Source organism: Haemorhous mexicanus, chromosome 1 (genome assembly GCF_027477595.1).
Source record: "Haemorhous mexicanus isolate bHaeMex1 chromosome 1, bHaeMex1.pri, whole genome shotgun sequence".
NCBI lineage: Eukaryota > Metazoa > Chordata > Aves > Passeriformes > Fringillidae > Haemorhous > Haemorhous mexicanus.
The window spans coordinates 41096420-41384777 of NC_082341.1; the positions used below are offsets into that span (position 1 = coordinate 41096420).

At 39.9% G+C, this 288358-nt stretch overlaps 2 protein-coding genes across 7 annotated transcripts; one reads left to right on the forward strand and one right to left on the reverse strand.

The window, feature by feature from the left end:
* The first annotated feature begins 204 nt into the window (after positions 1–204).
* On the forward strand, positions 205–60704 carry TGFBR2 (transforming growth factor beta receptor 2). Its single transcript, XM_059846800.1, has 7 exons — positions 205–364; positions 27465–27636; positions 29299–29489; positions 42015–42814; positions 46897–47038; positions 54718–54845; positions 58311–60704. The coding sequence occupies exons 1-7, from the start codon at positions 271–273 to the stop codon at positions 58488–58490; spliced, it is 1707 nt and encodes a 568-aa protein (XP_059702783.1). The 5' UTR covers positions 205–270; the 3' UTR covers positions 58491–60704.
* A 14579-nt stretch (positions 60705–75283) lies between these two features.
* Positions 75284–210120, reverse strand: GADL1 (glutamate decarboxylase like 1). 6 transcript variants are annotated; one of them, XM_059846759.1, is made up of 16 exons: positions 210001–210091; positions 200035–200234; positions 146285–146454; positions 145355–145481; positions 143582–143672; positions 142871–142977; positions 141240–141355; positions 134514–134593; positions 134346–134400; positions 130923–131039; positions 124824–124888; positions 124518–124599; positions 117425–117624; positions 113100–113151; positions 109966–110055; positions 75284–78008 (listed from the first exon to the last, which is right to left on the reverse strand). In XM_059846759.1, the coding sequence occupies exons 2-16, from the start codon at positions 200099–200101 to the stop codon at positions 77835–77837; spliced, it is 1593 nt and encodes a 530-aa protein (XP_059702742.1). In that variant the 5' UTR covers positions 200102–200234; positions 210001–210091; the 3' UTR covers positions 75284–77834. The 6 variants fall into 6 exon arrangements, with proteins under 6 accessions (XP_059702742.1, XP_059702730.1, XP_059702762.1 ...); XM_059846747.1 differs by lacking the exon at positions 210001–210091 and adding an exon at positions 204002–204090; XM_059846779.1 differs by lacking the exons at positions 200035–200234; positions 210001–210091 and adding exons at positions 162187–162307; positions 164648–164801.
* Between the last annotated feature and the right edge of the window lie 78238 nt (positions 210121–288358).

Sequence of the window (288358 nt, forward strand, 5' to 3'; positions counted from 1 at the left end):
AAAAGGGCGAGAGCAGGGGAGGGGGTGACTGTGGGAAGGGGGAGAAGGAACTACTGTAAGAGTAAGAAAGTCCTGCCCAGCTGTTTGCGAAGTTTAAGATTTCCTGTTTCCCCTGCAGCGCCGAAGTGAAGTTTCAGTGAGTCACCCGCGGTCCCGAGCAGCGGAGCGGCGCAGCCCCGCTCCCCGCCAGCCCCGCCACCGCCGCCGCGGCCTCCCCGCCGCCCCCGCGCCCCGCCCGCGGCTCGCCGGCCGCGCCGATCCGGCTCCGCGATGACTCCCCGGCTGCCGAGGAGCCTGCGGCGGCTGCTGCTGCGCCTTTCCCTCTGGGTGCTCATGGGCAGCTCGGTCCCAGCTCTGCTCCGGGGTAAGTGCGCGCCGGCCCGCGCTGCCTCTTGACAGCTGCCGGGGCCGGAGCGGGGCGGGAGGGGACGGGGGCAGGCGGCGAGGGACAGGCGTCCGCCGCGGGAGGCGGGGGACACGGTTGCTAAGAAAGTTTTGAGGCTGGAAACATTTCGGGAGGGGGTGAGCGTGTTTGTTGATGGCCCTGCGGGAGAGTTAGAGGGGAAGAAAGGTCTGGGAATCTCGGGGTTCCGCGGCCAAAGCTGAGGTCCGTCCGTGGAGGGAATAGGGGGCAGAAAGGAGCGGATTGGGCAGGAAATCAGCCGGGTCTGCTCGGGCCGGAGGAGCCCGGAGAGGGCATCTGGGGGCTGCTTGCGGTGGCCGGGGGAAGGGCTGCAGGCCCTGCCCGCAGCTGATGCGGCGGCTCCCGCAGCCGGTGCGGCCCCGTGCGCAGGGCCGGGCCGGGGCGAGGGCCGGGGACCCCGGCCTTGGCAGCGCGCTCCGGCCCCGGCACCGCCGCCCGGCCCGGCACCGGCGGTGCTGCACCGCCGCGGCCACACGGCCGGAGGAGCCGCGGGTGGCTCTCGGAGAGAGGGCCTGAGCGTGGCCACAGAGCCCGCTGCTGCGTGGGTCTGCAGTTGGTTACCAAAACTTAGGTTTCGTGAGAGTTTCTGCTAAGAGCGGAGTTTAGCCGTGGCTGTGAGCAGTTGGACTGAAGAGCACTCATTCCTCCAGCACTGACTGTGCATGTTGTTCGACTCACTTTTAAAGTGACACTTTATAATCCTTACCCTGCTTCTACCAAGACATCTTTATATAGGTTTTTGGGGTCTGCAGCATGCAGTATTCTTCATATCATAGTTTATAATATACTATGAGCCTAAAGTTCTGCTGCAAAAATAAGATTCCTGCCCTGAGCGGCTTTCCATCTCTGTCCTACCAGTAGTTACCCACATCTGTGAATTAACATCTATAATATCAAGGTTAGGCCCTAAATCATGTTGCAGAACAAGTGGTGAACCTAAAAAGAGAACAGGAGATAGCAGCAAAGTGCATCTGAAACACATGTGAAGAATTAAGTAGCTTTCTAAGACGTCTTGTAATGGCACATCAAGTTTTAGTCTTCAGGTAAGGTGTGCAGACACCTGGGCTTCTACAAACTTTGCCCTGGGCCCTCTGATTCTCCTGTCTGGTCCATTCACGGTCAGTAGTTGATCCCAAATTTTAGCTTAAACATAATAACATAAAGTGGATAACTCCTGAATAGCTACTGCCTTTAGCTATGTGCAGTTTTGACTAACTTTATGCTTCATTAACAGCCCTGTCAAAGTCAACAGGTTTTGCATACCTGCAAAGTTACTCATGAAAACATAGAGCAGGAAAAAAGAACAGTGTAAGAATAAGAGAATAGGGTGTCCCACAACTCAAAATTATATTAAATTTGAGGTGTGTAGCTTCTTTTTAATATTATATATATATATATTCTATAATTTTTCATTAACATAAACCATACTCAACTAGATATGGCCTTTAATTTGACCCCAGCCTCAAACTTTTGCAGATTCCCATCACAAAAAACTTTAAATGGAGAAGCTCATCTTTTGTTTGTCTTGTGTTATTTATTATTATAGTTTTTCTGGGGTTTTTTTCCCACTCAATCAGTTATAGACAGTCTCAAACGATGGGTCAATTTTTAAAAGCAGGCATGGCTCAAGAGTTTGTTTCTTTCTTGTCATAGGTCCAGTAAGGAAAAAGAACATAAATAGTTACAATTCCAGCATTTTTCATACTCATCTTCATCTATAGCCTACAATAACCAAAACTGAGTAGACCTCTTGTCAGATAATCTATCCCATATCTTCAAAAGCTGTTTTGATAATCACCATGGGATTCTATTGTGCCATAGAATTCAATTATGGCAGAAGAGTTGATCAGAAAGCAACAGTTCTGTGGAGCAGAAAGTGTGAGGTTTGGATGTTGGTAGTTATTTGGCACCAGAATGAAAATTGGAGCTGACAAATGCTTGGGAGAAAACAAAACAGAAAAAAAAGAGAAAAGGTGCTTATTTTGTAATAATTCGTCAGTATAGCGAGGCTGAAAAAAAAGGAGATATATCAGTCTCAGAAGAGCTTAATTTCCAGATATGCCTGGTAACTAACCAGATGGCTAGTTAAAAAAGCACCAGATAAATTTTCATTTTAACATCCTTCACAGAAAAATATTAGACAAGAATGACATTCTCATAAAGATTCTGGACCAATCAACAAATTCATGAACAGGTTCAATAGGAATTAACTCCTTTGAAAAAGATACTCTCATGTCCTGTACTACACAGAAGTTATTGACTGTTTTGCATAAAGGGGCAAGGTGTGATTTTTTTTTTTAATGATTTTGAATGATTTATTGAGCATTTTATCAATTAATGGCAGTACAAAACAGGATTGCCCAGGTAAGAAATTGGTGTTAGTTTTCAAGTGAATATGAATTTGTAGTTTGTCTTTGGGTTATCATAACCAGAAATTTGTTCCTTGGAATCATCCACATAATAATTGTTAATCTCTGAACATCAGGAACTTAATATCTCCATTCAGCCAAACTCTATTTGCATTATTGTCTATTTTTTGAAAGCCATATCAGAGTTAGTTAATTTTATAGTGTGAAAATCAAATTTAGAGCTTCAGATATTTTCAAAAGGGAAGTAGGAGAGCAAACATCTTGTAACGGGATGGAACATGTTTGTAACAGGATTGAGTCTAAAATGCATTCCTGCCCCCCATTAAAAGTGGCATTTTTCCAGGTATTTCAGGAGGGAAGTATCAGAGATGATATTGCATTTTCTTCTATTTATGGGGTATCCTTGAATTGTGAGACTTTTTATACCTAAGACTTGGAAAAACACTTTTGTTTACTTGCTATATTTTGTTCATTGGCATTAACAAGATTCTCCAATACTCAGGTGGTGAATTTCATATCGGAATGGTTTCTATTAAAAAAATTATGAGCCAGATCTTAAGCTGCTGCAAATGAACAGAGTTATAGCAGGTTTCCTGAAACAGTTTCAAAAGTAATTTCAAAAAAAGGGCAATGGAGTAATTCAGAGTTTTTCATATTCATAGTATTTTTTCACTTATATTTTATAAACACTTACTATTATATGACGTATATTTAGTCAAACAACATTGCTTTAAAATGAAATACTCCTTTCTGGGATGAATTGTTACAGTTTCAAAGATGCAGCATCCTATAATGGTGCCTAATATAAGTTGTCATTGTGACAAGGTTAACTCTGAACAGAGGAGGAAATATGGTGTCAGGCTCTTACCAGAAGGAAAATTTCTCATGGTTTGGTTTGTGAGGGTTTTTGCAAGTTTTTTTCAAAGACTTTTAGAAAGCATTTGCTCTTTTGAGGGGAGGAAAAAAAGAGCATAGTATCACTGTAGCACCAGTTGTTGGAGTTTCCGATGCTTACATTTCCTCTGCAAGATATTTTTAAAGTGATACTTTGTTGATTTGGTTTTTGGGGTTTTTTTTTCGGAACTCTTTTCTCAGTAATGTATGTATGTACTACATGCACTCTGCTAACATTCACTGCCACTTCTCCGACCTCAGAAGAGCTGTGCCTTACTTCCAGTACTGCCAAAATGAGCAAAACCAACAAGTTGTGCCCAATCTGTTACTCTTGGATCTTGCATTACAGGGTGCATTTATATCAGCTAGGTATGAAACATGCTCACTCGTGCAGTGACAGATTCTGAAGAAAGTGATCATGCAATCTCCACCCTGGCTGGCATGGCCACAGTCCAGCCCACATGAAAGGCAGGGCTTCCAGCCACCTCCGTGGTCCCAGGATCAGCAGTGGGGACATGGGCTGCTACAGCCCTGATTTGCCCATGGTTCCCACAGCCCTTCTGGCACCTGACAAGCAGAGGAATGAAAGGGTGCCCTGAAGCAGGTGGGAGACAGCAGCGTCATTTCCTTTGCCACAGAGGAGCCTCTTGACTCCGGGGAAATACCCAGGTAGGCACATCCCAGGAACATTAGGTATGGCCAGAGCATTGCAAACTCAGTAAAATTGACTGAGGTATCAACCAGGCTCTAAAGATGTTGTAGAATACAAGGGGTTCCCAGCACAAAGCAGTGGACAGCCAGTCCCGATATGAAAAAGAAAGTTGGCTGAATCCTAGTCTAAGAGAGTGAGCGCTGAGATTTAGGTTACTTAATTGATCTTTAGCCTTAAATTTTGCTGGTATTAGAGAGTTTTTTTTGCTTTGTGGGATTTTTTTCCTATAGGATAATGGGAAATTATTTTTAAAACCTTATAAAATGGTTTCAAGAATAAAATAAAAGGCGGAGAAAAAATACTTGCGCCTTTCTATGAACTCTTGTTCTGGAAGGTTAAAATAGACTAAAATAAATCAGAAAGAGTATGTCTTGGCTTTGACAGCCAAAGTCCTTTGGAAGTTTAATTTCACTGGCAGGTGTTGTCTTAAGAAACAGCAGAGAAGCTTCTTACTACAGGGGATAGATTGCTTTTACAGCAAGGAGTGGGCGTTCACACTGAGACAGGGCAAATGCCACTGTAAGCAATGGGTTGGCACTAAACATCTGCAGAATTGGGTTCTCAGTGATCCAGCTAAGACTTCAGCAGTTGTTTTTCATATTATGTCTGCACTCTGGCATAGCAACAGAGCAGCAGCACTGGCATTTGTTGAGTACAACATTTTATATCCTACTGCCTGAAAGAACACGGTTTTAGTTGTGTACAGATGTTGAGGGTAAGTTATGTAAAGATAGCAAATAGCTTCAAACGCCATCCACTGATGGAATCTCTCATCTGTTAGAACTAACAAATCTCACCAGGAATTGCTTAATTCCATTTTTTCCTGGTGACAGCATGCTCATCATTTGTATGTGTCCATTAACTTCTAGAGATTTAAGCAGAATTGAAATTGAAGCATGTTTTAAGGGCCCTGTCCAGCAGTTCATATAGGCGAGTGTAAGCTTCTTTGCATTGCTGCAAAGCTTTAGCAACTGTTCTAGATTTTAAGAAATGATAACATTAGCCATGTCAGGGGAAGTACTAGTTGCTGATTTGTCCATGTTCATGCATATTTTTTAATATGCCATTTCCTTGCTCTTTCTCTTGCTGTGAATGCCACTGTAGTTGTTACAGCTGGAACTACCTGTCCTTTTTTCATTTGGGTTTTAAAGCCTTTTCACCTCTGGGAAGATCGTCTCAGGAAGACGTAGTTTTCCCTTGCTCAAACAACTGGTATTTAGCAAGAACTTCCTGCTGGCATTCATCCCTGAGTTAATCTGGTTGGAATTAGAGCTGGTTGAGAGTTTTTGACACTGTTTTTCATGGGAAAATGCTGATTCGTCAAAACTGAGACAATTTGTGGAAATGTACCAGTTTCCATTAAACTTTCATCAGGAAACATTTCCTTTTTTTTTTTTTTTTTGGTTCTTCCCTAGTCCACAATGGAATTTCTGATATAGAAAGATAAAAAAAAAAAATCATTAATCAATAATTAGACTAAACACTGGTCAGTGGAAGAAAGGTGGGATTAGTGCATGGTCTGACCCACAAAATGCACGTTTGAAACTGGAGCTCCCCCTATCCACTCTCCCCAGGATATTGGAGGGCTGTCACTCTCACTGGGTATGCATATATACATATCCCCATATCTAACACCTCAAATGATTTTGGTTTCGCCTTATTGTGAATATGAGAATGTATGAAATATTGAAGCACTTTGTGGGGCAGGAAAAACATTCCCCTGACAGGGTTTTTAAGGTTGACCTGTAGCCATGTGTTCATTTACTCCTTGTTGGGTGGGAATGGCAGTGCTCTGAATGGCTTGAGTCTTCTAGTCTTTGTTTCATATCATAATAACAAGCTGTATTCAGAAATTTGTGTTATGCAAAGGAACCACAATTTTGATTATTAACAGTCCTGTTAGTCTGATTCCAGGATTCCAATTCTCTGCTCACCCAGAGCAGTGTTTTGGCAAAAATTGGACTGAAACTAATAGATTTCAGGAGCAGATAGAGGAGTCTGCTTCCTCACACTTAAAGCATGCTTCAGTTAAGAACCCAGCAGTTACATCCCTACCATGACACCTGGGATTAACACTGTGCCTTTCCAATGGCAATCTGAAACCAGAGGTATTAGAAAGCGTTCTTCTATTCCTCCTCTCTTCTCTTTGTACCCAAGCACTTCAGCACACACCCTCAAATGAGCTGTTTGCCTGTTCTCTTAAGTAGATACCTGAGATTTTAAGGTAAAAAAGAAAGATTTATCAAGCAGCCAAAGCTATACGTTTAGCCAGTGATTTACAAGTCACACCACATTCTTTATAATGTGTTTATAGTTACCAGTAACACAAGTTTTGAAGGATCAATTCTGCCCTCTCTGCAGCTGATCAGTTCTTCCAAAACTTTGCATTGATATTCCCATGGGCTTTGTTTGATGCAGCATTAAAACTCAGTTGAAAAAAACTGGTCTCTGCAGGGGACGTTAGAAAACGCAGATTTGTTCCCAAGGTCATGGTGGCTCTGTCAGGGCTTAGAGACTTTCTTCTGTGAATTTGAGCAGTACACCCAGAGAGCAGCAGGAAGGTCTCACAGTTCTATTCCTCAGAGCAACATTTTCCAAGTAAAGACCCGAGCGTGGTTCTTACGTGCCTGGGGCACTTTAACAGGTCCCTTTAAAAACTAGCATTGTGCAAGTGGAGCACGTGCAGCCAGGCTGTCAGCTGGCATAAATCAGCTTCCTCTGTTGAAGCAGAGGAACCTGCCCTGATTTATACCAGCTGGCAGAATCTGGCCACAGAATAAATAATAGGCAACTGTATGTTATGAGGCTGTAATTCCCTCGAGGGGGCTTTTGTGGTATCAGTCTTACAGGAGCCAGAGTGATCTGGTTCTCTTTCTTGGAGCTAGAGAGTAATTTGACTGCAGTTTTTTGAAGTCCTCGGAACATTAAGAATGGGAGATTTCAGAAAGAGGACACTTCCAAACTTCTTGTAAGGTATCATTAAGGATTTTTGCCCAGGAAGAGTCATGGTAGGGGCATTTGGGAGGATGCAGATGAATTGATGTGGGATAGGTAGTCCCAGAAAAAGATAAATATATAAGAAGGATGATTTCTTATCAAGACCAGGCCTTTCCTCTGAAAACACTTGTGTGCATTTCCAAAGATGTATGAAAACTGAAGCTCCCTCATAAGCTTCTAGTGCTGTGTAGTTAATAAGGAAGAAAAGTGGAGAATGTGAAATGAGGACTAAAGAACAAATGCCTTCTCAGAATGTGGATGTTGTTTTTAATTTTGTTTAGCATTTTACCCAGAAGGATCATAAGTGAGCTGGTACTCAATTTATTGACTTAGCAATAAAAGGCTAAAAAAAACCTCAGTTAGATTTATCAAGTGTTGACCTGTAATTCTCCTGGATCTAAATATTTTAGATGTGAAATGCAGGTGAGCCATCTGCCTCCAGTTTTAATCCTGCTATGGATTCTGCAGCCCAGAATGGGATTAAATTCATCATGCCTATACATCACCTGTTGGCATGGTTTGATGGTGCCTGGGGCTTTTGGATGATAATGTGGCAATTTTGTAGATTTCATCTCACTAACTAATATAAGCACAACTTTAATGTTGCTGTACAAGGGGCCGAACTTTGAAGCAGACCACAGATGATTAGTAATGGGTTATCTCTGCTGGTTATTTCCAAAGAAAGCAGAAGCAGCTATCCAGGATTCCTGTGTGTCTCGAGATACTGATCTGGTCTGATCCCTGCGCCTAATTAGCAGCTTAGATACTGTTGAAAACTTGTTACATAAAGTTGCAGTACATCAGTGGTTTGGATAGCACTGCTTTGGCAACAATTTAAGACAGGTCTTAGTTCTTAAAGGAAGATTAAATTTCTTACCATTTTGGCTGCCCTCCTGATTTTAGCATTACCAGGCTGTCCTGACCAACTTCCATATGCTTTGGGAGCTTTGTGGCTGGAGAAAATGTGAAGTCATAGTTACATCAGGACTCAGCGTACCTACAAGTACTGTAGCCAGCAGTGTACGCGAATAACTTCTGGCCCCTGAGTCCGTGCTTGGGGAAATAGGATAGATGTAACTACATTTTTTCCTTTCCCAGCTTTTTTCCTCCACCTGTCTAGTCTCTTGAAATATTCCTTCTTTATGCAGTTAGGATCCATTGTGCAAATTCAGGTTCGGCTTGGGATGCTCTGCTCTCAGCTCTGTAGCTATCTTAAGCTTTCTTTAATGCGACTGGGTAGTGATTTCAGAGTGTCCCATTCTTCTTGACAAACTTACAGAAAGGGTGCAGGAAGTAAGGAGTAAATCTTTGTGTGTTTCACTAATGGGAAACATTTCATGTAATTTTGAAAGATTTTGAACAATCTGCAGTCAGGAACCAATGGAGAAGAGCTGTCATTTGCAGGTGGTGGTTGATCTTTTATTCCGTTTGACCGGTTCTGCCCACCAGCATGCAGCAATTACCCTTCTCATTTGTCTCTGGCATACAAGGGGGTCTGTGATTCTGCAGTGACCATGCTGTGGCAGTGGGCCAGCTGCCCTGCTGTGTATCTTCTACCTCTCCACAGCTCCTATTACCAATTTTCACGGTTGCCTTGACTTCTTTTCCTACAGTGGTTAGAGCTTTTGCCCTGAAAGTGGGAGACCCATGGTCATGTCACTCCTCAGCCTGAGAGTATCTAAACTCCATCAATGAAAGGCTCTAGGATGAAGGATCTTTGCTGGCTGAGACAGGGGAAGGCTTTAGAGGCAGCACTTTGCAGAAAAAGGGTTGACATGTGTGTGGGTGGTCCCCCAAAGCATGTCACAGGAGAAGAAAGCCGGTTCCCTGATGGATTCATTCATTATTCCAGCCCCTGCAGGGTGACTGATATTCTCTCCAGGGAGTTCACAGCACAACAAAGAGACACTCTACATACAGAATCTTTTTTCCTTTCTAAACTGAAAACAACCATTTCTCATCCTCATGAAAAGATCAGAGGGGACCATGTAATAGTCATGACTTTGTAAGCTTCTTTATTTAAGCCTTCACAGAGTAACTAGGTCAGCAATACATGCTTCTGGGCTATTGAATTTCCCTTCTTCCCCTCAGTCTATTCTTCCATTTCCTCACCCAGCTTTACCACAAGGGAATGCCTTAAGTCAAAAATCTGGGAAGCTGATCCTTTTATTGCATTTGTAGTATTCTCATCTGGTAAGTAGTGCCAGGCCATGAGGCTTTCAGAGCTATCATAACCCAAGTTTGCATGTAAACAGGAATACCACACTGTCTGGTTGTAACTAAAGCCATATCTGCTCTCTCTTTGCTCTGGATAATAGATATGGGAAGACATTCAGCAGGAAGAGTAACTCTTCTGGAAAACAACATAGAACCAAAATGTGTTTCCTTTTTTTTTGTTTTTCTTTCTCCATCACCTTCTTGCTCACACACTCGCATTACTTCTCACATTTTATACTTTTGCTTTAAGGTTTCTGGCTAGCTGGGGTCTTTGCTGTTCTCCCTTTTCCCTGAGGCTGCATTGGTATGATGAATATTTATTAGTGCAGAAGCAGCCTAGGGATTCTTGTACATGTATGTCCCCTGATTTTAATGTTTGTGAAGGAAAATAAGAATGTGATTCCAGCTAAATCACCAATATTCAGGAAGTGGGGTTCAGAATGAAGAATCAGGCATATCCTGTTATTTAAAAAAAAAAATGCACTTGACCCTAAAAAGATTTCTAAGTACCTGTATTAGACATGAGTGTTCCTCCTATACAGACTGGAGGAGATTAGAGGCTCTTTATTTTACATGGGAGAAGGAGACAGAAAGACAAGGAGAGAAGGAGACAAGATTTGTTGGTGACTTACAGCTAAGAACAACTTTTGCATCTAAGCCTATGGTTAAAGCAGTGAACTAGGAAATGAGAAGCCTCAGCCTTTAGAGATTCAAACACAGGTTTCCAGCTTCCCATGATTTCATCCATTGTATTTTTGAGGCCACCATTAAACTTCAGTACAATCATTTATATTAGTATTTCCACAGTTTCAACTTGTGTTGCTTAATATGTGACTAAAAAGTAATGCCATGATGTGCTAATTACAGTTTCTATAGACAATTCTAGAAGTTGTGGGAAATGAACAGAGATTGTTTCAACACTTGTCTATTGTGATTGGGAAACTGAGGTTCAAAGAGAGTCATAACCCCTGTTCTTTCTCTACAGAAATTCTGGATTAAAGCCTTTAGAGCATCCAGAAATTCTCAACAGTCTCAAACACCCTGTCAAGTTCAAGAATACATTAGCACTTTTTTCCTCCCCTATTTTTTCCCAGTTAAGAGGCTGCGTGCCAGGAGCTTGGTGAGGCACATGGAAGCTTTGGTAACTTTCTTCTGTTTGACAGCCAAAGGCCTAACTTTTCCCTCAATTGTCCAGATATATATTATTCATGGTTCAGCCAATTTGCACATTCCCAAACCAGACATTTTTCTTCTGGTGGCTTATAGTATGATTATCAGGCTTGTACCTACTGGTGGTTTAAAGGCAGAAACTTACTGGCCTTCTCATGGGTGTAGTGGGTAGCAAATGCTAGAAGCAAACCACTAAGATTTGAAGTATCTTACTCTTGAAAGCTAATGACAAGGCACCTTTACCGCTATCATAACCACATACCTAGAAATAGAAAGCACTGACACCTGCTTTTCCAAGCTGTTGCTTAGTGTGAGTACTTAGACTACCCATACAATCATCACTTTTCCCTTTAAAAGGTGGATTTTGATTTAAGTTTCCACTGTGCTTTTGAAAATGAGATATAGTTTGTTTCTACCAGGGCATCAATTTCTACTCTACTGCCCTTAGCCTGCAGTGGGTAAGGAAGGAGGAGGTACTGTTAGTTTGGAACCATGCTGTCTTTTTCACATTTTCAGATGAGAGTTTAATGTTAATAATTTCCTGCTTTTTCTACATGATGGATTGTTGTGGTTTTGGGCATAGGAAGAGCTGAAGAATCAGGGATAGTACCCACAGCTGCTGTTCTCTGGCTGGATATGAGATATGGTTGGTCAGATTGGTCAGATATGCAGGCACTTTGCCATGCCTTGTTAAGTTACCATAAATAACATAAACACCACTAACTGGGATAATTTGCCTTAAGGCACAGTTAAGGTAGTGCAACCTGGCTGAATCTGCTCTGCCTGTAGGTAGCAGAGCTCACATGGAAGTTTGCTACAGTTAGTTGGTGGAAAATAGGGTTTTAAGTGTGCTAACTTGATATTTTAGACTCCAGGTAGGGGGGCGGGGGGGGGGGGTTATTATGAAAGGTGAAAAAGCATCCGTTCTGAAAAATGGAAGCTGTAGGTGAGTGAAACAACCCCAGACACAAGGTGTGCATTTTTAGCAAATAGGATACTTTCATTATTAGAGTACAGCCAAGGCATGTGATGGTCTTTCCAATGTGAGTCTCTAAATTGAGACAGGGTTTGGCTTGATAAACACACACCCAGGTAAGTTAGGGCTTTGCAAAACTAGCTGGGTGGAATGGCTACACTTTCAGAAGGCCAGACTGGGAATACCATCCATAGAGTCATAGAGCTCTTGCAACCTTTGAATCTTTGATGCAGCAGGTTTCTACCACCAGGCTGGTATCACTCACATCCCTCTCAGAGTTAAGACTGGCATCTCCAGAAGTAACAAAACAGTTAAACTGTTCTGCTAACTAATGTTGTACAGGGATATTTCAAATATGCATGAGTTATAAAATTTTACATCCAAGGAATTTAAACAATGTCTCTATTGCTATGGAACACTTTCCTCTGGTATAGTCAAAGCTATTACTGTGTTGGGAAAGCTTGGAATTGTTTTGCCTTATGAGAGCACTTTTAAAAACAAACTGTGTTCTACATGAGTGCAGTATTTGTGAGAAATGCCAAAGTGACTGGTTTAGAGAATGAGCTGCCCATGTCACTGGGCAGTTTTGCCAGAAACCATAACAAAGCATGTAACTGGCTCGTGGTGTTTAAAGGGATGCTGAGTGGCTCGGCTGCCGTGACCATGTTATGCACAGCTTCCTCAATGGCAGTTGTTGAAATAGTATTTTCATGATGTAATTATTAAACCACTTGGCATTTGATTAAAAAGATCAAGGCATTTCATAGAAGCCCTTAGACATCCTGCAGACTCCTACTGGTTTGTACAGTTGAATAAGTGCCCTCCAGATTAAGGATGATGATGACCAATATCCAGAAACATTTGATGACTTTAAAATATTAAACATCAATGAAATATTAAACATCAACAGCAACACTCAGAAATCACAGCATCTGGTGAAGATCTTATCCTATTAGATTTAACTCATATATGTGACAATAAACATCCTCTGTCCTGCAGCAGCAGGAACATTATGTAGATTATGTAGTAGCAGAGGAACAAAATACTGTGCCAGAAATGAACTGCACTGGTTAAAAATTTATCAAGTGCTATTTTATATTGCTTTTCACAGTTCTTAGTTGTTAGGAAAAAAATGGTTGAAGTAATTGGATGAAGTTTGAAGTATTCAGATGAAAATTGAGAGGTGGTGGTAGGTTCTGAGGTGCTGCTTGGCAGACTTACTCTTGTGATTCGGTCTTATCTCTTCCCAGCTTTCTCTTCAATAGAAGGAATTGTTTCTTAGAGACTTAAATTAGTCTTTTCTTTGCAATGTTTCTTTTAAACAAGCTTGCAAGTGCATATGCTGTCTTGGAGTCCTGGTGAAAGATTATGGTCTTAAGAATCACTGAAGAGATAGCTGGAGGACTGAAATAGTGAATTTAGAATAAACAACTATTACATAAAGCAACTGGGAGGGGAAAACCCTGGAAATCCAACTTGATGTGTACATTTCAAATTTACAATTATATTCTGCCTCATAATAAATGAAGTGTAAGAGCCTGCAGTCCCTCACAAATCTTCAGGCAGGCAGACTAAACATTTTAGATTGGCAAGTCCCTTCCTGCTGAGCAGCACCTAATGTGGGAATGTCCTCCCCTTACATTGTAATGCAAGCCCTGGTAGGGGCTGGGTGCTGTAAGCAGTGAGTAATGTGCTGTTGTATGGAATGAGAAGTGTTGTATTCCTACATGCAGGTCTTTTAGTGTCCACAGTAAATTTTTTTTTTAATGTGGGTGGACCATGCGCTCATATAGATTCAAGTGTCCTTAAAATACTCAGTTTTATGATATAGTGAATGAATTCTCTTTGCATGTGATTTAGAAATAATGGCAAAGATAAGGACCTTCCAGTGAAGCTCCAAGAGAGGTATTTAAGGGTGAAACACCTATTTATTTCAGAATGGGCAGGTTTCACTCATGGCTTTTATTTTCCTTTAAGCCCAGTAAAATTTCAAATAAAAAATTTCAGATAGAAATGAAGGAGCCCTTATTTTGTGCCCTTATTTCAGCAGGGTGGTATTACCAGCTAGTGATTCACAGTCTCAGAGGTAACTGGGGGGAGCAATTTGCAAATACATGAAAAGGAGCAGCTAATGCCTGGGGGATATGTTAGCAAAGTTACCTCTGGGAGACAAAGGAGATGCTGCTTTGTTGAGAGAGATAGTTCTTTACCAAGAAATCTGATAACTCACTAACAGTGTGCCACAGCAGTAGGGTCTTGGCATCAGAAGTCTGAAAAAGAATGTTTTCCTAAGGTTGAATATCATTAGAAGTGTGTAGTTTTATGCATATGCCCTTTTCTCAATATTCAGTATATAATTCCCATTAATAGTTGTGGCAGTTAGATGCATCTATCAAGATAGCATGTCCCCAGGGTATTGAATTCTATTATTCTGCTTTTTTGCATGTAACTTGACAGAGACAAATATAACCATCCAAGCTACTGAATTTGAGAAGGATGTGTATTTTTCTTCAAATCTATTCAAAGTGATTCTACTCCTAGGGGATTACATTTGTGTCTAACTTTTCTCTGATTTACTATTTTAGCTGAGCTGATGGATTATGAAAGAGAGTAATTTCTTTTTAATACTGTTTTCCTGAATCTGTCATTCAAAACTTGCTGTGTGGGGACAGAATGGTTCATAAACACCATTTTCCTGAAGGAAAATGGCTTCTCACAGTAAAAAGGAGCTCTGAACAGAGCTTCCGCATAAACATGTTTGCCCATCAGTAGCTGACAGAGGAGCCTCTGTGCCTGTGTTGAGGATGTGGATTTGTTAAATGAGTCTTCTTATTTGGAAACAGTTTTTCAAATAGACTAGCAATGATGGATTATATTCAGTTCTAGAGAAAGAAATTGCATAGAATTCTGGCTTATCATAATCGGTAGGTTATCTTGTAAACTAGTTCCATAATAGCATCCTCTAGTCATGGACTGTGCTGTAACTTTAAATCCAGATCTCTCAAATATTTCTCAAGTTCAGAGGTCTTAAAAAACCTAAATAAAATCAGGTCTTTCATGCTGCTTACATTAGGAAGTTGTCTTTTTATATTAAGCTTAAACCAAAATCCCCAAGTGACAATTTTAGAGTTGTTACTACAAATTTTGCATGCCTAACATCCTTGGTTTTGTTTTGGTTTTTTTTTTTTTTTGTTTGTTTGTTCATTAATGGCAGGGAGGGACAGATAGTGGCAGAGAATACACTTTAAAAAAATCCCGCTGATATCTTCCTTTTATCTGCAAAAACAAATATTTATAAATCCCTCTGATTTATGTAGCTGTGTAACGATTGCAAGTTTGAAAGAACAGTTGTCTGGTTAATCCATTTAAATGCCTATTTTGATTGGGCAGCTGTGAGCCTTTGTGTGCACGCAGCTTCTCCCCACACTTACTGGAGTGTTACAAAATACCACGGAAATTCTGGTTTGGTTCAGCAGCAACCAGTGCACACAGAGTTTTCTGTTGTGCAGATAGAGACTCTTGCCATGCAGACCTCATCCTTGTTTAAGGTGGCCTCAGGAGCTGTTGCTGAAGCCAGTTTGCTTTGTCAGCTCCAATCCTGGCTGTACAGGTTGCTGAGATCATGCCTGAAGAATGTGGGTTCTGGTTGGAGGCACAAAGCACCCCCTAACTCACAGCTGGCACAAAAGGCGCACTTGTGAAGGGCCAGAGGCTCACTACAGAGCTGTGCGTGGTTAAAGAGTGAGAAACTTCTGTTCTAATATCTCTGCCTAGGTGAGATTAGAACACTGAATGGCAAGCCTGCTATTTATGTGCTCCAGACCATGCCATTGGACATAAAGTCTTTTTATGTTTTACTCATGCTATTTCTGCCCCTTGAGCTTCATAATTCTGCAGTGTTTCCTACTTGTAAATGTGATGCTTAAACTGATATTTGATCAGATGCAGCCTATTCCAATTTCTGTGCGGTATTTTAGGATTGCTTTTGATTTACTTTTTTTTTCTTTTTAAATCCCTAATCCATTATTTGGGTTTGGCTTTTTTTGACTAAAGTTTTTTCTTTGGTCCACGGGCTCTTGATTTCAGTTTAGAGAAAGGAATTGTAGTTAAAAGTAGGATATTTGAAATCAGAGAAACAATTTGCAGTTCAGCAGAAGTTTCAGAACAGAAGGTAAAACTTTTGTCTGGGTTTACAGAGTGTTTTCCCAGACTTGTGGCAGTTTCAGGTAAATATTCATCACACTTCCCCTGAAACAAAGCAGAATTGGGGTGACTGGTTGAATTGTAGTTTTTGTGTTCGAATTACAGAACTGCAGCAAAATCAAATGTTTCATGTCAGACAGAGGATATGTCTTTCACATACTCTCTGTCCCTTTAATATCCTTCCTCTTGAAAAAATTGTATTCTAAATACAAGACTGCTCTGACTCTTCCAGCATCTTGTGAAGAGGAGGCATCTGATAGGTCTTTGTGCTGCTGAAGAAACAGTCACAGAGGGTAGTACCTGTCATCTCAAATGTCTCCTGTAAAATGTTAACTTGAGACACCGAAAGTGCCTTTTCTATACCTCAAAATCAAAATAACCTTGAATCCACTTTTATAGTGGATTTAAACTATGAGGCCTGAGGTGCTTCTGCAGATATGTCTGGGAAGAAACATCAGTCCTTGGAATGCTCCCCAAAGCATCATAAGCCATGCTGATGAGTCCTAAGCAAATCCCATCTGTCCTTGCAGTGATGATGCCTGGCAGAATAGACTAACTGCAGAACCCCTGTTTCCTCTCCTGGAAAGGCTGTGACATCTGTCTCAGGGTATATAACATTTGAAAGTAGACTGTGGGCTGGAGACAGCAGCAGAAGAAAGGTCCCCCATGTCCCTGGCATGCTGGGCAGCCTGACCTTTCCCCAGAAGTAGTTCCAGCCATAGATCCACAGAGACTTTTCAGCCCTTGCTGCTGCAGCTGAAAAATGCAGTTTTGCCTTACCCCAGCTGTGGGCTGCCACTCCTCATACCACATTCTTCATTGTGTTTGTGCTGTCAGATAGATGTCTAGACTGGAGAACTCTTCTGGGTCAGGCTGGCCTTTGGAGGGGGAGGGAGGTGTGCTAGGGTGCGGTCTGATTCCTCTGGGAGGCAGGAGAAAGTGCAGTGGGGTGTGAACAAATAACGAGCAGGGGAGCATGACTGATGTTTTTTTCAAAATTCTTTGTGCAGATATTCCTCTATAGCCTCACTAGAAAGACAGGAAAAAAAGGGGGAAAGGGAAGATCTGTTGTGCTCACAACGCTTTAGAAACAAATTTGTCATTTTTCTGAAAATGGTCTGAGTATTTCTCCATGAGGCAGACAATTGTTGTTCTCAAAATATGTTGTTTCTTTGTATCAGAAAGGAACATTAAAATGAAGATGTCAGACGTGTGTGTGAGCAGGCCTTTGCAGTGGCATCCCCAAAGGAGGGATCTGATAAGGGCTCTGTAAACCTGCATGTGGCAGGAGACTTTCCAAAGGGAAGGTGGGTATGGCTTTCTGACTTCTAAACCTGTCAGGAAAGTGTGTGTCAGTAGTTTTTAGGGCATACTAGTAAAGCTATTAAAAATGAGAATTAAAAGTGTAAAATGGCAAATACAGGAGTGATACTTTTTCTGATTCACCGTGCAACCTGGCTGTATCAAAGGAAACCTGTGGGAGTCAGACGTAACTTTGAATTTCCTGTTTTGTGTGATTTGTCACGGTCTTTATGTCTGTGCTTCATTTTCACTACTTTAAAAAGCAAGCAAAAGTCTTCCCCCAAAGTAACATGTTCTCATAACCTTTCCTGGAGGAAGGTCTCTGAGACCAGAGAGGGTTTGGAAGTGCCTGCCAGTCTTCTGGATGAACAAATAGTATTGATAAACATCTGCCTGCCTGTATTAACTCTTGGCAAGCCATGGCAGCTTCTAGTTATTATTTTCACAGTTTCCTCAATGTTTTAGTTGTCTTAGTGTGCTCTTTTGAATACAGTATAGGATATACATTCGGCAGGAGTTTAGCTGTAGCAAGGGTTAACTAGAGAGAGTTAACTGCAGTTTCAGCAGAAAGATTTGGCTTTTTGCCACCTCAGTTTCTGTATACTGCCAGTGTAGAGAACAGTCTTCAAATAATTTCCATTTTGCATTTGGAAGAGATTATTTTTGCTATCTATCCAGCCTTCCTTATTACTGCTGAAAATGCTGCAGGTAGATAATCAAGTAACACAAAAGCTTTTTTCACACACGGAATTCAGACCTCTTGAGCTTGTAGCTGATTTTAAAGTAATTGAATAAATCACAACAACTTTGTGTGGTAAGTCTCAATTTTGAGTCTGACTAGACTTGTTTCTAATACAACCTGTATTGAGGAAATTTAACAGGATCCAGCTTTAGCAGGATTTGATGAAAGCCTTAAAACCTCCACCCCGTTAATTAATTGCAATGGACTCGTGGGACGGTGTGTGTATGCCAGTTACTTGTTACTTAGCTACTTGTAGCTATTCAGAAAGTTAGGCAGGATGAGGCCTTGTACTAAACAAGAGTCGAGTCTTGTAGGAGTGTCATTTGTGTTTGGCCAGGCAAGTATGTTACTATTTTTGATTTCTATGTGTCTTTGGTGGTGCAGTGGTCTGCGGGAGTTGAGGGTAGGGCTCCCTCTGTGCAGCATGCTCCGCAGTCCCAGCGAAGAGCCGGCACAGCAGCAGTCACTCTAAGGGAAAAACAGGAACAGTACCAATGCCCACCAACTCTGTCCATCAGAAGAACCACAGCTGCAATTCCCCATGGGAAGGATGGCGGTGTTTGGCAATACAAACAGACAGCAGAAGCCCCTAACACTTTTGAAATTTGCCTCTTTACCTCTACCATGGATCCTAATGCATTCTGGTGCCCGGAAGTTTAGCAGAAGATGCAGTCCCTCAATCTGAGACATTCACTTCAAAACTTCTCTGCTTTCCTCCCACCTGTAGCCTGTCCAGTGAGGATGCACCTAAGAAGGCAGACAAGATTGCCTTTGCATTAAGCAGATATCTCAAGACAGGCATTTAGAACTGCTTGTAAGTAAGAAAGTGATGCCTCCCAATAAGCAGCACTGTTACCTTAAGAATATGATCAGTTTCTTTTATGATCTCAAGGGCCTTTCAGTTCACATATGACATTGAGCACATTCAGTAGCCTTGCAGATAAACTGAAGTGCCAGGGTGTGTCTCTGTGGAATACTTCATGGCTAATAGAAATAGCTTAGCCATAACATTTTTAGCAAATAAATTCCATTCCACCTGTACTGGGTGGGCTTCTGAATTTCCCTGTTGGAAACTGGGAGTTTAATAAATAGACCCTTGAAAACAGTGTAAATGGCTCTTAAAGATGGATGTTCCTCATTACTTTTGTCATAAGAGACATAAGGGGAAGAAATATAAATTTAGCTTTTGGAGGCAATATGTGCCTCCATCAGGAGAAATGATTCACTCTCCCCATTGCTATTACAAAGAATTAAGAGCTCTGTCATAGTTTGAAGCAGGCAGGCAGTGGTGTGACTACTGAGGGAACAGGAGTGGAGAGAAGCAGGTTACTATAAACAGACTTTCTTGACTGGCTGAAGGAAGAGATGCAATGGGTTCAGAAAATCCATTCAAGCTACGTAAAAGGTACAATTGCATGGGTTTTTGGAACCTTGCATGGGCAGGAACCTTGCATGGGCAAGGTTCTTCTGTAGCAGACAGTAGAGGCATATTTGTGTTTTTCTGAGCCAGAATTGTTCCTAATTATGTATGTTCTAAATGTTAGGGGGTCTTCCACAGAGACTCATCTGTCATGAAAAAATATCACAGAAATAACTGTATTATGCTTGAGTGACTGCTGTCTATTTTCAGAACATATAAGTTGGAAAAATAATATTTGTACAAAGCTGAAGTGTTTATACTCTTTCAGCTCTGTTTCAAGTGAAGTAATGACAGCTTTCACTGAGCAGAGGAGAATACAAAAGAAGGTTTAGATGCAAAATATGCTTCTTAGTGCACAGGTCAGAGTTAGTTATGCAAATGTCAGTTCTGAACCATGAATCATGCTTATTCCAACAAAGCAGGAAAGCTGTTTTTGCTAATCTTGAGAACCAGATGAGCATTGCTGTGTTCAATGTCCATTGTATAGTTGAAGTCCCAGGAGGGGTTAACCACCGAAGACAACTTCCAGTAAATTCCAAACTCAATGCATTATGCAGAAAAAAGAGATTGTAGAGCCTGTAGTCATAATTGAATAAATTGAACTTGCTGTTATATCACATATGGTTCCCCATTCCTGTGTGCTTTGTTAGGGAGGCTGTGGGTTCAAGTCAGGAGAAGATGAAATGTCCATTTAAGTGCCCTATGGGAAGCCATCATTTTGATTTTTTTCAGCCTCTTTGCTTGGAGACAGTATTCTTTTGTTCCACCAGCCATGGAGTGCTAAATAGTGGCCAGAAAATGCACTGCAAGTTAAAGATCTGCAGGTGAAAATCTATCTCATTATTTGAGGTATCACAATAATGTTTTCATAATGCTTTCACACTTCTATTTTAAGTGCTGAGCTGGAGTCTCCTCTCACCTGCACTGCTGTCAGTCAGAGTCATGACAGCAAGCTCTGTTCTTAGGCATGTTTGAGGCATTGCTGTGCCCTGTACCAGAGAAAAGAGCCTAGCCCATGATTAAAACTGCTAATGATCACTCATTTTGGAAATAGTGGATAAAAATAGTGGCATTTTAATGCTTTAAATACAAAAAATTATCTTCATCTTTAGGATCTCCAGTGTGCTGTTCCCTCTCTTATTTTCTCTGGTTGTGTCCCTTCCCCCAGCTCCTGTCAGATTTGATTCTGTGTCTGTGTCAATGCCTGAAGCAATCCCTACAGCAAAGTTTTGCCAGTTCCACTTGCTTCTACTGCAGAGGCGAGTTAAATGAAGTTTTCCAACTCCTGCTCCTTTTCCTTTTGTCTTCTCCCTCTGCATGTACCTTCCCCTATACCTTGCCTGCTGGTAGGTGAGAAATGGTGGTTTCCCAAATTCAGTGCAGTTCATAAGTGGTTTTCTGGCTTTCCTTTCTTCTGCCTTGGCATTCCTTCAGCTGGGGGTGGCCAAACTCTCGCCTAGGTCTAGCAGGTCAACATGGCTTACCTAGTCTGCTCTCTTCTTTCCTAGCAGACTTCTCAGTCATGGCTGAGGAGCCGGTCACACAAACCTCAAAAAAGCCTGTGGGCCCCACCCCAAATCGTTCTTTGGTGTGATAGGTGTGACTTGCATTTTTTTCATGCAATGGGCAAAAGCCTTTACATGACAGGGGGAAGCCATGAGATGCATCTCCTCCAAGTAGTTCACAAAGTACTGTGCTCAAACAGGAAGTTATTTTGGCTTTTTTCCATTGCTGAGCCCCTGAAATTTGTGAAAGTGCAATCAGTACGCTTAAAGGCACAACTTTAAGTACTGACTAAGGCAGCTGTTGTGCTCTGTGGTAGTCAGTGACCTGTGACTGTGTATGATAAAGATCGAGGCTGAGAGATTCTGCAGAACAATCCATAGGAATGTGGTTTCCTGGAGCCCTGCCTCAGGGGTAGTTAAACATTCATGGAACCTGTTTTCCTCTGATATACTTTAGTTGTACGTAAAAGATAGCATATGTTTGGCCTTACAGAGGCTGTCTCAGCACTCTTGATAATCATTGTTGTTAATCTTAATAGAAACAGTCACAAAAGCATAAAAGTCCTGTACCCATGGTAATCCGGCTGGGGTAGCTCATGGTTGGGATAAAGGACTGCACTCGAAGCAGTGTCCAAGATAGTGTGACATTGTGAGCTCCTACTCACATGGTGAAAATAAGAGTATGTACCAGTGACACTCCATTTCAGTTCAGATGACATTAAGCTTGGAAATGGCAGCAGCAACTGAAAAACTGAAAATACATATTTCATAGGGTTACCCCAAAGTAACCCTATGAAACCCTTCCTGTTATGATGGGAGTTACTAGGTGATCTGCAGTGTTGCCAGCTCCTGTGATTTTATGATGAGTAATAGAAATACAGCTATTTTTCTTGAAGATCCACCTCCTGGATCCCAGTGATTTATTTTCATTTTATTATGTCTTTTTTTCTAGTTAGATGGTAATTCCAACCCTCCTGCTCATGGCCAAAGTTTCAAAACATGTCTCAAAAAGCACTCACTTGAGAGTACAGACAGCAATGGCAAGTAAGGGAAAACCCAGCAGTTGTTTTTTTGGTTGCTTGGGGTTTGTTTTCTGGGGTTTTTTTTTTGGTTGTGTTTTTTCCCTTCCTTTATTTCCATGATCTGTCTGACAAGTCTTGTGATTTTGTAACTCGTGAGGGTTTTTTTTATCTTTAGGATTGATTATGTTTCCATCTTCACTTCCTTGTATTATCACACTGGACACAATCTGTATACTTAAGAGCAGCCATCAGGATATACACCCAGGTCTTGAAAGCAAAACTCAGGTCATGCATTTTCCTTGGCTCTCTCACTCCTGCAATTAATTCATCAATATGTGTAAGGCAAATTTAATGAAGCTGGCAGTGTCTCCATAACTGTGGAAGTTCCACTAGGGCTGTAGATTATGTGCTGGAGATAGTAGTCAAAACAGAGGTCATGCTGTGTTTAGTACAGTTCCTGGCAAAACTTGGTGTCTTTCTGTTGGATGAGAAGGCAATACAGTTTGGATGCTCTTCATAGCTGCTACTGTGCTTTCCAAACACAGATATATGATGTCATGGAGCTATGCTGTTTGGGAGAACGAGGACAACCTGCTTCAAGGCTCTCTGATATAGACATTGTCTTCCTGGCAGATTTCCATGATGTAGTGGAGTGAAATCTTCAAATCTCTCCCATCAGGTGGATTTACCTCACAGTAGCTAAGTAGTTGAGTTCCCATCCCAACATCTCTCTCAGCATTTTTTTTGGGAGGGGGATGGGATCTGCCTGCTGTTTTATAAGTATACACGTGCCAGAGACACTGGATGAGAGAATAGAAGTGCTGTGACAGGATTTTACAAGACAAGAGTAAGAGAAATTGGCTGCTGTTTCTGAAATGCATCCGAAGACATAAAAAGTTTTCCAGTGTAGATATTTCCAAAAAGACAGCATTTTAGTTTGGACTTTATTTAATGTTGTTAGCTTGTAAGAATTCTGTAATGATACTAAAAGTAGGAGAAAAGTAAAATGTAACATTAGGCCTCAATAGAAGTTACATATCTACAGAAAACAGATGCAAAGCAAACCACTTCAAGCAAAGTCAATAGACTTTGGGTGAGGTGTCCTGTTTATGATGTCATAAGAAATCATAAACAAAGATGTGAACCACAGAAGAGAAGTGATATTTTGCAAGCCTGGCTCCACCAGAATCCATGGAGTGGACATTTCTAATGTGACTGCTCTAGTGTCTCTTCCATAATGTCCAGCCCACATGTTGGCTTGCATGTTCCAAACATTTTAACCATGGTGGCTGATCTCTGCTGAACTCGTTGGCTGAAAGTTTCATAGCCAAGAAAGCACAGTCTTTTATTTGGAGCCCTCTCCATGGACAAAGAAGCAAGGAAAGCTAGAATTAGGCTTCCTGTAGAAGTCAAAATAAGAAAACTAACATTAGACAGTGGGTGGCAAATTCAAATTTTAGGAGACAAGCGCACACTTTAGAATAGCTTCATTTACCTTTGCAAGTCTGTGATTTCTCTGTTAACTTTTTCATTATATCCACTTTTTTTTTTCTTGCAAAATCAAAGGTTGCTTCTGTCCACAGTATTCAAGTGACTTTGGTTTTCTTAACAGGAGAAAATCTTGAGATGGCTCATGTGGTATGAGGTGTGCAGGAGGATAGTCAAATATTTTTAGAGGTGAACATTTAAGTGACTACAAGAAGAGGAGCAGTCTGCTGGTCCTGAACCACTCCTTGCTTATGAGTCCCTCAGGGTACAAGTGAATACACTTTCCTAGGGAAGAATCCTACCAATTCGTCATTCTCCAGGCAGGACTTTGGTGATTGAAGATAGGTGTGAGTTCATGTGACTTGGAAGAAGACCCATCTTTTCAGGATTTCTAAGTTCTCAGAGTCTAGTAGCAGTCTGTAATCAAAGAGTGACATCAAAGTTCCTATCTAACTCCAGATTTCCTCTCAGGCCATCTGCAGGGTGTGGTTTCAGCATCAGATAGAAAAAGTCAAACGTGGCTTTAGTTTGGAATGAGATGGATTATCACAGTGGACAAGGCCAAGGAATAATAACAAACAGTAGACCAACATCTGCTAGAGCATTATGACAGTCTTAGGGAAAGTAAACTGCAGTCCCAGTTTAAAGCAAATGTTGAAGAGTGAAATAAAATTTGTCCACCTGGGCAGTTTAGACAGTTTTTGAACTGCCAGAGGCATGAATAGTCACTGATCTGTCAGCCTCTGTTAGAAGAATTTTGGGGAGAGAATACAAGTGTAGTCAGTTCTGGAAGTCCCAAAACCCCATTAGCTTTTGATAGTAATTAAACCTGAACAGAAATTACTGGCCAACCTTTTGCTACTGTTGCTAGTGATTAAACTAATGCCTACCTTAGAAACTTAAGGTTTGTGACCTTACAATCTTACAGGGGATTGCTACTTTTCAGATCGCTTTTTTTTTTTTTTTTTTTTTTAAATCAAGTAGTTGGGGTCAGATATCCCTCCTTGGAAGAGGTCCAAACATATTTATTTTCATCCATTTGTTCCAGTGGGTGAGCCTTTGTAGAACCTGGCACAGCCAGAGATGGCATAGGAACCAAACCCTTTCTCTCAACAAATATAATCTGCTTGAAACAGTTTACCTAAGGACCCACCTTCATGTGGCTCTTAGCTCCAGTGCTGTGGGCACTGGAGGGGTCTGAGTCATGTTTATGGCACAGGCATCCATCGTGCCACAGCTGCCACGAGAGCTCAGAGCTGAAAGCAGCATAGATGCAGCTGATGCCTTTCCCCATGCTCAGTTGTGAGATGCTTGGCACCCCTGACACAGGTTTCCTGTGTACATTTGGGTGAGTCACTTCACCCTCCCTCAGTATTTGTCTCTATTTTTCTTCCAGGCTTATAGGACCATGGATTGGGGTTTTTTTTCTGGGTAGAGGGACAGTCTCTCATTATCAGATTGTTTCAATCATTACTGCAACCTAGATAAGTTGTGACAGCTATTAGTTTTCCTTCAGCATGTAAGTAAGAAGAGATGTACACCATCCAGAAGAGATTACTATTTGCTATAGTGAGGATTGTGTTGACTTGTATTTCATAGAATACTGCATTCAAGACCTTCTGAGCTCCTACCACACCTGCTTCAATGAGGCTTTGTTCCTCTACATAGCTACCGGGAGTTGTTGCAACACAACAGAACAAGAAATGTTTACCTGGGGCTTAAAATTCTGCCAGCCCATAATACACTGCCAGCGTTCTCCACCCATGTGAGAGCTCCCAGTGTTGCAAATGGGGTGGCACACTTCCCTTGGAAAAGTAGCAATGTTTATTTTGACAAAGTTTGATAGTAAACATGACAGTGCTATAACAAGCTTTGATGGCGACATACACTTGGTTATTTACTGCATAGAGGACAAGGTGGGACAACACTGTCAGAGACACCCTCATGTAGAGTCATGAGGTTCAGAAAGGACCCCCTTGCATTCTAAACCCCTTTCTCAGGTGGTTTCCAGGCGTGGCTGGATCCAGACCTAGCTCCAGGCTAGGAACTTAGGTCTGAAGGATTATACGTGCACAAGCAGTCCTTTATCTCACTTAGCTAAGATTTCAAAGTTTCAGTATGCTTATTCCCCTTTCACTTACTGAGTATTTAGTGCAATAAGTATTCTTTCAACCTCAAGAGGCATCCCTGTACAAGGGGAGATCCTGGCATGCAGCCCACAGCTGTGCAGGAGAGCTCAGCAGACCCTGGGCTGTTCCCTATTTATGGAGTAAGATGATTGACTTATAGTAGTATTTGCATGCCAGCTGTATTTTGGTTGGCGCATGCTCAACTAGACCTCAGCTGCTGAGTAAGTTTTATGGCTCTCAGCTATTGTGTTGTTATCTGCCTTCCCAGAGTCCAGCTTTAAACCAGGTGCAGCCCCACCACTGCTAGCTCTTGCTTGAGCCAAAAGCAGGGAGGAGCACACTGCCACACCCAGTGAGGTCATCCTAACCACCCCTCTGTGTAGCATCTTCTTCTATACCATGAAACCATTGGAAGTTTTGCCACTGGGTATAGTGGCTGCTAGATCAGAAACCTTAGGTCAGTACCAGAGCATGCTAGTGATGAGAAAGATGTGTGGTTTGGATGAAGAGAGAAGACCTTTCTCTCAGTCACTCACAATGGCTCAGAACTCAATTGAAAATGTTAGCAAGAGGCTCTTTTATTTCCTCCTGGAAAAATCATGTATATTTATTTCCTGTAGTAAAATAGTCTAATGGTAGTAAAAAGTGAAGTTCTAGAAGGAAAAAATTGATTTCTCAGCTAATTGAGTAGAGAGGGGGAAATTATAAATCCCTGGTTGCCTATTACGGGTAGACTAGCAACATTTGGCTACAGAAAGCAATATGAACAGTTTTAACACACAGGTGGCTGCAAGAGAAGGGCTGTGCTGCTTGTAAGCCCAGTATCTCCTCAAAGTGGTTTACCCTACTTTTCCAATTACATTGCAAAGTGAGTCAGACTGAAACCGTTGTTGATTGTCTGCTCCACTTCAGATAGTTGCATGTTCATTTTAGCTTTAGGAAGAATTTTGTGTCAGCGTTTTCTGTTCCTTGTAGTTACACCGTCTTTTCAAAATAGTTTTTGAGCTAAAAGTGTGTTTCCTGAAGTTCAAACACTGGCACAAAAATATCTCTTTCCTTACTGCTGCCACACTGAAGCAGATGGTAAGTACTGAGACTCAGAACCAGTAAGAATGTAATTATTCAATTTCTGGGTGCAGAAAAGTAGCTGTTGGGTCAAAGCAGGCATCTACAAGACAGGCTGTCATTGCAGGTTAGTTTGAGTTCAAGTCCTTTGCAGTTAGCCCAGTTAGACTGCTGCAGTAGATCACATGAGTTGCACAGATGCCCTATTGCATTTCTAGCTCGAGTTTCACCCACATCCTCTGGCAGATCATCTACCTTAAGCTCGAAGTCTGTTCCAGCTCTGTGGTTTTTATGTGTGAACAGTAATCAGATTAGGGATGACACCTAGGTTATGCCTCAGGTTAGTAAAGACAAAATTGCAAAATTCATGCTGATCCATGTTATAAAGATGTCACACAGCTAGTGTGCATTCTCAGTGTGGAAACCCACCGTTACTGTGGCACACAGACCATGATGCAGTGTTACACGTGGGGGACAGATAACACTGCCTGTGAGTAATGCAAATGGGTGAGTGCAGAGGAGCAATTTCAGTGCAAACTGGTTTTGGAAAATGCATAATTCTGCAACTTACAGAGCAACTTTTGCTCCCTCTGAAGTCAACAGAACTTCATTTCGCTTTTCATATTCACTTTGATTAACCTGGTCTTGACATTGTGGCACTTACCTTGTTGTACAGAAAATTGGCAGTTGTGAAAGATCAAAGATTTTCTTATTTAAGGTAAGAGGAAATGTTTGCTGCTGATGAAAACCTTATCTTCATAATAAGCAATAATGCAATCTGATCATCTACCATTATTGAGTTTCCTTCTTTTTTTTTTTTTTCCTTAAGCTGAATTTACATCACCTGTAGAAAGAAATAAGGAAAGTGGACTGAAAATGTCAAACCTATGCAAATTTTGTGATATTAAAGTAACAACCTGCTCAAACCAACATCGGTGCAAGAGTAACTGCAACATCACTTCTATCTGCGAGAGGAGTAGTGAAGTCTGTGTTGCTATATGGTAAGTTATTTCTTCATACAGGTGGGGACAGGAGCACACCCTCATTCATCACTGCTGAGTACTTTTCTTGATTGCTCTGATATTCAGAATGTGTCTGCTCCCTCACCAGGCTTTGCTCTCCTGCTTCCAGCTCATATCTCTGCACAGCACACCGAGAGTTGCTTGAGGTTAACAATTCTGATATGAAATGTTCTGGGGACTTTTTTTTCCTAAAACAGTTCTGTTCCAGCTTTCACTGTTATTGGAAAAGAGGCATGGTTTTGTGCAAGACATTAAGATGTATCCACCCACAGCATTCAAGAGTAGAAACAGATTTGGGGCTCAAGAGAGGATTGTAGTGACAGTTGCTGAACAAAGACAATTCTCTCTCAGGTTTCAAGGGAGCTAGATTATGTAGATTTATCACAAGAGGCTTATTGCCATGTATAAGTAGAAATACTTCCTCTTAATGGGAAATAACTTCTGAGGTGGTATAGACTGATGTGGGCATGATGCTTTTTATATAGCTGCTGCCTAGGTTCAAAGAAATCAAGAGTTTATGAAAATTACTTGTAATACTTTTTTAGGATTTATTTGCATTAAGCTTGTATTCCAGTCTAAAAACTGGGACTTCCCTTGCCCTTTCATAAATGGGAATCCAGTCCTACCAAAGAAAGCCAGAAACACTCTTAATGAGCTAATAACTGGACTAAAGGAGCACAACTGAGTGTTTGCAGCATTGCTCTTGATTTAGTAAAATAATTAGAATCGCTTACAGAGGGACATAACTAATTAATGTTCTGAAGGATTAGTTGTGTCCATTGACTTGAGATGTTCAGCATAATTGGAAGTAGGCATTTCAGTTCAGGATCAGTCCAGGGTGCTTTTCCATATTTCTCCTGTGATTCTTTAGTAAGTCATTGGTGTCTATTATTGCCATAAAAGGGAGCTGTTGTACAATTTAAGATACATGTTGGATTTTTCATGACCATTTATCCAAAAGACAAGTAAGTTGAGAAATGTGAAGTGCTTTTTACCTACAAGTCTTTTGTCAATGAATTTAAATCTGTGGACCAGAAAAAAACACAGGAATATGGTCCAGATTATCAGCTGTAAATATTTCTCTGACTGTGAGGCAGCTCTAACTTTCATCAGTTTTTATGATTGGTATTTTGCTGGGGTGTTTTTGGTTGGTTGAGGGGTTTTTTTTTGTACATAATTCCTTCAGTGCACAAACTGTGCTGATTGTAGGCTTCAAAAGCAAAATGAAAAGACCAACTCGCTAGAAATTCTCTGGTTTTGAGGAAATAATTCAGTTTTTATCGTAATTTCCCACAGATTTTTACTGTCTGCTCAGTCACCACAAAAACCAAAAGTATGTTCTGAAGTTCACAGCAGTTCATCAAGCATTAGCTTGAGTAATTCTAAGTGAGATTTTCAGAGGCACTCTTGTGAGCTTAGCAGGAATATGATACAGGAATAGCTGGTGCCATTGTACAAATGTGAGGAGCCCAGACAGTGCCAAATTTGCCCCATTCAGGAAAGACAGAGAAAAACATATGATGCTCTTTAAATGTCATTTACATTCTCAAAAGAGGCAAATTTTGGCCAGGCTTGGTGCTGTCTGCTCCCTTTAAAAAATATTCTTTTTTTTGATTTCAATTTTCTCCATTTCTTTTTTAGGAGACAGAATGATGAAAATGTGACATTAGAAACAATATGCCATGATCCCCAGGAAACACTGTATGGTCACTTTTTGGACGACTATAAATCAGAGCAGTGTTTAATGAGGGAAAAGAAGGACGATGGGGGATTGATGTTCATGTGTTCCTGCACAGGTGAAGAATGCAATGATATGCTCATTTTTACTTCAGGTAGGTTTAATAATTTACCTTGCATTCCTACATTCCTTGCAAGTAATATTAACTGTGTTAATATTAACTGTGTTGTACCGATGTCCTTTGGAATTGCATTTTGTGAGGGAGAACTTCTAATGGCAGGGGCTATTTTAGTCTTTCTTGAATCTTGCGGAATCTCAATCTTTCTTTTCTGTGTTCTGAGGGTACTTCTTCCTGCCAGGCTGTCCTCATTTTGAAGTAAGTCTGATATTCAGCTAAAGATATCGCACTTAAAAGCTGATGGAAGATGAAAGCAAGATGTTTACAGTTGTTCTGTTGGCACACCAAAATGCTACACATGCTAATTACATTATGAAATCTAAACTAAAGGCAAATGTGGTTTTTAAGGTCCTACCTCTTCTACAAGGCTGTATTGCCATAGTGTGTTATCTGCATATAGAGATGTTACTGGTAACCTGAAAGGATGTGAATTTTAGGTCAGCTTCTCTGGTGTAGCTGACCATCTGCACCTCTCCTGTGGTGGGTGTGAAGAAGCTGGGTACCTTCTCTGGGGAATATGTTCCCCCACACCTATATGGCACAAGGAAGTGTTTGTGAGTTCAGGTAAACCAGGGAAATGTGAGCGCAGTCCAAACCACAAGTGTATAACCCATCCCCCTTCTACTTCATGAGCTCTGATGGAGGCCACTGCAGACACAGTGAAGGCAGTGCTGGTGCACCTCCTGCTGCACACCGGGATGTGCATGGGTGCACACACCCCTTCTGCTTTATTTTGTCCTACCTGCTGTGATTATTTTACTGAGACAAAGTCAGGTTTCTCACAGGGAAGAGTGAGGTCTCCTATGGAGAAATTTGTGTACTCACACTTCTGAAGGGGTGTGGCAGACCACACCCATCCCCATCACCCATATGTTCCTCAGAAAAGGATATGATTAGGTCCTTGTTGCCTCAGATAACAAAGGCTTGGGGTGCTGTTTCCACTCCTGGGAAAATGGTGTGGGAAAATGGTGTGGGACTACACTGAGGTGAATGACTATGTGAGCAATTATAGCTCTCACCTCCTAGCCTCCAAGAAGGTGGAGGTCTAGTTTAATCAACAAGTTTAGGTCACAAAACCACACCAAATTAGCCAAGAGCAAGCTAGCATTTCTTTGCTTCCCTTGGCCCAAGCTATCCCTTTCTGGTGTCAGCCCTCATCCCTGTCTTCCTCATCCCCTCAGCAAGCTTGATTTGAAACCAGACAACCTGACTGCTCATCCATGGTTGTGTGACCAACCCTCACTTGGGCGATCTTTAAAGGATTTGGAGTATATACTGGTATTGGTATGAGCACAAGGGGTAGAGCCAGGTAGGCAGATTGCTTGGTTTTATTGAAGAGAATGTGTCCCCAGAGAAAAGATCTTACTCTGTGTCAGCTGTCTAGTGTTTTTGTAGTGTTTTTGTACTATATGAACCACACCCTTGTGGATTTTGGCTAAATTGTGTGCTAGCCACATTATAGCTGTTTTTCCTGGAGCTATGTAGCTGAATGAAATCCCTGATAAATGTGTGTCTTTGGTGTGTATGGTTATGAAAACCATTCTAAAATTCAGCACCAGGTGCCTTGATTCCTATGAACTCTGCAGCTCACTCACACTTCCAGATCAACCTACAAGGAGTAGTAGAAGTTTAAACCCCATCTTTTTACTCAAATTCCTTTCACTCTTCCAAGTGGAGCCTTTCCTTCTAGGTCATGTGCTGTGAGCACTTCAGATGACTCATGAAAACCATGTGCTGCATTCATATGTATTAAGTGAATAACTACAGATAAAAATTAAAGTAATGTAAAACTTCACTTCGTAACATTTCCAGTTCATTCACAAACACAGGCATTAACTCCAGTTGGGAGGGGGGAGAATTGAGGCTTTGTCATTCCTTTTTTATTGTTGTGGATTAGTGTTTCTTTTAAATGAAAACAGCCCCTTTGGGTTGCTTGCCTGGTTAGCCATGGCAGGAAGACAAACGATTTTTACAGTATCAGACATGCGGTTTCCTGTCTGTGTTTAACTTTGAGCAGAACATCACAGCCAGCTGGTCCATGGCTCCTCCAGACAACTAGATAATAGCCTGTAATAATTTTGCCTTTGGAATGACTGTCATCCAGATCTATTCTGTACATTGTTCTTGTGGGGTTTTTTTTTCTACATTTCTTGTACACCAGAGCAAGAATTTTTTTGCAGTGGTTTTGCACATTCTAGTTTTAGAGAGCAAGATGAGAGCTACTCTAAAAAGAGCCTGATCAAACAATGATTTTAATAAGTTATTAGCAGAAACAGAGACAAAAAGATTGCAATTTTTCACCTGTTGATCACAGCATTTCCTTTCAAGCTACTGTTATAAATGACTAGAGTTTTACCTCTTCTTCCTGTATGCACACTTCAGACAGACCAGGTTTAGTTTGCTCCTGATGTTTCTGAGGTAAGAATGAAAACCCTGGTTAAGGCAGCAAGTTCTAATTTCCACCAAGGTTAGTCACTGGATTCCAGTGATTCACAGCTGAGATGTTATTGCTTATGGAAGAATTGGTTTATAGCACTATTGGCTTGCATGAGTCTTGACTGTGAAGGGCAAACCTGACTCCATTTTTAGACACAAGCATCTAAAGGTTTTGGGTATTGGAGGTGTTGTGACTCACTAAAGTGTGACTTTAGAAATGTTTGAAGTAGATACATCAAAATCAAATGCCTGTTTATTGTATGGGTTTTCATTCAAATTGCCAGTCTGCAAGATAAGCAAGACACGGTCAAACATGTGCCTAAATATGCCTGTATTCTGCTGTGTCAGGGGGCTGATCCTGATTCAGATCCCTGGCATTCCAGGCCACAGGCAGCTGGTGGAAAATACTGAGTGCAAATCACTCCAAATAATGTTCTGTAGTTCTTGGAGAAATAACATGCAGGAGACAGGTAACCATTGTAAATCTGACTACTCTGTGTTTATTTTTTAATCGCTCTACTCTTTTGCCAAACAAAATTGTGGGTGACTGGCAAGCAGCTTTCACTCCTGCGGTGGAAAAATGCTTCTCACAGCAAATCTCACTGCCAGTGTTTTGTAATTATTATTTATTCAAAAGTCTAATGTTAGTGTTACCAGAAGGCAAAGCCAGGGAGCAAAACCACTGGAAAAGATTAACCAGAATTGGGGTAAAAGGCCTTGGGTGGCTAGAAGTTGGCTAGGTAGCAGACAGAAGCCTGATCCTTCTGTTGTGGAAAAAATGAGAGCAGGACTAGACTATGAGGGCTTTTTGCACCCTGATGTCGGGTTGTGTCTGGTGAATCTTGTGAATCTTGCTTTATCTTCTTCTACTTTGATCTGCTGGGATGAATCAGGTCTGTCTGTAGTTGTTTGCACAACTCCAGTCCTCCTGTGACATTTGGGCTGCTTTGTTCCTCAGCTTTCCCTTCACCACTCCTCCCAGCCATTAGCCAGTGTGAGCATGACAGCTGCCTGGCAAAGCTGGGCTTTATGAACAATCCCAAGTTCTTTGACTGAAGTTAAGCCTGGTTTATTCTAAGGGACCAAGCAGTACCAAGTGCCCTTTCCAGCCCCAGATCTAACCTGTTCTCCATGGACAGAAATGACAAGGTACTCATTGTAGACAAGAAGATGGGATTCCTGCGTGTTACTTGGGGCATGACCTGCTGTGCAATGGAACCCCTTCCTCTTGTGCAGCTCATTTAGGCACAGTCACTTATCAATATGCAAACCAGCAGTGGAGACTGCAAACAAGAAAACAAATCCTTTAAAAACTGTTGCCAATATAGAAGCAGTTGTTATCCTGGGCATCACATTCAAATCCAAGCAACGGTGCAGAGAGCTCAAAAGTTGGAACCAGGATTTCAACACAGTTCTGTTTTGTTTATAGTTGTTTCACCCTAAAAACTGACATGGTGGTAATTTTTTATCCTCACCTGTCTCTTGCTGTTCTATGCAGATCTCCCTGCACCTTGCAACCAAGGTGTCTGTGGGATTGTTTAGGTAGACTGTGTTTAGTGCTCACCTACTGCAAGATGAAGTAATTATTTTGGGCATTCCCACCACACCCAGATATGGGAGAAACCTTCAGCAGCAACTCTGAACCATCCAGACAGTTGCCTTGAAATACCAAAACCTCAGTGATAGATAGAGATGACTGACAGGTCAGCAAGTGTTTATGAGAATAATTAAGCTAATTGGGAAAGTGTGTGGAGGGAGGGAAGGTGTTTTGCTGCTTTTTAGCAGTATTTTTTTAACTTCACATTGATCATGGTTTTACAGAGTTGGCTAATTGAGAGTGTAAGAGACATGCCTATTTGATTAATCAATTGTGGCTGAGTCATTTGCCTGAACAGATTACAGCCTGTGGATTTGCAGTGCTCCAAGTGCTGTGATTGCTCACTGTGTACAGTTGTTACCTGGGAGAGCTGGTGCTGCTCTGCTGCCTGAATCACCACAAGCATGCCTGTGTGATGCCTTGTCCTGTGCCCGGACTGCAGGAAATATGGCTAATGTTTCAAAATGTCCTTAACTTTGTACCTCTCATTTGTCTCTAACATGTTGATCCTGTCTTTTCCTTTCTTTCTCTCCTCTTCCTCTCCTTACTAGAGTCAAAGTGTTAGTGATTTTACTTGACTACATAAGAGGATCTCAGACTTAAGATCTGTGTGCAAGCAGTCACCAGTCCATAAATACTTATGTGATGAGTTGTCCGGTGCTCAAGGAACATCAGAAGGGAGATGATTACAGCTGGACTGCTTCCAAGTGAATTTTAACAAAGGCTTTCATTAATCTCTCTTTCTGTTGTCCAACTAACATGTTCAGAAGGTAACTGTCTTCCAGCTGCCCCATAAAAGAGGTCAGTAACATTACATAACATTGCACAGAGCCTCTCACTGCTTGTATATTGGCTTTGTTCTCTATGTTTCCTCTTAGGTATTTGCAGGCACTAGAGTCCCACCCAGCGCCTGCAGCTGTGTGTAACCAAAGGAGAGGCTGTGTAATGCTGAACATCTGATTCACTTAATGGGATAGAAAGGAAATAGAATGAAAAGAGGCTAAAGGAGCCAAAAATTTGTTTTGCTCTGTATTATTTATATTGTTTGCTTCTTAGGAAAATAACCATGCTCAGTTACAGATTTGTGTAAAAACAAACTAGGCAGTGCTCTTCCAGTCTGGTTGGCATATTTGTTACAATTTGCATCACTTGAGAGCTTAATAAGTTCGGGAATGTGGCCAACCTTTTATCAGGTTGTCATGGAAGAGACTTTAATAATTACAGACAGAAACAAACTGTAACTAACACTGGCAACATAATATTTTGGGAAAGGTTGGAGGGGTGAAACTGAGGCTGAGAATAAAAATAGTGGTTAATGTGTGGCATCTGTTGAAACATATTGAAACTGGAGAGATTGATTTGTTCCAGAAATCCACCGGCAAACAGCAGCAGACACCCAAGCTCTATAACTGAGCCATGTATCACAGAAACTCAGTCGCATCATGTAAAGTTAAAAGATGTTGGCTTTCATATTGCTGAGTAGGAAAGCTCAGCTAAAAAAGCCAAAGTGTGTGAGAGATGCCATGTACACACAGTGAAGGGACCTATTAGAATGGGAGAGATAAGAAGAGAATGCATTAGTAGGGTGGAAGACTTTAAGTAAATGGATGCTGTGCCAGCAAACCAAGGAATTACACTTTCTAGCCAGCAGTGGGGGAATAAAAGCAGCAACAAACTATTTGTTCTGTCTTAGAGCTTAAGAGTTTCTTAGACCTCCTGGGTGCTGAATAGCATACTTGGCAATCAGCTGAAAAATGAATTCCTGCTTACAATAGATGAAATATCCATTAGGTCATTGCTGCCCAGCCTTTTTGCTGAAATAAGCCACCCAGAGGCAATCAAGTTGCCTGCCTCCCACCCCTGTGACTAAGATGCAGCCATTCCCATCAGGTGGCCGATGCATATGCATGACTCTTCCAACACGTAACACGTGTAACTGGGTCATGGAACTGGGGATTTTCCCTGGGCATTACAGAGAAGTCTTGAGTCCTGATCCCCTAGGTAGTCTTGTGCCAAGGCCAAAACTGCAGGTCTGCAGGGGAGAGCAGCAGTGGGTGTGCCACTGGTCTTCAAAATAGCTCATACTTAGTACCTTTCAGGAAAAGAGATAAGTAGTGGCACTGGGCAGTGGCATGCATTAAGTGCTCTGAGAGCTGGGTCTGGTTTGCCAGCCATTTGTTGACTGCAGAGCAACATTTAGGGAGTCAAATACCCAAAAAAGCAGATGAATGAGTTCCCATACATTTAAGTAAACCCTATGGGCACAAAGTGCTGGATCCTGTGCTTGGGTCACAGCATCCCCATGCAATGCTGCAGGCTGAAGGAAGAGTGGCAGGAAAGCTGCCTGGAGGAAAAGGACCTGGGGGTGCTGGTCAGCAGTGGCTGAACACAAGCCAACAGTGAGAGCAAGTGGCCAAGAGGGCCCATGGCATCCTGGCCTGTTTCAGAAAGAGTGGAGCCAGCACAACCAGTGCAGTGATTGTCCCCCTGAACTCAGCACTGCTGAGGGCATGTCAAATCCTGCGGGCCCCTCACTTCGAGAAGGACATTGTGGTGCCTGGAGCATGTCCAGAGAAGGGCAGCAAAGCTGGGGAAGGATCTGGAGCACAAGTCCTGTGAAGTGCCTGAGGGAGTTGGGATTGTCTAGCCAAGAGAACAGGATGTTAAGAGGGAACCTTTTTTGGCTTTCTACTACTATCTGAAAGGAGGTTGTAGGAAGGTGGGATTCAACCTCTTCCCCCAAGTAAGAAGCAAAGGAACGAGAGGAAATGGCCTCAAGTAGTACAAAGGATGTTTAGATTGCATAGCTGGGGAAATTTCTTCACTGAAAGCCTTAAGCACTGGAACAGGTTCCCCAAGGAAGTGGTTGAATGAGCATCCCTGGAGGTATTTAAAAGATCTGTAGATGTGGCACTTAGAGACATGGTTTAGTGGTAGACTTGGCAGTGCTGGGTTTACAGTGGGACCTGGTGATCTTAGAGGTCTTTTCCAACCTAAACAATTCCATGATTCTATAGCAGGCCAGGCAGACCTGCAACTACAGGAGGTAGTGCCTTTCCAGGAGAGAGATCCTCTTTTGGATACCCTGGTAATATCCCTTTCAGATTAAAAGATGAAGACATACAGTTCAAGCACAACTTACTGGCCTTTGACAGACTTGGTTTACCTAGTCCAAAAAAAGATCCTGTCAAATACAGGAACTTGTTGAACGAATTCAGCCTTCAGGAAACTCTGCAAGAAATGCCAGGATTTATTTTTTACTGGATGGTAAGATAGAGCCCACTCTGTTTTTAAAATCTAGTTATCTCTCTTTCCTGCCATGAGTTGGTTCAGCATAGAGCTGAGGGAGGGATGGAACTCATTTCCTGCGCAGCAAAACTATTAAATTGAAAAAGAAATCATCTCCAGCAAGTAAGAAAAACTAAAATGGTTCCAAGAAGCTATCATGATTTTTAAAAAGCAGGTTAATTTGAGATGTGGCATTTGAATTTGATTATTACCAAGTATTTTGTTCAGGATTAACCATTTTCCACCCTGAGTAAAAAAGCTCCCCACCCCCCAGCTTCAAACCCCCCAAAAGAATGCCTGTAAAACTAGCAGAAACTTTTAAAAGTTGGATCAACTTTCAGACCACTTTTTTCCTCAAGATAGGGAAAGTATTGGAGGGAAAAGTATAGGAGTGTCAGAAGCAGAGTTTCTGTTTTGAAAATCGATATTTCCCACCAAAAAATGTTTTGCTGAAAATTTCCAAGCCATTTTAATTCTAAAAAGGCCAAAATCAGGAATGTACTTGAAACACTGAGCTACAGAATTTCATTTCCACTTTAGGATTCTTCAATAGAGATAAACTAAATTACTCCAAACAGCTGTTCAGAGTAAATTTCATTTCACTGAAAGTGAAGCATTTTGTGAAGCTAGTTTTCACCCAGACAGTACTAAAGACATGGGCAGGCTTTTCCGTATTTTGTTGCCTAGCGCCTTGCTCAGAAATCACTGCACATGCAAGATTCAAACTCCCATTTTGTAAAAAGCTCTCCCTTGATTCAGAGCAGGTCTTGAAGTTGAAGCTGCTGTACCCCACCCATACCAGTCCACTCACTGCTGGGGATTCAGCATTCACATACGTCTCCTGCCAAACTGCAACATTTGAACAGAAATTCTCTTCAGGCAAAAGCATTCGAAAAGTGTTGGTTTTCATTCCAGTGTGGAATTCAAATCCCACTTTGAAACCTCAGAATTTCTACAAAATGGAGTTTTCCTCCAGTCAGCTCAAAGGGCTGCTTTGTGTCTTGGGATCTTGCAAAATAACTAGATCACAGTTCTGTGTCTGGGACCATGTTTTGTGACTTTGTGTTTCTGGGAATTTTTAAGACACTGCGCAAGCTTGCAATACATCAGTGTTGATATATTTAACTTGATTTCTGCTAATATCAAATATATTCTTTCTCTGCTCTGTGGCTTCGACTAGCAGTTGAATAGGCAGCAGCTTTAGAGCTCACAGGAGCAGCAGACAGCAAGGAAGTAGTTCTCTCAGTACTGGCTGGGCATTCTGCTGCCCTGCCATTCAACTGTGTGTCCTCATTTCACTGCCATTGTTTTACTTATTCCTTCCTAAGTTCAGTGACACTACAGTTGTATCAAAGGCATGAAAACCAACCTAAAGAATTTGCAAGCTCTAGGGCTTTGAAGCTCCCTGACTGAACAGGGGCTGTACAGTGTTTCCATTTTCCTTGGCACCTGAGCCCTATTCCCTCAAGGCTTAGGTAGTGTTAAGGGTTATGCAGATGGTTTGTGCCTAGTTTAAACCACATACAGGAAGCTTTCTTTTAGCTCAACTTCTCCATTGTTATGCTATATTAATAGGCTCTTTTGAAGCTTAAGAAAGGACTGATCCACCCAAATAATAGTTGTGGGTGGGGAAAGTTATTTAGGAGCACGTTTGCAAAACATGAAAGGCTGTTTCATTTAACCATTTCCTTGCCTGCCTGTACAGCCAGGTTTTGCTCAATTCTAGTGCTCAGTAAGAGGAAGCTGCACTCCCATTTTTTAAATTACAAGGTTTCAGTCATAGGTATTTATTTATAAGTGAACATATTTATTCTTAGATTCCTGTAGTCAAGCCATAAAATGTTGGCTAGCCACTACGCAAACATACAGCTATGCTCTGAATTTTGATTCTCTCCTGATTTTGTACACAGATTTTGCAGAGAAGTACCTCATCCTTAGTTCGTGCTGGAATGGCTGATTTGATTCTGCTCATACCATTAGGCAAAATCAAAGGCAGTTCCAGAAATTACTTGCTTGGGACACACCTCAGTGCCACCAGCTCTTTGCTCTTGCTATCCTCTTTAATTCTTCTGTCAGGCAGCTTGGTCCCCTCCTAAGCTTAGAGTTCAGCCTTGTCAGTCCTGGCTCTCAGTTTTCCCTGTGTGCTCATTCTTGCACTTTCCAAACATTGAGTGGGATTTGCCTAGTGTCTTAAATACTGAGAATCAGCAGGCCTTTGTCCCTGCTGCTTTAGGTGGGGTTGTGCAGCTGTATGCTTTTCACCCCCTGCTTCTCTGCTTCCTCCAAGTGACTATGCCAAAGAGGATGTGTCACTTTGCAGCAGGGCTGCAGGATGATACAGTGCTCAGGGGGAAGTGGCCAAACTGCTCAGCTTCTGCTTTGATTAACTTTTTTTTACATTCTTTTTCAAGTAACATTTGCAACATTGACAGTTTCTACCCAGAAATTCCCCTGCACCGCAAGCAGAGCTTTCTCTTGTGCAAAAAGAGGAAGAGCTGAAGGAGCTGAGAACTCTGCTGGAGATTTCTCAGCTGTAGGGCAAAATAATACAGCCTGCCCTAGGACATTGTAGGAATGATTGGAGACCCTCACAGAGTCCATAACAGTAAAGGAGCAGGGTGTGTTTCTCCTCGGTTAGAGCTGAACATGCACCCCGCTACCTCCAACTGCTTGGACTCAGGGGGAGCAATTTGAAAGACAACTAATACATCTTAAGGCTTTTGTCACTCATTTTGAAAGATATTTGTGTTTCAGATATCTGGTCTACATGCTGCAGCTCTGTGGCAAAGAAAAAGAACTCAAAAGGCCCTAAAGAAACATTTTCATCTTTGTGAAAGGGTACACCCTATAATATAGATGACATGTTACTTGTTTCCACAGTCAGAGTCCAGACTTAAGCATGCTTTTCTGTAGTCAAGAAAAAACACCAAAAAAACAAAACCAGCAAAACAGAACCCCAAATATTCAATAAAATTATTTTCTCTGATTGTTACAGGTCATAGTTGTGTCACGTAGTTGTAACCTGCTTGCAGTCAAAACTCCAAAACAGCCATCCCACAATGCAGTCAGTTCTCCTCCACCAGGGTGTTTCCCAAGTTCTTAATAAAGCAGATTTTCTAGAAGCAAAGAATGCACAAGGGAATAAGCAATGCAAATCTATTTACTGACAGTGACATTTGACTTTCTAAATATATTCCTCCTGTAAGAGCCATACAAACACAGCAAGCTTTTTCCCCTCTTCAATATGTTTAAAAGCAGAAGAGTTGTTTTTAATCTGTGATGAACTTTAAGGTATTGTTTTGATTTAAAATTTAATAATTTTAAAATTTACTAACATTTTGTTGTCAAGAGAAACTAAAGGAGAACAAGGATTTGTGATTTGCATAGGTCTGGAAGGAGGGATTACCTCAAGTTCTTTTGCATAAATAAAGGAAATATTTTTTTTAGGTGCTGCTAGTGCATGTCATTGATCTGTGCTAGGCTGGGAATGACAGTGCTAGAAAGGCACTTGTTCCTTGAAACCCTGTGAGAGGCTAGGGTTTAATTACTCACTTGCATCTGGTTGATGAACCTTTTAAACAGAGGAAGCACATCCTGTTTCAGGATGCAAGCCTTTTTCCAAATAAAAAGAATATACTTTTCAGATGTCCTATCACCTGCCTTTGAACAGCTGATGGCTCCTGCTAATTGCCAGCTGGGTTTACAATGGAATAGTGATTACAAGTGAAATTGGAGGGTCAGAGGTACTGCTTGTTCTAATTGCAGACTTTTTACCCTTATCCGTTTTAGCATTGCTCACCTTTGTTTTGAAAGGCACAGAGTAGGGGAAACAGAGACTTGTGGCTCATTAGTTAGTGACAGCTTCCCTTCAGAGCTTATTAAACTTTTCCTTTTCGTATTGACTTATTTGGCCTTGTGCACAGAGCCCGAGTCAATGACGTGTCTGTAAGCATCATGCTGCCACCACAAGCCACCTGCTTAACTGTAGCTGCAGCTTCATTTGTTTCAGTCCATTCAGGTTAGGCTCCCAGGACTTCTTCCTAACAATTCCCTCCCTCATGCGAAGATGATACAGTACATTTTCTCTGACTCAAAGGAAGAAAGAGACTAAGAGAGTAAATTTCCATTTGTTCGATCAAATCAGTTTCAGATATAAACTCCAGCCCTCCTTTAATCTCTTCTTGGAACAAAACTGTTCCCTTTTAAACTGGTTGTCTTCCCTAAGAAATACTGAACAAGAAGGTAGTTTTTAGAGGTGGCAGGGCAGCTCTTACCTGTAGGATAATAATCTGTACTCTTCCTAGAACACATCCCTTTTCTAGAATAGTCCTTCTTGTTCTTCTATTCCTTATATGTTCCACCTAAGAATATGTTGGTGTGTGCAGTGCACCAGGTATGGAGTTAGGAGTGAACATCTTCTTTACAGCAGAAAACCAGTGTACAGCCAGCAAGGAACTCACAGAGGAAGTTTTCCAATACATAAATCCATATAGAAGTACCTGGAGGGTGGGGGTGGTGGTGACCATTCTGAGCCTGTTTACATGCAGGTGTTTGAATTAGTTCTAGCAACATTCACTTACATCAAAGCATGAGAATGAGTTCTGGTTTTTGGGTCTGTATGCAAGCATACAGATTTGTGCCTAAATATTTTTGTATAGTGTGTGAACAGACTTCCTGAAGATGGCTTTGCAGGGATCCTACTGAAATATACTGGATCTGGAGTAACAACTGGGCAAGCGGGAGTTCACAGGCTTCATTATCTGTTTATTTATAGAAAAATTAATTTGTTCTAGTAATTAGTGGTTAAAGGAGCAGTTTTGTCAAGAATACATTGACAGAGTAACTACAGAAGATTTGGCTATTGTATTCAGGAAAGTGAAGATTTCATCCACTATGTATTAAAGGCCTGAGAGAAGAATAAAGCTACTAAATTACATTAGGTTCTTACTTGTTCAGTTCTGGCTTTTTATAAAGTAAGCAGACAGGGAAGTCCTGGTAAGCAGAGGCCAACATACAAATCAACATTTTGAAGCAAGAAAGCAGGGACAATTTTTATTATTTGCTGTTAGTGGAGAAGATAATGTATTGCATTCTGGATAAAGATTATAATTATTGACAGCCTTGTGTATATATCAAACTATGATATAACTTCATGCATGCCCTCCTTCTGTTCTTTACAGATGACCCCCATAAGCCAGAGGAGAAAGATGAAATTTCCAAAGTCACAATCATAAGTCTTGTCCCGTTACTGGTGATTTCTGTTGCTGTGATTGTTATCTTTTATGCCTACCGCACTCACAAGAAGAGGAAACTCAGCAAGGCATGGGAGAAGAATGTTAAGCCCAAGAAGCACAAGGACTGCAGTGATGGCTGTGCCATTATGTTAGACGATGACCGCTCAGACATCAGCTCCACATGTGCCAACAACATCAACCACAACACAGAGCTGCTGCCCATTGAGCTGGACGTTGTTGTTGGCAAAGGAAGGTTTGCTGAAGTGTATAAAGCCAAACTGAAGCAAAACACATCAGAACAGTATGAAACTGTGGCTGTCAAGATTTTCTCCTATGAAGAGTATGCTTCCTGGAAAACTGAGAAAGACATATTTTCAGATGTAAACCTCAAGCACGAGAACATACTCCAGTTCTTGACAGCAGAGGAGCGTAAGACAGACCTTGGCAAACAGTATTGGTTGATCACTGCCTTCCATGCTAAAGGAAACTTGCAGGAATATCTCACACGGCATATTATCAGCTGGGAGGACCTCTGGAAACTTGGCGGGTCCTTGGCCAGAGGGATTGCCCACCTGCACAGTGATCACACACCCTGTGGTCGTCCCAAAACACCTATAGTACACAGAGACCTAAAGAGTTCCAACATCCTGGTGAAAAATGATTTAACCTGCTGTCTCTGTGACTTTGGGTTATCCCTGAGGCTGGACCCTTCCCTGTCTGTGGATGACTTGGCTAACAGTGGGCAGGTAAGTTAGAAGGTTGAAAGGGGGGACCGGGCAATGTACCAGTTAGTCTGTCAGTTCCTGGGCTGAAAAGCTTCTATGGCAATTTTGACTTATAATAATTTAAAATTATTGTGAATGAGTTTATAAACAAAGAGGCTCTAAACATTAAAGCAACAACGACAGGAGTGCAATGTAGGTTCTGTTATGCAGGAGACCTGCATGTGTATGTGATGCAACCATCCTCTCACTTATATCAAGCACGTATGAGCTTGTTAGCAGCTGTTCATGGTGCTGCTGCAAAGCACACACACAAATACAATAAGGATCTGCTTCATGTTGTGAGGTTTTGACACAGTTTTCATGCCTGATGGCATTACACTTCTGTGTGACTTGACCCAGTTCTGGTCTACCCCAGCATATGTGAAGTCAGTCTTGCATCCTCAAAAGCTGGAAGCATGTAACTACTGATAGATACAATTTTAAAATTCAAAAAAGAGACCTCTTTAATGAATGGTACATTCTCCACATGCAAGCAAATACAAGGATGTCAAAAAAGAATAATTGTCCTCCTGTGATTTTTCAACTAAGGGGCATGGATAATACTCATCTACTTGACAGGGATGTTTATGGATGTGTTGAAGGTTACCTACATCTCTAAATATTGTCTCTTTTAATGAAAACTCCGATAGTATAAATTCAGATCATTTGTTAACTTAATTCCTAATAGTTTAATTATACATATATTTATATATTTATACATAGGTCACTCACATCTTGTCCATTTAACCTGACTTTTACCTCATATGGAACCAATACTTTAGCTTAGAACATTTTCAGGGACAGATCTTCAGTCGGTGGTGTTCTGTTGAGTTCACAGGAGTTTTACTGTTGTTTATCAAATGTAGACATGCCTTTGGAAGTCTCCTTACTGAAAAGCAACTGTCCTGATCTCAGTTTTAGAAGATCTATTAACCAAAGCCAGGAGTGAATGTTAATTAGTGGAGCCACATTTGACATGCTACAAACAGCATTCTGTTGCATATAATTTCTCTCCAGCATGCCAGATCTTTTTAGAGTTCAATGAAGTCATACCAGATTGTCAGTTATAAGACAGGTCCCATTTGAAGCAAGACAAGGACCCTGAAATTCATCACCCACAGACACTTTGCTTAAAGCAGACCCTTGTTGCAAGCTGATTTCTCTGGCATTGCTCGGTCACTTGGAAGTAGGAGGATACTGCCACTTCCACAGTCCACACCAACACTGATGAAAAAGTACAGGGCTGCCCAGATCAGGCTATGGCTTTGGAGTTGGTGTCCTTGGGCAGTGATGTTGAGGCTGACTGTTTTATTTTGTTTCGCTTCAGTGAATCTGTTTGGGGGTGATCCAGCTGATGTAATTCTTCTCTGTGACAAGGAGTATGGGTCAATTGATTTGACTCCAAACTCTACCTTGTTCTTTTTGGGCTCATAAAAGCAACCTATTTTAATTCCCCAACATGCCATCTTCAGTGCTGTAGCTTTTATTAAAGAAGTCTTGCACCAAGATTTGCTTTATGCGTAATTCCTAAAATTTACTCTTTGACTCAAACCCTTGCCACCAGAAGATTCCATTTTATAACTTGTATAATGGAGCTGACCCAATTTTTAATTCAAGAAAAACTCAAGCTTTCGATGAAATAAATAAGAGTGTAAGTATTTAACTGTTTTTCTGGTCATCCTTAGACACTAATATTGAAGGCAAGTTGTTGGGATTACAAAGCCTTCTTTCCAATCTACCCAACTACCTTCCATATAATGCAGATATAGCCAGTTATTGACCACAATACCAGGCTGGAAACCACCTTTTCCCCCTATAGAACATTTGCAGTCTTTTGAGTTTGGTCATCCATGATGGGTAATATTTGCAGACATTATATAAATCTGGACCTTCTTCCCACTAGGTTCAGAGAACTGGTAGGTGCCTTCAAGGCCAGCACCTCAGCACCATTGTAATAAATGGTTTCCCATATCAGATAAAGAGAAATGTATACTGCCTCTCTCACACCTCAGGGCATGAAACATCTCTCAACAGCTTGAAAGAAATTTAAGATCTCCAGTAAAAAAAGATTCAAACATCACAAAAATGAAGAGAGATGGTCCCTCACTATTAGTTTTGGAAAATCATGAACTGAAAGCAGACTGGTATTTGCAAAGAAAAAACATATCCAGATTCTAGAGGGGCAATCAGTTTGGAATTGCCAGAGTTTAAGTACCTCAAAATGCCTTTGAGACTCAGGAGTCACTTGTTTTCAAGATACATAAAAGTGTCTATGACCAAAAGACCTAATAATCTAGATGCAGATAAGAGGACATAAGCAGAATGGAATACATGATAAGTTCTAAGCAGGATGGATATAAGATTGGCTTGATAGCATTCTTCAAGTCAATTTTTGTCTGCACTTTCCTCTGTGCATTTTAGTTGTAGGCCTTCATCCTCCACTGTCCCGCAAAAGTGCAGAACCCTTTTCGTTGCTGCAAAGAGCGTGTTAAATGCCAGAACAGAACAGAAACTTGTGGCAATGTGAGGGACCTGTGTTTAGGCATCATTGACTCTTGTAATAATCTGCAAGGCTTGCAGATGTCTGCCCATGTGCAGAAGTAACCTTCTTAAGCTTTGGATGGGATGTGCTTGAGAAGAGATCTTGTGCTAGAGAGTTAATGGTGGGTAGCAACAACCTCTGCTCCAGTGTTTCCATATGTACATTTTATGTAGGGAAGGGAGTTGGTGCTCACCTCGTTGGTGCTGAGACATGACTGTCCCACGTATCTCTTCAGTGTAGAGCTGCTATTCACATGCTAGGCCGTAAATTCATCAGTGTCAGTGTAGCAGGGAACTTAACTTTGAGATTGCTCACACTGAGTTTTTTTTCTTGTCCTCTGTTTATAAAGGCTTTGATCCTACAACCATTCAGATATTTTTGACAAAGAGATTTTCTGCTGTTGCAAGGTCCTATGACAAAGCCATGTTCTTGAGCTTTCCTTCTTCTTATGATACTTTCCACTCTTTGTGGATCTTCCCATTTGCCCTGAGCCTGAGGTGATAAGACATGTTTACAGAAGCTTATAAAAAGGCTGTCACAGGGCTCTCTCAAGACTGCACATTTACTGTGTGGCTGTCTGCAGTTGCAGACCCAGTAACTGAAATGATCTTTCGTGGCCCTGCTTGCCTCTGGGCTCTGCAGTGATTGCTGTAGTGTAAACAGCTCGTTTAAATCATATGTCCTACTGCATCACCCACTTGTGTTTGTTCATCTCTGCCATTGACTAGTCCTCAACCTCAAGCTGTCTTTGCCTGATGAAAGACTTCTGTTTGCAGTTTTTCAAGGGGAATACTTTATTTATACCCTGTGAAATGTTTGCCATTTGAAAGCAACAGTTGAGTGATCCAAGAATTCTTCCTTAAATCCTATTTTGTGATGAAAACAGACTTTTAAATTTCACTTTCTGTAATGTAAAATCATAATCTAGATCTCAGCAAAGCTGCTAAAGTCATTGCTGAAAATTGCTCAGTATGAATAAAGTTTATGAGAATGTTTTTTCAAAGGGGCAGATTTTTGGTTTCAATTCAAATGTGTGGTTCTGCATTCAGTATTTGTGTGTTTGCTTTCTTCTCCCAGGCCTCCATTTACTCCCCTTTTAAGCCTGCCCTGAAAAGAAACAGCTAACACTGTAATATGCTGTGCAATACAATACAATGTGTTTCTTGCTCATCTGAAAGACACTTGGTCAGCAGCAATTGCTTCAGACCCAAGGGTCGGAGTGTATCTGTGAATGGCCAAAGAGTGAGAAAATTTATCAGTGTCGAAATTATTTGCTTAAGGAACTAAAAAGGGCCATTTTTTTTTTTTTCCTCACAAGGAGAGGTGCAAGTAAGTTGGTAGTCAGGACAATGCCAGATTCCCCTGGCAGCAGAAAATATGGCCTGTGCCAAGTATAGCCTGAATTTTTGGATACATGTCAAATGGCACTGTTTCTGTGAAAGCTGAAGTTAAATCACAGTGGAATCCAAAACATGAATTGCAATTTCAGCTTGTGAGCTCTCTCCAATCTCTTCTCCTGTAGGTTGGCACAGCAAGATATATGGCCCCTGAGGTTTTGGAGTCCAGGATGAACCTGGAGAACATGGAGTCCTTCAAACAAACAGATGTGTACTCCATGGCTTTGGTCCTCTGGGAAATGACATCTCGCTGTAACGCTGTTGGAGGTAAGTGCCATCTGTTTTCTTCTCTCTAAAAGTATGTTGAGACAGACATGCTCTCATGGTTGTCTGGGGAGAGGGCGATTCTTTTTCCCTATCATAAGGTTTTCTAGTGTATCTGGATGCTGTAAATTAACAGTCCTTCAGTAGAGAGAGATTCACATGTGCATGAGCAGGCTTGAACACCAAGCACTGAGCGCACGAGTAAATTGATCCTCAGCTGGTGTAAGGATAAGTTTGCTGTTAGGTAGGTCACTTCTAAAGATTATTAAATCTGGTTTCCCTATGACATCTTGGGCAGCCATGGATTGACTCAGTCTGGTTGATCTCATTCAAAATAATTGGAAACATAAGTCAATTTGAAATATTAACCTGAAGAAGTGATAACTGCTTCCCATTTACTTTCATGGAATGTTAATTCTCAAACCTAGTAAGGGCCAGTTAAGTGTCACATTTACGGATTGGTAATTTCCGTAAGAGGCATCATAGTGGGATGGAAAGTTTCCTGTTTTCCCAAAGTCACCAGCTGCTGCACATCATGCTTTGTGATTTTGCAAGAGATCATCCATATGAGAAATCAAGGGATGTTTGCAGTATAAAGTGTAGTAAAAAAATAAAAATTATTTGAACTGTCAGAACAGCTCCATGAAAAGCTGCTATGCTTGTTCATATTCAGAATTTCTTCTGAAACAAACCCTCAACTTCTGCTTTACCTAAAGTTGACCCAAAATTCCCAGGGTGCAACACTGGTGTGTGCTAGAAATCAGAAAAATTGCTGTTTGGAGATCTACAATATATATTACCATTGAAGTTTTTCTTCAGGAACTAAAATAAGACAAAGTTGCATGTCAAATTCTTCAGCCTTCTGCAATTGTCTAAGAGTTATTCTAAAAAACATTGCTGCACAGATCAGGGCTCACACAGGCAGTCTAAGGAGCGGGGCTGCAAAAGGTAACACTAATGTGGATATTATAGTAGATATGCAACAGTGATTTGATTTGTTATCCTTCTTCCAAAACCACAGAGGCTCCCTTTTCATTGGACTTGGCACGGTTCCCCCTTGAAGGGCTGCCATAGACACAGAGACAGGACAGTCTTGCAGGCTAGAGCACTGTGCTATGAGGAACACAGTGTACAGGAGGGAAACCAATGTCCCAGGGGAAGATGTGCATAGCTGCTCCTTGTTTCTCTACCAGCATCTGTGGGATACCATAAGGGAGGTCTCTGAAGCCACTCTGCGCAGTGACTGTGTGGCTGCATCACAATGTCCATGTGCAGGAGGGAGAAATTGCCTCCATCTCAGTCTCCTGCTCTGTCTGACCAGCACTTGGTCTTGCTGGGTGGGCCGTATTGTGGGCAACAGATTTGCCCCTGTTTGGACCCTGCCAGGAAAGCTACAAAGTGAGTATGTGTGCTGAATGTGCTAGCATAAAAGCATGAAAAGAACACCAAATTCTTTTCTAGTCAAACATTTAAGGGTAAAACATTTACTGCTTCAGGAACTGAACCTCAGTTTGACATATTACAAGGCAAACCTGTCCATATTTAATGGATCATGGCCGTGCCTGTTTCTAAGTGCATTGGCACAACCTCAGCCTTTCATTAGCACTTTTGTAAATGTGGCAGAGGAGATTTAAAACCTGAAAAAAAGGAATGTGCCCTGTCTCATGATCGGTCTGTTTCTTGCATTTAGGAGCTCACCTGATTAGTATAAATATGAGCTGTTCACTGTGGAGTCTTTCATCTTTGATGATGCCTGAGTCCCTTCCTGTTCGGATTTGCTGAGTAGGGCAAAATGAGGGATTGCAGCAAAAGCAAACCTTATTGCTGCTGTTCTCAGAAGGCAACTGCTAAAAGAGGATATAAAGGGAGTTTCATGAGGAAGGAAAATCACCAGCATGTTTAGCTAGAAGAGATTGACCCCTTATAACCTTGAGAAGAAGAGCTGAAGTCATTTCAGTACAGGGAAATATTTCTCTGGCCCGGCATCCCCTTTCAAGTGATGCTTAACCCCCACCCACATCCTGGTTTTCCCTATTCATTTCATCTCTCAGTCATTCTCATCTCCAGAAACATATTTCTTTAATTTTATTTCCCTATTTCAGTCATCTTTCCTGAGGTGAGGTCCCCAGCAAAACCCCAGGAGCACTATGGCAGATCTGTAGGGGTTGGAACTTGCTCTCAGCATCTCTGGCTAAGGCAGTAAAACACAACTCCCAGGATGTAGATCCCTTAACTTGTCACTGGTACTGAGCTGCAACAGCAGTGCACTATTACTCTCATTTCCTTCTCAGATTATCCCCTGGTTTGAGCAGTCTGGTTATCTTTGCAGCCAGCTGGTGAAATACCCTTACAGTGATTCATGACTACAGCTCCCACTCTGCTTTCCTTCTCCATCTGTCACTTGTGAGACTCCCTCCTCTCCTCGCAGCCTTCCTGAGGAGCTGCCTCTGCTCACGCAAACCCCTCTTTTACTCCTAGACTGTTTGGCAATGAGAAAAATGTCTTTGCATGTGAGGCAGAGTAGGCTGACCTGATTGCAGACAGCCTTTTCAAAGGAGCCTTAAAGATCTAGGCTCTGTCTTTGCAGGGCAGGCTTGGCTGTGGTGTCAGCTCAGGGCAGTTTTGAGGGCCAGAGTGGGGAGTCTTAGCCAAGACAACGGCAGTAGCAACTTTATTTAGGGAGGGAAGCATGCGAGGAAGGAGGGCTAATTGCCATTCAGCCACACAGAGGTACAGGGACTTATTTCTTTTTCAAAGGGAGCTCTCGGGATTCATTTGTCAGCGTGCAGGTGTTCGGTGAGTGTGGGAGGGATGCAGGCAGGTCCTTTCACTACAGACGCTTTGTCAAACACAGCCTCCACGCTATGCCAGGCCTCTTCAGTCAGCAGCCTTTTAAACAAAAATACCCGGCAGCACAACCCGTACTGTGAACTGCTGTAGTAAATAAGCAGGTGGGGATTGGCTTTTGTGAAAGGCCACGCTGTTCATTGTTACTTTGTTGTGCTAAATGTGGAGAAGCAGAAATGGGGCACAAGGGAAAGGGAGACAGAGGCAAAGATCGAGGTTGACTGATTTTTCACCAGAGTGTAATTTAAGAGGCATATTTAGAAACTCAGCAATACTACTTTGGGGAGAACTTCAACTGCTCCATGCTGCTGTTAACTTGGTATTTCATTCAGCACAACAGCTGCGCACCAGATGCTGCACATTGCAAGAAATATAATTTTCATCTCAACCACTTGCTTTCAGAGTGACACAGCTTTGGTGACTGAGACAAGTGTAATTTCTCTGACAGCCTCCTAGAAAGAAAAGAAAACCATCTGGTTTGAATTGCAACTGCTATGGGTGAGGGACTGTTGGGGGTGGCAGGGGAGAAGGAGGGGAAAGGGAACTTTTGGATACATGGGTTTGGTGAAGAGGGAGAAGAGAAAGCCCTCAGAAAATGGCGATGTTGCTCGAGCAGTGCTGTACTGCCTGGAGTGGTGGCTGGCTTCAGAGCTGCAGAGCTTTGTTTAAAATGTCAGCCTTGCTTTACCAGAGCTGTGTTTCATGTGACTGAAATCAGGAGTAACCTTATGCTTACTCGGAAAGAGTCAGCCAAGAGTCACAATTTGACAACTACACATTTGTGCATGCTGTACCTCATGAAATGCTCAGCTTCCATCACACTGACGTGGAGCGGTGACGTTCCTGGCAGCAGGGAGCAATCAGATGGCCCATGCAGCAGGGCTGTGCCTGCACAGTGGGCCCTGAGGTGGCTGGGGGCTGATTTAAATTTCTCCTTCTGTGAAGCAGAGCTCAATCAGGACATGTCTGCACGGCACTGGCTTGTAGCGGCAAACAACCCTGCTTGGTAGATCCACACAGGGCAGTGTCACACCAAGACAGGCACCCCTGTCCTGGAAATTCTCCAGTGTCATCACAGTGCTCCATGTAAGGTAGCAAGTGCTGTCCTTCAACAAGCCCATGTGGCAGTGGATAAGGTCACTGCACCACACCCCATGCTGAGCACTGATGTGCTCTGTGTTTGCCACTTTCCCACCTCAGGATTCACTGCACATTGACTGAGCAGCCCCTAAGCTTACACTGATGGCAGGGCTTGTGCACTCCCAAATCTTTAGAAGGGTGTCTTTGTCTTTGTTCATCAGATGTGAAGGAGGAGGTATGTGTGCACAATGAGTTCACTCATCCCAATGCATCCTTCCCTCGACAGGGAAACCTAGGGAAATTTATGAAGCATTCAACAGCATCTTAAACTTGGCCATGAAATGTATTTTGAGCCTCTGCTTTGGGCATTATTTTCCCTTTATGCAACTAGTGCAAGTTAGCAGGTTCACTACCCAAATTCCTCTAGCATGAAGAAAACACTATCTGAAGGACTCTTACCTGTGTTTGCATGACCTGCACAGTAGCTCCACCATCAATTGATGTATCCCTTCTTCCCTCTCATAAGCTCTAAAAAAAGGGGCATTTCAAAGGAATCTAGAAGTTCCCAAACACAAGCTCGCTGCTGTGGACTGTGCCTCACAGTTGACTTCTGCTGGACTTTCACCTCACTCCTGCTTTGATCCTGCAAATAAAACATCATCCAACATGAGAAGTTGTCCCACAGAAATCAGTAAGACAGAAACCATAAGGGAGTGTCAACAGGGTTTGTTGTATGCTCTTCTGACCCAAAGAGAATTTCACTGCAGAAAGCTTAGAGTAGAAAAAGACTACAAGTAGCCAAATTTTCCAAGCTTTCATCACACAGAACAAATAGATTTTCAGTAATGTCTCTGTTTGGGGCTAAAAATCCTATCCCAGCCATTCTGAAAACTATAGCTAGGCCATTGTCAAAAGAAACTAGAGGTACAGCAGTTAGTAGTGCAAGTCAGCTTTCAACCATAAAGATTAAATGCTGGAGGTTCAAGTTGAAGGAGGTCTGCCTTTTTGAATGCTAAATGTTCTATAGTTCATGGTTCCTGATGTATTTATGGTGCTTCATCCAGTTGTCATTTTTGGTGCCCAACTGGACTAAAACCAATGAAAAGAAACATATAAGGCATGATAAATAGAATCAGCATCTGTATACAGCCACACACAGGCATCTAGCCACAAACATCTTAACCTACCTCAAATTGACATCTGTTACATCTACTGCAGCACGTAAACATGATGCATGAATAACACCAGCTATTACTGCAAAATGTGTCTGACACTTGAGATTCCACAGCATTAGGATGACTTACTGCATGAGGATTTAGTGGGCTTTTTTTTTTTTACTTTCCAAGGGAGAGAGAAGCATGGTAATAAATAGCAAGGAGATGCCGCATGCTTTTCAAACCGAGGGAAGACATGACTATATTGGTAGGAAGTCATTACAGTGAATTGGCATCTGGCCTAAATTTCTCATTCTTTACCATAAACAAAAACAAAGCAACAATAAAAAATTCAAACCTGAAAAGCTTATTCAATATTTTTTTTATTTGGAAGAGAAATGCTCATAACTTACAAACAATTTCTCAAACAGAAAAAATGTATTATGAACCTATCAATTGCCAGGAAGAATTTTCCCTTCTGCGTGTACCATCTCATTATCTTGAGCAACCTTGAGATTAAATTAGCAAGAGGGAACAACAAGAGTACCAGCTTCCCTCTGTTGGACATTGAGACCCTTCTGACTCCTCACCCTGCAAGATCGCAGAGCCTTGGCTGGTGTCCATGACCACTGCCACAACTGAACCATGACTGATGGAGGTGGTGCAGGAAATGGCCATCTAGGTCGTGTGATTTAAATTCTCCCAGTGAACTTTAGTATTTTGTTAGCTTTGAACATATAGGTATGTGCAGTATAATCATTGTACATCCACTGCATGCTAACCCAGGTCTGACTAGCAACATGGCAGCTTCCCATTTCTAGGGCTAGAGTCTTATAAATTTAATTTGGCTGAGTCAAATCAGACTCAGATTATTGTGGGTGAAACTGGTTTGCATTCTTGCACAGGAAAGAGAGTGAAGCAGACTTTGGCCCTCGGGTCTTAGAAGATGGGACTTTTGTTTCTGGACTATAGCCGTTCTCCAAAGCATCTTGTGGAAAGTGGCCAGCAGCAAATGGCTAGGGAGAAGGAAGAAGAGCTCTGCAGGAGGCATCTGTGGGGTGATCTGCTGCACTGCATACAGTTGTTTGCAGCTGAATCTCTAAATGCAGAGCATTTGAAGCACAAGGTTTCCTATCCCTTCCAAAATATTTGTTATTGTAACTTGGCTATTCTTTTTCAGCATTAGCCTGATAAAGTCTTCATCTCATGGCCATCACATGCAAGTGAGATCTACAGCCTGACTTCAAGGCTTTGGAGAAAAATCCAAAGATAGTTGTCTTCAATACTACCTTGTTTTTATCCTGAGACATGACAGAAGGATCTGACCTGTATTATCTTGATCCTTCGTTATTTTCAGTAGCGTATCATATGACCCCATCCTTACCTTTCTCTCCCAAAGTAAACAAACCCAAGTGTTAGAAGTTCTTCCCATTTCTTCTGGGCCTTTAATCCTTATTCACATTTCTCAGCACTTTTTAGCCCTTTAGGGGAGTGAGCAACACTGGGCACTGCAGATGAACTTGGTTGTAGCATCATGCAGCAGTGATTTGTCTCTCTGCTCATTTGTCTCTGTTCACACATCATCTGGGCATTCACATGCATTCTCCAGACTGCTTTGTAGATTATACTTCAGTTTTTCTTGCCCTCAATTAATTCCTAGAAAGAAATAAGAGGCAGCAGAACAGGCCAACTTCATAAATCTTTATCTGATAGCAGCAAGTCATTAGGCCTGTGAGTAAAGTCTCCATCTGTTCCCAGAGAAACCACAGCATTTTGTACACTGTGTCAGCATCTACTATAATATTTCCGCTCTCAGAGATTTCTTGAGTTTTCTCCAAAGGTCCCATATGTCTGCCTCTTCCTTTCTCTCTCCAAAGAAAAGCAAAGAAAATATGCAAGATGCAAACAAAAACTAGAGTGGCAGCAGCCCCTTCAGAAAGCTGTGCCCCTGTATCACAGGCCAAAACTGATCCATTTTGGGAAGGAAATCTAAAATAAGAACAGACTACTACTTTCTACAAAAGAATGCAGCTTAGGAGTAAACAAGGGCAGTATGGCAGCTTCCAGCATTGCTCCTTAACTGTATCTTTGCCCTTTCCAAGCAACTGTTTTGTCGTAGCAATCCACACATTCACATCTACCATGACCTAGATAGATTTCAGTTTATGTTTCACCTGATAAGTGTGTGTGGACTCCAGGAGAGCTAAGGGTGACCAACTGTTTAAAAGCTTGGCTCATGCAAAACTCACCTTAAACCTCCTGTGCGTCGTTTTACCTCAGCAGAGATTGAAAGGCTCACAAACCATTATAGATTACTCTGCTTCTTGGACTGCTGCTAATATTATTATGTACTAAAGGGTTTAAATGAGAATTGTTTTGTTGGCTAGGAAACAAAAGGGGAGGGAGGGAGTGTGTGTGAGAAACACATTTGAAACATTTTTGAAAATGCCAACAGGCTTTGCTTTGTTTGGAGCTGGTCAAGCAGAACGGTGGCAGCAAGCAGCTAATCAGTAGCTCCTACTCCTCAGAGAACAACCAGCTTCCTTCACTCCTGGCACCAGCACAGCCCATCTAAATACCCTGTGTTTGCTTCTTTCCCAGAAGTGAAAGAGTACGAGCCCCCATTCGGCTCCAAAGTGCGAGAACACCCTTGTGTGGAAAGCATGAAGGACAACGTCCTGAGAGACAGAGGGCGACCCGAGATCCCCAGCTCCTGGCTTAACCATCAGGTAAGAGCACCACACGTGGGTGGTGCGAGCTGCACTGTACATTTAGCTGCTGCCTGAAGCCTGAGCCTTACCTGCCCAACAGGCTGCACCTCTCTCTGCGTGGAGAGGTCTATCGCACACGGAGAAACTGCATCACAGAGTGGCACTGGTGCTGATGTGGTTCAGGCACCACAGTTCTCTGCATCATGCCCACCCCAATGCCCTGGTATTCCCGCTACACACCAGTGTAATCTAAAAGCAATCAAAACAGAAACACTGGAAGCCTGAGATCCAAAAATCATCCAGAGAGGCACAGAATATTTAGGCCCTTAAAGCACACTGTGGGTAGGCTTTGAAAGGGCAAAGAAAACAACTTCACACGTGGGCCTCTGTTGGAGGCAGAATGGGAGCTTCAGACAAAATTTTTTAGAGAAGACCTCCTGTTGAGCCATGAGGTACAGAAAGGATCCCCTTGCTTTCTAAATTCCTTCTCAGAGAAGTGTCTAGGTATGGCTGGGTTCAGTCTTAGCCCCAGATTTTGTCAACAATTTACATTTTAAGGATTACATAGGTGCAATTGAACCATTATACAACTCTGTCCCACATGATTAAGGTTGCCAAACCAGATATAAAAATATAAATTATTTATTATGATAATGACTAGACAAAAAGGTCTTAGAGTTATGTACTACGCAGTGTAGGAGCTGTAACTACTCGTATAGTGTGCACTATGAAGCGATATTAAAGCAATCATATTAAAGCAACTGTACTAAAGGCAGCAAAACCAATTACTAACTTAAGATTGATGTCAGCCACCCATGCCAACAACCTTAGGCAAATCTCTTCCACTCAGCCTCGAGGAGGAACCTTGAGGGCATTGGAGTAGCTTGAGGCATTGGACTCCTCAAGGGAGTCATGTTAGAAGATGCTGTTGTTGAAAAGTGGGACTGGGCTTACATAATATAAAGCAATTGACTGTCAGTCAGATGTCTCCAGGCCAGCTCAGTCAGCTCAGCAGCTTTAGATAAGTTATTAGTAGTATCACTGGTTTGTTCCTTTGTTGGGCAGTTCACTAGGTCTACCACATCTTCACCTCACTATCAAGATGTTTAACTTTGAGTCAGGCTGGTTTCAGCATTATTCAACACCAAAAGCAGCATGATGCCCTTCTCCATTCACCACTGGTAGCTTTGCAAACAGGGCACTGTTCAATTTGTTTTACCCCATTTCCAGGGAGACCATCCTACTGCAGAGGATCTTCAGCAGAGAAAGCAAATCTGAGGACTTTACCATGGAAACCAGTCGTAGTTGTATCCCAGCTGTTGACAGGTTTAATGAAATAGGAAATTAGTCTTCAGCAAGCCAGTCTGGTTTTATTCAGGTTGTGCATTAGCAGTCCATTTCCCTTGCATATCACAAAGCACTTTGTCAGCTTCCTCCATTCATGAGCACCACGGTTGCACTTCCTAGGCAGTAGTAGATTTTTCAGTAGAGGAAACTGAATGGAAACAAGCCAAACACATGCATTTCTTCACCTTTGCTCTCAGTAGTTTTATCAGTAGAGATAAAATGTGAATCATATTAGAGAAGTGAGGCTTGGTCATTCCACTTCTAATGAAATACACTGAGTGGTCTTTAGTGACAAAAGGAAAGTATCACAAACTTTTATAAAAGCTCAGAAAACCAAGAATATCCTCTATTTCCTTCAGGAGCAATGTAACACTCCCTTTTTAATTTCATTTGGGAAGTTAAAATCAGTCTGACAGCTACTTAAAAAAGACCAAATGAGTGGCTAAAATCAATCATCTTTCCTACCAGGAACACCTGCTACCTGATGATTATGGCAGAATGCAGCCCATTCCTGGACTGCAGGAACTTGCTCCTTATGTACTCAGCAGTGAGGAGTAAGGCTATTGAGGAGGGGCTTTTAACGAGGGAAGAAAGTTGAATTTTGAGGGACACCTGGATATCTGATACTGCCTGGATATCTGATACTACCAGCACTAAAAGCCCTTGATAGCAAGGCTGAGTGTGCGGAGAGTTGCAGCTCGAGGTAGTGGGGTAGAGCTGTAGGATACACTGTGGATTTAATCACCTCTGGGTTTGTAAAGCAAGTAAAATGATCATGGATTTGGACCTAGGTGTCCTGCATTTGACTTCAGAGGTTTCTTCCCTCTATAAAACCCACATCTCAAACTGCCCCCAGCACAGAGCACCAACTGGGAGGGCCATGCACTTGTGCGTATGTGTCACCAGAATGGGCACAGCTGGCCCCAACAGGGTTCACCTAGGAGTCTAAGGAAGGAGATGCCTGATAACATGCTTAGAGGACATTTAATGAAAGTGGATTTAATTCCCTTTGCCTGAATCCCTTCAGTGTTTCACATTGTGCTAAGATGCAGTGATGCATCAGTTTCCACAGTGCTGTGACAGTTTGCAGCAGCTGAGGATCTGCTTTGAACTCCATAGAAGTTGTTCTTACTGTAATGGCTCTTCCATATTCATTTCCTTCCTCTGCAGTTGTGTTTTTGTAATGAACTCATTATTCATCATGATAAAAATTCTGGAATGGATTTACATATTACAATTACCCCACACCCCCCTTAATGAGATTTGTTGCACTATTGATTTCAAGTTAATGTTTAATATTTAATTTCATTTACTGCTTGTAATTTCAATGCCAGCAGAAAACTAATGTTATTTGTATACAGACAGTAACATTCTGCTATTAGCATTGACATCAGTCAGCATCACCAATTAGGTAAATTATACAACTAATGCAGTGTTGTGAAATGTTATTTTTTTTTAAATAAGTTTAAGATAAATCCCACTTAATGGGCTTTTAGTATCATAAAGCAAAACACAGTTTCCTGGCAAATATTTCATGTTTATAAAATTCATTACAGAGATGCAACTTGTTTTTTGCTCCTGAAAACATTTGCATTGGAATTGAAATGAAGGTTAAGCAGTTACAACTGTGAGTGATGTGCTTAAGTGTTCATGGCACTGTGACCCATATTCGCACATAGATTTAGGTAGTCTACGAGGAATTCATAAAGAGCTGATGTACAGCCCAATATTGCTGGCAATCAGAATTTTGTTTGAAAAACCCAAGCAGAATTCAGACATGCAGAGGCATGGGTTTTGCAGGAGGTCATATTATCCAAGAATTTTGATCATATTTATTAAACAAAAAGCCCTGTTTGATCCTATATCACTAGTCTGAAGCATCGTTGTTCTTGTTATATCAGACTACATGCCCAGAAATGACAGTTCCAGCTGAAGTGCTGAAAATATTGTAGTAGGGTTTCTTAAAAAAAATAAAAACAAAAAGAAAACAACACCCCCATGACAGAAGCAGCAGAAAGAACCCCCAGCACAGGCATCAAATAACCCCCAAAATTCTGAGGGCACTGAAGCAGCTCTCTGAGAGAGGCTTTGCTGGTGGCTGGCCCCTCACGGCCGCTGTCTCTGTGCTTCCTGCAGGGCATCCAGATGGTGTGTGAGACGCTCATCGAGTGCTGGGACCACGACCCCGAGGCCCGGCTGACGGCGCAGTGCGTGGCCGAGCGCTTCAGTGAGCTCAGGCACCACGACAGGCTCTCGGGAAGGAGCTGCTCGGAGGAGAAGATTCCCGAGGACGGCTCCGTGACCACCGCGAAGTAGCGCGTGCCCGAGAGCTCCGGGACGGAGGGAAGTCGCTCCTAGACGTGTTCACCTTGGCAAAGGGAGAAGTCTTGATCAGTGCCTTGACTTGCTTCCTGGAGGACTGAGGCTGTCACTACTCCCTTTAGGCTCCAGCTCTGGACAGGGAGATGTATTCTGGGAATTACAAGCTGGGGAATAGCAGTCGTACCCTAGCACTGGCGGCCAGCATCATGTCGTAGGAGGAGCTATACATGGTAGCACTTCCTCAGGAAAAGGATTTGAAAATAGCCAATAACATTATGCACTTTATTAATGCCTGTATATAACTATGAAATTGCTATTTTTATATATATATATACATATATATATATAAAAAATGTGTGTGTATGTATATATATATATATATGTATCTATATATCTATGAACAGCCATGTCCTGGGAAAAGAAAAGTTATTAAAAGAAAGTGCTTCCAGGAAATTACCAGTACATTAGAAATCCCACCCCTTAGGGAAGGAGCCTGGGGGGACTGGTATAGCACCACACCAGCAATTGTGCACTAAGCATTCTGCCAAAAAGTAGGAATAATATGCAATAAGAAGATGAATTTCAAAGCATGTGCTGTGACCACCGGGCTGTTATCCTGCTGTTCACAGTAGCAGGAGCAATCTCACAGCAGACAGGCCGAGTTGAATTTGCAGTTGTACTTGCATGGTCCTCTCTGCAGCACATTGTGGAAAATTCAGGAACGCCTTTTCCCTCTCATCTTGACCCCAAAGTCCTCAAAGTGTTCCAGAACAGGCATGTGAGGAGGTTTGGTCCTTCCCACATGTTGTTTTGTTATCAAGTTCATTAATGTTGTATGTTAATTGCTTGAATTCGTGCTGCTTGCAAACAGGTTGCAAAATATCAGCAGGATCCGTTTTCCCCTCCTCCCATCCCCACCCCCAAACCATACAGAACAGGACAGGGCCAGCAACAATCCAAGCAGATGTTTTATATTTGCTGTGCATTCTGAGTGTGGGCAGTCCTATTATTTTCCCCGTCTTTTACTTTGATTGTGTTGCTATAAGAACAAACTTTCTTTTTTCCCCCTGTACAGTGTGTCTAATTGCTAGGCAAACCCCAGTGTGATTGTTCCACACTTTCTAAAGTAAGAGGCAACAGCTGTTGCCTTTATTTTTGCAAAAAAACCTTGGAGGTGAGGGAAAGCTCCATAGCAATAGGTTAATGGCATATCGTGCCCTCAGCATTGCTTGCATTTAGAGCTGCCTCAGCAAGTCAGCAATTCACAGAATTAAAAAAAAAAAAAAAACCCAAAAACAAAAACAAAGAAAGACTTTTTCAACAGGATCTTTCAGACTTTGCTTGCATTCTTTCAGTTCCCCAAAATGCTTGAGACAGTTGACATCACATTGGGCCTATATGCATGACAGCAATGTGTTTAAGAAGTGCTAAAAATTTTATCTTTAGGTGGTTTACAGTGATTTATCCACTTTTCTCTTCCTCATGTCAGCAGGCCTTGCAATTTAGAAATTTACCAGCACAAACCAATCCTGGACACATGTATCTGGTGTGGTTTAATAAACACGTTTGACAGATAAACATCAATATTCCTCTCAAAAATGTTGCCATGCAAGTCAATAAGAATCATGCTTATTCAAATAGGAGTTAAGATTTATGATGGCAAATACTTTATTTGAAATGGTTAAATGGTTTTGTAACTGCTTTTTTTTTTTTTTTTTTTTTTTTCATTTTAACCAAACTGCTCAGAGATGTTAAAACAGAGTGGGGCAAAACCTCCACACCTACAGGGGAACTTAGAGGATACTATGGCATTTTTTTTAGGGATGGAATGTTGTAAATTCACAGGGCCACAGGCAGAGGTAGGAGATGTGGGTGGGGAGTGCACCCAGGCAGGTGGAAGGGTCTCGGCCCATTTCTCTTCCTCCATCCACACAGAAGGTCAAGGAATGGCAACCAGTAGTTCCTGACAGTACTGACATTTTTATGGGGTTTTTTAACACTACATGTAAAGGAAAATTTTTATTCTTTTAAGGAATACTTCACCTGTACATCATGTATGAAATAGGAATGTGAGCAATATATACTCTTGTATATCAAAAGTTTCAAACACTTAACTTGCTTTGTAAACTGTTTTGAGGGGGTTTTCGTCTTGTTTTGTTTTGTACAAATCAAATGTTTATTGGAGCAAATAAAATAACACCAACTCAAGTTCATCTGTGGAGCATCCAGGATAGGGAGAGGGCTCTTCCTAAAATGAACCATATCCTAAAATGATTCAAGTCCATTTCTTCCCACCAGGGGCCTGAATGTCACTCTCAGTTTGTGCAGTGTGCTTTGCTAATGACTCCTTCCCCTAGTCTCCACCCTGCCCTTCAGCAGAACAGCACTAGCAGATGGCCAAACTTGCTGGCCCCATGGCCCCTGCACTGTTACACCTCCACTAGTCTCAAAGGAAGGGGGGGAGAAAGGGCTTACAGCTGGTGCTTTCCTACTTCAGGCTTGCTCAGGTCTCAGTGTGGATGTGACTCTTACAGACATGGTTTAGTCATGGACTGGGCAGTTTTGGGTTAGCAGTCGGACTCCGTGATCTTAAAGGTCTTTCCTGCCTAATGGATTCTGTGGTTCTATGACAAGGCCAGAGTTAGACCTCAGTCATTTTGGTGCTGATATTCAGGTGAGCCAGAAGACAGCCCACTAAATCTGTGTCACTGAGAAGTGTGTGATTAATGTGCTTGTGCCTTACAGCTACTGCTCTCCACAAAGAGCTTTCACCTTTTTAAGGTGATACCCCTCCCGTGGAAGGCATGCAGAACACAGATTTTAAAAAAATGAGCAAGATACCTCCCTCTGCCCTCTTCAAACTGTCTTGAATGTTACTTGGGTTGAATCTAAGCCTTTGCACAGGATGCCATCCATCAGGGTCTGATACTGGCATCTGAGATGTTCCAGACTTCACCATTTTTTTCATGGATTGTATTTTCATGCCAAAACCTCCACTGGCCCTCACACTTGGCTGCACTGACTATCTCCTTATGAACCTTCAAGTGTGGATACCTCAAAGAGGAATCCACATTGTCTTCATTCATGAGTCAAGCAAAATCACAGAATAACTGAGGCTGGCAGGGGCACCTGAGTCTGTTCTGTGCTTGTTTGTCATCTGGTCCAGGGTCATGTTCCAAACAGGCACCTTAATTCAGGTTGCTCAAAGCCTGGTTGAATTTTGAGCATGTCAGGGGTTTCATAGCATGTCAGTGATTTCACAGTCTCTCTGGGCACTCAGTGCTCTGAACAGAGCAACACACACAGGCAGTGTCAGGTGCACAAAGGAGAGTGGCCACATCAAGTCTAAAACTGGCAAAACAAGGGCTTTGTGAAAGAGGCCTTGCCTAGGTACCCCTCAAGCAGCCAGCCCCAGGTGAACAGCTCCTCCTTCAAGCCAGCTGCCCTCTGCCAAGTACAAGAACAGCTCTCAGCTTCCCGACAGGATGCAAAGGCTCACTGCCCACACCTCTGTGGTTTCCAGCAGTGCCCTGCTGAGCCTTGGCAAGCCAAGCATCCCTGTGGCTGGCCCTAGCATGTGCCAGTGCTCTGGTGGCGGTGGCCAGCCCTCAGCAGTCCCCACCACTGGCCACATACGGGCAAAGACCTTCAGGCCCCAACATCCTGTTTATGCTGGCTCAGAGTCTGAGTCCTTTTGGCAAAACACAGCAAGCAAGTGTTGCAAATGCCTTTTAAAAATGTAGCAGGCAAAATTCCACAGATCTTTTAGTCTCGAAGTACACGATATCCTTGAAATAAAGTATACTTTATATACTTCTAATTTTTTTTTTTTCCAGTTAAGGTTTTGCCCACCTTTCTTATCCTAGATATTATATTGTACATCCTACTGTGAGCAGCTCTTAATTAGTGTGTCGGTCCGCATTTTATCACCAGGGTGCACAGCAAGGAGGCTCCAGCTGTGCAGTGCAGAAAGCAGTCCTTGGCTTTACTGCTGAACCTTGCAGTGGTCTCTACTGGATAAGGAAGTTTCCCAGTGCAGCCTGCCTGTGTCACCAGTTCACATAATTTCCAGCACAGTGGGGATTTCACCCCCTTCTAGGGTATTCCAAATTGCTACTGGAATAGACATGAATGATAAAAGAAGGAAAAAATAATGACCCAGCTTCTGAGGAGAAAAAAAAAGAAATAGAAATGCATTACGACATCGTTATTCTGAGTGCACCTGGAAACAAACTGGGCCACATGTAGAGCACCTGCAATATTGTCCTCTTGTCAAGCCAGCTGTACTGGGGCCCAAGGGCTTCCTTTGCTCCCAGAGGAACATTGATTAATTTATTTCCCCATCCTTATTTCTTTCTCTCTCTACTCCTTGCTTTTTGTTTTTTATTTTTTGGCATTGTGTTTTTAATAAAATTCTGCCCGTGGCAATTTTTCCCTCTGGCCACAAAGAAGATGGAGTGAGTTCAGTTCCAGACTGTCTGCCTGTTCCTGAATGCAGTTTGGCTGCCTTCATGCTGCTTATTACTTGGCAAACACTCCTGCAAGTCGGTGCACACCATGTGTGTGTTGAGAAGGCTCTTGCTGTGTGCAGGGATGGCAAAAATTCGTCTCAGCCTGGGTCAATATAAGTGATGCACCTCATGACAGGATTTTGGTCCTTGGTTGTTTTTTTTTTTTCTTTCAGACACCTGTGTCCTACTGGGTTACATTTCCCAGCACGACCCACAAGAATCAGTTGGCCTGAGTTCATGGTGCCCCAGCCTGGTGGTCTGGACCCCATTTCCTCTCCATGCCTCGACCTACTGGCTGCTCTCACCTATTTTGGACCTTTGGATGATGAATGGTGTTGCTCCTGGGCAGAAAGCTGGAGACAGTCAGTGGTTTGTTGAAATACAGCCAAATTGTGAGTCTCCTGAGAGGACCATGCCCAGGAAATAGATTTAAAATTCTTGACTAATGAATGCTTTGTGCACCATCTAATTACTTCATGAAGAGGCAAAGGCCAAAGGCAGCTCATAAATTATTTGTTGTGAATTATTTGCTCAGCTGTAATGGTGATAAAACAATCTCTTCAGATAGTTTCATTTCTGTAACTAAACTCTTAAAAAGATTAGACAGTCACCTGATCAAGTTTGGCATGATTAAACCCTCACAGCTAAGATGTCTCTCTCGCAAAGACGTTGCCATGTGAAACCAGGGAGAGCAAAGATCCCTGGCATTCCTTCCCAGGCTGACCCTGTTCTTTGTCACAGGGGGGAGCACTCACAGCTGAAAACGCTTGTTTTCTTTCTCTGCTGCAGCAAGGATTTTCTGTGGAAGAAAAAACAAAAAGCAATTCACCTTGCTCTTTGTTCTTTCATCCATGGCCTCAAGCCCAGGCTGCCAGCAGTACCTCCCAACCACTCCTCTTCCCCAGCACCTTCAGATGCCCAGCAAGGGCTGCACAGTGACCTCCCTCTCCCCCAGGTTTTGGATCATGGTGCTGGTCTTCCTCTCATGAAAACTCCCCTCTGTGTTTGTGTTTCAGAAATAAAACCTGCAGCAGATATTGCATGACCTCCCAAAGGGCACCTCCCCGTTGTTTCTGATCAGTCTGGGGCTGTGCCCTTCCTCCTGCAGCCCTCTATGCCCCCCAGCCTCATCTTTACCCCAGCAGAGACCATCCTGACCACCAGGGTCTGTCCTCCAGAAACAGCACCTGAGCAAGCAAGCCCCCTGCATACACCTGTTTAACACACTGCCCCTTGGCTCTCTCAGGGCAGAAATGATACAAAGGAAGCAAAGCCCAAGAGAGCCACACATCAGATGTGTATCTAACAGGCTTGCATGGACATGGTGATCAGGTTTCCAGCCAGGTTTGCTGTCTTTCTGCTCCCATGAGTGGCTGCACGAGGCTCCCTGGACCACAGTTGTCTTCTCTTTCTGAAGGAGCAGACAACCACATAATCTGCTCCTGGTACCGCTGGGGTGAAGCTTCCATCAGTTTGTAATACACATGAGCAACTTGCACTAGGCCCCCCCAACCTCACCCTCGACTCACAACCTCCTCCACACGAATCCCAGGTGTTGAGCCAGGATGAAAACAGTCCTACAACGCTTCCAGCCCTGCTGGAGCAGGGATTTCTGTATTTTACAGCTCAGCCACCTGCCAGTGTAACATAAGGCTCTCTGAAACGTCCCAGTTTTTACCGAGTGCTTCAGCCACCAGCTGGCAGTGTGTGGGGCATAGGCAAGTGCTTTATTTTGGATGAACCGAACCAGCTTGAGATGCAGGACCTGCTATCAGAGCTGTATGCTGAGCTACAGAAATGGAACTTCCCCACCTCAATAAAGCCTGTGTCACACAAAAAGCTCCAGAAATAGATTCCTTGCTGTTAAAAAAATGCCAGGGTCTTCATGATTCAACCTTTCAGGAGACCATTTAAGGTTATAAATTTTTTTTACAGAATCTATTGATTGCATCTAATTCCTGATTTTGCTTGAAGGTGAAAACTGTCTTTCTAGTTCTCAAACTGAAGGCAGTATAAACTTCTCCTCAGATAAACATCTGTCTGTGGCTGCAAATGTTCAGCTCTTAAGGCTGGGCTTTATCTGACTTCCTTACACATGCTCTGCACTCACTGATCAAGGCTGTCTATGCTATGACTACTCAGTAAGAAAGGATTTGAAAGATATCCATATTAAATTGGAATAGATTGTTTGGCAACATATAAGAAATGCTTCCCCAGAACCAGAAGTGCTGAGGGTTGTTGCTTCAGTGATTGAGATGGAAACACAAGGTCTGTTCTGGGGTCTCTCAGAGCATTCTCATGTGACTTTTTGAGAATCATTTAAAGTAAAGTACTATTTTTTGAAAGAGCAAGGCTTTTTGTATGCCTAGAATGACAAAAACCAGTGTTTCATCTTTGATCCAACAAAACTGAAATAAAGGCTGTCAGGGAAAGGATCCAATGAAAGAAAACACAAAGCCCATCTGCTCAAAACTGCTGCCACCAAGGAGAATTTGCAGCACATGGGTTAGCAGACAGCATATTCAGGAGCAGACTGTCAATAAGACAGGCACTAAGCAAGTTAAAAATAATAACTGCTGATACTTGAATCCAGACATTTCTGGAAAGATGAGGTTTCCTCCTTTCATCAAATAAAGTCAAACTACTGATTCTCTTCAACAAAAATACTTGCTTCCATAAGCCATCTGGTGCTTCTGGAGGCAGAAGAAAATAGGCTACACTTTTAATTAGCTAAAAAAATTAAGACAAGACATAAATCTCATACCAAGACTTTTAATTTTACAGTTAGTAAGTCCTGTACAATTCCATACAGACTCATTCATGTACTTTGGCCACCACCCCTTTTGCTCATCTAATCTCCATGTGAGCAGCAGGAGCAGTGTTTCTGTGACATGAGATCACTGACACTTCAGCCCCAACACTGAGGAAGAGTTTGCAAAAGCAACTTGCAGGGGATTGTGTAACAGGACAAAAGTTCTTCACCCAGAGTCTAGGGGCTGAGCACTGGAACAGGCTCCCCAAGAAAGTGGTCACAGCACCAAGCCTGACAGGACTCAAGTGTTTGGACAATGCTCTCAGGCACATGTTGTGACTCTTGGGGCTCTCCTGTGCAGAGCCAGGAGTTGGACTTGATGGTCCTGATGGGTCCCTTCCAACTCAGCTTATTCTGTTATTCTATGACTCCAGGTATTTCTTGTAATGCTTAGAATGCCATAGTGGAATGCTCCTATGTTTTGAGCATAAGGACATCTCCCATTAAGCAGCAGGTTGTTTAGCTTGTGTACATCTGGAAAGGACATGTAAGCCTTACTAAATAAGGAGGATGGGGGGAACCACCATAATTTCATTTTAATGTAAGAATGTTAACACTAATTTTCTTGAAATAATTTCTGGGACAGTTGCTTTAAGAACCTCACCTTATGAAAGCTGTAGGAAATGGAAGAAAGAATTTAAATTAACTTGTTTCAACATTTCTCAATTGTTTAGGTTAATCACAGTAAACCAAACAGGATCCAGCCATACTTAAACACAGCCTTTGCCCAAGTATAAACTGTTTACTCTAGCCATGACACACAACCAGACAAAATTAATTCCTGATCTGGGGAAGAGTCTAATTTGCTTTTATTAGGTCTAGATGAAAACATTTTGGCAGAATAAGGTTTGCTTTTCAATGTGAAAGAGTCTCAAAATGTCCTGAGAGCAAGCAGTCTCACCATCCCCACCACATCCACAGCTTGGCCCAAATGTGGCTCCTGTGGCCAGTTTGGAGCAGGGCTGTGCAGGGAGCCAGGGGCAGCCTAAGCATGAGCAGCAAATGGTCCCAGAGCTGAAGCCTGGAGAGGAGAAGCCTGCTCTACGTGCTTTCATGGGTGTACTTTGGGACCATCCCTTCGCTTCACCAGCACTGCTCAAGCCAGTAGATTTGACTTCATCAATTTGACTTCTCGTGTCCATGGATTGCAGGCAGGTTTTCAGCCCTGACAGCGTGCCTTGCCCACCAACACATGGAGAGTGCTCACGAAATAACTTAAAGACTGGTTTTTCTATCCTTTAGGAGCCTTCACATTAATACTAACAATATAAAGTATTCAGCTCAAAAATACAAGCAAGAAATACAATGGATTTTTACAAAAACCTTTTGCCTTTCAAGTTTCCAATGTGCATTTTGACAATGCTTGCTGAGGCCTGATTGCCATGTGTGATGGCTAGACTGGAACTCTGTATATTTGCACTACTTGTCCTGATGCTCAAAATCAATCCTATTAGCTTTTAGAAGAGATGGAAATTTTTTCATGGACAAATGCATGGAATAAACTTTGGCTACAGGGTCAGAGAGGTCAAATACTGATGTTCATGTTTTTCATCTCCTTTTCCTTATGCACGACCAACGCATTAGCAATAGGAATGTATGAATATTATGAGTGAATGTCTTCTCTTTACCATCATAGCAACACACTTCCTGCTTGAGCCACATATCTTGTCAATCATAAAATTATTAACCTGAGGACATGTGCTGGGTTTGGCTGAGGTAATTTTCCTCACAGTGGCCTGTATGGAGCTGTGTTTTGGAGTTGTGCTGATCACAGGGTTGATAATATGGAGATGTGTTTGTTGTTGCTGAGCAGGGCTTGCACAGAGCCAAGGCCTTTTCTGCTTCCCAGATTGCCATATTGGCTGGGAATTTGGGAGTGCAGTTTGGGAGGTTGAGAGGAGACACAGCTGGGACAGGTGACCCAGACTGACCAAAGGGATATTCCAGATTAGGACATCATGCTCAGTTTATAACATAGGGGGATAAGGAAGAAGCGGGAGACATTTGGAGTGATGGTGTTTGTCTTTTTAAGTCACTATTACATGTGATGGGGCCCTGCTTTCCTGGGGATGGCTGAACAGCTGCCTGCCCGTGGGAAGCAGTGAATTAATTCCTTGTTTTGCTTTGTGTGTGTGTTCAGCTTTCGCTTTCCCTATTAAACTGTCCTGGCTTGATGCTGGCTGGATGCCAGGCACCCACCAGAGCTGCTCTATCACTCCCCTTGTCAGCTGGACAGGGGAGAGAGAATACAGTGAAAGGTTCGAGTTGAGATAAGGACCAGGAGAAACCATTCATCAATTATCATCACAGGCAAAAGAGACTTGAATTGGGGAAATTAACTTAATTTATTACTAATAAAAATCAGAGCAGCATAATGAGAAGTAAACCAAATCTTAAGACACCTTCTACGCCTCTCTCCTTCACAGGATTTACCTAATCCCCCACAGTGGCTCAGGGAGACAGGGAGTAGGGGTTACAGTCAGTTCACCACAGGTTGTTCCTGCCATTGCTCAGGGAGAGAAGTCCTTCCCCTGCTCCAGCTTGAGTCCTTCCCATGGGCTGCAGTTCTTCACAAACTGCTCCAGCATGAGTCCCATCCATGGTGTGCAGAATTGCATTTTTAAATGACTGCTTTAATTGTCTTCCAGTAGTAATTAAAATGAAATCATTGGTATTGTGAGCTGCATGTTGTGCTTCCATTAAGACAGTAATTATGGGGAAAGAGCTCTTAATTGGGAAGGGAAATAGCTTTTTTTTTTTTAATGCCCTACCTCCTACATGATTGTCTCATCAGGTTCAACACTCTGAGTTCAGAGCAACAACTTTGTCCTCCAGTTCTTAAGAAACGTAGCAAACTAAATGCAGAGGGTATGCTTTATGAAGAAAAACATTAACAAAAAAAAAAAAAAAAAAAAAAAACAACACACAGAAAATGAAACCCACCAGGAAGAATTTAAAAAGAGAAAAGCATCTGGAAAGGTCAAACTGTGTTGCACTTGTTTGGCTATATTATTCTTTACCTACAATCAGACAACAAAAGATTAATTTTCAAAATAGCACAGGATAGCAAGAAGGTGAAGAATGCTTAGTGTATTTATTGTTTCAGCCTGACTGATCTAGGTGAAATGCATTCCCACAATCTCATACCTAGCCATGCTTCTCTTTGACTACTCTGACTTTCCTGCGTAAAATGAGAGCACATGTCTGGCTCCAAATCCAGATGCAAGTCCCAACTACATCGTGACTCTGTACCAAGGCAAGATTCCAGTGTTCCCTCATTTTCCCCTTTCCATGTTCTTGCTTTCCCATGGAGTCAGCAGCCAGGCACATGGCCTCAATAGGCTTTCCTGCACCTGCTAGCTTCAGCCCCATCCACATCCAACCTGAGGTTCAACCACTTCAGGAACAAATTCTCCAAGTTGCAACATGCCCCCAGATGTGCAGCTGCATGTCTTGCCCCCACGTTGTCCAAGGGGCAGAACTGGCACTTGTCATTTGAAAGGGTGCAAGAGGAGCTGGAGAACCCATTCAGCCCCTTGTATCTCAGATAATTACAAGGGGTAGGAAGAATCAAACTATTTATAGACAACTGGAAATCAATGAGAGAAGACTAGGAGACAACATGGATTTAGGCAGCATTTAAATATGGTTCCACAGCTATGGTTAAACAGCGACTCTTCCTATCCCATTGTTTTAAGAAATAGCCTAGGTGATGGACAAAAATATCAGCTTATTAAATCTGCAAACTGCATCATGCTGGGAGAGGCTGCAATTGTGCTGCAGGACAGACAGAATGACAATTCAAATTGTTCTTGGCAGATTAAATAAATATTTTGAGAAAACATTATTCTCTTTAGTGGAAACACTTACTAAAGACTAATTAAATGTACAGATCTAATGGGGAAAAGCTGCTTAGAGCAGTTGGCCAAAGAAGCTCTAATGCCCAGGGAGGATAACAAACCTGGTAAGAATCAATCATGTCTTGCTGTTACAAAAGAAGGTGAACATCATACTGTGATGGATGAACAGCAGTGGCTGCTGAGAGATGTACAGAGTGATCCGGCCACTCTTTTAAAACCTGGTAAGGTTCCATAGCACTGCTCTGTCTTGTTTTGGATAGAATAGTCAGATGATTTTAAAACATGGCCTCTGAGGAAACATGAGAGCAATTACTGCAATGCAGGACTAGACAAGAAGAAAATTAAGGGTTAATAAGATTAGAATCTTTGTAGATGTAGAAAACACAAAGGGGGAAAATACTTGTTGGCCGTAATCATGGCAGTTATCAAGGACATAAGAAAAAATCTGAAACATCCATTACAAAAACCTCAAGGGAAGGCTGCAGATTTTCCAGAATTTTTGGTCATGATTTATAGACTAGAAAAAGGTTGAACACTAGTTCCCTGATATCACTGATCCTGTTTCAGGATGGAGGTCATAGTTTCTCAATGAGATCTTGAGATCTTTTCCTGCCGCAGAAGTTCCAGGGCTGTGTTCAATCAATGCCTCCAAATGTCTGAGTTCAGAGTGGCCAAGAAGCTGGAAATTTTGTTCTGTGGGAAATTGCAAAATGTTCTGGAGCATGGGGGCAGGACATCCTCTTTTGCAACTCCCTATAGAACATTGATATTTCTCACAGAAAGGAAAATATAAAAAAACCCTGACACTTGGATAGCTTCAGAATAAAGGTCCTGCACTATTCTGGACTGGTGCAGACTCATCTGGAGTTTTGGGTGCAGTTTTGGGCACCACAATGTAAAGACATTAATCGATTAGAGAGTGTCCAAAGGAGAGCCATAAGGATGTTGAAGGGTTTGTAGGGGAAGCCTGGTGAAGAGTGGCTGAGGTCACTTGGTCTGTTCAGACTAGAGAAGAGGAGAGTGAGCAGAGATCTCATTGTGGTCTTCAGCATCCTCAAGAGAAAAGGGGAGGGGCAGCTACAGATCTCTTCACTCTCATGACCTGGGATGGAACACAAGGGAACAGCATGAAGCTGGCTCAGGAGAGGTTTAGGTCAGATGTCAGGAAAAGGTGTTTCACCCAGAGGGTGGCTGAGCACTGGAACAGGCTCCTCAGAGAAGTAGTCACAGCACCAAGCCTGGCAGAGTGCAAGAAGTGTTTGGACAATGCTCTGAGGTACATGGTGTGACACTTGGGGTGTCCTGTGAAGGTCCAGGAGCTGGACTTGAGGATCCTGATGACCCTTCCAACTCAGCTTATTCTATGATTCTGTGATAAAATCAAGCCTGGAGTCTGAGCATTCTGGAGCTATACAACTTAAAAATGGTTTATACACTCCTGAACTCCTTTTCTTACCTTGGTAAAAGCAAGGATAAGGATTTACTGCTTGGCTGGGGGGTTCAGAATCAGGGAACTGAATTTTTCACGTTGAATTCATGTTGCCATGAATTCTCCATTGTTCATCTTGGATGCCTCAAATACACCAGCGTCATAATGGGTTACACAGCATGGAAACACATTCTGGTCACTACCTAGGCAGGATAAAAAACAAATAATCACAGGTCTGCATATTTTTCCCCAAAGTCCATCAAAATTCAATGTTTTTAAAGGAGACTGCCAAAATCAAAGCAACATTTTCTGACAATTCATTTTTGCCAAAAAAAAAAAAAATCCCAAGATCTTTCAATTCCATCCCCTCCTCTGCCACATGTGAGAGGTCCAGGAGTGCTCTTTGGAAAAGACCTCCTGGGTGTGGTAAAAGTGGGTTGCCAGAGGATACACCAGTAGATGGAGCACACGACTCTGCAGAGCTATCCTTTGGCTCTGCAGCACCAGTTAATATTTCCACTGTTCACTGCTCGCAGCCTGAGGTACAACAGAGCTGGACCAGGCACTGAGCCTGCTGCCCAGCCCGAGTTACCTTGCTGCTGTTCTCCAGATGAGAGGCTAGGTCTGCTTTGATGACCACTGAATTTCTTGGCTGGATGACTTTATTTACATGTCATTTAGGCTTAATTCATGACTGCTTTAACACTGCTTTTTATGCCATCATTATACTTGTCTTCATAATTTTCTGCTTTGCATGTGTTTAGTTTGTCCTACCTTGTATAAAAAAGTTCTTGCTTGGGGACTTTTTGCAAGTCCCCAAAGATTTTACAGTTTTTTTTACTGTCTCCTCTGTCACACATACTTAGAAATCACCTAGTACTCCATGCACATCAAACTCTAAAATTTCCAAAAAAACTCCATCAGCAAATTTTGTGAACATATGTCTGATTTTTCTGGAAAGGTTAGTGATGACAGCATGAAGTTAGATTAGCTCAGAATCAATACCAAAGTATCATCCGGTCCCCATTACTCATCTTTCACTAGTCCTATTCACTTTACATTTTCAGTCCTGCTTCCCATCTTATGTAGATTGACCCAAATGATGAAACAGCAAATACTTGAAGAGTCTAGTCTGGAAAATCAAGTTTTTATTCCCATAAAACTCTCTGGCTAGTCTAGCAGCTCTCCCTCTGCCAAGCCCATATCAGAGTATCCCCCATTTTTCACTCACTGCTGTCTCCTGTTAGTGACATCTTCCACAATTTTTCTAAAGCTATGGCACAAGTTTTCACAAAAATAGAAGTTTTAAGTTCCTTGTGTATCATTCATCTGTAAAAGAGGGCAAGTAATGTTTCTCTCAGCCACTCTTTGTCTTAATCAGTTTCTCAAGGTCTGGTCTCCCATGTGGAGTCTTGATTTTGGTGTTACCACAGTTCCAGCAGAAGCTGTGGCTGCTCATCATCTGAGCATCTGGACAAATCCATTACTGAAAAAAGGATAACCTGAGCACTACATTTGCTTCAACTTTCAATCTTAGCCCTTATGCTACTCTGACATTTTTTTCTATAGCTCCAAATACTGGAAATACCCCTCTGAAAAATAACTTTACAGGCATGAGAGAGGGTACAAAAACAGAGAAAGAACAAAAATCCCTATCAATTAGCATGAAAAGAAAGGATGGATCAAGCTGCCAGTGTCAGTGTCTGACAGATTTAAGGAGTCACTTCCCAGAATGACAAGCTGGGTGAGAGTTTCTTGGAAGAACAGTGTTGTGCACAGTCCTACAGAAAAATGTTACTTTTCATGGGTCTGTGCTGTTTCATGGCAAGTGTTCTCATCACACTTTCCATTTTTAAATAGCTTTGTACAAGTCATAAGAAAGAAATTACTTCATCAAAACAGAACATCTGTGTTTGAAGGAATTATTAAGAGTCCATATCTTTCACTTTCTATTATTTGCCTTCATCCTTAATAAAATTAAAGATTTTACAAGTTTTCTTTAATGAATTTTAGAAATGTGATCTATTGTTCTTTAGTTGCACCTGAGCTACCAAGGCTGAAAGTGGCCCTCTCTCTTGGACTTTTTAAAGATTACCCTTTCAGTGTCACTGCTTTAAAACAAACTTTACCTTGATATATACAAAAATCATCAATGTACAGCAAAGTGTCCAGACTTCTGGAAGGGCTTCTTTAGGATATTGGATAGGCATGGCATGCTGGGGTGGATTGCTGCAGTGCCAAGGCATGCACAAGTTCTTTAATGACTCCATGACTGGAACAGCTTCCCTGCTCCACTCCTGCAGCACAGGCACACAGCAATTCACTTAGCAGAGGTTAATAATTCACACGGCCATTCTGTGGGCTTGCCTTGAAACCTTTGACATTCTCTTTTTTGTTTCTCTTGCAGAGCAAATTTCTTTGTTTGTTTTATTTCTCAAAGTATTTTTTTTGTTGATTATTATGCAGTTACAGAATTAGAGTAATAACATCTAATTGTACATCTGAAGAAAAAACATGTAATTGTGGGAGACTAGATTCAATTTAAAGAAAAAAAAACCCTCCACCAGGGTTTCTTGTGGTGTGCACAGTGCATTTGCCAGGCAGTGCAGGTTTGATTGCATCTAACCTGCAATTAGTGTGAGCAATTAAGACAAAATTAACCTTGTATTATTGTATTGCAATTGTATTATTTCAGGATTTAACAGTAGCAATATTTAGCAGCAACTGCACTAGATACAGTGCTCATAAGCTCAAATAATTACCAGCATTTACCAGTTACACCACAAAAAGGAGGACAGGAATGAGTGGGCCGTACTTGCAACATCTGATTTCCAACAATTGATTTTCCACATGTTACTCAGCCACTGAAAAACCATGAAAGTAGCCAATGGGGAAGGGAGGCTGGGCAGATTTGGCACAGTAGAAAATGTGGGACTCAAATGTCACTTTTAGCTCACTTTTGGCACGTCACAGAACTCCTCTGTGACTTAACAGAAGATATCAAACTCAACATTTAGTAATTCTGAATTATTATCCTCTGCCTTCAACATTTCATATCAGTTTTGTAAGCCCTATCACAACACATGGAGATTTAAAACTAAAAATCACTTGAGCATGAATCAGTGCTATGGGCTGTGTGTATGAGGAGGTCACAAGCACATAACAGGTTTTTACATACTCTTACTTGGCATTCTGGGAATGTAACTCTACCAGTTCTATTAGGCTTTTCTTAAAGAACGTTTCTTGTTCTTTAAGACAGGTCAAATGATATTTGAAAAGCATCTTAATGCATCACTGAAGGATACAAATGAAAGCATGCTTCAATTCAGTCTCACAAAAATAAAGATAAATCTGAATCTCTAGGCACAAACATAGAACAGATAAACTGAGGTGTTCAGAGCATCAAACTGGTGTTGAAATGAGAGATCCCAGTGACAAGATGCAGGGTCCAATCCAGCAAGTTTCCAGTTAAATCAGTGGGAGTTTGAAGAACTGAAATCATATGTAAACAGACTGAGATTATTAGTGCTTATTTATCACAGAAAATCATAATAGAAATCCTGAGAAATCCTGGGACAGGGACTGCTGGCTCTAGGCACAATGACTTACATGGGTGATTTTGCACACGGACCCATCACAAAATGCTCAAAGTTCTCACAAGATGCAGCCAGGCAACTAAGAATAAAATCTACCTCTGTATCCCTTCTAAGTATTTATTTCCTTTTCTATTGAAAAAATTATTAGAGGTAGACACAAGAAATTACAGACAACAAATGGATCAGCTTCTATACTAATTTATGCATGTACCTCACTACTTCCAGAACTTTGTTTAACATCCTGAGTGATGGAGCCTGCCAGTAACTAGGAGAGGGAGCTCACGGGTCAATCCCAACTAGCTAGAATAGCAAAAAAAAAGATAAAAATTAAACATCTTTTTGCACAGACAATTTAGCTTCTGCATTTGAAAGCAAGAGTAAGATAAATCGTGACATGTTTTCACCCAAAATGTTTATTAAAGATGATGTGGGCACAGCACACAGATAAACCACATCCTGAGGCAGGGTTAAACTAGGTTTTACACTTTAAAGCTGAAGTGCTATTTATCTGGAGTGCTTAGAGGTACCTTCTATGTTTGTATATGCAGTTTTAGATTGACAAATGACAGACAGCCTGTATTTATAAGGGTGTCATTTACTTCACTTTTTATTAAAATCACCAGCTACAAAATAGACATTTTTTACATACTACTCCAACATAAGTAATTATGAGAAAATTACATTAGTCCTGAAATGAAACCATCATATTGTGCACCTGGAACATGGTAAAGGGTCAGAAACAATGGAAAATATATGGAGATTGGATAAGGTACTCACATCACACTGGAAGGTCAACCTATAGCTTCAAAGAAATCAGTGCCCATGATGATCAGACTCATTTTCTGCAACTACAAAAGGTTCCAGTTTACTCTCATTTAAAAATACTATAGGCACTACTGCTACTGAAAGGAACTGTGTTACTTCTGCCTGACATGCGCCACAAGTGTCACAGTGTCTGGAGAACACAAAGAGAAACAAGACAGTAACACTTTTTTGATCATGGTGGTGCCACAAAACATCACGGACCAAATTCTTAGCTGATGAAAGGTGTTATAACTTCTCCATGAATCAAAAAATCAGGTACTCACCAAGAATCTGGACCACAGACAAAATATCCTGACACTGTATTCTGTCTTTCCCTTCAAGGTCAAAAAAAGAGAAGGAGAAGGGGTAATGGTCCTGTCTAACTCAAGATGAAAGAGCAAAGTTGTCCCCTTCATGCAGCATTCCTTGTGCACTCTGCACTCCACCCTGAGTGACTGGGAGGCAAAAAAAGCCTTATGGGCCCTGAACTTAGGCTTTCCAAGATCAGGATAACTGGTATAGCCAGAAGCACTCTCCATCAACAAATGATAGAGTGATTTGTAAGTATTGAAGAGCAAAATCCAGGGGGCACATTGTGATATTCATTTTATTATCAACACGGGTTTTGCTTAAAGTCTGGTGTATCACTATGATAGCACAAATATATCCATTCCAGGACACTGTTCAGGGCACCTGTCAAGGGCTGCAGGTGACCTTTGCATTTAACCACTGCTCTGACTGTGTGACCCCCCTAGTTATCATGACCTTGTTTAGCTTTGCTCACCATCATCCTGGAGACTGGAAGTAGGAATTTCATGCAATGTTGGATCCTAGTACAATGTAAGAAATGAAAACAGGGAAGCTTTGTGTTTAAAAATAGCTTTCAGGAGGACAGAAAACATTATAGCAGGAAGGGTCATTGTGGTCAGTGCTACCTCAAATAGAGAATAAGGAGCAAACAGCAAAACATTAACAAGTGAGCAGATGTTGATTACAAAGTGAAAGAAATGGCTATTTCCATTGGTTTGCTGCAACAACTTCATCACAAGAAATACACTTCTATCTTTATAAAATGGATCATTTTTATGGAATAAAAAACAGATGAAAAATATAGTCTAATTCTCACCACAAAGACAAAGCACAGAACTTAATTTTGTAATTTAAGATTGACCAAAAATGTTCAAACTCTTCATATCCTAAAATCACAGGAAGACCTTCTCTGATCACCACTACTGTAATAGCAGAGTAAAATTACAAACTATACACTGATAACATAAGATCGAGTCATCTCAAATCTGTAGGAAAATACAAACAAACAATGACAAATAAGCAATTTTGCTATACTATTAATATAAAGTAATCATGCATAAAAATATGTATCTTCCAGGTAAATATATATTTTTTTCTCTGTTAAAATTTAAAGTGCATCTAAAAGCGTCTAAATAAATCTTTACACTTTAAAAATAGATGAAGGTGAACAACAATTCAGAAATTATAGATAAATCCTGTTGACAAAGAAGTAAGAAGTTCTAAATGTTATTCCAGTATCTTCAGCTTTCCTAAAGTGGGGATATTTTGGATGGGCAACACTGGCAAACACTGACTGGACCAAATGACTTTCATAGAATCACAAAATCCTATGGGTTGCGAGGGACCTTAAAAGGTCATCTGGTTCAACCTGCTCCTAGCAGGGTCAATATTGGTTACTCAGGGCTTTGTGCAGGAGGTTCCTCCTGGTGTGATGTCTGCACTGAGCCTCATTGCACTGTCTGCCTGTGCTCACAGTGGAAAACCCGGGCAATGCACCTAGTTAGGTGGCCTTGAGGAACTCATTTCACTTAACTTCACAATTTCCAGTCTTATCATGTTAATTACCAAACTAAAATATTGACAGAGTAGATAAGAGAATTAACTAGCATATTAAGGCTCACTGACAAATCCACTCCTAAAAGCAACTTCAGAGGAATTTTGCCTGCATGCATAAGTGACCAGTTTGAGCTACACTGTGCACAGGCACCCAGTAAATAGCTGCCTTTCCTGGGGCACAGACACCATTCTCAGAAGCGCTCCCTTCTTGAGGAAACACTTCCCAGAATGGCAGCAATGGTGCTGGAAGCACCAGCCTGCCCCCCAGCCCCTGTCAGCAAATGCTTTCCTGTGAAGGGGTGGTCTACCTGCAGAGTTCTCAACACCAATCTGTAAAATGACAGTTTCCAAACTATTTGTCAAGCTTTTTACTACTTTCCACAAAATAGCACCAGAATGCTGCTCTCACTCTCTCCATAAATATCACACCTGAGCAGCACCTGATGCTGTGGAGCTACAGCTACAAGTCCTTAGCAAGAAGCTCGATTTCATCCAGCAGGAAGTCCATGTCCTCTCGGCTAACCTGTGGGCTGATAACCACCTGGCGGAAGAAGTTGACTTTGCCCCAGTGAGGCTGGTATCCAAGCATCATGCTGCCCTTCTTCATCATCCTCTCTTTAATTATAGGAGCAACCTGAAAGTAGAGACAAAAAAAAAAAAAAAAAAAGTCATACTCAGAAATACAGCCTTTTTGGGCAGGAAGTGTATTTTGTGACTTACAGAGTTTTTCTGAACTGTCTGAGTTTTGCAGTCCTTGCCTGACTTCCCCACTGCCTGCCCCAAGGAAAGCCAAGCTCAGACCTGCAGGTTTAAAGCAATGAGACCCTTGCGTTCTGTAGTTCCTGAAAAAATTGGAGCAAGATCTAAACCCTGGTGCTTGAGGCACTCATCAGTGACATGGGAAAGGCTGGGTAAAGGTCTCTAGTTTCCCTGCTTTAGATCAAAGGTTTGAACTCAGGAAGAACATCAGCTGCAGCTAGTTAAAGGCAGGGTTTGTCTCCTTGGGCTAACCAGGCTAAGCATGACTTGTTGCCCTTCATGACCCTGCTCCACCACATCTGCAAAGCAGCTGTCCCTAGAGGACATTCTGCATTGAACCCCTGTGAAACTCAAGTTGCCAAAGAACTCAGTGTGATGCAATATTAAAGACAAGGCCTGAGCCTGGCGTGTAAGATTTCATCTTGTAGATTTATGACGTCGGTAGCTTTTGGCTACACCAGTCTTTTGTTGCATGGGATGGAATCTTACTGCAGCAAAAAACCCACGAGTGAGACTGGCAGAGTCAGGTAGAGACTAGCAGAGCATTGATGTCCTCCCAGCAGGGCTCTTCACTTGGGCCAATCAATCTTGTGCATAGCTTAAAGCATGTGAGCAGTTCTGCATTGTCATGCTTGAAATAGGTCATAAGCTTAAACGCATTCCTGGACTATTTCTTGGAAGGCAGAACTAAGTATTTTGACAGGAGTATTTTTTAAAGATCATGCATTTTAATATATTAAAACTTCAGACCATGGTATTTCAGAAGAGTGAGTTCCTCTTCTTCTCTTGGTGATGGTTTGACTTTGAACTAAGAAAATAGGTTTGTGACCTAACCTTGCTTTCTGCATGAATTAATTTCAGCTCTAAAACTTTGTGCCTGATTTGCAAAAGAAAAATTATGATGCCAAACTTATCTAATAGCTTCATTTTTACATTACATATTTCGGTAGTCGTTTTTGCTTAGATAGAAACAGATAAAGTTTTCAACACTAACAGCCTAGCTTTACTAGTGGCCAAGTCCCCTGAGAATGGGTCACAGCAGCAGAGGAGCAGAGGAGCAGCTGCCATTTCCTCAGAACAACATCCCAACAGCACAGACGTGAACTGCAACTAGTTACTTCAAAATGTATTCATCTCGTTTGCTTGTGGGAGTAATGTGCAAATTAGTAATAAATTTAATTTAATTTATTTCTTAAAAAAATAAAATAAAATCCTCTCCACTTCAGACCAAATGTATTCCAAACTACACCTACACCAGCTGTGTCCTGACATTACCTTGACACTATGACATCGTGCCCCAGAGGTGGTGTGCTTGGCACCATGTACACACAGAAAAGAAAAAACTCCTCCACCTCTGTCCTTGACAGAGCCCCCAGGTGACTTCTGCTCATGGAATAAAGACACTACAAGTGCAAGGGGAGAAGTGAATTCTTGTTAATACACTTTCTCAGGCTCTTCTTTAAGATTCAAATCCCTATGGCAGCTTTTAGCCTTTATTGATGTTCCATCACAGTTATTTCATCTTTTGTATCACGCTATTGATTCTTTTCATCCCAACACCTGGTGCTCCATAATACATCATCCCAAAATGTGCAGTAGTGCAAACAGAGGCCATGAAAGCAAAAACATTTACAGCTTCAGTAATTTGAGGACTGTAAATATACTACTACTATTTCTGTAGGTCTTCTCTCATGGAAAGGTAGAAAAACCTCACTTTCACTATCTCATTTATTATCTCATTCATCCTTCATGCTAATGACTCTGTCCTCCTTATTTGAAATGTATTCATCCCATTTTGAAAGCAAAACAAACTCTTCCTACATAAATTAAGAAAAAAAAAATTATTTATAAGCTTTTGATGGGATTGGTTTTGGAAAGACTTTCCATCACATATTTTGCATGTTCTTTTTGCTAAAGCGGTGCAGTCAGTGTAACAAAACTGTCAAGGATCCTATCCACAACAGGAAAACAATAAGGAACAGAATCTATGTTCAAGTGTTTAAGCACACATATCAATTAATGGTTCTTTTGTGAGACCCGCATGCTGTGGCTTGGACTTGATTGGCACAGCGTATGACTGCTAACAGAAGGGAAAGGCAGCTACCACTTTGCAGCAGAAAAAATAGACCTGTAAGAAACTAATTGCCTAGTGAGGAGTTCAATGAGTTTAATTCTCACTGAAGTCAATGAGAAATGAAGATGCTCAAATATCAGGAAGAGCTGCACAGCCCCATTCAGGATAGGGTCCTTGGAAAGCAATTTAGTGAGAGTGAGATTGCTTCACTAGTCCAATTATTTTCCTACAGAACTTTGTTCAAATTGCAAATCTAATTCTTTACGTGGCCTATCTGTGGAGCAGTCTCAGAATTTTAAGTGTAATATATCCTAAACCTGAAGGTCTCTTCTCTGCTTTGCTCCCCTCACCTCTTCCTTCCCACTGCTAGCCTCCCCTGCCAATCTACCCTGGGGATTATTGTTTCAAACACTCACTACAGCACAATAAAAGCTATCAGACAGGTTCTTCTTCTACCTCAGGCTGTGGGGAGGAGGTGCCATGGATGCAAGGCCATTCTACACCAGAGTTTCCCACACTGCACTGTGCAGCCAGAGCCCAGGGAGCTTTTCCTAAGGATTGATAGGTGCACCACAGTCTGTCTGTGGAGAGCTACACAGCGGCTGTAACAGCTCATACTTCCCTTACTCCTGATAGCAGAGCTTTTTAAAGCAGAACAAAGATTGCAGAGTAGTTTAGCTCCTTCTCTACCTACTTGAGTGACAGGGTAATCTCTTTTCCCACTCTCAGCCAGCACTCAGCCACACTACCAACAATAAAAAGTTTTAGCCCTAAACTTTAAGCTGTTTCTATCAAGAGCCCAGACCACAGCTGATCCTCATACATATTTACATGGAAGATGCCAATGCTTCTCCCCAGCAAATATATACACAGAGCAGTATGATAAGTAGCTGGGATCATCTTAGACACTACAGCTGAAGTATCTAGTGCACCACAGGGACCAGAAGAGCAACAGCTGTCCTTCTCCATATCTCAAGTATCCTTGAGAAAAGTGATTCTGCACAGTCACACCACAGTGCAACATTTTTTTACCTTTAAACCACTGTGTACTATTAATCAATGACATTTAATGCAAATTTCTCCAACACTTTAAGAATTTCCATCAGGCTCAGGTTATAACAGCATAGCAAACTTCAGAAACCACCATTACAGTCTGACTCAACAAAAGGATTGAGCACATTCTCACCAGGAGAATCCCATACCCAGTGTCTCCAAGAGTTAGTTCTCAAATTTGGGCCATAAAAATCTATTCAGAGGAACAGATGGAAGTCCTATTTGAGATTTTTTTTTCTTCCAAATAGCAAAGCCTCCAAAACCATTCTCACCTTGGTCAAGGTATGCAAGCCTTGTTCTTAAGCCAAGAACAGCCTTCTAGAACATGGGTTTATTGTGCAAAGGGAAACAGGCAGAGCAGCTCTGTTAAACAGGTAATATTCTCAGTCCATTAGTCATGGTACAGTATTATGCTTTGGAATTCATTCACCATTTGCTGCCTTTTGGTAAATATTATGGACATTTGTAAGAAGAACTGTTTTGTAGATTTTATTCTAATAACAAAACAAAAATGAAAAATCACAATAAGATAACGAAGTGCTTAATTTGTTCAAAGCACATAATCTCACTGACTTCTAAAACACATACCCCACTATTACCAGTTTGTAGTTCAAGTTGTACACTTGGTCCAAAATAGCAGATAGATACCTTCTGATGTGAAAGAACAGAACAGAGTAATCTGGCTCCTTTGCTCACACAAGGTAAATGCACTGAGCCCCCAGCCCCAACTGCACTGGTGCTGCTGGATATGGGTAGCTAAATAAGTTGTCCTAAAGAGAAGCAGAATTCCCCAAAATATGCTATCTTGTGGTTTGTTTTTTTTTTAGGTTGGTTTTTTTTTTTGGGGGGGGGGGGGGGGTGAGGTGGTATTTTTGGGGTTTTCTGGGGGGGTTTTTTTGGGTTTTTTTTGTTGGTGTTCTTTTTTTTTTTTTGGCTGAAGCAAAGCAATCAGCACCTACTGGTTTTAATTAACCCCCTGCTTTTCTACACTAATGTTGTCCCTGGAAATTGCAATTAACAGATATGCTGAAAGTGCAAGAAAGCCCAGGCTGGACAACTGCAGACAGGCTTGCTGATAATGGAAGACCATGTCAACCTTGATTATAAATTTCTTTCTCTAGTACCCTCCTTTAATCTGTAAGTGACCTCATTTTAGACCTACTTGAGTATTTTCAAAGTGTCCCATCACAAATTATATTCCCTGCCCCTGACACATCTGTTACCTGGATGCCACCAGGTACTGCCCTCATTCTCACAGACCCCAGCTGGATTTCTCTAGTCATGCCTGATGCTAAATATCACAACAGTTTTTTCCAAACTGTAGGCTAGAGGCTATAAGCTTTAAAAACAACATCATGTTTTGGTTTTTTTTATTTAAACACTAAGGCAAAAGGAGTGAGTTGCAAAATTTCTAACAATGCTGGGTAAAAGTATTCTGCTAAGCAATGATTTTATGAAAATATATTGCTTCAGGAGAGGAAAAAAAATGTGAATTTGAAAAATAGCCTAAGATATAATCAGCCAGAAAAATGAAGAAACCAGAAAAGACTAAACTTTTTCTAAACTTTGGAAACAAACATATTTTGAGTATTTGTTTCAAAATACTGTTTTCCATTAAAACTTAAATTCAATTGAAAATTGACCCATTTTTATTAAAACCTTAGAAAAGGACTGAGAAAATTTAAACTATGTAAATTGCTCCATTTTAGCTGGCCTGAAAACAACTTTCTGATCAACTAAAACCAAGAATTTCTTCCAGTTTCTTAATTCAATGGCCAAGCAAAAAAGAAATTCATTATTTGTACAACCATAAGCATGTGGGATCAAAAGTGCTGACACTGCTTAAATAAAACATCTGTAGAATTGTTGTTCTTTGGAAAAGAGAAGAAATTATGAGAAAACTTATCTAGCTGCCCACTCTGTTGGCCAAACCTCTCTGGACTTCCCATGTGAACAGCTTTGAGTAGTGTGGATGAGCCTAAATGTGCTGACCCAGCAAGGACTACAAAGACAGAACACCTACAAAAAGTAGTGCTAATATTGGCAACTGCTATCAGAAACGTTTTTCCAAATCCTTTGAATAGTTCCCAGGTGGCTGAGCATCTCTGCAACACAAAGCTGAAGAGTTACTCCAGTTGCTGGCAGCAGTAACTCCCAGTCACGGGACTCCATTCTGCTTCCCCTGATATTAATTTCCAAAATGCCACAGACTTCAATGGAAACAGAATACAATTATCTAAATTTCCTGCTTAAGCCTCTGCTTCAGGTGGCAGTTTGCAAACAGCCTTCAGCTTTTTCTACAGAAAGCCACAGTCACAGTAAATCAATAACCTTTCTAGGGATCCATAAAAGCAGGCTAGACAGCTTTGGAAGAACAGGAGCATATTAGCTGCTCAAACTATTTCTCTTCCTCAAATACAGCCTTGATTAAATTTTCCAAGGTACAGAATACCACATGAGGAACTGGCTAAGACTTGTAGCTAAAAGAACAAAAAGCTGCCCTTTTGACAAAATGGAAAGATCACATTCTCACGATTTCACAGATATGGGAAACACATTTTGTGTCCTTGTCTAAATTGTTCCTTGCAATGGAAGACAAGTTTATACAGAACAGTCCCTCTCATCTGACCACAAAAATCTATTTTGTCCCCCCCAGAAGGGGCAAATTTTCATTTGGAAGTTCATGATTTTTACTTAAAAGGCAACTACTGGCTGTTCAAAGTCTGAAAAGTTATTCTCCCTGCTAGAAATAACCGGTTTGAATTCAAGCATTTTCATAACAAAACAACACTTGTACAGCAATTGCTACCAAAAAAACTCAAAAAAGAGTCAATAAAACCCCAATTTACGAATTATTTGGACACAATCTTAAATTTTTACATAATGATCTGTGGATTTCAGGGGTTTTTCACAATACAGTTTCTTATCTTGCTTAAACAATAGACTAGGGGTTTGAAGTACTGGATACAGATCCCACAAATAGGACTGGTCCCAAACCCTGCCAGAGGCTGTTTGGACAAATGACTACATCTCTTTTGGGTAACATGCTTCTTTTTTCCTATATAACCCTTCATTCCAGTGAAATCTTTATGTGGTCATACATTGGTGAGGGTTGGTCTCTTAAGAAACAAGCAATAGGACAAGAGGAAATGGCCTCAAGTTTTACCAGAGGAGGTTTAGATGGGATATACTGGAAAATTTCTTCACTGAAAGGATTTTCACGCACTGGAGGAGTCTGCCCAGGGAAGTGATTGAATCACTATCCCTAGGTGTATTTAAAAGCCATGTAGATGGTTTAGTGATGGACTTGGAAGTGCTGGGTTAATGGTTGAACTCAATGACCTAAAAGGCCTTTTCCAACCTAAATGATTCCATGATTCTGTGATTCTATCTTTTGCAAATGGCCAACCCACTACACCCTGATGCAAGTGGGCAGAGCATTCACAAGGTATGATATATGCATTTTATAATTTCTGTGTTAAGCAGGTCTCACAAAGACCTGCCACAACATGCCTGCTGCATTTCCCAGCGTGGCTGCAGAAGATAAGCTTAATATCAATTATACCAGTCAGTATCAAGTAACAACAGTAGCTGACATTTTAATATCCATCACTGGATTCAATACAAATGAACAAAACACTTTTCTTCGTGGCTGTAATCACAAAACTAGCTAAATACCATAAATATTTGGAAATAATAGTGCTTTCATCATATTTTAACACTGAGAAAGTATATCCCCCACTGTTGAATATCTTTTCTTGCCTTTTGCTGCAACATCAGTTGCTGGCTTTAAAACACGCTTTTCCCTCCTGGTGATAATTAAAAACAAACTCAGACCATTTTTCAGCTGTCACAGCAACCAGGACAATCGAAATACCAAATATTTGCACACCCAATCACAGCTTTGTTCCTGTAGCCAAGGCTCTCTGTAAAACCCAAACATGTTTTTCTTTTGTCTAGAATTTGTTCTGGGCCCACATCCCTAAACCACTAATAAATTATTGCCTTACACTATTGCGCCAGTGTTCCCTTGTGCCACACCACGCAACAAAAGCAGAAATAAGTGCATTTGTCAAAATAGCAGTAACCACTTCCACGTTCTTTGGGCAACTAACATTCCAAAGAACAGATGCTGTTGCATTTTTGTCCCAGAACCAACATTCTCTGTGCACCTTCAACTCACACTCAGGGCTGCACAGTATGTCCACACTACCATATATTGCACAACACTTTCCCATCCACTGCTTTTTGCCAGAGGACTTGTTATGAATCCCACAAACCTCCCAAAACTACCTGAATAACAGGAGATGGTGGGCTGGCTTCAGATTTTGATTGTCTTCAATGGCTTCTTTAGGCTGGTCATTTATAAAGAGATTTACGCATAAAGAGGCAAGAGAAAATCGCCTTCAAAGTATTGGCCTCTGAAAAGGAGGAGCCAGGACAAACAGACCCCAAAACACTATCAGCACTTGAACAAGTTTGTATGTGTTTTTACTTACAGCTAAATAGCAGATTGGTGAACAACATGGTTTTCCAGGTGTACAGTCCAATGTCTGGCTCTGTCTGAGCACATGTGGTTTTTTTCAAGACAGTTCACATGGAATTCTTATTACTTTTTCTGTCATTTCTGGGTTAGTTTACCAAGATCTTATTAAGAAGCCATGTAGAACGTGCAGACATTAAGAAAACATCAGCAGCAAGCACACAACACTATAACTCCAGCCTTCTGATCTGTTCAAAAGAGTTGAGCACTACTGGTTTTACAAAAGTAATTATTTTAAAAGCTTTTGCAGCTTACACGAGGCTCTTTGTGCACCATTTTATTAAGTTCTCATTTTAGTGACTGGGATTTCCAGTCTTTCAACCCTGCCAAAGCTTCTCTTCTCCATCCAGGATGAAAGGGTGGCATGTTGTCTTGAAAGCAAGAATACAAAGAAAACCTTATCCTTTTTGACTTGCATGCACAGGGCTTTGATTCCCTTCTACTCCATTGAGGGCATAAAGAAATCATAGTGCAATGTGAGTGTCTCGGGCTGGGAGAAACATTTACAACAGGAGATGGTTGCATTCTGTGGTGACACAAGTTCAGAAACTCAACATGCTTCTCGTGTAGAAAAAGGAATGTCACTTCAGAAACTTGGAATAATTCCCCACTGTTAAGATCTTATTTACTATTTGCACAAGTCAGCTTCTGGTATAAGATATCAGCACCTTCTTTATTTTCAGTACAGTAAGAATCACAGACCAGCAATGCATATTCTTTAACCAGATCTAAAGAAAAATGGGTATTTCAACAAAATTAGGTAACTTTCATACCTTCTTTTTTTCTCCCTAAAGTCATCATACTGACTTTCTCAGAGACTGCATACAATTCTTTGGGGAGCATGAGGGGATGGTGTCTACCATGACCCAAAATGGTAATACAAAAAGCAAGGTAGTTGTCTAAGTTAACAATTAGGTAGTCACCTAATTTAACAAAGTAAATGATCCCATTTGCCCCTCCACACAGTGAAATACAAGACCAATAACTGTCAGTCATCAAAATTGTTTTTCTACCTGAGACTCCTTTTTGTGAAGCCTGATATAGCTATGAAATAAAAGCCACCAAGCCCTGTCAAAGTCAACACAACATTTTTCCCATGTACATCTTGCCCCCAGAAAATGTTCACTCCAGCTCAGCCTTGCTCCTCTCCTCATTCCCAGTGAGCTGTTTTGTCTTTTTTTTTTTTTATCCCCAGCTGAAACCCAACATATGTTACAAACCTCTGTGATTAATGCATGGACAACCAGGAAATTGAAAGAACAAAGCAGGATCTCTAGGGTGTCAAAAATGTGCAATTCTATTGCAGTCTGAAAGGGTGAAAAATGAAAGGAAAATAATAATTTGCACCTATGAGTATTTGCAAACTAAAGAGTCAGAGTATAGGTAATGATGATTAATAACAGTCTGAGGTAAGTAGAACTAGACTGCAGTCAATCCCTGGATAATTTAAGGTCAGTTGAAGGGGGAACAGCAGACTGGGCACAAAATTTAGAATCAATTTTGCAAGGATTTGTTACCTCAAAGGAATACATGAAATAAAAGATCTGCTAACCTTGGGTCTAAACCCTTAGAGATATAGATATAGCTCAGTATTCAGAGGCACAGATGAAATTTTCTAGTTCTGTACACCAAATTGCTCTGAGGACCTTATTCTTTCGCCAGTCTGACCAGGTATTCCCTACTTACCACATCAAATGACACAATTTCCCTTAGTGCCACATCTACCTATAAATCACACATAGCCAGAAAGAAAATAAAAGCAGGGTAAAGTACTTGCATGTTTTTGTCAGGGTTCTACACCAGCATCAATAATCTTACAGAGAAGGAGAGAGACCAAGAACAATGTTTTGAGCTTTGAAAGAAATTATGATCTGCTACACAAAACTTACCCATTGAAGTCTGGTAGATTCCACTTCCTTTATTTAAAAAGTTCTGCAGAACTCAATAAATACAAATAATCACCCTACAAAAGTTTAGAAGTTTTCTGATTGGTCAGTGTGTCTGGAAAAGGTTCTCCATGTTAATCAACATTCACCTACAGAACTCTGCCATTGAAGCCACAGGGAGTTTTATAGCTAAATTTACCTGTGATGGAGTTAGACTAACCCATGTTTCCTTTTAAACATCACCCATTAAATTATCTATTAAATTTGAAAGGAAAGTCTGAATATATGATGAATGGATATCAGTCTCAAAGATTTTCAACTAGTTTAGAGGAATGCTTCTCATTATAATTCTTCTTATAATTTTCTTATTATTATTATTATTTTCTTAGACTTGTAGGTATTTCCAACCAAACTGACCCCTTTGGAGAGTAACAAGAAATCCCTCCCTTGTATGCATGAAAAAGAAACATATTCTGTCTCTTTCCTCTTGAAATTCTTACAGCTAGAAAGGAATCTGTACTTAAATATCTGAAGCACAAAATGAAATCCAAAGTCCTAGAAACAACTTTGTATCTCATAGCACATGAAGGAGCAGAATTTCCTCCCTCTCATCCCCAAAAATATTTTTGACATCACTCACATCAAACAGGTACAAAGACTGTTTAATCACACAGACGATGCAAGCTGTACACCTTTTCTGCGGCATTAATAGTAACTGATTTTGTCTGAACATTTCCAAAATTTCTTATGAAGCAATAGCAAGGAAGGACAGTTTTATGTGAAGAAAGGACAGTTTAGGGCCCAGACCTTTCTACTTTTATCTGCAAATTCAATGTTTACCTTCAGTTCCTGAAAGAAGTGTTTGATGCAGCAGGAGAGGAGTGCAGCTCCCCTCTCCTTCTAGTGAAGTTGGCGATAGGAAACAGAAGAGTGCTAATGTAATAAGTAGATACTAATTTAAGTGGACACAAGCTTAAGATTTATTGACCTGAGAGCAAGAGGTCAATATTTATTCAGAGAACAATAAATCTTTATACTTTGTTCTAACAGATGTTAATCCAATGTATTATTAAATCCATCCTATTAAAATTAATTAGACTGTGTGTCCTCTTGAGCCTTGTTGCCAATATTCATTAGTATTGCATGGGTCATTATTACTGTGCTTTGATAATTAAATCATATAATATTGTGTAAAATTAAATATATGTGGATAGAAATATTTATTTTTCTCTATCATGACTACATTGTTGCACATTTCATTAGGTTCTCCTTCATGCTGTTATAGACCTTTCTTACATTCTTCTGCCAGGACCAGCACAGCTAAGGAATCAAAAGCCATTTCGAACTATGCCATTTTTTAAACTTTTTCATTTGTCTTAAAAACGGATGCTCTTAAAGCCACAACAATCTACTTGCCATGCTCTAGGAAGGTAAGAAGGAGAGATACAAATCAGTAAGTAGCTACTGCTAGGGGAAAGAAAAAGAGAAAATGAAAAGGAGACATACTCCTAAGTATAAGTGAAAAATTCCTTCTATTTTGGAGTTTTACAGTGCTTTCCATCCTCACATTTCAATGTACTTCTTAGATAAGAAGAAATACTATTATCTCCACTTTAATCTCTGAAAGGAACTGAGTCACACAGAAAGGAAATAATGACTGAGATCTTAATCACAAATCTATGCCAAAGCTAGACGTCACTCAGGTACATTAGTGAGGAGGACAGGGTATTTTTAGTGCAAACTGGCCTTGCAAATATTCTTGCAGAATGCACATAAACTCATCCAATTTGGGTGAAAGAGGTTTCCTTCCTGGAGGAGCCTCAGCTGAACAGCAGCAGCAGCAGGATGCGACGCAGAGTGCCCCCCTTGCAGTGCAGATGACAGCTCTGCCAGTGGGTAGAGCTCCACAGTGCATACCCAGGGCTGTTGACTGCTGTGAGCTTCACTCCTGGTGAAGGCTTAGTGAGGGATCACAGAAAATCAAATCCTGGTCACTCCATCTTCTTTATACCACACACATCACTAACACAGACTGCTATTTCCCAAGTTCCACCTCTGTATATTGACTTAGATTGATCTTTGACAGTATTTTTCCTTCAGGACCCACACTGTTTACAGACTGTAGCTGGTTATTTTTGTAAGAGCCTCTCACATAAGAGGAGCAACAGCTTGAGAGGAAGTGTTAGGTACATTGAACTTTACTACATGTTACCCAGAGACACAGCCTTCAGCACTGAGGATAAAATGTGGAAGTAGGATTCTATTCCCATCATTTTGGCAGTGTAAATGTTAGACATCTAGCCTATGCTAGCCTTTAGTTAGTAGCTAAATGCCTTTAGTTAAGGGAGAAAAAGAGGCCCTGCTAGGGAGTGATTTATCTCATCCTAGAATAAGACAGGCCTTAAGACAGATGGGCTCAGTTTGGAAAAGCTTCTCTCCTCCTACATGGGCTCCAGTGGAAGACCGCTGCCCAAGTTTGAGTTGGCTAAAGCAAGGTGAGATGAAGTCCATGCAGACGTTTCAGCTTGAATCAAAGCTTTCTAAAACCCATGTTCCTCTGCTGTTTCTAATCTAAAGTGGTCTGCCCCAAAAGCTGCACTGGATGAAACACAGAGGGAGGATATCCAGACTCAAGAGGAACCAAGTGTGAAAAATGCATTATGCAATGCTTGGGTGAAGAACCAAAGGTGTGAACAGAGGGAGGTCAGGAGGTCTTTTCCAGTCTAAGATTTTGTGATTTTGTGCATTAAAATACAGGGAAAACAAGAATAACAGGGCAAATACAAACAGACAGATGGTCAGCACCCTTACCTACCTCAATCTCACACTTAATCACTGCAGACTATACTTTATTCTTATTAAATCAAATTTCTTTCTTCTGTGTGGGTGTGTGAACATTAATAAATTCCAAGATGGACAAGCCAGATAGCAGGACAGGAGGTCTGAATACCTGTAACTAAGGTGTCAGCAACTGGAGAGACTCAATTTCCAAAACCAGCTACTAGAGAGATAGGAATGTTTGTATATTCCAAGACTTTAGTCCTTACCAGCTGAAGAGAATATGATTGTCTGCAGTGCCCATGTCTGTATGACATGATTTTAGATGTGTTCGTGGGGATGTTCATGCCAGTAAAGACGCTGCTCTCTGTGCTGATCTCTGCAGCCAGCTGTGCATATATCACATATTTTTTTGTGTGCCTGTGTGTGCATGCACACACGTGTGCACATGGGCACCTCTTGGAATTTGTGTACTTACTGGACTTGAGGACAGGGAACCACAGTGGTCTCACACCTGTTGGGCTGAAAAAGGAGGAATGTTGCTGGGCCCCAAGGCCAGACACCTTCTGACATTATACTGAATTGCCTCCGCTCTGGAGCCTTTTCTGTGGCTGATAACCCAACCCAAATCATTCTATGATTCTGTGGTTTTCACTGAAATGGTAGTGATCTGTGCTTTGAATAATTTTCTGTATGTAAGAAATAACTTGCTTTTTATCCCAAGGGCCTCCCATTGGTCCCATGAATGCACACTGATCATTAGAAAACTCTGGGGTGGAGCTTTATTTGGCATGAAGTTGAAATGGAACTTCAGACTAGGATTAAATCCACATATGTTTTTACCTCCTTATTTTATCATATGTTAAGTTCTCTAAGATCAAAAACTTAAACTGCACAGAATGAGACAATGTGAGTTCTGCATTTCTGAGGCTGTTTGAGCAAGAGCCATCTTTAACCAAGAACAGTTGTGAGAATACGTGCAAACACCATCCTAAGGGTGTGCCTCAACTCTCTTGACGCTATTTCCCTTCTATGTTTGGAGCCAGTTTTTATAAATTTAGCACATACAAATTCCTTTGGTGCATTGCTGCCAAGCTGGCCATATGTACATGCTAAGATAATTTTTTTCCTGAAAGCACAGATTATTTGCATGCATATATTACATATATGTATACATGCAGCTGTGTATTGCAGGACCAATTTAGAATGAAAGTCAGGGTTGCAGTGGATGCCTCCAAAAAACACAAACACAAAAAACAAGCCAAAGGAAAAGCTCCATCTTGTACATGGCACAGCTCTCCAACAGGCTAGAGAGCAAATGACTCTCACATCTAGCATGGCTATAGGCTAGTGCCCTCCTACAAGCTTCAAACTGTGGTTATTTTACTCCACTCAGATGATTCTCATTATAGCTGGGATGAGTGCTGAGTGAAAAAGTCAGTGTATGAATCATATCATCAATTCAGATGTCTGGAATTTTGCTTTTCCATGCATTTCCTCATTGCTACACAGATCACCAGTGTAAAACACGTTGTAGCTGCATCAAATTTCCTTTTGCTCTTTTAACCCTACAATTGCCTGTGAGCAGAGATGTATTTGCTGCTATCCACCTTCCTAACCACTGATGATCTGTGCCTTCATTGCCTGCCTCACAGAAGTCACAAAGTGTTACAAATATTTACACTGGGGTTAAATCTAAGGCGGATCTCTTTATCCAGCTTCTGGGCTAAAAACTCTGCACTGAATGCCTGCGTTCTGCTCAGGAGAAAAAAAAAAAAAAAAAAAAAAAAAAAGAAAGAAAAAAGAAAAAAAAAAAAAAGACAACCCAGATGTTCAGTTTAAGCCTAATTTAAACCATGCCATTGCTCCCTGCACCATCAGATCTCATCCATCTTTCTATATATGGAGGTGGCTCCAGAGCAGTGCATTTTTGCCATAGCCATCACCCATGGCACCTCCTCCCACACTGGAGCAGAATTAGGGTTCTTTCCACCAGCTTTTAACCTTGCCAGAGGAAGGATGTATGCATGTGAGTGGCTCTGAGCTCTAGTCACAAGACAGGCTTCTGCTTCCTTACAGATTTACACAGAGAACAAAAAAGAACTTTTCCCTGCTATTAACATTCACTGTTCATGTGACATGCTCCCTCTTTTAGCTGTTTATTTGAACTATATTTTTTTGGTCCATAATAGCTATAGTACAGTCCAGTTTGTGTTGTACATCATCATCTTACAGTCCTGTGTTTTGTACGTTTTCCTCTTGCTATCTAAACACTGCACCATTGATATTTTCTACCTACAGTCACTCTGCACTGTACTGTACAAGATTTCCCCTTGTCCCAGATCTGTCTGGGTCCCCCTATCAGCCTCCATTCCTGAATATATACCTTGCCTTTTTCAGTAAAAGAATATTTTTGACTGATTCTCTTCAGTGGAATGCTTTTTTTTCAGCAACAGAACCCAAAACCCATCTTGCAATCTTCCCTTGAAGCCAGTAGTAATCTGATAGTACAGGACTAGAGCAGGTTTTATAATTTCAGGGTGGGCAGTACAGAAATGGTTTTTCCTTGGTTTGTTTTTAATCTTATAAAAAACTGTAATCATGTTTTCAGAGTAATGCCCCCCTGCTTTTTCATTACTACCTTGTCTTAGCCAATGGTAATCAATCTGCAAATTCAGAGATTTAAGTTTCAATCCATAGCAATTATTTCAAGAACTAGTATATTTGAATTCCTTTATTATGGAAACAACACTAACCTCAGCTTGAAGTTATGGAATATTTGATGAATGTTTTACGATCTGACAGAGAGAAGCACTTCCTACACTTTTATCCAACAATTGATTTAAAAAAATCACAGTTAGAACAGGATATATGAATTTAGCAGCACCTCTACCTTTATCTCTAAGATGATTCTACTAAATAAATTTATCATTATGGACAGCAAGAAAAGTTTAAAAGCTTGGCAGGAAAAACTGTCAGTTTTGTGCTTTCATTTTCCAATGTCAGCTGTGATTTTGGGAAGAGAGAACACAACTTGGGCTGCTTTTGATCACCATCTAGTGCATGAATTAAAGAACTACACAGGTTTAAGGACTGATTTACTGATCTAAAGTTAAGCAGCAGCAGGATTAACAATTCTTTTCATCATTTCTAGAAGACCTCAAATAGGCTTAGTGAACTTTAAAAAGCAGGAATTTCCAGATGCCCCTAGCTGCCTGATGAAAGTCAGTTGTTTCATGAAAATACTGTTTTCTAGTAGTCTTGACTATGATGGTCTAGGGATATAAAGAAAGCAAGACCTGCATGGTGAAATAGTGTCTTTTTCAGTCCAGGTTACTTAGTGAGAAGGAGCAATATGGTTTCAAGCAAGGAATGCCTTCACCAAGCCGCTTCCATGTGTTTAAATGCTTCATTCATTTCATTGTTTTCTGATTTTTTTGTCAAGTCAGAAACACTGTTTGCAAAATTTTTCACTTACAAAAATTAACTGTGTGCATTGCTACAACTAAAACCCACATTCTGATTGTGCTTCAACATTTATCCATGCAATGCGGAGGATTTCAAGCCTGGTAAACCAGGAGGATGACTGGACAGAAGAAGACTATCAGTACCACTAGGGATAAAAGCCCCTGGCAGCTTTAGGTGTTGACCATTGTAGATGACTCAGGACAACTTGGACTACACTTTTCAACAGTACTGGCCAACCAAGGCCAATGCTTGGATAACAGACTCGCTTTTCAGAAGTCATACTGTGGTTCCACCCACAGAAACTCAGTATCTTCACCCTCAGGAACTTGCTTAAAAGACCAAAACAAAACAGAAAGTATGTCTTTACTAAAACAGGCTTATACCATCAATATTAAATGTTAATACTGTGAATTTCCATCAAAGATTAGCAGGAGTTTCAGGAGACACTGGGAAGAGGGCTTTGCCTGTAGAGAGCAGAATAGCCTTCTTTCTAAGGGAAAAAAATGCTTTCTTTCCCCCACTTTCTTATGAGGCCAGGTGAAGGGGCAGTCAAAGATGTTTCAACACTATGACTTTACCAGAAGCCTATAGACACTGTTTTACAATATCTACCCATGCTAATAACCTCATACAGCAACAAGCCAGAAATAATGTCTAGAGGTAACCCTTTACATCTGAAAATAAGACCGTCAGCTGAGCTCTCAGGGAAAAAGCAAAAACAAAACAAACAAACAAGAAAACCCAACCAAAAAAACCCCAAACAAAAACAAAAAATAGCACTCAACTACTGTTACAAATGCATACTAACTCCTCAAATATTACTGTGTTCAGACTCCATATAAGGCACTCAAATGCTTAGGAAGAACTGTAAAATCTTTACAAGTTTCACATTTTATTAGACACTGATCTCTCAATGATAATTATTTAATACATCTTATTCAAGGTAACTTTTTAGTCTAAACCTTGCAAATCAAGATATAACTTTAAACAAAGGATTGAAAGGGAGAAAGAAAAAAAGAAAAAGAAAAAAAAGGAAAAGTTAGTGCTGCTGGGAAAGTGGGGGATAATTCATGCTTGCTAGTTTATTCTCTAACTACTCATGCCTTCAAAACAGAGCTTGCAGTATTACTGAGGAAATTAAGTTGATTTAAGAAGTGGGAGGAACTTCTTGCCCCCCTCAAATACGGTTTTTTTCCCAGACTGCACCGAAGAGACACTAATGAGCAGCCGGAGCCCTAATGAGCAGCCGGAGCGCATTGCCGTCGTTCTGGTGCCCCCCGATGGTCTCCGCGCTCCAGTGCTGCCTGCCCATGGAAATCCTCCTGGAAAAGCCGCGCTCCAGAGGGGACCCCCAGCTGCTCGTGTGGCTCTTCAGCCGACCGGACCCGAGCCCCGAGCCCTAGCACAGCTACGGACACAGCAGAATTCCCATTCTTGGGATCCAGAGCGGGACATCCAGGGCAGATCCTTCAGCCAGGTCCTAACCACCATCCCTAACCACTTCCAGCAGAGCACCTTGGCAGCTTGGGCAGTGCAGTCAACACAGCCACCTCATAGCTATTGTTGATTGTGAAAAACAGCCTGATTCACAAGCACAAATGCTACATAGAGTAGTCTGAGTTGACCTTTCAAGGTCATCTGGTCCAACAACCCTGCAGAGCAGGCAGGGAAACCTTCAACCACAGCAAGGCTGTTCAAAGCCCCGTCCAGCCTGACCCTGAATCTTTCCAGGGAAATCCACATTAGATTTTTGTAGAAATCTACATTGGATTTCTATTGAAATCTACCTTATATTAATCAAACTGAGGCATCATTCAAGCAGCCAAGACACATGGATACCCAGCACTGGCCTTGTCTCACCTTCCTTCCCCAGCAGTCACCCCATCCCGTTACCACACATCGACTCATCATATCCACAGACTCTAATTAATACAACAATCAGTTTTGCACACCCTGTCCCAACTCACCAGCAGACCCAGTATGATACATCTTCATTTCCAACCATATTGTGGCCCAAAGAAATTACTCACCGGTCTATAAATCAGCTCGTCCCCCTGTGAACTCATCACAACTTAACTATACCCAGTGAAGCCTAAGGAAAAAGATGGTCATAATCACAAAGACTGCTTTAAAAGACCTAATTTCCAAAAAACTTCAGGTGGAAAAGATAGATGAAGGCTTAAAGCTCTTTAAGAAGAGATTAGATGGCCAAAAGCTGCTATCCTTCAATCAAGAAAGAAGACAGCTTTATCTAAAAGCCCATCCCGATTTATTGGCAAAGGGAAGATAGCAAAGCAATATTTAACCAGCTGGAAGAAGGAAGCAGATCAGATAGCAATCAATACAAATGTGACATGAAGAAAATTTATCAGAAGGAAAAGAAAACCTTGATTGACAGGACCAAGGAAAGAAGAAGCAGTTCAGTATGTACATTAGGGATGGCGAAGCCCTGTGCATGCTTAAATCATTAAAAATGCATGCAAGGCAGCAATGTTCAATAAGCTTTCTTTTTCTGCTGGGAGGGATTCCTACCACAAATCTGATGAGCTTTCCAAGCCATTAGCAGCCAACAGGATGTTAAAGATCTACTGAAGAGAAATTTTTAGGGCTACAGGTCTGGATGGCAAAGATTAAAAACAGCTCACTGAAACTGTGGATAATTTTTGAGGACAGTGTGGCAATTTCAGGAAACAAGCACTAGTTAGAAGTGGTAAGGAGACACACCTATTGAAATAAGGTTGCTTAATCAAGGTGAACCTGAAGGTAAAAAAGAGAAGATCATGCTGGATTTAATTTATAATTAGGTAAAGGTAAGAATATATATAAATTCTAAAATTTATAGAAACAAATTCAAAATGTAGTCTTTTGTGTTGTTATATTTATATCTTTGCCAAGCACCATTTTTTTGGGTCAACCCACCTTCATTATTTTGCTGATATTCCAAGTTTTCTTGATGATTTATTTGCACTTAGAGCATTAATAGGAAAGCCTTACACAAGCCATTTAAATGAAAAATAGCAGGAACAATTCACACAGGAACAGCACAAAAAAATTAGGACCACACAATAGGAATGAAGTAGAACCAAGCAAGATTTGAATAACTAGCATATCTTCCCACACAGGAAAAACAAAATGTCAATCAAACATTACTGCTAGTGAGGCTCCGCAGAGATCAGGATTAACCTTGATGCTGATCCTCACTGTTGGTTTTCTGAAAGTCAATAAATGACAGCTGATACCATTTGCAAGTGAGAGAATCACAAAGGGAGAAAAACGAGGAAGACAAGCCATTGCACAGACCTGGACTGCTCAAACTCACTCAAAAGGTAAGTTATGCATGCAAAGAAAAAAGCAGAGACATCTCAAAATGGATAACTACCCCAAAAACAGTGACTCTGAAAAGATTGTAGCAGTCAACAATTAAACAAAATTCAAATGAGCTTCCAGGTCACATATCAGAAGCCAAAAATCCTCCCTGGTAAGAAACTGACTTCTCTGCAATTGTTTTCACTCTACACCCAAGCCAAAATCAGCTTTTAAAAGTTCTGTCAAGAGGCAGACTACAAAGTTTTGTAATTAGGTCAGTTATGTGAGTGCTTTAAAACTGTCAGACTGCTCTTAAACAATGATTCACAGATCATAAGACCGCTGGTTTATCTGGGATATCAGTTTGTTTTCCACAGACCAATGGGAAAAGTAACCCAAGCCATCCAAGATGTCTTGACAATTTGTTTTGTTCCCAAATTAGTAATTTATACGCACAAGAAAATTTTCATTTTAGCATTCATCACCAAAGAAATACAGTAGAAGAAAAAATGTAATGTGATCCACAATTTTATAAACTAGTGCACAGGCATTGGGGAGACAATTTTATCTCCACATACAGTTGTGGAAACAGAGGTGCTGGCAAGCAATACATAGTTCAGATATTTGTTGGGTTTTTTTACAATAACGAAAAATGGGAAGGATGATGATGACAGTCACAGAAATAACTCAATAACTAATGAAGACCTAAAGATATGAATCTATTTAGTTTATAAATAGAAGAATAAGAGGTGACTTGATGATAACTTATGAGCAAAAGGGGAAAACACATTAGAGAAGGCTACTTTAGTGTGGATAAAGCATTTTTCACCACCATTTTGTGCAGGATGGCTAATTAGCGATTGAAAGGAGGTACCAAAGAATGTGTTAGTTTTAGCATTCCTTGATGTTTTCCAGTCAAGAATAGATGCCTTTCTAGAAGATGTGCTTATACAAAAGTCACTGGTCTACCCAGAGAAGAGTCTCCAAAATACAGAGCTGGCCAAGTAGACAATGACAGTACCCTAAAACAACCTCTAAACCATTCTTTTATTGAATATTTGGGAACTATAAACTATGATTGCAATTCTTTTTGAGAGATGCTGCATTTGCCCAATTGCCCACATCCTTTGAAACTCCACTGACATGGGATTCCCCACCTATGCCTCATATAACAAATAGAGTGAAATAATTTCCTAGATAGGCTAAGCCAGTGGTGAAATTGTCACCCATGTTTCAGATTACAGTGGAAGTTTACCTTTACTGTGAGGCAAAATAAAGACTTATTCTGTCCAGCAGCTGCTCTTTTCTGGCTGATAAAGCAGAAAAAAATATCTTATTTTCCATCAAACACATAGTAACTTATGTTGTAGCAGTCCATTAATTAAGGGTGAAACTCAATGGTTTTATTTTCCTTCTGTCCAACTTACTAGAAAATGACCCAAAAAAATCACTATGCTATTTATCTTATGATCACTATTATTGCACTATGGTCAATTCACTGCTGTTACATGTCAAACCCAACAGAATGCTAGAAGACACTTGTTTCATTCAGAAACCACAGCAGGTACCAGCTGGCAGGGCTGGCACCCCCACCAATACCACCAGAAAGATTTGTAACCAGAAGGAACTTTAAGGAGCAGTGTAGAGATGGTTCACTTAAAAAATCACCACCAACAGGCCATGCTACTACTCACTGTTCATTCATACACCTGCAACTTCTGATATTCAAGTACCTTTATATCTAAAACACTCAGAGAAGGTCCTGTTACCACACCCTTGAAGAGCAAAAGGCAGCACTTAAGAAGGAACCAAGAAATGGTGCCTTCCATTCCACACGGCAGTTCAACTAGTGCAAAAGACAAAATAACAATTAAACAACTGCTAAGAATGGTTTTTGCTTGGCCACACTCTTTACTTTCACTCAGTGAGATTCCTCCTATGCACAGGAGCAAGGGGAGGGGTAGATACTGCTGTTGTCCTACACGTACCCTTCAGCATTCAAATACCAATTATTAGTGAGGTTAATGAGTACATATAACCATCACAAAGGAATATATATAGCCATCATGTATCAAGCCAGTGGCTCTGGTGGGCAGCTCCCTTACCAGTCCCTAGTGCACCCTAAAATGCTCACCTAAAAATCACTTCAGTCATCAGCCCCATTCAGTTCAAACACCCACTGTAAAACAGATCCTCTGAACTGCATACCAAAATTCTCCCAGGGCCAGGGAGCCACAGCTTGGGCAGCTGCAGGAAGGCAGCTCTGGGAGCAGCTTACAGGCACAAGGTGAAACAATGCAGTGAAAATCTGATGGTCCTCAAGGAGCACCATTAAACCCTGTGAGAGGGGACTGACCTGGGCTGCACAGCTGCCTTGCTGCCCCAGTCCTGAGAGTTCCAGATCAGGCAGCGTAGCCTGCATCAGCCCGGTTCTGGCACAGTCACACAATGCAGCCCCAGCACATCAGCCCTCTAACACTCAGTCAAGAAAGGTTCAAGGGTCTCAATCTTGCCAGGATTCCTTCAGTTTCATCCCAAGTTTTTTTCTTCCTCTACCAGGGTGCTGCAAAAGTCAACCTTCCTTCTCCCACATTTAAAAAGGAAAAGAATCTATCCCCTGTGCAAACCACAGAGCAGCAAGTCTACAAAACCCTTCTGTTACTGCTGTTTTTCCGAGACAGAACTATACATCCTCACCATACCCACACAGTACCACCTGTGCAGCTTCAGGCTTGCAAATTATTGCTTTCCCATCACCAGGAGACCAGTTAGGATCCTTCAGAGAGCCCCTGAGGCTTCTCATATGAAAGGAGTAAATTCAGAGCTGGCAGACAGATCAGCTTCACAGACCCAGAGAACATGTTCAGTGCTCCTGAGGGACCGTTCTGCAGACACCCAGGACAGAGATGAGATAGCCATGAGTCAAGTGTACTGGAGATACTCTGAAATGCTAATGTCTCTCAAGGACTGTTTTTCTCATTTGCAGAAAATTAGGAGTTGTAAGGGGCTGAAAAAGTAGTTTATTGTTCCCCTGAATGTCAGATAAAATAATTAAAGTCAGTGCATTAAAATATTATTAATTTTTTTTATAAAAAAATAGATGATAGGGCTTTTATCCAGGTAAAAAGAGCACAGGATTAAGCTTCTAGGGACCTCAGCACTCCAGTACTTAGACATTCCCAGAATGCTTCAATTATTGAGTTCCCCTGTGATATATACTGGGTTTCATTTTGATCCACAGGCTATTAAACATGATCTATGATACTTTCAGAAAAGCAGTAGTTTGGAGTTCAACCTGTAACTCGAACTTTTTTTTCTTCTATCACTGGTTATTAATGTGCATATGGCACCAAGAGAGCAGAATGGAGGAGTGCACAGATATTCAGGAGCACACTGCTGCCTTAGGAAAACAAAATGCATAAGGTCAGGCAGAACAAAATGTGCTGAGTGTCTTCAAATTCTGCTTTCTTGCTAAAAGCAGTTCTCTTCACAGAGAGGCACAAAAGGCCACTTAAAATATTAGCCAATATGTTCTAACTCCAAAATGAAGCAAAGGAAGTGTAATTAGTCCCATTTAAGCAGAGGAAAATACATGCTGATTGGGCAAACAAGTGCTATGTAGTCAGGAGTCTGAATGTACTTTCTCATTGTCAGGGTGATGAAACACCTGCCCAGGGAGGTTATGGAGTGTCTCATCCTTGGAGATATTAAAAAGTCACCTGGACATTGTCCTGGACATCTGACTCTAGGCGTCAGGAGCTCAAAGACCTGCAATGCTCCCTTCAAACATCAACTGTTCTGTGATTCCTTTCTCAAGTTTTTTTTTACAATGAAGTTACTTGAGTAACACTTTATGTTATTCCATCCTCTCCCTTTCAATAATAATTTTTCTTTATATGATCCAAGGGCATAAATATACACCCATATACATGTGTATGCATAGGAACACACATGCATTTACTAAAACATTGCATATGGACAGTTCTAAAGAGTTTCACAGTGTTGCATTACAAAATATGAATTTTTTTTTTTTCATTTCTGTAGCAGTAATGAACAAAAATGCAATACTGTTCTGTGGAGCAACATGACTCCAAGTAAGAAGCACTTATTTTTGTTATGCTATTGGGAAATGATGAAAGGTACAAACGAGGATGACATTGAAGTGCTCTTAATGCAAACAAACAAACAAAGAGACATGATAAACCCTTACATTGATTACAAATTCCCTACTGTTTTCTATACTCAGAAAATAGTTTCCTATTTGCTTTCAAAAATGTCAAATAGTTTTCAGATTAGCTTTTTCAATTGTGCCCAAACACAGAGAAAACAATTTTCTATTGCCAACTAGCTGCCTAATTTCTATGAATTGCACTTTTCTTCACATAGTCCCCCCAAACATTCACCTTTCTGGCAAAGAAATGAGGTTGTTTTACCCACTTGGTCTTTCCACAGTTTAAGAGACATGTAACAATGGGTGCAAAGCATCTGCTGCTCTGGGTAAGAGGTTCTATCCATTTGAAAGCCACACAAATTAAAAAGTACTGTCTTTGTTCACACAGAAATAGCAAGGAGCTCTTACACAGTGCTTAAGTGCCCTTTAGTAAATTGAGTCTCTGCAATAAAGCAGAGAATGCAGTTCCACTGAATCCCCACCACCTCTGTCAACCTATCAGTCACAAAATAAGACTTTTTAGAAGCTTCCTGTATACAAACAGAAAGATTCATTATATGTGAAGCTTTTAACAATGCAAAGATTTGAAAACAGGTTCTTTTCAGTATCTGAACTGAAAGCTAGAGTGACGCTCAGGTCTAAGGAGGCAGCCTGCAAAAATTGTAAGATATTGGACAAGTGGAACCCATGCTTTCCCTGTAAGAAAGGAGTACACCTACACAAAACATATACCACCACCACAGGTGATTTGCTTTGATCCTGAAAGGACAGTCATGTCAGCTGTTCCTTTTTTAACCTGAATTAAGTACCATGTTTAGCCTGTGGCCATACGGCTCCTAGTACTTGAGCCAGCTAAGGTATCATCACAGAGCATTTCATACTGTGATGGAAACACACCTTGCAGTCATCTCCTTGGAAGGTTTGGTCCTTTACTTTGAATCTGTGGGTCTCTTGTGATTTTATTTCCTAAAAAGATTTCTCTCCACTTTGTTTACTGCCCCCAGCTTCATTTCATGCCATTATGTGTATTACCCCATGGAGAAATTATTGGACCCTCCATTATCCTTAAAAGGATTTCGGGAAAGAAATGACTAGTGTGAAACCTACTTCATCTCTGGAGATCTGAGCAATCTTACTCTGCAGGTGGCTTGGGGAAGATGAAATCCTTGTTCAGTTTGAATGCAACATATGGAGCTGCAGCAGACCCCCTCCCACCAGCTTTGATTGTTTCAGTAGGCTGAGCACCAGGGATCAATAGACCCCAGTCCCCAGTGTGCCTTGAACACGCACTGCTCAATGTTAAGTCCCTGACAAAAGTTGCCCCGCACTCTCTTCTTGTAAACCATTCAGCATCAAAATCATTGGGGTTTCTTCTCTTTTTTTTTTTCCCTCCTCTGAACTGAGGTGTAGTTTTAGCAGCTGTGCAGCAATGCTTTTAAGATACAGTTGTTTTGCTGCCAGATGTATTATTTAGTGACATTGATTGTTGCCTATTTGCATCAACTGAGACAAGCACCACTGGCCTAACATATGTAAAGATTTCTGCATGAATGGGACTGTCTTTCACTGGAGCCCAACTGATACTACACATCCCTGAAAAGTCAGTCTGCAATAAGTGATGAAGTAGAAAGCTAGAACAGAAATATGTCTGAAATATGTCAGAAATATGACCGTCATGTCATGAATTACTACAGTATCACTTAAGGACTATTATAGAAAGCATGGGCTGGAAGCAGTTCACAGCCTTGTCTTATCTACTAGTCATAGAAATATACCTCTGTTCTAGCCCCATATACACACTTGACATGCCAGATATCCCATGAAAGAGCAAGTGTGAGATCAGGTCACTCTCACACACCATTATATGTGGCTGAAAGTTAGGCAGGTGCACAACCTCACAAATGTAAAATACAAACTGAAGTGGCCCTAACACCTGGGTGGAGTCCTAAGGTGAAATGGACACTGTCAAGTGCATTGACTCCTACTTCTCCTGATGAAGACTTCACCAGCCAATTCAGACCCTTAGACTAACACCACTACTTCAGTAATCATGCAAGAATAAATACAAAAGAGAAAAAAATCCATGAATTCCAGTTATAAGCAGATACACACTCAGGAACCAAAATATTTTACTCTGAATTAACAATTTTTTTAAAAAGCATGTTATTTTTGTATTCTTATAACCCAATTCTATGGAGAATACAGTTAAAACAAAGTAATGTTAAATACCCTGTGTTTAATTAACAGCTACAGTCACTTTTGTACTGATGAGTTATTTAAAACTGCAGAAGAAGACACATATTAAAAGGGAAAGTGTGCAAATCCCTCATTAATGAGGTACTGAAACACTGCTATAATTTTTCTCTGCTATTATATTATACTATGTTTCATCTCATTTATCAAAGCTTAGATCTTTCTTCTTAACAATAACAGTCATTTATATGCAGCCAAACTACAAAAATTTTATTCATCTGCTACAGTATATTATGCAATATTAGTTGCAAAATAAGAGATGTTGCTACTTTAAAAAATTAATGCTTAATTCATTATTAAACTTCTAAGCATCACCTTCTGCTGAGGAATGGTCACACTGAAACCTAAATCCTGATTATTATCTTGCAGCTCATTCTGTGGCTTCAGTGCTTTTTGTGCCTCCCTCCCCTAAGGTCCCTGCCTGCAGCCTTGCCTCCACGGGGCCCCCTGATCTCACTTCTGCATTTCTGCCCCTCTTGAACACAATACTGAGAGTGCAGCTAGGCCCATTCATTCGGGAGGAGATTTTGCAGCCCTTCTCTCCAGAAGCCTGTGAAATAGAAATCTGAAACAGCACACAGCATGCTGAGGATTTAGTGCTAGGTTCTTTTTACCTGTATTTAGAAAGAATGCAGCCAATCAAGGATCATGGCACCTCTTAGGTTCCCCTTCCGAATAATGAAGTCTTTCCCAAGGTCTTTCAGACCACAGGTTGTCTATGCCATGATCTGGGAGCTCCCTTTCTTGTTCTCCATGTTAAAGACAATGGGAAACCAGCCAGTTCCTCAAGTCCTCAAGCAGCTTCCCTGGTTAAGTGCCTTAAGTTTTACATGGTGAATCTGAAGCTTTTGTTGACCTTGATTTCCCTGAAAAATCAAATTTCTTCAAAGAGCCCCTTCAGGGGTCCCATCTGATATGCTGGAATGACAATCCACCAATCCCCTGTCTAAAAGAAAGATTGCCAAAGCAATCTCTTCCACCTCTGGATTTTTGTTTCTTAAAGTCCGCAACAGGTGGACTGAAAGGTGCTTTAAGAGAAAGCAAAGACCTTGAGGGATGGCACCCTAGTGAAGTCTAGATGGACAACATCCACAGCCTTTCCTTCCTCACTAAGCTGGTCACGTTGTCATGGAAGCCAATAATTTGGCCAATCTAACTCCTGTATATTTCTGTGCAAATCTTACCTTTTTTTCCTTGTCATTTGTTGTGGCCTTTCACCAAAACTGGTGTCAAACTGAGCTAGGTGCTAGAGGCAGTAGGCTACTTGCTACCATAAAAGTTGCTTGTATAAGGAAAGTTCACAGAACTGTGTCTCTGCCATTACTCTTCAAACACACACAAATGATTAAACTATCATTTAATTGTTTCCTTCTTCAAGAATAAGAAAAACACAGGGATGCCAGCAAATCAAATAACATTTTGCACATAAATCTATTACAAGTAGAAATACACTTGCAGTGACATATTTAGGACCCTTCTTATGCATAAACCTGATTTTACTGCATTTAATACTGTGTTTATAACTCATGTAGTTTTTCCCTTGTTCTTTCAAAATGCAGAGAACAAACTTTGCCAATATAACTAACTGGAGGTCTTGTTTTTCTTTCAAATCTTGTACCATAATCAATAGGTATTTTAAATACATAAATACTGCTGGATCTGGTCCTTGATTAGGTTGTTTTTTTTTTTTTATTTATACTACAAAGATCACAAGATTCAGGGGTTGCCAAGGCAACACCTCCTCAACCTCCTTACATTTATGCTTTGATATGAAATCTCTCATTATACAAATGTATCTCAACACCATTCAGGATGACAGGCTATTTTACAAATATGCCTTCAGATAACAGATATCTTCTTCTCCTAAATAGGAGAGACAGGCTGGAATAAGGTTACTTTTCTCTAAGGTGAAGAGAGGAGGGGCACAATGGCATTCCAAGCTATACAGGCTTTAGTAGGACATTACTACTTTAATATGACTTTGCATCCTGAGCCTTCTATTACAGCCAAAAAATTTTGTATTACTTGGCCAAAAATCCTCAAAGGGAAAGGAAGGAAACAAAACCAAAAAACACCTGCTGCATCACAGAAGTGAAGTCTGAGACTGAGATTCTAGAATTTTGAGTTACTGAATCTAACACCTGTCTATAAAAGCTTTACTGAACCATTGGAAAGCTAATACTCCAGCATATGGTTTTTTTAGAACTACAGAGCAGGCAAAGTTTAGTAAATCACAAAAGGCTTACTAGGAACCTACTGCTGCTTTTTGAACCTAGATTTCGAGGTCTACAGTGGTACTCAGCAATAAACCACTAGCCTTCTTTACTGAGCAGTATTCATTCCATAGTACTCTACCTACAATCATGCTCCAGGATCATTTGGCAAGGCCAGAGACCTGCAGGAGGAGGGGTCTGTTAAAACATTTACTTCTGTGTTGTCTTTTAGTCTGCAAGACCGAAGTCTGAGCTTCATTGGACTACAAACTGATCCAGAATGAGTAAAACATGGCTAGCTGGCTAGGTTACCAGCAGGATGGCAACAGGACAGTTCCAAATGTATCCCTCCAAACTCTTCCTTGTGCCCTAGCATCCTCTGTGCTACCAGGAGGCTTTCCAGAGATGCTATCACTAACAATCAGCTAATTCTACATCATCTGCATGCATTTCAGTATAAGCTGAGAAAGCTGACTTTTCTAAAGAGAAGATAGTTACAAGAATATGCACAGATATTTGTAGGTACAAAGAAAATACGAAAATTGAAATTATATCTGCTTATGTTCTTTTACTTCTTCACTCCCATTTCTGACTTGCAATTTCCAGTTCAGCTTTTCTCACCGTGACCCTGTGATACACCGACCATTCTCAGCAGTAAACAAAATAAATCCTACGGTGTGTCACCAAAGGAAAAGGAGCGAAATTCCCACTGGGGGGCGCATACAGCCCTGGCAAAGCCATCGCTCCTTCATCCCGACAATTATGTCAGCTCCAGGTCAGAGACAGCAGCCCCCAGTCTGCAATGACAAAATAACACCGCTGACAGATAATTCCAGTTGGATCGACCAGCAACTCCTCGATTACCACAGAGGGCCTGTTTGCAGGGATTCTACAAGAAGAAATCTCTCCTTGCTTGTGAAGAACAGCACTGGAAAACGCTTTACCCTGGGTCGTTTATGGGCTATACGGGGTGCATTGCCTGAGCATGCTGCTCAGGGTTCAGGGCATGGACTGCCTTGGACCATCTGACTGCACCCAACGCCTTGCTGCACTGTTTATAGAACTAGTTTCACTACACAGCCAACTGCTGCTGTAATCCCAAAAGATCAAAGCAGTGTCAGACTGCGGATGTGCATAGAATTCCCAATTTCACACAAAACAGAGGAAAGTACCATTCATGCTGTTCTTTACTTCCCCCACCATCGTGTTGTTTTCTCACTCCCTAAACTGTTCAGGTGATGAATCAAATGACCAGTTAGCGGCTGTTCCAAATCCTTCAGGCTTCTATCACCTTTCTGTTTTGAATGTAGGAGATTCTGAAGAGCCCAAATTTCACAGCTGAAGGCTCCAGAATTTAAAACAAACAGCCTACCCCCCCCAATAAAAAAACAAAAAAAAAAATTAAGCTTCTGAGAGGCACATTCTATGTAGGACAACAAGAAGGCTGACATCAGAATCAGGTATCATACCATAATCCAGTCAGTCCTCACATATTTCCATATAAAATGGGCCATGCAAACTGGAGAAGAGCCAGTACAGCAGAAAACCTCCAAAGTTATTTTGCACAGGACTATGCAAATTCTTCACAAAGCTCGGGACTTTAGATCTGAACAATTTGCTTATCAACTTTCACCAGCACTAAAACTCATATAACTAGCTTTAGAAGACCGCATGTTATTCTGAACAATATTGCTGAACAAGTACTTTACTAAAATCAATTTCTTGCCCTAGGGATTTTTAAGACATATGTTTCCTTAATTATTGTCAGTTATGCAGGTCAACAAAAAGGAAGATTGATTTCTGGATAAACAGAATAACTGCGATGTTAAAATGTGGTGTGAAAAGAGAAATTGTGAATGAAAGCATTTTAATGCTCATTTTAGCGATATTATGGGAATATTCAGGAACTGCTTGCAATCAAGAAACTGTCACAGCCCCATCTGTCAATCAACAGCACCATGTAACAATCTCTCCAGCCTTAATGCTCTTATCATTTATACCTTGCTGATCAGGATGGATTCCTTCTTGTCCAGCAAAATATTTGTATTGAGTAATGTAATATAATGACCATGATGGTTGCATCAGCAATGTTAAAACAAATTGATCTTAGCTGAAAAAGTCAAGTCAGTCTTATTTTTTCTGACCCGGTGCTGTCATCTTATTTGCTCACTGATACATGTTGTGCCCCAAACTGGCCCTCAGCATCCAAAAAACAGTGTAAACCCAGACCTACCCCTGTAGAGAATCAGGAAGGTGAAATAACATGTTTTCACTGTGAAACAGGCTCACTTCTGTAGTGTCAAACTACTTCCCAGCAGTGTCTAAAATAACGCAACTAACAATAATCATCTGTTGTTTCCTCCAGGAGAGAAATTTGTGCCATTTCCTAGGGAGCTTTTGTCTGTTTTGCACTAGATTTTTATTTTTTTCAGGCTTTTATGGGGAAGAGTGAAACAGTTTATGTCTTAGAATTTGGGATTTCTTAGCTTTCCATCAGAGGAGATATAAGAATCAAGAAAATGTCACCCTGCCCATGAAAAGAGGGGTTAAGATCTGTAGCAGTGGTCAGTTCTTGGAAGAAATTGCACACAATCTTCTTTCCCTCCAAGTTCTTTTCCAAAAACACTGGCTAAGAAATCTGTTTCTAGAATCAATCTATCTATATTGGTACATAAAATAAAGGCAGGTATCTATTCTCTGCCCTGATTAGAAGCTCCATAGAGTAACAGAGCAAAGAACCAGTAAGTTACCCTCCATAAGCCACTCAAATATACGTGCTCAAAGCCATTTGTTGTGCTTCATCCTTTCTCTCCTTTGTCCCATCTGTAGCCACATAAATCAAACAAGAGACACTTGCAGCATTTTTTCTTCTATGACTTCCAGTTGCTCATTCCCAAATCCTCACTGCTCCATGAATAGATGAGCTGTTATAAAGCTCTGTATACATACATACATACATGCACACACACACACACACACACACACACACACATATATATATATATATATATATATATACATACACACACACACATTTTCATATAAGCCTTCTACTCTAAGGAGAGGACAGGAAGCCCCAAACAAAAGGAACACAACTTTGTGAAAGGATGGTAAATGCCAATCCTGCCAAGCCCTTGCATCCATGCCATGGCCATGCATGGATCTGGACTACAAATACTTTCCAAAACAATACAGATGAGGTTAAGGAAGATCTCTCTCCTAAAGACACTCCAGCAAAAATTGAAAGCGATTCCTGTGAAAGCTGCTGAAATGAGAGCAGATGTTACAGGAAGCATGTATATAAAGTGTGTATGCCTGTTTACACAGTATGCAGATGACATACACATCTATCTTCTAGTTTAAACCTTTAGTAGCAAATTCTATGAAAAAATAAACACAGAACACCACAGCTCTTCCAGAGATGAGCGAACAATGAATTAAATTCAATTCCTCACAGAATAACTTATTCAGTAAAAACATAATACCACAATGTCTAGTGGTTTCTTAATTAAGTCTTAACTAATGATTCTCCACTAGTAAATTCAAAATTTTACTGCTGCTTTTTTTCTAAGATGCTCATGATTTTCTATCAGCATGGCAAAGAGTTGCCAAAACGCTAATCTGTGAAGCTTTTCCCACAGCATTTTCCCATTGTATTCCTGTTGCCATATATGTTTAACATCAGAAATATATTCTTAAGCACTTCCTTGCTTGCATTATCATAGATTATCACAGATAATGCAAGCCAAGTTCCAAGGACAGCACTAAGTATATGAAAGAGGTAATGAATAATCTGTCTAGACAAGAGGTGCGCCAACACTGTTCCACTTCTCTCAGCTCTGCCAGCTGCTAACAGCTTGGATAGCAAGTTGAATACTTGTTTATGCTTACATCTCTTATAGTAAGAAAAAAATTTAATTAGATTTGTCTAAACTAATAAAAAACTTAAATCTTACCAACATCTATATAAAGATTAAATCCCCAGTCTACTGACTGGTTCTAATGGTGAGCAAAGCCCAGGGCTATTTCCCATTCTTATCTGGCACACAGATTAATCAGTAAGCCTCAGGTAACACATGACACTCACCTGGTGCAGCTTTTGCCAAAATTCAGGTCCATCCTCCATTTTCCTTAAGCTCGGTGGAATGTACCAAAAGCAGACGTTTGCATACTCCGGCTAAACAAGAGAACAAGTGATTGTTTATAAGATGTAATAGGGATACATGTCACAGCTTTTCAAAGAGTTCTGCTTTATTTTTGTGAGGGTGAAGCCTTTGAGTTTATATCCTTTCCTTTAAATATTCCTTTTCCAAGTCACCTTTTGTTTCCTTTTATTTGAAACTAGAAATAATTTTTCATACCATCCATTCCTCCTCCTGCTGCCAGGGGCTCCTTTTTAATTTCTTCTTCCTATATCCACCTTTAACTCTGTTTAACTCAGTAAAAAACTTTGGCTAGAAAAAGTATAAGAGAGGTGCAGAAGGTAAGTTACAGAATTCATATTTGAAGCAACTTTAAGAATACATTTTCTTTTTAGTATTTAGGGGTTTTTAAATGGAAATTTCCAATTATGCCTTTTATACAAAACACAAAAACTCAATTTTTGTGACCATTTAACACTTTCACACCTCAAAATTTTTCTACTGAACAATGCAAATCTCCTCTCATATCACAGAGCACACAATACAGTGCTGGAGTTAATGCTGAATTTCTCAATTTCCACATCTTATAAGAATCTCAAGACCCATTGGTGTGCACCATATCCTGAATGTATCCTGTCTAATATCTAAGAAGGCCTTTTGAGCAAAGACTGAGACTTCACATGTCTGCTTCTCTCCAGGGAAATTCTGCCTTTAAACTCAGCAGAGTTTGCTGCAAGGCTCCCAGCAAAAGTGGCTGTTCACCATGCATTATAAAATAAGGCATTTTGTGCTTATGAGGTTTCTGTATCATATATGATTGAGAAAATGTTCCCAGCAGGCCAGTCCAATGTCTATACATTTCCTGCTAATTTGGAGCTTTTTTTTGTTTACCTGTATATAGAACAGTAATTTGAGGAATAGATACACTTTGTGGTGCCATCCCAAACAACCCATAAATCACTAAGTCAGTCTTGACCTCCACTATTTGCAGCACAGCATTCAGATGGCAACTAGATTACAAAATGGATTCTGATCATTTGGATTGTGAACTCACACACCCCCCTCGTCTCCCACATGCCATCCTCATCAGTACCAGAGGAAAGAAAAAAGCACTGTTAAAAGGGAGCTTGGTAGCTGAGCCACACCATCTCTTTGCCCCACTGCAGATGTGGCTGCTATTATAATCCCAGGCATTCTCCTGAACAAGGAGATCCCACCAGCTGAGACATGTTCTTCCATGAAAGGCCACTGAGAGCTGCTCATATCATTTTCTGCTTCATTCAAAGAATGCATTAAAGACAATGAATCAAGAAGAATATCATTGTCAGCAGGAACTGAGCTGCAAACCTGCCGTGTGCTGCTGCTGAATGGAATAAAGATCAGTTCCTAAAGTTCCATTTCTTCCCCCACAGAGCTTGCAGAGTACACATGTAAACACAGACTCTGAAAAGGCAGTGCCTTCCCCATAAGAACAAGGACTAGCTCAGGGTTACAGGGTTTACTCCAAAACTATTTAAAATCAGATGGCAGGAGAAGACAGATGGTACACATTACCATATTGCCATTGTCTCTACTGCCTCCTTGATTATTTCAGTTTCCTTTCACACATCAAATACATCACTACCCTCTGAAAGCACCATTCATCCTAGAAAACAACCCCCAGCCATTCTTCACACTATTTCTGGGTATCTTGTCACAGGTCTTACTCAAGCAGGTAAGCAATTTTACCACAGAAGACTCAAGATGACTCAAGCACAAGCGGCATTTTACCAAGATGACTCAAGCACAAGTGGCATTTCCAGGCCATTGAGGAATTCTCATTACAGGTTTTTCCTCACTGCATGTATCAGAGGATCATCTTCCTAAGATCCTTGAGTGAAGCCCATCTTCCCTTCAGAGAGCCCTCGCACAGCTGGGCCCTGCTGCCTCATAGAATCTTTTCTTTGAATTCTCATTGCTTATCCCCCTGCACTCCTGAAAACTTTCTTAACCCTTTCAACTTCCCAACTCACAGAAAAACTCTTAGGACTCAAAAAGCTCAACTTCTTTCTCATAGTCCATACTACAGCACTCCTTTCAAACCCACTTTAAATCCAGGTGTCCCATTCCTGCAGGAACTACACAACAGCCTCTGCTCTTAGCAAGAGTTTTCACATCTACAGCAGACCTGGGCTCTCTGCTAAGGTCTACAATAACAAGAAGTGGACACCTTTTAACAGACTTGCCACTTTACTGACCCCATCCTGTACTGCTCCCCTAAAATTCTTACACTGATCAGTAGTTTTCAAAGTTAAAGAGAAAAGTTTATATTGTATGAATAGTATAAAATATTTTTCACATTTTGTATTTTGTCTAGCCTAACCTGGAATGCTCATGGTCGCACTTAATCCATTTCCCATCCTCCTCCATGTACTCTCTTCCTCCTGACCCCACACAGCTGCCCGTCTTTCCTACAAGCACACTTCCAGCAATGCAAAAGGTTTTTTATAAAAATGACTGGTCTTTGCAACATCCTCCAATATCAGCCTCATTAACCAAAGAGCTCAGGACAGGTGGAAAAGCAGTACTCAAGCTCTATTCTCTACACCCACCCTCCCCCCAGCAAGCCCTCCAAACAGGAAATAAGCGGACAGGTTTAGTAAAATAAGTGAAACACACAACTTCTGGGTAGCTTTTAGGAAGATGGGAGTCAAAGTAGAACTAGGAGAAAAAATACGGACTTTAACAAAGAAATGCCCACTTTTAGGATCAAACTACTTTTCCATCCAGCACACAGTCTTATTTCTAGGTCTGGAAGCACTGCTTTTTTTACAGCCAGCCTCTTCGCTCTCACAGGAAAGTGAGAGCTCCATCTACACCCCCTGAGGCAATACAGGACCAGATGCTAAGAAATTAGGTAGAATGATGGTAGAGAACACAAGACATGTTATGTGTGTTCAATCATATCTGTGGACCTCCAATACATAAACTTTCTAGTCTAGATACTTCATATACAAGTTGGTAATTGACTAAGAAAGAACAAAATCAAACAATTGATGCTTCCTAACAATAACAATAGCTCAGTTCTCATTTTACTTACCTCTAAAAGAAGCTTGAATCCCTCTCTTTTTTTAATTTCCTCTACTAGATATCTGTAATTAAAAAATTAGGGATTTAAAGCATAGAACAATACACACATAGAACAATGCACACAGACAACAGCAAAAAATCAGGGTCTTGAACACATATTCCTTTTTCAGGCTTTTTTTTTCCCCCACACTTAGAAAACAACAGAGTTAAACCTCATTTCTACCTGCTGTGAAAATGCAATAGCTATCAGTTCCTGGAAACAAAAGAAGGCGCTACAGCCAGCCAAGGAGCACTAAGGAGAAGCCAAATTGTGTCCTCAGGCACAGATTTTCAGCAGAGCCACATGGCACAAATTGATCCTATGTGCATCGGGTTGTGAACTTTCCCACTGCAAATTAATATCTCCATTCCCTTGTTCTCAAGTGCCAATGCTGGGCTGCCATGTTATTTCATGGTCACACTGACACCTCTTGCATTCTACTATCACCAGGATCTCTTAGCTCAGCCCAGAATTTAAAAATTTGAACATACTTCAAGCTCAGCACTTTTCCCAGTAGTTCCCACATTCCACACAGTACAACAGCACAACTTTCCATTCAGTGGGCCACTGCTTATGTACAATCCCTGGACCTTCCCTAAAATGGGAATTTCTTTTCTTTCTCACCTGCCACATGTGAAAAACACAGACACCTTCAATGGAGAGGTGGGTTTAAATCAAAATTTTGGATAGAAACAGCTCCAATTTGCAGAATTTTTTTAAAACATGAACACAGCTCTTCCATAGCACATATCCCACAGGAATTCTGAAGCAAAGAGGACGTAGATGGGAATTCTCTTTTCTCTTCTCCCCCCCTCAAAGCCTCACAAAGAAAAATTTCAACAAATTCACTGCAAATTCACACTGCTTTTCCATTCCAACAAAATTAAAGTCTTCTACCTGAAGATATTACTGTCTAACATGAATAAACCTGACACAGTTAAACTACTGATTGTGCACAAATCTGTTCTTCTCTTGCATTCCCTATTTGGCATTTTCCTGTTTGAAGCTGCGTTACTGGTCGTCACACCAGTAATTCTTTTTGGTGAGAAATATTGGGAGAATAACCTCCCTTGGTCCTACCCAAACGCCTGAAACTTGCTCCCAGCAGGGACACCCCATTAGTTGTCTCTGCACTGCCTTCTCCTCAGCAGACATGCTGCAGAAACAGGCTGGCTGGGTGAGCAATAAGCAATACCCTAGATGGCACACACTTTTCCAAACAGCGCCTGGGGACTTGCCACGCTGTTTATCATTACCAAGTGCTGTGCCTGTGACTCATTGCCTCCCAGCACACATCCCAGCTCAGGCACTGCTGCAGTGGAGGGCCAGTGCCCATAGCACACAGCTCAGGAGTCGTGCAGTGCACTGGGGAGGGGTTTCCTCTCCCTGGAACAAGTCACGGTTCTGGTCGTTTCTGCCATCACCATTCAGATCCTCCTGTGTGCACTTGTTTGTTATCTGGCTGTTAATGTCCACACTGCTGCTTAGGTTGAGAGACATGATTATCTGTAAGGTAATTATCTTATGTCAAACAAGCTTGCTGCTTCTGTCCTGTTTATTACAAGATGCTTGTCTATGCCATAAAACCAATATTCAGCAATATCAGCAGGCTATTCATATGGCAGTGGCCTTCAATTAACTTTTTGCTTTTAATAAATTATGAAAGGGAAACCTATGCATAATCACTTTCCTTTTTCTTTTTTTTTAAGATCTTGGATTGTTAGAGCAATTTTGCAATGCTTAATATCTTTCCCTCTTACCTCAAGTGCCTTTATTTTATATCACCTAGGTATAAAACCTGACATAGGCTACCTGGTGTCAGTCAGGTTCACAACATTGTTAATCATGTTCTTAACTACACTGCCAATAACCTAAGAAGGCAGCTGTTAGAAAATCCATTGCCCATGATTTATCTTGCCAGGATCATTTGATGGCAGTGGAGCAATTTACTTTGTGCATCTCTCCACAGCTGACAGTGAAGTTTTATTATCATGTCACAATTGTAGTATGTTAGAGGGGCTTGAGTCTGAGTGAAGACCAAAGTACACAGAGAAATGTCATTTGCTGTGATTAAGCCTTGCAGAAAATGAGGGGTGGAGATCTGCCATGGGAGTAGACATATGTCTGTTAACAGTGAGTGTCAGAAGAGGAAACAGGCAGAAAAATTCCAAAGAAGATGAAGCATAAAATGAAGAGATGCTTATGTAGTAACTATAGCTGTATTGTAAAAGCAGTTTATGTCTCTTTTCTTTTTAGTGTTGCTTTATAAAGCAACATCCCTACATCAAAGGTAATTGGGGGGAAGAAAATACACAAAAAAATTCTGAAGCAATCAGCAGGATGCTCTACTCTACATATTTTAAAAGCAAGCCTTTCCAAAGAGACAGCATCACAATGTTCCTGGGATATTTAATACCCTGAAAGCATGATTCATCTCCAGAACAAGAAGATACTACTGGAATAGCCAATAAGCAAAGTTTGCTGCATCAGAAATACATGCCTGAAATTACCCTAAAACTTTTGCGGCTCCGCTCGGTTACAAGAAAAAAAAAAAAAAAAAAAAAGGAAAAACAAAACAAAAAAAAAAAACCACTTACCAATCTTGCACTTAAATTCTATAGTCAATGGACTAATTCCAGAATTAATCCAGGTCTTTGTTCAGGAACACTGAAATACTACCCTTGCAATTGAAGTAACATCTAATGTAACAAATGAGGAGAAAACTGCACGGCTGAGTAGTTGGTAAACCTGGTACAGTGCCCATGTCCATGGAAACTCAGGATGGCAATGCTACCACTGTGAAGAATCTATTTCATCAGATAATGTCTGAAAATTAAATTTCTTCCTAATGGAAAAACAAACCAAAAACCAGAAGAGACAAGCCAGTCACTCCTTAGAAGTGTTACCATCTGAATCCTAATGTAGAACAGAAATATCGATCCCAGAAAGGTCATTAATCACTACACAGTCAGTCAAATGACCTTGGCCAGTGACCTTGATAAGGCTGAATTCTCATACTGATAGGGGAAAGAATTACTTACTCTGAACAGACAAAGAACAGTACAATGCTTTGTAACAAAAACAAGGTGCAATTTAACCAGAACATATTAAAAAAGACATAACCAGCCAAAAAACTGATTGGCTTTAAGGAAACAAAGCAGAGAAAAAGTCACAACTTCTTTTGGTTCCACTGGTTTTGGTTCTTTCTTTTTATTCCTTTCAAATCCACTCTGGGTTTAGGTCAGGGGCATTTTTATATTTTTATTTTCTCTTTAAGCAATTTCATTAGAGTCAGAGTACTCCTTGAATTTTGATTGAAGTAAACATTCAATAATTTTCTACTTGTTATTTCATATATAAAGTAAAATGTCAATACCAATTATTTGACTTAAAGCAGTGTGAAGCTAGTTTGGTGTAGTTTTCATTGAGCTTTGTCTTCTATAAATTCTGAACAAATATTTTACTTAAAGTGAACTTTTTTTAATGGGTCATTATCTTATTTCAAAATTATTTCTTCTAAAAGAAGAGAAAACCACCGGTGTATGGGAGTTTCTTCCCAGAAATTAAGACATCACCATTACTTTATAAACACCTTCTACCAAGAATTTTGCTGAATTTACTTGTGAAACACAGATCGGCAAGACCAAAAACTTCATGAAATTGAAGAGGACACGTTTGGGGAAGATCACAAGAAAAGGCTGTTTCAGTCCCTAACAGAACATACTGTAAGCATTAAGAACTTCAGTAAACTTGAGAAAAACCGCTCAGTATGTCAGAACAATATTGCTTACATACATCCTAATATTAACACAGTGTCCTCATATGAGTTTTCCATGACCATTTTTTAGCATTTCCTCTTTCACAAGGAATGACATGAACAGGAAACTTTGGTTCTTGCCAGACACAGCTTGGATTCTGGCACATAGAACTTCTTTTACACCGACACCAGAACACACAGTTGAACAGAAAGTGTTGAAAGAAAGTGTTTTAGTAACTCTGTCCTGTGTGAGTAGTTCAGGTAACATAAATGTTCCACAACACAGACTGACAGCCTAATTTTGACTTCCATGTTTGCCAACATTTATGCTTATTGCTAGAAGCAATAACCACTATTAAATATCGTAGAAAATGTAATAACACTAATTATTATTGTTATTACTTCCACCTATTATACACAAACAAAAGGATAGAGGCAAAAGTAACAATGGGGTCTGTTCCAAGATATGGAGTGTCAGCAATGCCAACATTTCAGCCGTTCAAACAGACTAGACATACTCAAAACTGTAAGGGGGTACCTTGCCAAAGCCAGTGCCCTGTTCACTCTCTCCTCAAGGCCTGTAGTTCCCAATGCTTTCCACATCAGCCAGAATTTGAATGCATCTGGACGCCTGCTGCACTGAATGGACTTGTCCCCAGTGTCGTAGCTGACGTCGTAGAACTTGTCCTGCTGGAACAGGTAGGCAGCCTCGGCAGAATAGCACTTCTTCAGGAGGCCCTGTGAGGAAACACAATAGAGACTTCCATTGGTGATAAGCATTTTCAAACCTCCACACAAGCCAAATCCTTTCCTTTCTTGTCTGTATCAAATGCTTATCAAACAGATCTGGATATGCAGGATAACATCCAAAGCTTATGGTGTGGTTTAAAAACTCTGGATGAGCCTAAAGGCAGTGAATTCACACTGACAACCAACATTTATTTATGATTATTTTTTCTGCATAATGTCATGGAAGAGCGGCAGGTGGAAGCGGAAATTTGAGTAAGATCTCAAGAAATCATGGGAGTGGGTACCACAGAAACAGTTGCCCTAAAACATATATGGATGTAAAAGAGAGAGAAGAAGGAGACACCTATGTCCACTGTTCCAGTCTTTAGATCACAGAATCACAGAGTATTTTAAGTTGGAAGGGACCCACAAGGACCATTGAGTCCAATCCAAGTGAATGGCTCATACAGGGACTGTACCCACAGTCTTGACATTAAAAGCACTATGATCAAGAACAACCCCTGAGGAACTTCCTGCATCTTCACAAATGGAACTTCCTACATGTCCACAAATGGCTCAATCCATTCCTGCTTTGGTTAGTTGCAGGTAGGGAAGATTTTAGAAATAGAAAGAAATAAATGTTTAGCCCTTACCACCAAATAGTCACTGTGGATTTAGCATAGGCTGGCTGTTTGAGCGAAAAACCACAAGGAAATTAGTACAATCCAATTTTTTCTCTTTCACAGAAATTTCAGACAAATGTAACATTTGAAAATAAAGCTAAGAAAAATACTTTCATAAATGCTAATCATGATTTCTAAATAAAATTATTTTTATTCAGCAATCTCCAGCCTAGAGCTTCTGAGGGACAACCTGGGCAGAGATGAGCAGCACAAAACAGACAAAGACTAATGAGTGATGCGGCAGGTTCCAGCAGAGAACAAGGCTGGGAAACAGAAAGCACAGAGGCTGTTACAGATTTAAAGGTGCAGAGGAAGAGGAGACATAGGACTGGCTGTTGGTTGAAGAATGAAATACCAAAAAAGAATGAAATATCAAGAACAGAGATGAGGGTGGCCCTATGAGGGGCCCAGGAGACAAAAAACGTGGATCTGTCAGTGCTAAGAAGAGCACAACTCATTTTCCAACTCAATCTCACTCTTCTATTTGAGCAAACAAAAAAGCACTTCTCATTTTGCCCTTTTCTCTGCATCTGCTGCAATTCTGATTTTAAAATGGCACAGTGTCTGATATCACTCTTAATCAAAGTTTCATATTCTCACAACAGAAGTACAATTCTCGTTCTACATTCCAATATCCTACTTATGACTTTGGGACTGGCAATAAAATGGAGTAAAAAGGTCAAGACAAAAAAATTAATGAACTGGCATACACAGAATAACTCTGTCCTAGACTTTTCAATTCCCTCCAAAAAAGCAAAGCAAATAAAAACTCCACCTACACATCTATTAATAGAGCACTAAAGGAGAATACCACCAAGGTTTCTCCACGGCTGCTGTAGGGGCTTGACAATCCCATTGTAATATTTGATAAAAGTACAGCAAATTTGGTCTAAACACTTTAGTCACAGCAGCAGCATGTTTAGCCTGGTGAAAAGACTGTTTTTATGACAGCTTGGGGGAAAAAAGGGTTGGGTGTCTGCTCTCCCTTTGCAGAGTGCTAATGTGCAGCTGCAGCACAGGGTAGCCACAGCTGGAAAGCCAATGATGGATGCAGTGTTTTGCAGCATATAAGATTCTAACACCTACTTTCCAATTTTTTTAAATAAAGCAAGGCAAGAAGATGACATTAGAAACTAAAGAATATTCAAGCACTGAGGCATCCATACTTTTGTGGTTTTTTACAGCTTTTTTTTCTCTGGCTAGCAGCTGCACAACAAAAAACAGGAGTCATTCTGTCAAGACAGTTTGCTCTATTCATTTAGACCTTCATTCCTTTACTTCCAGGAGAATAACAAGTTTACTAGACATAGTGTTAAAAAAAAAAAAAAAAAAAAAACAAGCAAAAAAGCAGCAACATCCACAAATTTAAACTAATTAGTTTGTGTTTTACTGCCTTAAAGTGTTGAATGATCTATCTGCAGTGTGTGTACAGCAGGGTTGATCAATGTGGCACTATCTTCTGCCTTATCAGAATGCAATGCAGCTGCACAATAGAGGATGTCACAGAACAGTAGTTCCCATGCCTGTCGTCTGATAAATAGTAACCATTGTTAATCACAAGAAACCTAAATGCAGTTGGCAGTATTACAAAAGACTGAGAAGTTCACTTAAGATCACAGGGCATGTGCAGAGTTACATAGTTTTAAAAAAATCCTCTAGAGTGAAAATGCAATAAATATTTTGATGGCCCTGAGTCAGCTTGTGTTGTTGGTAAAGTAGTTCATTGTAAAATACAAAAAAAAAAGGCAGGTACTGTCTTCATCTCCTGGTGCATCTGAAGCTGACAATACATGTGGCTTTATGATCCTTTTCCACCTGCTTATCTTACTAAGAATGCAACATGCTCAAGAAATCCTGCTGAAGATACTGATACTATCAATCTCCAGAGACAAGTACAGTGACATCCTCCTGCACATCACTGGAGCAGAGAGGAAAACAAACAAAAATCATCCTTTGTGAGAAAGAGAGAAATATTCAAGAAGAAAGGTGGAGGAGAAAGAGAAGGGAAAAGAAAGGGAACAGAAGACAAAAAAGTAATCTCAATTTTCCTAGTCAAACAATGGAAAAGTAGAAGGAAAAAGAAAGGAAAGAAATATTCTTTAAATATGCTTTCTACCTCAGTGTTCTCAGTCCCAACAAGATCCCAACAGTTTTCCACACAGTAACTGAGCTGCTACATCTGCTCAGAAGAATTGCAAAAGTTTCATTAGAACTGCCCCATTGGACAATTTTGAGTTTCTTTCTTCAGCATCTTTTATCTTTATACCCTTTTTAATGCAAGTTCTCAGCCTTATCGTCAGTCTGTTAAAGTTTAGGAAATGGAAATACTATTTTCATAGAGGCCCCAGTCCACTACGAAGTTTCAAAGAGCTTTTGATTTGGATGAAGTCTATGAAGAGCTTTTGTGTGTTCTAATTAATAGAAAATTGATGAAAAAATATTGATACTGAAAGCAAGAGCTCCAGTTTCATAATTCAATATATTTTTCTCATTGAAGAGACTTACCTACAGCAAGTCTTCTGATCTCTTTCCATTTCCATTGCTAGTTAAAAGTGAATTTCAATTTCATTAATAAAATATCTTTTTCCCCAAGACAAGCCTCTCTCTGATTTGCCTTTTCTGAGGCAATAAGGACAATCTTTTGAATAGCATACTTGAAAATTGTCAAAGGCAGTGTAGTGTTAAAGGACACTATAGCAATGTGTTTCAAGAGGTGAGAAGGAGTTCTCAGGTGTATTAAACCCAAGCAAAAGCGATGAGAACAGAGCATTTCCTGCAGCTGCTCTGGAGGGGAATCAAGGAGGTAGATATCCCTATATTGCTAATGATGAGGAAGAGATTACATGTGGATGGCTGCCATCATCACCTTAATCAATTATATTCCACACTAAAATGAGATTTCATTAGCTACATTGAGACTTCATTCTTAACTAATAAGTAAAAATTCTGCTTATTACCGAGAACTGATTCTTAATTACCTAAACTAGTGCTTCACTCTCACGAGTTACAGAACTTTGGCACTGGTGATAAACAGTAGTTCTCTGTTAATATGTAGATAATAGTCACACAGGTATGGATGACAGCAAGGACAAACTGGAGTGGCTCTGTGGTTTTTAAGGGAGTATGTACAACCCAACACCAATTCCTGGCATTTTGAGAACATATAAGACCAAAACTGGCTGCACCATTGTTTTGAGATTATTGTCCATCTAGCTTTGCGTTGAAACAGTCACTGCAATTCATGATTCAGCAAAACCAGTGTTTTCTGACTAAGACTATCTTGGAGAAGTGATGAAAGTTACTCAGGGCATGGCAGTGAAAAAGGAATTGCTGAGCACTTCTTGAGTACTTTAAGCACTGAAGAGCTACAGCCATTGATCTGAGCTTTTACAAAGGATTAGCCAATCTTTCTTTCCCTTTGGTGAAATTGCTTCTCTCTTCTAATCAAGTCAAACACTTATATCTCTTTTCTATGTCTGCCTTTCTTGGAAATATTCCAATTTTGTTTCACTAACGCTGGAAGATACTCTTTTATCAGCATTTCACTGCAGTTAATCAGTTAATTTTTTTTTTTTTAGGTTTTTTTTTTTCTTTTCAATCTATACAGGAAAATATTTAATTACAATGTTTCATTCTAACAAGCCAGTTGCAGTGTCTTAAACATACAAACACTGCTAAACTCCATTGAAGAAATATGGCAAAAGAAAAGCCCAAACAAAAAAAAAAAAAAAAAAAAAAAAAGCCACTATTACCTATGTTAATGGGAAATTACAGTGTTACCAGAACAACTGAAATGTGATGACATCTTCTAAAGATTATTTTTCATACAGAAAGTATGAAAGAGGACAAGAAAAACTGAAGGGGAATAATTTGCTCACTTATAATCAACTAAACCTAATTCTGAAGTATTCAAAATTTCCAAATGGACCTCAAAGAAAATGGGAAGATGGGCTAACAAAACTTCCTTAATCAGTCTTTCAAAGGGAGATAGGGTAATCCATAAATGGACTTAACATTCATAATTAACATTTTGCTGATTTGATTTCTTGGAGAATTCAGAACTTTAGAATCTACCTGAGGTTCCTACAACATTCACTCACAGAGCAGTGTGTGCCAGACTCTTCCAGCTCACATCTCAGCATTCAGTTCTCACTGATGCATCCTAATCACAGTGTGAAGGAATTATGTTCACATATAAACATGTGCTTCATCTTAGCCATAAGTATTTATGTGCTTTAGAAGTGGAACAAGCTCCCAAGTGAGAAAGTGATACCTGTACTTTTCCCTTCTCTCACTGGTGCAAAAATAGCATTTTTAATGGGAAACTGGATTCAGCTGCCTCTTCTGGTATGGAGAGGATCAAAGTGAAGCAACACTTCTCTGTCAAAGTGTCTCAAATATGCATTTGATCTTTTTTTCTTAAGGATTTATATTCCAGCTAGTTAATAAGAAAGTACTCAAATCTGTATGTGTGTCTGTTTGCATATAAAGACTTCACTGGCACATACACAGAATAAGTAAGAGCCAATTTCCCAGGAATTAGACATAGAGTAAAACAACCTTTCTTCCCAATACAGACAAATCTTCTGCATTCCAGAACATGTCTCACTGTACAACAAGATCTGATGCTGCGATCCATAATACTTCTGTTTTCACCCCTCAAAGACCTAAGAATCAACTTTACAAGTATTACTAACACAATATTGCCTAGCTGTGGTTTAAAAGGGGAGAGGGATCACTCTACCAGACCTTACACTGGACAGAAGGAAACCACAAAAAGGCTGCCAGAGCCCTGAAGTTGGAACAGTGTTCATAAAGTGACTCGAAAGGCTAGAGCAGCTAGAAGAGTTCAATCCTCTACATTTCTTTCCTTTTTCTTCCTGAGAAATTTCCACTATTCAGTCCAAGCAGCCTAATCATTACCTGGGGCAGTATCTATGTACTGGGCCAAATTAGTTAAAAATACAGCATTGAAATCTTCCCAAGCCTGCAATTAAGACACTGCATTAATCTTAGTCAATAACTTTATTCTGTTTGTTTTTCAGCTCGGAATAAAGATAAAGTGATGGATGGTAACCCTGAAATCTAATCCTTTTCAATGCCACAGGCTCTGTGGCATAAGGAAATGAAGTGGCACACTCCTCCTTGCTGTCCTGCCAGGTCTCACCCCTGACCTAGAGCAATCAGCTCCAAGAGAGTGCTGATCAGCAACTATGCACTTTGGTCCTCATCAGTTCTTACCAACAGAAGTTCGTAACAAATTGCATGGATAGGTAACCCCAGCAGCTGAATAGAAAATATCAGTTGTTTTGACAGAGATTTATAAAAGCAATTTACAAACCACGGCCAAAAAATAGTGATGCAAACCTTAGAGGCTCAATATCATTGTGAGGTTCAGTCTGTTATAACCTATGGAGTATAAGGTAAAATTCAGCCATAATGGTGGGCAGTTGGCATAAATTTTAGCAGGACTGATTTTTAAAGGAAGGTTGAAATAATTAACTTCTTACTGTTTGTTTGTGGGGTTTTTTTTGAGATAAAAGAATGCCACAAAGGGCATGCAAGAAGGGATTTTTGCTACATTCCAGAGTCACCTTGAGATCACAGCTCTGCTTTTTTCTTATTAGATCTTTAAATGAATCATGGCTTTTGAGAAGTCTAAACCACCCTGCTGATGAGGAAGAACTGGTAGAGTGTGGACAGAAGGCTCAGCACCTTTACCTGGATGTGCTCTGACTCCCACCCCACTCCCAGTCTGGTGCTCCCCCCCCGTACAATGGGACGTGCAGATGAACTCTACCTGCCTCAAACAGACGCAGCACTGCTGCAGTCCCCATGGATGGCAGCTATTCTGAGGGCTTTGATGAGCTCAGTGTTTAAGTGTGCCAGGCCCAGGTGACAACATACTCCATTCTGAATGCAAATTATGTGCAGAAGTTAACTAGCAAGGGCACCAGCTGCAAAATTTGACCACTTGTGAGTACAGTCATTTGGATTGTTTTTATCCGTCTCTTTTATTCACCCTTTATTAATTAAGTGGTGAAATTCAAAATAATATAATTCAGCCTTTGTACTGCAATATAGTAAAACTGACTTTCAGCTGTTTCCTAATTATTTCTGCTTTCATATTACAGCAATGACAGCTTATTAGAATACCAAAAAAAAAAAAAAAAAAAAGAAAAAAGAAAAAGAAAATAAAAAAAGGTCGAGAGAGCTTACAGAATTGTCTTTCACCAGAAGAGCACAGCACTGGATTCCTGCCAGCAGCATTTTATGGGGATTCCAGGCAACAGAATCAGCTCTGCAAAAATCATAAATGGAGAAAGGGAGGTGAAAATTGCATCTATAATAATGGGTACTTAAGAATCAAAAAAGACCAAGCAGAAAAATCAGATTTCCCATACACCCACACCCACCACAGGTTCAGAAATCTCTCCAACTATTTTTTAAATGCAGCACTTATCGAAGCCAACAGGGCACATAACTTCCATCTCAATCCCTAGTAATTGGATTAAATTGATTTACCTGTGGATACCATGGAGAAGTCTGCGATGCTTCCTTGATATCAAAGCTGAGCCACCCCAAGAAGCCTGTTGGAACATTTATAGAGCCAAGAAAATATTATTTGTATAAAGTTGTTTTCATAGTACTTCAACTAATAATTTCTAAAGGTGCTTATCTCATTTAAAACTTTGTTTACTGCACAGTCAGTGGGCTAAATTTTGCCTTTAGTTCCATCTCCTGAAATAAAGCAGGTTGTGGTCTGTGCCTGAGCATGAGCCACAAACCAGAGTGGCCCTTCTGTGTAAGCAAAGGCAATGAACTGAAATGTCCTTGCAAAGCCAGACTCACTCCTGATACCAAAAAGTGCTGCTTCCTTTCCCCCAGCCTTAAACTATCAGTGACAGCAGAAAGCCCCACTTATGCACATCTTCCTCTGCTAACCAATTCCCTTCTGAGAATTTCACAGGGGAAATGGTGGGCAGAGATAATCTCTGCCAACTGCAGAGATATGAAAAGCAAAGTCTGTCAGTGGGCAATAGCAACATTTCTGCCACCAGCAACCCAAATGAGCTTAAAATTACTGAAGACTCCCTCAGCTCACCTAAGACCTAAGTGTGTGCTCTAAGAGTCACTTAGACCTCCTCTGTAGTGAGGAGTTCTCCACTGAAACTCCTTTTTAACTTGCATCTAATCTAGACACCCATCTTTGGGTGATACCTTTGGCAGATGTGTCTCTCCAGGGACTATAGAAAGAACCCAGACAACAAGTTTTTCATTACGTATGTTTCATTTCTGGACAATTTGAATTTGGGAATGTGATACTTTTACATGAATTCTGCAAGGATCAGGTACTGTGAAGCTTCTGCTCCCAAACAATAGCATTTATCCACAATGGAAAGGTGAGGAGATCATGCAAACACTAAACATGTAACACAGTGCATTTGAGAAGTAACTGCTAGATAAAGAAATATATAAAATGATTTTCAATATTCATGAAGGCAGAATGCACTTAAGCAAACTACCTGTGAAGGAAGCAAAGCTCTTCAGAGACACACAAAAGTCATCAGTCCACAAAATGTTTGGACTCAGTTTATTTAAAAATAAAATTGCAAAGAAAAAGAAAATTGCTGATGTAAATACTCCTGACTTAAGCATAGAAAAATATGCTTGTTTGCTTTTGGGTTTTTCTTCTTTCTTTGAAATAAAAATATGTGATAGCTGATACATGAGTTTATCATTGGTATTTGCTTCACAGGCCATACATCAGGAATGAGATCAGCTGTCTCTCGGAGACAGGATGGCAAAGGCTCCCAAGGGAGAAGAAAGTTATTAATTGTCTTAAAAAGTCATCCTCATTAATGCCACACATTAACAGATCACATCATATTTTCCATTGTCATGCTCACAACATCCTTCCTGCTGCACAAACTCCAGGTGGGAACTAAGATAGGAAATTATTTTGCCTGAAACTTCATGGTAATCCTGCAGCACCGTGACTTGCAACTTTTTTTCTCCAGGTAGTCCAAATTTGCCATGCTTTGGGATGACAATCAAACTAAACTTCCTATTCAGAGACAAATACTACTCCTCTCATTCTATGATGCCATAAAGTCGAAACAGTCACTAAGTTATTCCCTGATTTTCAGAAATTATAAACTACTCATTAAAATATAATAAATTTTTACAAAATTTGCATCCAAAATTTCCGTGTTTGAAAAAGTTGACGTTCTCACACTGTTTGTGAAAAACAGGACTAAAAAGGCAGTTGAGAGGTCATCTCAACAGTCTGCCACCCCCAAAGGCAAGGTCAGCCCTACTCCTCTCATTTCTCTCAACCACATCTTTTTTAGAGATTATTAAACAACAAATCAATTACACCTGTAGTTAGCACTGAGGTGAAAAAAAAAATGCAGAGAGAGACCAGAAATAGCTGCCTCCACAGCATTGTTGGCCCTACTTTCTGCCTTTTTTAAAAAAAATACCACTGTAGATCTAGATGAGAGAAATGATTTTACTCTACTTGAGCCACAGTAATACAAGATGAATTTGTGATCCACGATTCTTTACACAATTCAAAGAGGAAGTGCTTAAGGCTGGAAACAAACAAACAAAAACCAACAAAAAAAACCCAACAGCAACAATAACAACCAACAAATATACCCAAAAACCACAAAAACAACCCAAAAAACCCACAAAAAACCCCACAAAACACCATGAACGAGAAGGCCTTTAAGGGGACTGAGAATCACTGGCTTTGTCTGGTTTTAAAGGTGTCTAATGATGGAGGCTGCACGATTTAACCACTTAATTTGTGTGTAATGGGAATAACACCTTTTTAATTTACAGCGTCAGTCCTAAACAATGTTACTATTTGTCACACCTCCAGTATTCAGGGAACAGATTAGTCCTTTTCTTTTAGCAGCACCTTTTGAAGCTTCTGTAGACCATTATGTTCTGTTTATTTGTCTTTTCTAGTTTAAATAACATCACTGTTTTCCACCTTTCCTCATTGGTCATAATTTCTAAATATGATTCTGTTTATCTACATTGTTTCCCATTTTCTAATCTTTCTCCTGTAGGGCCTTCTTGAACTGCATCTTTTTATTTGGACAAAATTTAGATAAAGCAGATGGCGTGTGAAGCAGAAAGAAAATCATTTTATGTACCTCCTTTATTCAATTCTGAAAGGTATTTAACTCTATTTGAAAATATCACTGATTTGTGAACTAGGAAACTATCTGGGCTTTACAGTAAAGATCTGCTATCTAGTCAACCCTCCCCGGCCTGTCTTTGTGTACTTGCTTACTGCAGTTTAGAATTCTATCTCTATTGAACTGTAGCCTAGTTTTTCCACTTTTTATCTCCAAATTGTCAAAATCCCTTTGATTTCTAATCCTGTCCTCCCACTGCCTTTGTCAGAAGTCCTATGTCATTTTCAAATTTGCCAGCACGTTCTTTTTCATCTGAGTGGTTTAACAAAAATACCACATAATTTCTACCCTCAGACAGACCTTTGAGGAATCCTGCTCAAATATTTTTCCCCCTTCAAAGAACCACTGGTAACTGCTCTGTGGGAATGGTTTTCCAGCCAGGTTTTCACTCACTACCAGAACTGCAGCTTGGCAGGTTTCTCTGGCTTTTTGATGAGATATTGCAGACACACAGTGAAGTTGACTGCTTCTCCTCCATCCAAGGGACTACAGAAGGAGGGCAGGTAGATCAAACTAGAATGACACATTTTGTTTAAGACAAATGCAGCTGAGACCCACACAGGATAGGTCAAAACACGACTCTTATCAACCTGTGTCCCACACAATGTAATTGGTAACAAGGTATGAGAAAATTTCTGTTTCATATGCAACAAATCATTTACAGCTGAACGATGGGAATCACAGTGTGCACTGCCTGATTAAGCTAATTACCTAAGCATGGGCTAATAGGTCAAGCCTGATTTTCTCTACAGGCCTAATAATAGGAGAAAAAAAAATTCATCAAAGTCAGGACCACCAGGGAAAAAATACTCACACATAGCATTTAAAGCTACGTGAAGACAACACATGGCATACACAAATGCTGGAGGCATATTGATGATACAAAAAAAGTTATTAAGAAAGGCATCAGAGATGGAGGATAAAATACAATAAGCAACTGGAATGCTGTAATGTGAAAAAAATAAGCTTGGTATAGCCTTGGCTCTTAGGCTTGACTGAACAGCTTGACTGCTAGGGCTGTTTGGACCGACTGGTATTATCTTAAAACATTTTCCTTAACTCACTCTTCCTCTCTGGTTTGTCTTCATGTCAGAGCTTATCTACTATTTCTGGCTTTATTGAAATTTATCTTCCTGAAGCTTCGTGAATTTCTGTTGACATTCTCCCTTTTGCCCTTCCTAAGAATCACAAGCTTTATCATTTCATATTTAATGAAAAGAGTCTCCCTAAGGCAAACACATCAATTTTTGGGATCAGAAAATATTCTGAAATGAGATAAATCAGTGTAAATCTGGAAAAAACACCACTGACATTCATATAAAATATCCTTAGTAACAGCTTGTGAGAGCACTTAGAGTAGATAACCCTGATGCCTATTAATGATACATGAAAAGTCCTACATTAGACAGCACTTCACCTGGGTTTTACTCTTTGTTTTAATTGTACTGTACTTTTTTTTCTTTCATAGCTACAGAAAGCCTAAACAACAGTACACACTTTTTAGACTGCATAATGTGTAAATCATTCAACAAGAAGCCAGGCCTTTCAGCAGACTGTAGACTTTCAAAGATTTCAGAAATACTATATTCCATCCTCTAGTGGTAAGACATGCTTGCTAAAAATAAATAAATAAAATGTAAAAGGAAAAATGCAATTCTTCTCTGTGTTTCTTATAATCTTTCTAAATGGTAGAGACTCAGTCTCACTGTACCTGCTCAGATACAATTTCAGTAAGTCTCTTTCTAGGGGTGCTGTGAGGGAAAAAATGTTACACTAAGAATCACAGTCTGCTCATTTTACCATAGCACACTTGTATGTACATGTGTGCCTGACGTCACTTCTGTGGAAAGCTTTCAATCTTTCCCTATATTCTGTCCTCTTATAAATTCAGCCAGAGATTTTTAACAAAAAAATAGAGAAGCAGCCATCCACCCAACCCTTTATATAGTGTGAAAAATGGAGAAAATACTGACAGAACTTCTGAGAACCACTGAGAGGCTCTCAACACGAATCACATCTTAAGAGAACAATTGATGTTCCAGACTGCAAACCCAATTTATTACGGGATATTTGTCCTTCTACTGGGAAACAATTAAGATCTGACAACTACAGTCATTTTAAAAGAGAAAATAACTTAAAGATATTCCTGGACATTTTTACCTTAGTTTAACTTGAGGCAAAATCAGAAGAATAAAATTAGTTCTTTTCAAAACACTAACTCACTAAGGTTCAGAACAGGACCCAGGCTTATCCCACCATATTTTAGTTCAGCTGCAGAGAGACTGCTCACTCTTCTCCTAGAGCCACTGGAGATGGCTCCAGCCACATCTCTTTGACTCACCAAAGGTCCAGCACAGATTCCAACCACATCCCTCTCTCCACCAGATATACACAGACACACAAGAGAGTTGTGTAACAGGAGTGTTGCACTCCTGCTGAAAATCTGCTGAGTTCTCAGCAGCACACTGCCCTGAGGAGGCTTGGCTGACGTTTTAAATATTAGGCCTCAATTCTGCATTTTTGTCTCCAAGAATGTAAGAAAACTCTTTTGACTCACACATACAGTGACTTTATTTATTAATGTCTGTGAGACATTTATTTGAAACATGCATCACTGCCTACGTGATCTTTCTTTAGATACTCAACATTATACAAACATTTCAGATATTTAGAGCAGGTCTGGAAATCTCCACAAATATTGCTCCAGATTCTCTCATTGCTCCATCGTTTTTAATCTAGCCGTACTGGATTTTTGGCATTGCAATTATAAAGAGAATGCAATTTTAGAAAATATGAAGTGGCCTATCTTTAGAAAAATACATTTACAGCTAACTCTTTCAAGTCATAAAAAGGCACAGTGATTATTCAAAAAAGATTCATTACAGGATTTTAATATCCAAACCTAAATTTACTAAGAATTTTTTTTAAATAGAGAAAAATTTCTGAACCGTTTAGGAAAATGTAAGGACATATACAGGAAATTCAAATCTGTAAATATGAAACAGAATAATTTATGACTGGTTGAGTCAGAAAGCATACCTTTATTTTAACCTGTATGAACCTCACATCACAATTCTAATGTGTCTATTCCCCAACAGAATGTGGGGAGAATAAAAACTTATGTTTGTATATCACTGTTGAAGCATTTTTAGGAGGTAGCAAGAAGAAGAAATTGGTTATAAAATAATTTTGAAATATAACCTGATAATAACAAAACAGCTTTGGCTGCTTGTCAGAACGAAGTTATTTGCTGTTTTGCAGCATATGTAACAGAGTCAAATCAGAATGTATTTCTGGTCCCTATGTAAGGAAAAAAAAAATGTTATTAGAGCCCAACTTCCAAAAAAGAAATATCAACAGTCAAATAGCAATTATAAAAAAAGCAAAACCATGCAGTATCCAAACTCACATCAACATGAAGCCAGAGGCCATGCTTTTCACAGATATCAGCAATTTTATCCAGAGGATCAAATGCTCCCAGCACAGTTGTGCCTGCTGTAGCACACACAAGAAATGGTGCTGACCCCTGCAATAGGATTGAAAACAGAAAAAGTTATCATTTGCACTGCTCATCCCTTCCTTGTATACTTGCAGAGCTAAAGTATAAAAAGATCTAGGAATGTAGGACAAAGATGTGACAATCCACATTTTAGTTCCTCAGCAGAAACTAAATAGTGCTGGATCTCTTTCTTTTTTTTTTTTTTCATTTGGAAAAAAACGGTATTTTCCATTTCTACTTAACACCATCCCAGGGCAGACTTCTGCAGCTTCAGACTGTTTTGACAGATGCTAGTTTTGTCAAAATCAAAACATACCAGTTATATGACATCTCTCTTTATACACTGATTTTCAATTCTCAGTCTTTCACATCTCACTACCATATATGCTGTCATTCTGACTGATAAAATGAAGCAATTAGCTCAGCCAGCAGACTACCCATGCAAGGAAAGTGCTCATCCCTTTAGGGTTTCCACCTGCACTGTCTCTACAAGACCCCTGTTCTATGCCTGGTGAAGAGGAAAAATCGGGGAGGGAATGTGATTTGCCTTCAGCCACACTGGTGCACACCATGACAGGGACAGTCACTGCTGTCTGATCCCACACCTGACCTGTAGCTCAGTGCTATTTCCTTGCTCCCACTCCTGTCTGGGAAAGAAGACGGTAACTGAATGTTAGGAGAGAGATTGCTGGAAATCTCAGATGGTGTTATGGTCAGTCAGGTGGGATAAGGAAAGCTTTTGTCAGGTTGGGGTCTCAGGCAGCCACTGCCAGCCATCCATCTTTGCTTCCCTTCAGCTAGCAGTGTTCCAGCTCACAGACCCTTGCAGATCTGGGTCGGGTCTGCTTAGGAGCAGAAACTGCAGCAAAGAAAAGAATGGGTGGAGTCTGTAGCAACTCCATGACATTGAGGGTTTCTGCCCAAGCAGTGACTGTACAGTCTCACTGCTGGGAAGTGCCTGCTGAAAGAGCTGCTCTGCACAGTTCAGCATCTGGCCTGCAGAATGACAGAACACCTACTGCAGAGGCACTCAAGGAGTTATTGAATTGTGCAAGCTGGGATCACTGAACTTCATCTGCAGTGAATTAGATCTCTCAGATGATGTAAGTGTGTAACTCAATGGAGCTTTAGTGAAATCAGACATCAGCTGAAAAATCAAACTCCACACAAGTCTTCCATGTATCTTCACCCAGCTGAAATACAATATCTTCTTTTTTTTTTTTTCATGTTGCCACTTTAAGCATCTACAGAGACAGACAGGTTTATATCACATTTATACTCTGACAGTTTTATCCTTCTTTACAGTGTAGAGGACTGTTAGAATGGTACATAATTATGATTTATTTGTATTTTCAATTTTCTTTACAAATGGCTAAAGCAGTGAAAAGTAACATTGGAATGAACTTGAATTAATCCTACACATTCACAAAGACTTACCAGCCCTTAATTCATTTCTTGGTCATTTATTCTGAGTACAAGCTACCACAATACTTAATCAAACTTACAAATCAGCATGAGTCTTGAGTACAGAACCCGTGCAAGTGAGGCCAAGATGCATCCAATGCATCTATTTTCTATTAGTGTTCCCAGCAATTTTGCCCCACAGCTACATCAAAGTCAAAGATTCTCAAGCAGCCAGTTGGTAGCACAACTGAATACAGGGACAAGCCTCAGATATCTAAAAATTCCAGTAATTGCTACCATTATACTTTTCCCACAAAGAAGAGAATTACATTTTTATTACTCTCGACAACAATATAGTTAAACTAATATTCCTGCCTAAGTTCTCTAAAACGAGAAGACTCTTGCCGCTCATATTCAGTGATCATTTTGCACTTCAATCACTAGCAAATACATCCTCTGTTGTATAGAGTTATTAGAATATTTACTGTGATTTACTGAAGTGTCCTTCTGTAAAAGTTGTAACAGACACAGCTGGACAGACACACTGAAGCTCTGATAAAATTAAAACCTTCCAATACACCTGTAACTTTCTTTAAAATGCAAGTGAAATGGTGCTTTCCTGCAAGCAGAGCATTTTGGTTCTAAATTGCAGGCTACCATACTGAGGTAGACCTTTTTTAAAAAATCACAAATGCTAGATGATTTCTTTCAAATGACTATTACATGTATTGTTGTAAGAACAAACAAGAATACTGCTTTTGCAAAAGCAAGGAGATGATTCTCCTGCAAGCCTGCTTCCCATTGCTTTATTTTATTTCAGTCCCTTTTTCCCCCCCAACTTGCCCAAATGAGTAAAGTACAGGTTGTCTTTCTTAGAAAATGCAAAGTAGAGAAAGAGGCAAAAAAGAGAGTTTGCTAGGTCATTTGGGCTCCCATGTCTTAATAGATAGGCTATCCAGCATGAAACTCAAATAAGAGATGGTTGTTTGGCAGAAAATGTATCCAAATCAGAACTTACAGGAAGCTGTTGTGGCCATGCCAGTGCAGGACAGGACAGGACTGCCTTGGCTTTTCTATCAGCCACAAAGGCAGATTTCCAAGATAGAATTCCATGGAAGGTATCATCCATGCCATGAACATTGCACTAGCTGCTTTGTATTCACTCATCACGGACTAAGGGCTGAGCTTTGAATTCTACTGCTCTGATGCACAAACTGGAAGTGAGAAATAGGGTGAGCTAACCAAGGCAAAAGAAGATCCTTTTGGAAGTCACATTCAGTCCTTCAAGCTCTCTAAAATAAACTTTGTTGACTATAGGTAAGGACTGTCTTACAGATTGTGGGGATGCGTGTTAATGTTGTCCAAATACACATCAGTGCCTTTCCAAATTCTTGCCTTTGACTTTCTATTTAGCAAAGTCCCTAGGGGAAAAGAGGCACTTCTCTGCACTCTCGCTAGAATAATAGAAAGGACAGAATTTAGCATTTGAAGCTTGTAAGACAGTTTTAGAGACTAAGCCACATGTTACAGTTGTTGCTCACTGCAGAGGAAATAGAGCAATAGCTGCTGTAATTAACTGAAAAACCATTTTAGGAAAACATACTGCATCCATTTAAAAAAGGATCAAGGGCAAAAGAAATCCTATAAGAAATGTACTAAACACTTCAGAGCAGCATTGTACTCGGGACTTTCATTAGCAGTAAACACCCCGTGGAATTTTCCTCCCTTCTAAGAGTGTAGAACCCATAAGCCTTGGCTTGTTCCACAAGTTTGTGGCAAACAGATTGTACCTGCAAGAAAGACATTGTTACATTAACTGCCCTACTTTTAAGATTTTGGTCACTCTTAGTTTTCCTTCCTTTCACTCAGACACAAGCGCACAGTCTGCATACACTCCTCTCTCCTTCACACTCTCTCTCCCCCTCTCACCTCTTTCCTGGCCCGCTGGACTTGTTTCTCCAGTTCCTCAGGTATCATCTTACCTCTAAGGGACACAGATTTAAAACTTTTTCAGTTACATTCAAACAGGTTAGTTATGTACAGCACTACTGCATTTTAAAAAGGCTCAGAGATCAGTCATGGCTTTTGCTTTCTTACCTTTCATCTGTTTTGATGAAGTACACATTCTCTGTACCAATTCCCAGGAAGGAGGCTGCCTTCTTCATGGAATAATGGCACTGTAAGTGAGAGAGGCATGAAAAAAAGTACACACACAATTATACAAGAGAAACAAATTCCTTAACATAGGGAACAGTGGCAAGTACAACAGCACCTAACAGCCATGACAACAGCATATTCTAACACAAAAAGCAAAATGATAAGGTACATATTACAAAGCCCATCATGTACTTAACACACACAGAAAACTGGAGAAAATAAGACAAAAAAAGTTGTGCACCATGTTTAAAATGAAGGCTTAAGAAAAAAAATAGAAGCTCTCTTTCATACAATTTTTCTTAGAGCTCCTTCTGCATTAGAATGAAAAGTAGAAACTTTGAAGTGTCATCAGAGAAGAATTATTAATTGTTTCAAAATGTTTTAATAGAACTAAGTCAAAAGTATCAATGAGTGTAAGAGTTAGGAAATGCATGAGGAACAGGGTCTAAAGGCTGTCTAACTCAACAGCCTGGAAACAATTAATTAGGTCTGAAAGTCCAAAAACACCACTCCTTGGAAATTGGACCCTTAGTTAGGATATATATTTGAAGCTTCTACTACTTTGTGTTTGTAACAATTCTGTATGCGTTCTCTAATTCCCAGCTGATGGCCCCTGCCAGAGACAAGATACTCTGCTAAACTGACCCATGGCCTAATACAACAACCCATGTTCACAGGATCAAGGAGCTCAACTCCAAAGACCTACCAAAGCTTCTGATGTGGTAAAATGGGGATTTGCAAGGCTTTCAATGTCTTGTCTCTGCAAAAGGATCTGGAAATCATGGTGGTGTGTAGTTCATATGATTGTGAACCTTAGAAACTACTGTGAAAGCAAGCAGACTTTAGACAGGACTCAGCATATCTTCAAACTTTACTGTGGATTTTGCAGAAGGTTCCAGTGTGGACCAGCCTGTATTTTTCAGAAAATTAAGTTACTATTTTAGCAAAGAATTTTAGCTAGGTCTCATCACAGAGACATATCTGAATGAGTACACAGACACCTGCAGCCCACTTCTCACTTTGCACTGAACAAAGGGCATCAGTCTATGAAGCCTGTGGAGTGCAAAAGAGGATTTTAGAAAGGGGTGTTTATTTAATCAGAATGTGGTAAAATGACTAAGGTGAGAATGCTATTCAAGCCCACAGACCACTGAATAATTTTTACAAACTTTTTTCTTTTCAACAAATATTAATGGTTTATCTAACCATATTTCCAACATTCACTTTTATAAGGACCTGCTCTACTGTGGATACTGTTATTCCAGCACAAGAACACTTTGGCTTATTCCAGAACAAGATCACACTGATCTCTGCTTAATCTGTCTTCAAGATTAGCCTGGGAATTCAAGATACAGTAGCCTTCTTAACCCAAAGGTATTTAGACATCAAAACTACCCACTTATAGCAGTGGAGTCACTTTTGAAAGTACACCACATCCCATAGGACTAGACAGTTCTTCTCAGAACCAAGACCATCCAACCCTTGGATTATCACTGCCCTCCTCACAAAAATAAAATTTTCTTTTTTACACATCATTACTGAAGGGTTAAAATAAAGCATTCTCCAGCAAACACAGACATGTCTGGAATTGCTACTTTTCCTCCAGGAGGTGAAGCCAGCTGGTTAATTAATTCCGTTTTCTTCCTGAGAGTTCACACAAATGCAGTTACTGCAGAACATAATTAAGAAAAATGTACAACATTTTAATGTGTGGGCATGAATATATTAAGGGTATTAAAGCCTGTCACGCTCATTTTGATGAGATGGATGATCTCAGAGGGCTCTTTTTCTTTATGACAAAGAGGTTTCCCCTACCATCACCCACTTTTTAAACAAAGGCATAGAATGACATGGTGCTACTGAGTAGTTTTAAGAAAGCTTAATTTGTAACATGACACATCCTCAAGGCCTTCAGGGCTCAGTCATTTTGACTGTTACAAGAATAATAACATACATAGGTGGATAATTAGTCTTACATTACATCAATAAAGGTAATAATGATTGTAAGTGGCTGTGTGTTGTTCAGCAGAAGTTTGGAGATGTTTTTGACTGATGAGTGAATCACTTAAAATACAAGTTGCCTCCATCACTGATTTCTAGCTACTACTTTTTTCAAATGAAAGGTATGAATCACCAAGAATAATCAGATCCTTCCAAACTGAATAAGGCCTGCAAATTCAGTATACTAGTAAGCAGACAATCAGTAAAATATATATTTTATTATAAACAATGATATGAGAGACTGGAAGAAAGATAAAAGAGGCTTGAGTACCTGAGAGATTATACCAAAAAGCAGAGGAAAAGAGAAGAAGAACAGAGGGAATACAAAAACAAACAGGCTGCAAGAGAAATTATTTTTCCCCCAGAAGAACCTCTGTACTTCTTGGAAAATTCTGTCTTTCACTAGGACAGAAAAAGAACAAGACCCATAATACTACACAGACTTGGGATATGCTTTCTTTGATGAAAAAAGAGGTCTTTCAGTTATATTGATTGAAAACATGTAAGAATTTCTTCCCCCCTCTTCATTACTAGAAGTCATTATGCTAAAATGCATTGCATCATTTTAAGAAAAAACATATAAAAGAGCATTTAGCAGCTACAGTCAGAAGAGCACCAATGAATTCACTTTTCATAGTTCCCTTTCCAAAAAAGGAGAAAGAAATATCCAGATTAAAAGTATTATTTTAAATACTGTGAGTTCAGGTTACTCTTGCCATGTCTTTCACACTTTAGTTTGTTTGGACAAATTATTGAATCTGTGGCCATTTGTAGTAAGAAATTACCATCTTAGAGCACAAGATCAAATTGGAACATTGGTGCATTTAAGATGTGCTGCTGTACTGTTTTACCTATATCTAGACATAGTTTTCATTTCCAAATGATGTTTGCAAAGACAAGGTACTTTTTACCTGTGCTCATGAAAACAGAAGACAAATTTGTATTTTCTTGATTTTAAAAGTTTCCTAGAAACATGATTGCATAAAGCAATTACCTTATTATGAGATTGTTTTATTACCCATTTTTGTGGGTAATTTCAACAGGGGACAACATGATAAGTTAATGTTTTGTTCTCTCACTTTATTACTTTCATGATCAAGTTGCACTGGGGAGGAATTTAATTTCATTTCATCTAAAAAAACTGCTCACATCAGCATGTACATTTCAACTGTTTACACATCCTCTTCTACCCTTACTTACCTCAAACTTATCAGACTTCTACCTTTCAGATCAATGTAGCACATACTTGTGCCAGAATAAAGTTCGATGGGACTCAGATAGGAAAAGGGAATAAAAAGGTGGGCTGATATCTATAACTAGAACAGCATTTATCTCCTACAGAGCCACAAATCATGCTTTCAGAAAGTGGGATAAAACAATTACTCTTCTGCTGCTCCCGTCTCAAGGGGAATCACATTGCTATGGTCCAGCAAAAGCATTACAGAGTAGCAGCATAAACAGTGTTCACTGCTTACCACCACAGCTTTGAATATCTAAGCATTTGCTTACAGGAACAAGGAGCCTTTTATTCCTGAAGGCCAAGCAGAATATGTGAGGACCTTGGGTGGGCCATGCATTAAATATACATCTTTATATTATCCAAGAACATACAAAAAATACATAGCCCCAGATCACATAAGTCATTGAAAGTCTGTGCATTTCCCTGCTTTGCAGCAGGGCAACTCTTTCAACTTGACAAGTGCCAAACTGAAACTTAGAGACCTAGCAAATCAAGGCAAAAATCATTTTATTTCAGCCAAGCCCTAAAATGGCACAAGGGCCTTGAATAGTCATGTCTTTTGACTCCTTATGAATACTCAGTTCATTGTAGCCTCATGGCTTCTCCATGCCAATGCTCATGCCTGATTCATGATGAAGATAAACCCAGGTTGGTCATTTCTCCAAGTTTTGTTTTACTCTTTGTTTATTTGTTTTATTGGGGGGTAGGGGTGACAATTTGCTTCTCCAGGTACGTCTTCAGTTAAAACAAAACCAACCAAAAAAAATCCAACAAAAACGAAGGATGTTTAGATGAGGGGATTGAGGGTACCCTCAGGAAGCTCACAGATGACACCAAGCTGGGCGGGAAATTGATCTGCTGGAGGGTAGGAAGGATTTGCAGAGGAATCTGAACATGTTGGATTGATGGGCAAGGCCAAGGGTGTGACATTCAACAAGTCAAAGTGCCCAGTCCTGCACTTGGGTCGCAACAACCCCAGGCAGCACTACAGGCATGGGGAAGAATTGCTGGAAAGGGGCCCAGTGGACAAGGACCTGGGGGTGCTGGTTGACAGCCAGCTGAACACAAGCCAGTGTGTGCTCAAGTGGCCAAGAAGGCCAATGACATCCTGGCCTGGATCAGCAATAGTGTGGCCAGCAGGAGCAGGGCAGGGATTGTCCCCCTGTGCTCAGCACTGGTGAGGGCACACCTCAAATCCTGTGCTCAGTTCTGGACCCTTCACTACATGAAAGACACTGAGGGGCTGGAGCACGTCCAGAGAAGGGCAACAGATCTGGTGGAGGAACTGGACAGTGAGTCCTGTGAGCAGTGGCTGAGAGAGCTGGGGGTGTTTAGCCTGGGAAAAGGCTGAACAGAGGGAACCGACCTTTTTGCTCTCTGCAACTGCCTGAAAGCAGACTGTAGCCTGCAGGAGTCAAGCAACCACTGGCAGGATAAGAGGACACAGCCTCAAGCTGTGAAAGGGGAGGTTCAAGTTGGACAGTAAAAACTTCGTCCCAGGAAAGGTTAAGCACTGGAAGTGTACCCAGGGAGGTGCTGGAGTTACCATCCCTGGAGGTGTTCAAGAAACAATGGGACACAGCATTTAGTGCCATGGTCTTGTTGACAAGGTGGTGGTCAGTCAAATCATCAACCTGATGATCTCAGAGGTCTTGCCCAACCTAAATGATTCCTTGGTTCTGTGATTCAAAGGTGCAAAATGTCAAATAAGACTCAAAATAAAAACAATAATAAAAGAACTAGGATTGTATAACACCAGTGCTTCCATACTCGTCTCAGCTGTGGGCTACTGATTACATATATTCTCAACATGGCTTATCTGAACAAATGTTTCCAAAAATTCATCTAGCTTGGACTCAGTACAGGTGGATCTAAAATAATTATAAATTAATATGCCCATTTCCTCCCTCATAATACTGAATAAACACTAGTGATCTTAGAAAACAGTCCCACTATCTAGCTATTAAAAGCACCAGTTTTACAGGAAATGATTATTGAGTACTAAAGACTACGTAGTTGTTTGAAGCAAACAAAGTATTAGAGATCAAAAGCATGGCCTTACAAACAATTTTTTACAATTTATTTTTCCTGGTCAGCTTTATGTTTTATGGTTTTGGTCTTCCTGATGAAGCAAAGACATAAAATAAATTTATTCTGGTAGACAATTAAAATTTCTTTTGACATGAATTTAAATGTTTGCTTACTTCAGAGTAAGAAAACACGCTGTAGTTAAACCATGCAATGAAATAAAACGTAATTTCATGATGAAACTTTCATGGGCTTCACTTCAAAAGCATTTATGGAACTTGCTTCAAACTCATTTTTTCCTCCTTAACTATTCTGAAGATGTTACTTGAGGGATTAAGTATGAACTAGCACGTACTTTCATACACACACTTTTCAGAAAAAGAAAAGAAAGCAAACAAGAAAATATATATTTTATGGGGGAAAAAACAAACAAACCACCTTTATTTAAAAAGTGTGGGCTCAGTTCCAGAAGACATGTTATCTTGGAAAACTTACACAATGCTTTGGCTTCTTAAAAATAAGCCTGCTTCCTCAGGCTTCTTCAAAATAAGCCTTCCATCTATTTACACTGCAAACTGTTTGGAGCATAAACGTCTGAGCTAAAATTATCCTAGTAGGTCCACATTTTCTAATACAACAAGGTTCTGTGCAGGCTTCCACTGGGGCTTTTATATAGTAGAGTCAGAATTAATAACAACTCTACACTAATCAAATTATAAACTCTCAAAACTGAAGGGACAGGGAAGAGAAAAAAGCCTCCAAAATCTACCTTCAGAAAAAATGTATGAATGTAAGTCAATTTCCCACAGGCATTTTGGATTGATATTATTCAAAAACTTTAAAAACTGGCCGGGTATTTTCAATTATTTAATGAAAAAATGTCTAAAGGTCCAGATTTCTTTTTTTTTTTCTGAGAGGCATATGGTGGGTTTGACTCTGTACCACAACCAATCTGTATATTCAGACATAGGGCAAAATGAGCTGCAGAGAGCCATCTCACAGGCCCACAAGTACTGAGTTTAGTACAAATTAAACATGCAGAAAAAAACCTTTGACATCCAAAACCCAACTACAGTTCCTGCTAGACTTTATGCTGTGGGAAATCAAATGCTGCAGACCTCCACAACACAGCACATTCTGCTTCACGTTTGCCCCATGTACAACCTATTCTTGCATCAGCAGTTTTCAAAGCAGCAACATCTGTGTTTGTTTTCTGAAAGCAAGAAAGCTTCTGCAGGGAAATTTACCATCAGACTTCTCCACTTCACTCCAATATTCCACATCACACACTGATGTCAGAATTATTCTACCAGTGCCCCATCAGATATGCAAATGATATAGTTTTGCAGCCAGTGAAAAAATAAAGTTCAAAAAGCTTTTCTTTGTTTTTGCTTTACCTCTTCTGAAGCGAACAGAACTAGTCTTGGCAGACCTGAGAGCCCTTTCTCCTTTATCTCAGGGCAAAACTTGTACCTTGCTAAGTTCATAGCATACATATTAGAAATAGAGCCACCTGCAAAAAGAGACATACAAATATTGTATTAGCCACAGTATGAGTACCTTTCCTGCATCTGAGTGCTTGACCTAGTAAGGGGAAAATAAACCCCACAGGCATTCTAGTGGTGCATCCATCACAGTTTATTTCCTCCCCTGAAGGCTGCATCCATAAAATGAACCTTGGGCTCTGCAGCAGGCATGGAAGCAGAGCCTGTTTGGATGCTCTTTGGGGATATTTTCCTCTTTGAGGAAATAAGAGCTGTGCCCAAGCAGTCCTTCCTGACAGAGAAAACCCTGGCACAGCACCTTCCCCTCTACACTGCAGCAGAGCAAGCTCAGCTGCCTGCACCAAGCTCAGAGCCTTGGAGATCTCTTGGGCAACCAGGCCTCAAAGGACCAAGGGAGAAAAAAGGTCTTGGGGAAAAAAAAAAAAAAAAAAAAAACCAAAAAAAAAAAAAAAAAACCAAAAATGAACACAGTGAGTGGGAACTGAAAGATCTGCAAGGTAAGATCTGGACAAGTTTTATTCACTCAGGACAGGTTTTTTTCACCTAAAAGAACACACCCAAAGCACTAAGAAAAACCCTTACATAAAACTAGAACCAAAACAAGGGCAATTAATTTATCTTCTCTCAGTAGATCACTAAGTATTAAGCCAGAAATTCTTCTGTACAAGCAAGGCTTCTACCAGAAATACACATCAAATTTTATGTGGGAAAAAAAACCCATACCAGTAATATATTAAAAAATAGGGATTTTTAGCTTATTTATTTTTCTACTACTGATACGTAGGCTAAAATTATTGACCTTGTTTCAGTTTTGGAGGGCGAGTTTAAACCCATGTACTCATTTAATTTCTCTTCTCAACCTCAAAACAGATATAAAAGCTTCACAACTATCCCAATTATTTGTTACCTGAATAATCTGTGAAATATCACCATTATGCTTCATTATTTCAGTGTCGTGGGCTAAAACACTACCTTACAGAACATTTGAAAAATATGGTTTATCAAGCAGCTTGAGAAATATCTGTTTGGCCTGCCTTATCATAACATTTAATAAAATTATAAAAATTCAAAGGAGTTAAGAACATGTAAATTCTTGCTCCCACAGTTCATAGGCAGGATACACAGATCTATGCCCTCAGGCACCATGGACTGGCATCCAGCACATAAATCAGCTCCCTGTCTGTCAGCTCAGCTGACTCCTTCCAATGAGGCTGTTGGTATTGTTAGTAAGGTCAGGAAGGGCATTAGCTACAAACAATAAATTTCAAATAATTCCATATAATTATATTTAATGTAGAAGTGTTTTCATTCATTCACTAGTCAGAATCACCGAATTATTACTAGAAACACATAAGATAAGCCTAGAAATAAAAATAAAATAGTTTTGTCTATCACCACACTTTTGCATGCATTTTAAAATATGCATATTTTTAAATATGCAATTTGTATGACCCCAATGTTTATAGAATTAATGGCACTAGGCAGTTTATAATGATTCAGCTTAAGGTCTGAACTGTTCCTACCTGGATTAAATATACCATCCCCTTCTTCCCAGCCTATAAATTCAATCATTTTCTTGATGACTGCTTCCTCCACCAAGAGAAACACAGGGGAAACTTCATATGTGTATCTAAAGAGAAATAACAGCATGATAATTGTTATTAAAACTACATAACTCGTGGCACAGAGCATTGCTAAAACTAGATAAAGGCTTCTTGCACCCTTCTCTGATCTATCAGCAGCTGATCACCACCAGCGGTAGGACACCAAACTAAAAACATTATGGATCTGATACAGTAGAGCAGTTGCTTAGTTTCTGGCAGCATCTCATTGACAGTTCCACTCTCAAAGTAATACACCAGAGCTTTCTATTAATGTAGGTCACATGCTTAAATTTCAGCTTTACATTTGCAAGCCAACAGTAGACAGGTAACCATTTGCATTCAACTGTGTGCAGAATGCCTCAAAGGAATGAACAACTAAGTGAAGTCTGATTAATTTATTTTTATGGACTAAGTGAGATAAAACTCTAGGTTTATGAACATTGAAAAAAATTCTTTCATCATAAAGCCCAGCTTCAGCCAATCTAAATTAGAGGGTTTCCCTCTCCCAAAGTCTTGCACAATTCCTGCCTCTTACAGAAGAAAACAGAAATCAGAAGCAAGGAAGCAAAAAAACTGTTATTCCAAAAAGCATACGAATTCAACATCAAGAGGACAAAGAACCACACTTACACACTGGGGTTCAGTGCTTCTGTAATGAAACGAGCCACTAACGAGTAATAATCTATTCCAGCATACAGCTGATTGAAAAATCTCGGATGATCTGGAAATAAAGATGAAAAGCAAGTGACAGGATATACCAGAAAAGGGAATACATCACACTCCCTCTCAGTTGAATGCTGATCATTGCAAACCACAATTGACTCCATTCTCTCAGTATTCTCTGGATTTGCTGTCCTTTCCTAAAGGATTTGCTGTCTATTCCTTTGAAATAAAATTTAATGGGTACTTTCAAACTTCAAAACATGTCTTGAGAAATGCAAGTGGTGCACAGAATAATTGTGAGTTGTTCACAAGTTTTATAAAGCAAAAATAAAAGGGATTGACAATTGAGTATACATAGTGCCTTTAAACAGTGGTTTTGAGAGGCGACAGTCGATGCTCAGCCAAATTTTGCTGAGCCATAGAATACAGGATCCCAAGCAGCTGTGCCTTTTCTCCCACCAGAGTTTCAACACAGAGACAGAGAGGCAGTCTAACAGCTTGGAAAATTTTGCTCACACTTAAAATGAATGAGAAGTTAAGAGAATTTATTTACCCTCCTTTAAACACTGAGATATAACTAATTTTGAAAAAATTCTATACTATTGCTGACTGCAAAAACAACTCCGTTCAACAGTGGGGTCACTACCTAAATTTTAATGCACGGCACACAGCATTTTTACATGCAAAACCAGGTAAACAGTATGACTTCATTTATATTATAACTAGGGCTTCAATAAATGTCTATACTCAAAGACTATTTGCACAGCACATTTTTATATACACATCCTTTCTAAGGTGACATATTATAATCTAAAGGCAATATGCAAAAGTAAGATAAACAGAACATCTTCCACGAACTCAGTAATTATATCTGCATATTATTAGTACACTACACCTGCAGACCAGTATCACTACTCTTCAAAAGTGTAAGTGGTTTTAAAAAGTGTAAGTTCCCTCTCAAAATTATTTTACAGTTTTACTCTGCAGCAACAGTGATTGTAGCAGTTAATGCAGCCCAGAAGTGCACAACAAACTACATCAAATGTCTTTCTTGCTTAACAAAATACAGCCTAAGCCCTACAACATCTAAAATCCTGAGCTACTGATTCACAGTGCCATTTCCTGAACAGATGTTGTTCATCCCTTTTCACCAAGACTGAATTACCCTGCACACGCTGCAGAAGGGTTAGCTATAGAGAACTAATCCTGCAGAGCTGTGGTGTACTGTCTCTGAAACACTGCAGGCTCTCTTCTCATGGCATCTGGAACAGGAATTACTGCCCATCAGCAAATTAACAACCTGCAAGACTATTGCTCAAGTAGAACAATAATAAATGGAGGGTAATCATCACTTAGAACATATGAGGGCAATGATGGTGACTCCAAATCTCATCACTCAGACAGCAGGAAATCACACAAAAAGATCCTTCTCCTGCCTGTTTTGCTAGACTGTTATATATCATTTGTCTACATGACATTCCCAAGACTTCAAAATTACAGAATCTACTATTAATTCTAATGGCATTACATTAATTACTTTTCAATTAGTTTGCCGTTATTACATGTATTAGTCAAGCCTATGGTGAACAGAATTCAGTCAAACAACTGTTTGCACCCTTGTATAGGCAGGAGGGAAACAAACATTCACACTCCCAGCTCCCTGAAAGGTGACAGAGGTTTGTAAACATTATCCCATCTAAGTAGCATGCAGAGCATCAATGCTTAAGACCCCATTCCTACTGGTTTTGACGCTGTATTTTATAACATCACGGCACAGCTGCAGGATCTTCTGATGACATTCTCCAGTGTCCCTCATCTCCAGGTCAAGAATCTGCTTAAGCTTTTCAGGGGCTTGCCATTCACAGACCTAGGGATGGGGAGCAGGGCAGACACCATCAGTGAACAGCTTAGCCAGGAGCAAGAGGTTATACAGTACAAAGTAAACACCCCGTTCAGCTCTGCTTTCACACACCTTCCCGTGGCAGGGCAGCGTGCCACCAGAAAATATATCCAGTAAGCTGGCCTCATGGGATGTTGGTTTAATCATGTCTCAGGCAACACTCAAGCATAAACATTAGAGTGGGAAATGCTGAAAGGCGGAAAAGAGAGAAGCCTGCAGCTCAAATTCTGCCCTTAGCTAAGGATTTGTAATCACAGCATTTCAGATGCTGTTCTGCCAAGGGGTGGGAGCAAACAGTGCATGCCCAAAGGCAAGCACGGTTTATTTGCAGGACCTCTTCCCAGACAGCCTCTTAAGCAGGTTCTGCAGAACCCACAGCAATCTTATAATGTTCCCCCTTCACAGTGGTACCACACCCACTTTCCTCCTTCTCCAACACCAGGGCCTCTGAGGAGAAAACAAATAACTCAACCCCACCCCACACGTGAAAAACACTACAGCCATTTGTGAGCTCAAAGAAAATTATCTTTGTATTCTGAGATTATAAAAAATTAATAATTTTCTGGCAGATATGTATGCTAATAATGTTATTGGAAGGTTTTATAATACATTCTTTATTAATTTGTAAGGCAGTATTTTATTTTGGAGCCAAGCACAGACTAGAATCAATTTTGAGGCTACTTAGAGTGCAATAAAATAAAGCTTATAAAAAATTGATTTATTGTTCACTACCTTCACTACAAAGTCTCAACAACACTCCATGGCTTTACCTTTTCTGTTACATCGTCCGCTTTCTGGACAACTTCTTCCATTATAATCTTACAGGCCTCTTCCACAAACTTCTCTCCTGCTTTTGAGTCCATTATCGGACCATTTAGGATGACCCCATCCACCAGAACAGCATTCTTCTTCTGGAGCATCTCCTGCTTGCAAACACCAACTGTAAGAGAAATAACTCATCATTAAAGCAAGGATAAATAAATAATAAACTAAAAAAAAATATTCTTTCATTGCTGGAGATTTAGTTAACTTAAGAAAAACCTCACATGGACTTTTTACCCACACAAAAATCCTAGATTTTGGTGGAAGAATCTTTACAGACAAAAAAACCCACATTACTTCAAACATAGACTCTTATTCTGCAGGCAATAATAGCCTACTTGTATTGTATCCACTGCTTTCTCTAACATACAAAAGCATGCAAGGGACCTTCCAAACACAGAGGAAAATACAGTTCTGGCTTAGAACATGTTAAAGCTTACAAATAAAAATACAGAGAAAGATAATGGGCATTTTTCTTAACTGAAAATGTTTCCCTCCACAAGCCATCCCTCTGCTCCCACTTTTTCATGAAATAACTTTTAGCTTTGTTTCCTGTATCTTTATACTGCTCCTTCCCAACAGCCAGCCCTCTTGCTCAGAGCCTTCTGCATTCTTTGCAGAGCGCTTCACTGACCCACACTCCCTGAAAAAAACTTTTCAATGTCACATACCTGCATTTCTTTCTGCTCTTATCCCATTAAGTGCCCTCAGTCACTAATTACAATAATCTGCTGGGCAAATTATCTTGTTTATTCCTTTCTCCAGTGATGATCTCTTTCCCCTCACTCACCCTTACCCAGGAGACATATTCTCCTGATGTGTTCCGTGAACACATTTTTACTTCCACCTTTGCATTATCCCTGAGAGCTCATCCAAGATGCTCCTAAGACGTTGGCCAGCAGTGGCAACTACGTATCTCTTTCAAGTATTGATTTCATATGGCAAGATCAGGACTCTGGTTTTCACCAGCATGAGGATGAAGATGAAATTGAGACATTTGGAGATATGGAGGGAATAGATATTTGAAACAGTAGTGCGTTGAAAGGAGAAGCGGTAACTGCTGTAATCAAATTATCTGGGTTACAGGCAGTATCTGTTCACAGATCTGCTTTAGAATAGCTGAGGTCTATAGAGCCAGGCAGCACTGCCACCATGGGTTGTCTTCATTCACAGTGAGGATGGGGTGAGGCTGGGGTGTGGAGAAATGGGCATATGTTCTGTGCCCAAAACAGCTTTATCTTATTGCTTTACTTTTTGCTCCACTTGCAAAGCAGAGAAGACAGGGGGCTCTTGCACAGGTCTAAACAACTGAATTTCCAGAGGACTGCCAGGCACGGCAGTCTGACACATTCATCATGCTTATCATAATTACAGCTCCTCATGCACAGGAGGACTTAGAAGAACAACAATGATGCTTAGAAATGTGCATCACTTCAAGGTCCATTGATTGAAAGAAACCCTGCTAATCCCATGAGCTTTTATTTTCTGGTGACTCAGAGAGGCTATTCAGTTCACTTTGACTTATCAGGAGAAATATGACAAATAAGACAAAATTCTAACATGAGATGGGACCTCACACTTCTCATAATGCTGCCAACAAAAATAACACACACACATATCCTCCCCCCACCTTTTTGAAATTACTTCTATTTTTAATCCAAATGGGTAGCATACTAAATTTTTCTGAACAGAGTAGCCTTCAGCTCATTGTTATAGGAAAGGCATAGATGTTCCTACTGGACAGATGGAGAACAAGCAGGCAAACAGTATTAAATCTTCAGCAGGCAAAGAGGAAAAATCACAGACATCAAAAACATCAGTTCTCATCATGCTTTCCAGCACACCACAGCAGAGGCACTGTAAAGAAACTGCAGCTTTGAAAAAGTCTCAGATGTTTATCTCTGGAAACACAAGCTAGTAGGTCAACTTTATAAGATTTAAAATCCTGGGTATTACCAGGAAATGGAAGGCATCAGGGCTTTCGGCAGAGAGAACAGAGACTAGTTTTGTGTTAAGACTTAGTTATTTGATGCATAAATAGCTGCCATAAGTACTATTCAGAGTTTAACATAAATACAAAAAAGCATTTCAACCTTAACATCACCTGGAGAGTCTATGATCTCTATGTATGCCAAAGGTGTTTTGTTTCTATGAAAAATAGGGCAGGATCTAAAAAAACTCCGTGGGAGATTAATATCTATTGCAGAGCACAGATATTGATACTTCCTTTGGTTACAAGCAGAATAGATGGCAGAGCAAGAGAACTCACTAACTCTTTAACTCCTTTTGTTTGCTGGTTTGGGTTGTTTGGTGGATTGGTTTGGGGTTTTTTTGTTCTCCTTAAACTCTCTGCTAGAAGCAGAGTTGTGAAAAGATTTCTATTGGTAACTCCCTTGGCCCTATTCCTGTCCCCTTTGCACAGAGATAAGATAACTAATATTTCCATGACTTTCCAATGATCTTTTTTACAGGAATTCTGCCACAGCAGAACTTTACATTACTTTTTCTACCAGGTCTTTAGGGAACTGAGTCATAGGTCTAACAGCTTCCCATTTGAAGCAGGTCTGTGCACCTCTACACACAGTTTTACAGTCTCCCTAGGATTCTTTGTGGATCCTGAGGAAGACATGATCTGGAAAATGGATGATGGTCTACTCTTAATCCCCACATCTGTTCCAGAACTTGGGCACAGCCTATGAAAGAAAGGCAAAGCAAAGAGGTTAAAAGGAAGAGATGGAAGGCAGACTTCATTTCAACAGCATTTCACCTGTGTAAAGCTCCAGCAAAGAGTTTGTAATGCTGCCCATGTTTTAATTCATTCAATATTCCTTGCAATTATTTAACACTTCCTCAATAATTTTTTTGGTTATCACTTATAATTTCAATCTGAATTTGTTGCAAATTCTGCCCTGGAATATATCATAAGACCATGACCTGAAATTAGCAGAAACAATTACTTCACAATCAGGTGTTAAATCAAGGCCCAAGCACACACATTTTTCTGAGATAGTCTTCCGGTTTCATAAACCACTACTGGATACAAACACTCTTCTCATCCCTCACAATCTTTCTGCAATTGATGATACTTAATCTTCTACTTGTAGTTATCTGACCTCTGGAGTCTTTATGAGATGATCAAACTCTTCCCTATCAAAAAATTAATGTGTGTCCTCTTGGTTGCAGTAAAACTCTGAAGAGGAAAACTAAGTAGATTACAAGCATCCGAAATTCCATTTTTTTTTTTCTTTTTATCATATTTTTTTAAAAGAGGCCAATGATCAATTTATTATGCTTTAGATAGATAAACCTCCAGAAAGATTCCAGTTCACTTTCTATGCCACAATTAAATAGATGCCTTTAACACATTCTCAGAGCTCAGCATCCCAGCTAAGAAACACACACTAAGCTGATGATACATCTTGTGTCTATTATAAAAAAAAATCATTCATCAAATGCTCACATTATTTTCCAAAAATTTTGGGCCTTTTATATATCTGTGACAGATGCATCAGATTGCACTAAAGGAACTTCACTTTCTTTGAAGTGGGAAAGCCCACTTCATAGAAACAGCATCTTGTCACATACACCTCTTTTGTTTTCAAATATGATAGGGAAACCATCTAGAGATGTGACTGTAATAAATATGCTCTTTCCTATTTGAGAATGCAGAAACATACTCTGCAGCAGACTCAGAAAACAGATTTCCAGAAAATACATCAAATACAATTTCAGCCAAATGGCTCCGGGCTTGAAACAGAACTAAAAATTTAGCAAATGGAAGTGCTTTAACAGAGAGATTAAGAATTACTGACTGTTTAAGATATTTTTCTGCAAAAGAGAAGACTCAATTCCGCTCCAGTTGAAGGCAATTGGGCATTCAGCCACTGGCTTCAACAGCAGCAAAATCAAGCACATAATTCTCATATTTCATCCTGAAAGAAATATTCTATTACAGAAGCCTAAGTATTTCCAACCACCATTTCATTTTTATGATCAATATTATTTTCCCAGCCGCAAACATAAATTAATTGGAGTTGGAATAATGTACAGAAAAAAAAAAAACATTTTTTCAGATGTTTCTATATCTTTATGTAAGTACTAAATATATTTTAAAAGCTTCATCTGTTTCTATATTTGACTGCTAAATCCTTGCACTATAAAAAGAAACTGAAGCATTGTACTTGGCCCATTCTAACAATATTTGGGAGAGTAGCATGAAATTATCAAAAAGATTTACTGCTCACATAGTGAATGAGGAAACAGAAGGGAGTTCTTGTGAAAGAGTAGCTTGTGCTTGAATGCCACAGCCAAATCCTGTTCAGTTTATACTGTATTAGCCCCACTGACTATTTGAGGGAATGCAAAAATCTGGCTTTGACCAAGGGTCGATTTCTACTTTGCAACAAATTCAGCAGTAATTGCCAGCATTAATCAGGGAGAAAAAAATTCTCATTCTGTATGATCTAGTCATGGGTCTTCTTTCAGTGTGTCCAGCAAAACAAAATAAGTGTCTTCAGCATCAAGACTCCACCACGTTTAATGAATTTCTGTGGTGCCAGATCATGTATCAAAGCATTAAAACATACTTGTCTCACATTATGCAGCTATTTGAGCCCCTTGGTATAAACAATCTTTAAAGCCACTTCTGTTTCTTTAATCACTGCTTTCTGTACATATGAATAAAGTAAAGCCACTCCAGTCTTAGGACAAAGCTATATTGTTTCTTTGTAAACTGATTTCCCAGGCCTGTCACCAAGTAAAGGAGATGCAGTTTTCTTAAAACCCAGTATATAAAATTACTTGCTGTCCTGGAAAAGCTATCCATAGGAAAAAAAAAGGAGTAGGCATGTGTATGGTAGGGCTTATGCAATTCCCCCTATATTACATATTCTTGTTTTGCAGATTTATGGACCAGGCCTGTGGATAGAGAACGAGTTGGGTACTTCCCCTCAGAAGGTCGGCAACAGCCACCCCCACACAGGAATCCTCTGACTGTGGAAAGGCAAATGTGACCTTTATAGAGAAAGACCCAAGGAAAACAAAAGTGCTTGTGTCTGGGCTCCAAAACCCCTGAATAGACTCATTGAGCTCACTGCTAGCACTGAACAGTAACAGCACTACAAATGGATCCTATTCTCCTTCCCACACCTGAATTTCCCTTTCCTAAAGAAAGGGTTGGGAGAATGAAATGAGGAGAGGGGACACAGTGATGAATATCTGACAGGGAATGTGAGGACCACGCTAGGACAGAGGTCCTGCTTTCAGAGGTATTTCCTGAGTTCTGAGGAGGGACTCTTTCTAGTTGAACGCTCACAAAATGTCATGCTGTACGGTCCTAGGTAGGATCTGCTTTAAAAAAAAAAAAAAAACAAAAAAGAAAAGGGCAAGTAAAAGTTAAAATATAAGATTCAGACACTTCTATGCAGCCAGTTCTCGGGAACTGATGCTAATTTTTCATAACAACTCTGCAATGCCCTAACCAATAAGTGCGGGAATAATTCGTGCTGTAACATTTCCAATTAGGAAGAAAGGCTGTGGAGAATCGGAATTCACCTTGCTGCAAAACTGAAAAACGGCAAATGCCAACTATGAAATGGAAATCCCAACTCCCTGACCCCAGTGAGATTCTTTCTCACATGTTCTAACACTTAACACCTGCTAACAGTGCAGGAAGTATCTGAGAAACAGAATTCTTTTCATTTTAATTAAAAGTTGTGTATTGATGATGAACATCTAATGAACGCTCCTTTTTCAGTGAAAAAGTGACTGAATCTGCAACATTCAATCAAACCACTGTGTATGGTATAGAAGAGTTAACTTCAGGAGGCTGAGTTCAAACAGAAATTATGAATACAGGTGTGATCCACATAGAACATACAGAATCCCTGAGACTTTTATTGTCCAGTGGGAAAAAAATATTAAATGAAAACACAAAGAGTTTTTTTATACAAATGGAAGTTCTACAACTTGTTTTAAAAGGGTTGCTGACAGCCTGCAATTTCATGCAAGAACTATATTTTTAATCATAATATAAAATCAACTTTTAGCTCCAGTCTTTCAAAAATCAACTAAGAAGAAAGTAATTTACTAAAACTGAGTTTTATGGGATTCAGTGCAAGTTAAAATGTAGAAACAGATGAAAAGTCTAAATTTCATTTTAGGAAGTTTTACCTGCACATTCAAGTTACAGTCAAAACAAGTCTTTTCCTCTCACTTTTTCATATCATAAACACTTCCATATTTCTGCTTCCTACAAAGGATTTCCAATTGCTGTTCAATAACTCATACCCACAACACAACTCTGAGATATGCCCTTATATTTACTAACATGGGGAAGCTAGCGCATAGCGAATCAGGATGTAACTTTCCAGACCACTAGGTGCTCTGAACTAGTTCCTACATAGATTTTCATAATTTATTAGCCTATCAGTTCAATGTAAAAGTAGCTTAAAGTAGCTCAGTGCACTTTCAAAATGGAGCAAGTTGCCTTGCCCAGTCTGTTATAACGCTGCTGGTCGCATCAGCAGAGACTGGTCACACGGATGAGGGACCCAGCAGGGCTCTGGACACACCATTTCAGGTTGTGCCCGCCATGGGTTCACTACCTGATTTTGGGAAAACACTCCTGAGCTGCAAGAGGCCAGGCTGCTGCATGGCAGTGGCAGGAGCCATCAGAAGACCCTAGCAGTCCTTTTCTAGAGCATCAATCTGGATGGTGCTTGGTGGAAGCCTAGATCTGATCCTGCTGTGCACACTAGGGCTCAGCAATGGCAAGCTGAAAGAGACCCAGACAGAGCCACCACACTGCCTGTAGTCTGACTGCACCCAGAAAATGGATACCTTATTTTGTTTGGGGTTTGTTTGTTTGGACCGTGCCAAAACTTAAATCAGTCATTTGACCTCAGCATTAGCGCTGCAACCAAATACTAGGTACATACAGCATTTGTCACTTGCTCTTTCCCCTTCAGGCTGGTGCCAGAGCTTTTTAATATGATATATTGGCCCCAAAGAGGGCTCAGTAATCCCTGAACAATGGAGTAGGGCTACTTGCAAAAAATTAGTGTAAGCAGCTCAATTAGACCCTGAAAGCTGTCTTGCAGTGTAACCAGCAGAGGGATGCCAAGCCACTTTAAGACAAGCTTTCTTGTTGAAACCCTGACATTTGCCAATGGACAAGATCATATTTATAAGGCTTTTCAGCACACAGAAGATGAGATGTGATAAAGGGAAGAGATAGCTAAGCTTTAGAGACGCAAGCATTTCCAAATTATCTATATTTAACCAACTACTTTGTAGAGTCATCGCTACTTTGCTGACAAAAGACTGTGGTCACTAAGAACCACCTTTCTCGTGACATTCATAAGACTGAAAAGCTTCTGGTCCAGTGGCTTTTACTTTGAAAGACAGTTCTATTTGCTGACACTTGACAAGTTTTTCATTAAAAAAATAAAGATCACATATACTCAAGAAATGGTAACAGAGATGGACATTCATACATCTGAATCAGCTCAAAGACACCTTTTTTTACCCTTAGATGAGGCCTGACAATAATTATTAACAGAAATAACCACTACTGATGCACTACAAGGCAACAACAATTTGCCTTTTCAATTTATTATTCCCTCATTGCATATGTATAAAGCCCAGAAATGCCAAAATAAGATTACTTGTGTGCACAGATGGGAGAACAAAAGGGGGAAGTGGCCCAAAATTAGCCATGTCCTGATGAATATCCTGGACTTATCAATGCTTTCAATAACTGCCTGCCACAACTTCTGCAGTTTTTGACACAAGACAAAGTAAAAAAGGCCATAAGAAATCTAACTTCTGATTTCTGCAAACTTTGAAGAGGTAAACATCTGGGATGAGCATAAAAAACTATCTCAAATTGGACCACAGAGTAGGAGGAAGTCAGAAATACAGACATGTACTTCAGTGTGTCCATTTTTTCTGTCTTGAATACGTAATAAATGCTTATGCAAATAGAAATGATCTTTAAAGAAGCAGGCAGCTTAAAATAGTCAAGAGCAGGGAAATTAAGGCAAATGAAATCTAAACTGTTTAATAGGCAATAATAGCTGAATCAGTATGCAACAAGATCTCATAACGCATTAAAAAGTGACAATTCCTGGTTGTATAAGTGACAGTTTAAAAGATGCCTTAATCAAGAAAGAAAAGTTATTTATTGAACTTCTCAAATGTCAAATTAAGCTTCTTCACTAAATGTTCATTAACTGGCAAGAAAATTCTTATTAATTTTAAAGCAGCATGAATGCACTCACTCAGAACGGCTTTATTTGATGCAAGCTTCATTTCTTGCAAAATGATGTCTCCCTTCCTTTGATGAAGTGATATTAGGAAAGATCCAAGTACCTCTTTTATCAGGTCAGGTTTTAAGACACAGGAGAGATCCTATCCCCCTGCTCTGACCAAAATACTAACCTGAGTTTCACATTACCAGCGCCTTAAAGTCTCCCTAACTCCCAGGGTGTTTCACCACGCTTCACATTACAGCTGCTTGAGATGGCAACATGGCAACACCTTACACAAAATGTTTGCCAGCTCACCTCCCCAGTCTGCTGGTGGCATAAAACCACGGAACTCCCCATTCATACCAAATACACACTGAGCCACCAGCAATTCAGAAGTTTAAAAGCAGAATATTGCACAAAAGCTGGCTGCTCCCTTCCTCTTCTGATTGCCAGCTCTGTTGATGAGCTAGCAACCTGCTTGAAACTCTGCTTAACACACTCAGACTTATGCCCCAGGGAAAACAGCTCACCTTTTTTTTTTTTCTCCAAACACAGAATTTGCCAAGCTTTCTCCATGCCAAATCAACCTTGGAAAACTACTCTGATGCCAAATGACTGAACTATATATGCAGTGAAGACCCCTTTCTGCAGCTAGAAGTAGGAATTGACAACTTGTCCCCCTGTCATTAATGGGATTTTGCTGTCTTTTGTGTGAATGAAAGTATAACAAAAAAAAAAAAAAATCCTCTTACTTATCCTTTCATAATCATTAAGGTTTCCCTTGTGGACAGTGGTGATATCTGAGAGAAATTAGGCTCAGCTAGCAATCAGCAAGATGAAATTCAAATGGTCACTTTCAGATACATTGAGGGGTTTAAAAAAGGGGGAAAAAAAAAACCAAACAAGGAAAAGAACCCAGAGTGTCACCCCTCAGAGTGCTCCCATTGTGCTCACCCCAGCAGCTTCTGCAAGTGTTAACTCTGCATATTCAAGTCTCCACTCCACTTTTCCAGCTGCTCCAGCTGTGCAAAGCAAACGCACTGCTAGTGCTGCAACAGGCAGGTGCCTTCAGCCTCTCTCCCAGATGCTTTCCAATAGGACTTTCAAAGATAAGAGCCCATAATATAGGTACTGAAAGGAGAACTGCACTGATCAGCCCAGAAGGTCTGGTTTTAACAATGGACTCACATTTGCTTATGAAAAAAAATAAATATTTCAGCAGGCAGCAAGGTTGTACAACCTCAAGGACCACAGAGCCAAATTTCTACAATAACTTGAACTTCTAAAGAAGGCTACAAAGTAGCCTAAGCTCATTCCCCATCCCACTTAGGAGAAGCTCATTCACCAGATACAACCTGGCAGAAAACACAGCAAATCACCAAAGGCAAAGGAAAGAGAGGTCTGTGAGAGTAAAGGATTCCTCATGAGAGGGAAAGTGCAAAGAAATAACAGATGCTACTCATGAATAAGGTAGAGAGACTGGAAAACCTGCAGCAACAAGGCTGCTGAACACTACTACCCAGCTAAACCACCAGGATCCCAGTCTTTGTGACTGCTGGCAGCATATCTTGGGGGTTGTTTTGGCAGAGGATATAAATATAAGCTGCATCTGAAGCAAATTACTTTGGGAGCTGCTGTCACTCATACAGTACTGCCCCTGCTACTCACATAGTACAGCTGTCCTTACAGTACAGCCTGAAACTACTATGGACACCAGAACATATTTACTACACACCAGAACTGTCATGTAACTTTACAATGCTCCTTCAATTTACATCAAATAAAGAGAAAAGGGATCCGCTGTTTTTAAAGTATTAAGTTTATGCAGTTTTCTTTCAAAAATATTATTTTGTTCAGAGACATTTTTAAACTAATATAGTGCTAATAATTTTGATGACCACAAATGCAAGAGACTTCTTCACCTGGGAATAAAAGCTTTTTCAGTGTTTCATCCATGTTTAGGGTAAAATACAAAAGAAACTTAATAGGTCTCAATTTTGATAGTTTTCATAAGAGAGTCACAACTTGAGATAAGTTAAGAAATTCTTATCGAGAATATTGATCTTGTGGGAAAGGGAGAGAGCCATCTGCAAACACTTTTCCTATTTTCTGACTTAGCAATCAGCTTCCATTCACAACAGAAAGAACTTCCTCCTTTCTTAACCTTGCAAATTTAATCTCTGCATTTTCTAAGCTCCTCTGGCAGTGTCATTATTGTATTAGCCATAGTTCATCCACAGTCCCAGCCTTTATAAACATGTGGTCAACGTTCACTTTTCATTAATGATGCAAGGCCTTCCTCTTCATGCGGGCAAAGAACTTGATAACACCTTTATAAAACAGGATTAACTTCTCCCTTGCTGAGACCTTTTGTTCCAAAGCAAATCCCTATATTGCTATATATCCCTATGTTATTCTGGCTCCTGATGAAAAAAAAAATTAAAAATTTAAATTAAGGGCACCGCTCTTTAAAGATCACTTATTTCAACAAAAAACACTGCTCTGCAATGTTTTTATGACAACTGTTGCAAAGTCTGTACCTTCTTAAGCCATCCTGGCGCCGCTGCTACTACGCTGCAACAAAAGGAGGTTGCAGGTGGATGCCCAGCAGGCAGCCCTGCCCCTGCCCTGCGAACCGACCCTGCCCTTTCCTCCTGCCCCGAGGCCCCTCTCCTCGCCAAGCCCGGGTTACCCGTGATGGGGAGGCTGCAGGAGCCCCCGCAGGACGAGGAAAGTGTTAAACGCCCTGATCGGGGCACAGAGCGCTCCGCTTCCCTCCTCCCATCCCGTCCCGAGCCCCTCCGCCCTCAGCCCGGCCGAAGCGGGGCCACAGGAGGGACAAGGGCTGTGTCCCCAGCCTTTACCCTCCATCCCGGCGTCGCGCTGGCCCCGGAGAGGAGCGGGGGCTGCCCCGCTGTGCCCTGGCGGCTGCGGCTGCCTCCGCTGTGGCCGGGCTGCCGGGGCCGCTATAAATACCCTCGGAGCGCCGCGCCGGGCCGGGCCGGGCCGCCCCTCCCGCGGGGCAGGGCGAGCGGCGCGGCCGCCAGCCGCGGGCACGGGCTGCCCTACGGCGGGATGCCCCGGGCTGCCTTCCTTGCCAAAGCGAGGGGCTGTGGCAGCCGCTGCTTGTGACAACGGGCTTGTGTCGCCGCCTCTAAAGCCTGAGCCGGTGCCTCAAAGCCCCGCCGGGGCTGCGCGGCTCCCCTGCAGGCAGGCAGCCCTGAGGAGGGCCCGTCCTGCCCACTGCCGGCGGCCCGGCCGGGCACCGCCGCCCGCCCAGGGGAATTGTCACACAGTCACAGAAGATTCTGAGTTGGAAGGGATCCACAAGGATCATCAAGTCCAACTCTTACTGCTCGCTGCACAGGACATTCCTAAGAGTCACACCATGTGCCCAGGAGAACTGTCCAAATGCTTCTTGAACTCTGTCAGGTTTGTGCTGTGACCGCTTCCCTGGGGAGCCTGTTCAATGCCCAAACTCCCTCTGGGTGAAGAACCTTTCTCTAATATCCAACCTAACCTAACACAACCTCTTCTGACACAACTTCAGGCCATTCCCTCGGGTCCTGTCGCTGGTCACTACAGAGGAGAGATCAGTGCCTTCCCCTCTGCTTCCCCCACTTCTGTAGGCTGTAGTGAGGTCCCCTCTCATTCTACTTCTCCAGACTCAACAGATCAAGTTTTAAGGGCTCTGGACAAGTTGTGTTCAATGAGCTGTTCCAGTTCATTCCAGGACACGTGCCCAGGACAGCACAACATGGGTCTTCTTAATCCTCATCCCTTGATTTCCTCCTAATTACTGCCTCTTGAAATAAATTTCTTCCTAATAACTACCTTTTAAAAGAAAAAGGTAAACAAGCTTTGGTTTTGAGCACTGTTGTTGCAGGAAGGTCTGAAAGTGTCCAAAAATTAACAATCAACATCCCCAAAATGTTATGCCTCCCCTTAAAATTGGATCATGATTAATATTTGACAGAAATGTTTGGAAGTAGTGAAATATTCACATGTGAATTGAATATCTATTCACAGTAATATCCTAATTTTTCCTATTTGCTGGGAAACAAGTGTAGCCCTTTTGTAGCTTAACAGTAGATTTTACCAAACCATTATTAACTTGTACAATTGGAGAAGATAATTTTGTAGCCCAATAGATTTCCTACGCTGCAAGAGGTAAGTATTTGAACCTCATTTTGATAGATAAAAGGGATTGGTATTGCTAAATTAAGAGTTTGTAGTTGCCTGGGAACAAGTAATTGTGGTCTGATTGTATTCATCATGGGCAAAAAGAAAGACAGCCCCAATCAAAACTATGCATTTCTGCTGTTTCAAAGAGCTAATTTCCCCAAACTGAAAATAACAGTAGGGACAACTGACAAGGAAAAACATATTTAGTGTGAATGTCAAAAGAGGGGCTCTCATAAAGCATCTAATAAATGGCCAAAAGACTGACTTTGCAATGACAGAGAGCAGTAACTTTACCATAAAACCTCAAAGGTGGCAATCAGAAAGTAAAGAGAAATTATATAAATTACAGTTGCTATAAATTGCAAGTTACAATATAAGAAATTAATAATTTAATAGGGAAGAAAAAATATCCAATGTTGTGACAACTTAAATTGGAAATTTAAAGTGTGTTAGGAACAAAAGAAAACCTAATGATGATACTGGCCCATGTAGTAAATGTAGTTCTTAAGTGGTTTTGTGCTGATGTGTAAAATGTAAACATGTTCTATAAGTACTTCTGTGCTACAAAAGAAACAAGTAGATGTATCTCAAGGGGATTATGAAGAACTGCTCCAACCCACTAGTAATTAATAAAGATAAGAATAATGATTTGTGAAATTCCAAAGGGGTGTTAATCTTATACCAGTAGTCAAAAAATGAGCAAGTGCAATGAGAAGAAAATGCAGGCCAACACTGGCACCCTAAATAATAAAGGGAGAATAATTTAATTTTAAAATATTTCAAAGTAATTAATGGAAATAATTCCAGTCTTTTTTTATAAAGACCAGGTCTAATCAAACTTCTCTAAATTCATTCTTCAATGAATTTTCTTGTTTGGTTACGTGCATACTGATGGTTCAGATTTTAAGTCTGAAAGAAAACATGGTACCCCATGATACCATTAAAGCAATATTTAATTGACTAGGCTTGCCTAAATGACTGATGACAAAAAAGCAACAAAAAGCAACAAAAAGCAACAAAAAGTAAAGGAAACTTCTTTGAATGGATATTTTTCTGTGAAAATTACCCCAAAAGGAAAAAAAATGGCAAAGGTACCAAGCAACTGAGTGAAGTAGTCTGAACTGAGTGGCAAACTGGATCTTGTCAAACAAAATATATCTTCTGTAGCTAAATCCCTGTAACAAGCCTGAAGGATTGTAGGTGTTGTGCTCTGAGCAGGTGATGGCACTCCCTGGAAGCAATTTAGGGGCTGTAGTCACCAGCTCATCCTAAACATTCACTGTGATGTTGCTAAAAGGAAGGGCTGACCTGCATCAAGGGATTTAGGAAACAGGGAACACAGCTTTCTCTCTGGATACATCACTGATTATACCAATCTTGCATACTGTGTTCCTACCCATGTTTTGGAAAAAAAAAAGTTGAAAAATAGTAGAGGGGGCAGATTAAGAGCTGAAAATGTGATTTGAGAGTTGAAAAAAATGCTGCTAAGTGAGACGTAAAGAGCACAATCTGTTTATCGTATCAAAAAGATTGACTTGATTACAGCATATAAGTACCTCCATGCAGAAAAAAAATACTGGATTCTGAAGGGCTCTTTAATCTAGTGGAGAATGGCACAACAAGAAGCTGTGGTAGAAACTGAAGTCAAGCAAATTCAAATGCAGCACAAAATTTTTCTTTTTAAGGTGACAGCACATCACTGGAGCAGCTAATAAAGGTACCAAGAAATTTTTAATGCTTTTATGTCCCTCATCCAGGACAAGATGCCTTTCTGGAAGACAGGTTTTAGCCAAATGCAGGCTACTGCTACTGCTCTCACTGCTTATACATGTGTGAAATTTAATGACATGGGATACAGAGGACATCAGACCATATGACTAAATGGTCCTCTGTGTCTTATTTAATTTTTTCTTCTTATGCTAAGTAATTATAAGAAGAGCTGGCTTCTGGTGAGCATCTGCTCAAGATGATACTCTTTGTCAACTGACTGCAATCAGTCTGAAAAAAATGACTACCCCGAGTGTGTAGATTCTAAATGATTGCAGTACATAAGACATTCTTGGCAAGCAGCATATGAAATACCAAAAGACAGTCAACATTAGTCACCTACTTTCATTTGTCAGTGCACTAAGCTGACAAGATTTCAATTCATTTGTGTCCAAAGGAGCTCAGAAGAGCTTAATGAGAAGCTGAAGGAAAGGGCAGCAGTATGAATCTATTAAACAGACTGGCCACCAGACTTAGGTAACGTGGTAATTAAACACAAACTTTGAAATGCTGGCAGGCAAACCAGACTACTAATTCAATATGCAATATTGCACTGGTAAATATACATTTTCAGTTTTAAATATTTATGGATTTTTTGCCCAGTTTGTGCATAAATGAGTCAAGTTACCTCACCTGAAGCTATGATCCCCCATAATGAGCTGTGGTATGCAGTGAAGACTAAAAGGTTTGACATGACGAGTAATGCCTTCCTCTCTGAAAGCAGCCAGGACCACAAAAACAAATTGTGTTGCACAAAAACTATTGAGAACTGCATTAAAATATTAATGAACTAATGTTCTTCTTAAATTGTTGTATTTGCCAGGATGTGAACATGCATCTTCTCTCTGCTGCTTACCAAGCTGATATGGCAAAGTTACAACATACACTTGCTGATGTTACAAAGCTGAAAGCTCTCAGTGGCCTTTCTGATCTCATTACCTGTCCCCCTGCCTGAAGTTTATTCTCTGAGCACAGAACCTTTTCAACAAGTTAGGAACCTCCTCTAAACTATGCAGAACCCAAATGCTCCAAACAAATGGTTAACCAGAAGATTAGAACAGCAATTCATTCTTTACTGAAGGAAGAGAGAATTGTGTTGAGGAGGGAAAGTTCATTTTGGAGATCAGACGTAAATTTTTTTTTCAAATCCACTACTCCAAAATTCAGAACAAGGGTGCTTTCCAAACAAAAAACTTAATTTTATCCAAAAGAGGCTGAAAGATTTTGTAATATCTAATATTGGTATGCAAATTTTAATACCATGTGATTGGTCCTGACTTTTAGAAATTACTTAGAAAAATGCCAGGGCCCTTAGAAGCTTTTAAAATTACCATATACTCCACAAATCTAACCTGAAAGGTGCATAAATTAGGGTCTAAGCTCTTCCTCCGTCTTTTCCCAAGAAGATGTGGGCTTCATTTCAGAATGAAAAAGAATTCACAACTACAAATGGAGGGAAAAAAAAAAGCTGCAGGATCCCTGAGCTTGTGAAAATCAGACCCAGATCCAAGGTCATTAATAATTGAAGTGTCATGGTTACCTCCGTTGGTGTCAACATCACCTATGGAACTCAAACAGCAGTAGCCTGGTGCAGGTAACTGAGACAGGGAAGAAAAAGCATTAAGGAGCTGAAGGGCATTCATTACCTTTTTGATGCCTAGAGGAATAATGTTGCTGTGCTAGTGGAGGCCAACCAAAGGTGAAGACTGATCATTCTATACAGTAAAGCGAAGAAGTAGTAGGCTCTCAAGTTGCAGCATCTGATGCCTTCAAAGGAACAATATGGCATTAGATGGCTGGCAAAACCCATAGTTCAGAACATCAAAGCAACAAAACATCAGCTGCCAAGGTTTGGACCCTCAAGGCATCAGCAAAGACAACAAAGCCAGCAGAAATTTGAGAGTACTGCCTTTAAGCTGCAGTACAGGACTCTTTCTGGAGATGATATTTTGCTAATTGGAGATTAACAAATGTCATTCCCTTGACATAAAAATAGGCCACATATTCTTTTGGACAGCACATCTGCAGCTGCCCAGAGGTCACATACATAATAAAGACTGGATGGAGGAAACATGGGAAGCAGTTCACAAACAGCAAAACCTCCTGGATCATTACAAGGCGGGGCAAGGACATGACAAATTCCAGGAATCAGTGTTGTCCCTGCTGGTGGTGCCAGGGGCAGGATGAGCAGGAAACAGCAGCCTAAAAAAGTCGGAAGCACTGGAAGGATTTATCAGCCTTCCACTGCAGGCCTGGGCTGGACATCCAGCTCAGGCATGTGGCAACTTCATGCTGCTAGTTTTATCCCAATTTACTGCTCAAATGGAAACTTTTGGGAAGACCTCTTGGGAAGTCTTCATGGTTTCACAGACCCAGCTTGGATAACCATGTTGTGCAGTTAAATCTGTATAATTGCATCTGTATTTTCACAAAAAAAAAAGTAGGGTAATCCAAATAGGTCTGTTTATAACCTTTCAAGGCTGGCTGTTGTTCATTCAAGTCAATAATGAGAATTACAGATGTGTTATTATTCCCATGTTTAATTAAAGCAGCCATGCAACATATATTATTAAACAGTAGACTGCCTACAGTGCCTGATCTCAAAATTGAAATACTATTTTTGAATAACTGGTATGTCTTGTACATTGTCCTTTAATCAATCTTGGCAAACCAGGTCATATCATATCCCTTCTCTAATGTTGATTTTGGTGGGAGGTAAAAGAATTTAAAATATCTTAGGAGAGGAACCTCTCAAGATTTGGGAATCAGCGTAAAGTTTCACATCTTCATGGTGAAATAATGCTTAACAAATCTCATTACTCAGGTTTATGGAGTTGCTTGCCCCTTCTGTAATTCAGAAGGATTAAATCGCTCCTGCAAATTAAAAATAGGATGAGCAACCGATTAGAGCAAGGCTTCTGTTTGCCATTTGAACAAAGAGGGAACAGGCCAATAATGAAATCACAGTTGAAAACTGCAAAAAAAGTGAGGATATAGAAATAAGACCCTAATTTTATCTGAAGAGCTCACTGATTACAAAGAAAATGTCTAGACAAACTTCATTCCCATGGTTTACGATATTACCAAAATCTTTTCATAGATATATAACCCATTTTTGCCTATTTCACTGTGTTTCACTAGACAGCAAAGCATAGGGGAAAACAGCTTAAAGAAGCAATGTAGTTTCACCCTCATTATGTGTCTGTATTTATTTTAATAAAGAAAAATATACACGTAGCTTTTGTCTTTCTATTTTTAATGCAAGAATCTTAACCTATTTTAAGCCAAGGGGATCACAGAGAGGGGTAGAAAAAATTACAGAAACAGTAGCTATCACTCTACTGTGGTCACTGCAGCTAGTGTGGGCATGTATGAGCTATCTCTAAATTAGCAGGGTTAGGTATTTCTAAAAAAGTACCAAAGGTAACACAATGCTCAGGACAAGCTGCAGACTCTTGCCCAAAGCTAGGTATTTGGCTTGTGGCCCACTTGGAGCCCCACACTGCTGCAGCTGGAGTGCTGCCTTGCACAGCAGGGTGGCAAAGGATCCCATGGGCTGGCTGAACAGATCTAAGATCAGCCCTTAGGTTTTCTTGGAAGTTAGGAGACAAAAGCCATATATGGCTTTACAAATATTACAAAAGTTGAAATTAGTAAATGGACAGGGTTTCTCTCCTCAGTCAGCTACATCCTAATTAGATTCTCCCACCATGTCTCTTTTCCTAAATTTTCCACAGATACTGTTGAATCAAGTCTCACTAGATATTACTGAGACAATAAACTCTGCAGGGCACAAAAGTATGAGATGATGAAGCAGAGAATGGGCAGTTCTCCATGTTGACATTTTGAAGTGTCAAGAATCTTAAAAAACCCCTATATACCAAGTTTTTTCACATAAAGTAACTTACATGTTTATTCCACATCTAAAAAAATTTAATCCTTTGTGGTTTTCCAAAAAAATGAAACTGGGAAATTTTGAGAAGGCTAAGTACATGCCACCCTGAAATACCTTAGCAGCAAAGGCTATAATTTTCACATTAGCAAGCAATAAAATAAAAGGCATGAGAATTGTTTCTAGAATCAGGTTTTATGTCCTTTGTAACTTACAGCCCCCAGAAGGTAACACGAGTCCAAGAAATGCATTTAAACACTCCATCCAGTGCAGCTGATGGTGTGGAACCTTTTGGAAGCAGATAGAGACACCAGACTCTAAGTGAAAGAAACATCCATTGTCTTCCAGAGCATGTAACCATGCTAAGGAGGGTTAATGCTTCGGCTTCCCATCTCTGTAATCTCCAGGAAAGAATGGAGTCTGTATCAATTCAAGACAGATTTTACATGAATTCTCTCCTGTTGCAAAACAAGAGTCACAGACCACACAACATTTTAAAAGGATGCAAAGCAGCAGGCGATTTCAGAACCACACTGAGCAATGTTATTTAGCAAAAAACTAGCCTGTGGGTTCTGCAAATGAAATTACTCCCAATTCTCACTTCCATGGAAAATGTAGAATTCTGTGCACAAACAATGTAAACACCAAGCAGCATGAAACTGCATCTGAGGACAAAAACCGAGCTTCTTTGAGCCATCTTCAAACCTGATTTGACCTATGACAATTTCACTGCAATGAGTACAATTTCTTCTCTTCATGTGAACACCTGTTATGGATAAAGAAGTCTGAGGTAAAATGAAATTGCTGCATGCAGGGATTATAACAGTTGATGTCATGGCTGGGATACAAAGACTAGGAAGAGACAAGAAGCAAGCAGCTGTCACCATCCCACATCCAGAACAAAGGGGTTTTTTAATGGTGGAATGTTTTAGATCATGTAAATACTGCATGTAGATTAGAGAGACGGTTTCAGTTAAGTGGCTTACTGCTTTTCAGTCTTCCAGGAGAAATGGAGCAGCAATAGGGAAAGGCATAACTTCAGCACAGTATTAGCTATGTGAAACCAGAAGGCACTTTTGGCCTTTGTCTGCTCCCTCGTGCTAGCACAGGCAGAAGTATTTCAATGGCTCCTTTTTGTCTAAGTATACAGTTTGTTCAAAAGCACAGCTACACCAAACACCATGATTGTGACAACTAAAAGTGGTTCTGATATCTAAGTCCCCCACGCAGAAAGAGAAGTGACCACTTATTTCCAGTGGGCACATGTTCAACTGCTATTCGAGTCTGTCCTGTTGCATCTGGTTTTCACACAGCTCTCACAACACTGAGCCATATCCCTGGTGCAAATAGGTAGCATATGCAACAAGCTGACCTTGAAAAATCAAGCTTAAGACCAGGAAAGAGATGACTGGAAGCTGGACACTGTACAGTGCATATCAGTAATATTTGCAAATCTTTTTTTTTTTGGCTGTTATTTCTACAGCAGCTTTTTATTAGCAAAGGAAAAGTTTAGTTGGTGACAAAGCATCTTTTCTGAGATCAAGGAGATAAACAAGAAATAAAAGCACCTCTCAGGCCAAGAATTATGTTAAGCAGCTCACTCCTCTTAGCATTCTAAGCTCTTATATAACTTTAAAAGTCCCCTTTGTTAGATTAAAGAAAACAGGCTTTCGTGCAGCCAACGTAGGGGACAGGAGAGTCAAAGCAACACCAATGTGTTGCTGAAAGTTAACTCCCATACTCCTGAGCAGTCAAGGACCTGAACTCCCATTTCCTGCATCCCTGCATGGGGAGCACATTTCACACTTGGAGCATGGCAAAAAGAAATGGAAGTCCCAGCCCCTTACTAGGAGAAAAGCCAAATTCTTGTTGCCAAAACACTATAATCCCTCTTTCTGCTTCTCAAGGACTCAGAAGACCACTTCTTCCAAAGAAAACAGCATGGAAAGTGCCAGATGATTCTGCTGATGGAGCTGAGACAAACCTGAGACAGGTTTACCTGAGGAAAGCGCTAATACAAGATGTGACACTTAATAAGTATAGCACAACTTTACTCCTGGACTGAATCTTTCTGACATGGATACCTTTGGAGACCTTTTGTAATACGACCATTATATAAATAAAAAAGAAACTGGAGTTTCTAGGTAAAAATGGCAGTGTAAACATGAGAAAATAGAAAAATATTGAATAAAAGGTTGTTTTCACTGTTTTCAGCTACATTTTCAATTTGGCAAAGACACAGCTGAAGGGCTGAACTGGAGCCTGTGTGCTGTCATTTCTTTCACCATCAAATGCTTTTGGAGCACTATTAGATATTAGGATTGTGTGAACTGGTCTCCTGAAAACAGAAATTCATACAGTGGTTTTGAGAAATTTTAGGGAGAAAAATAGAAAAAACTTAGCTGAACACCAACAACTGCAACTTGAGGGAAATGTTTTAAAATCCTGGATCTTTCTGTTATGTAGACTCATTCATGGGATGTGCTGGTATTGGGCTGCTCAGACAGGAAAGTGGAATCATTATTCCCAATGCTATTTTTTTAAAATTTAATCATTTAGAACTGATTTTTTTCCTGAGGCATAATCCATTCAAACTTCATTTGCACTCTTTGCCAAGACATCTTTTCTCTTGGGACCTCTCTGGATTGCACAGGTAAAGAAATGCCAACAGTGAGTGCTCACTCAACCAGTTGTACTAAAAATAGTAGAGATGACAACACTGCAGTCTTCTGTACTTGACAAAATGGAAGGATACAAAGACTTACTCTACAAGCACATCAGAAGGAATGGAGAAAAATTAGTCACAAAATACAAGGCTTGTCAGCAGTAAAATGGAAAGAAAATAAAATTAACTTCCACCTTGTTTTAGAAAAAGACCCCGGTAATATTTTACAAATAAACTGAACTATAGGGAATATCTGACAAATATATAAATCAGGATATATGAACACACTATTAAGAATTAAATAAAGAGAAAATGCATCATTTTAACATATTCTTTCAGTATCTACTTACCTAAAGCAGTACAGAGGAATATATAACACATTTAGAGAGAAAGACACCATTAAATTCTATACTTCACAACCAACTATAGCACATTAAACCCATTGCATTCCCTTCTGCATCATAACCAGCCTCAAACATTTAATGCCAAGAGCAACTTAATACAAAAATATGTGATTTTACATCCTCTGTGTTGCATCCTGCACATAAGCAACCCATTTTAAAAGGTTTGTCTAGATACGCTTCTGGTATCAGTGTAGCAGTTCAGACACAAAAAACCAGCACAACCCCGAAACAGATTCTCTTACACTGGTATTTAAAAGTGTTAAATCACTAGATTAGGCCAGCCCATTTTAAATTAATGTTTTTTTAAAATAGAGCTACATATATTGACACAGATAATTCTTCTTAATCATGTAGATATTTGATTTCACTTCAAAGGTCAATCCCTATAGTTTAAAACTTCTCAATAAATAGTATAGCTCCTTAATATAAATTGACTTACTGTAGCAAAGTTAGATATCTCAGATTACTCCCACTTTTACAAGATTACTCTTTTAAGGCCATTTGCTTTTTATTACAGTGTTTGGCCATCATAAGACAACACTGCTACTATATTTGACCCTTCTCTGTAAATGCATGAATATACTCTTTAATCCTAGCCTCTTGCAACTCAGTTCATTTACAGGGGCAGAGTGACAATAAGAGCTTTTTTTCCATTCTGGATGCCTTGGTTTCTTTACAGATGTCAAACAAATTCCTGAGTATTCTTAGTACTAGAATGGATGTAGTAACTGTGCCATTAGAGTTTTCAAGAAAAATCTCTGTTGACAGCAAACAGGACTTTTTGCTTGACAATCCCAGCCCTGAGTATCTTGCACACTTTATTGTTCTCATGTTTTCAGAGGTTAATTTTAAGCACTGGTTTAATGAAAGAAGTATCCCAAAGAGTACTCTCTTTTCCTTTCCAAAGCATATATAAGTTTGTTAGAAGAAATACCTAAATGTCTGACCCAGTCCATAATCATTAGGAAAAACCCATGTTTATAATTTTATTACTCTAAGGCTTTTTTTGAGTATTTTAATTCTCACAATAATAAAAATTAGACACTAATTTGTTTCATAATTAGGCAAGCTATCAAAAATTGAGAGAATTAATTAGTATTTCTCCCTTACCAGGGCAAGAAAAAGTTCTATTCAATAAAAAGGTTGCAGCAAAATGATAAATAACAGAACTCCATTCAGAGAGTTTCCAGGTTCTAGTCAGCACTGAAAGGAATAGGGAACTTTTGGTATATTGAGGCATTATAAACCAAATCTTTCCCACCTCTTGGGAACTATGCATGAGACTTTTCATGTTTGCAACTCAGAGTTGAGTTTGTCTGTTTGGGAACTACCTGGTGATTTGTGTGCTGCAGTGCCATTTTCTGTCTAAGGACAGCCTAACTACTAATGCCTCTTTCACAGTCTCCTCTGAGTCCTGCTCCAGAGTGCAATATACAACCTCTTGGCGTGAGGAATGTGCTGAAGCTTTCACTAGATTTCTGGTTTACAATGTCAACACTTCTGCTTTCTTCTCTTTTGTTTAAAGGCTAGAAGCATATGGCCCTTAGTGGACCTGAAACACCAAAGGGTAATTTTAACAGACATTGTCTATGATAGAGACTCTAAAAGTTAACCTAGTTTGACAGCAGCCCTACCTGAAGGAGTTTAATTTATAAAAAATGTATAGGAAAGGACAGATTTTCCATCTGATCCATGCTACAACAACAGAGAAAAATAAGACAGACGCATAGAGTGACAACACAGGGAAACAAGCCTACAAGACTCCTGTGCTAGTCTCTAATGAGCTCCTTCTCCCTCACCCTGCAGAAAGATCTAACAGAAAAACAAGCAAGCATTAAAAAAAAAAAAAAAGTTAGCTTGTTTTCAGAATATTGTTTTTACAAGGTTTGACACAGCTTCTCTAAGAGTGGGTTATCGGCCAACATAAGATGCATCTGAAAGTTCTGTGGCCAGTTTCTTGTGTGTCTCACTATCACTGAATCCAGGATCATCAATACTAACACAGAATCTCATTAGCTGTCTCAGAAGATAGAGGCCACTGAAAACCAGAATGGACATGGAGGATGAACAATTGTCCAAATCAAGATGCATTTTGCTCAGGCACCAAGGGTTAAGCTAGTTCCCAGGAATGAAGCCAAAAAATCCTTCCAAATTAGATTGGAAAGAAAGGCTTGGAAGGTTTTGGTCTCTATCAATAACATGATGGATTGTTTACTTTGTAGGACCTTCTAGACTTCTTTAAAGGACAAATTCTCCTGGTACTTTAGAGTCTGAACACACTGCTATTGCCCCAGTCTCTTCTGCTTTTTTGCTGTCATGTGGTGTGCTTTTGTGTTTCTGCATTTTATATTACGGCCTTTTGTTATAACAAGTTTGGGGGATGTTCTGTGGCTCCCAGGATGTACACAGAGTAGCATTTCTGTTGCTTACTTGTATTAAACATTTATCACAGGGCTACCTGCTACTGCAAAGGACTATATTTGATGGCTGAGGTGATTCCTTCAAGATTCTTCTTCCTTCAAGGTGGTCTTTACAGATTATGCATTAGGCAACTTACTGTGCAGCTCAAAGGGAGCATACTCCAAACCCACCCTGCCCAGCCAGCAAAAAGAAAGTTAGGCAGTCTCCAGAGCCATCAACACAGCATAAACTCAATATTGCTGTTAAAATAAACAGCAAAAGCAGAGATTTCTCAGTCTGACTGCAGCTGCTGCTGCTTCCACCATCTCCTTTCTTACCCCAGAGAATTAAACATCACACTGCAGACATTTCCACAAAATGTCCTCCTGCCCAGCTGCCTGGTATGTTAACACCAGGCTCAAAACAACAAATGGTCTCCATCTACCTTTTTCATTGGGTGATTGTAACCCTTTGGCTGAAGTTTTTAATCCCTTCCCTCCTGAAATTTTCTATCTTATTTTAGACATTTTTTCACCTCAAGTTGTCATTGTCACATGCACAACTCCAGAGCCAGTGCTGAGGGCAAACAGCATAATCAATGTGCTACCTAGATCCTGCCCTCAACATGTCCAGGAATTACAAGGAGAAATGCTGTCTCCATATGAGTCAAGAAAATAAATTACTACTAACCCTAACAGAGTCAGATTTTTCAGCCTTGGTTACTGAAGCTTCAGGTAAAGCACTTTATACTGAAAGCTTCCCCTGTGGCTGCCACCAGAGGATCTGAATCAATTAGCAAGGTATTTGTAGGAAAATACAAAGGCAAAAGTGGATCCACATTCATACAACACCCTCCTTCATCCATTCTCCTTCTCCAAACCATCAATATACCTGACCCACTTTCTAACTCTCTGTTGTTGCAGATGTTGCTGATGCAAAGCCTGCTTCAGCTTATTGGGAAGACACATTCATCAGAGAAATAATGCAGTGCAGCAGTGTCTTCTTTTGTCAGGAGCAGCTGGAATTATTGCTTATTTGGTGTCACCCCAAGGCATTCATAATTAGGAGCAGAAGATGTGTGTGCCAAGATAAGCTGTAAAAGACACATTTTATGCCAAAAGCAGGTTGGGAATGTCCTTATAAGTAAGGCAAATGGTTTCATTTATACCTTAATGAAGGCAGTTTTCTTGGATTTCATTTTTGCCATTTGCATAGAAGAATTTGATCTGCTGCAATAAAGATTCAAGTAGCATGCATCTATGACGGCGAAGTACCAAAGTCCATTATTTCAGTCTGCAACAAATTCATAATTCTATGATTAAGAAAAAAAAATCTCCACAACTGCTCGCATTTCTGAGTATTTAGATATGAATCTGAGGATTTAATTTGATAATGAAAGAGCATTATTTTGCATGATTTTCAGCTAATTTAAAATTCATTTCAGCATGAGTTGTATTAGTTTCAACCCTGCTCAAAAAGTTTAAAACGAACTCCCATGATGTACCAACACACCTGATAGCTGGCAATACCAAAGGACACTTGTTTCCACTAAGATGATAGACTGTGCCTGGAAATGGCAGAGGCATGGGTACACCTTTCTTTTTGCCAGGTTTCCCACTGCAGTAGCAACTCTTGGCAGAGTAGCAATCAGCAAGGGAACTATAGGATCTTAAACCTCTGCAGATGTTTTCTTAGCAGCCCACTTAACTGCAAACACACAGTCCTATCAGCCTCACCAATGGGTGATAAACTCTTATTCCCTGTCACTTGTCCTTGCTTGGCCATGGTCTGAGTAGAGGTATCTGTGACAAAAGGCTGCATCCAGCTCAGGCTCACCACCAGGACTGTTCTGTGTGGTTTCCCAGTAGACAACTTCCTGTCCTCTTCTCTCCTGGGAGTAGGCTGAGTAAACCAATTCATCAGTCTCTGAACAAGCCTGTCAGGAGCCTCCCTATTGTCAGAAGGGATCATTGCTACTTATTACTAAACAAGTCCTGCCAAACCTCTGTGCAGGACTATCCCTATGCATCCCAGTCACCCTACGGTGACAACACCAGCCATTCTTGTGAGCAACCCAGCTGGGAATAATTATGTTACAAAAGTCTTCAGTGTGACACATTGCAGACTACTGACTACCAACCCTTTTAGTCCAAGCCTCACTCCAGTGAATCCTTTGTCCACCAGTCATAGCCAGGAGCTCTTTGGCTTGGTGGTTTGGTGAAGGGCTCTGCAGAACACTGGGTGAGCATCTCTGCATCATCTGCATGTGTGAGAGCAGAACAGTGATACCCCAGAGGTCCGAGTGTTGAGTTTCATTTCTTAATACACAAACATCCCCCATGACCTCAAGTGCCTCTGTACAGTGCTCAGATAAATCCCTCTGCCAAGATCAAGTTGCAGGGGCCAGAGACAATCACATACTACACAATGCCATAAAAAGCTCTTTTCTCATATCTCTTCCTGGAGAAATAAAACTTAACCTCCAAATGATAAAATATTTTTTTTAAAAATTTTAAATCAAACAAACAAAAAACCTATTTATTTCAAATATATTATCAATTTTATTCTCTATCAGAAAGCTCTTTAACTGGAGTTTTCCAGGAAAAAAATATGACCTGGGATTGCCAGGTGACTTTCTATTTTAACCCAACTGAATGGATGGGTTTATTCTTCTAAAAGCAGAAAAATAAATTAACAGTCACAACACAGAGGAGGAAAACACTGATACATTTTGACAATTATGACTTGCAGATCAGAGACCTATGAAAACAGTACTGTCCTGTCAAGTTTTAAAAAAAATTATCTGGATGAAAATCACCTACAGAATTCTAATTAGACTTATGCTTCTCTGCCCATCCCTGACATGCCACATGTTGAACTTCTGCTTCTTTCCTCTGCAACTGAAAGTCAAAGAGTGAAAGGTCTGACATTTGTTGCTGGGTTGTTCTGACCATTAAACAAATAAATGAGGTGATGGGGGATGTTTTTGTTGGGTCACCTTATAACTGAGATGAAACCCATGCATTTTTAGGGATGGAAGGGAAAGCATGCACTGAAGCACGGGATTAGGACCACATGATCAGGATTGTACAGGACGCAGAACCTCGAGACAAAAGCCTGAAAGGACTTGGCTCAGAGCAGCAATGTGCAAATGCAGAGTTTCCATGGGAATAAACTATTTTGGCCCAAAAAGAAGCTACTTGGAATTCAAAGTGGGGCAACACTTCCAAGGCAGAAGGACCATAGTTTTTTCTCCCTTGAAGGAACAAATGTTTTCCAATCTTACTCCACTTACACTTGCATAGTCACAGAATATGTAGCCATTTCAAAGACAATGGATATTGAGAGTGGACTAAGTATTCACACTTTCACAAAGTTTCCTTACTGTTGCTGGAAATTGTTAGGCTTTGATAGCAAAGGATCTTTTTGTTGTTGGTCAGCCCTGTTGCTAATTGGCCTCATTATGGCACTACCATCGCAGTGATCATCATTACAATGTGCTGCATTGTAACATGAAACACTCAAGTTCAATCATAATAACTAAACACTGTAATATATAGACAGAAGAAATTCTTTACTGTTGAAGCTGGCATGGATCTGGACATATTTCCCAGAGAAGCTGTGGATGCCCCATCCCTGGAAATGTTCAAGGCCAGGTTGGGTGGGACATTGAGCAAACTGGTCTAGTGGACAGTGTCCCTGCTGATGGCAAGGGCTTGGAACAAGATGATCCTTGAGGTCCTTTCCAACAACAGTGTAGCAGTTTTTATCCACGTGAAAATGAGCTAAGCTACACTACCTGGCCCCAGCTTTGTCTAGCTTTAGAGACACTGCCCCAACACAATATTCACAGTACTGTGCAGCAGAGGCCCATCTTAAGGCCAAATTTCTGAACTAATTGCCACCTGGAAAGCCCTCTGCATTTGTTGGTGTTGAATCCAATGACAGTCAAAGAGGGAAGCTGACCTCAGATGCATCTTAGGCTTTGCAGTACTCTTACAGGTGTGCTTATCTACCAGACTAAGGGCTCTGATCTCACTCTGAGCTCACTAAGTCTCCTCAGTGAGACTGAAGCAATTTTAATCATTGACATGTGGCCAAGAGGAGCTATTTTAAAAAAAGTTCTCTGAAATAGAATAGGTATATATTTAGGTGTGATAAAACTAGAACATTTTTCCAACAATAGAAATCATTTGACACTGCTCACAGAATCTGTAAAACTTTCACTGGAAGAGCTCAGATCATCAAAGTTTAGTCACCTTTTTTTTTTTTTTTTTTTTTTTTTTTTTTTTTTTTTTTTTTTAGGAGGAAGAGAAATAAAAATAGCTGTTGTATTTTGGAATCATTAATGATCTCATGATGTAAATTTTTTTCCACAATGATGTTTACTCCAACAAGGACAATTTCAGCTTCAGCAGTCTATGCCCAAGTGCAATGGGCAAATATGGATGCGAAAGTGATTTTAAAAACAATAATAAGGCAGTATTTCACTATCTTGTTTTGATTCATCTTCAGGAGATGTTCTCCATATGGATATTTTCCTAATGTTACAAATGAATCAAGGACCTGCAAGACATTTTGAATTGTTTCAACATCATCAAATAGATAAAATGCTGTTGAAGTTGGCAAAGTGTGAAGTTGCATGAGATATTAAATTGAGGCCAAGAGAAAGAGGAAGATGCTGAGTACTTGGGAAAGGAAATGGAAAAAAGAACATCAAGACCAAAATTTCACAGGAATCACCAAAATTTCTCATTCTCTGCAATATCAGTAACCTGTGCAGATTACAACTAGGTCAGAGTCCCTGCAAAACTAGAGGACAAAAGATGAGAAAAATCACTGAGCTCTCACAGATTGCTGAGCTAAAGGCAAGTCTCGGGAAAGAAGAACATACCCCTACAAAGGCTAAAGGCCAAAATAATAAAGCAGAAGGACAGCTTCAGGTCTCTCTGCCAAGAATCTAAAAGAGCAAATTCCAAGTCCCAGAAATGTTAGACAGCAATCCCTAAACAGAGATACCAGTTCAGAGCATATAAGGACATTGGGTATGTGCACACAGATGGAGAGGCCAAGATCATGAAGTTCAGAATCAAATTTCCAGAATTCAGTGTTTAGGGTATCAGTGCTCAGGTATAATAGGAAAGAGACATGGTCATGAATCAAAGAGCCTGGATTTAATTTCCGGCAGCTAACAGGAGGAACTCATGGCCTCAGTGCTGAAGTCTCTGGACCTGAAAAAAAAAATATTTTTGAACTCTCATACATCAGAGAAGTTTGCAGGATGGAAATATAAACTATATTCTCTACAACAGAGATAATCAGCAGGGATCTGTACAAAGAAGATTAAGGAAAGATCCTGGCAAAAGGCTCCTGAATACTGGATCTCATGGGAGGGTGTAGCTGTGCTCCATGCAGTGCTGTGGCTTTGCCTCTCTACCAGCCCATGCATCAGGTGCCACAGCAGGCACACTGCAGGTCACACATTGGTCATGCACATCGTCCATCATCAGCCTCCACAAAGCAGGGGAAAGGACAGGGTGTTTCTAGTGGATGGCTAAGGCAAAGGACAGTCAGGTGAGAAAAATGAGGTGCAGTGCCATGGCAGGAGCAGGCAGGAGCCTTTGAGCCATTGCAAGATGTGACAGGTCTGTGATTTCCTTAAAGTAAAATATAGAGAACACGTTATCCTTTTAGGAGGAAAAAAGCTTGGGGTCCTTAATCACAGTGACAATCACCCTAATAACATCCTAAAAATAATCCTAAAACCAACCTACAATAACTGAAAGGTCAAGGAAGGATTACTGCTAGGTTTAGCTAAGGAAATTCGCTTGTGGTTTTAATTAATCATATCCAGCTGGCTTAAAAACTGTTCTTTGGGCTCTTTTCAGCATGTCTCCCAACATATTCACTGAACCTAAACTGCAGGAAAGGAATTGATTGTCACTGAATAGTTAAAGGTGCAAACACCATCATAATGAGTCTGCCTGAGCTGCCTAAACTTGACTGCATCCCTTATGTATGTGCAGCTATGGACATTGTGGGGGCTGGTTCTCAGTTTCTCAGACCACTTGCCAAGCAGGACATAGTCCAAATGAAGCATACAAAGAGAGGAAACCAGGACAAGAGGCTTCTCCTTGATGGAAAATATCTGATCAGATTTCTCCAGTATCAAAAGCATACAAACAGATCTTTCCGTATTCATCTTGTCAATAATTTACAATTAAATTTACATATTCTTAAAATCTCCTACACAGAGATGGACTGGAAAACTTCCATGAAGCATTACGCAATCAAGAGGACAAGCGGATGTCAGATTCAAGAGACCAGGGATCAAAAGCAGGAAGCTGCAGCCAGTACAGACAGGAGGGTCTAATAAGAGACTCACACTAACCTTGACTGAAGCTTCAGCTCGCAGTAGAGAGCAGCACAAAGCCACCACTTGCTTTCTGATGTTCAGCTAAGAAGAGGCAGCTGACAGGATTGAAATGGGCTCTGTCACAGTTAAGGGACCAACTTTATTCTCCCACTGGTGCTATAAATATTCCCTTGATTTAACTGTTTTCCAGCAGTTAGTGCACACGTCAAGAGAGCTTATTTTTTTAGCAGTATTTCAAAATTGCAGTCTCAGTGACTTGCTTTTAGGGGGTCACATAAGTGCCAATCCAGACTGGAAAATCATGTTTCTAAATGGCCTCCTTTGAAGGCCCACACTCAAAAGCAGCACATCTTGACAAGCAGAAGAGAATTATGGCATTTACCAATGTGCAAAAACTCACAGTTGCTAGAAATGTGTATACCAACATTTTTGCTTTCTAGTGTATGGATGGAAAGTGAAAAATACCAGGCAGTGCTCAGTTAGCCTTCTGCACTGTGAAATGCACTGTGGCCTGTTCTGTTTTCTTGTGCATAGCAGAGTAACAGCTCCCCAGGCAAAGCACGGGGGATGTTCGGTGCTGCCTCTGACATTCTCACCCATCTTGTACATTTGTACATTGTACTGACCCTGCTACAACTACTCAAGAGTATGGTAAAGGTCCTGTAGATTTCTATAGTGACAAATTCAAAAATAAATCTGATGTAAGAACCGTGTGAAGAGAAAGAAGTCAAATGTGAAACTTTCTGGCCTGCAACAAAATGGGTTCCAATATCCAAAGCACCATGCATGAGCTGGAGCTGTCTGAGGAAGTGCTGCTGGATATTTGAACAATTTCACTATAACATCAAAACTTGCATTCCATTAAAAAAAAACCCACCTGTCTCAATGCAATGCAACATGTTTTCAAGCACTGCACTGTTACAATCTGGAATCCTACTAATTAAGCCTTGCAGGTGAAAAAAAAAAAATTATCCCCTGCAGAAATCATTCAGATCTTCTAAACTTTCTTCTGCCTAGTTTTCTTTGTGTAACTTGTAGAGCTGGCACCAAACATATATTACTGTGGTTTTCTTGGCACAAGGCTGCAATGGCAGAAGGCCACGTTGTTCAAGTGAAATAGATACTAAGTACCAGATGCACAGAAGGGCTGGGGCATATACATTTCACTTCTCTCTGTATTTACCTCTCTACCCTGAAGCCTGGACGCATAAAACTGCTGCCCGTCTCCTTCCCCTCTTGGCATATAAACCCTGAATTCCCTCTGGGGACTTAAACGTAAATGTGAGTGCTCCCTGAGACTCTGGAAAACTTCTGGCCATGCACACAGACACTTAACATCCCTTGGCAGCCGAGTGCCGAGCCCTGCTGAGTTCCACCAGTTGTTGCTCCATCTCAGGGGTGATCCAGCTGGTGGACTATCAGCCTGTCCAAAGGAGGAGTCTTGTTGTTGCCTTTGGAGGCACAACTAGCAGAGAAACCCTGCTCCCCTTTCTGTACTACAATCTAGTGGTAAATTCAGCAAGTGAAAACATGTATTTACAGCCATCCTCTGCCTGATGGGATTCAACTGGCCCCTCAAAAAACTTCTCTTACCACAAGTGCTTGCCTGTTTTACGGGTCAGAAATCCTTACAATCTCTCTGGCTGAGTTAGCTTCAATTTGCATGAAAAATTAAAAGCTCATTTAGTGAAGGAAAGTAACTTAACTCTGTCTCCTAGTGGTCAGGATTCTCTCCATGGAGTTTGCAGCCCCAGGTCAACAGGAGAGATTACAAATTTTGCAGTAAAAGCTACAATAAACGGTCAACATTGGTGAAGGGATGATGTCCCAGAACTCCACATGGGAGAATCATTGAATTAAAAATATCCCTAACAGCTTTCATTATTAAAAAAAAAAAAAATAATTAGGGAGTGTCAAAAAAGTACCATCCCTTATCCTCAGATAAGGGCAGTTTCAGTGAGAAAGATGGGTTACATTCCACACATCAGAGCAGAACAAAGTGCCCCAGTGTCTTTGTGCGCTGGTTATTGCCTCTGAGCTGATTTGCTGCTGTCTCATTCTTCAAACATAAAGGATCAACACAAATCTGGGCTTAAGAAAAAATACATCCTGCAAGCTGAAGGGTGGCCGAAACACAGCAAATCTCACACTCTGACAATGTACGAATTTGTATTCTAGCACTTGTACCCAGGGACACTGGGAGCCTCTGAGCTTGGTTAGTTTGCCATCCAGCAACCATTTTACAGGTGCAAAGGACACCTGGAGAGTCTCTGTGCTGTTCTGTTTAGACAATCATCTTCTCCTTGTTTTCTTCCACACGGAGAAATCTCTGAGTCATCAGCATCATTACTGCCTCCTTTTTGCTTACCTAGCCTCATTAAGAGGATTAGACAGATCAGCAAGGGGGAGCAATTTAACCAGCACATACTTTACAAACAAAGCAAGACCAATTTCTTCCACTTCCTCTGATATTTTTTTGCCACATGAAGAAACACTGGCCTGATTTTCCCTATGCAGGACTTCTGTTCTTGAAAAGGCAGTGCTTTTTATTTGATGTCTCAAATACAAAATGCCCACATATCTTAATTCTTCCCATCAGTTGAACATCTCTATCTATATTAAGTTGAAGACGCTTATCATTCTATTGTCCAAGCAATTACCCCATACACAATAGAGAACATTAAATGCTCCTTAAATCCCATTACAGCCAGAGGAAGATGAGTCACTGGATGGCAACTAAAATAACCATGGCATTTAAGTTGTTTTCAGTGACTGCTGCACAAAGGCAATGGAAAAAGTCAGCATGAGTGACATCAGAAGTCTACTGGTAAAATCTGTCTCTTTTCAAAATAAGATAACAGTGGTTGAGATTAATGTCTAAAAGATCACAAAGTGTATATATATATATATATATATATATATATATATATATATGCTCACACTGAAGTACACTGCAAATATCTGAAATGCAGGGAAAGCCACTTTGCAAAGCTGTCACAGAATCCAGAGCAGTGTTAGGGGGTCACAAGTCAAGTCTTCCACAGCTGAAGCTTAGATTTGGTCAGGAAGCATTAAAGGTGAGGTCTATTCTGCCTCAACAACAGAACTGATGTAACAGTTATGGGCAACAACAGCCCTTCCCTTCAGTAGGGAATTCAGTCTAATTCCCTTTCTTACTCTGCTAGGGCAGCATTTGGTGTTGACCAGGAAAGGGGAGTATCACCTACTGCCCTTAAAAGCACTGTTCCATTTCAGAGGAAAATTATTTTCTTGCCAGTTTGCTGTGTGAGCAGGTACCCTGCCTGTCTTGCCAATCTACCCATAAGCAGCTTGTAAGCCTGATGTGATACCAATGTTTATAGTTGAGGATAGGAGCAGAGAATTCTTTATCTGTGGTTTCTGACTAAGCTGATACCTGCTACTCTCAAGTGACTGTCCTTATTCCTCTCATCTCAACAGGATTTCTGCCAGTGAGGTGTCAAGGCATAAGGATGCAGTTCTTGGGGTTTCTGCTGTTCTCAGCTGCATTTTAATATTCTACAGCTATTGTTAGAGAAAAACTAATGAATAGGACTTGGCATAAAGTAACAGAGCAAGCTTTAGATCTTCTGTTTATTGCATTTCATTTAGTGAACTTCCTTGCATGGGATTAAAGATTTGGCTTTCTACAGCAGCAGCAAATATTTTGATTTCTAATAAAAAAAATCATGTTGATTATTCAGGCCAATGGATCCACAGCAACCGTGACATTACTTGTGACAAGTGATGGGAACAGTGGATATTTTTTGCTAGAGATAGTAAATTGGAAGACAGCTGAAAAATGGAACCACCACTGGAAGAGATTAATGAGGAACTAAATGATTTACAAGTACCATGTCCTCATTTGACTGGGAATTAGATAAATTAACCCCCCCCAAAAAAAAATCAATGCCTTAAAGAAGCTGAAGGGCAACTCCACAAATATATTACAAATGGACTTGGAGACAAAGAGTGGGAAAAGAGAAGAGGGAAAAAGTAAGCAAAGGAAAAAATGACAGCCTACATGTAAAATGTGCTTAGCAACCCAATGGAAATGGTAACAATTCAAGCAGAAGCCCTCAGTGTTGTTTCCTGAGGGTGACAGACAGGGAAGGAGAAGCTGGTATAAGATAATTGATACATCTGTTAATAAGAGGAAACCTTGTATGTGGGGAAATCTTAAAAGAGAACTGAGTCATGCTTCCAAAATGATAGAAGAAGTTTAAAATTAAACATAATAAATTGGATGGATATAGTGTTGTAAATGCCAGAGGTAGAGGAAAATTTAGCCTATATTAAGGAACAGACTTTCGAGGATCTTTCAGGATACATTCCTCTGGCAACAAAAAAATGCAAAAGCCATGTAACTTGTCCTACTTCAGCAGACTTCCATAGCCACAAGATGAAAAATATTGATTCTGCACCAAAAATAAATTCTATATGAAAAGTAATACTTCTTGGGAACCCAAAAAACATTACCACATAGCAGGATTGTTACAAGGAAACAGCAATGCTGTTTTTCAATAATTATCACCACCAGTTCCATTACTTGGCCACTGAATTCAATCTTATTTTTGACAAATCAGAAAAGGGGCTGCAGCTCAACAGAGAATGACCAGTTATTTATACAATAATGGTCATCCTTCCAGCCTGTTGTTTCAGTAACACAATTTTCACTGACTCTTGAGCTGAGGGCTGTTCATACTTAGCCAGCTTGAGCATTTTAACAGGCCTACTTATTGGTTTGTTTCCAGCATTCAGGTCCCTGGAAATTGGGAAAGGATTCACAGAAAATTTTTACAGGCCAGGTTACCCCTGCAATTCATTAAGGTGATCCAGCTATATCTTGGTAATAAAAACATCTATAAGATTTTACATCAGTTTTAACTTTGGTGGGAGTTTGCAACTGCAACAGCCGTGTTTGCATAACACAGTCTATACTGTTTAACCTGCTTAAAGCTTCCTGCTCTAATGCTTAACAGTGCACATAATAATTAATATGTACATTACCAAAAGCATATTCTTCTGAAGCTTTTCCCAATTATGAATAAAACTGAAAGAAAATCCAATTTTTCTGGTTCAGACTCCAAACCTAGAAATGGGAAAAGTATTTTACCACCAACCAGTTTGTTTTCAATTTGAATATTATCTTTAGCATAGACCAAACATTTCCTTGACCAGAGAGGGACAGTGAAAATTGCTCTGGATGCAATTTGTAAAGGCTCTTTTGTAAAGGAAGCTATCTGACCTGTCTCATCTCCTGCAATAAATGTTTCTGTATTATGCACACTAAAAATATTATGTCAGGAAGAGTTAATACACACCATCCTAGAGGTGGATAACAAGTGCTGTTTCAAGATGGGAGAACCCCAGTTGTATTTTGGGTTGAGCCTAGATTTAACACTTCCTCATACAAAGTCCAAGCAAGAACCACTGGATTTTGCGCTATTAATGGAGAATGGGATGATACCTTCCCTTTCTTTATTGTTGTAAGCTCCCTTCTGAATGAAATCTCTGATTAATGGTTGGGGTTCATGATCTTGGAGGTTTTTTCTAGTCTTAATTATTTCTCTGATTCTATGATTCTAATCCTGAAAATACTCATGTTTGGGAAATATTAGAACTATTCTTGTCAACATTTCCATCTCTACTTTTTAGGCTTTTTGTTGTTGTTGTTGTTGCAGCCAACAGAATTTACTGAATTAATCTCAAATTTAAATATTGTTCTGACCAACCAAATGTGACCTATTTATTACTGAAAGAAGGAAAGTAGGAAGCAGGCAGGATGCAATTTTGCTCTGGGTAAAGATATTTTATAGGTTGTGTATGTGTAAAAAAAGGTTAAGGACGGGGACCATAAGATGAGCTGTCCTTTTAGTGTGACATATAGCAAATTTTAACAGGATCCTTAGAACTACAGGAGAATGAAATTCATCTCTGCGTAGAAAATTGCACTTAAGCCATCAAAACAAGGCTATAAGTGAGAGATAATGATCTTATATACCTTTTCCTGGCTCATGAATGGAGCTGAATTTCCTCCCAAGAGTTTAGGATGAGTATGAATACTCTTCTGAAAAACTGCAGAAATGCCACAGGTAAGCACAAAAAATTTTTTTTCATGAAGGCTTTTAGGAAAACAGAGAGGTGTTGTGAATTCCTGCACTCTTGCAGAAGTGCCCTTAGTGTACATGATACTTCCTCCTAAGTGTGCTCATGCTGTGCCACTTCACTGCTTGCTAGGCACAGCCATAAAAGCCATGTGGATTTTTTAGTATTTTCTCTTGAGGATTTTCCTTTCTATTCCATTTCACTGCTTAGGTGGTACAGAATGGAAACACACTCACCAAAACTATCATGTGTTACTGGTGCTACTTCAAAAAAAGGCAGTTAAAGAGAGAATCCTCATTTGGTTATAAAGTTATGTTAATTTTGCTGGACATACAAACATAATGCTTTCAGTGGGGCATTCTTAAAAGATTCATAGCTCCTCTAAAAGCAAGATCCAGTTTTTGATCCAATCAGCATGCAAGCACATTTTTTTTCAAGGATTCAAATATTAAAATAAGATTGCCATGGAGCAGCCCAAAAGAATATTTTCCCAAGATAACATCAAGTGCCCATTAAAATCCAGTTTTGCAAGGCAATGAGTAATCTGATGAGAGCCTAAGTTGTCTCCATGCTTTGCATAAAGGTTCTCAGACTGCAGCAGCAGGATCAAATTGAAGGAAAAACAATACAAAGATGACAAGAAGAGAAGAAGAAATACATTACCTTTCTGTTCTGCCTTAAAGATATTTGCTATCAATGTTGATAATGTTGCAGTGAAATTAAATCTATTCTACGATGTTGTATTCTCAAAACAAACATGTTTCTCAAAACAAACACATATTTATTTATCCTCTTCATATAAACAGTCATGCCTATCTGGAAGAATCAGAGTTGTAAAAGGAGTAACTTCCAAAGCACAGGGAACTCATGCTCTTCCCACATCTCCCTGAAAGTACACAATAATCTGAACTCTTGGTCTCAGTGGGCAGGCAGTGAAGGAGCACTAAAGCCACGGCTGCTGTGGTAAGGAAGTTCCTGATCTCTGAGTGCAGGGGCAGCAGTGCCTCCTCACCTGCCTTTGAAGAAGGAGCCCCACCTGCCAGGGCACACCAGGCAGAGAGCAAACGCCTCGGACACAAACCACCCCAGGTGGGCACCTACTGCATGTCAGGCATCCCTGGGAATGCTGGGGAGATGAAACAGCAGCAAGAGAGCATGAGTGCATGTGAAAAGGAGGCAGGAGGAGGAAGAGGAGAAAGGACAAGATATGTACCAGGTCAGAGGTGTAAAAGGAGACATGTTTGTAGCTTCACTTGCAATACATTTGTGACTCTTCCCACCAAAACCAGAGGGACCAAAATGTTTCCTGGTGTAACAAATTGGAAGCTGTGAGAGAAACCTCAACATGAAATCGCTCTGATAGACTAGTGAGCTGTACAAGGAAAATCATGTTCTGAATCAGTGAAAAACTCCAGTTGCCCTGCCATCAATATGCTAAATGAGCCATCTTTACTCTCCACTGGCCCAGGGACAAATGACAGACATGCTGGCAGATTCAGAGGAGTGCCAGCCACACATCACACGCACCTGTGACTCCTTATCCTGTGGGGGACTCGAGACTAATCTCTGCACTACTGGGTGACACTGCTGAAACTTCATAAACCATTCCACCCCATGACAACAATTTTTTAAAACAAAAACAGAGATCAAGAGAAGGAGACCCCAAGGACAAATTATTTGAAGTATTTCAGCACCCCACTGTATTCATACTCTAATGAAGATCACACAAAATATTTGATGGAGCAACCAGAAGTGCCAAAGTGTAAAACATTCACTTCAGTATTGAATTTTAAATCTTTAATTATAAAAATGTCTGACCAACTCTAACTGGCACCTTTACATTTATGGTAATGAGAACAAAAGCAATGGAACTTGAGAGAATGAACTACTCTTTCATTTCTTTGGATAAAGGCAAAGGCATAAATCTTGTAATTAAGAGAGAGTTTGAACTGCCAATGTTTGAGCCAGACAAACTAGATCTGTCTTGCACGTAAGCAGGGGCTTATAACCTTGGCATGATAGTTAGGACACACACTCATTAATGTCTGTCTAGAGCTATAATATGAGTATTCCTTTACACATCTGTGCCTTTCATTCTCCATTCACAGGCTTTAAATTAGTTTGTTTTTTTTTTTTTGGCTTGCCACCTGCCTTCTCATCTATTCAGGAAATCAGCTCACTTTGTGGACTCAATGCCAACTTCACGCCGAGGGCTGGCACATGGTCTGTGGACTATTTGAAGCTGGAAGGGAGCTCAGATCATACAGAGTCCTTGTATTATTTCTCCAAACACACACAACATCAATGCCTTGTAAATACACCTGAGAGAACACTAAGAAATGTTCTTAGGTGGAGCTCAGGAATGTAGTAGCAGGTGTGTCCCAAGGTCCTTCCTGCTGGAATCCTCTCTCTTTACAGGGGCCAGAACTGGATGTTTAGGGAAGAAAAGAACAGAGATAACATGTAGAGAAACCATCCAAAAGTGGATGGAAACCACTTTATACAGCTTCCCGAACTACTGATGACGTGTTTTTATTTTTTAGTCCATGCATTTGTCCTGTCACTGTTGAAACCTGCACAGACTTGTCAGGTACAGAATGACACTTTGCCCAGGCAGACCTGATTTTTACCTAACTTTTTTTGTATAGGCCTTGAATGTGTGGTCTAGGCCATTTTCTACAGTTTCTCTATCAGCTGGGAGAAGCAGAGCTTTCAGAGGGAAATTCTACTCATCATCAGATTAGTTATTGCAGATGCTGGGGATGAGTTACTGCATGAAGATGTTTTTTCCTCCATTAAGTTAGAAGGGAGCCTGATGAAAGCCTCACTTCTGACAGCTATAGCTAGGTGACACAGATGCATTGCCAAAAGCATGCTTCTGGAAGGCAAAGACACCTTTGCTCTAAAGGGGTGATCCAAGGAACACAGAAAATAGAGTTAAAAGGAATCTTGAGAGGGTCCCTTTAACTGTACAGAAATTCTCTCAACATCTCAACTGAGTGATGCCATTGCTCTTTAGGATGGAGGTAGTTACTGGAATGACCTACTCACAGTATGTGTTTTTCTTAATAAAGTCCAGGGCTCTGACACAATGAAAACTGAAATTAGTACAATATTTGACAACATACTTGACCTTTCCAAGAGAATGCACTACATAGCAATAACAAAAACAACAACAAAATGTTTCAGAAAAGCTGAATCTGATTATGCAGTGAACTGCTAAAGAGGAATCTGACCAGAATCTTTAGAGGGGGGGAGATAATTAGGCAAATGTTCAAGAGACGGAGCCTCATAAGAATGTCAAATGTCACAATTATCCATTTACTTGATAAAACAAGTGCTCTGTTGATTAAATTTTATTGCTCTCACTGCTTCCTGCTTTAAAGATTAAAACATCAGAATCAATTCTAAGACACCATTTTTTTTGGGGAAAGGAAAGAGGATGCCTGTGTCAGCAGAGGTCCTCAGACAAATTCTGAGCCACTCCTGAGAGCCTGTAAAACCTGCTGCCTATCATAATCACAAAACCCTGAGTTCTGTGGCCTGTGCTGGTGGGAGGGATGGGAGGGACTGCAGTTTTGGTTTCATCTGACCTTCTTTTGGGAAATCTAATCCAGCCACCAACACCAACCATTCAGTGTAGCAGTCCTCACCAGCCAGAAAAGCTGGCCACTGCAGGAAGCCAGGTGAAGAACATGGCACTTACACTCTGCTTTTCTGGCTCACCAGCAATCACCTGGCTTTAGGCAAACATGAAAAAGTCACAACCATTTGTGTTCCAGTGTGATTCACCACGGTATTTCCATCCCAGTGTAATTTTATGCATCAGCACAAACATGGAGTGACACAGGAGTTATTTCAGCCCTGGCTATTTCAAGTTTCCCAGAGATGAGCTGTTACAGTAGGTCTGTTTACATGAGAAGAGGGACATTGTGATTTACAGCTCATGACAGAATTTGGAAAGACCAGCTGCTTTCACTCTGTATTACACTATCACTGGCTCTAGCATGGACCTGACCCATCAGTTTTGGAAATCCCTCTGTTTCTAGACGAGGCTATTTTCACATCTTGTTAATCATGTGTAGCAACAACAGCTACTGCCTCTGCCACCAAATCCAGATGCATCAACTCCAGGCTTCTCTCCTGCTTATTCAGCATTGTCACTGAGCTATGCCCTGCATGGTGTGCAGTGGTGCTCTCATACTATGTTGTCTCTGAGCTTCTTGGCTCAAGCTTTCAGTGGACTAGAAGCAAATTTAAGTTTATGAAGGGTCTTCATGCTCCATCTCTACAGTGGAAAAGAAGAATGGGAACAGTGCAGCAATAGCAGCTGAGCAGCAGCAGCTGCAATCATAATACCTGTGGGATTCCTAGAGAGATAAAGCAAATATAAGGAAGGAGAAGGAGAAAGTAGGAGCTCCTTCAATGGAATTCTCTTTTGATACACACAGATACACAGGAGCTGGAGGATGCTCAGCCTGACATGTCGTTATTACAAAGTATCTGCCAAAGGACTGTGAATACCAAACCTGCTGTGCTAGGTTTTGTCCTTAGCAGCACAATTATAAACTCCCCAAGACTTAGGCCAGTTTTCAGAAATAGAAACCCAAAGTTAGAGCTACATTTAGATGCTGGCATCAGATTGTGAGTGGCAGCTCTTGCAGGCTCAGAACTTTTCACAGTTAACCCACCCATGTCTCAACATGAACTTAGCTGCTCAGGTCTGTGCTTCTATTCCTAAAATCCTTGTGTGGTGAATCCACTTTCACCACACCCCAAATCCCAGCCCTGCCTGCTCCTTAGCTTCTGATTCAGTAACCTGCCAACTAGCCTTGTGTTCATAATCCCATCAGAGCCTGCTATCACCTCTCACTGTGATTTCAACTGCTGACCAGATTAACATTCAGAGGACACAAACAATAAACATTTTGCTTCATTACTTCTAACAAATAAATAAAATGGATTCTAGAAGTCCTCCCAACCTCTTCCTCATTCTTTATTGGTTCAGATAAACTGAGCCACAGTGTCCCAACCATGGCATATTTCTCTTACATTCCGCTTACTTCACCGTGAAATGACTCAATTCAGCCAAGAAGATTTGAAATACACACTAAAGGCAGTGTAAAACAGCACCCTTACTAAGTGTGAAAAAAGAAATATAGTTCATAAACAGAGGAGAAAGCATATTTAAAACAACTTCTAATGAACTCCAGAGGCAGCAGAGCTTGAACCAGACAACATATCCCTGACATCAGCATCGGCTTTCAAAAAAATCACATTGTCCACAGGTCATATATTTCACTGCATCTCTGAAGAAATGCTAAATCAATAAAATAGCTAAAGGTTGCCAATGAATCAGGCAGTGTTCTATAAAAAGCCAAGCATTATTGCTGCGGGGCAACTTAAGAGCTGAAGAAATATTTGCAAGGAAAAGGCCATCCCTCCCACTGGAGCCCATTCATATTCAGTCGTTTGACACATTCCAGCGGACACCAGTGAGCAGTACCAGGAGCTGGAGTCATGTTGGCCTGCTTGCTCAGCTGCAGCAGCTTTTCTTGATGATGTGGGGTTTCGTACACACTGTCAGTTTGAGTGTCCCCCCTTCCTGAGCCTGGATTCTAGCACCCTCTATGAAAACTCAAGCCTGCTTTGGCAACACATTCACCAATTAATGTGTGTGTTAGCTCGTTACCCTTATATCCAGATTGCACATTCCACAGCCAGCCTTCAAAGGGCCACAAAAACACCCACACCTGGTAATTGTGAAGTCAGAGCTGGGAACTTTTTAACAATTCACAGTACATCATTGGTTTAGTTGTTTCTGTATATACTACAGGATACAAGCCATCTTCTTGCTGAAGGGAATATACAGACGAGAATGAAATATTAGGTGGAAGCAACTTTGGTATTCTACTGCAAACCCAGAAACTAAGCTTATTGGTGTTATAGACTACTTTTGGGTTTTGTTTCCTTTATGTGCTGACATCCATCTTACGGAGTGGAGTCCTTAGAAAATCAGACTATCATACTCATCTGACTCAGTTTTCATAGAAGTAAAAATAAAGATGTGTCCATTTCCTGAACTCACGCAGAACACTTTGATCTTTTTAGGCTATCAATTTTAAAAGAGGGAAAAGCAGTCTGAAAGCCAAATCAGTGTTGATGGGGAGGCTAAGAACTACTGGAACTAAGATTATTCTAATTTCATGCAAAAGCTGGGACTTTAACTTTTACCTCTCAGTGTAAGTATTCTAAAAAGTGCTCTCTTTTCAGTCATGGGAACATACAATTTCTGCAGTAGTTTCAGAAAATAATAATCCATTCCAGAAGTATATAGTACATATATCATGTCTTGGCAACACAGTTCTCTATTCTGCTTTCCTGTTGCTAAAAATAAAGGTTTTTCACAACCATACTTTCAATATGTATTTAATATTTACATACAGCCTGTTTTTGACAAAGCAGGGCTTTTGGATAAGCTTCAGTGAGCACTGTGTTTAGCTCCATTACCTACAGTATCACAGCCCTCCCACTGTTACCACCAACACTGACATAAAAAAGGGGTCTTACTCTCCTTACAGTCACTCTCCTGAAAGCTTCACAGTTGGAAAAGGCCAATCTCACCTACATTTCATTACTCACCTCAAAGAATTTGAAAGTGCAGGGCAATGTCAGAAAATCATTTAGGCTTTATGCATGTTTTACTCATAAATGTTGTTCAAGTTTGGCCCTACATGTATACCTCTCTTCCTCTACATGCTTCCATGCTAGATTCACTTCTCATAGGCACTTAGCAATGGCAAAGACAACATTTTCAAGCAGATGACTTTGTGGGTGACCAAATGCTCACCAGCTAAACACACATCAAAATTGTTTTCCTTATTTTTTAGGAAGGCAGCCCAGAAAGACTTATGGATTCCAAAATGTTTACCACCATGTGTATTTCAATATTATGCTTGCTGGCAGATGGTGATTAAAAACTTCTTTTCAGCTACCAGTTCTGTGGAACACTTACTTGGAATACATCCGTTTGTTCTTTCTCCTCTGGTAGATCCGCCGGATCCCCACAATGTATGGGTTACAAATATTTTCCATTTCTTCATACCTTTCTGATGTCAGACTCTGAGATACTGGGCAATGAGAAGCAATGTCAGACAGTATATGCCTAATTAGTCTCCTTGTAAATTCAGCAGGCATTTCCATTTATCATTGCTGTGATTTTTATCCCCTTGAAATTATCTGTTTGATTCCAATTGCTTTTTATCATTTTCCTGAGCAGAGCATTTATCTTGTAATAATTTTAAATGTATTTCTGCAAAACAGTTGTCCTTTTAGCCCTAATATTAAAAAAAATAATAAATTCTCTGCTGCACAGTATTTTTTGTCATTATGCTGCATCCCTTTTGTACAACACTGATTTCTTTTTCATATTCAAACCTGACACAAGTGGCATAAGTGGGTGGGATGATGAGCAAAATTCAGTCCATGTATCTTCAAGCACAGAAAGATTAAACCAAAAATTAATTAGGCCTAAGTAAGTAAAGCTGTACTGCAGGAATGACAAAGCAGAGCATCTCAAATGTTGAATTTGTTTCTTACAAGTGAACATTTACAGATGCAGAGGGTACAGATACAGATCTTTTCTTTTCTACAAATTCTTATTCACAGAATGTCATTAACAACACCAACTCACTAAGTTTAACAAAGATAGGTGTTCTTGTAAAATTCTCATCAAATGTAACATTTATATCCTTCACCCATACGAGTCTTTAGTATTAACACAATAACTATTCCCACAAAATAACTGCAGATTAGTTTGCATCGTTGGGCATTTATCAGGCTCTAAAATGAGCACAGAACGTACCTAGAGTGAGACATTTACCCCTCCAAATTTCTGTGGAGTGAATCTTGTGGCTTTTATTGTGGTAGAAGGAGAAATCTATGGAGAGCAGCTTAAATATTGTATTTTAGATGAGCAGTATATATGTACAAGCTCCTAACATCAGGGTGAATCTCGCCACTGATTTCCAAAGCTGGTAGGCAAACCCTAAAAAGTGCACTGAACATATTCCCATTTCTTTCTCATGAGTGCAAATAATGCTGGGCACAGCATGACTCCCCCTGCTCGGGTGTTAAATGGAGGCTGGAAAAAGCAGATGGCTTTTTGTTACTGGGATGCTGAGGGTACCACAGGGAAAAGACAGTTAAGGATCTAACTAAATCAACATTTCTGCAGTAAAAAAAAATGAGCCAGTGGTAGAATGTGTGCAACTTTTATAGCATTATTTGTGTTTCTGTAGGCTTGGGATATAGTATTGTAGTGGTATCACCTCTCTGGCTGAAGTGTGTCAAATCTTAAGTGTACGGGTTCTGAAAGAAACAGACTGTTTAAAAAGATATATGAATGGTGAAATCTTTAAACAGTTGATGACTATGCCTACAAGACCTTTTCAGATGATTTATTATGGCATGTATCTCCATCTTTTTCTCCCCATACAATTCAAAATGTTAAAACTGTCTCTGATTATGATATGTGTCTGAGCTAAGAATACAGACTCTGATCAGCTACAGCTGCTTTATCATACTTCTCAGTAGGTGTAAACTGAGATATTTCTACTGCATTTCTCAGGCTGAGCTTTGCTCTTTTCACCTCCACAAGAACACTAGCTTTTGGAAACCTGCTCTGGTATCAGGATCAAGGAAAAGAGTTCACAATTGCCAACCACCAAGGACTGTCCAACTTTGGACCCTACTCCAGGAATGAGCTGCCCAAGCTCACACACTGCTCCACTGGACAGGCCACTGAAGGCTTGGCTACCACTGGACTCTCCCATTAGCTCCTTCTGATGTGAGCATAAAGAATTAAGTGCTCCAGCACATTCAGTCAAGCAAGGTCAGAAAGAAGAAAATTAATGTCAGGTTACATTAGATCTGGTGTCAGCAAGGTTCATTTTCAATAGAGGTTGTGTCAGTAGGGCTCAGGTTATTGAACTCTTCCAGCCACTCTTCTTGTCTGATTAATTTTGCTTATTATTTGATAGCTTTCAGGTGTGGTGGAGCTTGCTGAAATCCTCTGGCCACTGTGGAGTAGAATAATGCACTGTAATTTTGCCATTTCATTTTAAATCTCAGCTGAAAAACAACTGTTCCCCAAGTCTATAATTTGCTGTGGCTGACTACTCCTTCTGCTGTTATTTATCCAGGTAGCTATATTATTTAACTCTGTGAAGCACATTGGAATACAGTTTACCTGGGGAACACTAGTAAGTAAAGAACGAGTAAGTGGGACTCTTAAATCAGATTTCACTGATGGCTTTGAAGAGCTTCTAAAAATTCTCACCTGGTGCTTCCCAATACAGTCATTCTTTATACATCTATTCCATAATATGACATGAAAGGAATTTTTGGCTTCAGTCCTACTTTCTGACTCCAGCAGCTGCAAAAAATCCTTCAGATCAAAGAACCAATGGCAGTTTGTCATCTTTGCAATGATGCATTTTTAAAAGGTATAGCTGGTGCAAGAAGTTACATGTACCTTTTCTGCATCAGTGCATTTTTCCAATTAAGTAGGATTCCCTGTTTCTGCAGGCTTGACTGGTCAGATAATGGACTGCAGTGAGATTTGTCCTGAGCTGAATGCTGCAACGGGGACAAAATTAATGCTGGGAGAAAAATGACATGAGAAGCAAAATTAAGTGGAATGATTGGAATGATTGCAGTGCAACTATATAATTCACTTCTAAATTGTTAGAAAAATTACAAAAGTGTTAATCTTTTAGCAATTAATGTGCCAAATTAATCCTCGCTTTTTATAGTCCATTAGAATCTAATAGGAAAGTGGAAAAAATCTTGTGAAGAACCTTTCTTTAAGCAAGCTGCAGAACTTGGTTGAAAATTATATCCTTACTACACTACACCACGGGATTTTTTATTCTTAGGGTATAAAAAAAAAGGGTACACTTTATAATGACAGTCTGTTTTTGCAAGGCTTTCATGTTTAGGGATTTCTAGCCAACCTATTCCTGCCTTGTGGAGACAGGATCTTTATTTGGACCCTGCCTGCTGGGTAACATACAACTAATTTTGTCACTGTCTGCAATGTTTTCCTTTCTATCCTTCAGATACCTGGTCAATTCAAATTGAAAATGAGCCCAGGACTGTCACTTACTGCATGCATTCACAGTAACAAGGCAAGTGGTGTGCTCATTGCAACTTGTTCTTTAGTTAATTTTCAGCAGGGATAAAAAAAAATAGAGAAATGTGAAAAACTGTCTTTGTTTGACTTTTACTTCAGCAGTGTGGGTTCATGATGAGTAAATCGACAGAGGAGTAGGTCTTGGGCAAAGAGATGCAGAGTAACCAGTGGCCATAGAATCCCACAAGTGTGCTGCAGAAAGGCAGGCTGCCCAAAAACCCTGGTCAGCTTTCAAGTTGGATTTCAAAGTGCTGTTCATGCCCATGTGACAGCAGATCATCTGATCAACCACGAGGATCAGTAGCTTCTCAGATATGTAGCTAGACACAGATTTAAAGACCTTATAAGGAGCAAAGGGTCTTACTTAAATATTCTCTGTGGGAAGGGAAAATGCAAGTGAATGAGTCACTGCTTCAATTAACATCAAGTGCACTCCAATGGCCAGCTTCATTCTCTCTGATTCATCATGTAGAGCTACATGTACCCCTGCAGAATGTATAACTAGGAGTTTACTAGTGCAGTCACCCAGCTTGCAGAATTCCTCTGCTGGTTCAGGGCATGGAAGTATTCTAAGCCCATGACTGCCATGACACACCAAGATTCAGGGTTTATGCTTACACAGGACAGCACTGCATCCCCAAAAAGTCCTGTCCAGAAAGATGTGGTCATGATGAATAACTGATAAAGGTAGTCTGAAAAAATAAGCCTCTTTGCAAGAGTCATAGAGCAGTGAAATGCTATAAATAGAAAGAGAACATAATCTACATAGAGAAAGGTTCTCATTTTAAAAACAGTATGGAATTAATCAATACATCTCTGATCCTGTTATCCCCTTATAGTAAGGTTTTGGCACTGAGAGGCAAGGACCATACTCTGACACTGTTATTACACTATTTCCTCTTAGCAATAAACCAATTATTTTAGATTAATGATTAATGAATTCAAAATATTAAAAACAATAAGATTTCCATTTACTAATTGCTGCATCAAGACCAATGATTGTGTGCAATCAAATTGAAAATATCTTTCAAAAGCAAACATTGAATTCTGATTCTCTACATTAGAATTTTCAAGAACCCAGCACTATTCTACATAAATGATTTCCAGAGATTAATTATCCTCCTTGTTAGAAAGGCATACCTTATTTCTCTGAATCCCAATATCCACAATCATGAATAAGTACTACAAAATTCTCTTGTTTTGGATCATTCCAGGACCAAAAATAATGCTAGAAAAACAACTGATATCTGGTACTGGACAAAAGGGATCCCACACAGCTTATAATTTGTATTTATACCTAATGTCTGAACTGGAGATGGGAAATCAGTTGCTACAATCTTTTTCTTTCAGGAAGGAAGATATTTTTCTGCTCTAAGGAGCAAAACATAGTGACTGAAAACCTCAGGTTTGATTTTATTTTTAACCAACAATTACTCACAAAATGGGACAAAGCTGAACACAGCACTTGAGCAACCAAGGAAGGGCTAACAAGGTCCACCACGAGGAGAAGGCCTGATTCAAGGGATGGGGACAGATGGGAATGGATTTTGGGTATGCCACTTTTGAGGAATGCTCTTATGAGCCAAAACACAACACTAAGAAACAATGTACATGTGTAAATTACATCACATTGCAACAGTTTGCAGAGCTATTAAACAAAATTATCTGCCAATTTTAATTCCCAGCACAGACTGTGGCTAAGATAGGCAAGCTTCCACCAGTTGATGGCATAGCCCATCTTCTAGAAACAAACAGAAATCAAAATGTTTTCAGGTGCTGCATTAAAACTTAAAATTACCATCCTACCTTTCACCTGACTTAAAATTCTTGAGCATTATTTGTGTTTCTGGTTTTAAAATCTGAAATAAACAAAAGAACTTTCCTTAGAAGTAAAAGCCATCCATGGAGAAAGATCACATCTGAGAAAGAGAATGCTCAGTGGTGAGCCAAAAACTTCCCTGTTCATCCTTGATGCTATAGTAATAGGGAATAGTGAATGTGTTGGAAAACTGTGAGGTTTACTTCCCCTTTGCTGAACATCTTCTCACTCACTGGACAGCTAAAGGGATACCGTCATTCCTTCATTAACACTGCTGACAATCACCTTCTGCTTTGGATGAAAAAGGCACAGGGTTGTGCTAAGAGGAAAAAAGCCGTTTGGAACAGGTTTCCAAACCAAGACATTCACAAAAATCACTGATTTTATCCCAGGCAGACATAATATTAATAAACTCCAACACTCACATTTATTCATCCAGTTTTCTCATGGACTTCTCAAGGATTCACGTGATAGGAAATCAGCAAGTAGTCCCAATGAAATTTACTTTTAAACCAAGTATTTCTCCTCCTCAGCTCCTTCCCACTTACCAGCATTTTTAAACTGCTCAGATACTCAGCATTCAGAGCAATCTGTTTTAAAAACAAGATTAATTCCTTTATGTCACATTAGAAAAAGACAGGTTGTCAAGCACAATCCAAGTAGCCTTCATTTTCCAGAAACAATAAAGCCAGCCTACCTAGGTTTGCACTGTTTTGCTTGTGTGAGATTCAGAGGGGCTGTCTTCCACCTTTGGCATGGAAATTCCAATGCATCCTAAATTTTATTAACACATGAGACAGCAAGACATTGTTTGGGGCTAAATTCTGCTAAGATCTCTGCTGCTAGGCAACCTGCCTTAAGCACAGTGTGAATAAGGTCAGTCAAGTTTCTAGGTCAGCAGGATGTATTTTCTGTGAGCAAAATTTGGTGGCAGACTTGATCTCACTCTTGAATCCAAGTTATCCCTTACTCTGCATCCCTCCCTGTCTTGTATTTGGTCAGCTCTTTATCAGCTTTGAAACACTGCAAGAACCAAGCACCTCCTCACTCAGGCTGGTGCTCTGACTAACACAGGTATCTTGGGGAGGCCAGTGTTTGCCATGCACTTTAGCCTGGAAACCTGCTGAACCTTCTGCCCTGCTGAACACACTCTCTGCAGACCCTGGGCAGATGCTGGGACAGGGACTGAGTAAAATATGCTAAGTGCAAATTGAATGGCTGCAACTGATACGAGATTACACCTCTCACACCAGGTCACATCCGAGGACAGGCTGGAGCCACTCCAAGCCAACAAAAAGCCACCAAAAAGCCCCTCTGCTTTTTCTGCAGCTCCCCAGAACCTCCAAGTCTGCAGGAATCCATAACTCAGTGCAAGGAATACGTGCAGTGTCCCTGCCACAGCAGAGACACACTGGCAACCGAGAAATTAAGGCTAAAGCTAACTTCAGGCCCTCCACTGAGGCATCCCATCCCTAGGCTTCCTCTGCAGCTGCCCTTCAGGGTGCAGCCCAGGTGGTGTCTGCAGGTAAGTTAGATGTTTTAGCCCACGTGCTTCAGCTGAGTATCTCTGATGAAATGGAGTGAACAAGGAGCACAGATCCTTTTCCTGATAACTGACCAGCTGCAGGGGTTGCACCACAGCTCACTACAGCCTAATTCAGTGGTGACATGATGTCCCCTGACTCCAGCTAGCAACAGCTGTAGGTCTGAATTACTGGAATAGCTAAGAACCATATGAGAAAAAAAACCCAAACAACAGTTTCTGGTTTATATGTCATATTTTCCAAAACACATTTGTCCTGAAAATATGGGTGGTTAAGAAAAGTGGATTACCTGCCAAAATCATCCAAATTCTTCTTTATTTTGACACTGGATCTAGACAAATATTAAGTTATGAATACACAGCATATGAACATATATATGGTTGAATACTAATCCTTGCTACTGTGTGATGAAATTCATCAAGAAGAGTTTTGATCTAGCTTTAAAACAGTGCTAGCAGTGAACTGTGTCTATGCATTTTAAATAGCCTGAATGCATAATAGAGTGATTTTTTTTTCCCATTATTTCTTACAGGAAAGACAGGTGAAGGGAAACATACATGTAATACACATAGTGTGGGGGGTTTTGCCTCATGTATTGTTATGCTATGAATAATATGCCTGAAGTTTTATTCAGAGTTTTTGCCACTTCAAACAGAATTGTCATATTCATGTTTAAAATAAGTTTGGCCATTATATCTTCAAATAAAAGCCAAACATTAGCTATCCTCACTATAAAGCTGCACCTGGTAGACTTGCATATGAGAAGTACTTCCTGAAAGACAATGGATCAAATGGAGATGGCAATGAAAGTGTTTTGCAAAACAAGAACAAAAAGTAACGGGCATAAAATCCCTGTTTTGATGGCCAAAACAGTCACTGTTACAGTGGGGGTACCTGAAATCTTCATGAAGTCAAACAAAACACTTTGAGCCAGTGACTATGTGCTGTCTAAATTACATCATTCCAGGGCAGAGGGTTTTTTTACTACCAGATGGTTGTTGCTCCAGTTGTGGTAGCCTAGATATGTGCTGACATCTAGTGGGCCTTTACAGAATAAATACAGCCCAAACACTTATTAATTAGTGAGAATAATAATCTCAGATTCAAAAATTTATTTTCTCATTTTTCTTCCTTTCCCCCCACAGCGCATAGAATTGTGTTCTAGATAACTGAATTTTAGTGATTATTATGTTTTTCAATATTTGTTCAAGCTGATGTTTTCTAAAGCACTGTTCCCATTGACACCATGCTGCGTCCTTTGGGAAAATCCACCTGGAGGCATTTCTTGACTGACAATCACCATGTGTTTAAGCAGAGACTGTAAAATTGAAAAAGAAATAGATGGGAGTGCAGTTCTGCATGTCTGGAGCCACAGCAGGATCTGTATTACACCTGATTTGATCAGAGGCTCCTTAAGCTATTCCTACTAAATTCGGATCAAAATTTGTCTTTAAGCAGTTGTTTACCTATTATTGTAAGCAAATGGCTACAAATAGCCTTTAAATGATCATTTTGTTTACTACCATCTTGAAAACACCTTACTATATTGTAGACATCAATGAATATTTATGAGATAACAGTCAAAACTCTGCTTAGAAACCCACTTTCCATAGTATTTACTCTATCTTCATTTAGCACATATTTCTGTTCATTTGCAAAACCATGCATGCAATGCACTCCTCACACAGGATAACTAAACTAAGGAGAAACTACTAGAACCTTAGCTACTGATTTCAAAGTAAACTGAAGGAGGAAACACAACCAGAAAATAACTGCCTTTAGGAAGAACTGATTTGGGATACCAAAAACTCCTGCTTAGGTTTCAGTTGGAGTCCCCACCAATGAGAAAGGCATTTATTACTTGAGAAATAAGACAGCTGGTGGTTTTACAGTGATGTATATGGTGAGAGAACCCCAGTCATACTCAAACCCTAAAAAGGTCTATAACACCTCCAAGGGGTCCCTGAGGCTGTCTTTTAACCAGCTTTGATTTCCAGGACATAGTCTTTTAGGCTAAAGGAATAGGCTGCCACAGAAGACCCCAGGTCACAGAAAGGGAGAGGAATGATGTGCTGAACTAGCACTGAAGAGATTTATTCTGAAGGAAGAAAATGGAAAACACCCTCATAGCTGGCATATATGTGCTGTCGCTGTTTCGCACAATCACTGGGGCCCCTGACATGTATCCACCAGTATCCCTAATAACCCAGCATGGCCAGCTCCTCATGAACAGGTCATTACTCACCACTTGCATGACATTCATTTTGGGGGTATTACAATTCAAGTGGCTGCTCAGCTGGTACCCTATAAAGAGTCTTGCCACATAATGCTATTTTTCATTTTTCGCCTCAGTGTAAGACCTGCTCGTGATTTATCAGCTGTAGCAAAGCACAAAGCCATAATTTTCTTTTATTGAACTCGCTCTGGGTAGCCATCACTTTGCAGAAATGCAGATGGTCATCTTATTCTTATTCTTAGCAACGGGATGAATGCCACAACTCTGCTGACAAAGACAGCAAAGCAGCCATTTACAATAGTAAGAGAAGCATTCAATTTAATATCAGTGTTAGCTGCACATTGTTAGGCCTTTTGGACACAGTTGTTATAGGATCCTGCTCTGCTAATACTGCAGGACTTTACAGCATTTAGGCAAATTTGCATAGCATGTGTGCTGGCATCCAGGTGCGACTTCTGTGCTTATGGCAAATGAAATTGAGCTATACCCCACTACATATATAGCTGGCCTCCAATTGAACTCTATTCATAATCAGGCTTTATGATATGTATTTGAGATAGTACAGTTTCGTAATTTGCCCACCTCTTCCCTTACTTCAATTTTCAGGGGCATCCCCACAGTGCAGATGAAATTCTGGTTCTGGATCAGAACCGATGAGCTTGAGTGAATTAAACGTATTTAACTATTTCATTGTCAATGGAACTAAGGAGATGACTTGCAGCTTCCCTTCTGTTTCAGAAAATATGGATTTAGGGAATTTCTGGTGCCAGCACAATACACAAAACACAGTTTCTCTGTTCTAGGGTGAGAAGAGTGGCAGTGAATTATTCACGGCAACTAGTGGAGTGCCCAGAGACTTGCCCTGTGATAACCAGCGAGTTTGTGGAGAACAAAAATATGGTGTTGAATATTAACAGAAAGGGGCAGGTGTTTTCTAATAAGCACCCTGCTGGATGCTGCCAAAGGGCCCCCATACAGACCTTAACAGCTGAATCTGGAATGTGCTTCATTTCATCACAGAACTGGCTATTGCCACAGCAACGACTCTTGACTAATAATTCAAAGAAACAAAACAGAGATGCAAGTCAAATCCAGAAATTAGAGTATTTAATTGTTTAGAATAAGGGGAGATTTACCTAACATTTTCAGTGAATGGATTCAGAGCAAAAATTCATCCAACATCTGCTAATGCCACATTTTAGTATTGCCTCTTCAATCAGAGTAAATTATATAGCTTAAGTGTTCATATTACCAATTAATCTCTTCTGAATCAGATCTGCATATTAGTTGCTTAAAATAGGCTTAATATAGCCATAATTGTACAAAACATGAATACCATTTTTCATAATAATTAGGTAGTCACTTTGCCCTTTTTCTCAATTTGTCTAAATGTTCATATTTACATTAGAAGTTAGCAGTTAACTTTATCTATACAACCCTTCTCAATGACTCCATTGGTCTCTTAATAGAACCTTCAGCTTAAGGCACCAAACCTGTGCAAAGTACAAGTACTCAACATTCACTGTACCAATTTCCTAAGAGGTCCATTCGAGAGGAATGGAACTCTGCTCCAACAAGCACATGGCAAGGAAGCAAATAAGATATTTCCCACTTTGGAAAAGGCTCAGTGGGAGGAACCAGGCACACTGACCATTGGATCCTTTCCTCCTAAGCTGAGAGCAGTTCAGGAGCTTGCTGTGAGAGGGCCATGGAGCCTTGCAGAGCAACTGCCTTGTGCCAAAACTACCCAAGCATTACAGTGCTCTTCCATAGCACATTCTGAGTGTCTCATTTGCTACGAAGACCCCAAAAGTGACTAGGAGATAATTACTCTGACCTCTGCTTGTTGGACGTTGATAGAGAGAGAGCTGATAGCAGCACCACGAACCATCCTCATGTTTCATTTCTTGATGTGCTGTAAACCTTTGACTTGCTGCCAAAATTTAAGGTTGCTTTATGAGATAATCCCAGCTAAGATGTTCAGTTTCTATGCATCTTCCTGCCCTTCTGCTGGAGACAGGGGCATGATGTAGTTAGCTAAGAAAAGAAACACAAAAGCTTAAGGACTATGAATAATGATCTTGAATAAGTTCTTGCATTTGCAAAACAGAGATAATACTATTTACCCTCATATTAAATTTATAAAATACTTCTCCCCTGCTGGAGTCTCTAAATCCCTTATTAGACCACCAAGAATTCTCATATACGTTTCCTGCTGGTTTTAATCGCCTACTCTCAATTTCAAGGATATTTTCCTAAAAAAAGAAAAAACAAAACCAAACAAACAAAAATTCTGCATTTCAGAAACAAACACAGCAGCACTCATGAAGAGCGTGAGACTTGGCTTGCAATAATAACTTAAAAGATACTCTAAACACTTTATTAATCCATGGTGTTGACAGCTTGGAATGCCAAATTATCTGTGTTGCACTGAGCCATGAAACTATCCCATGAGACACTAAAGTCCACCTTGAGACAGCATTGAAGCCAAAGCTTTGATCCTCAAGGCTGACTTGAGCAAATCATTATTTTTAAACTCTTTAATCCCTCCTGCATCCGTAGCACATAATTTTAGTAATGCATTTGACTTAAAGTTCTTATTACTTCAGAATTCAATCAAACTTCTGCTGCAAATAAAGTCAGAGCTCCCAGGGGCTCCAGAGAGAAGAATTACTCCTGCTCTACTGACAATTCTCCATTAAGCTGATGAGATGACAAAAACTGTATGTCATCAGGAACCGTCATTTTACATTCTTTAGGTCTTTTTACTCTTTTACTGTATTTCAGTGCAGCATTTTCTGCAGAGGAGGAGCACAAGAATTAGAAATACAGAGGTCTTTCATTTCAGTTCTTGCTCCCACACAAGATCATGAGATGACTGTTTGAAAATAACCACAGATATCACACGTAGTAGCAGACAGCACCTTCCATCAGCTCAGATACACCAAGCTAAAGTTTGGGACCTTATCCACACTGCTAAATAAAGTTCAAGCTGTGTGGCACTGCCTCATCACTCTGCATAATGTTTGGCCAAGAGTTCCCCTTTTGGTCCCCATAGCCTGATTTCATAAACACTATTTAAATGTGCATTATTCTCAGTTCAGAGCATTTTAAATAATGCTATGGCAGTGTCACAACTCATCAAAACAACACTTTATCAGTACAAAATGCAGGCTATAGGTTGCATTATCTGTGGTTTAACAGAAGCCTTGAAGGTGCAAAACATCTTAGTATATCATTAGGGAGAGGGGAAAACAAAACTGGTCCTGACAACACAGAACAGTGCCAGACTGCAAAATAAGCATTAGCAGCCCCAAGGGTTCATTCCCTGTCCCTAGTCTCTCCTGCAGTAAAGACACAGCCCTGGATCCCTACACACTCCAGCTGCCCTGGCCCATTCTGTAGGCTCTGCCCTGCCCAGGGCTGCCTCAGGCTGCCCCTCCCTCTAGGCATATCGCTTGTGCAGCCAAATGCAAGCTCAGTTTCTGCCTGTAATGCAATGATAATAACGTTTACTCAGTTTCTCTCCATAAAGTTCACCTTATCAATGCCAATATACCGTTCATTGTATTGAAAAAATATATCTTCTTTGTGAATACATATCTTCAATAAAGAGAGTAAACAGAGAGATGTTTTATATCACTGCAATTGCAAGCTGTACCTGTGATTTAGGCAGTCATTTGCTGAGTGCTGTAAAACACACCCACTTCTGAAACTGCCCTATCTATTAACTGTCAGCTCAAAATCAAAGGCCAAAACGAGCTCCTGCTGGCAAAAATAATTAGTGCCCGAATATTGCTGCAGGATTCTGTTCTCTCTGCAGTTCCTGGAAGGATAGGTTGGAGAGGGAACACGGGGTGCTCACAAGCAGGATAACCCCTCAAACAGAAGCTGCCTCTGGAAAGTATCACCAGCAAAGCTGAGAAGAGCTGTCTGTGCATGAGCAGAAATCCTGCACACTTACTGCTTGGCTGATCTGTGTGTCTGTTAATTTTCACGGTGGTGGTGCTGTAACTCAGACATCATTCCAGTTGAAGGAAGCTTGTTTTGTACGATATGCAGTGTCCTGAAATAAAGCCTGTCACTGCTGTCTCAAGCTTACATTGCTACCAGGAGTCAGTGGATCTCAGTGAACTTGACAATGTCTTTGGAAAACAAATTTCTTGCTTCTCAGAAAAACATCACGTGCCGAGTGTGAAAGGGGTGGATAATACAATCCCTTGCTTTGCCTGCTCTGCTCTTTTCAACTCGCTAAGTCTTCAAAAATCTCCTTGCTGGAAAAAATGAGCTGAAATGTGGATGATCTCGTACTGTTTACCAGAAGTATATATTGCACATATGTGTCAGTGAACCTGTTTTCTAGATAGCATTTTTAAAAATCACAATCAGCTAAATGTTTCAGATTTTTGCTTTTGCTTTCAGGGGATGAAAAATACAGATTTAGGCAGAGAAAAATAATAATTTTTAAATAGTCAAACTTTACTAGCTTAAAGCATCATTATTATTCAGGGAACACTGTTTTTATTTAGTACTGCACACATGGCAAGGGCAACAAATCCACTTAGATCAAGCAAGGGAAAGGGTGCTTTCACCTGCCATCCTGAAAAAAAGATGAATGCTTGTCTTCAGGGTTATGTCAGGCAGACATCATCCCCTTAAAACAAACCTGTTTATATCAGCTGCAGAAAATTACAGTTCTTCTATCGCCACCACCACAAAGTGCTGAAAAAATGACCCTCAATAGAGGGTCAACCAAGCATGCACCAATTTCTCAGTGAGCAGGTCAGAGTGCTTGCTTTTAGGTGTTTTAGGTGCTGTACATCTCCCTGTTTACTTGAGAAGGACCTCATTTTTACTATAAGAGACACTTCAGTATAATTTAATGTTTTTCATGGTCTGCCTCTCAGTTGGTTCTTCTGTCACTAACTTCTCCTGTGGAAAATGCAGAAATCAGTGCTAACAAAAATTCTGACATCATTTCAATACATTTCAGACCTCCCTGCTTAGAAATGTGTATCTTAGCAGCATCTTTCAGTCTAGCTTTGCAACAGCAGATTAAAAATACGACCTCTGAATCCCATTTGGTTGGCTAACAGACTGAGGGGCTAAGAGGGAGACAAAAATCAGAGCTCTCCAGAAGTTTGACATGCTGAATTTCCATATTGGTGGTATTGAAAGGATAGAAATAGGGAGGTAAAGAAAATGTAGTGAGACTCTCCTTTCACAGCTAAAATGAGCCATAAAATAATTGTTAATGAAGAAATTCACTTCCTATGAATACAGAATTAGCAACTGTAATTCTTATGTGAGAATCAATTAAGATCAGAATAATGGTAGTAATATATAAGTTTATGTGACAAAAGAATTATCTTCAGCAGTTCATTAATATTAAAAAGTGTCATTAATATTACTTTAGAAAACGTTCCTGATATGTTTGTAGGTATACATTTTTCTATTTGCTGTGTACTTATAAGTCTTTAGCACTATAGAATTTGAGCACCTTACAACTTCCAAAGGAAGTCCCTTGTTTTTTAGGATGTCAGTCAAAATGCTCTACATTTTGTCTATAGCTTTGCATATTCACTGCAAACACAGTCCTGGTCTTCCTAGCGTAATAATGTCACTCAAAAGCTTTGCTATTTCACAAAAAGAAATCCACAACCAACAACTGTTGAAGCTAACTGAGAGAAATTATTGTGGCTCTAGATTCTATTTCCACTTATAAACTCTGCCACTAACACAGCAAGGAGCAAGCTAAGCATGACCCAGAAATGATCGTGCTATTTGTACAGGGAGGTGCTCACCAGTTAACACACAGCAGAAGCTTCATGCTCTGCATTCTGTGCAGCAAGGGGATGCTGCAACCTGCCATCCAAAACAGTCCTTGGAACTGCAGGCAGCTGTGAGATTCGGGGAAAGCAGTGAGGTTGTGTAAGGCAGTTTATTAGCAAAGGCAAGAAAGAGTCTGTGCAAATATCTTAACAGTCAGACAAACTATGGGCTCACCCCTATGAGAGGCCCAATTGCAGCCACAAGCTGAATGGAGAGAACTGAAGGCTGGTGAGACATTTCTTCTGCTGTTGGAAAAATGTCAATGACTATCCAAGAGGCCTGTAGGAGCAGGGCTGAATATCAACCAGAACAGGAAGACTAAGCTGGAAAGAAGTGGCAGAATTTCATAGTGAAGAAGTGTGAACATGGGCAGCAGGGAAAGAGATTTATAAAATTTCTCTTCTTTATCATCTCCATCATCCCTACTTCCCTCACAGTTTTGCTAATTTGAAATACCCTCTCCCTCCAGTCACTGTCCTTCACCATTCTCTTAAAAATGCTTCAATCTTTTAAAGTCCACAGAATCTAACCTGAGCTAAGATGTTAAATATATGCATCTTGAAGATGAAAGAACAAGTGAAAAGCCGGAGACGGAATAAATTAAATAATGGTAAAAATTCTGGCCATGAAAGCAAAAGGTGGGTGAGATTATCCCACTCTTAAAAATTCATGCACCTTTCCAACATCCTCTTTAATTCAGATTGCCTTTTGTGTCTTCTCTGTCCATATAATAAACTAAAAGATCACTCTAAAAATGTTGTCATCACTCCCATGAACCCTCTCACATCTGCAGTAGCTTCTGCATTCTTTGTAGGATGCTGCTTAGAAAACAGATGTGCTACATCAGGTTACTTGGGAAATCTGAAAGATAGGGTGGATAGGGACATTCTTCACATTAATACTTGGTCAGCTGAAGCTAAGAAATGTACATGCAGAAATGCAAAAAAAAAAATTTGAAAGACTGACTTTTGAATTTAAATCATTACAGGAAGGGATGTGGGACTGTAGATTTTCTCCACTGACTTGGATACACAGATAAATAAATCACACTGCTCTTTCAGAACCACCCCATTAAAAAAATCAGACTTAGACTAACATGTGCATCAAAGTGCCTTATTCAGAGTCAATAAGTTATTTAGTAATAGCTCATTCTGAGGTGTGTGAACTCTTCAACAGGCAATATACAGAAAAAGGGCAATATCCTTTTAAGCAGTCCATGAGCTCTTTAACAACCTCCACTCTTGTTCTGTGTCCAGAAGGCTCATGAGAGCAGCTGCACACAAAAGGAGTTAGCCTTCACCTGTTCTGTGTGATTAATAAATGCATTTAGTGGTTATTAATATAATTATCCATATAGGCAAAAACTGTTCTGTTTGTGCAAGTCCTTGTCAGGATTATATATAAAAAGACAGCTAGATCATGCTAATATAGCAGAATATAGATAGCATGACTATTAATATATGCTAAATTAATTCAATTTAATTATATTATAAAAGTACATTATTGATATAATTGTATGACAAGCACATATTATATTGCAACTATGTCTATAAATCGAATATCACCCAGTTCCAGACATCAGTGTTTGCTTTGAGCTGCTCATGTTTGCTTGGAAAGGATGTTCCTGAGCCTGCTTTAAACTACAATCTCAGATTTTTGCCTCTTGCTCTTTGGACTCCTCACAGACCCTTGAATCTCGAGCAGACCACAGGATTCCATAATCTGAGAAGATTTACCACTTATAGTTAAAAGGCACCTTAAGATAAACTGGACTTTCTGCTTAATTATAGTGCAGTATGGATCAATAATTCTGCACACCATGCAAGTACAGACAAGAATTAGTGGAATACGTTGTCATCTTTTAACTACAAAAAAAAAAAAAAAAATGGAGGATGGTCAAGTCTCTAGTTCTTTTTTAGATGGATGGAAACAAAGTGAGGCATCCTTTGACACACAGGAGAAACACCTCCTGCAGGACTGTGTAGGTATTCAGCAGCTTGCACTAGAAATGCATTGATATAACACGAGTAAATGGCAGAATTGTGGTCAGACTGCATTTAGGTGAGTAGATAGAGAAAAAAAGGAAAGTTGGGGTTTTAATGGTGTTTGTGGCATCTTGGAATCCGATTCTGTGAACTGTGTGTTTGAACTTGAACTTCCAAAGCTTTCTTAGTGCACTTCTCATCTCAAAGCAAGGGATGACCTGTAACAAATAACATTCAGAAGACATTTATACACCCACTTGCAGCATGCACAGATAAAACCGATATAAATATAATACCATTTTTAAGATTCTAATACACACACATCTCAAAATTGAGTTCTGTAGAAAAGAGACATATGGGTAAGAGCATAATTTCTTTCAAATGACATAAATTCTTATATTGGAATGAAAACATGGCATGCTGTCTGTGCTAGATACTAAATTAATTCTATTTTTTATATACACAAATATTTCATAACTTTGCTAATTTAAAAGGTTTCTACCTTTCCAAGTTTCCCAGTTATTAAAGTAAATCAATTCCTAATGAAAGGTTATACATTGCCAAGACTGCTCACACAGGACCTAGGACTGTGTTCTTTATTTTATTAAGCATCAACCATTTTCATGTGGGCCTGGGTGGCCTGAAAACAATTCCTGGGGCTAGATGTGAGTTAGAAAACCTCTCCACAAGCTGGGATATCTCTGTGGTGCATCCTGAAGCATTCATGGAGGCCACACATACTTTGTCCTCTCTTCTCCTATGGAGGTAGCTGGTGCAGTATAGGCTCTAGCCCTGAGCTGGTACAGATGTTTGACCAGCAGAGTTAAAACACGCTGCCCCAACAGCTAGTGCACACCTCTTCCGAGGAAGAACTGGCTAGCCTCGTGGGAATATCTCACAACCTCCACAAATCCAACACTTCACAAATCCAGCAGCACTATACTGTGGGTTTTGGACTGGAAGCATCAAAATACAGGAGGAATTTTAAGCATGTGAACTAATGAGAACTATGCATAGCTCTCTTCTAGGTGAAATATCAGAAAGATACTTACAGTGTATCAAAAATTCCCAAACCCTCTCTTGAACATGCCAAAACTTTGGCATAGAGACACTAACAGAAGAGAGTTATTCAAACTCCATCTATATTCAACTTTGTTTACAGTTTTCACAAAACTCATAGTCCTATTAGTATATAATTTTTGTTAGTAATTTAACTGACACCATATCAGTCACTACCAGACACCAAAAAAAATTACAGTCTCTATTCCTAGACACTGGCAGGAGCCATCCTTTCACTGGCTTTAATATGAATGTCTCAGGTTGTTCTGTACAACAGCAAATACTTCATCAGACCTCAAACTGTTCACCAAAGATGCATTTGGAATCACAGAAAAAACTGCAGCTGCTTCAGAAACAGAAGATACATTGCCATGGTAGGAATCACAATACAGACAATGCTGAAAGAAAGAAAAAAAAAAAAGCTGGTAGGGTTAAATTAAAAGTTCAGTCCAAACACTGCTTAGCAGTGTGAATACAATTGCCTGTCAGAAAAGGAGCATAATTTCCAACACTGTCAGTCATTTACCACAGAAAACTACAAAGTTGTGTTTTGAACTGGTCAGAGCCCAGGAGACTTCACATGAAATGAAAAGCGGAATGAAGAAATGCCAAGGAGGCAGTGAACTGTTTAAAGATCTTTCTGTTCAAGGAAAGGAAAAAAAAAAGGCAGATTGAGAAATATTTAAAGGTAAAAATAAGAAAAAATCCGAAAATAAATATAATTTTAAATAATTTCTTATGTGCAAACACTCCAAATGGCCTTGTGCAGATAGTAATCTCACAAGTGCTGTCAAATAATGCTCAGCAGTCAAACTACTTTCCCAAGTTTTATTGCAATTCCTTAAATTTTATGGAGGCAGTTAAAAGGGATGTGAAGCAAAGGCAGCATTCTCTTAGCCTTTTATGATAGACCTCACAAATTGCTTTATTCTAAGGAAATAGTTATACCTATTTCCTACTGTATACAATCATGGTGCTTAGGAAATAGTTACTTGAGTAAAATCAATTGTAAACCAGTTTTCTCTTTATTTTATATCTGAAATGAACTCCAAAGATACTGCCAGCATTAAATCCTCGACATTTCTTGGCCATGTAGAAAATTAGTAATGGGTAGGATTACCATGCTGTTTTACTTCTAGAATTACTGCAAAAGATTTAGTAAGACTGGGAAACAAAAATAAATTCTAAGGGGAAAATAAAAGCTATTTAATCCAGAAATATAATCAGAGATAGAGCTTGGGGTTTAGAAGAATGATTCAAGATTTAGTCTTTCCTTATATTTAGCTAGTCATTAGAAAGAAAAATGCTTCTGGAATATCTTTCCCTAAAATCAAAGCACAGGTGAACAGCAAATCCAAACAAAAGGAGGATGTGTTTGCTATTCAGATCTGCATTTCTGTGAGGAAGAGGCACTCACTATTCCAGGATGTGTGTGTCAGATGAATGTTAATCTGCCTTGTTAAGATACCTGGCCAGGTTTTCTTACATGTGACCCAAATAATACAGCTCTAATTCGCAGATGCAGCACCATGCATGGGCATTCAGTCAAGGATTTCTAGAAGGTCAAACAAAAAGATGCCAACTTCTGCAGAACCTTAGCAAGAAGGGGATGCCTAACTCATCCAGGTGCCTTGGCAGACCCAGACTGGGGCAGAGGCAACCCTGAATGCTGATGTTTCAGTTCTACATGGCAACAAAATATTTGATAGGGCACGTCTGAAAAAAAAGTTAGCCTTTTAAACTCTTGCCTTTATTTCTTTTGCAACCATTCAACAGCTATCTAATTTGTTATTAAAAAAATGCATCTGTCCTCATGAATGATTTTTTTTTTTTTTTTTTTTAGAAAATTGAGGTTTTTATCTAGATAGTTTTCCATCTCAGGAACAGAGTAAATTTCTCATTTCTAGCAATGATATTGACTCCAGGGTACAGGAATGGAAAGAACAGCTGCACCATGCTGGATCTCTGCCACATCATCAACTCTGCCACTGGCCAGTACCACTCTGCCTAGACCTGAGTGTAAGAAAATAAACATTTACCCTCAATACTGCCCCAGCTTCCTGCAGTTTATTGAGGCAGATGTGAGAATTTTCTTTAGGCAGCCTTGCTTAAATTTTCTTTCATGAATCTGTCAACTGCTCTATAAAACCTTAACATTTTCCAGCATCTTGTGTTGATAGCTTTCTTGGCTGAATTACCCATTATATTCAAAAATGCTTCTTTTTGCTCTGAAGCTAACACCTTCTAATTTCATTTTAGGTCTCTATGTTTCGCACTGGAAAGGATAATGAACTCTACTCACCTTCTTTATGTCAAGCTTCAGGGACTGCAAGCTTGTTGTCCCTTAGCCAGCTTTTCTCCAGACTAAACAGTGTTAGCATACTTAACTTCATATTATGGAAATTTTTCAATACCCATGATTATCTTTGTTATTCATCTCACTAATTTTTTAAGCTATTTTACATTTTATTTGAGACAGGGGAACCAGAATTGTTTAAAGCATTCAAGACCCAAGCCTAATGCGGATTTATACAGTGGTATAATAGCATTTCCTTAAAATTGTGAAGACAGCTTGCTTTCATCATATCAAAATATAGAGATAAAGCATCAGAACTCAGAATTCAGTATCTGTAAATAGATTTAGACAATATTCTTAAATATTCTTGCTGTCCTTAGGGCAATCTTATTTTCATATATATCCAAGAGAACCTAGAAATCACTCCAATCCAATAACTAACAGAGAATGACCCGCATTATTTCCTGTTTTTTCACAAAGCAAGGATCCCGGTCCTTCTGCTAACATCCATATTGTAGTTGCTGCTAATTTTTTCAAATTATTAAGTGATGAGATAAAACAATGGTCAGCACATTAGAAGAACCATAAAATCAGGCAGAAGACAGTAATAACTCAACTTGTTCTTTACCACCCAGCTGGTGCTGAAGTCCAGAGTGGGACTGGCATGGAACAACTGCTTCTCCTGTCCAGAAAAGTCAGCCAAGCTGATCAAAGACTATAAGGTCCATGAGTAAATTTCCCTTGCAAAGCCCTGCACCCAACAGGTAGCAAAAAAAAAAAAAAAAAAAAAAAAAAAAAAAAAAAAAAAAACTGTTTCAGTTCCCATTTTAGTTCTTTCAGGTATTTGCATAACAGAAACAAGTGTTATAGGACTGTTCTAGCCTGGGCCCTGTAGCAGCTCCTGGCAAATGGCAGAGCAGGTAATGCTCCATGCTGAGGTGCTCTGGCTGTGGCATTCCTCATGACAACCTGATGGAAGTTGTTATATCAGCTCTATCAAGCCTGGAAGCAGCAGACTACATCTTCCACTCTGAATGTTGTAAAAGTGTTATTAGGTTGAATGGAGTATTTCATTTCATAAGCAAAAGATGTTTGTGGTAATACACTGAATCATAGTGCAGCTTCTCTTCCCTGCATCCCTCCCTCACAGCAAACTGCTGAGTTGAGTGTTGACAGGCCTCTTCAGACTGAAACTTTAACATCATCCTTCAGTTATCAAGACCTCTGCAAACCACAGAAGGAATAATCAAAAGCCTTAAGGCTTTGTGCTGGAGGGAGAAGACAAAAGAGCTGCACTAAAATACACATACAGATGGTGCTCACATATTTATAGCACATCCAAACTGAGGTTGTCAACTGGTCTGCAAGATATAACACCACACTGTGATGTTCCAGGTTGCAAGGTCAGCCAACAAATACCCTGGGAACTCAGGGTATCCCTGAGTACCCTGGGTACTCCTCCGCACTGGAGAAAATCAAAGAGAAAATTAACCAGCATTTCTCAGCTTTTGTGAGCTGTTCAAAATTGTTTTATGGAGGGACATACATCATTCCTTCTTGTAAAAAATATCTACGATACCAATTTCCTACCAACACTATACAAACTGAGACAAGAAGCAAATACCTGGAACTAGATATATATTGCTTGGCTGAGCAGACTAAATGCAATAAAACTGAACTGAATCCCAAGAGCACTTTAGTTATTGTGTATATACCACCTTTAACCACTTCTCAGTCCTTCTTCCAATAATTTAATCTATGTTTAAAGATTTGTGGGCCTTTAAAGAAATAAAAAAAGTTAAAATTAAACCTAGCACTATGAGAATGTTTTCTAAAGAAAGAATAGTCAGGATATCTATCAGGATGTTCTTACTCAGATGTCTAACAAATCAGAAATTATTTTTGGATGAAGCCCTGCACTGGAACTGAGAATGCTTACATTTAATCAGCAGCACTGCCATCAGCTTCTTGCATGACCTAGGGCCACTCTGTAAATTACTCTTTTATTCAATTCTTGTCAGCAAAGACAATAATAGCTAATTTTTCCTACTTGCGTTTATTTAGCAAGCCATTTGAGGCAGAGACCCTTTCCGGCCTCTTATATATAAAACACTTATTGCAGAAGAGCTCTGATCATTTGTGCTGCTGTAATAGGAGTAATTGTACATATTATTTCCTCCAGGTATTCCCCTGTTCTTGGAAAGCAAACTCCTGGATCTACAGGATCACGATGTAGTCACCAGGAGAGGCAGGGTAAAACTGTGTACAGAGGAAGAAGCCCTGAGGCAATGTGAGTACTGAGCAACATTCCCAGTGTATATGACTGAAGCACATCTTGGCAAGATATTCCAGTTCATTTAAGCACCGCATTAGCCTTGATTAACAGTCAACTTCTGCTATCAAATACCACCTATTTAATTAAGTTATCCTGTAAATTACCCATAATAAGAAATGTTGTGGCTTAGATACAAGATGTAGCAGCTGTAGAGAAAGATTCTCTTAGACTGGTGATTGCAGTACGAAGCCTTGATGTGTGAAGATAGCACAGTTCCATGGTAGCTTTTATAATTTTTTTATCCATTAAAACCAGAAAGCAGGTCCTAACATTTACTCACTGTTTAAATTACTGTTCTTGCCCTATAGCATTTCCTTTTTCCAAAGTATAGTCAAGAAATGTCTTCAGGGGTATATTTTTAGATCATAAACAAAATTTAAGAAAATGTTATTCTGAAGGGTAAGTACTACAAAATATACTCTTGACAGTCAACACAAAGGAGCAGAGAAAATTGTTCAAGAAACTGACCTATCACTGTTTTCTCTATCTAGAAAAGGAGATAAATGTGACCAAATGTCTTAGACAAAAGACTGGGAAGCAAAGGAAAATGGATTCTTAAAATATATCAGCACAATTCTGACTCTACTGCCTTTAACTTTTATTCCCCCTCTCGATAAGGACGATTCCCTCAAATCTCTGAAAATCATGTGGTCAAGTAGCTTAAGATCCTGTCATCTATATTTAGAGTACTCAAAAAATTTCCTGTATAGACTTTCTGTTGTCATCAGCACAAACATGTGCTCTGGAATGTTGCTGCAATGTCAGTGAAAATTAAAACAGAAAAAAGAAAGGTAAAGTAAATAAAATATATAATTTAAAACTATGTTAAATATGGTATGATTTAATCTTATCAAAAGTGTGCAAGACTTCCATAAGCATTTTTACCTTGACTCATAAAAGAAAGTATTTTGGTTAACACAAAAGATTGAAATTAAAATACACCTGGACAGGATGTCAGAGATTTCATGCTTTTCAAGTACAGGATATACTATTGACAATTGACCTTTTTTATTTATATTTTCATGATCTCTAGTTGTGCTGATTCATTTCAGAATCCTAGGAAACTGCACTTGCAGAAAATCAGAAAATCTTTTTCCTTAGGAATTATCACTAGCTGATACTGAAAGCTGTATCCCAAGAGTTTTGTTCCATTGCTTCTGTGGATTTTCAACCTCTGTTTGTGATTGACTCTTTTGTCAGAATTTTTGTAACCTACAAATTGGATCTAAAAAGTGTGATATCGCACCATATTTTCTGAAACCATTCCTAAAATAACCCTTCACTAGGATATTCTATGTGATGAGGGTTTATGATACTATTTTAGATTGTAAGTTGTGAAATGAACTTCAGCATTCAAGCATTGCTTCTATATCCTATAAAGGGCAATGTTTGGAATATGAACAAAATTATGGTCTGTCACTACAAAATGACATTGTGTTATCAAGTAATATCTGGTAAGATGAAACAGTTGGATGGAGATCTAAACACTTTTGATATTCATCCAAAGTGAAGAAAATCATATCTGTTCTGACTGGTTGAAAATTGTTTTGAGCAATTTATCAGACTATCAGTGTCAAAGTTAGTGTTGTGAAGTACAGATTGAGACAGTAATTTCAGTCTCAAAGACAAACTTTAATTCCAGCAATAAGAAAATATAATATTAACACACATTGTTGTAATTTAGACAGCTGTCAAATCAGTTGTGCCATGAAATGAGCTTTGAGAGTCGTTAACATGCGAAGATATTTTGTTAATTACATCAATGGTAAATGATGCACTGAGTACGCCTACCAATGAGAGCATCCTTAATGGAAAGCTGTAACGTGTAAGCTAATGCTGTTTGTTTCATCTGAATGGCCCTCTCACTGGAAGTAGCTGACATATAAAATCACAATTTGCCATCAGAAAAGTTGCTTCAGCTGTTACTTATCCAGCTCATCACAGGCCATTTTATAGAGCTCTGGTATTTTATAAATTTGTGTTTATTTAAGAAAGTAGAGCAATAATCTATGGGCAAATCAGATTTTGCTACAAGTGGTGACTTGGTATCCAACAAAACAAAAGAATTGCCTGACCCCAAAGGATGTATGATAGCAACCCTAAAAGACACCAATTTTTACCCACTTTTCTCTAGATCTGTCATAGCTATATACAAACTGAAATGGGTTTAAATCAGAAGATTTAGTGTTACATGCTTGGTAGAAAAAATGAACCATAGCTCATGCAATGATAGCAATCATAGAATATTTCACATCTTCGACATAGCTATGCTTTCTACAAGCTCCTTTGGCATTTACCAAGCTTTTCCTTGGTGCTGTGGAATTAAATTCTCTGCTTTGCTCTCCAGTTGTGCTCACCACCCCTTGTGAGCTCCTTAGACAGTCCCATTCTACAACTAGATCAAATTTTATAATCTTCAGCCAGCTGCTTTGCCTGCCTGTATCATGGTTTTCACTATACCATCTTTTAAAATTTCTTTCCATTTAATGCACTTCTGTACATTCAGAAAAATCCTGTAGTTCACAATATTTTTTCCTGGATGTCCTTCTCTGTGAACCCACAATCTCTGGGCCATTTGTCCTAATGGTTCTCCACACTTACTCATGCCCAGAATGTTAAATCCCTTCTATCACGCCAAAGGGCACCATTTGTTCTTCCTAATCCCATTGAAATATCTCTTCTACTGCCACCATCTATCCATCTCATCTGCTGTTTTCTCTCTGCACCACTTAAAATAACAATCACACACAAAGGACAAGAAAACTAAAATAATGCCTCAAAATTAACAGGATGTGTCCATTCACCTGCATGAATTATTACTTTTTTTATTTCTCCCCACAAAGCTGCTTTTTATAATCTCTTTCTGTTCTGCCACGCAAAAAGGCAAAGTTCAACCAGAATTCCTCTGTCACCACTAGTAGCTCACTTTTCACATACTAATTCACACTGCAAACCCATTGGAGCAAGGATTGTTCTATTTAAACACCTTTAAAGGCCTGTGGGGCTTAATTCCTTTCTGCCATGCCCTGATTCTCTACCCTAACATCACACAGCCCTTCTCTTTTACCTGTGAGAAGCCACAGCACTGCTTCTGCCATTGTCTCCCTCTTCCTTCTCAGAAGCGATGAAAACATGATGTTTGTTTATTCCATGAGCAAAGGTGAAAGAGGATGTCTGTCTACAATCAGGGTGAGGAGAAAAGACTAAAACTGAAAGATCAAAAGGGTAGGCATCTCATTTAAAAGTGAGGGCTCATTTCAAAGCAATAGAGGTCTCAGTTATAACCCTGTAAGAGTTTTTAATTGACAGGGACCTAAGGAGCTGGGGAAGAAATCCCCCCCTTCAGAGAAACTGAAGTGTCCAAAGGTGCTTGCTTATTTGTGTTATCCACCCAGTAGGATGGAGGCCAAGCACCACAACATAAAAGAGCTGCAGTATTAGAATTACATAAAACAAACTATTATAATGCTCCACTAAGTTATTTATGATCCAAAGATTAAAAATAATGTACAGAGTTACACACACACTCCTGCAAAAAGCTGGCCAGATTTGTGAGGTTAGATTGGTCTGCTGGAATCAGCTCTATAATTCAAGGCTCTCTGGGATGAAATTCTGGCCAACTTAAATACGCAAATTTATATCAGAGTTGGAGATTGGGTTCAATTTGTATCACTAATGAACAATGAGATGAAGTGAAATAGATTAGAAATCATCTTACACTGAATGAGGTGTTCTCATTCTTGTGTTTTTCCCTTCACATTTACACAGGAAACACCTCACAAATTAACAGCTACAGATATAATGATAAAAACATACACAGGAAAAACAAATAGAATGGGGTCAGTGTACAGAGAAATGTACTGCACTCAGTGTCTCCTATTTTAAATTTCACATCTTATATCCACCAGCGCATTTTTTATCTCATAAATGGAGTGAGAACTAGGTCTATGTCTGAATAAATTTCTTAGAAATTATTTTGAAGCATAAATTACAACATACTTTTTCTACAGACTAGCTCACTATGTCTTTTAATTTTGATTAAAATAAAAGAGTGCCAAAGAAAGTTTATTCAGCCTGGAAGAAAACTGAATTCTATCAAGCCTGATACGCATATGAGACCTATAACCTTTACCTGTTCTAATCTCAATTTCTGATCTATAAAATATTGTACTCACGAATTCCTATTGATTGCTAACAATGTTTTTTTCCAAAGGAGTTTATTTTCAGCATGCCTTTAATGGCAATATTCATGCACACTGCAAGGACATTGAGCACTCTGAAATCCCCAATTGCTTTTTTCTTTCTAGGCCAGTCCTGTAGTGATGTTCTCCAGAAAAGCTGAAGAGGGGTTTAAAAGAGAGAACATTTTTCTCTGTTGTTCAGGCTTTGATTTTTGTCTGCTCAGTAGAATCACTAATATGCCTTGTTTCACGTATGTTTTGAGGAGCTGAACGTCAGAGTTCAGATTTCCAAGCACAAAAGATTAACACAGACCACTCCTATTGAACTCCTTCTGTAGGCACCAGGCACAGAAGCACAGCAGGACGATTTGTTCTCAACAGTTCTCAGAGCCTGTTTATAGACATACATCTACAGATGGGTTTCAAAATATCTAGTGCTTTTAGATGTTTTACTAGCCATGGGGGACCATCCTTTTCCTTTTTCCCCAGAATGAAGAAAAGCCCCAACACAACATTTTATATATGTGTAAGAACTTACTGCAAGAGGTAGGAGGATCTTGCATGAGAATTTAACTGAATTAGTCTTCAGTCTTGCACCTCATGTCTCCAATTGTCCTGTGTGCTGTGCATGACTACCCAAAGGGATGCCAAGGGACAACTGATGAACCATCACCAGATCTAGAGGCTTTAGTAATGCATGTATTCTTCTCTTCTGTTTGTAGAGTGTGCAAAAGTGACTTCACTTCCCAAACTGGAGAAGATTTATAGAGTATTGCCTCAAAATAAAACAGGGAATTAATTTGTTTCCTCTCCTGCCCACTGATATTCAACATTGGACTAAACCCAAAACTTTGAAATAGACAGCTACTTGTAGCAAAAGCAAATGCTCAGATCACTAGGTGTAGATTACAGACTAGCAATCCAAGATCAAAAGGAAGAAACCAATAAAATAACTTATTACTCTGTACTGCTATTCAATTTAAGTGTGCAATCCAATACAGCTAATTTATCAAAGCGTACAGAGCTGTGACAGATGGGGCAAAATGCCATCAGCTACAGACTTTGTTGACAGACTCATAGCTAGGAATTCTTAGAAAAATAACATCTGAGAAGCAGGAGAAAAATCAAGCAGTGGCAATTGGATTTCTTGTTCATAGGAGAGATGCTGAAGAGAAGTGTCATGGGAGAAACAGGAGATTACAAACCATGTACTCTGCATAACAAAGTCCTTTTTTCCCCTGGAGTAAAGATGCCAGTCAAAGCTCATTCGCCAATGACATATGGTAAGCCGACTGTGTGACTCCATTTCTTCTGTCAATAGAGGAAATATAGGCAAGAAAAAGAAAGTTACTGATAAATATACCACAGGATAGCTCCTCTGAGCAAAATCACCAGAAGGAAATGTAGATGTATTACCAAAACATGATGTGAGAGGAATCACTCTCAGTTTGTAAAACTTCCCTTCCACCTCCCACACCTGCAAAGTTCTGGGGCAGGAAGAAATTTGTGGATTCAGTGGAACAGAAGAACTCTAGTGGCATTGTCAGCTCTTCCCTGACCTCTCCAGTACTTTTCTTTATTGTGAAGGCAACCCTCTGCAATCCTGTTATCTTCTTCAGTACAGCCAACCTCCTGCCAAGAAAGTTCCAGGGACAAGGACAGGACCTCTGCCTGAATGCAATAAAGAACGACAGGAAAAGTTTTATCCTGTAGACTGAGAATTCATCCAGGGGAAAAAAATCCACTGCACTCCCTGATAATGAGGAGTTATCTCTCTCCCAGTGCCCCAGACTGAACCAACTTGTTTCCTCAAAAAAATTCTCAGTAGAGTTCATTTCAGGAGCTGCTTTGTGTAAGTAATGCTGACAAGTCCATATACATTTGGCTCCCTTTATCCACTCATGTCATATTAAGGGCTTGCAACACAAATTCTTTGTGCCATCATACAAATTGAGAATTGCAACGGGCTATAAGGCTTATTATGCAGTTCTTACATTGCTTCATGGTATCTGAATCAGGGGGAAAATATCAGGCTGTTTCCTGAAATCTAGGAGAGACCAAGTGCCCAGCAGGATGAGCTAACCCTGAGGGGAGCATACTCAGGATACTCTGTACAATATGCTACACCTTCTAAAATGCTGAAGAAACACAGAGCAGGGCTTCCCACAGTTTGGGGAGAGATTTGGCATGAATACATGATTCCCTGAAAGGCTGGGGCAGACTGTGCTGTCTTGACCACTGCCCATTCCTGCCAAAGCCTCTCACAGTGCTCACATAACCCACAGCCTACCAGTACTCCAGGCAGCACCTGGTTGTAAAACATAAACAGGATTTAGGAAGCAGAAAAACTACCTGGATGCTCCCCATTGTTGCTACACATCTCTGCAAGGTCAGGCAAGCACAGTACAACCTACAGGCATTAACTTTGTGCCAGCTGTTCTCTTACTCCAGGAAAATAATGTTGCTTTAATCTCATTTGCAAGAGTCTGATAAAAGAGAACCATTTATCATCCACTTTAAATGAATAAATCTCATTTAAAAATCATTGTGATGCAGCTTATATGTGATCTATATTGCTAACTTATCACTGCAAAAGCTGACAGGTCTAAAATAAGATCTTCCAGATGCATATGGGGAAGTAAGATTGAATGCCACACTGCCCCTTTGCCTCTATGGTGGACTGAAGTCAGAAACAACAGCTTTGAAAAGCAGAGAGCAGGATCCTTGAATATTTCAGTCCTTTGAAAGGTGTTTCATGGCTCTCCTGAAACAAAAGGAAAAGATGCTGTGGAAAGCAAAAGTCAGTAGTGTGTATGAGTGTGTGTGTGTGTTGGTGGCAATGGTAAATATTCTTTCTGAGAAGCTACAAGTGTTACATGCTACAGCCTTGTTTCATTTGTGTACACAGCTCCCACACTCTTCAGGAGCTACAGGATGAAAATTGTTGGTCAGTTTTCAGAGGGTCACAGGAGTTTAAGGATTGCCTAAATCATTGCATATTGGACATGCAATGATGCCAGTCAAAGCTCCTTTATCAAGCCAACCTGGTGACTTCACATTTCTTATGTAAATAGAGGCAACATGGGTAAGAAACAGAAAGCTACAGACACATATACCACAGGATATGCAGCCTTGAAATGTTGCTGTAGAGTGGCATGGGAAACAAATTATGTATCAGGACCTCAAGACTAATAAACCCATGGACTGCTAAATGTAAGGGTTCAGAAGAGATAAAAACATTAATTTCCTACTAACCAGACACTTTATTCAGAGATCACATCTTGTTTTCAGACTTGGTAGAAATAATACAATAAAATATGACCTGTAAAACCCAGGGACCTTTCCTGAAAATATAATGGGAAGGATTAAAATAGCTTAAGTTCCTAGTGACTTGTGTTCTCTGTGCCCTGAGCCTCCCTCCTTTTATCTTGGGTGCACACACAAGCACAGAGTGGTTGAAGCTGGCATGGGTGTGTAAGTACACTACAGCAAGTGTGTGTACAGGCACCCTCTGTGTAAAGGAAATGAGACAAACAAGGATGCCAGGATGTCAAAGTGTCCAGAAAAGCATTATGTATCCCTGTTTCGACCACTACACTTGTAGAGGCTGCTAATAATCCTATGTAGAGAAACATCTAATAAATATTACAACAAAAAAGAAAAAAAAAGAAAAGAAAAAGGAGAGGAAAAAAACCCCAACCAAACAAAAATAAAATAAAAAAAAAAAAAACAACTAAACAAACCCCAAACCATTGAGGGTCTATCTGAAAAATCCAAGGATAACAGCCTATGCAGTGTTTTGAACCCAGTGCAAAGACAAGCACTGCCTCATCAAAGGCCTCTGTGTCTTTATGTAGTTCTCCCTAGTGAGGAAACTAATGGAGGATGCTTAATACTGTACTTATCTGTCTGTAAGATGGGAATTCTGTGCAGTCAAAAGTTACCAGAGAAACCAAAGGACGTTTGTAATGTAAGAGAGAGCTCTGAGAAGGAGATAAGAGAGGAACATTCTTTTCTAGCAGGAATGCTGGTCTAGCTCCAGGAAGGACTGAGGTTAAAGAGGAGCTAAACTGGGAAGATTCAGCAGCTTGAGAGACCAGTCACACACTACAAAAAGCAATTCTGGACCATCCCAGTGGGACAGATCCAAGAGTCCAAAACATTTCAGAGTAGTAAGAAAATTGAGGTATAGAAACATATCCAGGATTTATTGTTTTCTGGCTCTTTTTTAACCCCCAAGCAATCAAGGGTACCGTCACTTCCAAAAGGCACATACATAGCACTTACCTCAGTTTCCCAGAGGAGTTATGGTCCAACTACATCTGCAGTTGAAATTGTGAGAATGGGTGCTAGATGGACACAAATGGTTGGAGATACTATGGCCAATTTTAGACCTAAGCTAAGAAGTCATCAGAGCCACAAGGGAAGAAACAGCACTACAGTCCATTTGTGGAGACAAAAGCTTTCAGCAGGTGAGCTCAATAAAATAGCAGCAGTCTCCCAAGTGTCAGTACTGCAAAGAGCTGATTAGATCCCTGACAATCTTAGATACATCTTCTCAAAAGAAAGATGCTCTGGATTACTCAACTGCACAGTTAACCAAGACTCAGAAACACCCTTAATTAACTTTCAAGGACATTGCATGTGCTTGAACCACTTAACTATGCCTCCTGTTCAGCTTTTGACATGAATATTTTCTGTACGTGTTATGAGAATATTAGGAACAAAATAAAATTATGCAAATGTGTCTCTGCGTCTTTCTATCAGTACCTGTGTTACCAATTTCTATTATACAGTGGAAACAATACAGTTTCATTGTTTTGGTATTACTTCTCATGCAGTCTCTGCAAGTCATTTTGCTCTTCACCAAATATCTGCACCACCCCATACAACAGTGTATTCTAAAAATCTAGAGTACCAAAACATCCAGCCACTCTAATTTTGCACACAAATACAGCATGCAGTACAGATAAAATCCCAGCTCCATTTTCTTAGGTGTTTCACCACGCTCTGTGCTGGTGACAATGAAGTTTCTAACTGAGTTCACACCAAATAAAATGCTTGTCAGTAAAGTGGGGCTTTTCTGAGTGGATGCAGCACAATGGGTACAAATTCTCAGCACAGTAGCCACTCAGGTTTAATTGCCTCTATAGACACTCTGCACAAAGCAGGAGGTAACCTTCTCCACCTCACATAAACCAGCTCGTATGAGCTGTGCTGTTAGTGCACACTGGAGTGGTCTCACAGAGACAGCATGACATGCCTAGAGCACTTTACACTCAATCTTCACACCAACTTCTCATATAGGTAATCTCTAAGAGACACCTGGTAAGGACTAGGAATAAGAGAAATAACATGACAGCAGATTATCCACAATCTAGACAAGAACAGGTCCATAAAGAACTTGAGAGATCTACTGTTCAACTTCTCTAATCTGCTTAGGGCAAGATAAATAGCTGTTAGCAGATCTCTAGACAAAAGCTGACCAGAAATATGTTTTAAAATATAGGATAGGGACTTGTTTATAAGTCAAACATAATTTTAAAAAATCTATAGAACAAGGAAGAAGACAAAAAAGAACACTATGTCTTCCTTTGTCTTCCTTTCCTTTAACAGAGAACAAATGTTATTAACTTCCTTGTTATGTTCACTGTTTGAATCTAAGTTCAAAAACAGCTCTTCTGAGATAAGGTCAAGGTCATGCTCCACCTTATTGTTATGGAAACAGCACACAGGGTCAGGACTCATGTCTTGTTGAGATTTTGCTTTCTCATTGCAAGGTCCCTATTACCACAGCTTCTGATAGCTTAATGCTTCATAAAGAAACTACTGGAATGATTGCACACTGAAATCAATAATATTTTTCTCACCACTGATAGAGATGTTGAATTAGATTTCATAGAACTAATTGATTGGAGGGAATGTGGAGCAGTAAAGATTAGAGAGAAAGCAAAAATTTTATAAAGTGCCACAATCTTGGCATGTACAAGAAAGATCATTAACTATTCTTCACCGTTCTCACTAATCAAAACCCTAGGTCAGAAATGCAACAAAAGGTAGAACAAAAAGTGCCCAAGCACCCCAGCCCTCTGCACCGCTGTTGAAGACACAGCACAAACTACTTTTGCTGTTATTTTGTTTTCACTGTTAATTAGTGACTGTTTACTGTTATCATCCAAAATGAATGGAAACTTTTACTAGATACAAGTTTAAAGTTTAAGAACCTGATAGACTTAGAGGCATAAATGAAAACTAAAACCACTTCCAGGAAATCTTTCTTAGGTGATCTTTTAATGATGCATTAAATTTCTGCATACTGCTGAAAACTGGCAATTAGTCAATTTTTGATATGAACAGATAAAAATGGGGTTGTCATGATGCCAAGCAGCACTGACACTGAGAACACAAATACCAGCATGACAATCTTTATAGTTCTGTTATTCTTATTATTATTCCACTCAGTCTTTTTGGTCTATTGCACCTAGGCATGCAGGTCAGCTTTACATGATCACGTGTAAAATGAGAAAGAATTCTTATAAATCAAAACCACAATAATTTACAAGTGTTGGGCTGAAAGGCAGACATGTTTTTCTTCTTCTGAGCAAGACCACTTAAATGAGCTCCAGATTTTTCTACACTCTAAATATAAACTGCTCTGCTCCCAATTCTTAGTTTTAATAAACTTATACCATAGGACAAAACCAGCAACCATGGGAAAGACAAGACACAAACTGAAGTGATGAACTAGAGCTCCTAAAGCAGAAATTAGCTGCTGTTTTTGCAGGCATGCTCATGCAGCCCTAAGCAAGGCTGTGAGTGAATACATGAGTTCTTTTTGTTTAGATACACCAGCAAGGCTAAACAGCTCCTGGCCAGTTTATACCCCGAGGTTGCTATATTGCTTCCAGTAGCCCGGTAACTCATGATCCCACAGACACATCCTTATGATATCCTCAGTGAGCTCATTAGAAAATTGCCTCATTCTGTGTGTTAAATAATATTCAGGCTGCCGAGCCTCAGGCCTGCACTACACCACTTGTCTTGTTTTGGAAGTCAGACACTGAAATGTGCACTAGCCCTTATGGTAAATGGGCAAGGTTTCCTTTGATAAATAAGAACGTTTTTCTTCTGCTGGGACTACCTAATTCAGGTGCCAGATGGTTCTCATCACCACACAGCAAGGAAAAATCTAAACATAGGGGAAGAAAAGGAAGCACTCAGGCAGGATATAGCAGCGATCCAAAAGGATTGCCAGCCACTGTACTAAACAATGTCCAATTGGCACAGAGAGGAAAAATTTAAATAAAATCCAGATTCCACTTAGCCTCACGGCAACACCTTCAGAAAAGATCTCATCTTAAAAAGAAAATGTTGAAAGCACAACCAGTTCAAACCTGACACAAAAAACCTGTGAAGAAGTTATATGTAAGAATAAGCAATAGGGCTGGAATAATTTGCATTCTGAGCCTGCACTTTGTTCCCTGTTCTTAAGGCTTTAAGTGAGGACATCCCTTGAAAAGAAATGGCACTCCCAAAAGGCAGGTGTCTTGCCATGTGACTGTAAGACTGAAAAGAAATATTATAAAATGCAAGTGATCTGAAATTTGGTACTGGGGCAAGTAAAAGGTCTTTTTTGAGGGGAGAGAGAACCTGTTTATTTTCTTCTGACTCACATGCTTTACAGAATGATCCGTGACTGAGGAACCTAATGTAATTAGGGAAGTGAATAACCTAGTAGCAAATGCATCTTAAATGGAGTTGAATGCTGAATAATGGAAAGAACAGGATGAGCTCCTTGCGTGCTCTGATGGCTTGTGCCCATAATCATTTAGAAAAAGGATTAGACATCTTTCTGAATAGCACAAAGTCCAATGGCAGTATGAAAATCACAAATAACCTCTTAGCCTTCATTTAGAAACAGATAACAAGCAATCTGGAAAACATCAAAGTGCCATTATATGAAATCAACAGCACAATCACATTTGCTTTCTGGTCATCCAATATCTTCAAAACCAAAGCACAAGTAGTACAGAACAGGGAAGGGCAATAAAAACAACTACACACGCAGAAATACCTCCATTTTGGAACAGACTGAAAACAAAGAAAAAGAAATACAGTTTTTGTTTGAAAAGCAAAAGAACTCAAAACCTGGATATATAACATACCTATGAAATAAGTAATGTATAGATAATGGCATATAACTGTAATCCTAGCTAATAAGGAAACATCCCAAAACAAAAGAGAGTTTTAAAACTGATAAAACACGTGAAATTCAATTCCATGAGATACTATTGAAATATAAAAAAAAATCAAAAAGAAGCTACCTGAAAAAAATACATTTCAGTAACACCAATCTGTTTGCTTTCAGATATCAGTGTGCATTGAGATACAACTGCAAATCTTCCAATGAAAGATTAGATTTTAATCTTTCTCTAAAAGATGCAGTATTGGATACTGCTGGTCTTAGGAAATATAGCTCTAAATGGATCTTGAGGCTGGTCAAGATCCCAGTGTTACTTGGGAAACTTAATAGTGTAATGTGTCCACTAATAAATCAGAATAATTTGGAAATAATAATTTGGAAATTACCCATTTGTTTCAGAGGAAAAAAAAAAAATGCGCTAAACGCAAAAGATAACATCCCAGTGAATTCTTTGTCAAAAAGGGAAATTAACCAAAACAAACAAATAAAACTCCCACAAAGAAAATATGGGGATCATGATTCATATCCAGGAAGTCTTGTTGCTTTGAGTTGCTTAGCACAAATAACTTTTGCCAATATGTTTGAGACCTACAAATGCTGAAAACTTCTGAAAAATATGATTTATAAAACCTCCTCAAAATGCAGCTCTTTAGCTAATTGCTAAAAAGGTTAATAGTTTCTCATGTCTCCCCCACCAAGGTTAGCAGCTGATATCACCTGTAATTGAGCTACTACTTCCTGTAGTGAAGCACACTCTCAAGGTATTCAACTTTTTATGAAAGATCAGAACTAGGTTTAATGATTCCAGTTTTTCTACCCCCTTCGGCTTAATGTAGGAAGCTTCACACAGTATAATTGAAATAAATGAGATATTAAACCCTAAAAGTCAAGGTACATATAATTAAAAAGTAATCACTGCTCACTTCAGCTACCTGCTAGGACATCATCTTATAAGTCTCAAAAGACACATCATTTTAAGTGACTCATTTCTGTCTGCCCTTTATTTACAAATTACCAGCACTATTGAAGTTTGTCTACTTTGATTATTCCACAGGCACCACCTAATAGAGTGGTTTGAGCTTCCCAAGCTCATTTGACAGAGGTTCACAGATCAGACTCAAACCAAGGACTCAGAGATAAGATGCTGTAAAGCCATCTACTGGAAAATCAATATCTCAGATGTAATGAGTTGTAAGACAAGTAAATTAGAGTACAGATTACTCTATCAATTGAAACACATAACTTTTCTCTGTAATTAAGTATTTCATATGTGATGCACTGCATTTGGCATTGGTTGCTTTGTCTAATTACCGTACATTTTATTTTAAATGAACAAGAAACTTCCTAAAATACCTTGGCTTCCAACTCCAAAGGTACATGAGCCAAAAGAGGCTCTGGAGTAATGAGAAACATTTCCTGCCCTAGCAGGAGCTGGCACTGGAAATAAAGTGTTCTGTATAATTAATGTGCCTGTCCTTTCTCACTTCAGCCCTGCTACTGATATGAAAACAGTTACTTTTAGAATAGCTCTAATCATCACTTACCCAAATCACAGAAACTGCGTGAATATGGAAGGCAACATGAAAAATTATAGCTCAAATCCGTAACTCAAGAAAATATTTCTATTTAAAAGTAGAGCTAAGAGGAATACACAATTCCTTCATGTTATTCTTAAAACACTCATTGATAAAGACCTTGCTAATCCTATTCCAGTTTGCAGTTGACTAAGGCACCTAAAATCTGTTCCACCTGTACTGGCATGGGAATATGCTGTGAGCTCAGGACATGCACAGGCAATTACAACAACTTGGGAAGCGGAAGATCTTGGAGTGGGATGGGATTCTGGACAAGCAGAGACCACTCTGAACACTTGAGATACCTATACCATAGCTAGAGCTTCCATGCTGTTGAAGATGAAGAAAGAATTTGGAATTTGTCCATGTCACAACAGAAGTGTGAAGGACCAGCAATAATCTGAGACTGAGAGTTCTTATGTTGTGCAAACCTCTGGTCTCAGAATGGAGACACCAGAGATTATTTGGTATTTGCATGCCAGGAGGTGCTCTGAAAACTTGTGGATATGAGTAGTGCCTGAAATCTTAGATTTGAGTCTCAAAGTTTTCAACTATCTCTAATCAGATTTAAACACAGAAGACTGATAGATAAGATGCTGGCATTTGAACAGATTTGCAACCTGTATCTGTTTTTCAAGAAGGGGCTAGGAGACTGCAGATGCATGGGTGTGGAGGGTTTTATACCAGGAGGACCAACTGGAAATACCCTATCACCATGTATGCACTGATACATACTTTTTACAAAAGACATTTCATATTATTCTGTGACTTTAAGGTACTGTATATAGAAAGGTTTTGCTCACTCTAAGAATAAAAAAGAACTGAATATCTGCAGTTCTAAAGAACATCTTTGTGGACAGAGATGAAAAGTTCACTTTTTTGTGTTGTTCATTTATTCTTTATCTCCTTCCTTCTGACTGCTGCATCTGATCCACTACCCAGAGAAATCAAAGTGAGATTTTTCTGATCAGTGCTCCGCTGTTGGTGACAGATGTAATCAAAGTCTGGGAGTTTATTGCATTACAAAGTGTTGGGATTTAGTAACAGATCAGATCAAACCAGTTAGGGGAAAGTGCCACAGATCAACACTTAAAGTGCATTGCCTTCTTCTTGAGTAAAACCTGGCCACTTGTCAAGGAAGAAAACTTTTCATATTTTGATACCCATTTTGTCCTTTCAAACAAAGTCACATAAAAAAACCACAGGTGCATGAGAAAACACTTTGTGAACTTCTCTGTTAAGAGGGAATTATTATGATTTTATTTAACATGCACTGTAGAGAAGATTTTTTTTTTTGTGAAGGAACCAAAAAATATTCTAGACCAAAGCCCTCCTGTACCACCAGCAATAAAGATAATCTGTGCACTTTTGAGCTACATTTACCTTCCTTCTAAGTTCATTCTAGGTTCCTTGAGTGATGTATAGAGGTCATGGCGTTAAGAAAGACAGGGTCATTTCCCATCTTCAAAAATCTTTACTCAAACATTTTCTAGATGACTAATTGGGAGCTGGTGTGTCTCCTTCAGGCCTAGCTACACCATGCAATGAGGTAACACACACGAGTTTCTAGGAAGAAAATGAAAAACACGACACAGAGCTGTGTGTGATAACTAGCTCGGGTCAAGAAGATGTGTCTGATGAGCTCAGGCACCACACTGGAACAATGTGTCCATCTTGCTTCTGAGACTGACTGGCTGAAACATAGCATGACATGTTCTCTCAAACATTTCACAAGGCATGTGTCTTTATTATTTTTTCAAACCCCCTTACAATCAAAAATAATCTGTTTCTAGCAACAGAGGCATAAGTCAATAAAGCAAGGACAGCTTTAGGATGATTTTGAGAATCATGGTTTAACGGATCTAAAAAAGCAGCAGCATAATTTTGCATTATAATTCAGCTGACAGGAATCACGACTTCTTCATATGACAAGTCTCACCAAAATCAGAAAGATCATAAGGATTTTAAGCACTGATATCCCACACAAGAGCACGCGGAGCAACTGCTGAGACTACACACTGTCACACTAGAAATCAATAGACGTGCTTCCACAGCCCCCTTTCTACTCTGGTGCTACCAGTCATTGAATTTGAGCTACATATTGCAGTCTTGTAGTAGGATATTCAAACAGCAATAAATTCACAGAGAAAAAAAATAACTTACCTGCTCATGCTTTTAAATAGTGGTGATGATTTTCTGCAATCCTGACCTTTAGTCAGTAAGCTGCATTGCACACCAGTTTTCAAAAATAAGCATTTTATAGCTACATACACACTATGCTAAAGAGCTGATAGTGTCATTTTCAACTTCATACTGAATATATATGTCTTCTTTTTAAAGTGAGAAAGCTAGTTTTTTTATTACTGACCTGAGGAAACAAACAAATACAAAATAAAATGAAAACAGCACTGTATTTTTCTTTTAATCACAGCATTGCTAAGCAAAGTCAGATTTGCCACTGACTGGCCAGATCAAATGCAGAAGTTCCCAGAAGTTTGTCTCCATTGGGGTTAGACCAACAAAAAGTGGAACAAGCCACACTCCTTAGAGTGAAACTGCAGGAGACAAAGTTTCTGCCACACTCTTGCAAAAGCCAGGGAGCTGGGCACACAGAGTGATCTCTCCACCTGAGCAGACACCAGCTCAAAGTCAAGATACATAATAGAGAAGAACTTCAAAACTTTCCCAGTCATTCAGCACTCAGCAGGACTTAAGGTACAACTCACCTGCTAACCTTGAATAGCAGAAAATCAGATTACATAAGGAGGATCATAACACCTCTGAGTACTCTGATCCTAGAACAATAAGAATTCAGGTGATTCAACCTGCCCACCCCTTATGCTACTTCCATCCAGCCTGCTGCTAAAATTAGATGCCTTTGTCACTCTGCATGCAAGCTTCCACAGTACAAACACTGTTGAAAAAGGGAAGATGCATAGCCTGGAATGCATAGCCTTTTAATTTTGCACATCAAACTTCATAAAAATCTATTCACTTTATTCCTAGCAGCCATGTAGATATTTTCCTGAGTATTAATCATAGGATCTAATCTTAGTGTCAGGTTCAACCAAGCCCTGAAACACTGAAGAAGGCATAGGTAAAACCATTTATGTTTTAATGCAAAAGAACTAGGGAGAGTATTCAGGAAGAGTAATCCTAATTCACTTTTTAATAAGATTAGTTAAACTGCATTAAGTTGGCAAGTGGATGCTTTTACTCAGAATGAAAGTGGCCTTAACTTGGTTTAGCTTAATTGTCTTTGGAAGAAGTTCAGGAATTAATCTGTTTTAACTAATCCACTTATTAAATCCATTAATTACTTCCAATTCTTGAGTTTTCCTGTGCAGACAAAACCACTTTCACCTTAATTGTCAGAGTCTGAGCTTGAAGACCTAGAAGGAACAGCTTAAGGAGCACATTCCAGATACAGATTAGTATCTCCATGGCTAAACATCATTAAAGAATTCTGTGATCTTAATACAATTCTATTGCAGAACAAAGGAGATTAATCACCTTCAGTGGTCTACAGAACAGGTCATGTGTACACTAAACACAAGAGACTCATTTCAGGCAGGCAACAGATATTCTGTTTCTCATGGTCCATTTTAGCTGACAATGGTTGGAGTTTTTATGGGTGAGATTGTTCTATCAGCTGAACTGGTACATTGAAAATATTGAAAACGGATCTCAAAGGAAGAAAATATAGAACATTTCTCTCTGACTTTATATTCACCTCCTTTATATTGGCCTCCTATCAGGTTTCTAAGAGTTTCTCCTAGAGCAGTTGATGTGCAAGCAGGATAGATACTCTGAGGCAGAAACTTCCAGGTGGCCCTGGGGCAGCAATTCATCACCTGGTGCAGGTATGAGCCTTGCTCAGTATTTTCAAAGCTTTTCCATCTATCACCTGAAGGAAGGTCAAATAGATTGATTATTTTGCCATTCTTCAGAGGATGGAAATTACAATTAGATTAGGGGAAATCTGAACAAGTGACACAAATGCAAATGGAAATTCACTCAAGGAAAAGCATGCTGAATTCAAGCCTGCTGCAGTTACTCATTTGGGTTTTGTGACACTTGTCAGCCAGGTATCACAAGCTTGCTGCAGGGAACATGCAGGCAACAGCCTTACTCTAGCCAACCCAGCCCAAATATTACCTGCAGCTTTCACCCAAAAATGCTTCACAAGGAGAACTCACATCTGCACATTTCTCATTTTCCCAGCCCTCTCAGGGAAGGGCTTCTACTCTCACTGCCTTACATCTTCACTGACCCCAGAAGGCAGGACTGGGTGCAGCTGGGGCCAAGCCACTTTGCTTTCCAGAGGACCTGTTTAACTTGGATATGGAACAGAATTGTGGGGCAGGATATACTGAATCCATGCTAGTGTTCCTTCTGGTGACCAGAAAGAGGGACTGGGAGGTGCAGATTCCAGCACAAAACTCAGAAAAACACAAGGATATGGGAAAGACACCAAACCAGATCTACTCTTAGCAGGATAAGTGTCTCAAACCCATTCATGGCATGATGGTCTCAGCCTGCCTACCATGTCACAGAGCCAATGAGCTGATGCCCAAAACACAACTAATGACACACTTCACTACTCAGAGGAGTGTGGGACCTATTCAACCAGAGACTGAACAGTGTCTGTCCTCTCTGAACATTGCCAGATATTTGCTAGCCAGTTAAAAACATCACCATTCAGTCTGTGTGGTTGTGACAGACTGAATGGGAGAAATCCTCTAATCCCACTATGAGCCCCTAGATCATCATGAGGCCAGGGAGATGCCTTGCTCCTGGTTTGCTGAATATGCACAGCACCTTCTTTCACTGCAGAGTCTGCCTAGGTGCTCTCTGAAGATGCAGAACTGATGCAACTGATCACCTTTTGGCTATATACAGTTGCCACAGAACTAAAGCCATCATGACATAGTCACAACCAATGAAAGTAAACTCACTTATTCATCTAGGAAGTTAATTCTAGACGGTTGTACCAGGCTTGGAAAATAACTAGTTTGGTGTGGTTAGCCTTCTCCAAGATTGTTAAACTTCTACAACAGCAAAACGCTGAATTTAGCACTGAGAAGACTTTCTATTTTAAAGAATATTTGTGACAGCAAAAACTACTATCTTACACACACAAGCAAGGGCTGTTGCTGGGGTTTCTTTATTGACTTTGAAAAAGCCACATTTTCTGCTAGCCTGACATTAAAGCAACAAAATAAGAGCCTCGCCTACCCTGTAAAAAAAATATATTGACTGTAAAAGCCAAACCCTGTGATTAATAGAGAAATAAAATCTTATGTCTTAATCATATTATTACCTGACTGTCAGTTACAGCAGTGGGCTGCAGTAAAGTTAATTTTCCTCACACTAGATGGTGTGGGGCTGGGGTTTGGATTTATCCTGAAAACCATGTTGATAACAGAGGGATGGTTTTGCTACTGCTCAGGTGTGCTCACACAGGCCTTTTCTGCTTCTCACACCACCCCCACGGTGAGTGGGCTGGGGGTGCACTAGGAACAGGGAGGGGACACAGCTGGGACAGCTGGTGGTACAGCCAACAGACCAAAGGGATATTCCATGCTGTATGCCACGATGTTCAGCATACAAAAAAATAGCGGGGAAGAAGGAGCAAAGGGAAAAGATTCGAAGCATTGTTGTTTGTCTTCCCAGGTAACTATTAGATGTGATGGAGCCCTGTTTTCCTGGGGATAGCTGAACACCTGCCTGCCCACAGGAAGCAGTGAATTAATTCCTTGCTTTTCTTTGCTTGTATGTGCAGTTTTTCTTTACCTATCAAACTGTCTTCATCTCAACCCATGAGTTTTCACACTCTTATTCTTCCAATTCTTTCCCCCATTGCACTGGTTGGGGGAGGAATTAGTAAGTGGCTGTGTGGTAGCAGGAACCACCTGAATCAGTGGAGGATAAGCCATACAAGAAGTGCAAGTGCAGCAGTGACAGGACCCAGGCTGGCTTAGATGCCCAATAACTCCATGAAACACTTCACTTCTCCTGTCCTGAATGACCACCATGAGCAGCAGACAACAGGAAAGCAATGCTCACAGTCTACAGCAGGCTACAGCAAGATATTGCTGCAATTACGTGCAAGTGAGAGGTAACAGCTTATCTCCATTACCCTCTAATGCCTTGACAATCTCCAGCCCATCTCCTTTAGCTTTGGGATGGAAAAAGAAGAAGAAGAAATCTGCAATTAACAAGATTTTGGAAGTCTGGTGTTGTCTGTGTTTTTTATGTTCTCCACAAGAGAGAAGAAGAAGGGTGAAGGTATTTTCCATGAGAAAGAATAAAGATGAGGGAAGAACCTCTCAAAAGTGCTGTTACAGATAGATAATTCACCATGCACATTCTCACCCACAATTTTTCTATGTTTTCAAATACATTGTATGTAGATATACAAAAGATATTTCCTGACAACATAATGCAATACAAATTTTCATACTAAGACCACATTAAGCAAGAGAGTGATATACAGGAATTTGCAACGTTCAGTAACTCAGATGCCATGACTTTTCCCAAAGTTTAACAGAATATAAACTCAAGACACAAAGCAAAGATGTCTTATTTGTTGCTTTTTTCTGTGCCAGGCCTGAAGGCCCACAGGACCTGTGGTTGTGGAGGCACTGGGCTCAGCAACACAAAGAAATATCTTCACTCAAACTGTTCTTGCATTCTCATGGGAAGGGTAAAACAGAAGTTACTCACAACTGCCACAAAATCTACTCCTGCAGATCTGTGAAGCCAAAATGCAGCTGCCAAGATATATGAACACGAATTGAATCTCAGTACAAGTCCTGGATGACATTGAAGCTCCTTTGTGTGAAAAAGTCTTTCCTAGTTACCTCCTGCCTTCTTAGCAGTAGCCTCTATATTCATACTTTGATCAGCCTTAGCACTTTTCCCTATAACCTAAGGACAACAGATCAGCTCCCCAAAGTGCCTAATCCCCTCAGCCACCAGCCTCCTTCCTGCCTGTGCCTAAACTCACTGGAGCTTCTGAGCCTTTTCTTCCGTTGCCTTTCTAGATCTCAGATTTGCAAAGCTATCCACATAGCTTCTAACCAGATATTTTCCAGGCTTCCTCCCTTCCATTACAAATCATACCACTCATATACCTTCTCATGGCCCAGCAATCCTTTTTCAGCATCTCTTGCAACTGTATTTCCTTTATCCTCAGCTTTTCCATGTTCCATTAAAGATGCTTTCTGCTTCCTGACTCTCCTTTTCTCTTCTGCACTTTTTGTTACTTACAATTTCTTCCTTTTCTTTTCACAAATGGTTCAATATGCCCTTTTCTCCTCTCTCTGAGACTCTGTATGCTTCTGTTCTCCACTCATCCTATACTCTGATCTTTCTTTCTTACATTTGATTTTGAAGCTTCATTCCACAAAAACTAAAAAAAAAGGCAGAAAAGAGAGCAAGAACTAGTAAAGCCCTGCTCAGAGCTCCATACATCCTCCAGCAAAGTTTAGCCCTAGTGGCCTTTAAGGAGGGCCAACAGACCCCACTCAGGTGACACACCTGGAAGAGGAAAGGACTGCCCTCAGCTGTCTTGGCTCTCACATCACTGTCAGACAGACACTGCTGTGCTCCACCAAGCCAGGCATTACTCTCAGTGTAGATTATAAACACCACATAAGCAAAAAAACCTTAACACAGGACAAAATGACTTACTTAATATTAGTAAAGCATCCTGGAAAATAAATTCCCAGAAGACTAATGCTTTTCCAGGTGTGTGGCCCGCAGCATGAGCCCTTCAGGTATCCAGCTGAGGCAGTCAATAACCGCTTTGAAAGACGCTCCTGCCCATGGTGAATTATCGCTTAATTAGATGGAGCCAGGATGTTCCATCACATGAGCAATGCTTTATGAATAAAATCAAGTATATCCTGCTTTCTAAGCATTCATCTCACTGCAGCACAAAACCTGGGAAGTGACAGTTTGCTACCAGGAGGAAATCTACCCAAAAGAGATATCTCTTGTGTTTCAAAAAAGAGTGCGGCTATAAACAGCTCAAACAACTCAATAGTCTGCAGTGCTGTCAGTCATAAATGCTTATGCGGTGCAGGAGCTGAGAAAAGCTCCAGTCAATATCAGGGCCCTACTGTGACGAGCTGTATCAATGTGGGAAAACAGCCTGGCCAGAGTTTCCCCACAAAAGCAGCTCCATGGGCCCTCTCCTCCTGTGCTCACTCTAATGCCCCAGTAAGGAGGCCTTTATACTAATCCACTTCCAAACTAGCTCGAAGCAATTTCAGAAAGATCCTCTGTTTGGATTAAGAATGGCCACATGAGGAGCTGGTGCAAAAACAGCTGGCATGCTTCAAAGTCACATTCTAGATTGTTTTGAAACGGCTTTCACGTACAACCATACACTTTAAAATAAAATTTCTGCCTTGAAGGATTTATTATCCAAAAATCCAATCTTGCAAACACTTATATACCTTCTCAGCTTGTGATACATAATTAAATCCTTCTTGTGTGTTTTAGGAAGCTTGCATAAAGTTTCATGATCTGAAATGCTATGAACAGTTTTTAATTTCTGAGTTAATTGGAGGTGATCTCCCTCATGTCAAACTCCTAACAACAGGTCAATAAATTCACTAGGAGGTCTTTTCAAGCAACATTTAAATTTCCAGTTCATAAGAGAAGGCTCTAAAATCAGCATATACTTGAGTGAATATTGCACTTCTCAAGATGATACTTCCCACATTTCAAATGCTTTGCTAGATCAAATACTATAAAGACACATGTTAACGCTTTAATTATTTGGTTAGTCCAATAATTACTGAGAGCTTTCTATAAAAGATTGGCACAACATTAATTCCCTGGTTAATTTAACTCTTAAAAAGGTAGTGCAAAGGGTGAATGGGAGGATGAAGGAAGATTGTAACTAATACTGCTGCTGAAAGGTTTAGTAACTTGTGCAACACAGGCAAAGTCCTACAAATCACACAGAGAGAAAGATTTTGTGATAAGGGGAGGAAAGAAGAAGGGGAAGGGGAAGAAGGGGAAGGGGAAGAAGGGGAAGGGGAAGAAGGGGAAGGGGGGGAAGGGGAAGAAGGGGAAGAAGGGGAAGAAGGGGAAGAAGGGGAAGAAGGGGAAGGGTCCCCTGGTTGCGGGCCAGGATAGGATTGGCTTTCTGGGCAGCAAGCCCACATTCCTGGCTCATGTTCAGCCTCTCATCCACCAGCACATCCACGTCCTTCTCCCTAGGGATATAGAATAGAGACACTGATAGTGAAAAATTATTCCAGCTTCATTCAGTACGGGGTTGAGAGCATCAAGTGGCACAAATGGGTGGCACCATCCACACAAGGAAGTAACCCAACTGAGAGCACAGATGGTGCACTAATTCCAACGAGCAGCTCTATTGGTAGTTCTCTGCCAAAGGTGCTGACTAGACAAAGCTGCTGTTCTCCAAAAGGAAGCCCTGAGCAAATGCAGTCAGAGGCTCTCTAGTAATGAGTGGGACATGGACTGTATGACACTGAAGGTACAAACACTAACGGCAAATGTGGATGACGTGTACTGGACTATTTATCTTTCTGTGGGAACCGTCACCACTGACATGCCAAGTGAAATCTCCTTTGAAAACTGGTAATATACTGGAGACCATGGATTTAGAAAACACATGGGTAATTCATCTCTTCTCTAACACTAAATATGTGACATTAATAGCTCCCACAGGATACTAAAATATAAATTCTTCAGCCCACCCTGGAGAGGAGAAGCTAGCCAGTCAGCTGGCCCCCATGTCTGTCTCCAGATCCAGCCACCAAGCCCCCACATTTTTATTCCAAACCTCAATTCTCAATTATATAGACCACGGGGGATTGATGACACTCAAGCCTTTGAAAAAGATGAGAGTAGATTAAGTTCCTACAGAGAAGAGGATGAGAGTCCTATTTGCTAGTCAGTGCAAACTTTGAAGCTGAGGCAGTAAAAGTGGGGAGTGACAGTGGAGGGAGACTGTCCAGAACACAGACACATTTAGGCTCTGGTAGAGAAAGGATAAGTGTGGCTACCGACTTACTTAGGCTAACTGGATTGTGTCTGTTTATAACATTTCCTTCCATACTGGAAGAAAACTGTATGGCCTTAAATTCTGCTTGGCCCTGTTTGGCTGGATAAGTTTGTCTGAAGCTCCCTACAAGGTGGATGGGGAAAACCCTCTGAACTGAGCAGATAGTAAAAATTTTAGTGTGACAATGACAATTGTGGACCTGAAGGCATTTTTAGGAGACCCAGTGCTGAAGGTACCTCTTGCTACACTGATAATGACCCTGATTTGCAGTTGCTACCATTACTGCCAAGCCTTGGAAAACGTGTTCCCTGTGGCAAACACAAATCTGCATTTCTCTTGCAAAGAACAGATGGATGAGCAGTATCCTGGGACTCTAGGCAAAGCCTGAGGCATCACATCTGGGAAATTTCCAGTTATTTTTCTTTTCCCTGCTTCCATAATTTAGGGACAGCTTAAAAGAAGCCAGGAAAACACTGACATAACCTAAGTAACCTTTCTAAAAATCATATGGTTACACTGCTTTACTAGTAACACTATAAACCAAACTTTTTTTGTTAATAAAAGCAACTGTTGATACTTCTTGTTTCCCTTCAGTGGTGAGAAATGCCTTTGTTTCTGAGCATACTAATTCATACTGAACCCACCAGAGTACTGCAGATAAATCAGCTGGGATTGCAAGAATAAAGAGGGGCAAGAGCTGCTGCTCTAGAGGCCACTGGATTTAGCATGGTAGTCTCAGTCCTGGTTTACATTGTGTGATCTTTCAACATTCATATACACAGTGGGAGACACCCTGGACAAGATGGTAATGAAAATAATTGAGGTTTTTATCTCACAAACTACAGCTGCCCATCTTGGATAGAGAACCACCACTCTCCAAGTGAGCCTTACCTCAGAACAAGCTTTTGTTATTTATCATGTGTTGCTCCTCCCTCATCAGCTACCATCTAGGTTTCTTTGGGTTACAACAGTTCTGCCAGGCATGTGCTTTTCCTGGGAACTTTGTGCCAGCAGCCCCACAGAAACAGTCTGCATGAAAAATTCATTTGCATCAAATCTCTGCAGCATCTATTTTATCAAAGCAAGTGCTTCTATGCTCAACCAGCATAAGCCACAGATGGGAGGTTTTTAGGCAATCAGCTGCAAGATTAGGAAGAAAACCAAATACATATCCTGCTTATGCATTTCTGAATGTAAAACAATAAAAATAAAAATCCAGTAACATAGGAACAGTAAGAAGCAGGTCACCAGTGTCCATCAACTATTCTATCTACTTCAGTAACAGAACATGGATATTTATCTGGGATGAAAACACATTGCTATATAGTCTGCTTTGATTAATTCATCACATAAATCCTCTTTTACAGGAATTTTCAAGAGGTATTGAAATCATTATTAGAAATGTCAAGGCTAGAACTGTCAGGTACTACAGTGTGGGGGAGCCTAAATTGAACAAGGCAGAGTATAAGGAGTTAAAAACCCACTGAATCAAAAGGGTTTTACTAATTTAACTTTCTTATAGGAAATCAGAACTATAATATGCTCCTAATCCCCCTCTTGCTGACCAGAAAAGCATCTTCCCTTTAGAACATTATTTTCATTTCATTTCTGGCAATGATTTCCCCGAGCACCTTTGCCAGTTGGATGTCTCAGGTCAGACAGATTTTCAAGAATGACTGGACTGCTGATAAACTTAAAGCTTCTTATAGTGTTAATATTGCCTCAATAATTTTATATCCCTCACCGATCCAGAAATAAACATGATTTTTTCACAGAGGTGATAGCATACAAAGAAAATCCAAATCAATTTGCAGTCCTGTGGATGATGAAAGGATATCCCACACTCTGAAGAAGAAGCAACACTGTTTTGGAGTTCCTAAGAAACCTACAAAGACTGTAGAAACACCAGGAAGAACCATTAGAGCCTTGCAAGAAAAAGGAATTTTATGTGTTGTTACCACTAATAGACCAAAATAAAAATGAATTAAATTAGAAATAAAGTTTTGATAAGATGCTCTCAATTTTTATTTCAAATTTCTTTCAGTTCCTAAATGTAACTTTTGTGAAGCTAAGCTATATTTTAGCAGCTACAGAGCATCTTCATTAAACAATTTCCTGTCTTAAAAAATATTTACTTCATGTGCAAAATAAACATATCATAAAGCTGGAAAGGTCTCCATTTTTTGTTTATATATGAAAATATAACTCTTTTATGTGGTTGTTTTATTACAATACCCCATGGAAGCCGTACACTGGTTGCTGAATGCTCCCATTCCCCCCCCCCCCACATTGTTCTCCCTAGCTGCATTTTCTCTTCCATCATTAAAGATCTTCTCTCACAAGGGATGAGACTGTCTCAGTCCCATTATGAGGAAAGGAAAATATGAGCCAACAGGGAAATGGTTTTGAATCCAAAATAAACTGATTTGAATTAAGTGTTCCATATTCAAGTGTTTTGACAAAACCTTTTTTTTTTTCCAAGACAACATAAACAAACTAAAGCCTCCATAGAACTATACTCTAAAATTTTGTCAATAACATATCTGGCAATGTATCAACAGTTTAAAGTATCTATAAACAAGGTGAAGTCTTGTCTGCCAATATCTAAAGGTGGGTTGCGAAGAGGATGGAGCCAGGCTCTTCTTAGTGGTGTCAAGCAATAAGAAAAGAGGCAACAGCCAGGAAATGATGCACAGAAAGTTCCACCTAGCACAAGGAAGAACTTATTGGCTGTGTGACTGAGCACTGGAACAGGTTGCCCAGAGAGGATGTGGAGTCTCCCCCACTGGAGATATTCCAGACCCATCTGGACACAATCCTGTGCCATGTGCTCTGGGATGGCCCTGCTCGAGCAGGGAGCTTGGCCAGATGACCCCACTTTGATCCTTTCCAACCTGACCCGTTCTGTGATTCTGTGAATGGCAAACAATTAAACACCACAGTGTTTGCCCATATAAATGTCATAGGTAAGCTAGAAATCCCCAAATTCAGCCATAATAGACCCAGATATTCTGGTAATATCAATGATACTACTGAAATTCTGGTTGTTATAACCTAAGTCATAGTAGGTCATATTTAATTCATTCAGGCAGAATTTGTTCTTCCCATAGGAACATCTGTGAGAGGGACTGATGGAAAGAGACAAGTATCCCATTCCTTATTCTGTTTTCTTCTACTAAACCAAATATATTTACCTAAGGTAGGTAAATATCAGCATAGTAAAACCAGAGAGCCACTGCAGCCAGGGGATGCTAAACTCTTTGCCTTCCCCACAAAGAGAGCAAACAAGATCTGTGAGAAACAGCAGATGAATGACTCAGATTCTCCAGCATAAAGCAAACATGCCCCCTAAGTGTGTCCCACAAGTCTTTTGGGCACTAAAAGCTTTCTTCACCCCAGCATTCCAATTGAGAAAAGGTGCAATACTACAAAGAGGGTGAGAAGAGTGGTAAATTTTGAAGGAATAATGTCATAATAACCCCACTAAAATTCCTTTCCTCTATTAGTGCTACAACCACATGTTCTTAAAAAGATGCATTTGTTATTCTCTTGTGGTTTTTTAACATATATACTGCTTGTTTCTCTCTTCCCACACAGTTTGGCAGGTAGTTTCTTTTCCTTACTGTGTTTCTCTTTCATCTGTTGGTTTTCAGGAACAAGAACTGTGTTTGTGTTTTGAATTTATAGCACAGTAAGAACATATTGAATTTAAAGCCATAATCTAACGTAAAGACATTAAATCACCACAAAAAATAAAAGGCTGATATAAATTGTCCTAGACTGCATAGCTGTAAATGCAAGAAATATGAGTCAAGATTAAGTTGTAGTGGCATTTTGGCTCAAAATATAGACTAAAGAGAGATGGAACACCTGCTCTGATCTTCACAAACTGAATTTCAGCTCCTCTGAAAATGTTGAGCTCTCATCTGCATTAGCAAAGGACACCACAGTTAATGTAAATCGTACATTTATTCACATAGCAGAGTAGAAAATGTGCAATATGCCTGCACACAATTAGTGCAAGCAACTGTGCTACCAACAAGAAAACACAAAAGACACCCTAATTACAAGAAACTACTACTAAGTAACTTCCACATCAATGTTATACTTCTCATGCTTAGCATGCAGTCAATGACATTTCTTTAACATTTATTTTCAGAAATTACCAATAATCCAGTAAGGGGGAAATACTAATTGTTCAGATACAAAACAGTAGTGAGATGACAGTCATATCTCTCACACTGAGACGGTGGGAAAAGCAGAGATTGTTTGACTCTGTATTTCTGAAAGTAGTTCTGAGAGCCCTTGCACTCCAGCAGACCTGAACTGACATCTTTTCACCATCACAGATCACTCACTATTCCCTGGCTACAGCAAATCCTTGTCCAACATCTTTACAGGTACATGCATGCAGTTATGAACAGGTAGACAAGCCAATGTGAAACATATTAAAATTCCTGCAAAGCAATTTATCCTTTTGCTTCAGTTATTCATCCAAAAGTAACAAATACATAGAGACTTCAAACACATCATGCAGGTTAGAATTGGCAGGGAGGCTCAATAAGTGAGTGAAACAGCAAAAAAAAAATCTTTTTCAGAACAAAAACTTATCTTAAGGTAACTTCAGAAGTATCTTTCATATCATCTTGAGATGAGACATATTTCTTTACTCTCAATTTATTTCTCTGTGGTGGGTCCATTCTGAAGCACAAGCAAAATAGCAGCCCCACCGAGAGAAAAGGAAAAAGAAAGGAAAAGTAAGTGTCTCATTCAAGGAACAGAGACACTTTAACAATGACCAGAGCATCTCTGAATGAATGTTGAAGGCACATTTTTGATCCAAGTTATTTAATCTTATTTAAGAAAGATTGATACCGCTATCAAAGTTATCGCATATAATAACTGTCATTTTCATGGAAATAAAGAGTGTTCATCAAGTGATTTGACTCTGCCAGTCCTTCTTTACTCACAGTGGAAATGAGTAAGAACATGGTTTAACAATGAAGAGAAGCCTCTCCCCACCACCACCAGACTATTCTTCTTGAGCACCCCGACAGGTCTACACACACTTTTGTCTTTACACTCCAGCAATAACACAGCTGTTCCCCGAATGTGTTCAACAACTGTTCCCTAATGCCATCAGTTCCATAGTGTAAATGGATCCTAAAATAGCTGGAACATTATGTCCTTTACCATTCTATCTTCCCGCCTGGCTGCCAGATTGTTCTATTTCCCTTTTTTGATGGATTAAGTAGAATCACAGCAATTTGTTGATTTGAAAACTAAGCAACTCTTTTAAACTGTCTCTGTGCTCATCCACTGCTATCATTGACTCTACCTGAATTCATTTTGGAGCCTGCACTACAAAAGCTTTATTCACAAGGGATTTGCATATGCAGGCAGTGTTGATGAATCCAATAAAATAGACTGATTTCACATCCAGAGGCAACTCTGCAGATTCACTTTTGGTTCAGCTGCTGGCACTGACCTTCTTCACTTTTCTTTTTGCCTGTCTTTTTAGAGGCATGGATTGATTCTGCAAACATTTTATTTGTAAGTGATGTCCTTTCACAAGTTCCCCTCGGTGGACTGCGCAGGAACGCCAGCAATTGCTCAAGCTTTGCATCTTCCAAGCTTTGTCAGCAGCAATGGGGCTCTACTCAAGCTCCAGTGTGGTTTTTCTTGAAACCGGCAAAGAAAATAGGCCCTACTCCATTGTCAGAAACCAGGAAAAAATCATTTAACAAGAGACTTGGCACTTGAAAAGCATTCTTCTCTGTGACTTACAAGCTCCCTTCTGCTCCACTGAGAGGTGTGTGGGACAACAGGCCAGCTGTTAAGCTTTGTCTATGACAGTTTTTCAGACACGGGGCATAACTACAGTCGTGTTTGCACTCTCTCACACAGAAAGTTGAAGAAAATACAGGTTTTTTACCCCAGAACCTCAAAATGAAACAAATATTGCACTGGGTACGGATGGGAACATCAGCAAGGTCAGATCACTCTGCCTCTTCCCCTCATTCACCAATAGATGGTGGCAAAGGCCCCCTCCGAAGCTGCCACTGGACTTGCACAGTTGTTTTTTCAGTTCTCATAACATAGAAAATGGGAAAGGCAGATGTAGACATCTCCTTTGCAACAATCACCTATAAAGAAGCTAATAATTTTGTCTAACATACCTGTAATAATTACTCTGCTAATGCCAGCTTCCTTTATCTTCAGATATGAACGTGTTTGTTTCTTCTTTTGTAAAGTAACAGTAGGGTTTTGCTTTAATTTCATGCCACAGAGCATTGAGAGGAACATCAAAACTAGCTCTTCTAAAACAGGTTAAGAAATGGTGCTTGCTCCTTGGAACTCAGCACATATCTGCCTGAAAGGGAGGAAGGACTAGAGAAGAAAGAAAATTATTTCAAACTCTCGTTGCAGAATGCAGCATTTTGAAGAGCAGGCTGCTCTTTTCCGAACTGCCAACAGTCAAGGCAACCTCACATCACTTCAAGAGACTCCACAGAGCTGCCTGACACTTTTGGCCACCCGTGTCAGGCTCCACAGAGTTCTGATGGCTCAGGGGAGCCAAGTATCAGAGCCTTGCAAAGCAGTACTTGGTGGTAAGAGTAGCAAACACTATTTTATTTTGATTGCAAGGATTTTGAAGTACCATGCTTGTGCTTCGGGGAGTTGTGCAAGAAACCTACCTCCACCTGACCCAGGAAGAGAGCAGGACAGGCAGAGCACTAAGGGTGGCTGCAGAGCCACTAGCACACGTGACACAGAAGGCAGGAGCTCTGGATGTCTGTAAAGTACCTGTCATGATACCACCTGAAGTAAACCAGATGTGCTGGCCCAGTTCTATACCACACAGTAATATCCTGCCTATCCTAACGTGGCACTCTTTGCACTTCATGATGATATTCACCATCTCATCTCATGAACCTGTGTGAGGTTGCCAGCAAATGACTGTCACATTCCACGTCAGCTCTTGAGATATGGCCAAGGTTTTTTAATCTTTAATGTGAGAACAAAGACCTTTGATTTCCTTGGGTTCAAATCAGTTTTAAAAAAAGAAAAGTGATTTTAATCTGTTTGCTGTCAGGTTCACCTCTGAACACCCTGTGCTAGTTTCTTTTATCACATACCTTTGTAGAGCACTTCACAAAGATTTTTCTGTATTTATATAATTCACACAGATTCTTTTTAGTTCTTTGGTTATTTGCAGTAACTCATCTCCAAGCTGGAGATCTCTGATCAGCTTATTTGTTTAAGTACCAGTCTGTAAGTATAAACAAATCCTTTCTCATCAAGTTTTCCATCTTGAAAATAACAGCAAAAAAGATATTCACATATCATTTTTCTCCTTGCAAGCACATTGAAACTTTCCCCAATATTTTGCCTAGTTAATAATATTTTTATTTTTGTGTGGAGGCTCTAAACCATTTTTTCTAAATTATAAACCTTTCCCTCCTGAGTTTGAAATATAGGTGTACAGAGAATCCAAAAAGACATTCCTAGTGACCCATGAGGCTCTACTTTTTACCAACAGACAGAAAAAGCAGACAAGCCAGATAGCTTTTGTGTTTGTCCTAGGGTGACTGTTATCCCAATTTGTGTGTGTGTAATTTATGCTGGATATTATGTTCTGTGCCTTTAAGACTGGCAGAGTGAGAGTTTTGGTTTGGGCCTCTTATCAGCCACTCGGCGGGACATCCAGATAGCACCAGTGCATGTTACTGCTTTTTTGCTTTTTGCCCTGCTTTTTGCTTTCGCTCTTGCTTCTGCTTTGCTTCTGCTTTGCTTGCTCTTGCGTTTTTTTTTCCCTCTTCTCATTAGTTAATTTAGCTAAACAGTCCAAATTCCTTCCTGGACTGTTTCCCCTCTCCTGTTTGGACCTGCCGAACCTGCTCCAGACTGGGACCTGGGAAACACCGAGAGAGAGAGTTTGCATCTTGTGGCTGCAGCAGCTGCCCCAGCACCAGAGGGACTGATAACAGTGCGACCACCCCAGGAGAGACTTTCTGAATTTGTCATCTTTTTCAGAGCAGTGAAAGAGCGGTGTCATCCGGTACTGTTTGTTTTGTGTGCTGGGGGGTGCTGTGCTTATCAAATAAACAGGTTCTTTCCACTTCTCTCCAAGGAATTCTTCCCGAACCAGCTGGGGGGAGGGGCCGTGTGGGTTTGTTTTCTGGAGAAGCCCTTTTTGGGGATTCTCTCCCAAATTTGCCCTAAACCAGGACAGTGTTGGATTAGAAAAGCTTCAGACATCCCTTACAACCTAAATTATTCTACAAATCTATGACTCTGTAATTCATTCACTTATTGGTTTACACCTCTGGATTATTTATGAGAGAAGGATTATATTCCTAAGAAAGAGTAAATTCAAAACAGAGAAGGTGGATAAGTAGTTCAATTTCTGTTCTTATTAGTCTTGAGCTGATATAAACATAAAAACTTATAAAATACTCAGGTTCCCAAAAGGCAGTACAGTGCAGGCATTAAGATTTTGGTGGGAGATCATCACAGATAACACACAAATCTCCTATCACTGAAATCCAAAACAGATCCTTTTTTACCTCAGTAAACTATTCCCGTCTTACTGAGTCTTCAATGTGAATTTTTCATTGTCTACACAAGGTAAGGTGGCATCTCTACTGACTCAAAAAGTGGATGCTTAGCTGTAGGATACATTGCAGTAGCTTCATTCATGCCCTCCAGAACCAGCTTATGCTCTTTGATATCATCATGCCTTTATCTGAGACAAGAGGATGCCAAGAATTTGAACCAGGATTTTTCTATTGCTGTTACTATTGTTGCTAGTGCTAGTAGCAGTAGTAGCACAGCAGGTTGGAGGGAATCCAGTTATGTTCCCAGCCACCATCTTATTTATTCTTCATTGGCTTCTTTACAGGTTTTTGGACAGATTTCTGATGATAAATTGTATTGCTGAGGGTTTCAATACATATCAAAGGGGGCAGCAGTAGCAAAGAAAACTAACAATGGACCAATCACTAAGGGAAAAATCAAGTAAGGGTTCAAACAGTTGAGGAAAAAATAAACAGGTTAGGGACAGAGCACTGGACTGAACAGTGGTCACACTTTTTGCCACTGTACTTAAAAGTGATTCCTTGGGAAGTGTCGATTAGGGCAGTTTTGGGGACAAATAACTTGCCTGAGGGCAAGAAGTGAAAACACACCTTCAGAAGTCCCATGGCTTCCAAAGCCACCAACTGTGCTCCAGTAAAATGATATGTAACAAAGACACACATTACACATGGTGTTCCCACCCAGCAGTGTTTTCTGGGTCCAGACTGCTGCTTCAACCTAAAAAACCTCAACATCTGCCAGCTGGTTGGGGAGTAGTGGTGGGAACACCATGGCTTCAGTTCGTGTAGGTAGGGAAAAGAGGAATGCTTGTTTATTTTTTGAAGTCAGGGCACACAAAGGAGGGAACAGCATTCAGCCTGGAGAGAAATACTGGTAACTTCAGTACAGTGAGTATAATTATTTGTAAAAGCTCAGCATTCAGACCAATGCCTATTTAAGTCAATGGGCGTTTTCCATTGACTTGGGATGATAGATAAAATGGGCCATTAGTGCACTTTTTAAAAGCCCTGCTGAACAAATACATCACTAGGTGTTTCAGGACTTTTTTATAATGCCTTGCCTTCTCTCTCAAATAATGCATTTATTTCTAGCCTTGTCCTTTTCTGCAGCTTGTATTGTCACACTTCCACCTGCACCACAGGAGGAGAAGAATTCTCAGCCTCTTTTCCTCCTAGTCATAACAGAGAATCTGCTCCATTAGTGGCCTCATACCACTGCAGCTCTGAATGGTAAGAAACTTTATCAGAGTACACAAAGGTAGTTTAGAGAACATCCTCATACTGTATAATTTACGAGCTTTAAAATATTCCACTTTCTCTTCTTTAAAATTCTGATTAAACTGTCTTGTTACAGAATTTCAGTTACTCTCACTTTGAAGCACAGCAGGGTGAAACAAGTGGGCAATAACTCCAGATTCATCAAATGAAAAGTACTTGGAACTTTTCTACTCATGATGGACACTGCCCAGAGGAGGAAGAAGAGAAAAAGAAACAACTTCAAGAGAGTCATCTGCATTGTGCCAAATTGCCATTCCATTCAGCCTTCTAAAAAAGGTCTTGTTATCTGATAGTCTTATGATTTAATAGCCACAATTAGGTAAAAGTAGATACCATGGAGAAAACACAGAGCACACAGCAGTAATAAAATTTAGCAGCAATAAAATACAGCTGTGGGTTGTCATTTGCTGCCCACATACTGCAAATTTGTTGGTAACTCCATATGTATTGAGCACCCCGGGTTCAATTCACAGAGAAAGAGAGCCAAAAAAAAGCCACTGTCTGTAGCTGTCTGGACCAGGAATGCCTCCCACCTGCAATGGCACTGACTTGTTTGCGTTCCAATTTTAAAATTTTCTGTTTACTTGAGATGCAAAACCATTGTCTATAGGAGGGAGCAGAGCATGAACAGACAGGTCAATGAGAAATGCAGTTTACCCACCTGTCACTGCTGGGCTAGACTAACAAATACAGATTGCTGAAACCTGTTGATTTACTTGACACTGCACCACTGGAATAGAAATGCTCCAAACTAAGCAGTCCTTCTGCAGCATCATTCCCCATAACAGCTGGAATTCCTGCAAAGGAAACATTATTATTTCTTATTAGTACACAGAAGAGGTAGGTCAGCATTTCCAGAAGCACCTTGGTTAGTTAAAAGCCTGCCTGCTGGTGAATACCATTTTTACTTGAAACACAATATGCAGCACTTAAAAGGAAAACCTTTGAACTGAAGAATAATTTGATTTTCAGAAACATTGACTGAAATGTTACTGAAAACAAAATGTTGGAAATGAGAAATTTTCAGATAACACTGCCTTTCAGCTCCCCTGTGCTTCATGAGGCAGCAGTGAGTCACAGCACAAAGACCTTAGTGACAAGCAGCACTTGTTGACACAGCAGTACCACAATTCAAAAATATGTGGCACCACATAATTAGAAAATTAATAGCTGCTGGTACTGCCATGGTGTCTCTATTCAGTGTTAACTGTGTTTCTGCCCCTGTTTTCTACCCATGAGAGCCTGGGGTGGTAGTGGCAGATCAGCAAAGAGCTGGAGGAACTGGGGTGGCTCTGCCTCCCAGTTATCTGGATGCTCTCCTTTCCTCACCCAGGATGAACACCAGTGCTCTGCCACCCTTCTGAGCCTGGGAGGACCTAAAGTCTGGGGAAGAGAGGAGGGAGGGATTTAACACTTTTGAACCCTGTTCTGCAGGCTTCTGGCAGCCTGTGGCTTTCTCTTTTGACAAGTCCCATCTCACCAGTTTTTCTCCCCAAGCCTAATTCCTAGACTGAAATCAACTGCATTGCAACAATTTGTGGTAGCATATTCCTTCTATTATCAGTATTATTATAGATTCCCTAGGTAGGTACTACCCTTCCCTAAGCCACCTATTTCCTACACCAGTAGCAAAAGAATAAAAATGGAGAATGCAGGACTCCAGGAAGGGTGACAGCAGGTGGGACACAGCAACGCAAAACACCATTTTTGTTATTAGTGAAAGAGAATACTAATTCATCTTGAATTAAATCATGAGCCTTTCTCTTTGCCTGAATCACAGCTTTTTGCTGATACCCTCTCTACTCACCGTGTCAGAGTTTCTGATTTTCCATCTGGGAATTTAACAAACAACATAATTTGCTTCATAAATCTTTGTTAAGATTTTTTGAATGCTGGCTATATCCCCACACACAGGCACATAAATGCACTCCCATTTCCACAGCAGAGCACTGCATCTCACAGCAGGAGAATGAAGGGGGAGAAAACCAGCTGTAGCACAGTCCTCAGAAAATGAATGTTACCAAAGCTGATATATATTCTGCTTTCCCATGAATTTTGTGGTTTCTCAGAATGAAGCCAGCTCTACCTACCTTGTCAAGGAGCAAAAATAGTATTTTTACAGGAAATTAAATATTTGAACTGTTCTGAGACCTCCCACTTTCAAAAATCCTTTGCTTGGAGTAGAAAGGTGAGCGTGGGAGGGCTTGTAACAGCAACAGGAGGAAATAAAGATATTACCCATTCTTATTTAAAAACTGTTGCAAGGTATTCCAGAACAGCATGTGTTTTGCTCCCTCTCTCAATCCCCCTCCCCAGCTCCCATGACATCATTACTGAAATCAATCACAAAACACTGCCTTATCACAAAAGTTAAAACTCTGACCTTCACACTCTCCCCCACCAAGGACAAGCAGCTCTCAAGGCAAAACTGTCAGTGTACCCTTACAAGAGTACATAAACAAACTAAGGATTACAAGCTCCTAATGAGGTCTTTGAGGCTTTGCAGACCAGGCTTCTCAAATTGCTGTTCTCTGAACAAAGGAATCTTGCTAATCATTGGATTTGCGCTTTCCAATTTTGAGAAGTTCGTGGTTTTGTTCAAATTATATTATCTGCTTTTAGATTTCTTTCTTAAAGAGCTTAACAGAACTATCTGTCCCTTCTCTTGGCCCTGCTCCAGGAAAGTGTTTGGTCACATAGTAAGTCAGCTCTTATTCATAAATTCATAGGCATGAGTCTGAAAATATTGCATGCAAATCCCAAAGGAATTTCAGTATACATTGCCTGAAAAGCAAATTTCCTCAACCAAAGCTTTGCGAATGGATTCAGCAAGTAAAAAAATAATTTTCTAGAATATGGAGAATTCTGCCTGCTGGACAAGCATCTACGAAGGTGTTATTTTGACGGTTTTGTTCTTTCCCTGTGTTAAGTTTCCTTTCCTAAGTTTAGATATGCTGAGGTAGCAGGTCCCTATAACGCTGTCTAGAGAGTTGCAGAAATCTCTTACTCTTGCTGTGCTTTGACCTCATCTGATTTCATTTACATATTCTGCAGATTTTCAGCTTGGCCTGTCAAATTTGCTTGATATATGCCTAACGCTCTCCCTGGGTTCTCCTCCAAGGGTTTTATCACCTCTGTTTACTTCAGTGCTCCTACTTCTCAATAACAGTTTCATTCTTACACAGAAAAAGAGTTCTTTCCTTGCCCCTCCTCTTCAGCCCAGCTGTCCTCCATAGATGTGGCTGCTCCCGATTGCACAGCAATTTGCTTTTGAGTAGTGGGGCTTTTTTACATCAACAAACACCACAAAGTGTGAATCAAACCCAAAGGGTGTTTGACTGAGAATTTAGAAAGTAAACTGCTGAAATATGTAGTTTGTAATTAAAGTACTGAGAAAGCCTTTACTGAAGAATCACTAGAGCAACACTATAATTACGCTGTCCTTCACATCCTGCCATTAGCATTTCTAGAAGTGGCATAATAATAATGTGGTCTTTTTTCTCTTTAGGAATTGTCAGTTTTCTTTACAGGATCCAAGTAAGATTATAAAGACTATGAAGTTCTTAAATGGAAAATGCAAATGGTGATTTTTGTGGAGAGGACATGACAGTGACATTAGTAAGCTCATGAATATCATGCCCATGTATGTTTCAAGTCTGTAGAGTAGAATTCCTTTTTCCTTTTCCATTTTTCCCCTATTTATTCAAAGTTCAAGAAAATAAAAAGAAAAATTAAAAAAAAAAACTAAAAATCTTTTTGGACCTCTCCTGTTAACTGTTCAAACCTTATATTTTTGTGGGAACACAGACTGCCTGTACTTCCAGGAGCACAGAGAAAGAGCCCATTTCAATCAATTAGTATCATTGAATTATCAAACACGGAAAAGTCCATCTCAGATCATCTAAACCAAGCATGAGAAAGGGAGATCCTGATCTCCTGATCCAGATACCAAAAACACTCTATGGCAGGTAACAACCTGACGAAAATAATAGAAACATTTTGGGGGATGTCCACATCCTTTAGGCTGCAGCTGCCAGCAGACCCCATTTCTTCTCTCTCATAGCACAGAAAATGCTGCAGCAGCAGCTGCAGCTGGTGAGTGCCGGGGAGCCTAATTGGACACGTATCCTCTGACCACTCCATCCCTCAGGAGATGTCATTTGATTGGCATTCCTACACCCTCAGAAGAGGTAAAAGGCAGTATATGGCCCTGTGTTACTGCTTTGGGGACTGCAGTGACCCTGCTGATTCTGAAGGAGAGCTGATACACATTCAAAGCACAAGCTCTCAGGAGTTGTGGCTCACACGAGGCCTTGGCAGCCAGTTCTGTTCTGTTGATTCCCAGTCATTTCCAAATGTTGATACAAGAGAAACGTGTTTATGAAAAGTGCATTTTTTGTCAAGCAAGCAGCACAAGTATAATGGAGTTGAAATGAGACACTTGAATGTTTTAAATCTTTTCTGGCATGTGGAAGAGAAATAACTGCTAAAACAGATCTAAATGCATTCTCTAGTAGATTTTAATAACTGGCTGCTTGAGAATAAATTATATTCAAAAATAAACTATGTCATCTTGACTAAATTGCGTGAAATTATATGGTTAGGATATTTCAAGACCATCAGATGTTACACTGAGGGCAAATATATCTCATTATAACAGTTCTGGGGGAAGGCAAGTGTTTTATGTCTGACACAGACAGGTAGCATTTACCTGTTATATATGTACATATAGTATACTGACTTACTAAGGATAGGCAAGATTGAGTAAAGCAAAATTACTGGCAAAATGTGAATTAGATGTGAACCAAATCTCCATTTACCAAGTTAGTGTAGCACCAAGCTCATACCATAAACTTTATGAAAGTCAGTGTATACTTGTTTGAGTCTAGTACTACCTAAGTCTAGCTATATTTCTTTCATAAATCAGTTCTCACCAGCTGAGAGCAGCAATAGAAATAAGTCACAGCTGAAAAAACATGCCAGGAAAAATGCTGCTGATAAAACCTTGTAGTTTTTCCTCTGTTTAGAAGCCTGGTCCAGAAGTTGTGTAATGAAAGTGGCCAGGGGCTCTCACTCCCTTGCAGCCAAAGCTCCTTCTTCCACAACAGAGGTCACAGTGGTAAAAGATGGTCTTCTGTGTAAGATTCTTTCAGGCTGTATACAGTGGAAGAGATCATTTGTCTTTATACCATAATTAAATCAATCTGCAGCTCAAAAATCTCTATTTTCTGTATATAACCCGAACTTCTCCTTTATCACATATGTGACAAAGGCTTTAAACTCAAGGTAGTTGGCTTTCAAGACCAGGAAAACTCAGATCAAACCAGGAGAACTCAGTTGTCCATCCAGTCATTCTGGCTAAAGGCTAGTCTACATCAGCTGGGAGGGGAAAGAGTCAATATGTGGCTTGTTCTGGTGTTTACAGTTCTAAATCCCTGCAGCTTCATTTGGGAGAACTAGCCAGTTTCTGCCAACTGGAGAAACCCTTCCAAAAGGGCATCATGATGAGTTGAAGCAGGGGAAGGAAGAGTTCACATGGTTGTATCTGTATATGTCAGATGTCATTTTTTAGATTTCATCAGTCTTCCCACTGCTGTGCTGACCTTTGGTGTGTCACAAGTCAAGTTTGTCAGATTACCTACTTGCCCTGTAGAGCACCAGAGTCAAGCTGACCAGCTGTTCACTCACTCTTTTTAAAAGCTGGTATGCAAGTCCATGCACTCCACTGGTGGTCACACAGTCCCAAAAGCTGATTATCCTACTCATACCAGCAATCATGGTCTGTGTAACTGCCTAGAATGACACAGGGACCCCAGATTTCTCAGGCACCTAAGAGAATAAATAATTTGCCTTTAAAAGCTGCCACTGCAACACACAAAATGCTGTGAAGTACATGTAAATAAAGGTAGGACAGGGTATTTGCCTAGGACACATCTTAGGTAATGTCAAGAAGTGCTACTTTTAAAACAGCACAGGAGAGAAGGAGGTCTTCTGATAGTTGTGCAGGTCCTCATCTTACCCCAGTTGGGCATTATGGAAAATACTGACACTGATGCTGAAAACCAGCATCAGAATTCTGACAAGTTAGAGACAAAAGTTAGAATAATTTTGCCATGAAGGAGCCAAAATATAACACAGAGAGAGGGAGAGATCCCAGACTCAACAGGATTGTGGAGGAGACCTGTCAATAGATGCTGCATTAAAGTGCTTGAATGGTTGATCTAAACAAAGACAGACCCCTCTGTGCCTGACAGAGGCTGAGTTTCAGGCAGGTGTTAGTGAAAACCCTTTCTGAACCTATTTGGCTCTATCCTCATATTCTCACATGTATGCTGGAAAATTCGCATCAGCAGCAATTATTTTCCTTCTATTTTCAGATCCCACAGCCCTCGGCAGCATTAGCACTTACCTCTCAGCTGTCTCCTCTCATTTGGCTGGCATCCAGGGCACACTCCTTCTGCACTCCAAGTGCCCCGTGTAAGGCTTCCTATGACAAAGCAAGAGAGGATAAGTTGGAAAGCCCAGGATCAGTCATGGATTAATGAGCCTTTGGCAGACCTTTGCACCTTCTGTTTCGAGTGCGAGACAAAATCCTTTGATCTTCCCTTATCTGCATATTTGCGTAGAAGCATGTAAACTGAAAAAGAAAACAAATAAATAAAATCCCTCAGGGTCCATCAAAATAAGAGACCAAATTGGACAAGATTTGTCTCCTGGAAGAAGAATCTGACAATAAGTATGTCAGAGACAAGTAAGATATGTGGCTTAATGCACTAATAGAAGGCTGTCATGTGCAACAGGGATGAGCACGGTCTAACAGCTTGGGAAAATGGAATCATTCTTAGTTGCAAAACTTTCAACATATACTAAAATCTGTATGTGCATTATATATTTATAGATATACAAAAATATGTTTGTTTCCTCCTTCTTCTTCGCTAAAGGTATGATTTTTCAAAATTGCCTAAGTGACTTTCCCACTTGAATTTAATTGAATTGCATAATTACTGAAGCTGACAGCATGAGGCCAAATGCTGCTTTTGAAATCATTGACTGCTCTGGGAATTTTGTGTGTTCAGAAGATCACAGACTTTTGCAGAGGCTGAATCTGCAATGTCTGCATAAATGTAGCAGCCTGGGCTGGCCTTCTGGAGCCAGCCATCATTATTACACCCTCCCAGGGACTGTTGACAAAGCCTTCAACGTATACAGCATTTGAAAAAAGAAAACCCTATCCTTTACAGAAATGGTCTATTCTCCAGATATCTGCTCTGTGCTTTCCCCCATCACTTCTCTGTGGTCAGGAGAGAGTGTCACAAACAGGGCAGGTTATCCACTGAAAAATAGCAGAATTTCTGATTCCTCTGCCTTTCCTGTGGCAGTACCATTTTGAAATCACAACCAACACATTGGAGAAACACTGGCATGGTCTGTGACTGTGATGGTACTAACAAAGACCACTGAACATTCCCTTCTGACCATGCAGCCATGCGGCTTTGACAGGTATCAGTCCAGAAGGCCTTTTTGCAGTGAAAAAAGTGGATGCCTTGTAGACTTCCACCAAGATTCATTTTTCCTGAGGTGGGAAAACTGGTTGGAAAAACATCAGCTTTTATTAGGAAAGGACAGTAATGTGGTCATGATAACAGAATCCATCAGAAAGGAAGAAACAAGCAGATTGTGCCTTACTTATGGAGGGTCCCCTGCAACTACTTGTTTATGCATTCCCTAACCTGCTTTGGCCACAACACCCACCTGAACATAAACAGTTTACATTGCAAATGTAGGTGCACAGGATTCATTTCAATAGAAGAGGGTTAGGCATTGCTGGCAGCCCTGAATGAGTGATAGTATCTCACGCCACAAAGGGTGGTGATAAGCAGTTGTGGCATGAGCTTCTAATGGCATCTGCTTCCTACTGCATGCAGATCACAGCACCTCCCTCTAGGTTTAAGAGTTAGCCTGTTGAAAACTGGTAAAACAGTAGTAATTATTTATTTTTATTTAATGTAATAGAGCACAAAACGGATGCCAGCACTCCCATGAGCCAGCAAGTAAAAGAATGAAGTGCAGACCCTTGAGTTACACTACATTCTTACATGCCACAAAGATGGGGAGAAGGGATTCAAGCTGCTGAAGCATCTGGTAATAGCATTTGTGGAGTATGAATGGGGAACCAAATCCCAGCCTGCTTTACTCGTGTGAGTAGTTTTGTGCAGATCTGTTCTTAAAATAATAATCAATTCCCGCTCAGTGCTTCCCCCCATAAATTAGTTCCTGTGATGTATAACAGCCACTAAAAGAAGAATTGAACAGGGGAAATTAACTTGCTTTTCAGTAGCAGAAATTTATCAAGGCCACACTTTTTACTGGGACAAAAACAATTCATTTAAGCCTTGTCAAGATTTCTAATTAAAAATCCTCTGCTCCCAACTGCAACTCACAAATACTGTGCTTAATTTGGAAGTTAATAATATTTCCATGCATTTCTGCTACACTCTGCTATTGCAGCTATGACTGTAGTCTGATAACAAGAACATTGTACCCAAGCCAGCAGCAAATGACTTTCCTCATTTCTATGTAAAAATGAAGCTTACTTTGTAAAAGGGGGATGGGGAGGTTTGAAGCTGTATTTATTGTCTGGGTTTCAGCTCTATTGTATGAGATAACAAAGATTTGTCTCATTGTATGTAGGTTAATGCATCAGATAGTGCAGATACTAAAAGATACAACTATTTATTGGGACTTACACCAGGCCACCTGCAGCCTGGCAGGTCTGCTACCCTGAAGTGTTTGTGTGAACAGCTTGGGCCATGGATCACAGCAATAGAAGATCAACGAGCCCAAAAACAGAGCTCAACTCTGCTTTTCATTAGCTGTGAGTTGGAAGAGGTTTCTTCCTTCAAAGGCTTAGGTACTGTAGGCCTTCATCATGTTCAAGGACCAATTTTCTGTTCTAGTAGAATAGCAGTAAGATTACTCTGTTCTGTGATGAATGACTACAATTTCATAGGTGAATTCAGGCCTATGAACCCTTTGAGTGGGTTTTTCATGAAAACTACAATATGAATGTGAAAGAAATAAAACTTTCAATCTTCACCAACATGTAACAGCTCATCTTAACTTCCTCTAATTCTAGAGGACTATAACACTAAAGAACTCTGTGACAAGTCAAAACGCAACACCTCTCTTTCATGTCTCAGAAGTGTTTAACTTTGAAGCAATTAATATTCTGTGTTCATTATACACCAGTAACATCATGTGTCTACACCATCTCCTCTTTGCCTGCCAGTTTTATCCTTGCTTATAATCTGTGAGACAAGAACACATATAAGAACAGTTGCTGACCATACAATGAGAGCCACAAGCATTTATTTTCCTGTACATTAGCTCGTTATGCCTGCAGCCAGTATATTGCCAGAGGTCTTAGGAGATATTGCTTTAAAATAGACACTTCTAAGGAGAGATATGAGAGAAAAACAGGAGGCATTTTCTGACATCTACAGGAAAGGGTTTTCTAATTATCAGAGTCAAAAACAACAGGAGCCATGAGTTAAAAAAATATCAGACTAGATGTAGGGTAGGATGGGATTCCTCATGACCACAGGGCCATCATTAAGTTTGACCCAAACCATACCTTCCAATATAAAAACTAAAAGCCAGACTTCATTTTCCCAATGTTAAAAAAAGAAGCATGAAAAAAGCCTCTTAAAAGAAGGACCAGACTTTCTGTTCTTAGTTTTATATAAGTTGCCTATAAATATATCCAACAGTCAAGAAGCAACTAAAGAAATGGCAGCATAAACATTAAGGAGGAAAAGCTTCAGCACAATGATTTTGTCCCCTTTTTTAAGCCAAATTTAAATATTATTATCTGTCCTTGAAGTTTCAGAGGAATTTTGTTGTTCACCTTTCAGTTTAACCACCTCAGGAATCATTAAGAACTAAAACCAAGTTAGAACTAGGTATTATTGAGACTTTTCTTCTGTACTCTGTGAAGACTGGCATACACACCAATTTTTGAACTCAGAGTTCCAATGTACACGTGACAGACAGGGGAGCTAGGTCCTTCCCAGCTAATACTGCTAATTGTCTCTTTAAACATCATTAAGATACAAGATAAGAAAAATCCTCCTGTTGTTATCACCTGGACTAAAGCCACCTGTGGTTTCCAATGGTTTAAGATCAGGCTGAAAATCCTGAGACAGCACCATCTCTTGACTTTGATGAGCCATGATTCTTCAGCACTTATGCTGTCACTGTGAAAGTCACATCAACCATGAATTCCAGGCAGTTCTAGATGTCAGCCTGCCTTTGGTGGCACAAGAGAAACTCCAATGGACTATGAGGCTTTTGCTGTTATCAGTTTGCTCTTAATGTACAGGGAAAGAGAGGAAAAGAATCAGTCTCAGCTCTGCCACTCTACCTGATATTCTCTGGCTTTTTTTCCTTCTTTCTTTTTTTTCAAATTTAAATTCTGTACACTTCATATGATGGTTATTTTTACTTATTAAAATTCTAAGATGCATTTTCTTTTTCCACTCTGTAAAAGAAAAATATTAGGTGTCTTGGGCTATTGAGCTGATATTACTTGTGTAAATAGGTTCATTTTGGAAGACCACAGCTTGACATTCCATGTGCTGCTATGTAGTTTTTAGGGATGTAACTTTGTTAGGTAAAGCACGGCTAGACAGTTGTAATGAAAAAAGAATTATAACTGACAGAAATAGCAGAACTAATTTAGCCAAGAGCATTCACCTAGCAACTTACTATAACACTGAAAGAGCAAAAGCTCACAACTGTCCTTCAGCCACAAACTTCAAGCAATCTGGAAAATGCTCTCCACCTCATAACACTCATTCATCTCAGTCTAAAGAGGCTGCAGCACAACTGTTCCTCTGGGACAGCCTGACCTTGAGCTCTGAGATCCTGCAGCCCACACCAGCACACAATTCCCTATTCCTCCTCTTGAAAACTCCTGCTCAAGTAGCAGCTAAACTGGAAGTAAAAACAGTGCCATTTCTGTAACTCTGTGTTATTCTCTATGCATTAAGAATCACTCTTTCACGTAGACAATAAATATCCAAATTTCTTCATACACTTCTAATTATTGCATAGTATTTGATGGATACCTGAGTTCCAACCATCCTGACCTAAACCGTAATCATAGGAAATGCACTTTGAAACTCAATAGTCTAACTGAATTCATATTAATTCTGATGAGCATGGAAATATGCAAGATTGCTGCAGAAGGTTCAGAAACTCTATAAAGGGTTTCATTATGTATCTCAGCTATTGTAAAACATTAAATTAATAATTGCAAACCTTCTTCCTACATATGAGATCCCATTAAAAAGAGCTCCAAAATTTGTCACTTCCTCTCCTGCTGCTGTTTGTTGGGGAGCTGATGTCAGAAATTCAGTTTCTCTGGAGCTACAGGTTTATCTTCTTGCCACAAATGAAAGACTTACTGGTACTGAAACAGCTTTTAAAAAAAGAGTTTTGTCCAAAACTATAAAAAAGCTTGCATACATAAAACCAGCAAAAATATCTAGTTTCCATAAATTTTGTGATAATGATTATAATAGTAATATTACATTTTCTGCTTTTGGACTTAGATTTGTATCTAACCACTACTCAGAAAGGCACCTAATCCAAAGAACACATTAACTTCATTTCTATATGAAACAGGTGGTTGCCTCCACCTTTCCTCTGAAACATCTGGTGCTGGCCACACTCAGAGACAAGTTTGCAGAGCAGATTGATTCCTAATTTGGTATGGTAAATCCTCTGAGACAAATTCCACCATAGCATGCAGATGTATCGTGACTCTGAAGTCAACAATTTGTTATCATTTATGTCATTATAGATTTGTCCCAGGTTGGCTGGATATGGGTTTTGAGGTTTTATTGCAGTCCTTCTCCTTTTTAAGTAGGACTTTATTGGGTTTTAATAAAAGAAATAGACACAATTGTGTTTTCTTTAGCATATTAGCTCCTGAATATACGAATGGGTTTTACACAGGGAGACTGAATTCAAACAGGGGGAAAAATACCCTGTCTCTGAGATGGCCACATTAGTCATGTCAAGCAGTACTGTGGCCAGGAATCTCACAGATCTGTAAGTGCCTGTTCTCTAGATCTCACAGCACAGTTATTTCCCCTTCACCAAGTGCTGCCCTGACCTACAAACAAAACTGAGAAGTGTTGTCTCCAGCTGTATTGCTCAACGTAAGAACACTTCATCACTAAGAATGCTTTTGGCCACCTGCAGCCTTCCCCAACACTCATAAATGCATCTTTTCCTTCCTTCATACATGCCCAGAGAAGGGAATTTAAAGCAGAAGCTGTGATTTTTTTACCTGGGAACAATCTGAGCACTCGTGACCTGTGTAGACAGGAAGCACACAGATGGTCCAGTAAGTCCTGGGAACAAAGAAAGAAAGGAGAGGAATTAATAGCCTTGTCCTCATCCTCCTCTGTCTTTTGGGAAGGCACCTGTAGATTCTGATTACTTTCTCAAATAGAACTGATATATTTTTATTCATTGTCTGCTAGGAAAGATATTGTTCATGTTAGAATTAGCAAATACTTTTTTCTTTTATGAGAACTATAATCCTGTTTCTCAAATTCCATTAAATTATCTGCTTTCTGGAATTTGGGAAATAACTAATGGTCACACAACCATTTCCTCTGCAGGCCTTTGTTTACACGTACAGCTGGCAATGATAACACCACAAAACGGTTGTCATATGAAGGCAAACTTAAAAACCAAAGAGTTTGTAGAGTTAAGCTGGTGACAGACCACTCAAAACTGAAACCAAGCCTCTGTGAATTCAATTGCAAGCTGTAGATACAATCAATCTATATTTTACTTTTGTTTCTGGATTAAAAATGGATTCCTCCATGCATCCTGCATACAGCAAATACCAAGTATTCATTACAATCAATAGAGTGTATTATATTGTGACCTCTCAGCTGTAGCAAGATCTTTCACCCAGCAGAAATCATTCTATGTGAAGGGCCCTTGAGCACAAATTAAATGAAAGTAGACTGCAATCGAGGGAAATTATAGACATAACTGCTGTAGAAACGAAGTCAACTCTTTCTCTGCATGATCACAGCAAACAGTGCAGATGCTCTCTACTATCAGCATTGATGTAGGTGCCAAAACTCCTTTCTGCTGAAGGATACTAATAAAAATTCCTTTTTCCTAAATGGATGTGTCATCAGTACTACATAAAGACAAAAACAAGCCTTGAAAATACAATAGGAGCCCAGGAGCCAATTTTATCTACTATTGACATTTTATTACAAATTAGTGTCTAATGACAGACACTTCAGTTATGAATAAGAATTCACACATTGCCTGCCTAAGTGATATATGTGGAGTTGCACTAGGTGCACTTAAAAGTCTCCTGCTCCAAGAAGTTTGACAGAATCACACTTTTAAAAACCCAAAACATGCGCTTGCTTAGAAAACTGAATTTCTGTTTCCTTCCAACTGCTTTTTCAACATAGATTTTACAGCATTTCTTTTTTTTCTACAAAGCCAATAAAACCAAGTCACTCTGCAAGGCAGTAAAACATCAGAATCCAAGCTAGCTTGACAATAGCCAAGTTAAGAAGAGATGATGGAATTTACCAACAGCTACCAATTAAAAATACAAAATATTATTACTTATGACCGTGTTTATCAGAGAGGACTCCCTAGCTGGTAAAATGTACTACAGTTAGGAAAACTCATAAGGGCAGAGATACTGTTCTTTTGAGCAGAGACACCAACTTCAGGGCTCTAAGCCTTTAAATAGAAGACTCAGTTTAGCAGAGATTTTGAGCTGTCTAGGAGAATAAACAGGTCTTTCATGAAGGTAGAAATCTCTCAGTTTTCCCAAATAAATGGATGCAAAATGCACGGTTCTCCTCTAGGACTCAAAGGCATTAACTTTAGATCACTGAAGGAGCACAGGCCACTTTATTTCAAAGACACTAGTGAATAAGTAAAAAAAAAAAAAAAAAGGCAACTTTAGAAAATGGTTAAAATCTATTTAAGGCTATTTCCATTTTAAAAAATGTACTTCACAAACATATCAACTAAAAGAATTCTCCTTTAATGCTAACTCTCAGTATGTTTTAAAAATTAATTTACAGTGCTGACTTCTTAAAGAGAAAAATGCAAGTAAAAAGAAAACATGTTGTCTTAATTGAAGCCCTTCAGGAAACATAACCATTTCCATCAATAAAAACCAGCATGCTCTGGGGACCAGGACAGATGGATGACAGGCAAATGGTGAGAAGTCTGAATTGATCATCTCTAACATCACTTTAGGATTCCCTTCTCTTTCCATTCTGAAATTATTAAAAACTGAGAAATGCAGAAAAATATCAGAGGAATGGAAACATCATTTTGCCCATGGAAAAATAAATGCCAGAAAGTACCATCTTTTTTATTTATGACCCCATCTCTTTACTGATTCAGGAAATATTTGCATACATATATATAATTTTTCCTATTAAAGATTTTGAAAAAATGCAAAGGAAATTCAATTTACTATTTATCTTATCATGGCTGAGTCCCTTTCACAGGGAATCATCAATCTGCAGTAACTGGACCCAACAGTTGCATCCCACACATTTCCAAGCCAGCTGAATCTGGCAAGATTCCAAATACTGCCTTTACTCTGGGTCTCTCCAGAAAAATTTCTGGATATAGAACTCCTGTATAAAGCCCTCTGAAAGGGATATTTTAATCCTAGAGCCCAGGACCAGTAACAAGGCCCAACTCAAGTCCACTGATTGGCACATTTTTCCAGAATTACACCTAGGTGTAGCTGTTTTGGTTCATGTTAAAAATAAATAAATAAATAAATAATTCAATGGAATTTCCTACAAACACTTCAATTTTAGCTAGTGCCAGAACATAGCAACATTTGCAAAAAATACCCCACAAATACTTGTAAAACATCATCCTCTGGAGCATTGATCCCTTCCTTTGCAGAAGGATGTTGGACTAACCCTCTTTTCTTTTAAAGATATGTCTCCTTTACTGCATTGGAGAACTATCATTTTTCTTCATCATCTACTTGAAATTGTCCCATGTTGGTCCTGTCTCCCCTTCTTTATCAGCAGCTGAGCAGGGATCACATAAAAATCAGTGATTCTGCTAGTAGCAGCCCTTCTATCCTCCCACAGTAGAAAGATCTGCTGAGACCTTGATTGGCCTCTTACTGCTTCCTAGATGCATTCACCACTACCATAAAACAGACACTTTTCCTCTACATTGAAGGTCACAGTCATAAATGATGCTCGTAAAACAAAGAGAAGTTCTTGTCCTGACAGGGGCATGTTCCCCACACTATTGCTCTGTCTTTCTGCACCAGAGAATCAACAGACCCTGCTGAAGGAGAGCTCCTGGAGCAGGTAATAAATAGGTTCCTTCAGCAGAGCACAGGCCCTGTGTCATCCTAACAGCACCAGGCTGCTTCCAGTCTCAGTGTCAGCCACCTGTGGCACCCCTGTGTGGTACTGCCCAGGTGCTTTCTGGCCACCAAACTGCTGCTCCTCCCTGCACTGGCTAATTGGAATTTAGAGGAGCAGGATGTGTGTTGCATGCAATTACAGGAGCATCTCTACCTTTGGGCCTGCAGTCAAAAAAAAAAAAAAAAATCATTTTGTGCTAATGTTTCCTTACAAAGGGCATTGTCATACACCATAATTCATCAGCACAGTAATATAAACATGAAATTAAGGCATAAGGAGGCTCTCTAATGTAATGATCCGTGAAACAGATAACTTCACAAGATATTATTGAGGGCTTTCAGGCTAGAGAACACCGATACTCCTGCTTGAAACAAGAAGTCAATACTTATCCCTGGGCTCTTCATTTGTCAATTTCCTTCACAAATCTCTGTGCAGCCACAATGTGGGTCCCAGCTAATTTTAAAACACCTTGTAAACTGAACCTTGTCTGAAGCTGAGCTCTGCAGATCGGGTGCTGAGGTCAACTCACCAAACATCCAAGCCCCCAGCTATATAATCAATCATGAAGTCAGGATTTCAGGCTGTGTGTATTTTAAAGAGTGTTTTAAATAAAACTGTACTGAAACACTCTTAGCCACCTGACCTGCTGGTCCTAGTAATAAACAGATCCACTCAGCCAAACCCTGCTGTCACAAAGAGATTAATTTAAATTAAAATAACCCTTTCTTCCTCTTCTCATCAGTTACCACCTAATAGATCAGCTTATAAGACATAAACCAAAGAGCAAGTCAGAAGCAATTAAGGAAGATTTTGTGCATGTTCAGAGGTGGCCACATACGACACCTGAGAATAAAATTCTGAAAAATTGATCACACCACAACTCACAAAACCTGTAATCTGAACATCACAATTTCTTTTCCCTCCCCACTAACAAATCAGTTTCTTAAGATCAGAGAATTATATCTTTGTCTATGAATTACATAGAAAATATTTGCACCCTCTATGCATTTTTTCCTGAGCTACACCTTGTTATTAGCTCCTTTCAGATTGCTCAATACTTGCACCAATTGCCTCCATTCCTTGCTGCTGACTCTCATGACTCTTGCCATTAATTTGTTGCCTAAAGAAATCATTCTGGAAACCTCCTGAAATATCTCACTTTCTTGGTGCATAAAATTAGGCACTTCTACAAAAAGGGCTGCAGCTTCATCAAACAGCCAAGTTCTATACAGGATTACTTGAGTCTTGATTTGATGCCTTTAGGCTCTGCACTGCCATGTAAAGGAATCATTAATAAAGCAAGTGTAATTTTTACACCTAGAACAATTCACTCTTCAGCTGGGAAAAAAGCATTCCAATTAATTCAAGCTAAATTCCCAAGAATCCCTGGGAAAAGGGCCAAGTAGTAAAAATAAAACCATTTCAGCACAAGACCAAAGAAAGCAAAGTAGAACAGGTTTTGATCTTATCCTCTAGACAGCTGTTGACCTACAGCAAAACAAATTATAATCACTTTTAACTAATCAGATTGCTGCCTTTTTTCAGTCTTACTTTTTCTTTATCTCTGCAAATATAAGAAGTAGGTGGAACACTGGATTCCTTACTGTGGTCACCTTGTCCCACAACTTAAGAAAAAATACAAGAGCATTTTTTTCACAAGCAATCAACAAAACAATATTAACTAGGAATAAACTTTTACCTTTACCAGAGACAGGAGAAATTTCACTCAACCTTTTCCATAGTAGAATTATTAAATTGCTTCAGCTGAGAAGCTTTGTGACTAGAGGACAGTTTGTAATTTGCTTAAATGGAGTACAAACTTTCTGAGAAGCTTCCTTAGATGATCTATAACATTAGCAAGCTACCAAACAAGTGAACTTAACTAAGTATAAGTTAAGTTAAGTATATCTGGAACATGGGGCATAGGAGGTGTCAGGGAGAGAAATCAAATATTCATGTCTTAGTATTTCTTCACCTCAAGAAGCTATCAAAAGGATCCTGTTAATATGTCAACATTTTTACTTGGAATGAGTTTCAGCCTCTTCTCTCTCCTGAAACACTGTTGAGTTTTGGTTTTTTTTTTCCTGGGGAATTGGAAGAACGGGTCTATAAAATTCCTTCCAGGCTGAACAGCAAGAACAGCAGCTGCAAGAGGTATGAGTGGCTTCTTGGCAGAAAAACATTCTGTCATACATCAGACCCACACTCATTAGTATTAGTGAGCATTACTGCAGTCAGAATTAACTGTTATGCCCAGGACTCAGGGATATTTTAGCCCCAAACAATGAGAAAGCATGTAATTTAACACTGAAAGCAATGGTGGCATCAGCTTAGCTGCACTCCTAATTCTTTTGAACAGGATGCAAAATTAATGCCCTCCTGTTAGTTTAGCTGAAGACTTACAAAACATTACATAGAAAACATAACACAGTCTTGTAATGGGGCAAAATAAGAAAAACCTGATGTGAACCAAAAAAAAAAAAGCATCATTATTTGGACCTACTTCTGCACAGTACTGAGCACAGGCTGAACATTACTAAGCATTAAGAGGTGGTCTCATTACCATTCAGGTAACATCTAACAGAATCAGGCCTTTTACGAGGGGATAGTAGCTGCAGAAAAGGTCATAGTAGCATTTTTAATCACTACATCTCAAAGCACCACAAAAAAGATGCTGGTGTCATTATGCCTGTTTTACAGATTAGGAAATTGAGGCAAAAAGCTTCATCTAGATTTGACAAGCTACTATTAGAGCTAAAAACAGAACCCAGTTCTCTTAAATCCTCATTTAGTCTTGTCACAAGCTTTTCAGGAGAAAAAGGAGACAGTTGTTCTTGGACAATGATAAAGACCTGGCTTTTCAGAGGTGCAGTCAGCAAGGGAGACAGACACTTAAAGCCTACCAAAAAAAAAAAAAGCACTTATTTTTCTCTTCTTACAGCCAACACAGTCACCAGATCAATAAGCAGCCTGGAGTGCTAGGACAGTGTTTCTTGGCCTGGTTTCAGATGGCATCCCAGACAAACAAATCCAACTGCTCCCAATGGGTTGTTCTGGAGCGAGTGGGATTCCCTTCAGACAGAAAAGTTGTATGCACAGGACAAGTTCTAGGATCAAGACATGAATTATTAATTTTAGAATGTTTAAAATTGCAACATCCCTTTAAATATAAACTATTTCCTACTTAGTCTTGACAGTACTCTCATTAAATGCTAATAGATGATTCTGTAATAAACAGAAACTTAAAAATTAATCACATTTATATACCTTGGGATGTCATGAGTAACAGTGTTTTGCAACTTAGGAGTGCACAGAATTTTCTTTTTATGATGCATTGACAACTCCTTCTTGGTGTCAAACACCACTTCACTATACTTCATGTCACAATTTTTTTTCTTTTGTAGCAAAATTCACTGTTATTCTATAAATTTCAAACGCTAGTTGTACAATTTTTCTTTATGAGGTTGCAAGAAAATCTCTCCAGATTGACCTTTTTGTTATACAGGCAGAGCAATCACTTCCATGTGAGCCATAACAATGATAAACCTGAGGTATTTTTTCTTACATGCTAAAGTGATATTCCACTCCCTTAATTAGAAATGCAAAATCGAGGCAGAACAGAAAAACTGTAAACAAGTAATGTTTTCAGAAGGTCACAACCCACTCTAGGTGCACAGACCATAATTTACTTCAAGCAAAGCTGCTGGTAAAGCTGAGGTAGTGGTTAATTAAATTTGTGGTTTAAAGATACTTTGAAATCCTTCAATCAAAGGCACCATGCAATCTCAAAAACAATTACAGCCAAAAATCACTGTTATCAGCTACTACAATAATAGAAATTACATTAACACAGACTGTAGGCCTACCAGTGGAAACAATCTTAAATTTCAGAGTCCTTAAATGAGATCCTGGTGTTGGGACAGAGGCAGATGACTCAGCCATTAAAAATGCAGTACTGGCTCAGCTTTTCTTTTTTCCTTTGGAACAAAACCTTGGAGCCATACTATGGGGTACATCTCAATTCTGACACAAAGAAAAAAAGACTCAAAGAAGTCAACAACTGTTTATCACTGCTGTTCACACAGTTCCAAGCTCATCATAGCCACTTGCTAGGGAAACCACATGATTTCTGCACATTTGTGGTATTCAAGCTGGAAGTAATAGCAGAGCAAAACAAAAGGTTTTACATGAGTTTTATATTTGAGATGCCAAGGGAAAGAAAACAAGATGAGAACCAGATTACTGGCCTAGGTGCAAAAGGATGTGTATTGAGATCCATTTTTAGCAATAAGGTAAGTTACTACCCTCAGCTATGAAAAAAAGCAGACAAGCATATCATGGGAGCTCTGCAGTTTAATGGCAATGTTGATTTTACTATAACAATGATTAATTACCTGATTTAATTATTAGTAGTTACCTTGCATGCAGGGCTACAGCACAAACACAAACCAGAATTTCCAATCTCTTTACATTTACATTCACTCATTCTGTGCACTGTGGGGTTTTACACAATGGGGACACACAAGTGTTATTATAGCCAGCTATGACAATATCTGGATCAAATTACTTATTTATTTGCTCATTTAGATTTTAAAAACTGGCAAAACACAAGTTTTATACTAACTATCAAATCACTGCATCACAGAGGAGGAGTTGCAGGAGTTGCATCACTGCAAACTCCTAGAGGCATGTGCAAACACAACTTATGGTGATGTAAAGCAAGAGAAGTATTTAGAGTTATTCGAGATCAAAGCAGTGAAACCTAATTTGGGTACATGCAAAAGAAGAAAATTGATCCTATTTAATTTAAGCTAACATTGCAAAGGAGTTTACTCAGGTACACAAAAAAAAGCTGTCTGGAAAACCCCAGAAATTGCTGCACAGACAAATTGCAGAAAGGGAACAGGCTACGGAGCATCAGCTGACCCGTGGCCACAGTTCGTCAGCTTTCTTAGACCACAGCAAATAGTGAGGTAATCAAAGGCAGCCTGGCCATCTCTCTATGAAACCTAAGCTGATTCACAATTTATCATTCTCCTTGGACAGGTGCACAGTCACAGTACATCAGCTGATGCACAGTGTCTTGTCAAGGTGCGTCACTGGATGAGGAATGGGAGAACAGAGTAAATTCGTCTGGCCTTGCACAAGAAAAATAGCTAAATGACCAAGGTAAAATGGAATAAGCTGCATTTTGTTCCAGTTGCTACGTTTTTCAGGGACCTGTGCTGGCATAAACCAAGTGGTAGGGGTGCCAATTTTCTTTACCTAAATGAAAACCTACAGAGATGTCCATAAAATGTAGCACCAGTTTGATTAAGTGTGCACTATAAATTACTGCATGTAACTCAGTTCAATCCACTACATTTAAAGTAGGATTGTTTTAATTTGCCTTAAACTGATTAGGAATGTGTTTAAATTAAACTAACATTCTTAAATCAGAATCCTGGATCAGAATACCACCACAACTCTGGTATAAACCTTTTCTATTTTAAAATAACCTGTAGGGTTAAATACTTTCTAACATTCTCATGGTACAGGCCAAAATTAATACTTCCATTTGTAGCCAAGTTTTTAACGCCAATAGTTTTTTGCACCTACAAATGACCCAAAAGTGGAAATATTTCAATGTGAGAAAATATTTAATATTAAAATATTGAATATTTATAATGTTAAAATATTATAAATATCTGATTTACTGATGGCTGAAATTTAGTCTTACCTGAGGAAGTACTCTGAGGTAACTCAGAAATAATTAGTTATTATCCTTGGAAGAAATGAAGTATTTTTACAGCTTCAGCAATCCAAATGGAAAATGTAAAACCTTTTGCTCCACAGATTCAAGGACTATAGCTAATTAGACTGAATTATAATGCTCCTTTGAAACCAATAAATATTAAAAGAAGCATATTTATGACTAGAAAAAAAAACAATTTAAAGTAACAAAACCAGTAAATTGTTCATGATTCTGCAAATCAGTATCAAAGGGTTTGCTGTCAGTCTCTTTTAAGATCAAACTGTATAAAAGAGAATTTCTCTACATGTTTTGACACAGGAACATCTCAAAAGAGTTTTACTAGGTTTATTGCTTTGGTTCTAAGTGCCAAAATATACAGAAAAAATATTACTGTCCAAGATGTCCAATTTGATTACTAAATAAAACAAGTAATAGCCTGAGTTTCATCCATTACAGGAATCCCAATGGTTAGGGAATCAGACTAAAATTTCAGAGCAAAACATCTCAGCACACACAGGAATAAACCAAGGCTTGGATCCAGGAAACTTCTCCCTGTTGAGACTACTTGAGATCAGTTGGATACAGCATTGAGATGGGACGCGGCTTATTCAGAGCAGTTCACAAGCCTGAGGCTAAAAATCCAAAAGAAAACAGAAATTCCTCTCACTTCAACAAAAAGCCCCTCCTGCTTCTTCTTCAATTTTCCATTTTAGTTGCACCTTCTAAATCTTACAGTAAGATAGGAGGAAGACCAAGGTTTATTTTATTCTTAACATTTTTCAATAGTAAAAAAGGGGGCATTATAAAAGCAGCAAAAAATTGAAAGAAATAATTTTACATGTATTGCTAATATTCAGTAATTACTTCATAGGAGGCAAGAATGTTTTGAAGGGCTAAGAAATTTAGTGTGGAGGTATTCCCCCAAAGTCAGCCCATAAATTCTTCTCCTTTCCTCTCCTAGTGGCAAACTTCCAAATATCTTTCATTTTCATTAAAAAGTTTCTCAGCTCATCCTTGTGGGTACAGAGGATGTAAACTGCTGGTTGTGGTGAAAGGTCATTCTGAGCTGTTGTGATTTGAGTGCTGGCACAGGTTCTAAAATAAAGCAACCTTCTCAGAGCTGTGATAAGGGCTGAGCCTTCAACATTTCTAGTTTAGCTGCTATTGAAGCTATTGCTGATGCACAGTTAGTTAATCTCAGCAATTCATACTACCCTTGGAAAATTTGCAGGGAAAATTGAGAGAAGTCACACTGTACTTAAAAATTCACACTATATCTACAGTTTCCATCCATTAGCTTAATAGACTTTAATTTATTCAAAAAAAAAAAAAATCTGTTCCACCATGGAGCTTGTATGCTTCTCCTATTTTCACTGCAGTAAGTGAAAAGCAAAAGGTAACACTTGTCCCAGCAGGGAACAGCACTGAGGTATTTCATGGCTTTGTAAAGTTTTAAATCAAAGGATACCATGAGATCATCCCATCTGCTTAAGTTTCATCATAATCTATTATTATGTTTCATCTGGTCACCTCTGCACTGAGCCTCCCCTAACCTGTGTTTGACTGTCTGCCCAAGTAGACACCAGGGGTTTTGTTTCACTCATTTTTAACTTAACTGTGGCCTCTGCGACCCCTGCCACAGCTGCAAATTAATCCTGGGTGAATAAAACAGCTGAGTTTTGTGTGGCACTCTCTGCCAGGGCACTTCCCACACATTGCAATTCTTTGTGTTTGTGTGCTGTGGCAAGGCTGCTGTGAGGATGTCCCTCAGTTCTTGGCACTTGAGGACTCTGATGGTAGGAGTGGCAGGTATGTCATGGTGCAGAGACAATATCTGAAAAGATACCTATTCCCCTTCTGCTGGTGCAGATACCCACCAGTGTGCCTGGCCATCAGGCTACTTCCTGAAAGACAGATGTGAGGAGTTCCAGGACTATCAGCCCAAAAATGACCAGAGGGCTGACAGAACCACAGCATCTGATCAGGCAGGAATAACTACAGAACAGGCTTTCACACACATCAGAGGGTTCCTTCATGCCTATGCAGATGTTTGAAACCAGGACACCAGTAAAGACATTCATCTGTACTGCAGCTCCAGCACAACTGAGACTTGCAGTTGGCTTGGGGTAAACATAGGACATACTTCACTGCCTGTTCTTCCTCTGTCATTTAACCCATACTGCATCACTGACACTGGAGTCTGGATTGGGGAGTATATAAACTCCCTAGCATATACTTGGAAACCTTTGAAAGCAGCCTCCACACTTTTTCAATCCAATTTGCAATTGATGTAGTCATGCCCAGCACAATACAGGTACAGCCATGAAGAGGAGTATGTTCACCAACAGCAGGTGGAAATGGATCCATATGATCATGGCTGTCAAAAAAAAAAAAAAAAAAGGTGAATCAAAAGATTTCTGAAGAAGTTAGAAGGGCTTTAATGAGTGGATGTAGTCATCCCAGCTTTTTATTCTTGAATGAGAACACGAGGAGACACAGCAGGGGCATACTTGTCAAGTGTGAAAAAAGTGAACTTCCATGGGGCTCAAGGAACTGAGAAGCCCTGATGCTGAATTAAAAAAGAGGTAAAAGCACAGATGTCCAGATAAAGAGTCCCATGTGATTCCTTCAACTAATTAATTCTTCCAGTAGTGAGATGGAAAATAGCAATAAAGAAGAACCATGTTTCCAGACAGTTTCACTTTCTAGTTGTCATCAGCTGCACTGTAACTGCACTGCCTGCAAACACAGCAAGGGGACCTCTCTTCCTCTACTTTTTTCCTGAACTCAGCCATTTCTGACTTTCCTTGAGGTACCACTGAATCCTAAAACTCAAGGAAGAAATTAGTCAGTGAGTGGGTAGGAGTGTAAAGGAAGTCAGACCAAACAAGCACAGGAATCTATAGCACCAGTATCAAAGGAGCAAGAGTCACAATGGCTGAGAACCTGAGGCTGATGTGATTTACTTGCATGCCTTAGGACATTCAGTTCCACATAATCCACTGTCAAAGTAAATTATAAGTATTACAGTATCTGCTACTGGAACGGATCCAATTCATTCAGAAGGAAACATCAAATGCTGCCTGTAAGGTATAGGAGCACTTAATGACAAGGATTTATACCAAGATACAATCAAAATGAACAAGCTGTACAAAAGAGCAAACCAAAGCTAGGTTGCTTGCATGTCTCTGTTTTTAATAGCTACATCTTATTTCTCAAGGGATTATTTTAAACTAACTTTCTTCAAACGTAACAGTATTAGGAAACAAAGGAATAAATAACCTTTTTTTGTAACACTGGCCCATAAAGTTACTTTCTTAAGCCCATATTCATATATCAAACCAGATATAATAATTATATTTTTCATATTTTTCAGATAATTATTAGATCTTTTTAGAATATTCAGAGCCTGGCACCTTCTGTTGAAATCAGTAATATCATCTATCTCTCACCACATGGCTTTACCACAGCTGTGAGGATGATCCACTCCTGACTGTGATGAAGTAGTGCTATTTCAAGGAGGAAACTGTGCTGGTAGGCATAAAGAAATGCTTTGAAGAGTTTGAAGTCAAAGTACAGTCTCATTTTGTCAAAGATGTACAGGCAGAACTATTATTTAGGACTGGAACTTCTCCATGGATCTTGCCCCATTTTTCGGGCAGACGGTTGAATAACAATTTTTACTGTGTCTGCTTGACTCAGAAACACCATCCCGTTCTGGCAAAAGAGGACCTTGGCCACATTTACTTCTGTCTCTGACCTTCCTTGACTTGTGTACAATCTCCATGTATTTCAATACAAGCCATCCAACATTTTGGAAATCCCAGCTGGCAGAGAGAAGGGCAGCATGCTCCCTCTGGAACACATGCTGTGAGCGCATCCAGTCCGTTCTCCTCACCTGAAAGTCACTTGTCAACAGGCAACAAATGAAGTTCTAGTTCTACCAGATGTCAGGGTGTCTAAAAGATCAACAAAACTTCCAAAATTTACGAGATGATTAACTCAATCCCATCATCCAAGCCAGCACTCTGGGAGCAATCCAAACCGCAGCACACAAGTGCAGGCTTTCTCTCACCTTCTCCTCTTTCTAGCATAAACAGGCAGCAGTAGGAATAGTCCAGACATTCTAACCTTAAATTCCATGGCACATACCTCATAAGTCCTCGAGGAATTACAGGGTGTGCAGCACAGTCAGGTAGCTGGTGCCCTGACATGGGACCAGGAGGTATAAAGGCCATACCAAGAGGTGACCTGGGTGGGAAAGGAGTAGGGGCTTGCTCAGCACACCCTCACCCAGGGTACAAACTCAACAGAGGCAAGCAGGGCAAGTGGAGCTAAACAGCTGGACCTGATGATCTGAAATGTCCTTCTCCAACCTTAACAATTCCACGATTCCGTGGAAATTTCTAGAAAGTGGACAGACGTGCATTCATTACAGAGAAGAATCATGCAACCCTACTGGAAAATCAGAAGGTAAAATAGGAGACTGGAGCAGATCTTCATTTCTAACTTCCAACACCTCACGGCATCCAGCCTGGACAGTGATGGTGCGCTGCTGCAAGAGTGGCTCACGGGAAGCAAGCTGATTTACCAGATACAGTTTGCTAAGAGACAAACTGCTCTAGCACAGGCAGGATCAGGGAAAACAAAGCCACAAGAACAGAAAGAATCCCCTAAGGTGATATTCCAAATAGCCGTGAATATCCCTTATGAAGAAAAATTATACTTCTACTGTTCCTCTAGGAAACAGAGGCAAGATTTGTTTCCAGGGCTTTCATTTGACTTCTCCTGAATATGTCAACAATGTATTCTTATATTTCTTACTTCCCTTCAGGAGGAGGACTTCACCCAGAATTGTGGAGAGCAAAAGAGACTAGTTTTAGACCTTTTTTACCACAGTAAAATATTTCTACACTATATAATTTCTTTCGCTACAATGAATCATTATAAAGTCAGCTGAACTTCAAGATAACATATCTTAAGAACCTTAACAGAGGAAAAAAAATAGTATCTACCTAATTATACATCAAAGAGTACTTTTGGAATAAATTCTGTTATCTGCAGAGTTAGAATTTTTTTAAGCGTTCTACTTTAGTAATAAGAACAGTGCTGCTTGAATTAACTATTCTGCATAACTGTGCTCAGATATCAGGGGTGTCCAAATGTACTTTTACATGTCCACTCTATTATTATCACTAGTGATTCTCAGTCCATATTTCTCACAAAAAATATTCAATTCCTAATGCAGAAGTACCTTTACTATGGTCCTTTTTAATAATTTCAGTCTTGCCACAGTTGAACATAATATTTTATAAAGCTTCTTTTGAGTTAAAGGGCATGAAGTTTCAATAACAGAAGTAATGTATATTGAATTTGTATTTCAGTTTTCAATTATTTTCACATTTTTATTATAATTTTCTTTACAAAAATGTCTCCATGGGGGCAGTCTCATTTTCTACACAAGAATATATCTAATTCTGACATCCATCTGTCTGGAAATTTTTTTATTGTATTTGTCACAGCATATTTAAAGGTAAACTTACTCTGTGACATTTCAAGATATAACAGCATTTTCTCATGCACTCTAATGAAAATCCTAAAAATCTCCTATACTATGTTGAGAACTTGCCCTAGATCAAAGATATCATGTTTTTCAATGTATTTTAAATCTACATGTTAATTTTCATTTAAAACACTTACTTCAAGATGATCAGAATGGACATTGGGAGGGAGATCATCTGGAGATTATCTCATCCAAGCCCCCAGCAAAGCAGGGCCACCAAGAGTTTGTTGCCCAGGACCATGTCCAGACAGCTTTTGAGTATCTCCAATGTGTGAGACTCCATAATGTCCCTGGGCAACCTCTGCTGGTGCTGTCACCCTCACTGGGGAAAAGTGGTTTCTGATGTTCAGAGGGAAACTCCTGCATTTCAGTTTGCACCCATCAGCCCTGTTTCTGTCACTGGGTACCACTGGAAAGAGCCTGGACCTATCCTCTTTGCCCTCTCCCTGTGATTATTTGTATACACTGGTGAGATCCCCCTCAGCTTTCTCTTCTCTGAGCTGAACAGTCCCAGCTCTCTCAGCCTTTACTCACAGGAGAGATGTTCCCATTTTTGAACAGTTTTCATGGCACTTCTTTGGACTCTCTCCAAGTCTCTTGCAATGGGGAGCCCAGGACTGGACACAGCACCGAGTAGAGAGGAAGGATCACCTCCCTTGACCTGCCTAATTCATCCCAACAATAAAGCAGCTTTTCTGCTGCAAGGGCACATAGCTGGCTCATGTTCAGTTTGGATACCATCAGCACTCACAGGCCTTTTTTTCTTCCAAGCTGCTTTCCAGCTGGGTGGCCCCCAGCATTTGTTGGTGCAAGGGGTTGATCATCCCCATGTTCAACATAAGCCAGCAGTGTGCCCTTGCAGGGGAAAAAAAACATAATAAACAACAAAAAGTAACATTTCCTTGGGCTGAGTTAGTGTGTTGCCAGCAGGTCAAGAGAAAAATACAAACACTTCAAGGGAGGGTATTGGATCCATATCAATCATTGGGACACATTGCTTGTCACTGGCCTCAAACTAGATTTTATGCCACAGATCACAACCTTCAGGGCTCAGCTGTTCACTCAGTTTTCAATCCCCCTCATTGCCTGCTCATGTAGCCCACACTTCAGCTCCTCAGTGAGCATCTCTGGGAAGTCAAGGTATACAGCATCTACTGCTCTTAAGTGTACCAGAGTCATGATTTCCTCTCACACTCTTTTATTGGTTATTTACACATCAATATTCCCAATGTGCTGTGGTTAACATTTGTAATAGAGTGTAGGTTAGACATTTGGCATTTATCAGTTAGTTCATTGCCCCTGAAATCAGTATTTCATTACTTCTTACACACTAGACTAAAGGAATCAGCCTTTAATACTGGGAAGAGAGAACAAGAAAAACAGAAGCAACCAAGATCATACTTTCTTTCTTGCTGCGTTAACCTTTTTTCTTTATAAATTCACTTATTTGAGGTATCCTTGAGGATGTGTCCATGAGATGTCTGAAAGAACAGAGAATTATGGGCTGGTAATTGGAATGTCCTGTACCCCACAGTCCTTGTAATAAAAGAAACAAAAGAGCAGGACATGAAAAGATAAAGTCACTTATAGAACAAAAGAAAGAATGTTGACACAATAAAAGACTATTCAGAGACAACAGCCACCATTGCTACTTAGCTTTGAATAAACCCCAGATCAGGACCATCTTGTTTAATGAATGAACTAAGGGGTCCTTTGGAAAAAAAAAAAGGAAAGTTTTGGTGACACAGAACTAATTAAAAACAAATGGAAATCATATATCAAATGAGAATTCATTAAGAGCAACTTAAAACTGTATATTAATTACATATTTTATCCCAGTGCATTTCTTTCTTTCAGACAAACTTCATATTCAAATTTAGGCATGTACACAAATGATTCACCTCTTTACATGAACATCCAAAAACTTCTAAATATCTTCCTTTAGAATCAGAGTTAAATTCCTTCTTTTTTTAAGATGTTAATTCTCAAAGCAGGAGTGTCATAGGAGTCAATTATGAAATCTCAAAGTAAAATCCATCTTTCAAAGGGTAAAATGTAGTACAGTTACATAATTCAAAAGGTAGAGTAATAAAATAATAATAACACAGGCAACTTCTTTCTCAAGATCTCAAAAAGCTGTACAAATATTGATGTAGATGTAAGCATTATAATTTATCTGGAAACAAGGAAACCGTTTCATTTTCATTTCAGAGATAAAAAAAGGCACATAAAAGTTAACTTTTTAGCTCAGGGCCACTGTGCTTGGCCACTGTTTTCAAAACATAACTGAAAATTGCTCCCAAATCAGATGCCTTGCTTGCTGGATTGCATTCCATCGAGGAGTACTGTCTATCCAGAAAATACATCACCTTGTGCCTTACACTGATAAACAAAAGAAATTATAAACCTGTCTATACAGTACCTCTGTAATGGAATGCATATCACATACAATATGGAACAAATAAAAAGGTAAAGTTTTGGAAATGTTTTTCGGGCTTTTTTCATTTTCTTACCTACTTTTGTTACTGCAGGCAAGTGTGAACAGAGTTGTGCAGAAAGACTTAATTCTTTGAAGAAATGCAGAGCAGAATCACCAGGATAAAATTAAATTCTAGTTTAAAAATGGAGCTGATAATGAAGTGAGAGGAAGAAGGTGAATGCTTACACGCACTAATTTTTAGTCAGTGCAGGACTGGGTCCACTCTACAGCACTACATCCCAAGGTGATAAGTTATCAGATTCTATCCCACATCTCTAATAATGGGGTAATCTACACACAGGGCAATACTGCAACACAATCAGCAACATCCTAGACTGGCTTCTCTAAAGAGAAACCATAAGAGAGTAATTCACTGGCATTATGCTGAGATATTTCCATAGAAAAAAGGGAGAAATTAAAAAAAATTTAAAAGAGAGGTGAAACTCTTTGCTTAATATGGTATTAGTCACTGTTTTTATCTTTAAAATAGGATAAGGGATGAGGCACATCTAATGTTTGTTATTAACCTGTTTGTTACCATTACACTCAATTTAGCAGTTTATTTAACAATCAAAGAATTTTAATTTCATTCCAATGTGACTCCTAAATCTAATGGCACTTGTGTGAATCCAATCTGTTGCTGAAGAAGCACTGCTTGTTCAGGTGACATTTGTGTGGAAGTAGCTTTAAATTCACAATTCTGTTATTTCCAAAATGTCATGTATTTCTAAGCAACAAGAACAACACTAGATCCACGTGATTGTGCATTTTTTCCAATTACCAGTCCAAAACACAGTGGGAAAAATAAGAGATGCTTGGCACAGCCTGAACACTGAATATTCCAGTACAACTTGGATGCTATTGCTTGAATGGTTTTGCTTACCATCAATGACGAACACACAGCTCTTTCTAGCCCTATAGATCACGTGTTTTGGTAGCTGCTTTGTATTGCAAAAAGCTATGTAATATTAGAATGATTCAGTGGAAAATGTTTTGATTTGTTTTAAAGATAATGTAAAGTTTTGACAGATCTCATAAACCAAAGCCAAAAGGGTCTGTATTTTAAAAAGTGATACCAAATTTTCATTTGCACTAACGTCAGTCTGTTAATCTTTATATCAATTCTTCATTTCAGTAACACATGTAGAAGATTAACACACCCACATACATTCCTTTCCTATAATTTTTAGCCATTCACCTAACCAAAAAGACAGATCCTGAAGTGCACTGCAGTTGGAATTACATGGATCTTAACAGATCTAGGCACATATTGTGATTGCCAGATTATAAGAAATTAGAAAACAGAGCTATAAAGGCTATCAATGTAGAAATTTGCAAACGGAGATGCTTGGTTAAGGCTGTATCAGGAATTATGGGAAGGGAGGTTAATTTTATTTTTTTAATTTGCCCATATTAGAAGAGGTGAATTTGTATCTTTAAAAATAAACAGCAACTCGAAGTACATTTTTAGAAGTTCAAGACACTAAATGATTTCCTTTGTGTGTTCTAAATGTTGCACAGATTCTCCATCATCCTGTGTTTCCTCAGTTCTCTTATTTATTCCTCAGCAGAACAGTGTCAAGGCAAATCATATCAAGACACCTCCACAGAAAAAATGACCATGTATATTCAAAAGATATTAATAAATGTTACAGCCTTGATTTACACAAGGCAGTGGCAGGGATTTTTTACATCTTGCACACAAAAGAGCAGTTTATTATAAAAATTCCAACTGCTTTCCATCTTATGACAGCAAGACCTTTCTTATATTTTGAGGAAAACCTTAAACTAATATCTCAATGCATTCCTTTATACGAGCTTTTTGATAATGCCAAGGCAAGAATATTCTCATTTCAACACAAATGAAAAATAATTTGGATCATCTGAGGCTCAAAGCCCACACAATCTACTAGGAAAAAAATCATACGAGAAAATGGAAAACAGGAAACAACTTCTGTATCAGAGCTAAAATAGGTGGTATTTAGAAACAAGAAGAAATCAGGTGTTTTACTTCAGTTGTCATAGAAGTGAGTATTTTTTTCCTGCACAAGTTACAACATCATTAATTTACACAATATTCAGAAGCCAGAATTCTGAAAGAGAAGCATGCAAGGAAAAGCACCTCCCAATCAACATCCTGCCAATTAAGGTAATAGAGCTTTTACTATAGCTTACAGCTCTATAGAGCTGATAATTAAACCAACTTATGCCCCTGAACTGTTAGTCTTTCATATCTCAGATAAGTGTCATCAACTGATGATGGAGAGCTGAGTCTTTGTCTCTGCACCTGGAAAGCTTTCACCCAGCAGACACTTCATGAAAATGAGCGTGCTTCTGCAGAAAGTTCTAGTTTTACTAAGTGACCCCTTTTTTTGCAAAAGAATGTTTCATCAGAGAATCATTATCCAAATTCTTGAGCATCCTTATAGAGATATTTTTTCCCTATACTGTTTTTCATTAGGGTCCTTCCACAGAAAGATTCTGTAATATATTCTTAATAAAACAGTTACCCGAGACAGACAGAAAGACAAACACTTCAGGGATAACAGAGATAACAGTGCACAAAGAGGACTTAGGAGCCTGCCTAGGAATCCATATTGAGCAGCAATCAATTATCCACAGTATGCATTACACAGTTTGTAGATGGAGAGTTAGGAGCACTGCTTAATTTGGTCAACTATGGTCCCAAACCTGATCTCTCAGGTTTCTGAATAGGCTGCATGGACAAACAAATCTTGCAGACCTGAAAAGTATATACTGAATCTGTCATAACTTTCTCATTGTTAAAGATCCATCATGGGCCTCCAAATCCTTTTTTGGCACCTAATTGGAAGGGTTAAGACTGTAATGTCATTTTACATGTCCAGAGACTGTTCTCTGGCAGCACACCACACAGCCTTTGACCCTGAGTCCCTCTGGGCCCCACAAACTGCCCCTCTGAGCACAAGACATAATTATTTTTTACTGTGTTTATTTTTTGCTCAAACCACCTGAAATAACATGTGAGCTGTGAATGCAGCACCTCCAGTTTTGGTTGTTCTATGTCTGCATAATTCTAAATCTAAAAATAGGACTTAAATAATCCTTCCATAATGATATGTCACAGTGAAAGAGCAGGCAAAAGAATGAGTAGGTATTACCATGTACTACTGCCATGGCTGGTATCTGTACTGTAATTAAAAATGGTTAATGGTTCTATTATAAGTGTCTAATTCATAGATTTTATCATTTAATCTTAAAAGATAATGCCTTCATTTTAGTTCATTTACTTGAGTGAGTAATCCCAACTTGTGAAAAGAGTCTTCTTAATGAGTCACATCAATAAAGAATTGGTCCCAAAATGAGAATAACTTTTACAGTGTAAACTTTAGCTGAAAGCTACATTTCTTTCTTTTCCCCCTCTACCTTTAAACAAAAAAAGAACAGCATCATCTGAACCAAAACGAAAACATGCAGATGCTCTCAGTTAATCTCGGATCTGTTTTCAGAATGAAACAGGAAATTTATCAAGTAAGCAGTCATTATAGACTCTATTTCTTTTGAAACAAACCTTTGAAATGTATTTCAGGCATTTATCTTTGCTCACAATCAGTGGTCATTGCTCTTCTAAAGCAAAATCCAAAAGTTCTGATGGCTAATCTTGCACGAGATGCTGAATTTATACTCATATGACACAAACGCACACTCACTTCAAATCCTGTAGTAATTAGTAACACCCAAAAGAAATGTTTGTTCCTGCATAATGCCTGTATATCACAACTTCCTGTTGGCAAATAAGAGACTTGTACACCTGCTGTGAATGCCTATTTGATCATCTAAGATCTAATCTTCTTCACAACTGTCAGTCCCTTTAAGTACAAAAGAAATTCAGTTATTTTGGTGGAGATATTATCTGTGTTTTTACGCTGTGGGATTTCCCAGATCTGTGAGGTACCCCTTGCACTTAACACTTCATGTTCTGCAGCATTGTAGTTTTTCCCACAACATTATTATTATTATTATTATTATTATTTTGGTCACCATGTCACTATGCATGCCCGTGCACCAACAGAGGTCTGGTGTCATTTAGCACAGCACCACACAGAAATCACAGTGAAGAATGATGTTTCTTTGAGAGAGATGAACTCCAGGCCAGCAAGTCAGATAAAACAATCTGGTTTCCTCTGCCAAGGTGATCTGCTTTTGCTAACAAGAGATGTGCATGAATATTGCACGTGGTAGGAAAAGGTTTATGCATCAATTCTGGTGACAGAAGGGTGCAACATTCAAGGTACTAGCAGTGCTACAGGGCTAATGCAAAGGCAGCCAAGCCAATTAAGATTCTGATGGCTTACCTTTCTTTGAGCTGCTTATTTTAATAGGAATATTGAACTCATAAAACTAGAATGGGGCTTGTAAAGGCAGAGTTGGAGCCTGATGAGCTAAAATCCTGCCATGACAAGCCAGTCCCCCAGCTCAGTCCTTTTAGCAATGCAGGAAGCTGCTCTTATCTACACATCAATTTCAGACCACAAAGAACTTACAGGACAGAAATTAAACATTAAAAAAGCACAAGAAACCGCAGACAACACTTCAGCAGTAGAACGCAACAGAAAACTACATGAAGGAAAGTTTGACTCAGAGCTCAGTGGAAGAAGCCAAGACAAGAATGAGCAAAAGTGCTCAGGTGTGCTAGCAGCTAAAACCTTGCTCAGGACAGTAGACATGGATACATGGATTTTTAAAAAGTAGGTTAGGCACATCTTTGAAAAACCTCCCCACCATTTAAATTCCAACAAATTATTTAAAAAAAAAAAAAAATCAGGAGGCCTCTGGCTGAGACTCGCAGGAACTGAGGATTTAATTTTATTTATATATGTATGTATATGCACTAAGCACCAAAGAGGCTTTGACAAAAAGTTAATGTGCGTTGGTTTGAATTATTGGAAGATATTCCTGGGGCAAAGATTTTCTTCCAAGTCTTCAATTACAAAGAAACTGGCTGAAATGCTCTCAAAATTACCATATGATGAGAGAATGCACCAGTGGGGTGGATCCTTTGGAACAGCCTTGAAAGTCCCCAAGATTAGCAGCTTCCCTGATTTGTGACATAGGGTGAAAAACAAGATGAATTGATCCAAAACTAAATTAATGCTTCCTCAGTCTACAAAAAGGGCACTGATTTGACCTGGAGGCAAAGCTGAATATTGGGAATGCAAGTGTGGGACGGTACCGACCACAGAGAAGGTAGAAATAAAACTCAGGGGGTTTTCTACAGCATCTACCAATTTCCAAGCTGGTATTCTGAAAGACTTAGCACATGCATTCACACGAAAATTACTTTTAATAATTGTCTCAAGTTGTCATATGAACAGGTAGCAGCATTTATTGTGTTTGTGAAGCAGTGAAACAGAAAAAGTGATCCAGTTACACACTGTTTGGACCTCAGTAGAACACAGTGCTTTCAAACAGATGATGCTAGACAGAAATAAATACTAAATTAATTCAAGGGTGGATAAGTCCAGCATTTTTTTTTTAAAGAGAACTGGCATGAAAAGAAAATTCTTAGACATCCTCTGTCCAGCCTACAGTAAAACAGCTGATACAGGGCTTTGTGGGAAATTAATAAATAATGCTAGAGAAGAAAGAGGTAAAAGAAGAACTGATAGATGGAAAGGAAAAATGGAAATAGACTGTTGGGTAGCTGACAGTTTGAAAGGGGTATTTTGACAGTGGAAGGGGCTTAATGGTACTTACTCAAGGATCAGTTCTGGGGTGAGTTGTTTTAAAATTTTCTTTCATGATCATGGCATATAAATAAGTGGTATGACAACTCAAACAAAGAAGCATTGTCAATACAAAACAAAATTAAGTCACTGCAGATTAAAATTGGAATGATTTGAGGACAGGAATAATGGAAAGAAGAGCTTGGACTAAAACACTATTTACATGAGGACCTAATTGCAAATGTTTTTGCCAGAAATTTAGGAAATTACTAGTGAAAAATAACTGAAGAAAAGGATCTATCTTGGCTATGAGGCACAGATTTACTAGAAAAATAGAATATCCTTCTCTTGCACCACCATTTCTCTGAGGATAAATGTACAAGTACAGCACACACTCCCACTGCATGTGATGCAATTTCAGACACTCAGCTGAATAGACCCCCAGCCTGTGACAAGAAGGAAGGCAAAATCAGGATGTATTTTTGAGGTATTTTCTGTGGACACAGAGAACCGTGTGTGTCATTATTTGACATTGGTAACCAGTGAAATTCTATGCTGCCATTAGATAAAAGGAAGATCAAGTAGAGAGAGGCTACTAGGAAACAAGACTATGATTAGTGTAATAGCAGAGTTTAGAACCTGAAGTTGCAGGTCTTGGCCACACCCTTTCCCTTGGGCTGAATTGGCAGCCTTTAGTCTGTCTCTATTGGAAGCAAAGTAACAGTTCTGAACTAGAAGCAAAAATCTTATGGTGTGATTTTGCTTTGCTGCTTTTTTTTCAGGGTTTTGGATTTTTGGGGTGGGTTTTTTTTGTCTCAGTAGAGCACAGATATCCTAACAGGCTTTTTCAGAAAAGCTTTGCATTTATATTTGCACATTCGTGCAGAACCAAGATTACAGACATACAACATACATTAACAAAATAACAACTCTGTTTGCATGGTTTGTGTTTCATGCCACTGTAAAGGGTGCATTGTACTATTTTAAACTCAAGGGAAGAACCTTTAACTTCCAAATTGCTCACTGCTGCATTTTTACTGGTTTATACTTAAGAATTTTTTTGCATTCAATCAAAGAAACAATTTGTTAAATCTGTTATCCTGGCCTCCATTGTAGCCATGGGCAGACAATTCATGCAACAGTTTAAAATTTATTCCTTAATAAGGAGTTGATTGATATCATACTGATGCATAAAGTTCTTTCCTCACCTCTGGTAGAAGTTAGATTACAACCTGAAAACTTAGATCCCAGATAACAGCCATTCTTTGAATATTTCTAACACAAGCTATATTACTGTTGTCATACACTAAACATCACTGTTGACTGGCAATACTCATCTAGAACCATGGACTATATATGACTTGGGAAAACTGATCAAGTCTGTCTACTCTCTTGTTTTTCCTGAGGCACAAGTGAGGAGGGAGCTGCCAGCCACCTGAATAGCTCTATGCCCAGTCTTCTTTTCCATCAGCCCAGCACATGCTAGTCAGAGAAAAACGAGAAAATGTCAGTGAAAGGCTTCTGTGAAAGCAAACAGCAGGGACTGGGATAAATCAATGATTCTGGAGGTGGCATTGAAAAACAGCCAAAGCTTTCCTTGATAGATACGGACAAACATATGCTGCATGGAGAATCAGCAACATTCCATTGCTTCAGGGAAGCACCACTTCCTGCAAGTATACCCAGCCTCATTGATTTGGGCATGTTCAGCAAGCCCAGTTCCACAAGGACTAATCAAACTTAAGTGCAAATCCTCCAGCCCATTAGCTGCTGGACACGTGACTAGAGAAAGCACCATGACACATGACCCAGGTGCTTTCATAGGAAGCTGAGCAGCCAGCTGTGTCAGAACAACTGTGCATCACCAACATAAATAAATAATGGCCAAAAGAAAAAAAAAGATTGCCCACATATTAAAGTACCAATCTGAAATTCAGTTTTGCTCTACATAACATTCTGTCTGTGGTCCAAGGCAAATCATCTAGCGTTGCTGCAGTGCCAATTCTGTTCACTTGATTAGTGGCATAATAATACTTTTCTTTATTAGTAGCATTTTGTAAGGATCAATACGCTAAGGATTCTTAAATATTCCAATCAAATGTTAGTGGATGATTAACCAAGTTAGCAAGAAATGTTGCCCTTTTATTAATACCATGAGGTTTGCTGCTTCAGATCTTGAGGGAGTAATGCCACATTTGTGTAAAAAAGGATTTTCTGCTATCAGTTTAAAACTGAACAGCTGTGATTTTATTGTGAACCCTTTGTTCTTGAGTTCTGAGACAGTTAAATCAGTGCACCTCCTTGACCTTCTCTAAACCATTAATAATTTATACACCTCTTTCATTTCACCTCTTATTCATCTCTGTTGTTACGTAAATACCCTAATCTTTTTAATCTCTGCATGTATGGAACTCTATCCATGCCTCTGATCCTTCGCATTACTATTCACTATCTCCTGTTTCATTTCTGGCCTATGCGAAATTAAGTGACCAAACTGAAGGAATAGTCCAAATGGAAGGTTACTATTGTTTCATGTAAGATGTCTATAATACATTTTATTTGTTTCAAGATATTGTCTTTTTTTCTTCCCTTGTGTATGTCAGTGTTTCCAACAGGAAGGCCACAATAAGAGTATAGTCTTTTTCTCTGAATATAGCTGCTGATCATTTAGGATTTCTCAGGCTGAACAACCAGGTCTAATAATTTTTTTGCACTGTCCACTAATCTTTTCTTACTTTATCAGCAGCTGTTGGACTACAGGCTTCCAAAGTAGCTCTCTGCATTCTGCACCATGGTATTCTCCCCACTTCACTCTAATTTATTCTGTCTCTCCTATGTCAACACAGCTTTTTCCTAAGATTTGCTCCAAAATCCTGGGTTTTTTTCAATTTTATTTGTTACACAAATATTTAGGATCCCACCATATCTTGTATTGCTGCCTTATGCCATTGTGTTGAGTGAATCTAAACCTGACCATCTGGGCACAACAAGACGACCTTGACTCACCCATTTCACTGTTCTGTGTTTAGCTTTGCATTCCCTTATCTGCTCCTGTAGACTCTCTTGCTTATCTGTTAGGATCTTTTCCCGTCTGCCTTCCTTTCTGTTTTGCATTAAATCAACAGTCTCCTGCCTGTCTGAACAGCACACCAACTGTGCTGTACCATCATTTTGTGCTCCCCATGAAGAAGGTGTCCTTGTGCTCCAAGTCCTGTTGATGCCAATTTAGTTAAATCCAGCTGTAGCACAGTGTGTACTATTGTGTGAGTACAGTAATCTCAGGCCAAACACATACTTTGCAAAACACCCCTGGGGCACCCTAGGCAGAGCTCTTGCCTGCATGTCCTTCATCAGGCACTTCTCAGAGGTGTGTGTCTTGTATTATGGGTGACTGCTACCAGAAGTCAAATCTATTCTCACCTTCTGCCAGAACTCAGACGGGTAAAGACTGTATCACATATTGTCTTTGAATTCATCATCCAGTAACATACACGCCCTCAATTAGACATTTATGTCTGCCAAGCAGGCAGCTCTCTGAACAGACCTAGTGATGTCTCTCATTTCATATATGAACTGCTGTTCATTTCATGCCAACTCCTATGATTATGACTCAATTCTCTATTAAAAAAAATGTCCCCACAACACAGCACATCCATCATGTCATGTAAGAAAGAGCTTCATGTGATCCTCACAATCTGGTCAATGCCAAACTCTTTTATTCCTTAATTCCCACTTACAGTATAGAAATATGTTGAGAGAGAGAGCACATACACATCTCAAGAAAAGAAGCAAATACAACAGAATAGTCCATTGCTGGAATCCATCTCACAGAGATGTGTGCATTGTGCTCAGGAAAACCAGCTCAGTGTCAGCTATTAACAGTGACTCTTGTTCCACACTGCATAGTTCTGCAGCCTACACAACACTCAACCTGGAAGGTAGTTTTTGTGATGGGATGCTCACAGTGCTGGCACATACAGGTGAGCTGGTGGAAACCTTTGTTTGGAAAGAGCTTGGTCCACAACTCCTTCTCAAAGCAAATTTTTTGTGTCTCTTGATGCTAACAACTTCTGCAAGCTAATGCATTTAGTAACCACAGAATCCTTGCCTTTCAGCAGAACAAGTACTTTGGGCAAATACTTTGGCTATAGTACTTTTATTCTTCAAACGCTTGTTCTTGGACACACGACTCTTCTTGCATTGGACTGCTATGTATCAAAATTATTGTAAGAGTATGCAGCATCCAGGAAGACAGTTCTGCATCCTCATTGCCCACCCTCACATTCATCAATCTTACATATTCCTAATAGCATCTCAAAGCCTGAAAATTATTTCCTAGAAATCTGCAGAGCTCAGTTCTTCTCACCTCCTCCTTGACCAGGTCTTCATTGATATACTTTCCACAGTATTTGCTCATGATTTGTTGCACCTTCATATTATGTGCTGCTTGTTCCTTGATGCCTCATTTACTTTCAAGAATGCCATCAGTACTGCTCTTAGGATTTTTCCTGTGCATGTTTCAATTAACATTAGAACTCCTTTCAAGACAGACAGATACTTAAAGCTATTTGTAGTCAGCCCAATGCTAACAGAAAAGGTAGTTGCCTTGCCTTATTATATCAAAACATGTACTTCACCTAAAATGGTATTTTTATCCTAAAACAGATCCTATACTCACAGCCTTTGGATAAGGCTAATGACTTATTTTTAGTGTGACTTCAGTACAGGTTCTGATATTACCTGAATATTACCTCCCTCATTTCCTGTGGAACTACATTACCACTGTAGTCTGCTGTAAATACTTACTGTACACAGTGTGGTAGTTGGTATGTTTGCCAATTCCTCTCTATGGGGAGCTTAAAAATATTTCATTGTCTCATACAGTAAACATGGGAATATACCTCTAACACAGCCCTGCACAGTAGATGCCCTTTTCCTTGAAATATATTTGCATGCTGCTAGACAATTTTCATTTCTCTTTTCCATCAAGGACTTCATTGCTGCTCAACAGTGGGAGGTACAGTCCCATTTGGACTACTGGAAATTCTAAAAGAATTCTTATCATTGGAGAAGGGCGGGTTTTCATGGACAATATGTACTCACTTCACTGATTTCAGAGAGGTTTTACTACCTTTGATCACTTTGTAGGCATTCTTCCTGAATCTAATCACTTTTCAGGCCCAGCTATCAGCTGGAATTACAAGGCAGCTGGAATGTAATTGGTTGCCAGTCTAAGAACATATCTTCAAACATTATTTGACATGAATACAGATATACATATACATTAGTTTGGGGATCAGGTACACATGGCAATCACTTCAATAGGCTCCTTTCATTACCCATACTGCTGCTATGGACCACTATGATGTTAGTTTCAGCTTGAGGATAAGAAGTACTTCTAGTCCTCATACCTGTCCACAGAGTGGGCACTTTTTTTTTACTTTTCGTGCTGCTTTCTGATGTCTGCCTAAACCACAGTATCAGCCTCAATGTCTCCTAATTCATCACTTTCTTTATTGTGAGCCAGAAAATTGCTTTGGGCTTTTTTCCTAGTAGCCACTATAACTCTGATACTTTCCCAGGAGAATGCCATGGTCATGGTTAGTGAAAGTGTTGCTGTTGCACAGGATATATGTTTCCTGACAGTCTTTCCCATAAGAAACTTGTCTACCATATACAAATATGTAATTAGCAAGGTATCTTTAATGTTTCCAGAGTTTCTGGGGCTACAAGACTTCTCAGCTCTTGATATCATTTCCTCTTCTGCTTGGCTTTGAGTAGAAAATAACAAGATGCACAACAGCCTCTTGTCCATGATCTCCTTCTGTGGGGTCACATTACTCAATCAGCACTTTTATCAATCTTCCCAGTGTTTCAGACACAACAGCATCTTATTTGCCTCTTTTCCATCTTTTCCCAGAAAGATAGCAAAGAAAACCTTCACTGTCATTTTCTCATCTTTATTCCTTTGCGCACTAGCTCAATTACATTTTTAACCGCTTCCTTGTTTGAGTCGGTAATTTTGTCTGGAAATCCACTATCAAATTTTTTTAATTTGATGGTGTATTTCCCCAGACCACCTGTTTATTCCTAGCTTTGTTTTTAATTTAATAATATTTGAAGGGGAAGGTGTGTCCCTCTGCAATTATTGCTGCTGACACATTTCTGCGCCATGTACTGGACAATAGTACCAGAGGACTCCATGTTTATAACACCAACCTGGGCTTTTAACAAGCTATTTACACAGATGCTGAGCCTGCAATTAGCAGCAAAGCCACATGCATGCAGATTAGCTCATGTGTGGTCTTTCAGATCTCCCTGCAACCCATGTTCTTTCCGCTGGTTTCACACAGATTACTGCACTCAGTTATCTTTATTTACTTTCCCAGCCTAAGGAATTGTATGTGATTTAACAGCAGCTAGAGAAGTCAGATGCTGAGCACTTATCAGTAGTGGTGGCAGCTGTTAGTCCAATAAATCTGTCTTTTCCAGCTTGGTTGGAAAATACCTTATATTTAGGTACTCACTTAAGCAAGACTGAAACTATGTTAAACAGAATTCCTTTCAAACAAGCCAATTATAAGTACTAGCTCTCGCAACTTTATTTACTTCCTAGGAAACTAAATTTTTGAAACTTCGTGCTCATGTTGCATGCATAATACAAAAATAAACAGATAAAATAAGCAGATTTGAGAACCGATGAGCTTTACTTGAATCCATCACTGTCTTTTTAGATCTTATCTCACTTGAACTGTGCCAACCATCAGGGACATCCAAAAAGACTGTGCCTGATAAAGCAGTATATTATGCTGATAGAAGAACCTTTAGCATACTGAAATTTACTCTTTGATCATAGACTATGATGGTATCGCCAAGAAAAGGATAAAAGGCACATTTCAAATTACTTTAGGTTAAATATTTATACATTACTATTTCTAAATTGAAATGCATATAGAGACGTTCTAAAACATATGACTTACTAAAAATAAACTCTAAGCTCTTCCTCTAGCGTTTTACTCAAGCAGCTAAACATAGCAAAATATATCACAATATTTTGATAGAGCATTAAAACATGACCATGAAAATGGGTTCTCTACTATGCAGGGCTCTTTAGTTATTAATCTAGAAACCTCCCCTAATAATTCAAGCCAGTCTGAAATAATATGGCATTTTAGATCTTGCACTTAAAGCACTGTGCTCCTCACTGTAAGCCAGCAATTAAAGATTAATTTCACATTAAAAAATTAAACAAACAGCTATAAATGTATGATACAGCACAAATTACAAAAGGAAGACTATATTGCCTTTAAGAAAATCCAGCTGTTTTTCATTCATCCAAATATGTACACTCTTACTTAAAAATGAGTATCTATGTAAGGGCATATTATATTTTTCCAGAAGAGACCTAGCAGGTTTCCTTACTTCACATTGCAGAAGAAATGGCCACATCTGCTCACCTCAGAAAGCATACAGATGTTCAAGGTATATATTTCAAGGAGAAAATTCAACTGCCTGGGTGTCACACTTTAATTCAGCATAGCTGAAGCAGGAAGATGAGAATTTTTAAAAATTTTCTCGGTTAATTGATTGATGAATAACAGCTTCCAAGAGCAGACCTTTATTCATCTCATTTCATATACCCTGATCTGAAATTCACTTGGATTACCTCAGGTCATAAAAAAATTATAACTAAGGACACACTGAAGTGTGCACTGCACACTGCATACTTGCATTTTCTATTTTCTAGCATTTTTCTGGGATTTTAATTTACTGGAGATACATGACCAGACTGCCTATTTGTACAAAACTG

Bases quoted from the DNA above. Each gene is read 5' to 3' on its own strand.
- TGFBR2 (XM_059846800.1), top strand. From the start codon at position 271: ATGACTCCCCGGCTGCCGAGGAGCCTGCGGCGGCTGCTGCTGCGCCTT. The intron at 365-27,464 runs GTAAGTGCGCGC...TTTTTCCTTAAG, and splicing joins GGTCCCAGCTCTGCTCCGGG to CTGAATTTACATCACCTGTA. The intron at 29,490-42,014 runs GTAGGTTTAATA...TGTTCTTTACAG, and splicing joins TATGCTCATTTTTACTTCAG to ATGACCCCCATAAGCCAGAG.
- GADL1 (XM_059846739.1), bottom strand. From the start codon at position 189,506: ATGAAGAAATGGAAAATATTTGTAACCCATACATTGTGGGGATCCGGC. The intron at 117,625-124,517 runs GTAAGCTCTCTC...GTTTCCTCACAG, and splicing joins TTCTGGTGAAAGACAATTCT to GGCCTCCTGAAGAAGTGCTA. The intron at 110,056-113,099 runs GTAAGTAAAATG...TCTCTTGTTTAG, and splicing joins GATTCAAGCTTCTTTTAGAG to CCGGAGTATGCAAACGTCTG.